This window comes from Centruroides vittatus, unplaced genomic scaffold (genome assembly GCF_030686945.1).
Source record: "Centruroides vittatus isolate TY-2023 unplaced genomic scaffold, ASM3068694v2 contig_202, whole genome shotgun sequence".
Classification (NCBI taxonomy): Eukaryota; Metazoa; Arthropoda; class Arachnida; order Scorpiones; family Buthidae; genus Centruroides; species Centruroides vittatus.
This window is the reverse complement of record NW_027121249.1, coordinates 1-219,999: the sequence shown is the minus strand read 5'-3', so window position 1 is coordinate 219,999 and position 219,999 is coordinate 1. Positions and strand designations below refer to the sequence as shown.

General features: G+C 35.2%; 15 protein-coding genes and 2 long non-coding RNA genes across 19 annotated transcripts; 7 read left to right on the top strand and 10 right to left on the bottom strand.

Moving 5' to 3' along the window:
• The first annotated feature begins 3,809 nt into the window (after positions 1 to 3,809).
• LOC136970539 (14-3-3 protein epsilon-like) lies at positions 3,810 to 24,287 on the top strand. Its single transcript, XM_067264975.1, has 5 exons — positions 3,810 to 4,007; positions 20,373 to 20,572; positions 20,915 to 21,021; positions 21,100 to 21,443; positions 21,563 to 24,287. Exons 1-5 carry the CDS (start codon positions 3,944 to 3,946, stop codon positions 21,616 to 21,618), a joined length of 771 nt encoding a protein of 256 aa, XP_067121076.1. The 5' UTR covers positions 3,810 to 3,943; the 3' UTR covers positions 21,619 to 24,287.
• A 4,295-nt stretch (positions 24,288 to 28,582) lies between these two features.
• On the bottom strand, positions 28,583 to 30,060 carry LOC136970545 (serine dehydratase-like). Its single transcript, XM_067264981.1, has 6 exons — positions 29,796 to 30,060; positions 29,509 to 29,737; positions 29,381 to 29,420; positions 29,083 to 29,310; positions 28,882 to 29,006; positions 28,583 to 28,821 (listed from the first exon to the last, which is right to left on the bottom strand). Exons 1-6 carry the CDS (start codon positions 29,943 to 29,945, stop codon positions 28,628 to 28,630), a joined length of 966 nt encoding a protein of 321 aa, XP_067121082.1. The 5' UTR covers positions 29,946 to 30,060; the 3' UTR covers positions 28,583 to 28,627.
• Positions 30,061 to 30,155: 95 nt separating this feature from the next.
• LOC136970547 (E3 ubiquitin-protein ligase DTX4-like) lies at positions 30,156 to 47,595 on the bottom strand. The gene is made up of 9 exons (XM_067264984.1): positions 47,325 to 47,595; positions 41,246 to 41,394; positions 37,752 to 38,185; positions 37,541 to 37,584; positions 37,305 to 37,463; positions 37,170 to 37,237; positions 34,471 to 34,605; positions 31,254 to 31,505; positions 30,156 to 30,637 (listed from the first exon to the last, which is right to left on the bottom strand). The coding sequence occupies exons 1-9, from the start codon at positions 47,530 to 47,532 to the stop codon at positions 30,428 to 30,430; spliced, it is 1,659 nt and encodes a 552-aa protein (XP_067121085.1). The 5' UTR covers positions 47,533 to 47,595; the 3' UTR covers positions 30,156 to 30,427.
• Positions 47,596 to 49,127: 1,532 nt separating this feature from the next.
• Positions 49,128 to 68,764, bottom strand: unc-119 (unc-119 lipid binding chaperone). Of its 3 annotated transcripts, none has more exons than XM_067264974.1 (6): positions 68,508 to 68,764; positions 58,905 to 59,018; positions 56,500 to 56,617; positions 56,240 to 56,412; positions 56,021 to 56,174; positions 49,128 to 50,883 (listed from the first exon to the last, which is right to left on the bottom strand). In XM_067264974.1, the coding sequence occupies exons 1-5, from the start codon at positions 68,683 to 68,685 to the stop codon at positions 56,056 to 56,058; spliced, it is 702 nt and encodes a 233-aa protein (XP_067121075.1). In that variant the 5' UTR covers positions 68,686 to 68,764; the 3' UTR covers positions 49,128 to 50,883; positions 56,021 to 56,055. The 3 variants fall into 3 exon arrangements, with proteins under 3 accessions (XP_067121075.1, XP_067121074.1, XP_067121073.1); XM_067264973.1 differs by lacking the exon at positions 49,128 to 50,883 and adding an exon at positions 54,022 to 54,479; XM_067264972.1 differs by lacking the exon at positions 49,128 to 50,883 and having other exon boundaries at positions 54,022 to 56,174.
• On the top strand, positions 51,163 to 53,861 carry LOC136970564 (uncharacterized). The gene is made up of 4 exons (XM_067265012.1): positions 51,163 to 51,447; positions 51,994 to 52,130; positions 53,212 to 53,357; positions 53,424 to 53,861. Exons 1-4 carry the CDS (start codon positions 51,163 to 51,165, stop codon positions 53,684 to 53,686), a joined length of 831 nt encoding a protein of 276 aa, XP_067121113.1. The 3' UTR covers positions 53,687 to 53,861.
• A 3,941-nt stretch (positions 68,765 to 72,705) lies between the features above and the next one.
• On the bottom strand, positions 72,706 to 74,111 carry LOC136970559 (serine/threonine-protein phosphatase 2A 56 kDa regulatory subunit epsilon isoform-like). The gene has a single exon (XM_067265004.1). The coding sequence runs from the start codon at positions 74,038 to 74,040 to the stop codon at positions 72,781 to 72,783; it is 1,260 nt and encodes a 419-aa protein (XP_067121105.1). The 5' UTR covers positions 74,041 to 74,111; the 3' UTR covers positions 72,706 to 72,780.
• A 4,240-nt stretch (positions 74,112 to 78,351) lies between these two features.
• On the top strand, positions 78,352 to 99,494 carry LOC136970542 (E3 ubiquitin-protein ligase TRIM37-like). The gene is made up of 21 exons (XM_067264978.1): positions 78,352 to 78,542; positions 84,744 to 84,810; positions 88,859 to 88,960; positions 89,092 to 89,132; positions 89,685 to 89,801; positions 89,885 to 89,972; positions 91,029 to 91,275; positions 91,351 to 91,543; positions 91,615 to 91,747; positions 91,831 to 91,907; positions 91,975 to 92,269; positions 92,339 to 92,402; positions 92,968 to 93,246; positions 95,371 to 95,579; positions 95,652 to 95,764; positions 95,843 to 96,090; positions 96,173 to 96,322; positions 96,440 to 96,602; positions 97,424 to 97,518; positions 97,589 to 97,857; positions 98,902 to 99,494. The coding sequence occupies exons 1-20, from the start codon at positions 78,493 to 78,495 to the stop codon at positions 97,849 to 97,851; spliced, it is 2,994 nt and encodes a 997-aa protein (XP_067121079.1). The 5' UTR covers positions 78,352 to 78,492; the 3' UTR covers positions 97,852 to 97,857; positions 98,902 to 99,494.
• Positions 99,495 to 104,843: 5,349 nt separating this feature from the next.
• Prp8 (pre-mRNA processing factor 8) lies at positions 104,844 to 124,056 on the top strand. The gene is made up of 41 exons (XM_067264971.1): positions 104,844 to 104,963; positions 109,994 to 110,250; positions 110,813 to 110,981; positions 111,055 to 111,219; positions 112,058 to 112,273; positions 112,351 to 112,563; positions 112,633 to 112,758; positions 113,000 to 113,105; positions 113,178 to 113,368; positions 113,454 to 113,573; positions 113,650 to 113,839; positions 114,505 to 114,759; positions 114,831 to 115,040; positions 115,113 to 115,229; positions 115,665 to 115,871; positions 115,948 to 116,111; positions 116,189 to 116,315; positions 116,387 to 116,579; positions 116,827 to 117,014; positions 117,078 to 117,316; positions 117,388 to 117,534; positions 117,609 to 117,819; positions 117,898 to 118,014; positions 118,086 to 118,333; positions 118,402 to 118,581; positions 118,659 to 118,794; positions 118,871 to 119,040; positions 119,164 to 119,293; positions 119,370 to 119,516; positions 119,590 to 119,750; positions 119,830 to 120,021; positions 120,095 to 120,332; positions 120,405 to 120,533; positions 121,832 to 121,945; positions 122,027 to 122,200; positions 122,278 to 122,471; positions 122,550 to 122,741; positions 122,815 to 123,004; positions 123,080 to 123,360; positions 123,437 to 123,639; positions 123,707 to 124,056. The coding sequence occupies exons 2-41, from the start codon at positions 110,019 to 110,021 to the stop codon at positions 123,859 to 123,861; spliced, it is 7,137 nt and encodes a 2,378-aa protein (XP_067121072.1). The 5' UTR covers positions 104,844 to 104,963; positions 109,994 to 110,018; the 3' UTR covers positions 123,862 to 124,056.
• Positions 124,057 to 125,368: 1,312 nt separating this feature from the next.
• On the bottom strand, positions 125,369 to 134,943 carry LOC136970533 (ribosomal protein S6 kinase-related protein-like). Its single transcript, XM_067264968.1, has 15 exons — positions 134,663 to 134,943; positions 131,825 to 132,028; positions 131,668 to 131,751; positions 131,529 to 131,597; positions 130,425 to 130,497; positions 130,246 to 130,353; positions 129,705 to 129,745; positions 129,604 to 129,631; positions 129,431 to 129,520; positions 129,266 to 129,354; positions 129,085 to 129,195; positions 128,921 to 129,022; positions 128,816 to 128,853; positions 128,694 to 128,739; positions 125,369 to 127,888 (listed from the first exon to the last, which is right to left on the bottom strand). Exons 1-15 carry the CDS (start codon positions 134,732 to 134,734, stop codon positions 127,856 to 127,858), a joined length of 1,188 nt encoding a protein of 395 aa, XP_067121069.1. The 5' UTR covers positions 134,735 to 134,943; the 3' UTR covers positions 125,369 to 127,855.
• Positions 134,944 to 135,832: 889 nt separating this feature from the next.
• Positions 135,833 to 137,868, top strand: LOC136970535 (cytochrome c oxidase subunit 6A2, mitochondrial-like). Its single transcript, XM_067264969.1, has 3 exons — positions 135,833 to 135,988; positions 136,982 to 137,136; positions 137,674 to 137,868. The coding sequence occupies exons 1-3, from the start codon at positions 135,883 to 135,885 to the stop codon at positions 137,758 to 137,760; spliced, it is 348 nt and encodes a 115-aa protein (XP_067121070.1). The 5' UTR covers positions 135,833 to 135,882; the 3' UTR covers positions 137,761 to 137,868.
• Positions 137,869 to 137,900: 32 nt separating this feature from the next.
• On the top strand, positions 137,901 to 139,852 carry LOC136970536 (MIF-like protein mif-2). Its single transcript, XM_067264970.1, has 3 exons — positions 137,901 to 138,142; positions 139,381 to 139,553; positions 139,626 to 139,852. The coding sequence occupies exons 1-3, from the start codon at positions 138,035 to 138,037 to the stop codon at positions 139,678 to 139,680; spliced, it is 336 nt and encodes a 111-aa protein (XP_067121071.1). The 5' UTR covers positions 137,901 to 138,034; the 3' UTR covers positions 139,681 to 139,852.
• Positions 139,549 to 145,444, bottom strand: Cdc45 (cell division cycle protein 45). The gene is made up of 19 exons (XM_067264967.1): positions 145,317 to 145,444; positions 143,058 to 143,117; positions 142,882 to 142,974; positions 142,697 to 142,791; positions 142,523 to 142,637; positions 142,368 to 142,453; positions 142,248 to 142,296; positions 142,122 to 142,183; positions 141,940 to 142,050; positions 141,807 to 141,866; positions 141,601 to 141,732; positions 141,436 to 141,534; positions 140,982 to 141,087; positions 140,856 to 140,911; positions 140,650 to 140,788; positions 140,346 to 140,429; positions 140,165 to 140,280; positions 140,018 to 140,094; positions 139,549 to 139,952 (listed from the first exon to the last, which is right to left on the bottom strand). The coding sequence occupies exons 1-19, from the start codon at positions 145,365 to 145,367 to the stop codon at positions 139,888 to 139,890; spliced, it is 1,656 nt and encodes a 551-aa protein (XP_067121068.1). The 5' UTR covers positions 145,368 to 145,444; the 3' UTR covers positions 139,549 to 139,887.
• Positions 145,445 to 147,021: 1,577 nt separating this feature from the next.
• On the bottom strand, positions 147,022 to 170,613 carry LOC136970531 (stalled ribosome sensor GCN1). Its single transcript, XM_067264966.1, has 54 exons — positions 170,567 to 170,613; positions 170,382 to 170,481; positions 164,484 to 164,676; positions 164,303 to 164,411; positions 164,121 to 164,219; positions 163,899 to 164,033; positions 163,759 to 163,827; positions 163,255 to 163,363; positions 163,111 to 163,185; positions 162,893 to 163,021; positions 162,673 to 162,825; positions 162,498 to 162,595; positions 162,352 to 162,427; positions 162,127 to 162,279; positions 161,023 to 161,115; positions 160,076 to 160,145; positions 159,559 to 159,724; positions 159,301 to 159,481; positions 159,098 to 159,228; positions 158,667 to 158,845; positions 157,138 to 157,231; positions 156,888 to 157,010; positions 156,209 to 156,407; positions 155,789 to 156,129; positions 155,624 to 155,704; positions 155,413 to 155,556; positions 155,208 to 155,335; positions 154,940 to 155,129; positions 154,629 to 154,865; positions 154,365 to 154,559; positions 154,045 to 154,291; positions 153,863 to 153,984; positions 153,676 to 153,790; positions 153,419 to 153,598; positions 153,122 to 153,342; positions 152,975 to 153,043; positions 152,538 to 152,676; positions 152,269 to 152,465; positions 152,005 to 152,194; positions 151,854 to 151,924; positions 151,573 to 151,788; positions 151,300 to 151,502; positions 151,026 to 151,149; positions 150,844 to 150,936; positions 150,420 to 150,563; positions 150,077 to 150,346; positions 149,756 to 149,869; positions 149,451 to 149,681; positions 148,504 to 148,697; positions 148,216 to 148,424; positions 147,729 to 147,877; positions 147,555 to 147,659; positions 147,261 to 147,479; positions 147,022 to 147,186 (listed from the first exon to the last, which is right to left on the bottom strand). The coding sequence occupies exons 1-54, from the start codon at positions 170,606 to 170,608 to the stop codon at positions 147,058 to 147,060; spliced, it is 8,043 nt and encodes a 2,680-aa protein (XP_067121067.1). The 5' UTR covers positions 170,609 to 170,613; the 3' UTR covers positions 147,022 to 147,057.
• A 3,223-nt stretch (positions 170,614 to 173,836) lies between these two features.
• Positions 173,837 to 174,775, top strand: LOC136970563 (holotricin-3-like). Its single transcript, XM_067265010.1, has 2 exons — positions 173,837 to 173,854; positions 174,359 to 174,775. The coding sequence occupies exons 1-2, from the start codon at positions 173,837 to 173,839 to the stop codon at positions 174,773 to 174,775; spliced, it is 435 nt and encodes a 144-aa protein (XP_067121111.1).
• A 3,673-nt stretch (positions 174,776 to 178,448) lies between these two features.
• LOC136970556 (multiple epidermal growth factor-like domains protein 10) lies at positions 178,449 to 195,471 on the bottom strand (the record flags this gene model as incomplete). Its single annotated transcript, XM_067265002.1, has 22 exons — positions 195,441 to 195,471; positions 195,280 to 195,372; positions 194,399 to 194,497; positions 194,150 to 194,313; positions 193,951 to 194,085; positions 193,579 to 193,713; positions 193,268 to 193,402; positions 192,957 to 193,091; positions 192,646 to 192,780; positions 192,335 to 192,469; positions 191,874 to 191,970; positions 191,702 to 191,809; positions 189,540 to 189,604; positions 182,990 to 183,023; positions 182,828 to 182,920; positions 181,945 to 182,043; positions 181,696 to 181,859; positions 181,497 to 181,631; positions 180,261 to 180,395; positions 179,974 to 180,076; positions 179,802 to 179,909; positions 178,449 to 178,501 (listed from the first exon to the last, which is right to left on the bottom strand). Coding segments are annotated over exons 1-22 (2,391 nt in total), but the record flags the coding sequence as incomplete, so codon positions are not given.
• On the bottom strand, positions 183,185 to 186,580 carry LOC136970558 (uncharacterized). Its single transcript, XR_010880002.1, has 3 exons — positions 186,530 to 186,580; positions 184,196 to 184,302; positions 183,185 to 183,269 (listed from the first exon to the last, which is right to left on the bottom strand). It is a non-coding gene; the product is annotated as an uncharacterized lncRNA (long non-coding RNA).
• A 5,512-nt stretch (positions 195,472 to 200,983) lies between the features above and the next one.
• On the bottom strand, positions 200,984 to 201,741 carry LOC136970557 (uncharacterized). Its single transcript, XR_010880001.1, has 3 exons — positions 201,475 to 201,741; positions 201,316 to 201,405; positions 200,984 to 201,242 (listed from the first exon to the last, which is right to left on the bottom strand). It is a non-coding gene; the product is annotated as an uncharacterized lncRNA (long non-coding RNA).
• Positions 201,742 to 219,999: the final 18,258 nt, after the last annotated feature.

Genomic DNA, 219,999 nt, shown 5'->3' with positions numbered 1-219,999 from the left:
GCCGGTAAATGAAAGAGACTGATATGTAGAAACTGCACCATTAGGAAGTGTACAAATTGTGCACTATATGCATCATTCTAGACAACAATATTAATATGAACTAAGCTTTTGTTCATTATGTTGTAGACACTAAAGCTGTGAACCAAAAGAGAGGTTGAAAAATTACCAACCCGAAATGCATTGTTAAATACGCGAAACAAAGGAAACTATTTTAATCTTCGTCTCTGTTAACATCTTAATAAGACCTCTCTAGAGACACCCTCTATTCCTCCACCCCTTTAACCTTTAACCACCAAAATTTAATAGTATCAATGCTCCTTATACACAAGTTATGCCAAATTTCGTTTCTTATAGACGTCAACACACATATACACGGAATATTTTTCTCGTTTTTGGGGGGTTCAGGAGGTCTCAAAACGTGGAGATTTGCAAAAAAACTCGGAAGGTCAAATTTGGCATGATTTCAATGCTTTGCCTTATTATGTTTATATAACACATAGAAAAATAAAACTGAGAATGTTTAGAAATGCATTTAATTTATCGCTACAGGATATTTCGTCTTGTTTAAATACAGGGTGTTTTTTTAACTTCTCCCTGCAGACACTTAGAGGGCCTCTTTTTTTAGCGAGCCCATCTTTGGGTTCTGCCAAGTCCACAATGGAGCAGCTTCGTAGTAACAGACAAGGACCGACATATCCGGTCGGACTACCCCCAAAAAATACCTAGGAATTTTTCGTCCCGTTCGGATTCGATTCCGGATCCTCCGGTATGCTGCCACCTTGACCACTTGGCCATCTGGCCGTCGAATAAATAAAGAGTTAAAGAAAGGAATGTCTTGTTATTTTCTTTAAAAATTAAAAAGAAGACTAATTATGGTCATTTTAATTCGCACCACATAAGTCAAGAATTAAAACTCTTTCTTTCTTTTGCACACTTTTACACAACGACTTAGAACATTATACCTCATTGCCTTCACGCGACACAAATGGCACACCCCGTTGACTAAAAGAAAAATGGCGGACGTATATTTAATTTTCCTTAAACATGGCGTCGCTACAGCCAGTCTATGTAGTATATTCTAGCTCGTTGAGCGCTTTCTTACTTACGAACAAGTTAGGTACCTAAGATTTTGTCGTAATTCGAAAACTAACCTAGGATATACGTTTGTACATAGAATAACCACTTATTGTTGGTGTTTGATCCTCCAATGTACTTAATAGAATACATTACACTCTTTAACCCGCTCGCTACTGTTTAGTAGCGGCTGTTTCAAACGCTGTTTGTTTACCTAATGCACTTAGGTATTATAATGTATATGTTTAATCTGCACATTGTTACGTGGAGGTCAAAATTCCCGAAATGTGTATTGTGCATGTTTAAAGCGCCGGTCATATACACCAGGGGTGGCCAACTTTTGTGCACATAAGATCTACTTTTTATCGTAAAAATGTGTCGCGATCGACTTGTTGTCATAGGATAATCTAAGTGAGGAGGGGGAAGTGTGAAATACATACTATGTTTATACACTGTTTCAGTACCAAGTGCACTCATTGCTTATGAGTCGAGTCATAACAGCATGCATACAGTTGCGTTCGGTTACAAATATAATATATTAAGTCAAGACATCGCTAGCGATCGACCAAAATTGGCTTGGCGATCGACCGGTCGATCGCGATCGACTTTTTGGCCACCCCTGATATACACTAACGAAATTAAAATACATATGTTCTTTACTTCTGTACAAATACTATAGTTTAAATTGTTTTCTTTATTCAATTTAAATGGGCGCATCCGTGCTTGTCTGACTGAAACGTGTTCGTAAAGTCAAAGACGAGTTGTTCGAACATGTTCGAACGTTCGAAAATTCATATCTGGTTATGACATCAGTCAGAAATCGTGACGTTTACTCAATCATGTTTCAGTGGTGTGAGTTGTCACAAGACGAAAAGCAACATTGAGAGTGTATTTGATTGACCAAATGTGCTAACAGTAATAGAAACAATAAGTGGTACTACTGTCAGTAAAATAGAAATAATTTCCAATAATAAGTTATGAGCTTCCGCCATCTTAAAACGCGTTCGTGAACTCATTTAGGTTATCCTCCGACTTGACGTCAGAGCAAAGTTTCTTTATACGTCACACAGTCGGGTAGGTTCACAGTCTGATTAACAGTAGCGGAAAGGTGTGTAGAAAACGTGTTTCTTTTTGAATGAATAGGTCCATTATAACATAATAGTGCGCGGTAGTTTGTCGGAAGATCGCCATTAACGGTTTAAAATAATTTTCCAGCTTAAAAATATATATTTATTATAAATTATAAGCAAATACAATAATTTTCTTATCCATAAAAACATATTTAAAAATTAAATAAATCGCGTGTGTCGCAGAGTTTCTACACTCTTAAATGGACTCGACCATAAACTCTAAGATTATTGGTTGAATTCGTTTTGTCCGAATAACTACGTCAATTTGACGTCATTTCTATAGTTTTCTAATAAGAAATTGTGATAATGACGTCAATTTGACGTATTATTTTAGACAAAACGAATGTATTTTTGCCTCTAAATTTGAAATTCGCGGAGTAAAATCTCGAAATTACTTATTGCTTTTTGCCTTTTAAAAGCGAAATCAACAAAAATAAACTAATCTACATTGAATGATTTATTATTAAATCAGTTCAGTGATCTAATCTTAAGGGGTCAAAGTTTAATAACAGAATAATAGTTACTGTATATTCTTATAACGGAGATTGAAATTTAATATCCAACTCCGGTTTTGCTTTACAAGGAGATATAATTTTATCAATTCTTCGATAATTTCTTTCACAATTACGCGAAATATTACAGATTACCCATAACGAAAGCACAAATCTAATATTTAGGGATATTTTTAGGGATAAAAAGTGCTTCCGGCAAAAAATTAAACGAAAGTTTACTGAAATTTTAGGGAAACATCTTATCCCTAAATTTTCGTTAAATATTTATATTATAGGCGACCCACGCGAATGTAGGGATTTTTCAGGAATAAAGTAACGGAATTTTCTATATTTTTGGGAAATTTTGTCACAAATTTCGAGTAATATTTTCTTTTTTACGACCAAGAGTGAAAAATTAATTTAGAACAGGGAATGGAGATTTTCTTACGCTGACGTCAGATCACGTGACGGGTAAAGTTTATTATACGTAAAAGTAATGTAGGCAATTATTACTTCTCGGAAGTGTAACAAGCATTTCTTTTTATATTTAAACACGCGCCGCTTACAAGCAACCTCGTCGACACGTGCTTAACGCGTGTTCCACGAAGATTAAAACACTTAACGACGAACCCACGACTCATATTAAACGTGTACTGGTGCACGTGCTAAACGCGTCAAACGCGTGAAATTTTTAAACTAAACACAGAAACATCCATTGTAATAATAAAATACTTTTATCGTCGTCATCGTTTATAATAATAATTATTATTATAATTATAATCTATAGTAATAAATAAACCTCGACGTAAATTCCCTGAAAAAAATTCCTTTAGGGAAAAAGATAAAAGGCAGACGAACTATCGCACGGAACCACTACTGCATAACCTCACTGCGCATGCCCGCCGGTTACATCACAGGCGTGAACGTTCGCGTATAAGAAATAGAGGCGCAACGCCGAATTTAACCGCTTTTATAAAAATAAAAGAAAATCATTTTATAATTCGGCAAAAATCTCTTCGTTTATTAATAAGCCATTTTTCTGCGGGTCGGCAAGACCGGGACTATTTTCTGCGGCCGGCCAATCGGATGATACCGTGTGGTGGAGTTAAGCGCGCATTGATATCGTAGTGCTGGTTGTTGAGAGTTCGGCCATTTTGCCGGCGGGAAGAGTATTCGGAAAAGGTTTCCATTTGGAATCGTATTTTGGAGAAACCGTTATTGTAAAAGTGTCAAGAACCTTCAGCCGACATGACTGAAAGAGAGGATAACGTTTATAAAGCTAAATTAGCTGAGCAAGCGGAGCGGTACGATGGTAAGGAAATTCGTCTCTACCTTATTTAGGCCTAAATCTAAGCCTAAAATTGATTACATTAAAAAAAAAAAAATTCGTACTGCGATTCGTAAAATCCAATGCGGTCGTTACTTAAATTTTATAAATTCGTCGGATTTATCGATTTTATAATACGCAGTTAGTTTATTTTTTAAACGTATTTTAATTCTTTATTATTATTATTATTATTATTGGTAATTTTCTATCTTGCTCTCGCTCTCTCCCCCGTCGACGAGATTGTCTTTTTGATAATTGATGTTTCGTCATAAATTAGAATAAAACAGCTTTTGTTCTTTCCGACCATTTGAATGGTCGATGTTGGGCGGAGGTTTGTAATTCGTCCAATCAAATCGATGGTATCATCAGATTTTTTTGTCTTTTTGCTAAATTGTTACTAATGTAATTTTTACTGTTTCCTGAGTCGTGAGGTGTGGTTTTTTTTGTTTTTTAATTTTTTAAGTCGAAAAATCAGAGTTTGGACGTTTTTTTCCCTCTAATTTTCTGCAGGTTTTGACTTACTTTAACGATTTAAAAACCGTCCAGTTTTACCATATATGGATTTGATTGATTGATAAGACTCCAATTACCATTAAAAATGTGGTAATTCTTCTCTTAATTTAATATCTGTATTAAGAATTGGGTGGGAGTTAACAAAATACTACAAAAAATTGCGGAGTAGCAAGACAATTTACCGTTTTAAGTAAAATCCGTGTCAAATAACGCTGGAAATGTGAAAAAGTTTGATTTAAATGTATTATTTAGCATATTTTTGACCATATAAATAGCTAAATCCTATATAAGGTGTTTGGATTTAACTAATTCTTTTCTTACAACTGTGTGTATATTTAATGAAATTTATCTAGTTATAAATTGTAGATACGGGTCCGACGTTCTACTTTTCACTAACTGGCGGACGAAATTGCCAAACGCTGGTAGTTGCAGGTTTGCACCTTGCCGGCAGGCTTGCTTTATGGTGTTTTCTGGGGTTTTTTCGTGTATCTAAGATGCAAATAGAGGCCAACCTTCGTTAGAAATGCCTTCCGAGAGGTACCGTCTTTGTGGATTGCCTTACTCTCGCTATTTGTCTACTGTTTCTCGAGTAGAGAGTATAAAAAATGAGCATTCGGTATGATATGTGGAAAATTTAAAGTCTTTGATTTAAAAAAAGAAATTTTTAATCTCTTCTTGTACATAATACTTCAGATTATTGCATGTAGGGTTTTAAATTCTTTGTTGTTCAATTTAACCTCTTTACGCTTAGTTTATTTCTTATTAATCAAAAGTCTGACGCGTAATATCCAGTTAGAAAGCAAACTACAAAGGCTTAATGTCGAAAGTATTTAGAGTGTTGACTGCAGAGGTGACGCAATCAATAAAAGAGAAATTCTGAGATATTAGTTTTGTTTGAAATGCATTGCTTGTTCATGTGTATAAAATATTTCTTTATTAAATACCACAAAATGAGATTAATGGAGCCACGAAGGATGGTTATTACATTAGATAACAAAATTGTTCGTATAATCAAATTTAATAAAATTGTATTTATCATTAGTTTACTTGCCTTTATGGTAATGTTTTGTAGAATCTTTTGTATTAATTTGTTTGGAAGCTTGAAAATAATTCAAAATTAGACATTTAATCGGTAGCGATTGATTTTCGAATTTATCATTAAAGATTCGTTTCTGCCCGTGCTGTAACAAGTGTTTACCTTGAGACTAATTATCTCCCGTTAATTGTTTTACTGATAAATATTCATAGGATATTGTACAGATAGATACACCTCGGTATAAGATTTTTCCATTTTGTGAAACCGCAGATTAATACTTTAATCATAAAATTTCTAATCTTGCATTCGTTTGAAATTAGAGATGACGAAATATCGATGAAAAGCGAAATGTGGTGATGATTCTTCATAGTTTTAGTTTCCGGCGGATTTCTTCAAATATTTAAATTTCTTTTTTTAAACGTATTGATGTTTTTACTGCTAAAACCCTAATACAACTTATTTTACAAAGATATTTTAACAAAAAAGCTTTGTAGTTCATATGGTTAATAATTTTTTCTGGTTATAAAGTCTAGTTTTTAATAGAAATAGTCTTAAATATGTCATGGACTGTGTAATGATTCAGTAGTTTTGTTTAGCTATTTTTCATTGACACAGTTATTCTTTCTATATCCATTCAATCATAAATTCTCTAACTTTATAGTAGAAACAAAACTGCTGTGGATTGAAATGCTCATTAATACAGTGAAACCTGATTGACTTGAATTAGTCTGGGGAAAAAATTATGGACTCTTATGCTAGATGATTGGGAAAAGAAAGCGATTTAGAGTTAACCAGTTTTCGCTGTTAATTTTACATTACTTTTGTTACCGATTATTATAAAAATAAGCCACTTGAGCTTACTAGACTAGAACTGTGTAATCTGTTGCGAAGTGATCTGTATTTTCAGGCTATAATAAGGCTAATTTAATAATTAGTTATAAAATAATTTGACTAAATGTATGAGGCTAAGCTTCTTGTATCTGCATAATATGATAGATTGTTTGGTGTTAACCGAAAAATTGTGTTTGCAGGTTTATTTACCTAAAACATGTTTCTTACTATTATAAAGACATTTAATAAATAAAACTCAAAAATTATTTCTAGTTTTGATTTGTTAATAGATAATTATTTGCTTCTTGCAGTTTAATTTGCAAGTATGAACTTTCTGATTACATTTAATTCCTAAACTCATTAATATCTATTATGTCAAGTATTTTTTTTTTATTTTTTACTTTCCTGGATGTTATATAACAGTATTGAGATCGGTCAAAAATGACCTCCCTAAGATTTTCTGACTCTGGAAACCTTGAAATGTCAAAATGCAAAAGAAATTGGGCTTTTTTCCTGTATATATGGATGCTAGCGTGTGGAGACAATTTTTTTTTTCATCCACTTCAAATCTTGACACTATTAACGTATAAAGTTTCAAAGTGGATGAAAATTTTTGAAATTTTGTAGGGAGTTTGCATATTAGGGGGAAATGTTTTCTAGAAATCTTCAGGAAAATGGACAGTACGTTTGGGAGACACGGTTCCCACCCCTTTAATATGTCCCGAACGATCTGAAGACTTATAAAGGTAGTGATAGCAACTATTAGGGATGAAAACGAAGAAAGTCCAGTAACAATGTTGCAGTTTTTTATATAAAAGGAGTAAGTGAAGCATATTGAACTAAACAATAGAAAGCTACAGATAAATTTTGTTTTGGTTTATTTAATTCATAGAAACTGTACAGTTGTTAATAACTAATAATTAATTTAATATCGTGATACAAAGTAGGTAATCGTGCTGAAAGATTTTCAGTTAAATTAGTAATTAACTTAGTATAGCTGTTGATTTGATTGCAGAGTTTAAGGCATTGTCCTTCATTTACTAATACACTGTTCAAATCCTCGGGGTCCAAATTTGTAATCTAGTACAGATTGTTCACCAGATTTCAATGGAGATTTTGCTGTTTGGAAGAATACTTGCAACCAAAGATATATAACACTATTTGTATTTAAAAAACGAATAAACTAAAGGTTTTTAAGAAATTACGCAATTGCAGAAACAGGACTCAAATATTTTAATTTTAAAATAGTTTATCGTATGCTTCGGATAAATATTTGCAAGAAAAATTATGTAAATGTTAACGACCTTAGTGCATTTTAGACATTAAAAGTATTTGTTAATATCAAATATGGTACCAAAAAAAAGGAATTATTGGATTTCAGAAACGCAGCTTACAACTATTTTGTAATTTTTAACGAGGAAAAAAGTTTCCTACACTTATATATCCATTTCTTAATTGTAGTCGGTGGGTCGGTTTGTGAAAATTGAAAAGTTTCTTAAGGACGTGACATAAATTTTTATACATTTGTTTGCATATTTTTAATTCCTGTAATTTTCAAAAGTTTTCTAAAAATAACTTGGATTTCATCATAATATCTCAGAATTATCATGTTCGAATTTATCCCCCTCTTGTTATTGCTTTTTGTAGAAATTGAAGTATGTGAATTCGGTATATTGTGTTTCTTAGTGATGGAATTTCAAAATATTTTTTGTTACTATTGCCTTGCCTGTCACAGATACAACTTTTGAAATGTTTAAATTTTCATTTCGCCGGGTAAAAGAATGGACTACTAATTTAATTTTAATCAATAAAATTCTTTATGTAGGCGTTCCAAATAAATTGACGTAACCTTTATTATGCTCGGGGTGTATCTAAATCCTATTAATATTTTATTTGGATAAATTTTTAGAATAATAGGAAATGCTGTGCTAAAATTGTTTTTCTTTTTCTACTATTTAATATTTTTCAATTGTTTTCTGGTTAGTTTGATAAAGCTTTACTTTCCTGGCTGTAATGTATATAATATGGGAAAGTGTACTGTCAAATTTGACCCTCATGAATTTGCAAATCTTGACATTTTGAGGCCTTCTGAACTTAATGAGTAAAAAGAAATCCAGCAATGAGTTCCATTTTTCTTTACGTAATGCTATTACTTAATCTACTCCATCCTGAGCTATTAAGCAAAATAGATCAACACGCATACCCACAGAATTTTTTTGCTGGTTTCTTTTCCTTTTTTGGATTCAGGATGTCTAAAGACGTGGAGATTCGAAAAACAAAAAACTGAGTGTCGAATTTGATACAATTCCCCATTATGTATACGTAAGTCGGAAAAGTAAAAGAATTCCTGGCGCATGTCGACATCTTTTGTTTAATATCTCAAGATGGGGCATAGATTAAGAAATGAAATTTGGCACAGTAGCTTGTGTATAAGGGGCATTGATGCTTTTAAATTTTGGTGGTTAAAGGTTGAGGGGTTGTCATATCTCGAGTGGAGTTGTACTTAATATTTTTCAATAAAATCTCGTAATAGATGGAGGCCCCCCACACTTTGTGGTATGTGTCTTAGTGTTTCTTAAACATGAATATTTTTTCCTGGAAAGTTATGCAACTCATTGCAAGTTTTTTTAATTCTCCCTACTGTTACATCTAAATTCTTTCTTGTTACATGTAACAATATTTAGCTGTTGTATGCTTATGTCTGAATTTAGTCACATTATAACCATGATTTGGGGGAAATATTAAATTGGCATTATTATTTTGAACTATTTCATTATTTTTAAGGAAAATGTATTTCATTGACGAATGGATTACATTTGATCAAATTATTTTTATATCTAGGGAAATGTTCTAATGGCTAGTTGTGTTGCTAACAATTTTTTAAAATTTTTTACCAGTATTCGGGCGATGAGGCGAAGGCTGCATAATTGAAAATCTTCCTTAGCTTTTATGAGTTACGTAATATCAAAGTTCCTTTTTAAAATAAATACAAATCAAAAATTGTGTTACCAAATAAACTTAAATTGCTGGATTATTTCAGACTATATTAAGGACTTTTTTAAGTACCAAAATTTGGTCTGTAAGCAGCTACCTTTAGTCTAAATTTTGATTCGAATTAGCATTAATATAGTTTAAAAATAGTATGGAAATTTAGGCTAATGACGATGGAAGACAATTAAAAAGTTAAGAACTTATATTTATGAAATGCTCTTGTAAATGCATGTCTTAATTCAGACAAGAAATTAATAAAGATGATTATTTGCAAAAGTATAGTCCTACTTTTACATGAAAAACAAACAAGTGGTAGTAATTTAGCTGAAAAATAACAAAGAAATAAATGTCTTTAGTCTTTAAAATCATTTTTAATATTAAATTTAGTTTTTCTTTTACTTTTCCTGCCACTGTTTGCCATACTTTCTTCTTTTACATATAATCAATTGAAAAATACTCTGGTCTCTGCTCTCAAAATCAAGATTTTCACATTTTTGGACTTGGGGCCTTGAAATGTCGAGAAATCCAAAAGAAATGTTGAGGGGTTTGTGTGGGTGGGTATGTTGGCATCTGTTTTGTTTAATGTTTTGGGATGGTTTAAATATTCAGATGAAATTTGGCATGGTAACTTTTATATGAGGGACTTTGATGCTATTAAATTTTTGTGGTTAAGGTTGAAGTGATGGAAAGATAGAAGTGGTCATATGTCATATCTCAAGTGGGGTTGGACATAATGTCTGTCTGTTTTGTCATGGCAATGCAACACTTAGGTGACCTGCCTAGGGGGTGCCTTCCGGGAGGTCTTTCTAATGGTAACTGGCCCCTATTCGGGCATTACAGACATGGAGAAAACCTGGAAAACTCTGTGTAGCCAGCCCATCCGGGTGAGGTGCGAACCCACGACCAAACTCCCAGTGTTTAGGGAACAGAACCGCTTGGCCACAATTGAACATAATGAAGATTTTACTTGTTATTAAAATTTATAATTTTTTATAAAGCTGGTCTCTGTTCTCAAAATCAAGCTTTCTGCCATTTTATAACAATTAACAATATTAGGGGTTTTTTTAAAATTTTATAACAGATAGCACTACACTGTTTTAACTTTTTGTCAGGAAGATTATGCAACTTGTGCTAGTTTTTTCTTGCTGACTATTTTCAAAATAATCTGATGATGATTACTTTAAGATTTTTCAGCCTTTTACACTATTAAGTATTAACAAATTATGTAAATTTGAATATCATTATTTTTGAAATCATTAGTTCTAATGGTTTTTCATGGCATTATGAAAGCCTGATTAAAGTTTTATTGCTTCTGTTGGAAGCCTTGACATCATTATAATTGGGAACTTCATATATTTTTGATATTTGCTTTGGAAAATTGTCATGAATATGGAAGTAAATATCTTGCAAGAAATATGGCAACTGTTTCTACACTATATGATAATTTCCTTTTCTGGAAAGGTTTTCTGTAGGATGGTGGAAGTAACTAGGCATTGAAAAATTGCTATAATTTCTATATTTCCCATGCAGAGATGGTGATAAATTATTTGTTTTGTACTTTATTAAGTGGAGATACAGATACGTACCTTAAAATTCAATGTAGATACCAACGGCAAGTTTTTCTTAGATTGTGATGTGGCAAGACTACTGTTTTTGTGTCCAGACCCAAACCTGTAGTCAGCTTCAAATGACAATTCTTGTTTGTTTCCAGACAGGTTATGGCATGATATCCCTTCACTGTATATCACCATCTCTACATGGCAACTGCCAATTTCCAATTTTCACATCTCATAGTGTACAGCAATGTGCACTTGCTCCCTAAATGAACAAGTGGTCAGTTATTGTTTTTTTTTTCTTTCTATTACATATGTGATCACTCTCAGTTAATGCCCATGGTACAGATGTGGGAATTATAAAATTCCCATTGACTGATGTATCTGTATGATGATTGAGCTCCCTGCATATGGTGATTGTTCTGCTTTTCCTGTGCACAGATCAAAACATCTTATTTGAGAAACACGATACATCTTAACCGATGATACATTTAATCCACCCACCCTTGATCTTTAAGATTTATGGGCTTTGCTTTTCTGGGGACAGTTTAAAAGCATTAATTAGTATTTTAGGGTGTAATATTTGGATACTAAATACAAAACTGCTACAGTGAAGGGATAGTGGTTGTACATGCCCCTCTTCACTGTAACCATTTTGCATTCTGTGTTTCAAATATTAAAAGTATATTTTTAAATGTTTTTAGTGGGAAAAACTATGTGCTTAATTTAAAATAAATTTTACATTAATTTTGTATGAATTACACAGTTTACTATATAATAAAGGTATTTGATAAATGTCATTAGTGTGTATGAACCAAAATTTCATAGTAACTGAGAGGATTCGGAAATAATTTCAGTTTTCGAAAAGTTTTACCTTACAAGCTTGTTAAAGACCAAGCAAGAACATGCAAAATTATAATTTTGGATGTGTTAAGTAATTATTTCAAACATTATCATGTTAAAAGTTGAAAAACAAGATTTTTAGCAGAAAGATTTTTTTTTGGCTTTTGTGAGAAATTTTGGGCTAGGTATTTGGCTAATTAATATAATAAATAATACTTGGACTAAAGATACAGTCAAGCCAGTGCCTCATAGTCCAACTTATGTATTCTGTGATACAGCAAATGCAGTGCAAAACAGTGGTGCTTCTGACAAAACTCTTGAAAGGTTGCAGTTAGAGAATACACCTTATGCATACCTTATTGTGTAAATTTTATTGCAAAAGATTCAAAATATTTTGAATGATAAAATACGAGAAGGAAAGAACGTGTTTTCCTTCTTGTATTTATGAAATACAGATTCCTTAATTCTCAATCCTCAATGTGTTATAGATTGTTGAAAAACAAGTTTCTCTATAATAAAGTAAACATTTATAATAATTTACATAAATAAAAATTGTCATAACTACAATTTTTTAACATTATGTACAATTTAAGCATACATTTGTAAATGGTTTCTTTTTGCTTTATTTAAAGTACTTTTATTTCCCAAATGCTGCTCTTGTGACAGATTAGTTTGCTGTTCAGAGGTACAGTTATTATGATCAAATGTATGATGGTAAGAGACATTTCCATTTAAATATGGCATGTTAGGGTTAAATTTAGCTTCCAGAAATAAAATTCAAAAGTAAATTCAATTTTAATCAGACAATAACTTTGAATTCGTCGGGTCGTAACTCGGTAAATTAACTATTCAGATAAAAACTAATTTGGACTACCAATAGGCGTTAACTTGCTATCTTGTATTAATTATGTAAGTTGTGGCCAAATGACATTGGCATTATCATTTGACTAGTTTACGGTGTAATTATCCAAAGTTTGTTTTTTTTATATTGAAGGGTTTTAATTTATTACCTTATAAAAACATGCTTAAACACATGTTTTATGTTTATGTTGAAGCTGGAATTAGTACTTTGCTACCAACTAATACAACAGCTCTGTGCATTTTATATATATCATCTATGGAATTTTTATTATTGCAAATAGTTGAGATTATAAGGACATTATTGAATACCAGAGAGAGTGAGTCACTGTAATTTACTGCTGACAAAACAGATAGAAAAATCAATTATTAGATTTTGTTGGAATATTTAATGATTTTTGTGAAATGTTGCAACCTTTAGTATTTTTATTCGAGTCTAGAATTCTTTTGAATTGAAGAGAGTGCAATATAACTGAAAATACCTATATTTTATATAATACGTAAGTCTTGCTTTGAAGAATTCTCAATCGTTAAAAATTCCAAATCTGTGATTTCATTCTTAAAGATTATGGCTTTTCCTTTGCCAATTGTAATTCTTTGTAATAATCCAAATTAAATTAAATTAAAATAATTTGCTGTTACATGAAATATTGACTTTTGGAAGGAGTTCTGTTGAAATGGAATATTCCATTCAATTTAAAGAATACGGAAATATTAAGATTGCTAGTTTAGTAACTGATGCTTCATAGATTTTTCCAAAAGGGTAAATGCAATTAGCTGTTTATAAGAGTAATTATTTGCTTAGCACCAAACATTGTTAAGAATATAAATGGATCTTGGATTATTAATTAATGACATTGAGCATACTTTATCGGTAATGTTTTCTGTAAGGAAATGACAATCTATAGTCCATTTTTCTTAACTTCATATGCAAAATGAAGGAGTAAAGCAGCTGCCACGTTGTATACTACAAAAAATATTCCTCCATGTTATCCATCTTGTTTTAGAAGCAATGGCAGTGTCCTAATAAAAACATGAATGTTTGTTAATTATAAATTTAGTCCTAGAGACAATTGTTCAGAAAGGATACTGCTTTTTCAAACAATTTCTTGTGGAAACTACAAAGTTGCAGCAGTTGTATTATAACTATATTGATTGTCTTCATTAAGAACAATGTCAATATAGTTGACGAAACAGAATCTTGTTCTGTTAAGTTATTTAAGGATTGGGAGTGCAAACACGTTGCTTGTTCGGTTACTTCATTAATCTGCTTGATACTTGTTACCAAATTTGTTGTTTTAGTAATAGTGTCTATATGATTATACATTCTGTTTTTATTGCGTGTTGTCTACAGATTAATTTTAAAATATTGTCAAATAACACATAAGGCAATAAATTCTCATTAACTGTGTGTACTAGTAGAATGACTATGCATATCATTTGCATAATATGTTTATCAAAGTTTCTTATATTTTATTTCTTTGAAAAGAGAATAAGCATTGTCATAATCTTCAAATGCACAATAGTCATATGAATTGTTTTACAGAATTATGTTCTATTTTTTGGGTATTTACATATAATAAACTCTATATAAAATACTGGGATATAGGTCTTTCACATTCATTAACTGAGTATTATGAAGAAAAATTGCTTCATGTATTTGATGATAAACCACACAATTAATTGCAACTTGGTTAATTAATAGAAGATGGTAATGTGACCAGAAGGTCGGTACCTCTTCGATACCTTGTCAGGATGACACCACTGTGTCTTTTCAGACAGACACAGAAACCCCATGAACACGAGTGGTCACAGGCAATCGGATTCAGGAGGAGAGGTGTGAGAGATGGCGAGACGGAAGTGATTGACTCAGATACAAGGTTAACAACTAAATAACCGATTTAATTAACATAACCGAATACATAAATGGATGATCAAGAGAGAGAGTTTACAGTTCATCACGTGATGATATAGATACCTTGATTGCAAATGGGCATCCTTCCTGATTGACGTTCGGGCGGTTATTCAGACAGAGCGGCGATCCTGAGTGGGAGAGACTCTTCTATTGACAGGGTTGAATGTCCTTTTCTTGTAGGGTGAATAATGATCCGTGTCGGAGGATAGTTCGATATTTGATGATCCCTTCCTTGGCCGGCACTCAGTTTCTGTCCCCTCGGACTTTTTATGACCCCATTGACCTTGACTTTTTCCCGTTTTATATCCTCAAGCCACGTTACTCTTTTTCACCAATAGTAATTTTTGTTATTAGTTTTCCGTGACACATTCGATGAGTTCCCTGGGAAAGGAAATGACTCCGGGAGAGAGATGCAATCATTCTTTGGTAATAAAGTGGAAAAATGGGGTTTTTTCTGAGATTAAATAAATTAATTTTCAAAGATGAAAATGAATTTTCTTTCAAAATTTCGTCCAGTCTGACTCTCACAGTAACTTGTAATAAGCCATGATATTCTAAAATATAAAGGAGTTTGAAATATCAAGTCTTGTCAGGAGCATTTCTGTTAGTTTATTGTAGAAACTTTAATACCTGATAATAAAAGTATTTCTTTTGGCTGTGAATGCTAACAGACTAACACAAAACTCAGACTGAGATTTGTCCTCCGATGACAATAGTCTGCGAATACGCAAGCATGAAGATACTTATTTACTCCACTAAAGTAGATGTTTGTGAATTTCAGTATTTTGGAGTGTTTATAGATAAAATTTTGTTTGAAATTCTGTTGTTTTAATTGATTACATATACCTGGATGTATGAATTATTAAAATTAGTTTCTTGTTGGTTATATTGTTGGTTTCCTAGAATTTAAGTAAATTATATTTCATAAATTCTAAATTTTAATTACACACACAAGGTTGTGTTATGAAGGTTTCTAGCAAAATAGAAGTTTCTTTCCATTGTTGCTGGTTATTCTGCTGAAGATATTTCGAATGTGGGCAAAATAGGACTGTTCTACAGTGGTGCCTCATATAACGTACTTAATCTGTTCCAGGTGCACGTCCGTTAAGTGAAACGTCTGTTATACGAAACGCATTTTCCCGTAGAAATACATGTTAAAACATCTAATTCGTTTCGCAGCATAAAATCACTGTACTGTATCATTAAAAAATGAACATGGAGTGCATTCTTTTATTCCTCTGCATAACTCTGTGCGAGTGACATCAGTTTAAGAATTCCTGCAGAACGTGTTCCTAAATTCTAGTGGTTGTGTGTGCCGTCGAACGGCAAAAATGGCCGCTTGTAGCAGTAGTTATGGTGGAAAGCAACATGGCGTCCTCCATGGCTCAGATAGTTTCGTTTCTGGGTCCATTATGTGGTTTTATGAATGAAAATTTAGAAATTGTGAAAGCGCAAGTTAGCGCACGCGGTGATGTGTCTTTATGAATTTTTTTTCGAATGGTAGCTGGCATTCTAATTTTTTTTTTGTGGCTATTTTGAATGCTCTTTCAACAAATAATCCATTTTATGGTTAAATTTTACAATTGAGACCCTTCTTTTGCCTTTAAAAGCTCATATTTTAGAATTATAGATTCCTCCATCATGATACTATTGATAGTGCGGGCGCTGCCATCTTTCTTTCTTTCATCATCATTCCTAAATGCCTACAAACAGCAGTGCACTCCCATAGTAGCAGAGATGCAAAGCAACCACTATTAAAGAACGCACCCATGGAGCAGTCACCAATTGTCAGAAAGTCCGTTGCTCGAGTCATGTAATGGCCAAACAGAGTCCGTTGTTCGCAGCGTCCGTTATTCGAGGTGTACATTATACGAGGCACAACTGTATTTCATTCTCTCAAACAAAAGTCTGTGGTTAAAGGATTAATCATGTTTCTGTAGCAAAAGAACAACTAACAATTCTGTCATATGCAAATAGAAGTGGAGAACAGTAGAAACTCATAAATTGGAAAGACTGCCAAACCACCAATGGCCATATGGGTAAAAAAAACTGATGGATGGATTCGGATTTGTACCCAATGTACAGACAGGTCACATGGCATGTTCTGAATCTTTTTTTCATACATTTAATGCCTAAATATGGACCAGTTTCCATAGAAAGTCTTCCTTTTTTTTGGTAGGTTGCCCTCACGTTGCTTTGGCTATCTCATCAACAAATTATTTCTTGGATATTCAATTAATACAACATAAGTAAATTCCAATTTTCAGTTAAGTGCATCGGGCTATGTTCTGTTACAGATGTTTGCCGTGCTTTGAGAATCGTGAGTCAAATCAAGTAGTGCTGGCAAAACCGGAAATTCTCAATCTTTCTGAATACATTTCCAATTTGTTAATATTGTAACTTTAAAACACAATTTCTATTTTACCAGTCTACTAACCGCAAAATCTAGAAATTAACTTTGTTCGTATCAATTTTCAATGTTAAATGTCAGTTGATCCATCTGTTATTTTTAAGTTCTTACGATACCAATTGGAACTGTGTTAATGCCACTATAAAATATTTTGTTTTGATAACTAAACCATAAAATACCCAGTATGATGTAGGTTTTTTTTACTCTTATATACAATATTTACTTTGAATTGAATTTAAACGAGACAGTCGACAGCGATTGTCAGAGGATAAAGTAAACAGCCACGAAATTTCCGACCAGAAAGGCGGAAGTAATCGCGATGAGTAGGCTTTCACGACAAACAGTATAACTGGATAAGTATATTTTTAAATCAAATTTTTTTTTTCTGGATTTTAATGTATTGACAAAAACAATTTAGTTGGAAGAAAAGAAATTTAATCTGAACTTTTTCTTATACCTTAGTTTAATAATTAAATTTTTTAAATGCATTTTTCTGAATGTTCTAAATTGTTTTCTATGTTCGTTTTTTCTCGAATACTTTGTGCCAGGTTGAAGTTACTGGCTAGAAATTTTGCTTAGACTTGGTGGTTTAATTTTAGAAGAGATATTGCAACAGAATGTATGTGTTCACACATTATTTTATATCCTACCTTGGCCAGCATTAAGCCTATTAACTACTGCTTGAGTGTAAAAAACATAATGGTAGCTTTAGTTTACTCTATGAAAGCAAGTACATTTTCCATATATTGCATATGGACAGTACCAGCTAAGATGAATCTTTATTATTGTGCATAGTAAATTGTATCGAGTAATCTTTTATATTTGCAAAATTAATGAGCATTTACTTAACCACTACTAAACAAAAAAATCTGCTCATTAAAAAGAATGAGTTGCATAAATATAATAAGCAATGTTTTTTTCCTTCCCTACTTACAACTTTAAATGGCTTAGATAATAGCCATTTAAAGTTTTTCTGCTTTATTATTGCCTGTAATATGTTCTCTGTGCAGGAACTGACCATTGGACTATACTGTTTATTTTCAAGGTTAATTGGGTTTGACTATTTTGATTTTTACCAACATATTATCTTTTATAGTTTTGGGATCTACCCTTTGGTCTGAATGTTTATTTTTGTGGGGAAAAAACCATCTATCTAGAAGGCAGAGGATAAGTGAGGACTGTGGCATTTGACAAATGCTATAGTATTATTGGTAAGAAAATTGGAGGCCTTGTAAAATTTTAATTAGTGTGGTTTGAATATAGACTAGATTTGAAGCCATCTTCTGTCTGACATTCTTTGCTTTGACAATCCAAATTTTTCTTGGGCAGAATGGAATAAAACCTCAGTTTGGTTTTATTCCATTCTTCATAACTTTGTCGGCAAAGATCTCATTTTGTGGATCTGCAAAATATATATCTAAACAAACCTTTATTATAATTGCACATAAGAATACAAAATACAATTTTTTTTTTTTTATGGCACTATGAATGGCTTCAGTAAGAAATATTTATCAATTTGTGTGTTTTTTGAAGTATAAATGCTGACATCGAGTGCCAGAACACCGGGATTGATGGTTTCGCACACAAAATTAGTTGTGGAAGTCAGAAGACCAGGTTGGTTTGTGCATTTCACTTGGAGATTGATTTAGTGCCAACATTTCTTGGCACAGAGGTTGCGTGTTCACTCTTGTTTTGACCCACTTATTGTCGCATTCTGTTTGAGAAATATTCATTTGAGCATTCCCGCCCTTAGATGCAGCTTTAGCTAGAATAACATTTCACTACGGTTACACATTTTGTTTGCTTTGAGGCCAAGTAATTAATAAATTTAACATCTGTACAGATTTTATCTAACTTCTGGACGAAGTTAGATGTAAATATTGATATGAACTAACTGCTCTTTGCAAAAATTTGATAGCATTATCAAAGAATCTTGTTGAATTGCAAAACAAAGTACTTAATTCCATTCAAAATATTTTATGAATTTTGAGATTAATTATATTTTACTAAAATTGATTTAAAAGTATTTGTGAGGGAAAATGCCACTCCTTAGCTTCCAAATTTTAATGGATGATAAAGTAACCCATCAAAATTATAAAACTCTAAGTTTTTTTTGTTACTTCGGCATACATGCATATATTATAGCCAAACAGCATCATAGTAAAATCAGAATAAATGTTTACAGAGAGATCTTCAAATAACACTGCTTGCTCAACATCAGAAAAAGTCAATATTTATTTTCTGAATGGCAAAGAAACGGATAGCCATTTTGAAAATTTAATTACTTTTTATATTAAAATGCCATTCCATAAATTCGATAGTTTCTTTGAGCCATTCGTCTGTGACTAACAATCGTGTTGCGCTATAGAATTTATGAAAATATAAGTTTATATTTAATTAAATTTTGACGGTAGCTGTAATTTTGTATGCTATCTGTAATGGATAGTGTAATTGCAGATCATGTGTTTATCATTGTATCTGGAAGGAGATTAATGAGGTTACAAACTATGTATTTGTAATATAGAAATAGCATTTTCAAATCTCCAGAGATGTGTGATAAAATCAATAATGAATAATTGCGATAGCATTTGATATCACGTGCTTAAGTATACTGTACTATGGAATAGAAAGATTTCAGAAGTAACCTTTATGACATTCAGTATTATGTAATCTGTTTGTACTTTACACTGAGTTATCTAATTTATTATTATTTTAACATTAATTAGATTGTTTGATTATTAGTTATTTTTCTCTCATCTAATTCTTTCTTTATATAATTTGGCTACATCCTAAATAAATTTTGTTTTAACATTCAAAAGGGGGGTGGATGGCTAAAGCGGTAAAGGTGGCATCCTGTTTCTCCAAGCAATCCGATAGAATCCGAGCCAGATCTTGTAAGTTCACTTGTCTTCTCACCACTCTGGTCCTTATACGAAAGATATTCTTAACACCTGCAAACGAAGTCAGTTTTTTAGCACATGTCAAAAGTTTTTGAAGTATGTCGGCACACTTGTTAATCCTGCCTCTCAATTATGTGGTATACCCCAGTGGAATTGCCTATAAACTTCCATTTCCAAGAAAATGTTAGTCACATACATATTATATTTTTCCATTTAGTCTAGTTTCATTTCTTCATAGAATATTGCATGTTGGCATAGCATATTATTTTCCTGCCTGCTCCGGAAAGAACGATGGGTCACATCATTCATCACCTTTTGGACTATACACTCTAATCCAGCATCCTTCTGTGCAAAGAATGGCTGGATTAGCAAGTCTAACATAATTAAAACTTCATTTGGAATAAGCTAGTATAGTGAGAACAGCAATTTTGTTTGTATTTTATCTTCTAATGTTTTAATACTAGTTTTACATAAAATACAATAATTAAATTTTTTTTCAGAAATGGTGGAAGCCATGAAAAAAGTTGCTTCCTTGGATCTGGAACTGACCGTGGAAGAAAGAAATCTACTTTCTGTAGCATACAAAAATGTCATCGGAGCTCGAAGAGCATCATGGAGAATTATTAGCAGCATCGAGCAAAAGGAAGAGAACAAGGGGTCTGAGAACAGACTAGAAATGATCAGACAGTATAGGTTACAGGTAATATGATAAATAATTTGAATTTCCAATCTTTAGAGATTTACTTTTACTGTGCTTGATAGTTGCAGTTGTCAACAAGTTTGATATTTTAAGTGATAGCTGCAACAGAAGGTTAATGCTCTATTAAGTATTACCACTACTGCACACTATATGTGAAATTATCTATTTAAAATCCTTTTATTCTGTTGTCTAAAATTCCAAATTAATTCTATGTTTAGCTTATATATTTATTTTTAATTGTTTAGGTGTGCTTATTGAGTAGAAAGAATTTTGAGAATGTTTGTAACTAGGAATTTGTGAATTTTGAAGCAGGGGTTGAAATAAACTAATTTATATTTTTAGGTGGAAGGGGAACTGCGAGAAATATGTCAAGACATTCTAGACGTATTAGAAAAGCACTTGGTTCCGACAGCCACTACAGGAGAATCTAAAGTGTTCTATTATAAGATGTAGGTTTAATCTGAGTGGCTCCAAAGAGAGATCTAAAATTTTGTGTTGTTTCTGATTAAACAAATTTGTTCTTGCAGGAAAGGCGATTACCACCGCTACTTAGCCGAATTTGCCACTGGTAACGATCGCAAAGAAGCGGCCGATAACAGTCTGGCAGCTTACAAGGCAGCAAGCGATATCGCCATGACGGAACTCCCCCCTACCCATCCCATCAGGCTGGGATTAGCTTTAAATTTCTCGGTGTTCTACTACGAAATATTGAATTCTCCAGATCGCGCTTGTCGTCTCGCCAAAGCCGCATTCGACGATGCAATTGCCGAGCTCGATACACTGAGCGAAGAAAGTTACAAAGATTCTACTCTCATCATGCAGTTGTTACGAGATAATTTGACTCTGTGGACCTCGGACATGCAACACGATGGTGAGTAGAAAAATTTTTTGGGTTGACGAACGGACTTTGATTTCAGCAGATCACGGCTCTGTTACAGTTCGAAGGACTTCAGAGTATTCAAATCTGATGTTTTTTCATTTTTAATTTAGGCGAAGGTGAGCAAAGGGAACAGGGACAAGAAGTAGAAGATCAAGACGTCTCCTAAACGATCCCACGAGTCAGATCTGTTCCAGTATGTCATTTACTTGTGAAGTGTTTGCCATGCAGGGTATTTTCCTTTGTTCACTCAATTTCTGTGTGTGAATATCTTATATACAAGTGGGTACATTGTTCTGCTTGTAGCATAACACTGTTGCGCTACTTGGCTTGGTAAAAAAAAAAGATGGAATTGTGGTTCGTGTCCTTTCTGGGTGTAATCAGATTTGAAGGGATCCCATCTACTTTAGCTGATCATAAAAAGTTTCAACATAACTTTCTTCCTCGGAGTTCAGGAATCTGTACCCACCTGTGCTCCCTTTGTGATTATTGTGTGTATTCCAGTCATCAATGATTCTTTTTAAGTTTAATATTAGGTAAGTCGAAAAGCGAACTAGAGGAAAAAAATTCTGTAATAGCCCGTTTAAAAAAAGCATTCCTTCAATTTGTGTGAATCTAAAGAAACTATCAAATCTTTCCTCTCGGTTTACTGAGGACCCATCGGACATTTACGAAACACTTAAAATCGAATTTCCAAATTGATAAGTTCAGAATTCTTTGCATTAAAGGGCCAGTCTCTATATTTAAATCGAAAAACGAAAGCTCATCTCCGGGTGCAGATTTGATGGTTTCTTTTGGCCGAAAGGCAGTTCGTATGTCCTTAAAGTGTTCTTCGATATATCAAATACTGATGTGAAATTCCAAAAAAGTTATTTTGTTTTGTTTTTGAAAAACCTGCATGGTCTTAAACTTTGTTACTGTAGTTGACTTAGTCAGGGTGTATAGTTGGATTGTGCATTGTGTACATGTGATTTCATTTATTAAGAACTGACTGCTTCTAGTGCTGATACATTTAGCTGTTTTTAGCAAAACTGTATTACATTATTCAGTTTCCAAAAAAAAGAAAATTTGCTACCAGGACCAAAACTTTCATTGTCATTTATGTGTATATTGTAGTAAATGTCCATTGCTGCATTAATTGTGATTAATAAACTTGTAGAATATTTACAGCAACGATAGCAAAAGCTTGGGGTGTAATCATTAAGCGTAATTTTAAAAAAGTCAGCTACGGCGGAGAAAGACAAAAAAAAAGTTTTAAACTACTCTATCGCAACGGTCGAGAAATACTTCGAGATTCGATAACTGCATGCTCTGTTTCTCTCTCTCTCTCGCAGCCTACGCCGTCACGTTTTAAAATTAGGCCGAGCTTTTACGAACTTAAACAGAAGAAATATAAGATAAATTATATATATTATTCGATCGGGATGGACGACGTCAAAATCGGATGTCTACTTATTCTCACACTTAAAAAACAGTTTATCTTTTTTACATTTGTCCTTTAGGTTTTGCTTCGTCGAACGCTCTCGATGCACTAGACGCTTCTAAATATCTAAATGGTACGTCTATATCTATATTATCGTTAATATATTTTGCATTTACTAGTAAAATAGTGCACTTATTTGTGAGGTAAGTTTTCTTAGAGAAATTTGGATACTTCAGAGATACTGTATTTCACATTGTCTTGTCATTCCATATTGTGGGGAAAGTGTCGTTCGAGGGTTTTCCACTTGCACGGGTTCTCTCCTTTTCGAGACCATGTCAGGGAGGCATCTCTGGCTGTGGCGTTTTTGGAAGATGCTCGAAAAACGGTCACTTTCTCGTCTGCGAAATCTCGGCCGATGCCCGGACACAAGAATTGTATGCGGGAGGCGAGGGCTCTGCTTTTTGAACTGCATTCCAGAAAGGCCGGTGTTGTCTGCACATTTTTCTGCTTAAACAAATAAATTATATAAATATATATATGTCGGATTTTTGTGACTCGTTGCCGCAAGTACAGCACTTTGCAGTCAGGTACTTTAGTTGGTTATATTCACAGATGACTGGATATCATACTCGATAATTTTGCCACATTACACGTCAATCGGTTAGGCTTTAATTTTTTTTTCTTTCTCTCGCAACAGAATTGAAGAAAACGTTGGGTCACATCGGTCTGGCGCACCGTCATTCTTCTGACGTGAAACTTTTTGCTTTTTCCGTAGTCACGCGTAACATATTCTTTGTGGTCGTGGCCGTCCGGCGCACACGGCATGGTTTTTTCCTTCTCGTTATGTAACTTTTGTGTAACTTTTAACACTGCGTGTCTTCGAGTAAAGCATCCGTTAGGCTGCCAGTGCAATTTAGCCTTTTCTCTCTTTCTCTCTCTCTCACTTTCTCTTTCTGCATTTCGATTCAAAGGAAAATAAAAGAAAATCAAAAGTAATTTACTCTGCTCAAACATTTTTCTTTTTAATTTTATCAAAATCTGGCACGATTTGGCCGCACGGTTAAGCATACTCAAATACGTGTTTATCGTTTTTAAAATAAGTTTTGCAAACCTTGGCGTCGGAGGCTCAGTTTGAAAGTAACATTCACAAAATACGATCCCTTGCAGACTTAAACGTAGTCGAAACACACCGACAAAGTATCTAAAAAAAAAAAATGGGAAGAAAAACTTTATAATTTATGAATATAAGTTTTATTTTTCAGAATTTGTCTAACTGATATATAATTATATAGAATTGTATTCTTTAAGAACTTTGAAAACAAAAAATTGGCCCCGTTGCAGAGTTATTGTATGCGACGGTACAATTTAACCTGGATCTTTAAATGTGAAATAAATTTCTTTGAAGACAATTTGAATACAGTCTTGTGTAAGTGATTTTTGGAGAGAGATTTAGGAGTTCATTGCTTTGTTAATTGCGACTGGATTCTTTCCGTCGCATGCATTTTTTTAAAGCTTTGGTTTAATGTCGGTCACGTCGAAAACAACGTTCTGGAAAGCCTATTTATTGAATAAAGCTTAGATTCAAGGTTAAATTGAATTGTTGTCTAAGTTGGGTAGAAGTCAAACTTTTTTGTTCCTGGAGAACAATCAATCGGACTTTAGTACATCTCAGTACAAATCTGTCGTACTGGTGCATGTGTGCGGCATGGAAAAGAAAAGTGGCTATCCAATCACGGTTCCTCCGGGGAGAGCTAGAGTTTTTTTACCATGCAACGACATATATATTAGAGACGGACAAAAACGTTTGCAGCACTTGCTCGAATAGTATATTCTAAAATTTTTGTATTTCCAAGAAAAGAAACAGATTTTTATGGCAACCTACTTTCGAATTTTCCATCACGTTAAAATACCTTGTGATATTGAGTCAAAACATTGGGTCACACGAGACAAATTTACAATAGGCTAGCGGCCGTCGGAAGCGTGCCGACATCGTAAATTCTACGAGAGTTACATCGGCGTCTACCATAAACTATTATTTACAACCATACGACAAATTTACTTTTCACGTGTACATCTCAAAAAATTGGTTTTAAAACAGTTTTTCTAAATTTTTATAGAAAGTGTAACTATTGATTTTTCAAAAAATTGTATGAAAATTTTCCATAAACTTACATATTAAACATTACAAACTTATTATGAATGTACAGTTCACTCAATAGTTATTAATTGTAATTTTACAGTCGAGTGTGTCGAGAAACCAGTCAAGCCCATTTTAAGTACACTGTCTCGTCAGTGGAAATTTTTGACTGTTTTTTTAGTTTCCTTTGAAAATAAATACAACAAAATAGAGGCAAGTTTTAAAATGTTTTTCTAGTCAAAAATATCAATAGGGCGATAACTATAAATCAAAAATATAAATAGGAGAGACCGAAATGGCGAGAACGATGAACACGGAGCTAACAGAATCGTGTGAGGAAAATGTAACCGTCGGATGCCTGCGTATTAATCGATTTGCAAGGATCCTTCGTTTCTTCGACTTTGCCACTCCAAATGATGTCAAAAAAGGCCATCTCCCACTGCCCGACGAGACTATCCGGCCCATCGAAGTTGCACGAGATGTTTCGAAGTACTTTTAAGCTGTTGGCACTATAACAAACTTATTCCCACGTATGAAAAATCTTTAATACGACTTCTTGTATTTATGGAAGTGTGTCTTTGAAATAAGTACCTTTTACAAATTATGCTTTTGTAGGTGTCGAAACACTCCGAGAAGACGTTTATGTGACGTCTTTAAGTGCTTTAGTCGCCTCGGCTTCTGCCGGTCGTTTTTCCAGTCCAGCCAATATCCGACTTGGAAGAATGCGAGTGCTTTTTGTTCTCCTTACTCTCGGTTATGCTCCTGCGCATCTAGCTTTCGGCGGAACGGGAATTCAGAGATGTGTTCTGATGAATAGAGGAGCAGAAACTCTGGTGGCAATAGCAGTTAAAGATGTCATCAGAAAAGTCTGTGTGTGTACTCGGATGAGTATTTAGATTGGGAGGAATTTGATTTAAAAAGTAGTGCAGGGTAAGATTGTGTCCTACAAGATACATTCGGTATAAAACCAGAAAAGTTAATTAAAAGTCGGGAAGAGGAGTAATAGCATAGTAATTTTGAAACACGAAACTTCAAAGTCGGAGGCAATGGTAACTGTGACTGGAAACATTCGACGTGCAAGATTGTAAGATCGTAAGACCGTGGACTGAGAAAATGGCTGTGCAGGAAGCAAGAGCAGTAGTGTTGTCCGATTTTATGGAAAACCAATCGGAATTCATTGACACATGCAGGTACAGTAAGAAGATTACTTGTACACTGCATGCAATTCATGTAGTTAAGTTGTAAATTTTAAAAAATAGCCGTGGTTCTGTGGAATATCCATGGCAACCACCGTAGACAACGGAGAATCTTCCACAGAACCGTGGCTATTTTTGGAAATTTACAACTTTACTCGTACACCCGCGTGCAATTCGCATAGTCGTCATCTTACTGTACCTGCACGTGTCAATTGAATCCAACTGGTTATGCATAAAACCGGATAATCGTGCACAAAGCAAGAGCAGCGTAGTGTCATTTTCTCAAACCGTCGTGTTACCAATTGCAGTTACCATGCTATTGCTCGTCTTCCCAACTTATAATGGCGCGTTTCTGGTTTTTGATTGAATGCGCCTCATATAATACAACCTATGCTAAATGTCTAGTTCAGTTTGATTTTACTACAAAAAATAATGGAAATTTTGAAACTGATTAAGCATGGAATTAATAAATTAGTGTGGACATTTTAAACTATTCTGTGTATGTAGTAATGGTCTAGATCAGACACTACTCTGCTAACAATGGATGAGTTTGTGAGAATACTTTTCTACTCGTTGCACCACAACTAACCCAAAGTCCTAGCGATCTATTTGTAGGAGGAAAATTCTTATCTAATTATCAACATCCTAACAAGACCGTAGATTTTCTGTGGACGTTTGTTTTGGAGGTTTGTCGTCGTTGCCATTATACTACCAACGAAGAAATAAAACCCGCTAATTCCATGTGACTGTGACTACGGAGACAGAGAAATTGAGGACGGTCAAACTCTCGTCACACCTGACAAATGCCCAAACAGACCTTATACTTTTTGTCCAAAAATAGCAAATTGTAATATTTTTTATTACAGAAATGAAAACAATTAGTTTTAAGTCTATAATACTAGAAATTTTTTGCAAAAACCAACATTCTATATCATTACAATTATTCCCGTCTGTGTTTTGGTTTTGTTTTCCCCAATGGAATTTAATCTCTCCGGTGTCGCGTGTAATTACCGGTTTATTTTGGAAATCTTATCGGTGTGACAAGGAACGCCTAAAACCAAAATGATGATTTACAAAATGTAAAGCTTTGTGCATTTATTGGCGGTCCGATAATTTAAATTTTGCTTGAAATGTTTAAAAAGTGAAAGTTGGCAAAACCGAATGGGTCATATCTGTGAGGCTCTTAAGATTTTTTGCCATTTTCCTAACAGAATTTATAAAAAAAAAAACAGATGCTTAGTTTTCTTGGGCATGCAGAGTTCCCGGGATTCTGCTTGTCAAACACTTATGTAAGAGAGCCTCCTGGCAGATCACCCCGTCACTTTTCTTATCCCTTGCTGTGCATTAATGGTAAATAATTCAGAGCGTCGAGTATTCGTCACTTATGTGGCTGTTTGGTACGAAACTAACGTCTGTAATCGACGGGGCGGCGTCCAATACCCGAAGATACTCCCAACAATTTGCACAGACCAGTATACGGGGTTGTACTGTACGTAACGGGCTTAGTTTGTGCACGCTTTCGCTAACAAATGCCAAAAATGCATTTTGCTTAGCAGATTCGATTTATCACTTGTTTTGCAAAATGGCAATATCCTTAAAACGAGACAATAGCCAATTGTTTCGGATGCTCGCTTCGTGCATTTATTGATAACTTCAAAGAAACAGAAAATCAAATTATCATCATTTTATTTACATAAAACCAGATTTAAACACTGCAGCATTCTCGTAACACCTGCCATTCCAACCTGGCCAAAGGATTTCTGCCGGCGCGAAAACGTCGAATGCGTCGTGCTTTTCAGATTTTTAGAAACAATATCGGCAATGCAATATTTTCTCCTCTTTCTACCCGTGATTTGCATGCCAAACAAGATCGACACAAAAGTCTGTCTTGCATATTATGTAAATAAAGATTGTTGTGAATAGATTTTTAAAATTGTGTGTGGGGGGGGGTTGAATTTGAATGACGACAACTCCAAATAGAAGTGACAGACTTCTGAAGATTCAGTCCTTGCATTGATAAATGAAAGAATTTAATCTTTGGTGTGTTTGTGTCGTCTCTAAATATCTATTAAATGGTGATAATACATTGTTGCACGAAATACTTCAACTGGGCAACAGACCACGGCAACAACCTTAATTTGACCGTGCAATGCGACATGGCATTAGACCGATGCTTGGTTGCCACATGTAACTGTCGAAAGGTGTTATGCAATCTTATTAATGTTCCTGTGGTGGAACTCGTCTCAACACAGGTTATGCCAGAACCAGTTGGGCTTCTGGACCATTAGTGTTTGCATAATACTAACCAGGTACATAATACTTTTTTTTTATCTAACAAATCTATTGACTAATATAATGAAATTACATGAAATATAAATTAACAAAAAAAAAGATTTATTGTGTGTTTTTGTACAATTGTGCATTACACATTATTCAAAAACCTGCTTTTCCATTTTTCTAACAGATTAAGGGACACATCATTTCCTCCGCACACCACCACCACAACCGGACCCTCTCCTTTCGGTCGGCCGTTTGCGAACAGGTCGGACACGAAGCCGTCGTACACGGCAGAGAGTGATGCGCCGCACGACGGTTCCACCAATATTTTGTGATCATCTAAAGATGCAAAATTCTTTGTAAAATTACATTTATAACAACAACAAGCGTGTGACATACCTGCAAATTTTAGGCACGAGGACACCGCTCTGGCATCGTCGGTGACTTCGGATATTATCTCGTGGACGCTTGCGTACTCGAAAGATTTCGGGCAGACCGTACAGGCACCCAGAGTTGTTGCGATACTGCAAAACGAGTGCGTTTCTATTACGTTCTAATTTGACTGAGACGACGGTAGACTTAAGGCTAAATTTCCCATACCTTGTAATTTTTGGCAGCGTAACCAATTTACCGGCTTTGATAGACGCGTTGTAACTCTCTGCGCCTCTGGTTTCCATGGCAACGATCGGCACGTCGTCCCAACCGACGTCTCGCAAGCCTTCCACCAGGCCGCAGAGGAGTCCGCCTCCTCCCACGCACGTCACTATCAGCGATGGTTTAGAAGGAACATCCTGATAAATTTCTCTGACCAGTGTAGCATTTCCCTTCCTGGAAACATCATAGTAAATTTCACAAATTAAATTTAGATACTAGTTTAGAGAAAATTACTAAAACTCACCAGATGGTGGGATGATCAAAAGGATGAATGTAGAACGCTCCTAGAAGTAAAACCAGAAAAATTCACAATACAAAACTTTACGAGAGCCATTGTCCTTGACAATTCTCGTTTCTTATTACATCTCTGACCTGTTTCTTTGGCTATCTGCAACGCCGTCTTGTTCGTTTCGCTCCAGTTACTTCCGTGAATACGTAGCCTGGCACCCTGCTGCTCTAATTTCACTCTCGTTGCCGTCGTGGTGGCTTCCGGTACGACTATGGTGGCTCCCATCCCCAGCTTCCTGGCACAGTAGGCCATAGCCATGCCGGCATTTCCTCCGGAAGCAATCACTACGTCTCTGTAGCCCTCCTTAAAAATCTATAATCTCGAATTAGTTACGGCACGCTTCTCTGTATGAAAATCCAACAACAATTACCTCCAGTGCTCTGAAACTCAGGCCTCGTTGTTTAAAGGAAGAGGTGGGTTGGGCATTTTCCAGTTTCAAATACACTTCTCTGCCTGCTAGTTTGGATAGCGGGAGGCTTTCGATGAGCGGTGTTCGACAGTAGAGTTTGCTTCCTTCCATCTTAAAACTAAATTCTACGAGCGGTTCGAACAGGTAAGAGACAGGAGACGGAATGAATGCTGATTGTCCGCAGCATTATCACGGCATGTAAAGTTTACAAAAGGAAACAAAGTTCAATTTGTGTCAATTATCTGTCAAACAATGATAATTGACACAAATTATCTGTCAAACAATTATTGTTTGACAGATAAGCAAATATAACAATATTAATCTGTATTAAAATATTATCTTTATTGCAACACTGATAAAGTCACATTCTGTAATTTTTAAACACAGTTGAAAGTCCGGTTTTAGTGACCGTGCAAACTCAACTTTAAAAACGAGTAGTAACAAAGAATACAAATGTAACTGTGAATGCCTAGTGGTTTCTCTTGATGTGCACAAATTTAAATAGTGATTTTGGCTACAAATCACGTGGCCTCTATGAACAAAGAAAAAATATATACAACGGTGCAGTGGCAGGAGTTTACGTAAGACGTAGTCTATTCCGTGACGCCCTGCAGAGCCAGTTCTGCCAGGACGTTGTCCAGATACTGCACGTCCGGCCAGCCGTGTCCCGAGTAGTTAGAGGAAAGTTCGGTCTTGTGATGGATCTCGTTCCACGTGACCGTGTCGTCTTCTCCCGTGGTGGCCGAAGAACCTACCGTGAAGATGAGACGTCTTTCCCAAGCCTTAACCAAGAGACTCAGCACCTGATTATTATTATTTGTTAAGATAATTAACGACTAATTAATCTGATGATAATGAAATTAAAATAAAATACCTTTCTGCCTTTTTCGTTATTTGGTAAGTAACAGACCCGCGGAAATCCTCGGGCGGTGTATCTCCTGCCGGGATGGATGTGCTCCGGTCCCTGTATGCCGGGTGGAATGTTGTAGATGATGGAGATGGTGTCGCATTCGGGATACCCGGGTAAGGAGCAGGGTATGACGTGAAAGTCCATGGTTCCCCGAGGTTGGTTGCCTCGTTTTATACCGTAAATGGTCTTGCAGGTTGGACACTGTAGGTGACCGTCCTTCAAGAAATATTAAACACAGTAATCAATAAAATTAATTTTGAAACCATATTTACACGTCGAAATTTATTAATCATTGGCAAAAACATTGTGTGTCATGGCAGAGACAGAAGTTGATTAGTTAGAAGTGCAATTATAAAGTAATGATTAGAAAAAGGGACCTTTTAGTACCTTGCCTAGATAGATGTACCACTTGAAGGAATATAGACACTGCCATCCTGCTCCTGATCCCTCTCATATTATCTGGAGATCAGTCAGACATTCCTAAAGAAATGTAAATTAAAATAAAATACCTTTCTGCCTTTTTCGTTATTTGGTAAGTAACAGACCCGCGGAAATCCTCGGGCGGTGTATCTCCTGCCGGGATGGATGTGCTCCGGTCCCTGTATGCCGGGTGGAATGTTGTAGATGATGGAGATGGTGTCGCATTCGGGATACCCGGGTAAGGAGCAGGGTATGACGTGAAAGTCCATGGTTCCCCGAGGTTGGTTGCCTCGTTTTATACCGTAAATGGTCTTGCAGGTTGGACACTGTAGGTGACCGTCCTTCAAGAAATATTAAACACAGTAATCAATAAAATTAATTTTGAAACCATATTTACACGTCGAAATTTATTAATCATTGGCAAAAACATTGTGTGTCATGGCAGAGACAGAAGTTGATTAGTTAGAAGTGCAATTATAAAGTAATGATTAGAAAAAGGGACCTTTTAGTACCTTGCCTAGATAGATGTACCACTTGAAGGAATATAGACACTGCCATCCTGCTCCTGATCCCTCTCATATTATCTGGAGATCAGTCAGACATTCCTAAAGAAATGTGTTGTCAGTGTCCTACATACCACCAACAAACTAGTGGTGAAGGTTGGGAGCCACCGTACAAGACGGCTCTCTAGACCGGCATTCCAGCAGTAGGGACTCGGATCAGAATAGAGAGAATGGCAGACCTGAGTAATAAGGCAGTCTTACACGAACTCCATTGGCCACGTGACATTATCGACTACGTCACACGGACACACCTAATGTTCGAACACGTCCGAACAATAAGTATGCAGAAAATTCTATAAGGAGGTTGGCCGCATGCAGAACTTTTGTGGCATTACCCAATTTTAACTGCTTTGCTTACTGATAATAGCGAGGTTGCGGCTGACGTTTTTGTGTTGAAAACGTCAGTTGCAACCTCACTAGTATTTGACTTTAAAAGGACATGCTTCACTAAATCTTAATAAATCTTCAAATTACTTTTATTATATATATATATTTTTTATCCTGCTACTGCCTTTAACAAAATTATTATTATGTCTCAATTGTTAAGAAAAATGCTAGCAATTTGAGGTCTGTGTATTTGAATAATTTTCCTGGGCTTAATTTCCACATGTAGCAGTATTATTTTTGTTGCAACCTGTCACGAGCACGAGGATGGTACTCTTTTAATGTAAAATATAGTATGTATTAATTTATACATACAGGTAACCGCCGTGTAACACGGAACTTCTATAGCATGGATTCACTCTAATGTGGTTTGAGAATTGGGAATATCCCCTGTATAACGCGGTGCTTTATAGCACGGGTTCACTCTAACACGGTTCGGGAATTAGGTAAACCCTCATACAACATGAAATGTATTAAAAACTGTTACAAACTGATGATTCTCATGCTGAGATCATCATATAGGATGAATAATCTGTGGTAAAATATTCACTTATTTAAGTATTTTGCTCATAAAAAAAGTCTACTAGAATCGAGTTTTTCACCTTTATATATCGCTGTATGCCAAAAATGGCCATGGGCTGCCCCTAGCAATTATTTAAATTAACAATATAAATTATTTTGTATATATATATATATATATTATATTTTTACAGTATAATAATCAGAATATTATTATTTTTATTTGTAATTTTGTATGCCCCGATGCCTGCGTTGGCCTTTCGTGAATCATAAATCCGACTTAAAGAATGATTTAACAGCACGCTTTTTTAATTTTTGGAACTTAACCCCCCTTTTCGCACTAGTTCTTTGTTTCATATAACATGGCAATTTTTTGGAATGTAACTCCCGTGTTATACAGGGGTTACCTGTACTAACATAACATGAGCATTATATATATATGATGCTCACACTACAGATATTAAAATTTTTTGAATGGAAATTCACGAAACATTTGACTTCCAGATTTATTGGACCACTCCGTCTTGATATCACAGACTAATAAAAGATTATTAAGCATCTTGTTAATTGCACATAATTATCATCATCTACAGTATTTTTCCCATAGAATACACTTCTGTAAATTGTTAGTATATACTAAAAATAAGTTATACTAAAAATAAGTTGGGTTTACTGTACTGTAGTTGAATATTCTCTGGAATAACAGGCTACTCTTAGAATAAGATTTTATTGAGTTTAAACGATTGCTTACGTGCAATTTACACGATACCAAATTGAGGGCTACTGTACTGTTGTTTTTGTCAATGGAACTTTGTGTAACTGCAAGCAAATTGAGTAACAAATCTGACAACACTGTGCACAAGAAAATCTGTATGTCTGTTGATTGCACCTCATCCGACATTTTTGAAGAAATTTTTCAAAGCTGCATTTACTCAACTTGGCAAAGGTCCTCGCTCGATTTCTGGCACTTGGGTCCCTTAACATTAATCCAAACTCTCGCCGTAGTTAAATTGGGCTATTAGTTTCTAATTATTAACGAGTAATTTGGATTTGAATATGGCAAGAGGTTGGATTAGTATCAATACATCAGGCTTTAGGATATTAAATTTTCAATTACACGACGCATATAATCTTTATAAGAACGAAGGCTTAATTCGGCAAAAATATTGGTCCTTTTCCTGATAAAGATTGCCATTAAAAACGACACTGATGCTAGTTCACAGTTGTGTGTACTGCCATTTCAAATAATATCAAACTTTTAATTTTGAGGGTAGAGATGACTTTTTAGAAATACTGTAATGGAAATTTCTCATTATTGGCATATTAGTCCTAGTCCCGAGTTCCATATTCCAAAACTTATTAGCATCAAAGCCCTTTATCTATGTGTTTCTGTGGTGAATTTCATTACTTAAGCTTACTCCATTGTGAGATATGAAACAAAATAAATGCCAATGTACACGCGTAATAGCCCAATTTAAACATTATGCCAATAACAACTGGATTATAGATATCAGTTTGGACCTAGATGGTGTAACTAGCAACATGTCCACATGGTAAGCATGACTTTAGTGATTAAACATATTAAAACACCTTTGGTACACTAATATTTTCAGCCTAATGCACAGTTCCAAAAGTATGTCACCTGAGGATAGCCTATGTATTAGGCTGAAAACATTAGTGTATTGCAAATAAATATCTCTCGTGATGATTTTAGTAATTATTCTTTATGCCGAGTGTGGATTCGTTTCTTATTTTTCCATTACAAAAGAACATCTAGTAAAATAGTTACACCAATAAATGCAGTAACAATACGTATAATACAATATTAAAAATTCCATACCTGAGTTCCGCTGTTATACATAGCTTTGAGGCACGCTTTGTGAAAAGTGTGAAGACAGGAACGTAGGGTGATGACTAAACCAGTGTTGTCGTAAGGCGAATGGATGGACAGATTTTCACAGCAGATGATGCATTCCTAAAATTTGCAAACTTTGGATTTAACTCATGCAAAGTTATCAGGTTAGTCCATAAGTCCATGCACATTTTTATGACCTTGAGAAAAATCTTGTTTTGCTGTTAAAAATGTCAGTCTAATGGGATACTTTTTACACTGAAGTGTTAAATTGGATCTTGTTCACATAATTATTTTCCTCAAAATGGAAGTAACATGTTTTATACTTTTTATTTTTAAGTGGTGAGAATGCTGCAAATGCAGCCAAAAAATAAATACTGTACACAATCAAACTGTAATTAGTGTAAGGACTGCACAGAAATGGTTTGAAAGATTTAGAAACAATGATTTTAGTGTGGAGGATAAGGCTCGTACTGGAAGACCCGTTGACTTTAATGATGATGCTCTCTCTGCACTAGTTGAAGCAGAACTGTCTTTAACACGTTGACTGCCACGTGACTTTTTAGGATTCTGTTGTAAAACGCCAACTTAATTTAATTATATTATATTATTAAAAACTCTAATCAGAGTATATAGTAATAATCAAATAGCATATAGAATGTGTTTTTCTTAAAATAAAGGTATTACGAATTATCTCGTAGTTGGCTTATGTAACAGAAAGCTCTTCGCTAAAGCCAAACTACGAGTTAATTCGTGCACAGACACGATTCGTCCTGTCACTTCGCTACAGCCAATCGGAGATGTGCGTCTAAATTCATTAGTAATAAATCGGATATAGAGGCGAGCACATCACATTTACGTCTTTTTTGAGAGTGTTATTTTTTATTTATTTTTATAATCAAATTATAAATATCCCAAAATGGATAAGAAAAGACCACTGACTAAAAAACAACTTGATTACTACACTAATCTAAGTGATTCAGAATCTGACAAAATTTTTGGTGAGGATGGGGGAGTTTATTTGGCAGCGAAATGGTCCTGTTACTGTATGTAAATGGAAAGACAAACGAGAAGTCCTTACCATTTCAAACATGCACGTTGTTGAAATGGTAGAGGTGTTCAATCGCAATGGAAAATGTTCGATGAAACCGAATATAATTCGAGATTATAATCATGGAATGTCTGGCATTGACGATCAGATCAAATGCTATCGTACTACACAGCTCTAAGAAAGACTATTAGATGGCCCAAAAAGGTTGCATTACATATTATAGAAATATATATACATAATGCGCACAAACTCTTTCAAAAAGCAACTTCTTCTAAAATAAAACTTATAAAGTTTAGAGAAGCATTCGTCAAAGCGTTGATTGGAGAAGAGATTCAACCAGTTTCAAAAAAAATTAAATTGCAGAAGCTCCACTATTTACAGAGTATCCCATCTACTCAGAAAAAACAACATCTGACAAAGCCATGTCGAATTTGTACCAAAGCTAAAAAACGCCGAGAAACGCGTTATTTCTGTCCAATCTGTCTTGAGAAGCCAGCCCTTTGCGTAGAAGATTGTTTTAAAAATTATCACAAACAATAAAAATATTGTTTTGCTTTCGATTTTGAATAAACTTTTTATGATTATATTTTCTGTTCATTTATTAATAAATGTTCTGTTCATGTAAGCCAAACTTGATTTTTTGTTCTTGCCCCTGAAGCTATCTATTCATATTTACACTGATATACTACGAATTACATCGTAGCTGCACAAATATGGCAAGGAAACAAACTACGATATAACTCGTAGGTGGCGTCCTAGGCAGAAACGGTAACTACGAGTCATCTCGTAGATGGCAGTCAACGTGTTAACATAAGTCTGATGAAATTGCGGAACGTTTAAATTCATCCCATGGAACTGTTCATAGACACCTACAACAAATCGGAAAAGTTTCAAAGCTAGGACAATGGATACCACACGAACTGTCAATAGCTAACTGACAACAACATGTAAACATTTGCAGGTATCTTTTATCCCGTATTGCTTTACAACCTTTCCTTGATCGGCTGGTTACTGGAGACAAAAAAGACAATGGACGGATCGTGACAAGCTGCCGAACCGGCTGTAAAAGGTGGGTTGCATCCAAAAAAAAATTATTTTGTCTGTTTGGTGGAGTAGGTCCGGTGTAATTCACTTTGAGCTGTTAAAACCTAATCAAATAATTACAACTCAATTGTATTGTGATCAATTAGAGCGTTTAAATGAAAAATTGAAAAAAAATCTACGTCATTAGTGAACAGAAAGCACGTGCCTCTTGCAACATGACAATACCAGACCACATGCTGCAAAAATAATTGTAGAGAAACTGAAAAGCAACAACTGGGAAATTTTATTTCATCCACCATATTCGCAAGAGATTGCTCCCATTGATTATCATCTTTTTCACAGTTTGCAGAAATTTTTAAAAGGGAAAACTTTTGAGGATGAGAACAATTTAAAAAAGGCTATTTCTGAATATTTTGATTCGAAACCAAAATCATTTTACCATCAAGATGGCAAGAAATTGTACAAAATAGTGGTGAACACATTAGAGATTGAAATAAAATTTGATTAAAGTTTTTGGTTGCTTTTTTTGTAGATAAAAATACGCATGAACTTACAGACTGACCTGATATTTTGGGGAGTAATGTTTACTCACCTCTGTCGAGCCATTTGTATCCTGAACAGAAGCAAACTGCCCGATCACCTCCTCTCCATCTATTTTACCTTAAACCAGAAGAGAAAATTAACACAAAGTAAATCTACTTCAACCCATTTGTGTGAAATAAAGTACCTGACGACAGATCTTCGGAGGTCGAATTGCTTCTTGTAGTCTTTGGCGGCTTAATGCCGGGTACCGGTTTCACTTCGCCGGCAAAGAAAGAGTGACGATACGGCACGCTCGGAAAGTCTTTAGATTGAGTTTTTAATGATTTACTGTTTGATGGTCCAGCTGAAATTTAACAATAAAATGAAGATTAAATAAGATTCGACCTTTTTTTTTTTTAAACTAAGTGTCAATTAACTAACCTTTACTCTGAGCTTTTGATTTTTTTCTTCCTCTGGCTTCTTTTCTACAAGATTTTATTTATTTTAGTTACATCAGGAAAAGTTTGATTGAGACTAAAGATTTCCATGTAACACAACAAAAAGTAAATTAAACAAATGTGTTCTATGTTTTTTTAAGGTTTTTTTTTATTTAAAATTAAAGTATAAAAATGTTTTGTTTATAAAAGGTTACCTAGAGTTAGTGGTTTTCTTGTCGCAGAGAGGAAGAATTTCTGAAGTGCTATTGGATGCACCATCAACACTTCTGTCAGAGATGGATCTCTCCGCGTCTCCGTCATTTGAATCGTCTTCACCAGTCGATGCCAATTTCACAATCTTATTGGCAAAATTAGAAAAATGTTTCATTAGGCTCTTCTTCTGACTCTTTGATCTCGTGTTCTTTGCCGGAGGAGAGTCGGTATGGACGGGAGATTTCGGTGGCGAATCAACATCTGTGGAGACGGTGGAGGATTTCGTCGCATGCCTGACCAATGGATAGGGGGAAGAGACTGTCCTCCTGACGGGTCGTTCAAAACCGGTACGAGTACTCTTTTGAGACATGGTTTTAAAATTGATACTGTAAGAATAGCTACTGGCAATTTTGCTTAAGTCAATGAAGCCAAGACCCTGTAAAATAATAAAAAGTTTTGAGTACTTTCCTTGCTAATTCAACTTTCGCTTACAGTTTGCAATTAAAAATAGTAAGAGCAAAATAATCTTTATCGAAATACCCTAAAAAAATCTTTTCATTGACCATGTGAATTATTACATTGTCATTTTCAAATTGTGTCATTCTTATTAATCAAACTATTTGATTACAAAACCTTGAATTTGGTCTGTTTGGTATCTTTCCAGTAATCATAATTCCACTATTACAAACAGCCAGTGTAATAACTAGCAAGGAGAACCTGCAACAAGTCGCTCTTGATGAACTGCAAATTCACAAAGATCTGATGTAATTTATTCTGACAATGAAATTTTGTGATGTGTGCTCATCTGATAGCCTTTGTATAGTAGTGTTAAGAAATTTCAAATTCCAGTTGCTGACAAGAGATTAACTTTCACCCCATGACTATTTTATGGACAATCGCTGCCACTCTAGAGATGCTATTCAAGTTGCTAATTATTTCAAATTTTATGGTTTGCATTAATTTGCGATTATCAAAGATCTCCAAAATCCTTCAGTGCTGTTGCAAGTTTTTAAAATTGTACAAATGACTAACAACTTGAAACAATCTTACTCATCCCATTTTTTAAAATAATAGGCATAATAAAATATTACTCATTACACAAAATTGTTGGTATCATCATGCTATTAATATGGATATGCTCAACACAAGACTATTAAAAGTTACGACAATCATTTCTTAAAACATTCGTAGCCTCACATGTGAAACAAAATGTCTTTGCTGCCAGTTGTGTAATCATAAGCATAACCTCTTATTAACTATAATAAATGGCTTTATTAAATTAATGCATATGCTGTTCTTATCAATACTGGCATTGATTACTGGTTTACAATCGCCTAGTGTAAGAGTTTTTACATTGGCATCTTATTTTCGTTCACAGACACGTACTATGTGGTACGATCCAAAAGTTTGGGGACTGCAGTAATCTATGACAACAAAAGCATGTATTTGAAGTTACAGCATATGAAATGGATTCTACCAAACCACCTCTACGTGTTCAGGTTAATTTCATCCATGTCATGTGATTAAACTGCAAGTGCTGCTGTTTTTTTCTGGAGATAGTTACCTTTGTTCTGCGACGTAATAAAAGCGGAGTTTCAAGAACAACCTCCAATATTTCGACTTCGCCATGGTAGAATCACCGTACACCTTTCTTAGCAATTTTAAAGTCTCCGTAGGTGTTTTACCTAAACGCTGACAAAATTTAATGTTGGAGGTTGTTCTTGAAACTCCACTTTTATTACATTCGCAGAACAAAGGTAACTATCTCCGGAAAAAAACAGCAGCGCTCGCGGTTTAATCACATGACATGGGTGAAATTAACCTGAACACGTAGAGGTGGTTTGGTAGAATCCATTTCATACGCTGTAACTTCAAATACATGCTTTTGTTGTCATAGATTACTGCAGTCCCCGAACTTTTGGATCATACCACGTATGACAGATTTATGATTAAACTAACTTACAACAGGACTGTCAGAACTGAAGCCTGGCATATATCTGCATTACATTATCGTAACACCATGGTACCTACTCCTTTTGGATGTTCTAAATAAACTCTGTGCTGCAATTATCTGAACGTAACTGCCACAGATAATCTTGTCTTACTATGAAGATCAACATAGAAATTTTTCTTTAATATGTAAAAACCTTTTTTATCCATTAGAAACATGCTATGAAAATCTTAAATTTGTATATCAATCTTTTCTTTCAGGTTCTCTTCCCACTTTAGCCAAAAAAAAATTTCCTTTCAACAGTCAGAACTTTCACAAATTGCTATTAAAATAAAATAGATGTTCATTTTTAAATTACTTGTTAGCGGTTTCAAAGAATTTTCTTTTTTATTTTAATGAAACTTATTCTCTATGTATATAATCATTTACTTTAAATTTTTAAAAACAGCAACATACAAGCTAAAATTTTAAGTTAAACAATGGCACATCGTCGAAAATAAGAATTAAATGGGTTTAATAAAAAATACTATCACCTTCATTAGCAAGGTTTCTTCACTATTGTTATTTATGATTGCATTTGATAGAACAAGAATAATCATTTCATTCCAGTAAGATGTTCTAATGATGCTCAAAAATATACGAGTCAGTTTCTTACTATCGTAAGATTGTTTCATTTGATAAACAAATAACTTATATCAGAACAAACACAATTAGGCCCACTGTGCATAATGAGTCTCGCAAGTAATTCTAGCAGGACAGCCAAGGTAGTTAAGTTGTCAGCCTACCACTCTGACAAAGTTGGATTGAATCTGGGCAGGTCAAAAAACCCCCCAGAATTTTCTGGAGTGGTCTTTCCTAAATGGTTGAACCCAATGGATACCTTAAAAAAATAGTTTATATATAGAATGAAATGCTAACCACTATAAAGCTCACTTGTCTTTAGAAAAATTCCAAATTACTGTTTGTCATTTCTGTCACTCCTGCTAAAAATATGGGTGCAGACGTCTTGTTACATATGGTTATAGAATATGTGTACATATGTGTTTTTTAAAGAACAGTAGTTTTAGAAACTACGACAGGTTACAAACTTTGTTTTAATACAATTAAAATTACTGTAAATACATTAACTTCTGTTACGTTAAAAAGTAAGACTCAGAGATGCTATAATAATTTGAGAATGTTAGAAGTTTCAAAAATGTTTAACTGATAATGTGAAATAAATAAAACTTAAAGGTTCATTGTAATAGACTTGTCATATGTCAGAATATTTCAAATTTTGTCATAATGCCCGCCATGCAATCTATTATTTTCCATAAATGAGTGAAAGAACAAAACTATGTTCCAAAAATGCTATCGTTATTAAAGAAAATTGGGAACTGTAACAGAATATCCTTACTCTTCAACATACATTTGTGTTTAGAAATAATGTTATGAATATAGTTTTTCAAATTGTATATGCAACAATCTGCATAATTACAATAATAAAGATGTAACAAAAAATTACAGTTATCATCTTAATTTATTTTGGATAAAAAATCAAATTACCTGAGCGAAAGCATCTTCAATAATGGCGGCTATGTCCATATCAAAGATAAACCATTGTCCTGCTTTGTCTCCGGCCCACTGCCAACACACGCCCGAAGCCGCCATGCTGTTACTACTAAACAATTTTCTCCGAACGGCACGCCTGTATCCTGTAAAGATAGAAACACACATGATCTACAAAGCATATTTTACTTCAATATATCAGTTATAAATTTGTTTATGGAATATGATTTAAATATAAAGTAATATAACATTGCATGTAACAAACTAATAGAATTAACCTTATTCTTTCCAAAATAATGTGTATCTAGCACATAAAAGATGTTATACAATAGGATTAATGCATATAAATACATACATTAATCCTATTGTATATCTCATATTGTCAAAAGCAGTCAGTTGTTTATGGGTTTGTGCCCGACTGACAAGCTGGCCATGTGAAATTTTCCAAGTTTTCTTCATGTGTCTAACACCTCAATAGGGGTCAGCTTTCCATAGAAAGCCCTTCTGGAAGGTACGGTAACTGTAAGGCAAAGAAGTGGTAATAATTGCTAAGCAAATATATCCTATTGTAACATGTTTCAAGATATTTTGGAAATATTCTGCATTTTAAATTCCGTTCTGTAGTTTATGCTTTTGTGAGACCACGGATTTTAGCGGGAAAATTTTTGTAAATGAAAGAAAACTTTCATTTTTTTGTTCAAAAATATTGTAAACAATCATCAATAGAAAAAACTCCTTGCAGAGAATCAGAGCAGAGGTCTCCATTAACTATCAACAGTTAGGTGGGAAAGTTGACACTTAGCTGTCAGGAATTTGCAAGCTGCAGGAATTATCAACAACCGACTGCTTCCCACACTAACACTATAAAAGCTGGCACCACCGGAAACTTAGCGTGCATGCATAGGAAAGTTGTTTCTATACTTGTGTCCATCTCCATGCCCAGGAATGGAATCCCGTCGGAGAAGACCTTCGGCGACCGCCACACTCCAGCCATATCATTGGCGACTATATTGTCCAATCTCACACCAAGAGGTATTTTGTTAGGACCTTTGTAAACTCTCTCTCCAGCAACGGCAATAGGCTTAACGCATAGCCATCTTAGTTAGAATCTGTAAACTTGCATATAGTTGCATTCAAGCGTATGTTAACCGCATTTAATCTCATAGTTTATCGTAGAATAGTTTGTAACCGCCTTTGTATTTTATTCTAGTTATTCAATAAATGTTTTGTTTTGTTAACTTGTCTCCTGTCAATCAAAGACGCCTGTCGACTTACCAATGCACCTCCCCATTCACTTTTTGCCCTCCTAGCCATCCAATGACAAAGAGATAGGGTTTCGCCAACCCATGCAGAGTAAGTGGTCAGCGAGGTTTAACCCCTAACCCTCTGCTTATCTCACACTTTTAATTAGAAATCTTCTAAATACCAAATATCCAAATACTTTCAAGGTCACTCTACCTCATTTTTGGAATACAACATTGTAAAATATCATATTCGACCATCTTCTGCATCTGTTATGAGCATCAAACTTGGTTGGTGCAGTAAAGAAACAGTCTAAGAGAGAGAGATTTGCAGAATTCTCAGCTCATGGTGTTGTGCTTCATTCAATTTTCACTGAATCTTAACACGTTCATGGCATTACGAGGCACATGTGACTCGTATAGACATGTCTAGTTAGGGCTACAGACATAATTGCTTGTTTTTCCATGGGGCGATGCATATGTTTTGATAACATTGTTCAACAAACATCATACTTGATATATTGATATTATTTTATTATACGCAATAAAATATATTAATTTAATAGTACAAAGCACGGGTGACTCGTGCCGCCCTGTATTAAAATAGACTACAAGTCACAGGTGACTCGTAACGCCCAGCAGCTGCCTAAACGTTTATCTACTGATGCCATAAACGTGTTAATCTTAGTTATCATTCATGCCCATCTCTTTGATCTTACCTCCTTTTTTCCTCTTTTCAAGAGGCCAAAAACCGTCAAAAGTTTACCCTTGTACTGTACATTTAGGTGAAGCTATTTGTGTGTGTTTGTAACTGACCGTGATTCTTAAATAAACTGTCACATCTACACTCTCTTCCACATCTTGCAACAATTTCAACTGCCAATTGGTCTTTTTATCATCATATACAAATCACATACCATAAATACATATAATGAGTTAGCAGCATAAAAATTTACCAATTTAACTAAAATTTTCACTAATAATAACAAATATTGTCAAAATATTCAAAAATCAATGTCATTAGATATGTGTCCATTTATAATTCCTAGAAGGCTGTGGCACCCAATCCAAACCCAGCCTGCAAACACATTTGACATAACGCTTATAAATGACAGAAATAGGTCTAATTTTTGTGTATACAGAATATATGAAATATTTGTGGCCCACCTATGTACATTTTGTGCACGATTCACCCATTGGAGCTAGCTAGGAGGAGGATCAAGTAGGATGTGCTGTTCTGAAGTTTGAATTTGGCATGGATCATCAGGAATTTTCATGGGTAGTCTGGCGCAGATATGTCAAACCAGTCTTCCTGCTCGGCACCTCACTGTGGACTTGGCCGAACCCGTAATGGATATGTTATAGAGGTTTCTTAATAATCACAGTACAGGAAGAATAAGCTTTAATAAGTGGGACACTCGTAAAAAATTCCTGAGAGTTGATCACCCAGATTCAATCCTGGACATCAGTGATAAGTTATGATTTAACTGACTCTGCCAGATGAGTGGCAAAAAGAAGGTGGCAGTGGCATTTTCTAAATGCTTTGTATATTGCTTAAATTATGTAAATAAGATAATGAATTGTAAATCAGCAAAACGCATCCCCAACCACAACCTCTATTGGAAAGATCTGGAGTTTATAATATCACTGTTAATTACATAGGAACCACAATCAGAATGCAACTACCTGCATAGCTGAACATTATGACACTTTAGTTAAGTGAGAAGGTTGAGTGTAGCTTGAACCTTTTGTTGGGAATTTTTCAGCATTACTTACCCATTTTTCTTACAATAGCCCACTTCCTCTTTAAATCTTTATGTAAAATCTTCCTCAAAAATACAAGTTAGATTTAATAACCACATTATAGGAAGTACAATTGTTTGATACAAGTGATGTAAGTAGACAGTGAATGGTAAAGTTATTTATTACAGTAGAGATAAGTGAGACTTATCACACTGCTACTGATAACATCAAAACGATAGATATCTAGATATTTTTATGTATGACTGATGAGGATTTTGTGTACTGAAATGCATACCAGTAATAAAGTTGCATTCTGATGATAGAACTGCCATTTTGATGTTACCAGTAGTAGTGTGATAAGTCTCTGTTATCTCTACTATAGTATTTGAGATATTAGTCTCAACAATTTTCGAGACAAAAAGCTCTTTTATAATCATGTATAAAAATTTTGTAATTTAATACAATGATTTTAAACATTAAGGGAATAAAGCAGCATAATAAACCTTTCGGTGTTTGGTGTCGTTAAAGAGCATAAACAGTATGTAAACAGTAATGTTTTATTAAAAATCAAACATTTTTGGTCTACTTCATTGGGCTACCAAACATTTAGAAATGAAACATAAAAACATTAAATCTTTGAAATAAAATATAAACAATTGAAAAAAATCAAATACTTAACTACATTGAAAAATAAAATTGATTATAACAGGATTTGTATAAATAAATATTGCTTGCAGTTTTATAATAATAAAGAAATTAAATAAATAAGTAAAAAAAAATACATAGAAGTGTATAATATTTGCATCGAAATTGTATTGATATGCATTTCATTGACTTGTTAATTAATACGTATTTCCATGCATTAGCACCTCACTTCAAACACGAACTTTGAGAGAAATTTGATCCAGAGTTCAAACGATGCTTCTATGTTTGAACTGTGCGCACAGCGAAAAAAATGTGCTTGCCACATAAATACCATATGTTGTTACCGGAGTCATCTCTCGCTCTCTCCACGAAAGCATCTTTTGCATTACATTTGCGTCTTTTCAGAGCTTTTCTCATTTTATTTTTAGTGTATTTTGTTAAATATATAATTCCTATCTATTAACTGTGACATCCAAGAAAAGTTGGAAGCAACAAAGCCTAAGAGGAAGTCAACATTGGATACCAGAGGTGAGCAATTCCCTCAAAATCCACATATCATCTGTAAAGTCTCCAGTGGCTGCAAATGAGAAAAAGGATTGTGAGTGATATCATCCAATTGAACTCCGATTGACTGATAGCACTCACAATCACACTAAGTGTGAACATAGAGTTATGTACAAGACAAACATTTGAAAAAGTTGAGCAAAGTGTCTACTGATTATGTATTTAACTTAAATTTTCTAATTTTATTAATAAAAATGATGTAAATTTGTGTGCATGCCGCAAGACTTGTGGGCTGTAGTTTGCCCACCTCTGATCTGGTATACACCATTCTTAAGAACAAGGAAGCAACAAAAGCAGCAAATGTGGCTAAAGGTAAGACTATGTTGACCTCTAGGAGATGGGTATTGTTTAGGACCTGGAAACAGATTAATTCACTTTCTATTATTTCGAATAAGGAAAATTTACTTGTACTTCAAACAATTTACAGTTTGAACAGCCTTCTGAAACAAATTAAACATTGTGAGGCACCATAATATTTCTATACATTGGCAAGAGATTCAGAATATTTCCATGCATTACCAAAGATCACCAGAAACATTGGGTGTGTTCTTTTATTTTTCTGCGTAACCCTGCACAAGCAGCATTCACTTAAAAATTCCTGCAGAATGCGTTCCTATATTTTGGCTGGAGCGCACACCATTGGACGGCAAAAATGGCTGCTTGTAGTAGTAGTTTACGGTGGAAAGCAACATGGCTTTCTCCATGGCTCAAATAGTTTCAATTAAGGGTCCATTATGTGGTTTTATGAATGAAAATTTAGAAGTTGTGAAAGTGCGAGTTAGTGCACGCAGTTATGTAAGTGTCTCCTTAAACTTTTTTGAGTGGTAGCTGGCATTTTAATGTTATTCGTGGCTACTTTGAATGCTCTGTCGGCAAGATAATCCATTTTATAATTAAATTTTACAACTGAGACCCTTCTTTTGTCTCTAAAAATGCATATTTTAAAATCAGATTCTTCTTTAACAATACTATTGATAGTACAGATGCCACCATCTTTCTTTCTTTCACTGTTGTTCCTAAATGCCTACAAACAGCAGCACACTCCTGTAACTAAGGACACTACATCAAGGTCCACTGTATTTACCACAAACATCAACAGGTTGAGAAACACAATTTAATCATCCAAAAGTGCCGACGAGCCGAAAAGAATAGAAAGAGAAACCAAGCAGTCGCACGACAAGTTTCCAATATAGCGAATAATTTAGCTCTGTTCACCAAATCAAGAACTCGCCGTATAACAGCCATTATTTTCTTCTTGTTCTTTGTCTGGCAGGCACTCTCAGAGTATTTAACTCCACTTTTCATCCGATCAACATCTACGGTAAATATGGTAGACCTTGACGTAGCATACTAGCTATTTGCTTACACGGCAAACTCTCAATGCAGCGAACAATTTAGCTCAATTCGCCAAACATAGAGTTCGCCACGTGTGCAAACGGCAAGGACACTACACCGTACTTATCGGGCGAAAAATGCAATTAAACCATCCGAAAGCACCGACGGGCCGGAAAGAACAAAACTGAGTTGTTACGCGTCTAGTTCTTGACGTACAGCCGCATCGAGAACTCGTCATTCTTTTCGTCCTGCAGGCACTTTCAGAATATTTCGTTCCGTTTTTTCATCCGGTTGACGCTTACCGTAAGTACGACAAACCCGGACGTAGCGCCCTCCCGGTATCGAGTCTGCCGTACACGCAACGGCAAGGACGCAACATCAAGGTCCACCGTACTTACCGTAAACGTCGACCGGATCAAAAACACAATTAAATAGTGTATTTTTATGCATGACGGATTACACTCCTCACAACTGTGTTATTGTGTCTTTTAATACGACATTCCATCGTTTATAACCTTTAAATTACCGAATATTTCATTCTTACTTACCGGTGACTTCGGAAACTTGTTGAAATTCCCTTAAATTGACGTTGTAAGACTTCAGACGAGATTCGACGTCACCCAAACAGACTAAATTCAGCCCCCTTTCGTGTGCACGTTCTAATAAATGGCATACTTCCGGCGAATAAGAGGTCCATTTACATCGGTCGTTCATCCATTCCCAAACTACGGACTTTAATTCGGTTTCGTTCGTCATTTTCTACGATATTGTCAAGCCAGACGATAATATAACGGCAGCCATTTTGTTTTTTATCTGTTGTTTTGGGAAATACCCTGACGTCATCGAACTGTTTATTATTATTATTATTTTTTTATATATATATATATACATCGTAATTAAATTTTTGGCCAGTCGAATATTAATTTACGTTAAAATTTTTTAATTTTTCGTGATGTATTTTATTATATAAATTATTATTATTTTTTTTAATCGTAAAACGGAATTTAGAAAAGTTTTCGATGGAGCGCCACTGATAATGGTGGTTAGTAAGTAAATTATTTTCGATTTGTATTCGTTTATTCGTTATTAAATTTTTGACGGTTGAATATTAATAATTAATTTATATATATATATATTTTATTGTATAAATTATTTTTTAAACGTAAAACGGAATTTTGGAGAATTTTTGATGACGCGCCACTAATAAGTGGTGGCTGTCAAGTAAATTATTTTTGATTTCTCTTTCCCCGGCTGCTATAAAACGGGAAAGTATTGTAATTGCCTCAAATTCTTATTTTCTTGTTATTTTCTTGGCTGTTTTAATATAATATTGTAATCGTGTTACACTTGACCTTCCGGGTTTTTGGAATCGTAATGTTTTGACATCTCTAAATACAAAAAAAAAAAAAAAAAAAAAAATGTCAATAAACCGTTATGTGTGTGTGTGTTGGCTTCTATTGCGTTTAATATCTAAGGATGGGTTAAAGATTAAGAAATAAAACTTGGCACGGTAACTTGTATGTAAGCGCATTGGTGCTATTAAATTTTGGTGGTTAAAGGTCGAGAGGTGGGTCATGTATCATGTCTCGAGAGGGTTGGTCTCTACCCCATTTCATAATCATTATTAACACAAAAAGGACCTTTATAACAAAAATCTCGTAATAGATGGAGCCACACACAATTTTATTTATTATTATTAATATAAAAAAATGATATTTTTAATTAAAAGTGCATAACAGCCGGGAAAGTTACGCAATTCGTTACTGGATTTTTTAATTCCTTTATTTAAATATGGAGCTATTGAAACATTTGTATATTAATTTTCTTCTTGTCGTGTATTATAAACAGTACTGATATATACTATTAATATAATTTTATTATTTTCAGCCCCATGGACACTAATAGTGTTTTTTCTATACCCATTGTGGGTTCAGGCAACCTCACAGTGGAATTAGTCAAATGGTGGAGGATGAGGCCACACACATTCAGGACGGACGAGTCTCCCAGACACCTTAACTGCCTCAGGTATTTGGTCGTTGACGGATATATAATAATTAAAGCCCTATATATAAATAACTCTCTATGGCCAACACTTATTTTTATTGTTCAAAACACGTTTTAACTGATTGTATTGTTTGTTATATATTTTTTGTCTACAAGGACTTAGACTGATAATAGGACTTATTGCACTTGTGTTTTGGCTTTAGCAATGGAGGAAAAACTTATTCAGAGAAAACAGTCTTTATTGATCACTTTGTATTATACAGGTATAATAAGTCTAGTTAATAGGCTAAGTTCCTCGTACACAAAATATATAACAAATAGAAAATAAGGACATAGAGGCATATAAATTAGCTTATACTGTTTATTACTGACCAGTTAAACGCCTGGAACTTACAGTTTCAATTTTGAAGGTTTTAGTTTTTTTCAAACTAGGTCCGAATTTTGGGGCAAACTAGGCACTAGTACACTTGCAAATGTCATAATCACTAGTACCCGAGTTGATAAAACCACTAAGCGGGTATCTACCTGACCAATGGGCTGACTAGATGGAATTTTCTGGGTCTTCTTCTATGTTCCTCGTCCTGAGAGACAACTCCCTTTGACAGATCGACTATGTGTTACGTGCCTTATTCTATCAATCCACCAATCCTTAATTTGAGTTTTAATCAAAGATAAACCTTGAATTTGTACATACGACTTTGGGTACGCCATCACATCCAGGTTTCTTACATAACCTCGTTTTTTTCCACGAGTTGTAATCAGTGGCTCATTTCCTCTCCCTTGGTCTTTCCATGGCATTGGGGCAGTTGGATCCTTTTCCGTCTTCATTTCAACCTGAGTTTCAATTAAGAATGAACGTTTTCTTTCGTGTTCTTTTTATTTTCATGCAAAAGCAGGAGACGATTGAATCTTGAAGTGTATGACGTTTAGTAATTCCTAATGCTGTGCAATCTCTTCTGTACGGCAACTTCAGATTCAGAAAGATGGAAAACTATCCTTAGGTTACCATTTTTTGAATCATATATTGATGGATTCTTTCTTGGCACGATATCGCATCAAGTCCATTCCACTTGTAATGCATTCCAACACCGAGCATTCAACGCCAATCCTTTTGTTCCTCCATTGATCCCATTAAATTGCTGAAGTGTGATACTAACCAACAAATGTACTGTACTGTACGTAGCAGGTGTACCGATTTGTTGCTGCAACACTTCTCAGCTGATAATTTTACACTTAGCCATCTTATAAAACTCTACTGTATATCCTACATCCACAGAACGTTCAATACACGACCTCGACTCTGAGGTACAATACAATTATGTACGTCCAGTGTAAGTTCCAAGACTACATTCTGGATAAATTGTGGTTGTTTTCCTTTTATTTCTGCCCTATGGGCACTAGAAGGCTTTTTTACTCGTGACCATCATTGACCAGGCGAGGAATGGGATACGACTGATCATGAAAAATTTCTGGGATTGCTCGTCCAGATTCGATCCCGAGTTACTCGGGATTAGGATCAGGATCAATAGAGTAGGAAACGCAACAGATGGGCAATCTGCCAAGAGAAATGCATTCTCGGAAGACTTTTATGGGTTTGTTTAGTTTGGTTTTATTCATTTACGGCAACGCGACGCATGGACGATCTCCTGAAGGGGAATGCCTCTCGGGAGGTCTTTCATGGAAAACTGGCCCTATTTAGGTGTTATAAACGTGAACAAAACCCGGAAAACTTCACATGGCAGACCGTCGGCGAGGCTCGAACCTGCGATCAACTACAAATGATTTTATCCGATCAGCTACTGGCGGCCCCGGATTCCCGTGACCAACTATCAATGTTGTAATTTTATTTGCTTGGCTAGTGGTGGGCCTAGGTCCCCATAGTAGTAGCTGCTATGCTAGGCCTTAACTGCTTGGTCATCCAACCGTATTGGGTGCTAGTAAGTGACGTGCAAACCAATTGCAACCAGTTTTATTTCATATGAAAACTTAGTCAAAAACTTTTTCGAAGTAACTACAGTACCATACATTAACCGATTACATTTATGAACGAATAATAACCTTTGACCTTTCTTCCCGCTTTTAAAATCCACATCGATTCGTAACCTGAAATAACAATAATAATTTTCAGAAATTTCGATATTAAAATATAGGTAAGTAGTAAAAATAGCACAGTAGAGCATGCGAGCGTGTAAAGGAAATGGCATTCTTGTTATAGCGAAAACGCTATATCAAGGCTTGCAACAGCCCTAAAAAGGGGTGAATTTTATTGTTATTAAAACGTTTTAATGAAGAATTAGCGTGACTTAACTGTTTCCGCACTTTAAAAACTCCACCCAACCAACCTATAGTATAAATAACCAAAGAAATTTAGCCAATTGGAAGATGTGGCACAGATTTAAACACTTGCTGATACTGATTACAGTGTTCCATGGGAGCCAACAGGGTTATCATCCACAGGTCTATCGTCGGATTAGTATCAATCAGACCTGCTCCATAGAAGATCAATTGAATGATGTTCAAGCTCCAACTCTTAGTTACTGTGCAGCAGCTTGCCTCTCGAATCCATCATGTGGGCCTTTCAGCTTCAACAAAATGAATTCGAGTTGTAGTTTATGCCACGAGGGCACCGAAAATTACAGATGGAAGATCAATACCCATTTTTACATTGTAAGTGATTTTATATTTCGGGGGCATTCTCTCTTGTGGTGTAGAGATTTAAGAGCGTGTATATTTCGTATTGCTGCAGAGATTTTCCATTGTTTATGTATATATTTAAGAATATGCAATCATTTTCTAAGGTAAGACGTGGTAAATTTTCAGCTATTTTGTAAAAATTCCTTCAAAAATTGCGTTTTTCTTGTTAAATTTATACTATAGATACTTAAGACGCTCGGTCTTATGTAAGGGAATGGTTTGATGGGGTAAGGCAATGCAGCAAACACATGGGCGATCTACCATGAGAGTGCCTCCCAGAGGACTTTCTATGGGAAGCTTGCCCCTGTTTACGTGTTAGATAAGGGAAGAAAACCCGGAAAACACGTGGCTAACCCGTTGGTCAGGCGCGAACCTGCTACCAGTGTTCGGTGGCGTTATCTATTCGCGTGGAAAATTAATGCTGAAATTTCAAATTATGATTGTAGCGCCTCTATACACGAATGCATAACTATGAGAAATGAACAGATTTCTTAAGAATTCATTCATCTTTCATTGTAGAAATGGAGGGAAAGCATCGATTACATAGTTTATGAAACTGATGGTCAAGATATGGAGAATCCTTCCCCCCAGGAGATTTGGAAAATTGACTGCAACAAAGACAATTCGTTTAAAAATGGATTCATCGTGGGTATCTGGTAAGTATTTTAATCTATTTTCTTATCAGTTATCGAATTTTCCCCCAAAACGTCGTAAATTTCCCTATTAATTAGTTATGCTGGGGAAAAACAGAGCCGTCGAGAGGGGGAAGCAGGAAATTTTCTCCGGTTCGTAGTGATTCTTACTCCTATAAAATCAACGCTATTTTTACTACAAAGCAAAAGGGGCCCAGTCTACCCGGGCCCCATACAAGTTCTCGACGGCCCTGGGTAAAAATCGATTTATCATAAGACTAAATAGGGACATTTCTGAAACAAACAACTGAACGCAAACCGTTCTGAAATTTCCCTGAATTAAAAAATCACATGAAAGCAATTCAAAAATTTCCCCACAAAGTAAATTTTTTTTCAGAATTACACGCTATTCTCGAAATTTTCCCTAAATTCCTCAGAATTAATGTTATGTGCACCTCGAAATTACATTACTTGGGGAAATTTCCCCAAATTAGCAGCTTATTCGAGGTAATTTCCTAAACAACTACGAAATCCTGTAATTATATGTAAGGCAAGAAAAACTAGAAACTACCGAAATTTCCCCAAATGAGCGATTACTTGTATCCTACGAGGGAAATTTCCCCACAAATATATGTAGACAAAAAACGATCGATAGCAGTACGCTATTTTTTCCTCCCCGCTTATAGAGATGTCACGATATAACGATTTTAATTGATTTAAACAAAGAAAAATATTTTTTTAGGGAAAAAAATGAATACATTGTTATAAAAATAAAAAAGTATTAGTAGTAATTAACATTTTTAATTTTCCTAGTAGAACAAAGGGTGTGGTCGCTTCCGATCGTTGACTTCCACCCCTCCCCCTAAATACCAGGAAGAATAAAAGATTAGGCATTATATTATTCACGGTTATTAATTTTCTAGTAGTAATAAATTGGGGAAATTCTCAAAATTATCCCGTATCCCTATATAATTATGCCAATTAATGTAGTGACTGCAATGGAAGCTTCACTGCTTAACTCTATTGCTATGCTGGAAAGGCTCATTTACAGGTTAATTTAGGGCAATTTATCATCAAAAAAATAACCTTTTTTCTGTTAACTCAGGGATGATAAACACGACTTTGACGACATTGATAAAATCAAATGCCTGAGGTGGAAAAACAAAAATATTGTGGACCCGCTCCAGTCGCAGCTGCTTCACGTGGGATACGAGGACTTGCGGAGCTGTCCGAAGGGCCACGTCCTCACAGGTGAGGCTAACTATTGTAAATTAACGAATGGTTTTGTTTGAGGTGCAAATGTTTCCTTCCCTCTAGCTCTGTCTGACAAGCATCCGGGATTCACCGAAGTGGAACTGGGCAAGTGTAGCCCCCTCTTCGACGAATATAGAGTGGATCCGGATAGGTGCGCGTCCATAGCCACTTCCGGAAGGGACTCGGGTCCAAACTCTCCGCACGCGGCTTGGAAGGTTCAATGCCCAGATGACAAATTGTATGTTGCCGTGGCTATCTATAGAAAAGAAGGTGTTCACACGCATCTTATCTGCTGTATTCTGACAGATGAGCCGGGAATAAGATAAAATTTAAGATAAAATTGCCATTTTAACGTATGCATCTATTAAAATTTCATGTTATTTTAAATCGAGTCAATGAATGTTAAGTGTTCTGCTGCATGTAATGCGATAACTTTGCAAATTTTTTAGTTTTATATATTAAATGAGTATGTAAAATATGAAAATTCGACGTAAGTGACAAGATATTGGACTAAAGAAGTGATTTTTTTTCCTACATTATCTATAAAAAAAGAAAATCTTTCAATGGTGTATGAATTATGTTTATAAGTTGCATCTTATCTAATGTAAATCAGTTCTGTATGAAACAATAAGATGTAAACCAGAAAAAAAATATGGAAAACTTTAGCAGTGGAAAGTTTTATTGCAACGATCTTTGACAGGAAATTGTACAGTGCTACATACAAGAAAAAGTTTTCTTTAAACTCTGTTTTCTATTGTTTTTTTTTTCTTTTGATGCTTTGGTTGCAGATAGCTGACAAGCTGCAGTGCTTCCAATCTCGCTTATTCGTCATTGCAGGTCATAAACCAAACATAACGACTGCCCGGCAGTGAGCCAGTACTTTGATAAAATTTGCTGGTGTAATTGACTAAAAAATTTTTCTTCATAAGACATATGTACACATTGATGATTAAACCGTGTGCAAGTCTCGATGAGTAGAGCGAAAAAACACAACAGATCCGACAACTAACAACATTAAAAACACACGCAACGGTGTCGGACATAGACAAATTTCGGTGGTAACTCTACGAAACCATGCCGAGAATGTCCAAAAATGCCAGTAAGCAATATTCACTTTTTCTAATCGAAAATAAATGCAAGAAATTGTAAATCATATATATCAAAGCAATCTCTATAATGAGAAAAATGAGTAATTAACATAAACATTATAAACTTATTATACATGGCACACATGTAAAATCATACTTTTGCTCCAACATTACTTTCCTTTCATATCACAGAACAATTACACAACAGATGGAAGGCATTTACAGTTCTTTTTTTCTCCTTAAATATTTAAATTACAGCAACGGAAATCCAGTACATTCATTGGAAAACAAGCGATAATCTGTACAAACTATAATTACATAATATCCAACGAATTCTACACACTACTGATTGTGCTTATGATATGAAAATTCGGAGTATCCGATTGCCAAGTTTACTCTTGTTGGAATTAAATTTGATAAAAAATATTCTGCGACAGCTTACATAAACTTTCGCTCACCATCTCGACACTCGTCTTAGTATCGAATTTTGTGACAAATCAGCAGCTTTAACTTAAAGTAAGACAAACCGATAATTGTTAACTTCAATATTAAAGCATATTTGCAGAATTTCAAACTTCCCTTGATATCGTTTTAAAAATCCAACTATTATTATTATATGTTTTTGGTAGACGATCATGACCTACGAAGACAGTCGCTAGCAAAATTTTTATTTATTTATCAATTCATCAAGTTAAAAAATCTACTTCTGTTGTAAATCAAACGCCAATTACATTGGCACCGAAATATTTTTAGATTTCAAAATTTTGTCATAAAATTTTCTTGGTCTTTCTATTAAAAACCTTTTAATTTAATTAATACAAAAAAATCTAACAACTCAAAGCCTGTGTATATTATGCTCAATCATCGGCATGATTTTAAATTAAAATTTAAAGTCTTTCAGCCAATTATCTACTTATATACATATAGACAGCCTTCAGGCACTTCCAGATATACATTCGATGAAACATGTAACGAGAATACATCTTAATGCTTAAATACAGAATGATATCAGACGTCTAATCTAAATATTTACTATGTATGTATACTGTATATGCATATTTATAAGTTATACATGACATAAAAATCTACTGCAATATGCTCAATTAAATATGTAATAATTTATGGAGCGCATACCTATATACACATAAGATATATTTATATAAATCTTTCGTCTAGGAAATAAATTAAAAAAAAAAAAAAAAAAAAAAAAAAAAAAAGGCATAATACGCGAAATAAAATCCCTCCTCAAAAACAAGTGTAAGTCGACTAGTGAGTGTATGGGACAAACCACACTTTAAACACTACATCCGTGGCGAAATTTGATTTTAAATCTGTAAAAGTTACTCGAAACCAAATCATTTTTTACTGAAATTTTTGTTTCTAATTTGTTCTGGAATGTAAGGGTGGGCACAAAAATATGTCCTCTACAACACTTTACAAAACTCTGGCTTTTTTTTTTCCACATGTAATTGAGCAGTGCCAGTAACACTGAGGGATAAATAGACATTTTGTTTTCTTTTTTATAAATGCCTAGTGTTACATTGTGATAAAGCATGGACCCTGAAGACTTACAAACGAGTACGGTGCAACATGTTGCTCATGAAAATTCATTGTTGTAAACCTCCATTGTATGCATAGTCTGCCTTGTTATGCATTATCAACCGGTCGTCCACGAAATAAAAACTGTCGGAACGTGTCTCGAATGGATTGTTAATCATGTCTTCACCTGGTGAAAGAAAAATGGATTAATTTTGAAATATTTTAATTTGTTTGGAAAAATGAAATACTCACAAATTTCAGAACTAAGAGTAGGAAATTCGTATATATGCTCGCACGTGTTTTTGCTGTGGGGAATGCAAAATCCGAACTCGAAATCAAAAGTTTTTAACAGCTTGTCTCTGAAAAAGTGTCTTTCGATCATGCGAAATTTATTGACAGGTTTATCGCCCACTGTAAATTCCACTCTGAAAGGAAAATGAAAGTTGTTTATGAAATTAAAAACAACAACAAAAAAAAAAAAGTCCAAGAAGAAAGCAATTTCCGAATCTTACGTTGCACCGACAGTCTTCAATTTTAGAAACTGGGGAGTGAACTGGTAACGTACAAATCTACCGGCATTTGGATCTGTATCTTCTTGATCCTGATCTTCATCTGTACAATCATCATCATCTGTAAAATATTTCAATTTGAATAAAACTAAGTCAAAATTACTTAAGAAACAATTAATATAAAAGCAGACCTTGGCATACAATCTTAAAAAAATTAAATAAATTCATTTAATTAAGAGAGGAGAAAAAAATTAAAATAATTAATTTTTCAATCAACAAATTCATTATTCAAATTTATGCATTAATGTCATTTTAAAAATAAATTTGTTCCATTTTCAATTCCCATGTTACATTACGACAGAGAGAGGGAAGAAAAAAAAGCAACCGAAAATTAATTTTATGCATTCTAAAAGAAAAAATCATAATCTAAAATATTCATTTCTATATTTTCTAAGTATTTAATTTGTTTGCTTCTCCGCAAGATACTAATTTAGCTGCATGATATATAATATGAGTTATCTTAATTGGATAAGTGACACATTAACAGAAGTAAATTTGATTATGTAAGTGCAGCTGCATTAAACACATTATTAAAGTCTGCATACTGAAACGATAAAAGCGAATAGAATTTTTCAATTAAAGTTTCTTAAAATTAATGATTGTGCTTGCCAACATTTCCTAACTCTTTGTAAAAATGCTGATTTATCAATAATAATTAAATAAGTGACAATTAATTACCATATTTTACAGACTATAAGACGCACTTTTTTCTTCGAAAAATTGCCTCCAAAATTCAGATGCGTCTTATAGCCCGTAGTGTCTTATAGGTATTTTTTTAAAAAATTGCTTAAAAATTAAGGTGCGTCTTACAGTCCGTAAAATACGATAAGTCATTTAAGCTTTAAAATACATTGACATGAGCATGTTTTGATGATTAAAATTATTTTTTTGTAAATATACTTTTACCTACAAAATTTGGTAATCTACACATCAATTTAATGTATCGAAGTTTAACAAGTTTAATGTATCGAAACTATGTTAGACTTGAATGCAAGACTGAATATTAGATCATATTAGTAGAGTAAATTGTCATTGATTCATACATACTAGACATTGCAGAAAAGCAAACGAAAGATCGAGAGATGCAATGCTAACCCCAAATTGTATGAAGAAATTAAAGTTATAATAGTATTTAAATGTAAATTTGTTGGTAATTTGATAAAGGAAATTGTGAATGGTCGGCAAAGGAAGGGATAAAAATTCCAAAATGAATCCCAAGTCTGAAGTGTACAGTAAGATCCAGTAAGTGTCACAAAGCGCCTGTATGTCTGGTGTCTGTTTTATACACGACCAAGTTTATTTAAAATACCAGATGGTGTTCTATTTTACAATGTAACTTATACAACTCTGTAATTATTTTATAAATAATTTAGTAATAACGAAGCTGTCTTTAAACCAAAGTGTATATTTAAATACCTTTTAAAATTTAGTTATAAATAATTTTCCAATTACAATCATTAAAAAAAACTCCTTTTCAGCTATTAGAAAATTGTTAAGAAAATCAATATTCTTCCTTATTTAAAATTTTATAACTTTATTTATGTATGAAGAAAATCTGATTACAACCCTAACTAATATTCAATTTAAAGGAATAAAATCTGCAGAATGCAATAAACTCAATGATAATCTCTTATTTATGCAATAAACTCTGAAGAAGTATTGATCAACAGGGCATATTTGCATCGTTCAATTACATTTTTAACATCGGTTTTCGCTTAATACTTTGTAGATAATGTGATAATACGCATTCATTTTCTTGTAGATCAATTTGCATTTTAACTCAGGTAATCTCGATGATTGTAAAAAAAGAAAAAGAAATAAACTGCGCTCTTTAATGACTTGCAGGAATTAAAATCTATCTCACATAAATTATTATTACAATTTTCCAAAAATAAATGAGTTAATTTTGTTATTTGATGAAAATTGAACAGTTACGTTTATTTTCAAACCTGTAGTTTATAGCAGGATAGGATATTTGTTTAAATAACTAAGAATAGATTTTTAAACGATGTGAATTATGGTCAAAATTACTTCCAATTACTCTACTTTCCTTCTTTGATAATCTGAACTGTAATATGGCAAACTTTATTGATAGAGAGAAGAAAAGAATTGATTATTTTGCCTTAGTTCTCTGGGAAAAACTCAGGGAAATAAGACAAACATAGCATTTTTTTTTTCTTTTGTTTTGCTGCTTCATCGGTGATCTGTAAAAATCATTTGGAAGATTCGACATTCCAAATTCTATAATTATGGCTCTGACTAAATGTTCTAGTAAACATTAAGCACTCAAATGTTTTTCTTCTAATTGTAACTTTAAAATATTTAAATAAATCTAAAACAAACTTTACCTGGAGGTGGTGGTTTTGCAATTTCAAACAATACTGTTCCAGTGTCCATATCTCTGATTTTGAAACGTGTAAAATCAATGTCATAGACATTTGCTTCTGGTGAACATAAATAACCTATAAAAAAAAAAAAAAAAACGCATACAGATTAATAAACCACAATACCATAATAAAAACAGTAATTTTTAATTATAATTAACAAACAGAGCTTAATAATTTATTTAAACACTTATTAGTTAATTTCTACAGAAGCCTTTGTTCATATTACATTCCCAATAAGCTACTTACAAAGAAGGATTACACAAGAATACTTAATTACACATAGTTTGCAACTAGTCAAAGTTCGAGAAGATAATTTCATGTAAATAATTTATAAATATTTAAACATTACGCCATTTATTTTTTATTTGAAAGAAGATTAAATTATGCAAGGTAAGAAAAAAGTGAGTAAAGATTTAGTAAAGATACTATCATCTGTAGTCACTTTGTGTTTTACTGTTGCCATGGAAATGACGTAGTACATTAGCCTGTCGTTCCGTGGAAGTACGAGAACTATAAAACCGCACAATGGAGATTGTCTCAATAATTTTTCGCCGAAACTTTTATTGAAAATCATTACGTAGAAGCAAATTTTTCAGAAATACTTTTTCAAGATCGATTAGAGTAACATGCGGTTATTCTGTAGTCGACTAATTATTGAAGTTTGGTGGCATTCCAAGACTTCTAGCACCCAAAATCCAACTACCACAATTAAAACAAATGGAGAAACAGGGGTTTTTTCTTCCCATTAGATTTGCAACTTTTCTTAGGAGGTGTCACGCTAATTCTATGCACTCAAATGTCCGGTAAAGACGATGTATTTGTAAACTGTCTGCTTATATCAATGTAGGTCGATGTCCTAATTAAGGAAAACAGATGTATGAATGATCGAGAACATCAATAAGGAAATGAATTGTAGCTCGGTTTCTTGTTTAAATTTAGAAAATGATTTAACATCTGTTGAGTAAGCATTTAATGTATAATTTATGTATCATCTTTGTAATCAAAACATCATCTAGTTCTTATGTCATGTTAGACGATAAAATTTTTCTTCCTTATCAATGAATTATATCATAAGGAAATTGTAATTCTTGCCAAATTTCTTATGTAAAATTTCTAGAAATTCAAAGTTTATATTAAAAAAACATAAATGATTTATGCATTTGAATGGCTATAATTTTAATTACTTTGCATACATTAATGCTTAAAATAGATGTAAATGCTATTTTTTACTAAATATACTTAGTATATTTGAAATTTCATAAACACTTGTGTAAAAAAATGGTTAAAATTTCAACCATTTAGCCAAAACTTTAGTAAAAAATAGCATTTATATTGTGCAGAGAGAGCTTAGAAAATTAGCAAATTTAATTTCTAATTTATCTCTGTACAATTTACATAAAAAAATAAAATAATTAAAAGTAATTTCTATAGAAAACTGTAATTATATTTTAATATCTTTAATTATTTTATGAAGTAATTAGGTAAAAAATCAGAAAATTACCAGTTTAGATAGTATTTAAGTCCTACTTAAAAGCAGAATTGAGTGATAAAGTATATACAGTAAAGCATCGATTATCCGACTTATCGGTTAACCGACCGCGTTCTAGTCGGCAAATTCAAATGGCCGCTAGTGATGTGGTACTACAATATTTGGTTATGTCTTAGCTACCAACCCCAGTCCCCAATTAAGTCGGATAATCAATGCTCTACTGTATTTTCAATTACTGGTATGTGCTTAACAAGTCCCACAAGATTTTAATGGGGCCAAAAACTTCATAGACGCCCTATGTTTAGATATGCAAATACTTATTGCTGCATTATGTCTAAGAACACACTGTGACGTTCACTTATACATTTATATTAGGCTTTAAAATAACCCTACATTAATAAAAATTAGATAACATTCATAGATTACAGACAACAATTACATTGTTTTATGAAAAGACATTATCCTGAAGATTATAAGCTGAAACAGTTGGATTTGTAAACAAAAGAGGAAAGTTAGTTAATAATTGGGTAATAAATAATAATTTTAAACAACCAATTAGTAGTGTTTATTATTTGAAAGTTGGCCACAAACTCATTTAATTTTTGCTTTCCTCCAGCATAAATTATTTTGCTCTACAAAATCACTTACGACTAAATAAAAATAAATGAAGTTTATAATACAGAGAAAATGAAAAATTATATCGTTAATTCTATAGGATGAAAATACAGGTATGTGTTGCTTAACGACAAAGATATGCATAAACAAAATACATTGTTAAATTTCTCAGTCATTGAGTGAACATTATATTGTGTATTTAGACAAAAATCACTTTGAACATTTAAAACTCTTTATTGGCAGATGACAAATGGAGCATTAGGTGTACATTGTTCTGGTCATAAACAAGAAAAATGGCATCAACATCTCAAGATCCCACAATTAGAAAAATCACTAAATGATGATATTAAAAGAGGAGAATCTGCTAGTTTTATCGTTCCTCATGTAACTTCCTGGTACAGAGGTAGATTGGCAGGCGGCCAAGATCGTCAGAACCGACTCTAGCCCCTCCCACACAAACACTATGGAGAAGAGTGAAATTTATAACCATTCGGCTACTGCTATTGTACTCCACTTCCCTCCACGTGTTTACTCTATTCCATTTTTCTTACTCCCAATGTTGGAATTCCGCTTTCTACCATCTACACCCGAGGACAGTTCATCAACTGGGTTGAAAACATTAGTGTTCTTTAAATTTTAACTACCATTACTAATAACGAATTAATCAAGGTGCCTTTATTATTATCATCATCATTAAAAACTTTCGAAATATTAAATAAGTAAAAACTACATTTAATTTTACAGAACAAAATTTAAACCAAGAAAACAATTACTAAATTGATGTTCGGGGCCAAAACAAACCACTTAAAATGCTTTGAATAATTTATGTCGCATTTTCCAGTTTTGCAAAACAAACAGTGCAAATTAGTGAAGAAATTCTGCAACACGAATCTAAATAACACTCCCGTGAGAGCAAGATCATTAAATAGAAACAAGTAAACAGTGTCATTGCTAGATTCCAATACCACACTTGTTAAAATAAAAATATTTTAGACGACGTATCGATTCTACAACAATTCCGATCCCACGCTTCACTGGATTCCAAGAATTTATAGAAAATTTAATCCAAAACATATGCTAAATTCATAGTAATTTAAACCTTTATACTCATAAAATGTGTGTGTTATTATAATATAAATGCAATCATTTTAAAGAAGAATACTGTAAAAATTATAATTAGGAGCGTAACACCACATAATCTATCACAATAATAATAAAAAAATCAGTTTTAATATCAAATTAATCTAGAATATTCAATTGTCGACTGACTTTAACAAGCTTTCGCCGCCATTTATCAAGATTATTGACACAAATGTTAAAGAAAGAAATTACGGTTGACATATTCCAAGAAATATTCGATGTTAATTTTTAATAAGTTTATTTTGAAACGATTCAAATAAATTTTTACTTTATTTGAAGTTTAAAGCAAATGATTCTTCCTAAATAATGCACAAAAATGACAACATAAACCCGAGAAATGGATAATGATAGATAATCCACCTCTTGTAATTTTACAAAGGGTGGATTTTCCTCATCATCTTGAAAATAACCAAGCATCTTCAGAAATCCAGCTAAATTTCACTAAAAAAAAGAATGTTTTCTCCTTACATTAAGCGAGTATATGGTTTACAGTTCCATAGCAGATAAATGTCGATTATAACATGTTTTCTGGCATTATTTAATGGATTTTTAAATACACTTTTTGATCTACCGCAACTATGCAAAAACAAAGTAATTAAAACAAGAAAAATAACACAATCCTTGACAACGAAAACGAAGTATTAAATCAATTTTATTAAAACAAGGCATGAGCAAAATTAAATAAAAATCAAAATAGATAATAAAACAAGAGAACGCAAACTGATATTTTAAATATTTTATGTGTATTGACGCTATACATTACTTATGAATAAAATTCTATTTTCTATATCTCATTTTTTAAATTTTAAACTATTTATTTTTTTAAAAAGACTGATGATTAAAATATGTTGTAGATTGTAAAAAGTGAAAAAAAAATTCCAAATGGAAATTAATAAAGAGAGTTTGTCGCCAAATAAAATGATAGATTATAATAATTATGATGGTCGGGAACGCATCAATCAATTTTGTAATGTTGATAAAGCGTCTAAATGATATTGAAATTACATAAAATTCACTTATCAATTCTAGTGACAGATATAGAATAAAAGAAATGATATCTAAAAATAGAATGGATGCATTTTTGTGTGTGCATGCATATGCGTGCACACACACACACACAATATTTCTGGATCGTCCTGTTTACATACACTTCTGCTGACTCCATACACCCACGCAGAGGCCCCAAAGTTCAGTTAACCAAGATTCACCGTTCCATTTCTTCACTGGAAGCAATTGAATCATAACAACATGCAACCATTCCAAACCAATTTAACCGTTCTTAAAATATATCTCAGTTAACTGCCTTCCAAGCAGCTCTATATTGTTTTTATTCAAAAAACCTCTCTCGTGTCATTACAAAGAGGAAAAAACTAATTTTATATGCTCACTGATCATATTATATTAAAGAATTCTAAATTTATATTTGTCTTAATTTATTTAATATTTAAGAAACAATGAAATTGTGCTTAAGGAAAATGAACAACAAATTTACAAACAATCAGGCACTATAAAAAAAATATAAATTATTCTTTAAACAAGGATGCAAATGATTATCGAGAACTATAAATATAAGAATAGAAAGAAAGAAGAGAAATTAAGCTTTGTTTCTTAATACATTAGCATGGTTTTTATAATAGAAATTTCGAGCAATAATGTTTAACGGTTAAGCAATTGAATTCTGATTTTTCTGAGCCCATTTTATATTAAAAAAACAAAAATGAAATGAACAAAAAGCCCAAATAAAAACACAAGTGGCAAAATAAAATAAATCAGATTAATGTAGAATTATGTAATAGGTTATCTCAGAAAATTCAGTTTTATCTTACTCGTAAGTTTTGGATGTATCGATGCCAAAAGTAGATGCAACAGGTTGTCTCAATTATTATTTTATGGGCATCTGTTGCTGTATTTTTCCAAGGTTAAAGAATGAATTATCAGTATTGAAAACTAGGATGATTTAATGAGGCTAACTGGGTGTTAAAATATGCTCAAAAACAGAATTTTATATTAGTTTCCGTGCAATGAAAATATAGAATTTTATTACTAATTTGAAAAATATAAATACTTTTGTACAAATTCTCTATGAATAATATTTTATAATTAATATGGGTATAAGCACTAAATTTGTTATAAAACTCACCATTTTGATATAAAGTCACGCATTATTTAAAGTCTGCAGTGTATTCTGTGATTTATATTTTGTACAAACACATGTACTGTACTTAGTAAAGCTATATGGGATATTGTAGCGTACCTGTACTGACTAAACAGCCAAAACACTGTACATATTAATATCACCAAGTTCCGTAATAAGCATTCCTTCCATACTGAACAAACCCGAGGTTTTTGATGAAAATATCCCTTTTTACAATACTACGACCTTATGGGACTGCAAATGGATGAGAGGTCAAGCATCATGCAGTGTAAGACCATAATTCAGTAAATTTATTAAAGTAAAACAATTTTGTCTTTAATTTAAAATTGTTTTTACTGTCCTAATTTTATTACAAAAGTGCATCAAAAACCTATTTTAAAAAAATTCTTGTAGTAAGCGATACTGTAATTATGCATGTGTCATAGCAAAATAGGAATGTTGTGAAAATCAGCAAGTAATAATATAAAAATATAATAAACCAAAGCCTGATTTGATAACTCTACCTAAATGACAGACAATTTTTGGACTAGAGTTATGATAATTGTGATAAAGTTACAAAATTCGGCCTTCAAAAAGGTAGGTAAACTGCCATCACGAACGACAATCAATAACTAGAAATTGTTTAATGCTATAATTGCAAAAACAGCAGTAAAGCGATCACATTTCTGATCTAAATTTAATTAAATATTGCACCTTTGCATGTATTTTCACATTATTTAACTTTATTTTGTGAAAAATCTATGATATTTACTTCATCTGAGAACCAATTTAAAGAGAAAAAAGGGAATAAATAAATTCAGACATTTAGGAATCTCTAATTTTTACAGGCTCTTAAATATTAGGAGAGTTTCCATGTTTATGTATAGAAAAACATTTACATCAATTACATATAAATAAAATTAAATTTTCCAACAGTATAACCTGCATTCAGAGCTGCCGATTTAACACGCAACAATTCTATATCCGTTCCTTTGGGTGTAGAAGGCAGTGAGCAAGCCCAAAGGACCAGAGCACAAACGACTGCATGCGAATTGAAAAGAAGCCTGTGGAATAAGTAAAGGCTTGCTATTAAACACGTATATACCTAGAACTACTGATGGTGATGTTTAAATAGAAAGATGTAAAATATAAGAAAATAATTAATATATTCAGCCTCTAGAGAGAACTTTATGGAATGTTAGTTTAATAGCAAGCCTATGATTAATCTGCAGGCTTTTTTCTGATCAATTTCTTACAAAAATGCAGCTATGTCTGCTCTGATCTGTAGGGCCTGCTATAAGCCTTCTATATGCAGAATTTTTTTGCCTTACAAGACACTTATGACCTGAAAATTTATCTGAAAATTAAGATGATTCTTATACTCTAAAGAATATATTTTCCCTACAAAGTTCATGCACGTACAAGACTAAAAACACGGTACACACAAGCAAGCAACAAGTCTAATTTATTGGTAATCATCCAAATACCTACTGCCACATTTGTCAGACTATAATTAGGCTACTAATTAAATTAATTAATTACGTAATTTATTCTAAGTCACTCTTACCAGCAATAATACGTTTCTTATATGCTAACTATAAGAATATTAATTACGAATTCTATACAGATCGTACGCTATGCCAGAAAAAAAATTTGTTATGCAAATTTTAATCGATATGTGGAATTAATAATAATAAAAACTATTACAGTATCAACGACCTTAACAATAATTTCCAATTAGTTTTTATTTTATTGAAAATAATTAGATATATTTAAAGTTTTAATTACAAAAACCATTATAAAGATGAGCTTTAATGGTGTATTTTTGTAAACATATAAAACCAAAATAAATAATTTAAACCATAAAAGAGATGTGTGTAAATTTATTAAGGTGTATCATGTTTATCCTTTACAACTTTATAAATAAAATGTAGGACATGCACGCCCTATTAACTACAAATTATAGGTTACATGCAAACAATATAAAAATCTTGTACTTCCATATTCGAGTAAACTTTCGTAATATACCAACTATCATTCAAACTTTCGAATTAAATGAAAAACTAGGTCTGTACATTGTTATATCAATTGTAAAGAAATAAAAGAAAATGCACAAGTGAACTGCCAAATTATTTAAAATGTATTATTTAATAATCCTAATAATTGGTGAGTAATGTATTGCTCTACCTCTCCACGGAACCCCAGAATCAAAAGTAAAATCTTAGTGGTAAAAACAATCCCATAAACTTTTCAGGGATGGTCTATCAGGGATAAGTCAAACCCCGTCCATCACCACCAGACCTCACCGCTATGGGACAGGCCCAATCTACAATCTTGAAAAACAGGCCCCATTAGTGCCTACTGAGCAGAAAGAGTAAAAAGAGTAAAGTGTAATCAGATATTAAGGTGTATCTCTCCAAGGTTCTCAGATTAAATTCCGGTGGCCAAAAAAATCATCCGGAATACATCAGACCTCATCCCTCGTCACCCAATCTTAACATTGTGAGCCCGGCCGAATCCACAAGTTTAAAAAAGACCCCGTTAGGCCATAACGAGCAGAAATAGTAAAAGAAATCCAAATAGTCAAATAATTTAAATGTGAATTTTTAATAATTAAGCAATTTACAATATTAGCAAAATATTTTTAAATGTGTTTGATTTAATAATATTTTTCCATAGACTTTACTGCTTAAATAATTAATAATCAAGAAAAGGTCGAACGCATTACAAATAGTAAAAACAGAAATTATGCTTTCGAAGAATTTATTGCACAAGATTGCAATTGATTTCGATGGCCATTTGTTCAGATTAAATCTAACTAAAGTATTGCAATTTTTATATGAAATCTAGAAAAAGTAATTCTCTCTCTTCATAATTTCAATAAAGAAAAAATATCTTTTCAAATTATCTTATCGGATATAAATAATAACGTTATTTTATAACTTTTGTACAATTTATAGTTCTGTTTAGAGGTTATTTTTGAAGAGAATCTTACTAAAAATATCTAATTTTTTTTTAAATTGGAAAGAGCTTTAATAAATAAGTAAATACACGAATGGCAATGACGATCGTATCAGAAACTATAAGAAAAATGCACAAAGACAAATTTAAATCTCTCTCTTGTGTCAGAGGTGAATGCATTCTCCAATTTTGATAAAAATTTTCCAACAGGTTTACATTCTCCAGTTAAACAGGTCGACGAAGGGTAAGCCTTCATTGTTTTGTCTGAATTAGCGAATATATCAAACAACCCACTTGGTATGTGTCTGGGTGGGCCCCAAAATTGGAAGAAACAGCAATTTTACCGTTGTAACTATGTATCATAATTCTACAGCCTAAATTGAATGTTATTAGTTTATGGTGTTATAAAATCACATAGAGGATTATAAATTCATACAAATGCAGCTCTGAATGAGGTGGTCGGGATCTTATAAGAGTAAAAAAGTCAAAGATGGTCTACGTGCAACCCTTTGCGAGCTATAGCGGTGTAACATATAACATACAGATCTACCCCAGTAGTAGCCAGTACAATGGCATTTTTGTGTTTTACAAGCTTTTAGCCCTCTCTAGTATAGTGGAAAACAGCCAATTTTTAGCCTTATTTCGAGAAATAATTTGGAATTTTTCCCTTTTAAATTTAACCATTTTCAAGAGACTTTAACACTTCAGACGGGTCGACTATCAGAGAGGAAAGGGTCGCACGTAAACAGTCAGTTCTTTCGTCTTCTTACTCCTCTGGGCACGGTCCACAACACCAATAAGGTTCCGCATTCGTACTCTCAAATCTTCACCCCAAAGCATCTCGATCCGACGCTGCTCCGATCAACGAAGGCAAAACAATCCGAAATCTGTAAGCGATATTCCACCTCCATCGATAGACGGTCATTAATTATTTACAATTAATACTTTCCCTCATTGGCTCAGTTGCATAACTCACCTATAGTGGAGCCTATTAACAGGACCAATCAAGATCGAGGTTACATTCCAAACGAGCCAATTTCTATGGGCTCGTGCCTTACACGTTAAAAAAAAAACGTTATTTAAATGCATCAAAGCAGATTTATACCCGATAAAGCCACCAATTAAAATTATATATTAATTATTCACGTTATAAACCGTTAAATTTCTTATTTTATGCTATTTTAAGGGGTTTTTTAGGCCGTCAAATGGGCTCGGTTGTACTTACTTTCCGTTATTTTAGTTAATCTCAAGACGTCGTCTGGCGAAATCGAATCCTTCTGTAGCAGTTCATCTTCGGTCGTGGGCTCTAGATCTAATGCAGGATGATCTTTTCTCGATTTACTTTGTCTTAGCAATCGTTTTCTCGTGCTAGAATTGGTATTACTGCTCTTAACGGCGCTCATGATCGAACCAAACGATCATTCCAAAAACTTTCGGCTGCAAGAAAACACTCCCATCAACAGCGCTCCCTGGAGAGAAATATCTTCGACGATCGATTTTTATATATATATAAAATGAAAAATATTTTCGTAATTTTTTTTTTCTGTTAGATGAGGGATTATCGATTGGAAATGATGTACGTAAACTAATATGTATTTTTAAAATAATTTTCCTTTCGGGTAATTCTAATAACGGTTCCTACTCCGAATACGGTGTATTCCCGTTCGGATGACGTATTTATGTAATTCTTACGCTCTATTTCCTAAAATCGCGTTGTAATTGCTGAAGTATGGAATGTAGATTGTAATAGGAAAAATATTTCGTATTTAAAAAATAAGCCCGATTCGTTTCGAATCGTATAAGGAAAAGTTAATGATTAAGAAAAATATTTTTTACTTTATTAAGAATATTTAAAGAATCATCATTTTATTATCGGTCTAAAAGGAAATATTGAAGCTATAGATTAAACCATCACTATTATTTATTTATTTTTTAAAATAGTAACACAGTAATCGGAGTTTTCTTTTTAATATTTTTTACCATAAAACTATTCAGACACCAGAGGGCTATGGCAAACAATATAGCAAAATGGGGCATTGGCCCAATGCGTGTTGGTTTCATGATTTAAAATACTTTTCACATTTTTCATTGTCCGCGTCGTATTTATTATTTATTTTTATAATTTTTTATTTATTAATAAAGTGTATATATTGTGAGAAGGTTAACGAGCGGTATGAAAACAACGAAACAAAATTGAAAGAAACAAAACACAATGAGTTTTATTTTCTTCGCTCGTAAATAAACAGGATACAGGGGATACCAACAAACACCTTTTCCACCGACAATACTCGAGAGCAAAAATACCGAAACTGGTACAATAAATATTCCCGACAATATCTCCTTAAACATAAACCTTAATTCTAGTGTACATAAAAAAAAACTCCCGACAATATTACTTAAATTATAAAGTTAAAAATATTATACAAAGAGATAAAAGGAAGAGAATATCAAGAACGGACAGGAAAGAGGGTACCCACGACTAGATGACGATGACAAAACTACCGGCCGAAATATCACGGTGAAACGGGGATCGGCGAACACTTTCACTTTCTCTTTCACTCTCTAGAACAGCTCAAATCGTCCTCGTCCCTATCTTTCTGGCACTCGGCGCACTCGGGAAACACCACTATCGCTCCTTCCAACTCGAGTTCTCGCTCCAGAATGACCCACGTCTTCCTCTCTCACCCCTCAGGGCTACACTCCCTCTTTTGTTTTAGGGGTGAGTCATCGAAATAACAAAGAAAGGGTGGGAGCGGTAGGTACATTCCAGGAAGAATGGACAATTAGGTTGGGAAGAAAAGAACAAAGAAAATAGAAAATATAAAATATGAAAACGATATAATTACATATAAAAATATACAATTTAGGCATGGCGTGTAGCCACAATATAAACCACAATAAAATATATTCTCTGATGGTTGTATGAAAATGAGTCGCGTTACGACTGAAAAGATCCGAGTTCGATTTCCGCTCGAACAACTCCATTATTATCTCTTTCTATTTTTGAAAATAGATGAGGTTAATGAAAAATTAATGTCATTTTTGGAATTATTTTCTTCACTTTTAACTCTCTGCAATGTAGGCATTAAGAGGGCCTTTTTCATATCTATCATAGGTTCGGCTAGACTCGCAATGGGAGCGACCAGATTGAGAGGGACGGGAACAATATATCCAGGACAGAACGCCATAAAAATTTGTATTAGCAAATATTATTTAATGATTGTATTAGCAAATATGTCTGTTTAATGATGGAGTACCATATATATCTGTCTAAATGGCCGAGAAGTCAGCGTACCGCTCTGCAGGATCTGAGATTTAATCCACACGAGCCTCCGCAGGAATTTTCTATGAGTGGTAAGTTTCAGATCCTCTATTGTGGATCTGCCAGTCTACAATAAAAATGATTAACAAAGGCTTTCTTACGGCAGAAAGACTCAAAAACGAAAAAAAGATGTCGGGTGTAACTGCAATTAAGGTCTTTGCAAAATTGGCTTTTTTATTAAGGTCTTGGTTTTGGCTTTTTTATGGCAGACCTTAATGTGTTAATTTATATGAATTTTGTATATCGAGTTCATAGTTTATATGCTATAAATAGCATTTTTTGAGACCATAAGAGGGTAGTGGAAACACTGGTATCTTACCTTCATGCATGTGAATAGCACCAGGACCGGCGCTACGCATTGGCACTGTGGGCATTTGTTTAATGGATTTATAAGGAAATGAACAAAAGGAATCAGAAAAGGAAAAACTTTTATGTAATAAAATTTTTATTTCCCCTTTCACTCTTTTTTTATCCCACTTCCCAATTTTCAAAAGGTTGTAGATAAAAAGCTTATGAGACTCGGACATAGGAAAACTTAGTAATATTTTTATGACTAGAGGGTGTAAATGTAAAGGCGAGACATAGCTGTACGATAATTTTAACTGGAATGCCATAATTATAAAAGGCAGTAAGGTTGGCAACTCTGCCCAAAAGGGAGAAAAGCATTTGATTAATCGTTTCCTTACTAGTTTCTTTACTAAGCCTAAATTTTGGCCTTTTCTAGTAACTTCAATCACACAAGGATAGATTGATTGAATATGTAGACTATTATTGTATTCGGAAATGCTGCACTGTGTGAGAATTTTGTTGTGCAGCATTTATGAATACAATAATAGTCTACATAACCAATCAATCTATCCCTGCGTGATTAAAATTACTAAAAAAAAAAAGCCAAAATTTTTGCTTAGTAAATTAAAATTGGAAAAAGTAGCTAGCATCTCTAATAACAAGTTCAAACATACATGTATTTGTTCAGTGAGTCATGTCTACCTTTCACTCTTTATAAGAACAGAGTATGAAAATTCCTGTTCATATTTGAACGCTCCCTCGTACTGATTTTCGTAGAAACTATCAGTTTTTCAATGTAATATTCTACTTGAAAATTATTTGTTATTTCAGTATCTACCGATTTTCCGGTCTGTCGTCATAACCTAAAATCGTGATTTCTTGAAATAAAATGCAGACTTTATAGGAAACACTTCTTAGTATCTCTGAATAACCATGCGATAGCTCGTCGAAATGGGTTACATTTCTGAGCCTCTCCATGGAGGATCTGTTGCTAATCAATGACTAAAAATAAACTTGTAGATCGTCACATCTGGTGGATACTGGACTGATCTCAATCACTTGGCAAACGTCGTTGAATGACGAGTGGTATCGCCTGTACTCTTACACTATGGTTTAAATATTTGACAAATGAAGGTTCTTATCATTGCTAAGAACTCAACAATGAACAAATAAGAACCCGCTACTACGGGTGTGCGTAGCTGTTTGTAGGCATTTACAAGGTCTATATAAGAAGGTCAGGACACGCGTACTGGAGCCGCCATTTTGGGACTTTTTGAGTCGCATGTTTAAAACAAACTTGTACGAGCAGTCAGTTTTATACGTCATTAATTTAACTAAAATTGCATAAATTAGTTTAATTAATGCCGTATAAAACTGACTGTGACATCACATGTGACATGGAGGAAGCCATCTTGTTTTACGACAAACTACTGCTACAAACGGTCGTTTTTGCCGATCGGAATTTAGGAACGCGCTCCGCAGGAATTTTTAAACGGATGCCGCTCGCTCGGAGTTACGCGGATGAATAAAAGAACGCACCCTAAACATGACTAGCTTTGAACTATTCCAGTTCTATTTTTACTCTTTCCATCTATGAGCACTAAGAAGGCTTTTCAAGATGGTCGTCGATTTGGCCAGTCCCACGAAGGGATTGCTGAGTGATGAGGTTCGAATCCCGACGTATCCCCGAAATATTCCTGGAGTTTTACCAAAGAGGAGGAAGGCTGACACCTTGGTAATCCGGCCTTCAATATTGATTATTATATATTAAACAACGTAAGTCTACAAGACATTGAATTTCATATTTGCCGATCATTTAAATTTTCAACATTTATTATTTAAGAGTTAAAAATATTAATTTTATACATGTTTATACACGTGTACGTTACTATGGTTTTGTCAATTGACGAAAAAGTTTAGCATCAATTGTACCGAATATGTGTAAAAGCTCTAGCGCCATAGCAACAACGGTTTCATTCCAATGATCTTTCGATGCCTTGTTCAAATACGGAATTAATATTGCCATGAAGGTTTGAGGGTTTCTTTCAATTAATTCTGCTATATATTGGGTTCTGCACAAGTTCAGAGCTCTGAGTGCTATATGACAATGGTAACTAACGATGCAATTAGCTATCTGTCTGAACAGTCTTTCTTGAACTTTCGGAGAATCTCGATAATTCATGTATTTCATCAATTCTTCTGTAATGTCTAGAAATATCAACTCTTTTGGGATCGAGGTTTTTGGCCAATATTTCAGCAAAGTGATTACAACTTTTTCTTTAAGTGAGGAATCTTTATCCATTAACTCGAACACACAGTTTGTCCAATAAGCGTAATAATTTGAAAAATATTTTGTTTTGACCAAAGGAAAAAGAGTTCTTTCGGCAAATTCCTTATGCTCTTTCTTTAATGGTATGGATAAACCTTTGATTATACTGACGACAACTCTCAACAACTCTGCGATTCCATTAAAATATTCCGATTCATGAATAACAGTCAAGAATACTTCGTTGATTTTATTCCTGATGAATTCTCTTAAGTGTATAAATCTCAAGTAAATCTGATGAAGGATTTGCTGCAATTGTCCTCTTTCGCGACAATCTTCACTGTTAAACGTGTCGATCAGCTTAGATACGAAACTTTCATTCATTACGTGTGCCATCAGGTTTATATTGATGTAATTTGATTTTAGAAACTTCAAAAAGAATGCATAAACAAGCTGCAAGTGTGGCCATGATGCTTCCGAAACTGATTCTATCATCTCTAGTTCTGGGTTATAGTCCCTCTTAATATATATTATCCGGAATATATTGTTGGACACCATTTCGATAATCTCCCGGTAGACCTCCAAAGAGAATTCGATACCCGGATCAGTTATGAAATTGTCCAGTTCCATTAAAACCTCTGCTTTAAGATTTCTTTCCTGTATATTCTCTCTTGGATCAATAAAGTCGAATATTTTTGAACATTGTTGCAACTTGGCTATAAAAAGATTTTCCTTTTCGGATTTGGGAACGGTGAAAAGCGATGGCAACTTGACAATAGGTACACCAATGTCCTTTCCTTTTTTAAAACTAGTGCGTGAAGTTACTAAATTGTTAATCCTGTCGTAGTTTTTTCTATCTGTCATCATTTTATACCAATTCATTTTCTAATAAAAACTATTTTCCTTACTAAAAATGTCGGTTATCTGTTGGTCTGTGAAGTGCCATTCAGATTTCGTAGCAATAATGAAATGAAAAAAATAAAACATTAAACAATTATCATTTGTTGTTAATAATACGGACTTCAATTGTATTATTTCCCATAGTTTTGCAATGTTTTGAAATTATTTATAAATGTTTATGATTTAAAATTGATTGAAACCCTGATTAATAAAGTCGGATGCCTGCCGCTTTGGAAGACCCGAGATCGAATCCGGGCATGGAACTTCTCAGGAATTTTTAATAGGTAGTCTAGCCCCATCCGTTGCTAGTGGGACCTTTCCCCATTGTGGGCCTGGCCGAACCCACATAGGTATAGAAAAAAGGCCTCACTATTATCCACATTTAGCATAAGTTACAGTATAACCCCGATGAGTACATTTGATCGATTGATAGAATAAGGCAACGCAACACTATCGAGGAAAGGTGACTTCCCGAAAAGACTTACTATGGGAAACTAGTAAGTACTATCAGTTGGGTTCAGTTTTACTAACACATCTTGTCCTACTACTTCAGGTAATGCTTTAGTCTTCTTATCATAATAGAAAGGTAGACGGCCATCTTGCCTCCCAGATATACAGTCCGTTACAAAAGTATAAGAACATCACAAGTTTTGTGATTTTTCAAAACTTATTTAAATTTTTTATTTATTTATTAGAAAGCGGTTTTATACGTTTTAAGACAATTACAAAAATATCATTTTCAGGCTTTTTATCTTTTAATAATAATATAATAGAAGTTAACACTTTTTAATTATTACCAAAGTATAGGTACACTTTCTAAAATTACATAAAATACATTTTAAATACTCTTAACATTTGGTTTTACCCCCTTTGGCTACAATTACTAGAAAAATTCTGTTAGGCATGGAGTTTATTACTACTTCAATCGTTCCTTTTTAAATTCATCCCATGTATCCATTATTGCAATTTTCGGTTGATTTACAGATTCATATTGTTTCCCATTTTGATAAACAATGGCTGCTAAAATCTCTCATAAATTTTCAATGGGATTTAAATCTGGACTACATGAAGGCCAGTCAATATTACATCAATATTTTCTTTTTAAAACCAATTTTTGTTGACATTGAGACACGAATGAGAACATTATCTTGTTGAAACTACCATTTATGACCTCCAATTAATGCACCAAATGTAATCATATTTTCGTCAACAAATATTAAATTAGTTTTACCTTCCCATCCATCCTGTTTACTTCCAAAACTACCCCATATCATTACAGACCCAACCCCTTGTTGCTGGCTTATTATAACTCTGCTTTCTCTTCTTAAATCGTGCCAATAATATGAAAACCCATCAGGGCCATATAAATTAAACTTCTCGTCACTAAACATCATTTCTTACCATTCTCCAGTCCATCCCATCTTGTCTTTAGCCACAATTTAAATGCATTGATATGTGTAGGTTCTACAGTCTGTAAGAGACTATAGAACCTACCCTATTTTTAGAAGTATAAACAGAGAGGTTGAGATGCACGTATCGGCGCAAAACGTGAACGGCGGACGACGGAGCGCCGCCATCTGGCAATTCTATACGGTCGATAATGGCGTTCGCTTCGTCTAGAATGGCGAGTATACGATCGGTTAAACTTCTTCGTTTTTTTATGTTTGGGGTTAAAATTATGACCTATTTTATTAAAATAACGATTATTTAAGCATTTACGAATAACATTGTAAAGAAAAAGACGATTTAAATCCAGAAATTATTTAATTATTCAATTTTTTAGCAAGTGATGTGAAGTGTCGATAAAATTTTTAACTGTGTTCATAAAGTAACTTATCATAGTTTTCTTTTCAGAATGATCAAACCGGTTCGCGAAGATCTGGAACAGAAGAGGAATTTACAGAACGTAATCAACTTCTACAAGAAATAAAATAGTTAAAATATGAAGCCCAGATAACATCTGAGAAATCACCACCACAAGCCATTGCTGGGCAGAAAGTCAGGGATGCAGCGATGGCATCTTTAAGAGTATTATCATCTCCTGAGTTTCTATCAGGATAAATATAAAAACCTAAAAATTCTTTATATTATAATAATTATACATTTCTAATTACTTTTAGATGAAAATACCAATGTCACAAGAAAAGAAAACAAAACTTTCTTGTCTCATACTTACAAAGCTTGAAGGACCAAGAGCATCAGTTGAAACAAGAAGAACTACATTTAAATAAAGAACGAGTGAAACTGGAACAACATAAATTAGATTTGGAAAAAGCAAAATTCGATTTAGAGAGAAGAGAGAGAGAAGCAAGACTAAAACAGGATGGAGAGGAACGAAGAGTGTTAAGCTAGCACTTCGGAACGGTGTAATGAGGTGTTGAAGCAAAGGATAACCAGAATCTCCATATAAAACAAATTGGGTCCCGTTCTCAAAACAAGGAATCGCAGCCAAATGCTCTAACAAATTAGATTCTCTTAACGTTCCACTGTCACGACGTCTTCCTTCTATTGGTCTAAATAAATTAGCAATCGTACCATCAGGTGTAACCACTGATTGAAATTTCAAACAATGTATACGTTTATGGCCACCGAATACCATCCATTGATGTATTTTTGGTCGACAAATAGGATGTGCCGTTCCATTTATGAACCCCCCCCAACAATTTGTCAAAGGCGCACCTTTTGCTGTTGTTACTTGGCTAAATAATTTTAATTTTTCTCCTGTTAGTTTTACTTCGATTCTTTTTTTTAAGTACCGTATATTCCTGCGTATAAGATGACCCCGACTTTTTGGGTTAAAAAGTCATCTTATACGCCAAAATATACGGTATTTAATTTATAGACGAAGCGAACGCCATTATCGACCGTCTAGAATCGCCAGATGGCGGCGCTCGGCCGTCCGCCGTTCACGTTTTGGGCTGAATACGTGCGTCTCAACCTCTGTAATAATAAAGAAGTTGCAACCGAAGTTTTCATCTGTAAAACGTAAACGTCGAACGTTACGTGCCGCCATCTTGTAAGCCTAAAAGCGTTGAAACGTCGAGCATGATTCTAATGACGTTTCAAACGTTTCTAGGATTACAAAATGGCGGCGCCAACGTTCGACGTTAGCGGCCGGATGGCCGAGCGGTCAAGGTTAGCAACCTGCCGCCCTGGGGGACCCGGGATCGAATCCGGACGGGTCGAAAAATCCCCAGGAATTTTTCGGGGGGTGGTCCGTCAGGATATGTCGGTCCCCGTCCCTCACCACCCGGCCGCCCCATTGTGGGCCTGGCCGAACCCATAATGGGCTTGCTATAAGAGGCCCTCTTAGTGCCCACTGGGCGGAAAGAGTTACAAAAAAAAAAAAAAAAAAAAAAACGTTCGACGTTCACGTTTTAGAGATGAAAACTTCGGTTGCAACCGCTCTAATACTTTGCTTTACTGCGTTTTCTCATATTTATCTCTGCTACTTGAGGAATGAGTATCGATTTAGCTTTTGGTAGTACTGTCTTGGTTCTTCTAAACATATTGTTGATTTCACGTGTAGGTGTAATTCTAAAATGTAGTAACGCTTTCCAGAAATCTATATTTTCGGCTTCTGTCTTTTTCATTAGATTTTTGATTATTTTAACTACTGCTTCTGCTTTGCCGTTAGATAGACTGTGATAGAAGGATGAGATCTTGTCTTGGCTAGTTGGGCATGAGCTTCTAGTCTATATTGCCCCGTGGTAAAGTGTGACGTAATTGTCACGTAATAGTAGTTGTATGCTTTTATGACGGTCGTAACGCGGAGAATAACGCCTTCCGGGAGGTCTTATAAGGTTAACTGGCCCATATTCAGGCGCTAGAGACGTGGAGAAAACCCGGAAAACTCCACGTTACCAGCCCGTCTTGGCGAGACGCCAACCCACGACCGAACTCCCAGTGTTCAGCGAACGCCAATGGTGAGCCAAGAATTTTTTAATTAGAATGTAGCTGGTATCCCAACAAGAAAGAAAAAAAAATAGTAATTTAAAATATTTATGAACTCAGAAATATCCACATTTTTATAACCTTATCGACAATACAAATAAACTTATTACTTATTTATTCATTTATAAACAAATCAAAAATCGACCGCGAGAGACCGCTTTCGGTTTTCCTCTCCACCCGACTCATCAATTTATCGAAAGATTATCAAAAAGACATAAAAGAAAGTTATATTATTTTACTTCATTTATCACGAAAAAAACATATGTATATTAATAATAACATTTTAATCAATTAAAATTCAAAAATTTATTGTAATTTTTTCAAATTAACTAATCTCCGCTAGAGGGATCGGGACAGCAAGCAGGAAATAAAAAATTCAGTTTGGAAATTGACATATTTCTTGAGATTTAAATTGATTATTTTCTGAGTGTAATTTTGAATAGGGAATTCTGATGTAAACGTTGTACGAGATTTAATGTTATGCATTTAAATGACACAATTCTAAATATCGAAGATAAAAGTCAACTAAAGTATGTCCTATTGACTCATTTATATTTATTTATAGAAAAACAGTGTTAAATATGTAAATAAACACTGTTATTTATAGTTTATATACATTAAAATCCTCCCATACCTGCACTTTATTTAGCTACAAAGGTTTATGTCTTGTCAAGTGATTACAGTGATTGGTAGAAGTTACCTTTAATTATATATACACAAATACACACACACACACACACACACACACACACATGTATATACATGTACACAGTATATACATGTGTACAAAGCCTACAAAGTTACTTACATTTAAAGTTTAGGAGAGGTTATATAATGATAAAGTCCTAAATTTCCATTCCCTTACATCATCTACTCTTCCTACCGAGTTCTCTATTATTATTATTATTATTACCAGATCTTCGGGTACAAATGTGACTCCAAACGAGGCGGTTACGACCTTATCGAGCCGTGAACCGTTCCCACGGGTGTAAAAGTGTCGGTTAATGTTACCTATGGTAGCGAACGTGGCGGCTTGTCTCTGAAACAGTGGGACGCATGTTCTAACCTAACCTAACCTATTCTAATACTTTGGTTGGCAATAATTATGGTAATTTATTAGAATAGGTTAAGTTAGGTTAGAACGTGCGTCCCCACTTTCTCAGAGACGAGCTGCCATGTTAGCTACCATAGGTAACATTAACCAAAGTATCGAGGGAATCGACGGTTTATGTGCCAAGATTCTCGAGATATAGCCCCCTCGAAATTTGTTTATGCGGAATTTCGAATACCCTTGAAAATGGGGTTAAATTTAAGAGTGAAAAATCAAACTGTTTCTCAAAATGGTAAAAATTTATCATTTCTTACTCTGATAGAGATGGGTAAAAGCTTGTAAAATATGAGAAATGTCATTGGAGTGCACAGTCTGTTCTGTTAATCCTATCGCATGTTAATAAGCAGTCTAATAGGATGTGGTGGTAAATATACTGCCAAGGGTCGCAATTAAAGTGTGGTTCCTTTGATTTTTCGGTTGTTTACGGAGGATGAAAATTTGTGTCTAAACCCCATATCCAAAACTGCAGTTTTACTAATTTCTTTACATTTATATACTGTATCCTCCTCCTTTTCTTTACAGAATCTTCTTTTATTATTACAGGATTCCTGTCTGTAGAATCTATTATTTTAATAAGGAACTCTCTGTTAATTACATGTACAGTTTTTGAACAGTTTTGACCTCCCTCCTTGTTGCATATAATGTTGTACATAGTCTAGATGATGTACCTTGAAAATTGTCATTATATGTATAAGGTTGTCTTTGATGTGGCAATGTCCTTATGCCACTAGCTCATAAAAGATTGAGAACTACACTCTAAATAACATAACATAACCTTAATCCATTTGATTACTAAGATGGATTAAGAAATTTGTATGTGTATTATCTCTCTCTCACTGTGGGCTCACAATGAGGGTTGCTGGGTAGTGAGGGATGGAGCCCAACATATTTCGGATGGATCACAAAAGAAATTTCTGGATTGCACACCCAGATTTGATTCTGTTTCCCGGAGTGATGAGCCAGTGCCTTAACTGTCTCGACCGTTCGGTCGTCGTCGATCTCGGATCCAAATTACAAACATAAAAGTAGCCGAGCGTTCTTGCATTATTGAAGTTTCATTCAATTTGGTTATTAAACAGTTTCATGTTTGATATTGTTCTAAAATTTCAGAACATTGCATGTATTATGTTAAAGTATTGTGTATAAAAGTTCTAATATGGAGTGTACTGTTTCTTTTGAAGTTTCTCCTGATGCATCTTTGTTTTGAGTTCTATCTTAATACAACAGAATTTATTGAAGAACTCTTTTGGCTCTGTACACAACTCTTATCATTAGTGTAACTATTCCTACAGTGGTTCTAGATTTTCATTTGGACTATAGTATGGCTAATTTGAACTGAAGGTAGGCTCTTAAGCTGCTATGCTGTATTAAATATAATAATTTGAAATAAATAAGTAAATAAATTTAGAATATTTGGAAGGAAAGATCAATTTGGAGCAGGATTTGAGCCTGCGACTTCTGTTTGCCGTCGACAATTACACTACGGGATGCTGTTTGATGGCTCTCCAGAGTGCACTGCCAACTTTTATATCTATATAAACTGTTCCTTCTGTATTGTAATATAAAATGTTATCACCAACAAAAATTATTAAATTAATTAAAGATCTTTCATCCAAAGTAAGGTGAGAAAAATTGGGAGTTTTACATCTGTGAGTACAACTATGGTGGAGGTGGAATTTATCCGGTAAGGTTGTACTGAATGGCGAGATTTTTATATAATTCAAATAATTATATAAAAATAAATCATACGAGATAATTTATTGGAGCCAGATAAATGGATATCAAGAGAAAAGATGTGTAAAGGGAAAGGTTTTTACTGATAGTAATGTTAACATGATGGCTAAATAAGGATCCTGGACTACCTAATTGCATAAAAAGGATCAGATTTGCCAGTATGCCAATCACCTTATTGTTAAGATGTAACATTTAGATGATTTTATTAACTGAAAAACCTAAGAAGCTCGAGAGAAACAATGTGATTTATGTAAAACCGTATCAGTACACTAAACCAGTTAGACAAGAAAAATATTTAATATAACAAACTCTTTTAACCATATCGATTGGACATCTTCGGGTTACGTAAGGCTAGTAAAGACCAGAATACTGATATTCAATTGTGACGGATGAAAATGTTTATTATATTAAATATTTTAGTTGTTTGTTTAACTGGTTTGGGGTGTTGGTATGCTTTTAGCCAGTTCTTGAGTGTTTAATATGTGATTTATGTCATTGAATCTAAGAGAAATCGAGATTTGATTTACGACAGTTTTGTTGCTGATGGTTTTCGAGGAATAAATTAGGTTGTAAAAGGGACAATCTACTGTGTATGTGTTTGTATGTATATTATCTAAGCGAGGAGTCATGATCTATGCCAGGGGTTAACCATATCTTGTCACAATAGGAGCCATGTTTCGTGGGTGAGAGAAAGATACAATTAAAGTAAACATTTAACTAATATATCTTAAGATTGATTTTAAGAAACTTTTTCTGCGTAAATTTCTACTTTTATTCATTATTTATTCATACTTGTGTGCACTCTTTTGGCTATTGTCTAATAGAGTGAAAAAACTCACAGATAAAAAAAACTATTTGAAAACAATATAAGTGTAGTTATCGAGTTGCTACAACAGTAACTATAGTAACGGACCACATTAAATGACAAACAAAGGTTATGAAATGCAATAATTAAGAATTTTTAACTCTGCGTCACTAACATAGACGAATATCGCAGCGTAAAAATGGCACAAATTAAGAATTATGACTGTAAATAGATTAACGTTTCAATATTTCCTAACGCGTACGGCTTAATCCTTTATTTAGTTACGCTAATATAGGTTTATATTGACAAAATTATTTATAATTAATCGAATATTACTTATTTTTGTAGGCAGAGTGAAGTTATAACCTGTATGTTAATTATTGTACATGTAATTGAATGAAATTTTTTATTAGTAACTGTGAAAATTCCGAAAAAGTAACACGACTTTTGCCGTCTTTGTCGTTCTTTTATGTCTAGAAATATAATGTAAATATTGACAGAGTGTAACCGAGAAATCAATGGAATTGATTGACGAATTGTATGCCATTGTTGAAGCTGCGGTAAGCTTGGCGAAATGAATATGTAGTCTTCGTGTGATATGATAAATTAATCACGCGCCTAGCAGCTAATTTAAGCATTTTGTATGATATTTTTTTACACATTGGGTATAATTTATTTTCTACATCATGCAAGTTGACTTCTATTACGAAATTATTTTTAAAAAATTCAAGTATCTGACATATAATTTCTTTTATAAAAGAAAGAAATTATTATATTAATTTCTTTTTTTAAGAATTAACGATAATTATCGGACAGAGAGAGGTGAGATGAGGCCACGAGCTGGCGACAGATGTGAGGCCCGTTCTAGCCATAAAAATACGATTAAAATCAACAAAATAGAGTTTCTTCCTCCATTCGTCATGTATCGTGCTTTCTTTTTTACATAAAAGGACTAAAGGCAGGTTTCCATTCGTGCAGAATGGTGTCAGAAGGTATGGCAGCAATGTCAACATAGCAGTTTTGAAATTGTGGAAAGAAATAAAAGAAATCTCTGTACATATCTTATATGTTTCTCCTCCCCCAATCGTGCTATGTATTGCACACAGTACTGTACATACTATTAATAAAAATTGATTGATTGTAAGAACTATAGACAAATTTATATGTAATGGAATCAATACGAATACAAGAATGACGATGTACTGTACAAACATCATCAAATTCACGTCGTAAAGGAAAATTGTACCCTATTATTATTTAGGAAGGTGATAGAAAACATTCATTCCTTTAATTTTAGAAAGCGTTACTTGCTTTGTTCAGACTACAACAGACATTTTGAGGATTAGCTGTCGCTCATTCAGGTGTATTGCATCTCAGAGATGAAAGAATGTAGGAAAAACAAGGCTTCTTATGTCTTTTTACTGCTAACAATACTAAGAAGAATGAGAAAAATTGTACAGCAAGATAATATGAAGTTTATTGGGAAAGAAAAGTTTGACAAATTGCATCCTCTGATGACGATTATAGTCCAGATTTCAGAGGCAGCAAGATGTCGGCTTTGGGGAACTGGGATCAAATTTGGACTAGCAAATCCAGGAATTTTCCATGGGTGGCCCATTCTGGATATATTGGGCATTTGTCTTTTCCCACTCTGCCACCCTTGTAGAATTGGGCAAGCCCACAATGGGTTTGGGGCAAGCCCACAATGGGTTTGAAAAAAACATCTTAGTGCCCACTGGAGAGAATAGATAGATCCAAAAAATAAACTAGCAGAAATGAAAATAATTCAGATTACAATTAGGGATGCCAGCTTGTAACGAGGAAAAATGGATAAGCTAAACAAAGAATAACCCATCATTTATTTTTCAGAACGCTTCCAAAAAGTTTTTGTTTACCGAAGAATTTTTCGAAAATAACCGAAATTCCGTACAGTTCGGAAAATTCCAGACATTTGGCAATCCTAATGCTAGAAAGCTAAAAGTCTGGCAAGCAGCCACAGAATTTTGATTAGATCCTTTCTGAAAGTTGATGCAGAAGGCTTTTTTTTTTTTTTTTTTTTTTGAAGTCTTTATATCCCTAGGCAAAAGATATCCTTTAACTTATCTATTAAGGATTTGTTCAGGCTATAACGACAGTCGAGTAGCAAGACCCAAGATGTCAAAACAAAGTATTGAGAGAATTTCGTGGATTCAATTCGGACTCAAATCCCGTCTTTAAATTCTCGAGTGTATGCTTCGGCTTCTTTGTTCTCCTGTCAATCGCAGATCCACCTATTATTCTAAGATTTATCTATTGAATTCCCTCTGATCTGAGGTTCTGACACAAATTATTCGATTTCTTCTTCATTTATTTTGATGGCAGGAACCCACAGTCGGCGTGAAGTTGCCGAAGAGTTTAACAGGCTGCAGATGGACTTTCCTTCCACACACGTGGTGACTCGGATGCAGTCTGGGCTCAGTGCCCATTACATCTAGTACTGTGGTAGCGCGGATGATTGAACCCATGGCAAATGCATCCGCCTACTCTGTACAACCATGGTTATAGTTCAGGTTGGAAACTTTTGGAGTTATTTACGGCTTTCGGAGTGGAAAATATCAGAAAGAAAACTCTGTCGCAAATAATTTTAACTCGCAACTGATGTTTTAAGGCCGAATGCATTGAGAAAGTTAAGACACTAGTTATCATCAGTTTCATTTGACAATTGGTTAGATATTTCATCAATGCTTGCCATTGCCTAAATTATGCTCCACGTGCTTAGGTTTTCAGAGTTTGATCAATTGCAACTTTAAAATTTTACGATACAACACACAAAATGTGATTTCCATGCACAACATGTGAATGTTAGGTATTCAAATCTTAATCCCATTCACAGCATTGCCCTGAAGTTTTTACGATGATTTAGGTATTTAATTTAATTTCACCAAATAATTTGATTACTTTATTGGTTTTCCCGGGTTCATTTATGTATGTAGATATTTATTTGACTTATTTTAAGATATAAATAATTTATTTAAAGATTAAAATATTGATTTAATATTTATTTTAAGGTCTTGGAAAATTAATAATTGCCTGATTTTTCAGCACTCTGTTGACCATTATCAAGAATTCTTCCCCTTCTCCAAACAGAATGGACGAGCATAGTGTCGAAGTGAGTAGTTGGATAACTATTGTCAAAATTTGTCCTTCCGACGAAGTATATATAACACGTAGTAAAGTCCTTATACACTGACGTTTGTTAGCAATGTGCAGCGTATGACACATGGTAATGAATGCAACATGAAGGCACAGGAAAATGAGAAATACAAATGTTATAAATGAACACAAGTAATGAATGAGTACGTGAGAAGTATACATTAGTGCACATTATCATTTTATGTTTTCTATTATGCTATACGTGCATGCAGAATTTGCTTTAGTAGTAAATTAGTTGTGCTCTACGACTTTGTAATCAACATTTTTCTCTGTATCGTGTGTCACTTCTGTGACTGGAGCACCGACTTTGGAATTTTATTGTGGGGGTGCCACAAGCATCACATTTGTAACTGTAGCTACCTGTATTTATCAGTTACGTCAGCTTATGAGGACTTTACTGTGCGTCTTTTATATGTTTATATAAATGTATATACGTACAGGGTATCCATAACTCTGGAAACATAGAAGTTATGTCAATTTTTGTTTATTCTTATACAGGTAAAGCATGGTGCCAAGTAAGAAGGAACGAATTAAAGTTATTTTGATGGTGGGACCAACAATTGAGTATGTTGTAAAATAGTTTAATGGGCTGCATGCAGACCATCATGCATGATGGTGGGAATGTAGACCATTAAACTCTTCAGCAGTTTCATACCAACCATCGAAATAACAAATTCTTTTCTCTTTACTTGGTATTATGTAAAATAATAAACAAAATCAACATAGCTCTTATGGTTCCAGACTTTTGCGACCTCTGTATATACTTACTCATACACAATGATGATTAGCAATGCCTACTACATCTTTTTAGTATTTTGTAATTAATATTTGAATAATTTGTTATTGTCAAAAAAATCTTAAATTTGGCTTTATCTTATACTTTCAAACCATACAGAAAGCGATCTCTGCATTATACAAGCAGTTCTAAACTTTCGTACGTAATACAGTAGAGCGTCGTTTATCCGAAAGCCGGTTAACCAAAAGCTTTCCAATCGGACTGTGTCGAGCCGAATCGAACGTTTTTGATACTAGATTAACTTCTAAAGTATAATTTTTTTTGTTTTTATATTTTTCAATATATTTATTTTGTTTGTACAAAATAAAGAAATAATTTTTAACGATACAATAGCCTCGATTATTATTATAAAAATTTTCGTTAGACTTAAAATCGACGAAAATTCGACATGAAGCAACACGCAACGGAGAAAAATTTCAACGTCGGACAGGTTAATTTACTTTTTCATACATAATCGGTTATCCAAACAACCCCGGTCTCCAATTGATTCGGATAAACAACACTCTACTGTATTTTGATATCATTAAATGCTCCAAGATCCTAATGAAGTAAAGCAGTTGATAATACAAAATAAAATATTTTTTGAGACCTTACAGACTTGTCATGGATCTTGAGAAAACTTTTTCGGGTTAAGCTTAGTTTACACTGAGCGAATAGCGAATGTGAATGAGAAAAGCGTAAAACGAGTTTTATTCGCTTAGCGAAATTGACCCATACAACCAAAAGCGAAAAGCGATTGTGAATTTTAAGGAGCCAATCATTTGCAAGCGAGAGAAAACGTCATCTGAAAAAACAAAATGGCTGCTTTCTGTATTCCGTCGTTAACCTAGTTTGTTTATTTATTGAAAAAGAAAATTACGTCAAAAAGAAAATGATGCTGGGTGAGAGAATTATTAAAAATCCGTAATTACAACATTTACTCTATTGCGTGAGAAAGTTTCTGTAGCCATCTTGAAAACAACGTGAACCATGTGACAACTAGCGGGAATACGATTGGTGGTGAAATAGTTCGACAGTTCCGAACTTCGAAGTGATTCGCAAAATGGTAAAATTTGCCAGAAACAACGTCATGTCTGACGTGTTATTCGCTCTGTTTTTCGCTTTCGCCAGCAAATCACGCTCAGTGCGAACTAAGCTTTAGTCTATAATGACTGCAGCATACACACCCAGTAAGTAAATTAACGTCAAAGGATTGCTAGATATAATCCAGCTATCCTTTCATTCTAGTAATTTGGCCTAGAGGCAGGCATTAGATATTACTGTATTTTACGGACTATAAGACGCACTTTTTTCTTCGAAAAATTGCCTCCAAAATTCAGGTGTGCTTATAGTCTGTAGCGTCTTATAGGTATTATTTTTTAAAAAATTGTTTAAAAATTAAGGTGCGTCTTATAGTCTGTAAAATATGGTATTTCTTGATAAATTTAATAATTATAATTAAATTAATATTTAATACAGCCTGGTATAATCTGGCATTGTTTGGCGTTATTAAAGATTAATGCCAAAAGAATGCCAGATTAATTGGCAATGCTGGGTTAATTGATGTTTATATTTGTAAATGAAGTATTCATGCAACTTCCTTAGTTTGAAAATACAAGATTATAATAATTTGTCTGAGGCAAATAAATCGAGCATGTAGACAATTCGGCGAGTATCAGGTCGTCAAGGATGAAATTTGTGGAAGAAAAGGCAAAGTTGTCTGATAACTTACAAATGCAGTGGGTGATCGCAAAGAATTTTTATGTTCGGATAACGAACAGCTCACAGAACAAACACAAGAAGCGACGTAAAATAACAAATATCGATCGGTCTTCCCTCCTTTTTGGGCAACAATTTGAAACTTTTCGGAGCACGGGAGACATTGACATTGATGCTCAACCTGGTATATACTGATTGGATAGTATTCCTCCGAACTTTGAAACTCTGCCTTGTAATTCCAGCCTTTCATTTTTCTGACATAAACAATTCTTTTATAGTATTTGCGAGACTGTCGGGCGGGCACTCGTTAAGTTTTGCATCGGTTTTATTTTTGAAAGGTGAGAGTATAATAGCAAAGGTGGGCAGAAGATCTCTGACGTTGCTGGGCAGTATGGCTCGAACAGGTCTACAATAGGCCACAGTTCAATTTTATCTAAGAAAGATACAGTATAATCAAGAAGATTCAAACAGCTTAACGATCAACAAAAATCACATCTGAGAAATAAAGAACACTGAAGAGCTCATAATGGAACCTGAAACTGATCTGAAGACAGAACCCCAAGAACTCTTGAATGAAGAACACCAAGAAACTCGGCGAGAAATGTTTACTTCCGAAAAAGAGGATTAATGCCGATATCTGCTATTAAAGATCTTTCGAAGAAGTGGGAGGATGTAAGAACAGCGGTCTTAGAATGGTATCCAAACCAGGTTGAGGATAATAGGGTTGGGGATCTCTACAATTACAATGCTATTAATTACTTCTGAAAAATCCTGAAGAGAGAAAATCACATCGACATTAGACAGATCCTTTAACCCCCACAATGGAAAAGACATGACTAATAAAAGTGCAAGACTGTGTATATATGTATTTTTATTATTATATATAAATAAATGTAGTAAGAAAGTATTTATTTTTTATTTTTGGGGGTCTCCAGAACGAATTAATCAAATTCCCATAAAAACCTGTGGTAAATAGATAATCTGTTAAGGAACAATTTGGATAGCAAACAAAGTCTTGGAACAGATTGTGTTCGTTAACCGATCACCCACCGTATAAGGAATTATTTTATTCATCAAAGTATGCATCCATATTGTCTATACACTTTTGCCATTTAAGCGGCAGGTTGTTCAGGCCTGGTGGACGAGAGTCAATGAATTCCCGAAAGGCCAGTTTTGCAGCATAATCGAAATTAAATTGTTTTCCTATTAAAAAGTTGTCCAAATTGCAGAAAAAGTGGTAGTCACTGGGGGCTAGGTCTGGTGAGTATGGAGCAGAATAAAGTTTCAACTCCAATTCCTGTAGTTTTGCCAGTCATTTGTGCAGTAACTGACTTTGAAAATAAACTTGTTTTTAATTGTCCTGTATTAATTCAACATGGAATCTGGGCAAAATACAGAACAATTTACACAGACCACATCATCTTTTTACAATCTTGAATAATTTTAATTCATTTTTGATAGAAAATTTGATGTAAATAAATTTTAATAAAATTATTTATATATATTATAGAGCTTGGCGGAAGTATTTCGCTGCTTTATTTGCATGGAGAAGCTTAGAGATGCGCATCTGTGTCCCCACTGCTCGAAATTGTGTTGTTACATGTGCATTCGGGTAAGTAGCATTGTGTAATTTATGGCTAATCCCTTATTAATTGTTTAATATTTATATTTTTAGTCTAATTGGTCTTATAGTTTTGTATGAATATTAGTAGTTTTGATTTGAAATATTACATTTTTTTGCAGCGATGGTTAACCGAGCAAAGGTCACAGTGTCCTCACTGCCGGTAAGATAAATTCCATTTTAGATGAATTAACTGTGCTTGAAATTTATTAATTTAATATTGATCTTGTTATTGATCTTCACAATTTTTATCAACATGTTTAGCAATAGAATAAACGTTGTAATACAATAAAACTCCTCATTGATGAAAAAGTGAGGTTTGATTTGTTATTGAATAATTATGACCGAACAATAGCTGAATTGGTAAAGGTGGGTTGAGGTTCTGTTTACATGGACTGCCAGTTCCAGATTTATGTCCAAATTTTAAGGTCAATTTGTCCTGGATAAGTTAAACCCCGTCCTTTGTCTGCCTGCCATTTCCGTTCGACTCGGCTGAACCCACAATAGGTATGATTAAAAGGTTAATAAGGAGGAAGGAGTTTAAAAATAATAATAAATTTGCTTCCCCGATATAAGGAATGGTCAATTTTATGTATTAATAATCATTCGGTTGCAGTCAGTCATTGCAAACGACCAGATTTGTTGTGACAGAAATGAGTATTTTGGATTGTGGGTTTGCATTACGACAAATTAATTTCTTTATTTTCTTTTCTAGAGCATCTCTTCACTTGCATGAATTGGTTAATTGTCGCTGGGTGGAGGAAGTGACTCAGCAATTAGATACATTGCAATTGGTTGGATCAGCAAAGGGAGAGGTCCCGGAAAAAGAAAAGTGAGAAGAAGCTAAAAATAAAATTTGTTTATTTATTAACTTTTTTATTATTTTTGAAAATGATCATTGTCGTTATTCTACAGATGCAAATCTCATAAGGAGAAATTAAGCGTTTATTGTTGGAACTGTAAAATGTGTATCTGTCATCAGTGTGCGCTTTGGGGTGGAATGGTAAGTGTTCTCAAGAAAGTGTTTGTTATTAAATGTGTATTGTAATATTTGGCCATCCAGAGGCTGAGGTGTAGGCCTACTTCTCAACAATCTGGGTGGTTGAAAACCCTGGAATTTCTTGGGGTGGTCAGGTATCTACCTCGTTGCTTGACTGTTCCATTGTAGACCTGCCCGAACCCACAACAGACTAAAAAAACAAGCCTTTTTGGCAGCCACAAAACAGAGTTTAAAAGAATATTATGTCATCAAATGAATAGTTTATCTTCAAGGAAAGCCATAAATTGACGGTTTGTTAAGTCGAGAATCTGCTAGTGTAAAAACAACCGTAAAAGCCCTTTCTGTAATTATTTTTAGACACATGACTGTGATATTTTATGCCAGAGTACAGTGTAAAATGAATGTAGAGTGAATCAAGTTTTGATGCAAATATGTCTGTAAAACGGTACCATCGACCACTCGGAAGTCAATGAGCTTTGACGTCTTCCTGACCCTTAATGTAGCTTCCATATACATAACTATAGCATTTTAACTTTATAATTTATACATATATATATAAATTATAAAGTTATTTATATATATATATAACTGTTACAGTAGACGCAGCTCTCATGTATTTGTAATAGGCAATATATGGCTTCTATTGTGATAAGGTTTGGCTATTCCTGGAATATAACATAAGGAAAGAAGGGTAATCAGCCAAATTTTTATGTCCCCGCCATTTGCATTTCTCAACGTTTTGACACTTTGGGCCCAAAAATGTAAGGAAAAATCCTTACAAAGTTGTGTCCATGCATATGTGTACAGGGGTATTTATTTTGCATTATATCTTGGGACTGGACAACCAAAAATTTCGAAACTTGGCAGAATTATTTCTGTGTGGGACATTGATACTATTAAATTTTGGTGGCTAAAAGTCAAGGGGCCGGGGAGATAGAGAAGGGTTGTGTCGTATCTCTAGTGGAGTGGAACTTAATGAAAGTTTAATAAGACCAGACAGACTATTAGAGTATATATTTGAAAATAATTTAAATTAAACTTTATTATTATTATTTTAAGCATTCGGGACACGTCTTTAAACCTTTGGATGAAGTGTACGAGCAGCACATCACTCAGATCAAAGAAGAAGTTAGTCACTTGCGTCGCAGACTAATGGAACTCATCAGTTTGGTTCAGGAGGTCGAACGCAACGTGGAAAGCGTTCGGGTGGCCAAAGACGAACGAGTTCACGAAATACGCAATGCAGTAGAAAATATGATAGCTCGTTTGGATTCTCAGCTGAAGAACAAACTTCTTACATTGATGGGTGATTAATATTTCATATGACATACAAATTTATAATATAATATATTAATTATTTTACATTGTTTTTATTTACTAGGTCAAAAGACATCGGTTACCAAAGAAACAGAGCAACTAGAATCGTTATTACAGTCGGTAGAACAGCAACTCCACGCGTCGAGTAAGAACGAACTTATTAGTAGAAGCGGAGAAATATTAAATATGATTGCGGAAGTTCAGCGGAAACCGATGGCGAGTTTTGTAACCGCTCCCGTTCCGGCTGATTTTCAGAGGTAATTAAATTGTCCTGTGATGTAATTATGTCGTCGTCATCTAAAATCTGGATTTAATGTCATTTTTATAGTGAGATAGTTCCACCTTACGACAGCAGTACATTCGTCATGCATAATTTTAGCCTCCTGCAGCAGCGGGCCGATCCAGTTTACAGCACTCCTCTTTCTGTTTACGGTCTAACTTGGAGACTAAAGGTTTATCCTGTAAGTTAAGATGACATTTTTGATAGGTATTTTAATGAATTTCTTTCAATCGATAGCTAAATAGTATAATGTATTCTTAAAAGGATGGAAATGGTGTCGTACGAGGAAATTACTTATCCGTATTTCTTGAGCTGTCTGCTGGATTATCCGAAACGTCAAAGTAAAAACACTTTATTTTCTTTAAATTAGTTTAAATTCACAATTGTAAAATCTCCTTTTTTCTAAAGATACGAATATCGAGTGGAAATGATACACCAAGGCTCGCACGATGCAAACAAGAACATTGTTAGAGAATTTGCATCCGATTTTGAAGTCGGAGAATGTTGGGGTTACAATCGATTTTTCAGACTAGATCTATTAGCTAGCGAAGGCTATCTCAACACGGAAATGGACACATTAATCTTAAGATTTCAAGTTCGTCCGCCCACATTTTTCCAAAAGTGTCGTGACCAGCAATGGTATTTAAATCAGTTGCAAGTGGCTCAAGCTCAGTATATCGTACAAATTAACGATCTAAAGGAGGTAAATTTTAAATCTTTAAAACTTAATATCACTGTTTTTATTCTGTACTTAAGAAACTCGCACTTGTAGAGATTAGCTATTGAATTATCAAGAAACCCAACAAGCTTAGGAACAAAGAATGATGTTATTGCAGGTAAGCTGTCATCATTTAATATACAGGGTATGCTCCTTGAATGTCCCTAGTTTTGTGGATTAATTTTGGAAAAAGAAACACAATTATATTAATTTAGACATTTGTAATAGGAAGTGCATCTGAATAAGTTAGTTACTGTGTTAAGTCAGCACATTTCCACATATGTATCCGGTCTATATATTTTGGCCCATGTCCCAGCTGGCACATTAGGATTAACCTGTTAATGGCATCCATGTTTCCTGTAGGGCTTTCGTGTCTGACACCTTTGAAGCATATGCACGATTCTCGACATTCCCGTAAAGAAGAAAGTTCAAAGATGGGTAGGTCAGTCTGACTGACTCAGGCAGACTGAGAAATGGGGTCTTGGCAATGAAGACCATGCGGCTGTGCCCCCTTTCAAGTGTATGCAAATGAAACTTTTAGTATTTAGTAACATTCACGAACGTCTAAAATCCATTTCTTTCACAGACTAGTTTAAAATTAGGGATATTCGAGGGGAATGGTAAGTGGTATTTAGTATATATTGATGTGTTGTTTGTAGTGATTGTTAATTTTATTTTTGTAGAATTACAACAGGAACAAACTCACACTATAGCATCTAATCCATCCGTCGTTAGTATTGGTAACTGCATAGGAAACAATAAGATAATTTCTGCACTTTCGTCGACGAGTACATTGCCAGCGACGATTTCGTCTTCTCTCCCAGTATCCATAATCCCCACGGTTCAAAATAAAGCCGAAGGCGGCGTAAAACAGTCCATTCTCCGAGACGTCGCTAGTAAAAGTAACAATTTTAACTGTGATATTAATGCGGCCGAAGGCTGTACTAAAGATAACGACAACGGTAAGTAGTATTTATTTTGATATTTTTTACTTTGTGTATGCCATACATGGGGAATTGTTCCATTTGAAGATAATTAAAACAGGATTTTGATTGATACGTACATTTTAACATACTTCAAACATAGTTCTGTTATTTGAGATGGTATTCATATACACGTGAAATGTGAATTTAATTATTCTATTTGTCATAGTTAGAATGACTTGTGGAGTGAGGACAGTTTTAGTATCAGTCTAATATATTTTATTTGGCTATTAAAAAAGAATTATTTGAAATCCACTATTGGCCGAGCCAATAAAATTACCAAACACTGGTAGTAGGTTCAAAGCTTACTGGCGGAATGACAAAGGTGGTCATAGGTTTGCATTTGATCAATGAACCAGTCAGGTAGCATTTTCTGGGGTTTCTTCGAGCATCTAACATCTGAATAGGGCCATTTTCTCATAGAAAGTCCTCCCAGCAGACTTTTGCAGATTGCATATGTATTGCATTGTAGCATCCCATCAAACCAATCTTTTGATAGTAAAATCTGCCTTGATCATACACATAATTACTGAAACTGATATTAAAAACACACTAGAAAACAATAGTGGTCTCGACCTTTCTTCATAAACTTAGCCCCCGAATAATGTTTTAAATGTTTTCAAAAACAATTGTCGTGAATGAAGTTTTAATATGAAATAAACAGTCTTGCACATAGAAAATGAAATGTCAACTAAATTAACAATACAAATTGTCAAATGCTATATAAAACTAGTTTTGAATAACAGATTTAAATTGCCCGTCACCCCAAATACTTTGCTAATCTGATTTGCTGCAGACATTTCAAAGATTTTGAAGATTTGAAATGTCGACTATTATTATTTTTGCCACTCATTTGATCAATCTTCTATATTTAGTTTTGTTCTGTTGCATTTGCATTTGTTTGGGATGTGCTATTTTAGTGTTTATTATGTTTGGTCCATCATTTCAACGACGTAGCCATATTCGTGATGAGTGACAAAATGTATTTAAACATATTACAAAGTAAACTGTTTAATGTAATACATTTACTGCCTTTGTGACAGCGACATCTTTTAGCCACGTTCCAATAAAGTAATGCCTAATACAACGGAAAGAACTAGTGTATCGATATATGAAATAATAATACAAAATCAATAGATAAAATATGTTCTTAGGAGAGTAAAATAAGCAAACAAAATCTTTTAAAAACAAAATAATGAAGTTTTCCGAGCAGGCTTTTGTAACACTTGAACTTTTGCAAATGCTGCAAGTTTTTGCAACATTCGAGAGGTCAACACGTGGTGTTCCAAGGCCTCACCAGCAGCAAATTAATGTCATATCAGTTTAAGATACATCCTGTTTTTAAAAAGGGATTTTCAGGCAGAAATGTACAGACTTTTGAAGAACAATGAAGAATATCTTAGGTTCAAGAGCTCTTAAATTTAAGATATTTGGATGCGTTACTAATAGATATACTTTTATTTGCTGCCCAACATTGAGGATACATTCTGAGAAATACATTGCTAAATGAACAGTGTACTTACATACATTAGTCTATTAATCTTGCATGTTATACATAACACAATTGTACCGCAATGATAAGTGTGTATATATTTAAACAAAAAGAAGGTACTTGTGGCTAGAAATTTTTTCACCTTCATTATGATCTTGTTACACCTCCATCAAAGATGTTGTTCATCATCAAGTGGAATGTTGTTACTCAATTCATACCTGTATTTGGAAAATTTCATAGCTAGATACCTGTATTTTCTAACTTCGATGAATAATTCCTAATCTATTTGTTTCCTCGTCCTTTTTGTTACCCTTTCCACCATTACGACAATCGAACTATACATGACTAATGCACGTGACTATGCGCCACAAATCCTTGTGTTTTTATTGGTTGCAGTATGACAGAAGTGCAGAATGAAAACGGAAAAGTTAAATAATTTTTAACTCTGCTTTCAGTCTTGTTTCTGTCCAACTGAACGTTCCGAAACTGAAAGTTTCGTCAGTTTGGCTTTCAGTTTTACGATTACGTCGCAGATTCCAGTAATGTGGAGTCTAGGCTTAAGTTTGTCTTTAGTGATGCGGATAATTATGTTGTTTTTTTAAACATAACAGGTAGAGAAGAAGAAGCCCAAAACAGTTCCAAAATGAGTAGAAATTATGTTTGCGCACCAGTTGAAAAGATAAAAATTAATCCTTCCATTTCTCAAAAGAGAAGTCCGAATTTACAAAAGCCGAGAAAAAACAATAGTTATAAAGATCTTCTCGATTCTTGCGATGCATCCTGCGAAGCCGATTCCACTACCAGCTCTGATGAAAGTGAAGTAAGTTAATGTCTACAAATCTAAATTACTTAAAGATAAAAATCTGATTAAAGTTAAAATATTTATATTTAGATTCTCACTGATAACGAAAACGACATTACGACAGAAGTCGAAGTGAGTTGTGAAGGAGAAACTGCTGTAGACGACAATAGTAATGATGAAAAGGACATCGACGAGGAGACAATGTGAGTCCGACGAACAAATAGATAAATAATTTAAAATAATTATTATTAATTTTGTAAAATAAATTTGTTGATCATCAGGTTTGGAGAAAATGACGTTGAACGAAACAGTAAGATTGGATTTTTGCAGCACAGGTGTCGTAAGTGGAACATACTTCCGACGTCGACATCAAGTTCCTTGAATCGAACCTCAGCCTCAAGTGAAGACACTTCGAATAACGTCAGCAGCGCGACCGATGATGAAAATATGTTACTTCAACTTCTGGAAATGCAAGATAGAAGCTCGTTTCCGTACAGGGCCTGGAGTAAAACATATTGTCGCAAGCAGAGTAATTGTCTATATATTGTAAAAATAAAACGTTTATAACAATAAGTAAGTATTATAATATGTATTTATGCACATTATCACAGGTAAAATGAGCAAAGATAGTCACAGCTGCCCACACACTTTACTTTTAACTTCATTACTTGCTCGAAACGTTCCGACAGATTCTGCGTCGAGTAATATGGCATCTTCGACGGTGATTTCACCCACCAAAACTTATTCTTCTAGAAAAAAGTGTAAGAAATTTGACATGTTACTTCATGTTCTTAATTATATATTAGAATTAATTCTTATTGATGTTAAGAGAAGATTTTAAAAATAACTTTTATAAATTATTCTAATAAATTTTACAGGGGAAGACGGATTGAACATTAGCAGTTGTCGTCTAGCTGATTTAGAGCACTGTCCGTCTTCGCCTGAGGCTGAGGCTGACATTTCATTGGAACACGGTCCTTTGCCAGAGACTTCAACGTCAGAAATTGACTGTTTGTCTACGCTGAGCACTTCTCGATTGAGGTGAATATATTTTTAAACGAGATGATAACATATAAATTACACAGTGTTTGTTGGTGAGCACTGATAGTGGTTACAGGTTTACATGGTGCCATAAGGCTGGCCTCATGGAATTTTCCAAGTTTTCTTCGTGTATCTAATATCCGAATAGAGGTTAGTTTCTCGTAAAAGGCATTAGCAGATTGCCAGTTTTTTATATTGCCATATAAAATCAAACCGAATACTGATTTACTTTTCGATGCCATTATTCAAGCCGATTTATAATACGAGAGTTGTGCCACAAGTAACAATTTTATTCAAATTGCCAAGAAATTCCAAGAAATAATGTTCACATACTCTGTAGATTTGTCGTTGCTGCTGTGCATCACAGTAGTCCAGCCGAGATTCACAAAATGTACCATGCATTCACAGCTATTAAATATACTTCAAGACATTTTATATGATAGAAGAATTGTAAATTTGGTATCAATAGAGTTGTTGTCATCTCCTATCATCATTTAATGTTAAAACATTGTGTTGATAAGTGTCTTACTTCTAAGTTAAGTGTTGCATGCATGGATAAGCCCTTCTCTGGAGATCTAACATTGTATCTAGCATGTCTCCTGTCTTGTCTCACGTTCTTGAATCATTCTCTTCCTAGTTTGCTCAATTCCTTCTGCTTTTTCTTTTAATAATAGTTTATATAATGCTCTTGAAGATGCCCGGCAGAACTTACTTTTTTTTTTCATTATCTGTTTTAATAAACTTTCTGTCTATTTACTCTTTCGATGATTCTTTCATTCACTATCCTTTAAAGTTACATAAATATTTTTCTTGTTTTGTAGCGATTCGAGCAAACAACACTTGCAAGCCAACCCAAAAACCGAAGAGCCCGATTCGTCCGGTCGATCGGTAGCAGTGGCGCTGAGTAAAATGACAGGTATTACAACATAATTTGAAATATAAATCAGATATTTTTACAGATGCTTCTAAATAAGTAAATATTTCAGGATTAAGTCCGACTAAATCGGCTCTGACACAAATATCTAACCCCATTTGGCAAATCACTTCGAGGCCGGATTTTTCGTCACTCGTCACTTCATCCTCGTCATTCACATCCTCGACGGCCACATCTGCTCCTGGCAGAAGAACTGCAACGACCGAGAGAAATTCAGAAGAGAACAATGAAGAAAATGCAGAATTAACTGTGAACGATAACAGCAATGCAGAAAATTCACTCGGTTCCGATACCAGAGGAAATGACAATCCTTAAAAAATGGTAAATATTCCATTGAAATTGTCATAGTTTGTAAATATGAATGGTTAATTCGATCATCATTTAACTCTTAGGGTCAGTTAAATGAAAATGAGCCATTGTTATTTATTTGCAAATTGTTACTTGTAAATTAAGACTCACCAGTATTGAAATATATTTTCCAATGGGTAATGAACCTGGAGTCTGTACAGCAAACGAGAATAAACACAGAAGATTGTCATATGACAGAATTCTCTTGCAAAACAATGCGAGACTGCATGCTGCCAATGTGGCAAGCTCAAGAACTTCAAATTGGTAATTTTGCGACACTCGTCCCACGGTGCCTTTCATACGTTTGATAAATTGAATTACTCGAGGTCGCAGTTTGCCTCGGATGTAGAGATATGGGAGGACTTTCTAAAGCAGAAACCAAACAACGTCTGTGAGAACAGAATTGCCGAGCTTGTTATCCAATGAAACAAATGCCTCTATTACTTTTAATGTACAGGTAACACTTTGCAAATAAATTATATTGGCTTTCATTTGACTTACCCTAACATAAATCTGTATGAAAATTATTTGCATTTATATTTTCAATAAACCAACCAAAGCCAAATTTTCGGGCTGGAATCGGCTATATTAATAATAAATTATGAGATAATTTGGTATTAGAGGTAAGCGTTAGGCGCCATCTCTTGCTAAATTTAATAATTATGAATTTAATTAAATAATTTAGAACTGAAGAAAAGAATCGTGCCCGAATGCGGACTCGAGACCTCTGCAGCTTCTGCCATTTGAGTGAATGAATGCTTGCCATGAAGTTGCGGGTTCGAGTCCTCGCGGGCCGATTCTTTTCTTCCAGTTCATTCTAAATTATTTAATTAAATTATAATTATTAAATTTAGCAAGAGATGGCACCTAACGCCTACCTCTAATACCAAATTATCTCATAATTTATTATTAATATAGCCGAATCCAGCCCGAAAATTTGGCTTTGGTTGGTTTATTGCTTTAATATATCGGGCTGGCTGTCGACATTTGTTTGTATTTATATCTTCTTTTTTCCAGATTTTATCATCAAATTTCACGGAAAGCAATGCCGCATTTCAGTATCTTCTCGACCTACCAAGATTAATTTTCGTAACATACTTTTCACAACATATCCGAAAATAAACCGGACGATTAATTTTATTTTCCTTCATTTTGTTTTAAGTGCTGGGACCAAAACAAACAGATTCAATTGCTCATTATTTCCATATAAAATACTTCAGTTTGTCATCAAAATTATCTTTTTATACATTGAAATACTGTATTTATATACTTACATACATTCACACACACGTATACACATGCAGTAGAATTACTCCCTCGGATAGACCCCGAAACAACGATTTCGAAACTCCATTAGTCGAATAGGAAATTTATATTATTTAATTTTGATTTTTGTTAAATTAATTAATTAATTATTATTGATTTGTCATTTTTTTTCTTCGTTAACGTCTTAAAATTTTGAATTTGTATATACGATTGTTTGTGTGGTAATTGACAGGTTAATTATCGATTACCTGTTTCGTGATAATTGTTCTTCCATTTTAATTTTTTGTACTTAAAGGTTTGTGTAGTTTCTTTTGTCTAAATAAAGAAAAGGTTTTCTGATTTTATACGTTTTTCTGTTATTTAACAAATAAAAACACGAACACACCAGTGTACGTCGGTGACCGAGAGGATAAAACTGCCAAACACTGGTCATGGGTTTGCATTTCATCTTCAGACTGGCTGCATGAAGATTTTCGGATTTACTTTGCATGTCTAAAGTGCCAATCTCACTTGCGGAAAGTCACTATGTGAAAATAATCCAGTTAACTTACAAGATTGAGTCATAAAACTCGCACGTACTGCGTCAGCTAAGAAAGTACAATTGGAAATAGTGGCGGCTATCACTTGCCTTAATGGGTTGGCCATGTGGAGTTTACTGGGCTTCTTTCAATTGTTTAACAACCAATTTTCTGTAATAAGTCCTGTTGGTGTTTCCCTCCCGGTAAGACTTTTTATGACTTTCAACTGTTAGGCTGTTGTGTTATCATATCTTATTAACCTGAGATTCCGACAGGAAACTATTATTTAAAACAGAGCATTGGGTATGTCGACCAATTTTGTTGTGGCAACACGATCAATTTTATGGCCCAAGAAGTATGGCAATGTGACACATTTTCCGTGAAATCATAGCTGTATGCGTAGCGAGCATTAACTAGCTAGAAGGTGGTCAGATTGGTTATGAAAAGCAACACACAAAGGTGCAGGATTTCCTGGATATACCAAAGTGCCATCAATGTCCCTTGCATCCAGTGGTGGCCTACATTTTCAGTTCCATGATGTTCCTTGAACTGTCTTTGCAACTGACAGGACAACATCCAACAAGGTCCAATGGGTCTCAATTCAAGTGAGTTGGGTGCAGCCTGAATTGGGATTTCTTTTATGATTTTGATTGACTCTAGCCTTAAGGCTGAGTTATAGAACTATTAAGCCATATACTAATGGAGGATTTGAGGATCTAGCTGCCAAAATATATGCTATGAACAGATTCTGGCAAGTTTAGTGAACCCTTACAGTTTGTGGTTTGGGCACTGTAAGTCCCTGAAAAAATTTTGAAATTTAATCAGTTATAGGGAAACTTTGAAGCCAGGTAAGATTTAGCATACATTATGCTACAAGCTGCTTTGAAAGATATAATAAAAAGATGTAAATTATTGATATTAATTAAGCACGTTCTGTTACTACTTTGCAAAGCACCCATTACTGGCTGAGTGGATAAAACACTGAAAACTTATTTGGTCGTGGGTTTGCACCTTGGCAACAGGCTGACCAGGTAGAGTTTTCTGGAGTTTTCTTGCATCAGTAACACCTAAATAGGGACCAGTTTCTCATAACAGACCTCGGAGGCATTTTCCGCCTCAGCAGATTGCCCCCGTGCAGGGGCAGATCTTCATGGGATCTAATAGGGCATAAGCCCTGTGCCTCCAAGCAGTGGCGAGCAGGGCAATCACCCGGGCCTCGCTCTTGCAGGGGCCTCGCACAACAACTCAAGTAGAAAAAAGTTGATATTTAAAACTTATTTTATCCTTAGCTATTAGTTATAAGCCACAAACATCATTTTTAAATCCCTGCTTATATCTTTTAAGGCATTTATGTACTGTACCTTAGTTTATCATCATTACTAATTTGTCGTCTTTATGACTGTTAACTTTTATAAATCTTCTAATATAATATTTTAACACTAAATTTACTTATTTATAACTTTTGCATTTCTCGTCAATCATCAGAAATATCTATTTTCAATTCACATACTATGCACAAAGGACAAGGGCCTCGCAAAGATCTGCTGCCCGGAGCCTTGCAATCATTAAGGCCGCCGCTGCCTCCAAGTGTCAAGGGCCCACAAAAATTGAATTATCATCATAACTTTTTAATACTTTTTCATTAACAATGAGCACTTATCGTATAGTAAAAAAATAGTTAATAATAATATTGTAATAATGATAATTTGCAGTATTATTTGTATTAACAAAATGGGGCCCCATAAGACTTCAATAAGTCCTAGACCCCAAAAAACCTAGATCTGCACCTGCCCATGTATCGTGTTGCCCCCTAATTGAATAAAACCAGGCTTGGTGAAATACCACTAGAATACTTTCATAATGACCCACCAGTGGTCGAGTGGTGCATTATGAACCACCAAACACTGGTATTTGGTCATGCATTCATGACTAGTTTAATGACTGAGGTCATTAAACTTATAACAGAGGATAACATAGGGCAAGTTACAAAGCTTTTTAATCTCATTTATAACACAGGCACAATACCAGAGGATTGGCTAACATCAACATTTATCACAATCCCTAAAAAGACTCATCACAAAAAATGCAGTGATTACTGTTTGATGAGTCATCTCTTAAAGGTCTTTCTAAGAGTAATTCACTTGAGCAAAGACATCCGAATTATCAAAAACTTATACTGGGACTAAACAGTCGAAGTCCGCATAGACTATCTGAAAACGAGGAGTACCAATATACAACGTGGAGTCCGACAGGGATGTGTCCTCTCTCCCCTTTTATTTAACTTATACTCGGATAGGATTTTTAAAGAGGCACTTGAAGAAGTAGAGCTAGGCATTAAAGTTAATGGAGTTGTTTTAAATACAATAAGATATGTGGATGATACGCTTATCATGTGCGACACCGTAGATGGGCTACAACAGATAGTGAACAGAATCAATGAAACTGGAAAAGACTTAGGTCTTAACATTCATGACTACACACCAAAACTGAATTTATGGTGTGTAGTCGGGATCAACATGAGGACACCCACTTGACATTTAACAACCAACCAATAGAAAAGATTAACCACTTTAAATACCTAGGAAGTATGATCACATCCAACATGGACCCTGATACTGAAATTAAATGCAGAATTGGAACAGCTCGTGCTAACTTTAAAAAAATGAGCACTCTCTTTTGCAATGACAACCTAAATCTCAGACTAAGACAACAGATGGTGAAATGCTACATCTGGTCGATTCTGTTATATGGAGTCGAAAGTTGGACTCTAAAAAAGAACATAATAAACCGGCTGGAGGCTTTTGAATTGTGGATCTTCCGAAGGATGCTTCGAATACGATGGACTGCCTTGATGAGAAATGACGAAGTCCTACGACGAACTAATTGTAAGAGATCGCTAATCACTAACATAAAGTGTCACAAAATTGCCTACTTCGGCCATGTGTTACGCGAAGAAAAATACCACTTTCTCCAGCTGATACTGAAAGGAAAGATTGAAGGGAAACGGGGTGCTGGTAGAAGACAGATGTCATAGCTAAAGAACATCAATGAATGGACTGGTATACAGAGTTGGAGATCTCTTTAGGCTAGCGGAAAATCGTGAAACATTCTCCATAGTGATCGCCAAAGTCTGGGGACCGGATAAGGCACATTAAGAAGAAGAAGTTCATGACTAACTAATTGGCGGGAGAAAGGGAGCTTTCTTTACGTCTAACACCAAAATAAGGTCAGTTTCCCAGAGATTGTCCTTCCGAAAGGCATCTCTCTTGATCTCTGCCCATGTGTTGCATTGCTGTATCCCATTAAACCAATCATCAACACAGACTCGATCTTTACGTCACCCTAGTACAGTGTTTTTCAACCTTTTTCATTGAGTGGTACCCCTGATTGAAAAGTGAAAAATCGGGGTATCCTTTACCGGCGGCGGATCTAGAATATGAGTAAGGGGGACTAATGGTGGTGGTGGGCAGATGAATTTTTTGCGAAGCGAATATTATGCGCAACGCTGGGGTGGGATCCGGGGAGGGGACTCCCTTCCCGGGAAAAAATTTTAAAAAATTGACAGTTTGAAGTAGCATTTTAATGCAAAAATAGTGTTTCTACGTGTTCAAAATCAAAATTTAAGTCCATTGAATTTTGTTGAAATACTGACAATGAGTTATCTTGAACTACACTTTAGGCATTTTCTTGGAAATTTACTTAAGGTCCTAAACTTTGTGACACCCCAATCGTGGCGCCGTGGCACCCTAAGGTGCCGCTGCAGCCCGGTTGTAAAACACTGCTCTAGTAGGTGGAGTTTATAACATTTTATGTGACACTACAAGTAAGAGGTGGAGCACGTTGCAAAAGGTAAGGTTTGAAAAAAAACCCCAATCTCTTTATTAGTAGAAAACTAACAGATTAATGAAGAAGAATACCCAAAATTGGTAAGTTGTACCAACAAATTTTGGTGGAAAAATATTGTCATTAATGGTATGTTATAGCGAAGAAGGAAATCTTCAGCTATCAGTTATATCATTTAATGCTTGTGTTACGTATTTATAATATTGGCCGCATTCAGCAGACTCACAGTGTAACTGACTAAAGGTGTTTCAATCGATAGCTTTTATATAACACTGGGTCTACTGAACGATGAGTAACGTAGGCATTGGAACAGAGGCAGCCATCATTGATCAGTTGCAAAAGGTAGCTACGTAAATGAAAGACACTATTAAATGTGACGTCAAGACACCACAGTAGCACGAAAACAGCGCTCCCGTAGAGGGCATTCATCAGAAAAATACTCAACAGTTCCAGAACCGTTGAGTCTGCTGAACGAAGCCAATTACAATAGTTAAAGGTTACGTACGATAAGGTAAGTTTGTGCAACATTTATTTCAAATCAATTATTTTATTAAAAAGCGATCGGTGGTTGTTGTTTAAAGCATTGCTTCTAAATACGAACAAAACGAACTTGTAAAGCACTCCGCCCCTTGTGTCGCGTGAAACGTTGCAAACATTGCCTATTAGATTGACGTAATGATCGGGTATATCCTCGTAAATATATTAATATTTGCTGGCAGATCGCGCGGGTCGCGTTTCTTTATTCCGTAAACCTAATGAAATTTACGTTTTTATGACATATATTTTTTTTTTACATAAACGAGATTGCTTTCGCTAACATTTGGACACTGAGAGAGTGGCTTTTAATTATACCGAGTAAACCTAAAATCGGCGAGGGATGGGCCAGACGTATCCGTGACGAATCACACCCCGAAAAATTTCCGGTGTCGGCCGCTCGGATTCGATCCCGGATCCCCCATAGCGGCACTCCTGCTTTAACCGCCTCGGCGAATGACAGAGGAGTAGATAATTAAATAACTTATTTATTTTCTTCTATTAATAAAAAGAATTAGAATTACTAAGGCTATTAATAAAAATAAACCGAACTGAAGTTTATCATTTTTTAAAATAAACAAAAATTATTTTTAATTTATGTCTATGAATTTTTATCGTTCAAAAAGAAGCGATCCATAGACATCAGAAAAAAAATTCGAATAAAGTTTTTTACAAAATAAATTCGACAAAGAGATATACTTTTAAGTTTAAAATTCGAAATAAATTATTTTTAATTTAGAAATTTAGTAATTATCTATTTACGCAACGTATTTATTATATTTTATTTTTCATGATCTACCGCAACGACAACAAAACGTAGTGTTAGTTTATACAACTGACGTCGGCCATATTTGTTTTCTCGTTTTGTGTCGTCGACGAATACAATGCGATAAAAGTGAATAAATCTTCGTAAAAAAGGTTAGAATTCGAATGACACTTTATTATAAATGTTTATTTTATTCGTTTATGACGTTAAATTTAACGTAAAGGCTAAAATAATTTAATTTAACATTATAACGTGCCCGGCATTGTACAAAGGCAGTAAGTTGAAAGCGTGGTTTATGACTGTTTAAGTATAAAAATTTAAATTTCCCTTGCATAATAAGCTGATTTTATGTATTTTACAGCCTCGAAATTTCATTATTCATTGTTTATTATGATTGACGATTAAGGTAAGATCATACAAGAATGCATAATATATGCTAATGAGGGTAAAACTGCAGTCCTGAATGAGGGACTCTTCCTCAATTTTAGACCCCCAGACCGGTGCTTCTCAATGTTTCTTGTGTTGCGGACCCCAAAAACCCCACACCACAAAGGACCGTGGACCCTTGCGGTGTTTGGGTATTTTGACGTTACTTCTAGTCTTGCATTTCTTGTAGTCCGCAGACCATTGGTTGAGAAACACCACACTGTATGACCAAGCTATGGACTTACATGGTTCTGATAAGGTTCTGACTGTCTTGTACCCTATTTGGGTTTTGTGTGTCTGGATGATCTTTAGTTATCTGCTAGTTATAACATGTCCGGTGAGCACCACCACTTTTTCTGTGCTACTCTATCCTGCGCTCTTGTTTTTAGCTCCTTGTAACTACTCTCTTTTGTCATCTGCCATTTTAATTCTCCTTCTCCTTAGGACTTCCTCATTTCTCACCTTACTACTCCACGTATTTGTAATCATCATACTATGTTCATTACAGAATTCAATCAACCTTTCTCCTCTCTTGTTCCTGCTTCCCAATCCATGCCTTCCTATGATATTTTCCTCTCGTGTTTCCCATCACAGCATTTCAATCTCCTGGTAACAATAGACAGGCATTTCTTTCTTCTGTTTCCGTAATTTCTTCCACCTGTTTGTATATCCCCCTACCTCTTCATCTGAATGAGTAAGGGAATATACCTGAACAAGTACCAGATCTTTTGGTTCTGCTTGAATTCTGACCATTATGATTCTGTCGTTTATGTAATCAACTGTAATTACCTGGGATTCAAATTCACTTTTCAGTCTTCCATTCCATTCATTGCTTTCCTTCCACCTGAAAAGTAAAGCTTAATATTGTCACTCACTAATTCTTCAGAGTCTTTTCATTTCATTCTTCAAATTTTTCAGCCTTCCTTAAGGTCCTTGCATTTCCAGTTCCTATTCTTGAGTGTCTCTGTGGGGGATTTTTTACAAAAGGAAGCTAGACAAGGATTACATGATACATAATAATACATTTAATATATTAAAAAATTTTTTATAACTTAAATGGTTGATTGTTGGTTACAAGTTGACAACAACACTAAAGAAAATATTGGGTAATTGACTGGATAGAATCCATTTACAAGGGTTAATGTACTGTACAGTAAGACCCCGCTTAACGCGGGGGATGCGTTCCTAGATGACAGAGCGCTAAACGAAACAGCGTTAAGCGGGGTCTTACTGTATTAGGTAAAATAGAGGAGATTAATAAAACAGCTATAAAGTAAATAAAGTTTAAGACATTACAAAATGGTATAGATTGTTGTTAGCTGTAGATGGGTAGAAGATACGAGGTGGGGGATGTTTAAAATACCAAAAGAGTAAGCTAAGTATTTAATGTTACATAAGGTAGAGGTGGACTGAGTTCGGATCACCCTTAAGTTTACTGTTGCATCTACGGGTGCGTTTGCTTCCGAGCTAAGTTTACCGTCAGCATGCTCAACCTGTATACTTTTGTCCGAGCGCCACACCGATTGGCGTTTACTCTAGAGTAGCATGGCATCATTTTTAACGGAATTAGTAAGCTTGGAGTGCTAGCTGGTTCGGTGTCCAGCTTTGCGCTAATTCAATATGGCTGCTCCCATGAAAAAATGACTTTCTTTTATAAAGAAATGAAAATGGAATGGAATTTCATTTGAATAAAAATTCTTGTATTTCAATTTGCATTTTAGGAATTTCAAAAATAAATACTACTACTGTTTTCATTGTAGTAAATACAGTACATTAAAACGTAAATAAAAAGAATATTATAAATTACGCAATGAAATTTTACAGTTTGATTAAATAGCGATGATATACTATTATTTACGATATACATGTACAGTACATGTAATAATAATTGAACAAAATCATACAAAGAATCTTTTATACGAATACAGTATGAGTATTTGTACTTTTGTTCAAATAAATGTATCAATTGAGATATTGAGAGAAATATTTTGAATTTGTTTCGTCGGTAAAATATCGAGATGAGTGTTTACTGACCAAATGTTCTGAAATTTTTAAGATCTAACAAACATTGCATTTGCAATGCCATCACACTTTGTTGTAGTTTCTTCACTTCCTTCCTTGTTCGTCGAAATAATCTACTTCTAACGCATCATAGTTTGTATACAAATATTGTGTAGAATGCATGCCCCAATAATTGTTTTCACAATCGTTTGACATGTCTCAAATTGTTAGCAGTCTGAACCTTTCAAGATGTGCAAATTAACACTCAATTTCATTTCTACATTTTGATAGTTTATTATTATATAATATTTGTACGCTGTTGAGATTCCCATTATCTCGATATGGCTTTAGCAAACATTCAGGTAGGTACTATCACCCAAGATATATGGCCGTAGCCGAAAATCTGTCATGTTTACTCTGATGCAATGCCGATTGTCGGAAAACACGGGCATCATGCACTGACTCAGTGTCACCTACGTAGCAGACTAAAAATACCATTTTGTCATTACAAATTAAACTTATACTTATTTCCGTTGAAATAAGTTACCGCTTCTTCGCTCGATGTCTTAATAGCCATATGCTTTTCATCAATATAGCCTGTAATTCCAGGGAAACCAGATTGGGTATAAAAAAGACAATCCATTGTTTTTGCAGCATCCTGCTGTGACGGCCAAGAGATTATTTTTCATTTTCATTTAACGCTAAGAGAAAATTAACAACCTTATTTAAAATATTCCGCGCAGTCTGTCTAGACGTATTAAAATGATCACCGATACCCCTAGAGAAAAGAAAGAAAGAAAAAGAATATGTTTTGTATTTAATATCAATTACTTGTCGATTTTAAGTTTAGTTACGCCGTAAAAGAGCAACGTCGCATCCATTCACTGGGTAAAACAATTGCATTAAATATGTATTATATGTATAATTTGCTATTTTCTTATATACTGCATTTGATTTCATATATTACTTCATATAAACCAACCCGAATGATTCTCGATTTGCCAATGTCCGTAGGCAGCGTAAAAGCTGCTTTTGAGGAGACACGAGTCGTCTTCCGGGTGCGGAAATTTTTTGTCTAAAATTGGGCTTATTTTTTAAAGGAGACTCTCAAAAGATTCTGTTGTAAGTCTAAAATGCCGTTTAAAATCGGTTGGATTATAAAGCGGTACCATCTCTTCAACAAAAGTTTCTATCTATTTTATGGATCTTTCTTTTAATTTTTATACAGTTATATACATAAAAAAATCATCCTCGTCTGATTTAAAATCAAGCAATTCTATCTGTAACTTAACATTTAAAATAGCAGCTTTGATAATATTATTGATGCAGGAAACCGCCATATTTTGCGTTTACTTTCGAACTGGACAAGCAAGCGCGCATACACGTGCTAACGACGTCCCTTCCGGTGTTCAGAAGTAGCACTACTAGCTCAGAAGTAAACGCGCACTATATGGGAAGGCAGAATAACTTCACCAGTTGGGGACCATCTGAGGGAGGTGGGTGCGGGATGGAACCGCTTGTGGATGCTATCTGTTAAGAAGGTGTGGTATCCAGATGTCGCTAATAGTTAGACCGTTGTTTAAGTTCATTTTATAAGTTTTTATTTTAGTAATTTTCAAATGTACAAATAATTTCCTTTCTATAATATTTTTTCCTTTCCTTGGTATTTTTAGATTATTGAGTGAAATCTCGCAACCTTCACTGTCACGATGTATGGCTACTGCAATAAATTTAATAACGCTAATTGCAGAATTAGTGTAATTAAATTTAATAGCACGTGAATGTTCTTTTAGCCTGATTTTTAGGGTTCTTCCGATTTCATCTATGTATTGGTAATTTGGTTGGCAGCTGCAGGATATTGTATACACAAAGGGATGCAAAAGTAGGTATACGGTTGCAAATCTGAGAAATACAAATGTTTTGTGTTCATTATTATTATATTTTATTAGTTTGTGTTCCTTATTTGTGATTTAATTTGTACATAAAAATGTTTTTTCTTACTATTTTCTCCCTGTATGTTTTTTTTCCATAATAACGACTGTATACCTACTTTTGGACCCACCTCAGCCGAGTCCGCATAAGTCGTCATAGGTATAACTTGACACCGTCGGTTAAGTAGTCAGTTTTCTGTGGTCCTGGCCAACTTACATAGGCATTAATGTTAACTCTGGTTTACTTGATACCATTTAACTTGAGGGTTTACAGTTTTTCTTAAAAATTATCATCTTGTGACATCTGCCTTACACAATTTAAATGTCCATTGCAATGCTTATTAATCAAATAACAAGTCCAATTTATTATCGGGCCACATTTTGTCCAATTAAATGCATAGATGCTGCATAATACGAGCTAAAGGTAGATGATTTTCAGTCTTATTCTTGTGTTAAATTTATTAATTTGAAATATTCTGTAAGAAGAGATCGATCCGAAGCAGGACTCTAACCTGCGACTTCGGCTCACTTTGCAGTTGTGTGGTTGTGCGGAACTGATTTCATCTCTCATAGAAAATAAAATATAAGCCAAAATGTATGTATTTTACCACTTCTATTATAAATTTTATGTTAATAATGACATTCAACATGCATAATTTGACCTCGTGTGTTTACAGAGATTTGACTGTGTAATTCAATTGAAACAACCTGCCGAAAGAGGTCATTGTTAATCCAATATAATCTATTGTTTTTCTATAGCTAATTTCATCGATAAGACTTATCAAGCTAATTTGAATAACTAATAAAAACGTTTTTTTTTTCAGATAATTAGTATTTTTCATCTTCAACATGGCTTTACCTCCATTTATGTTGGGTCAGCCCTACATGATGGGCATGTTGGCCCAACAGCAGGCGGTGGCGGCCGCACAGTTGGCCGCCCAGGCCCAGGCCCACCAGGCTCAGGTACAGGCACAGGTTCAGGCTCAGATTCAATTACAACAGCAGCAGCAACAACAACAGAGCGTGCAGGCCCAGCAGCAGCCTTCGGAATTGTTAACGGAAGAGAAGTTGCAAGAGAAAGGTAATGTTTTTCTCTGACTGCACTTAAATAACAACTAAACCTCGACACTGACCTTTAAAAATGCAGCTTTTTTTAAAGATTAGTGTCGAGGTTTGAAAAGGTAACTTTGTCATGTTTCTGTTGACTATATTTTTAAGTAGTTTTCAGAACAGAAATTTATGACATGTCATTTAAAATAATTGACGTGTAGAAGGCCATTGCAAGGCACTAGTGCATTAAGGTATGGGGCTATCCATAAATTTGGCATCTGGGGTTCCAGCACAAATGAGGAATGGAAAAGGATACCACAATTCATATCATCAACAATAAATTATAGGTTTCAGACTGGTTTTGAGCCATAAACTGATGTTCATTGCCAAAATTTAAATGAATTATTTTGATAAAATAAAGAAAATTAAAGCTTCTCGCGGCAAAGATCTGACAGTTCCGAAAGGAAATATCCCCGATTGCAATCGGCACGTGAAAAGTTAAAATAAAATGAAATACGTTAATGTCATTTTTATAAGTTTATTGGTTAAATTAATATTTTCGGGGCGAATTACTTAAAACTGTATTATTTCAGCACGCAAATGGCAACAGTTACAATCCAAAAGATATGCCGAGAAGCGAAAGTTCGGTTTCGTGGATGCCCAGAAAGAAGAAATGCCGCCGGAACACATCCGAAAAATTATAAGAGATCACGGCGACATGAGCAGTAGAAAATACCGTCACGACAAAAGGGTTTATTTGGGGTAAGATGTGCATCTTTTTTAGTTTGTTTTGTGCCTTATTGTTTATTAATTATTCTTACATTTTATATTTCAGAGCATTGAAATATATGCCTCATGCCGTATTAAAATTATTGGAAAATATGCCGATGCCTTGGGAACAGATAAGAGACGTCAAAGTGTTATATCATATAACAGGCGCCATAACTTTTGTCAATGAAATACCTTGGGTTATCGAACCCATATATATTGCTCAATGGGGGTAAGTCTAATTAGTACTTACATTTTTGAATTTGATTTTTACTTGACAACATCGTATTTTTCATCCGTACAAGATCAGAACTATGCATTCTTGTGTGGTATTTTGACGGAACCTGCCTTAGCAGGTGCCGAATTTTTCTCGGCAGCTGTCCGAATCCCAAACTCTTTCTTTATGTTTGAAATATGTCCGAGACGAACACAATCGAGATTTGATGCTGTTAAGGCTGGTTTTTGCTATAACAGAATCTGTAGTGGTAAGTGGGAAAGCCACAAGATTGTACCTCGGTGGAAAAGTGGCATATTGACAAGCTGTGTCAAGCTTGATTTTTATCACAACAGCAAGTAGAAAAAGTTGAGTATTGTTATATACATTGATGTCGTCCATCTTGGTTTCCATTAAGTCGTCAGACCTTTGCATGCATGGATACGTCATCATCTTGACTTTCTCGACTAAATAGATGCTTCACCAGCATTTCGTGAGTAATGAGAACGACACTTCAACTTGTGTATGTAAGTGAGAACCAGCTTTAACACTAAAAGAGCATGCCACATGTTTAAGTAAAGAAGTGTACTAATTCTCATCAGTACAGACTCAGTCCTGGAACTTTTGGATTTTACCTTCTAGATCTAATTTGGATTCTGAAGGCTAAATTTTACAGTTTATTAATTCTTTAGCATTCAAAAGTATGTTTGTTATTGGATATTGTTAGACTATAAGATAAAAATAAGACAATCTAAATTAGAAATTTAGCATAAATGTAAATATTATTTATAAAAACAAAAATTAGAGAAGAATTAATTGTGATTAGTATAATAAAATTGATTTATTGTAAATCCAGTTCCATGTGGATAATGATGAGAAGAGAGAAAAGAGACAGGCGACATTTTAAGAGAATGAGATTTCCGCCATTTGACGACGAAGAACCTCCGCTCGATTATGCCGATAACGTCTTGGACGTGGAGCCTTTGGAGGCCATCCAAATGGATCTGGATGCCGAAGAGGATGCGGAAGTAACAAAGTGGTTCTACGATCACAAGCCATTAACTGAAACAAAGTATGTGTCTGAAATTTCATTAAGTTTTTGAAAATTACATCGTTGAACTTGTATTTTAATCAAAATTCTTTATTTAGACACGTAAATGGATCCACCTATCGTCATTGGAATCTTACTCTGCCCCAGCTTGCCACCCTGTATCGTCTGGCTAATCAGTTATTAACTGACTTAGTAGATGATAATTATTTCTATCTCTTTGATCTGAAGTCATTCTTTACTGCAAAAGCTCTCAACATGGCCATCCCCGGCGGTCCAAAGTTCGAACCGTTGATTAAGGATGCGAATCCGGGGTATGTTAAGTCATTGTTTAGTGAAAAGATTATTATAAATATATAGTTAAAGTTTAAATTTAATTTCAGGGATGAAGACTGGAACGAATTTAACGACATTAATAAAATAATCATCCGTCAACCGGTGCGGACGGAATATCGGATTGCCTTCCCTTATTTATACAACAACCTGCCGCATTATGTTCATCTGTCGTGGTAAGCTTTATGTTCCTTTAATATTAAACTTGCATTTATGGTAGTGATTAAATTCACACTTAATCATCATTCTATGTAATAAAATAGCATAGATTGTCTCAAAAAGTGTGAGAGATTAAGAAAGGTGGTCGCGTATTGGCAGATAGCCTGAAGGAATGCTTTAAGGCCGCTGAAGCCATCTACATTATATAGATATTAAGGTCGTTTATGAATATTTTTAATAATGTGTCGCTTAAAATAGGTATCACACTCCGAACGTTGTCTTTATCAAGACTGAAGATCCTGACTTGCCCGCATTCTATTTTGATCCGCTCATAAATCCGATTTCTCACAGGCATGCGGTTAAGGTGAGGTTTTAAACTTACTTAAAGCATAAATTTGTATATCTGCGAGAGTAATCTTGTGATGTACTATTCTAGGGAATGGAACCACTACCAGACGACGACGAAGAATTTGAACTGCCAGAAAATGTTCAGCCATTCCTCCAAGATTGTCCTCTTTATACGGACAATACGGCCAATGGCATAGCACTTCTTTGGGCTCCGAGACCTTTTAACCTACGCTCTGGAAGAACTCGCAGAGCGATCGACGTCCCCCTCGTTAAATCTTGGTAATTTGTAACAGTAATTTTTGAGGGTTTAGCTTATTTAGGAAATTTTAATTTAAGAATTGAATTCATTATAATTTTCTGCCAGGTATCGTGAACACTGTCCACCGGGAATGCCCGTAAAAGTTAGAGTTTCCTATCAGAAGCTATTGAAATATTACGTCTTAAATGCTCTGAAGCACAGACCTCCAAAACCTCAAAAGAAAAGGTATCCTTTATTGAATTTTCAGCTTAAAAATTATAAATTTTAACACTATACTAAATCTCGTTCTCAATATTTCTAGATACTTATTCCGTTCTTTCAAATCGACAAAATTTTTTCAAACCACCACTTTGGATTGGGTGGAAGCTGGTTTACAAGTGTGTAGACAAGGTTATAATATGCTGAACCTGCTCATTCACAGGAAGAACTTGAATTATCTTCATCTTGATTATAATTTCAACCTGAAACCTGTGAAGACCCTCACAACAAAAGTAATTTTTCTGACTTTTTTTTTAGTTTACTTTAGAATATTGCAACTTAGTTTAAATTCTTGGTTTAAACTGGTAAATAATTGCTAAATTAAAGAGAATGGAACAGAAAAGAAAATGACACATTGTATCCGCGCTTCTTTCGCTATTAGAGTTGGTTTACGGCAACGGTGGTATGGTTTTGTGAGTTACGGTGCATATTCGTGGAGTTCAGAGTTCTATGTTTGCCATTCTCTGCTCTGCTGCTAGATGTGGAGCTGTAGATGCACACTTTGGGTCTATTCACACAAATTGAAAGTTAAATAATGATTGGCACTGCGCCAGGTTGGCCACCAGCCACAGTTTGATTATAAATTGTGAGTAGGATTCTTGTCAACTCTAGCGACGGCTAGCATCTCTGCTATCGTCAGAGTAGAAACCAGCCTTTAATTATGGAAATTGATATTTCAAACTGATGTATTGCAAGAATGTGCATATGTCCTCTAATTATTTGACGTATGAACACTGCAGAAGAAAAACAGAAAATAGATTCATTCTCTTCTCTATTCTGTTTCCACAAAGTACGAACAGAACTCACTCTGTTAACTGTTACAGAATTTTCATGCTTATATTTAAATACATAACTGTAATGCAACACTCTCATATCTAATTCGATCCTTTGTTTTCAGGAAAGAAAGAAGTCTCGTTTCGGAAATGCATTCCACTTGTGTCGAGAAATTTTACGCCTGACAAAACTCGTAGTCGACAGTCACGTTCAATATCGCCTGAATAACGTCGACGCCTTTCAGCTCGCCGATGGACTACAGTACATATTTGCGCATGTTGGACAACTCACTGGAATGTATCGATACAAATATAAATTGATGAGACAGATTCGAATGTGCAAGGATTTGAAGCATCTTGCCTACTACCGTTTCAATACCGTAAGAGTTGTCTAGAAAATTTATAATTTATTTAATTAATGCATTTATTTAAAGAACGAAATACATTTCAGGGGCCCGTCGGAAAAGGTCCGGGATGTGGATTTTGGGCTCCAGGTTGGAGAGTGTGGTTATTCTTTATGAGAGGTGTCACTCCGTTGTTGGAAAGATGGCTTGGGAATCTATTGTCAAGACAGTTTGAAGGACGACACTCAAAAGGTGTTGCAAAAACCGTTACGAAGCAGAGAGTGGAGAGTCATTTTGATTTGGAATTGAGGGCTTCGGTACGTCATATAATTTATATATTTAATTTTAAGAAATGTTGATAGATTATTTTAATGAATTTTTCTTCTTAGGTTATGCACGATATAGTGGACATGATGCCCGAAGGCATTAAGCAGAATAAAGCTCGTACAATACTGCAGCATCTTAGTGAAGCGTGGCGTTGTTGGAAGGCCAACATTCCGTGGAAGGTATGATTTATGAATTTATTATAGTGTATGCTCCAGTTATGTCAGTATGATGCGATTGCTACTTCATTAGGCACATTGAAATTAAGTTACTTTTACTTTTCTCTGCCTTATTTATCAATTAGCATTATGTGGTACGACAAGATAAGAGTTTGTCAGAGTGGCTTGCTCGAGTGTTTGAAAACAATTTTTAAATATCAAAAATGCAACAAAGTCAATTTTATCTGAACTTGTTATATCTAAATAGTGTTTTCTCTTGTAATTGGTGTGTTGTACAATGAAATGCCATGTTTATATTCAATGTTGGTGTCAGTAAGGAAGGACTCTGGTACTGCACTTTCCTTCCTTATTGACACTGACATTGCACTTTCAGTTTTCCATAAAATTATGTTCTGAAGTTTTAAATTATAAAAATAGAAAATTATTATTTGAATGTAGGTCCCAGGATTGCCAATCCCCATCGAAAGTATGGTCCTTAGGTATGTCAAGATGAAAGCAGACTGGTGGACCAACACGGCACACTACAATAGAGAACGTATCCGACGAGGTGCGACGGTGGACAAGACGGTCTGTAAAAAGAATCTCGGAAGGCTAACACGTCTGTACTTGAAAGCCGAACAAGAAAGACAACATAACTATTTGAAGGTGAAGATTTAATTTTCAAATTATATTCCAATAAATTGTTATGATGTAAAATTAATTTATTTACGTAATTTTACAGGATGGGCCATACATCAGTGCCGAAGAAGCTGTTGCCATTTACACGACAACGGTCCACTGGCTAGAAAGTAGAAGGTTCTCACCTATTCCGTTCCCTCCTCTTTCATATAAACATGATACAAAGTTACTCATTCTAGCATTAGAGAGGTTAAAAGAAGCGTACAGGTAATTCTTGTCGATAATTTTTGTGTTTATAGTTGGCTTCTGTCATAGTTCTCTCATACATCTCGATGTTCTTTCAGCGTTAAGAGTAGATTGAATCAGTCTCAGCGAGAAGAATTAGGTTTAATAGAGCAAGCATATGACAATCCTCACGAAGCTCTGTCACGTATTAAACGTCATCTCCTAACCCAGAGAGCATTTAAAGAGGTAATTACACTGAAATATTTTATTCTGTTAAATAAAATATAAGCCAAATATTTTGCTATAATTTTAATTAGGTTGGAATAGAATTTATGGATTTGTATAGCCATTTGATTCCGGTGTACGACGTCGAGCCATTGGAAAAGATAACAGATGCTTACCTGGATCAGTATTTGTGGTACGAAGCCGACAAGCGACGTTTGTTTCCGCCTTGGATAAAACCGGCAGACTCGGAGCCTCCTCCTCTTCTAGTTTATAAATGGTGTCAAGGTGTGTATCTTCATATACATGCATATATAACATATACTGGTAGTGTCAAGTGATTGTTTTGCCACTTATTAACGAGATCGTGTGGTAATAACTCCCAGAGTGCCGCAATTTTCTTTTACTTGGTTGATGTGCCACATCATTCAACCATTCCCAAGAACTATTTTAGCACTACCGGCATATACTTATACAGACCACATTATACAAATTTTTAATTCTAAAATATTTTGGTTTTTTTTAAAAAAAATAGGTATAAATAATTTACAAGATGTATGGGAAACTGGCGAAGGTGAATGCAGTGTTATGTTAGAATCTCGTTTTGAGAAGATGTACGAGAAGATCGACTTGACGCTCCTAAACAGACTTCTCCGTCTCATTGTCGATCATAACATAGCCGATTACATGACGGCTAAAAACAATGTTGTGATCAATTACAAGGTAAATATCTTACTTAACAATTATGTTTATTAGTAATTTCCGACTAATGTGATTATTACGCAGGATATGAACCACACCAATTCTTACGGCATCATCCGAGGATTACAGTTTGCATCTTTCATCGTCCAGTATTATGGTCTCGTGATGGATCTTTTGGTGTTGGGTCTGCAAAGGGCGAGCGAAATGGCGGGACCGCCGCAAATTCCAAACGATTTCTTAACGTATCAAGACATTGTGACGGAAACAGCACATCCGATTAGGTTATTTTCACGTTACATTGATAGGATCCACATATTCTTCAGGTAATAGTTTAAATCGTTATCTGTTTTCAGAATGATTTTCTCCTTAAATCTAAAAGGTAAAACAATTATAGATTCACAGCTGAAGAAGCTCGTGACTTAATTCAGAGATACTTGACTGAACATCCCGATCCCAACAATGAGAATATCGTTGGATATAACAATAAGAAGTGCTGGCCGAGGGACGCTCGCATGAGACTGATGAAACATGATGTAAATTTGTAAGTAGTATTTGTATTTGCAAACCCAATTGTGACGAGTTGGAATTTTAACACGAGTTGATGAAACTTTTCAGGGGCAGAGCCGTTTTCTGGGATATTAAAAATAGATTACCCAGATCAGTGACTACAATTCAGTGGGAAAACAGTTTTGTATCGGTATACAGCAAGGATAATCCGAATCTGTTGTTCAATATGAGTGGATTCGAATGCCGTATTTTGCCAAAATGTCGAATGACACACGAAGAATTCACTCACAAAGATGGAGTCTGGAATCTTCAAAATGAAGTTAGTGCAAAATTTTTGAGTGTTTTTGTTTTCAATTTAAACTTTTTTAATTTTTTTAACCAATCGAACCAATCCTAGGTAACAAAAGAAAGGACTGCACAGTGTTTCCTGAGAGTCGACGATGAATCGATGCAAAGATTTCATAATCGTGTACGCCAAATACTGATGGCGTCAGGCTCTACGACATTTACAAAAGTTGGTAAACTTTCTAGAGGATTTGAATGAATATGGATCTTGTCCTAAATTACTGTTGTTTTTATGTTTAGATTGTCAACAAATGGAACACTGCTCTGATTGGTTTGATGACATATTTTCGTGAGGCTGTAGTAAACACTCAAGAACTTCTGGATTTATTGGTGAAGTGTGAAAATAAAATCCAGACCAGAATAAAGATTGGCCTGAATTCAAAAATGCCAAGCAGATTTCCGCCCGTCGTGTTTTACACGCCGAAAGAGTTGGGCGGATTAGGAATGCTGTCCATGGGTCATGTTCTCATTCCGCAGTCTGATTTAAGGTTAGTGTTGTCATATTGATTATGTGTTACCGTCTTAAAAAATACACTAATGTAATCTAAACGAACAGGTGGTCGAAGCAGACAGATGTGGGAATCACTCACTTCCGGTCAGGAATGAGCCACGATGAAGACCAGGTCATTCCCAACCTGTATCGATACATTCAACCATGGGAAAGCGAGTTCATCGATTCACAGAGAGTCTGGGCCGAGTATGCGTTAAAACGTCAAGAGGCACTGGCACAAAACAGGTAAAACATGCATTAATTCTTTCGGTTGTATCTTTGTTTGCAGTCGACAGATTAAACAGTTTTATTGTTTTATAAAGACGCCTCACGTTGGAAGATTTGGAAGACAGTTGGGACCGCGGAATTCCACGTATCAACACACTGTTTCAGAAAGACCGACACACGTTGGCATACGACAAAGGATGGAGAGTACGAACCGACTTTAAACAATACCAAGTAAGTTTATTTTTTAGTTGATTTATAAGATAATTTGTATTTGAATTTGCATCAATAAATGCTCTTTATAACTAAGGTTCTGAAGCAAAATCCATTCTGGTGGACTCATCAGAGACACGACGGTAAATTGTGGAATCTAAACAATTATCGGACTGACATGATACAGGCTCTTGGTGGCGTAGAAGGAATTTTAGAACATACTCTTTTCAAAGGAACATATTTTCCTACTTGGGAAGGTCTTTTCTGGTGAGTATGGAAAACTTGAAGTAGTTTGGCTCGAATGTATACGAGCAATACAATATTTACAAGTTCTGTAATTAATCTACGATCTGTTATATTTAAAAATATAAAAATTTTTCTATACGACAGGGAGAAGGCTAGTGGATTTGAAGAATCCATGAAGTACAAAAAATTGACCAATGCCCAACGATCGGGTCTCAATCAAATTCCCAATCGACGTTTTACATTGTGGTGGTCTCCCACCATTAACAGGGCAAATGTAAGTGTTTAAAATTTTGTGCATAAAAATAAAATCTTGCTTTCGTTTACCTGTAATTTTTCATTTTTTCCGACAGGTATATGTCGGGTTTCAAGTACAGTTGGATCTGACTGGCATATTCATGCACGGAAAGATTCCAACGTTGAAAATTTCTCTGATCCAAATCTTCCGTGCCCATCTGTGGCAGAAAATTCACGAAAGCATAGTCATGGATTTGTGTCAGGTAACTTTTTACTTAAATAACCGAATCCATATTGAAATTCAGACCCCGCATAATAAATATGTATCTTTTGCAGGTGTTTGATCAAGAATTGGATGCGTTGGAAATTGAAACGGTTCAGAAAGAAACAATTCATCCTCGAAAGTCATACAAAATGAACAGCTCTTGTGCAGACATTCTTCTGTTTGCGGCATACAAGTGGAATGTGTCGAGACCATCACTTCTGGCAGATTCAAAGTTTGTAGTTTTGCATTGTTGTTATTCTTTTTAAAGATCATTAATCTTTGGGTCACTAAAATACTTTTATTGTTTACAGGGATACGATGGACGGTACGACTACCCAAAAATACTGGATAGACGTTCAGTTACGTTGGGGCGATTACGACTCTCACGATATCGAAAGATACGCGAGGGCAAAGTTTCTTGACTACACCACCGACAACATGAGTATATATCCGTCTCCCACCGGTGTACTGATTGCGATTGACCTGGCTTACAATTTACACAGGTTTGTAAAGTTCCAGAATTCTTAATTTTACCACACGAAACAAATTTTTACATTAAAATCTCGTTTTCGATAGTGCGTACGGTAATTGGTTTCCCGGTTGTAAGCCGTTAATCCAGCAAGCGATGGCAAAAATCATGAAGGCTAATCCTGCACTTTATGTGTTGAGAGAGAGAATCAGAAAAGGTCTTCAGTTGTATTCTTCAGAGCCTACAGAGCCTTATCTTTCGTCTCAGAACTACGGAGAGCTGTTCTCCAATCAGATTATTTGGTTTGTGGATGACACTAATGTGTATCGTGTAACAATTCATAAGGTATTGCGTTTTCTTTAAATTTGTATTTTCTGTTTAAAATTTCTTTCTTCAATATGTATTTTATTGTTCTAGACTTTTGAAGGTAACTTGACGACCAAACCCATTAATGGTGCCATATTTATATTTAATCCACGTACTGGTCAGCTGTTCTTGAAGATTATTCACACTTCGGTTTGGGCGGGACAAAAACGTCTGGGACAGGTAAATTTTTTTTGTCAGCACTAGCTGTAAGTTTTTTTGCCACAATTCCAATTGTTAATTTTCGTGTGCATTATGCTTAACCGGCAGTTGTGTGCGGTTTATTTAAATGTTAAAATGTGAAGATATAGCAATTCCCTACCAATTTTTCTTGCATAATTACATTGCGTGTAATTTCCATTCCTCGATGTGTCGTCTTTGCAGGTGCAAAATTTCAACATGCATTGTTTAGTTTACAAGATATTGTTCTGCTTACTGCTACTTGCTATCTGTCTTACAGATAGCAAGTAGCATGAAGGTATAATGGAAACATGGCTAGGTTAGTCAATTTGATGAAAAATACTGCAGAAAGCTAGTAGGTGCACTTGATTGCAGGTTAACCCTTTCCATGCGGTTATACGCCTTTAGGCGTATGTCACGTGACTTGCCGTTAATTCGTGATGCGGCATACGCCTTTAGGCGTAATTAATCAAAAAAAATTCGATTATTTTGCGTTATATTCGATTTTCCAGCGATCTTAGCTCTGATTCGCTCTTCTGTAGGTCGATTGACTTTCTTTAAGCCAAAAAGTGTTTTGTGACCACCCATGGGCCATAAATATTTCGGTAAAATGATGATAAACTTTTACGTGTGGCTTTACGATAACAATCGACTCCGCTCCCTGCCAAGTAATTAGAGACATAGTGTAAATAATAGCAATAACTTCTCCCCCGCTCTAGCTAGAGAGCTGCGGTTTCTTTTATTTAAAAGAAGACAGATGTATCTAACTAAGAAATGTACAAAGTTTAGTGATTTTCTGTAAATTAATTATTTTTTCTTTTGTTCGTAAGCTTCAAATTTTAATATTATTTTAAATTTCTATTAAACTAAAAATTAAACAATCGTAAACTGTGATATGTTCTTAATCAAACACAAAAAACAGATTAAACATAGCGCGATTTTGAAGCGAAATATCACGATTTTAAAAATTATCCAAAAACTGCAAAAAATGTGCCGCATGACGAATTCCACTCAATTATTTGCTGTAGATCACCCGCATGGAAAGGGTTAAATTAAGACAGTGATGAGCATTGACGATAGGCTCAATTAATCATCGTTGTGGTCAGAAGAGATGACGAAACAAGTTGTCAACACCAGATGTCATCAGCTGTAATTTTTTCACTGATGTGCATCGGACTTTCAGTGTTCTCTTTTCGATTAGAGAGGAGAATGATTTGAAAGCATGACCGGACAGACAGCTTTTCTCCGTCCAATGTCCCAAGGACTATTGTATGCAATGTCGCATTTTATGTTTTATTTAGTTGGCAAAATGGAAGACCGCAGAAGAAGTCGCTGCCCTGATTCGTTCTCTACCTGTCGAAGAACAGCCCAAACAGATCATCGTAACCAGAAAGGGAATGTTGGATCCTCTCGAGGTTCGAACTCCTCTTATTTCTAGGAATAACTTGCTCTGTTGCCGCAGAATATGTTTTATTAAGGAATTGTCTCGTCTCTAGGTACACTTGCTCGATTTTCCAAATATCGTAATTAAGGGTAGTGAATTACAACTTCCCTTCCAAGCCTGTCTGAAAGTGGAAAAATTTGGCGATCTCATATTGAAAGCAACTGAACCTCAAATGGTTCTATTCAATCTGTATGATGATTGGTTGAAGACTATTTCGTCATATACTGTAAGTTAATTTTACCGTCGCTTGTTTTTTATTCATGTCCCATAGTTTGATTTATTCACCACTTCCAACTTAAACAGGCATTTTCGCGTCTCATATTGATTTTGAGAGCACTTCATGTCAACAACGAAAGGACCAAAGTCATCTTGAAGCCTGATAAGACAACCATTACAGAACCCCATCACATTTGGCCCACATTGACAGACGAAGAGTGGATCAAAGTAGAAGTTCAATTGAAAGATCTGATTTTGGCCGATTACGGAAAAAAGAACAAGTAAGTTTGATTTTAAGACAACGAGAACTTTCGAATGCATCAAAATAGAGGGCTAATTTATTTGTTGCATTTAATTAGCGTAAATGTGGCATCTTTGACGCAGTCGGAAATCCGTGACATCATTTTGGGTATGGAAATTTCCGCCCCATCTGCACAGAGGCAGCAAATTGCAGAAATTGAAAAACAGACCAAAGAACAGTCCCAACTGACGGCCACCACCACTCGTACCGTTAATAAGCACGGGGACGAAATAATCACTTCGACCACTAGGTGAGTAGTTTTTATGTATGATGTCTACGTGTATAATTGCAAATCATTCTTGCTAATATTTTAAATATTACAGCAATTACGAGACATCGACGTTCTCGTCGAAAACCGAATGGAGAGTAAGAGCCATATCTGCCACCAATCTTCATCTGCGAACCAATCACATCTACGTCTCTTCGGATGACATCAAAGAAACTGGATACACTTACATTCTCCCAAAGAATATCCTGAAAAAGTTCATCATCATATCAGATTTGAGGACGCAGGTGAGTGAATGTCAGCATCAATGTTAGTTACAAAAGATTGTAATTACGCAACTAACGTCATAATGCTGTCTATAGATTTCTGGTTATCTGTATGGAGTCAGTCCGTCGGATAATCCACAAGTAAAGGAAATAAGGTGTATAGTGATGCCACCACAGTGGGGTACCCATCAGACTGTGCATTTGCCAAATATATTGCCCCAACACGAATATCTGCAAGAAATGGAACCACTTGGATGGGTTCACACTCAACCGAACGAACTTCCTCAGCTCTCGCCGCAGGATGTGACAACACATGCGAAAGTAATGGCCGATAATCCATCTTGGGACGGAGAAAAGACAATCGTCATCACCTGCAGGTAAACACAAATTTATTTCTTTAAGGTGGTTTAACTTAAAATATGTTACATAACAATATACGTTAAATAATTTCAGTTTCACACCCGGTTCCTGTTCGCTGACCGCCTACAAACTGACACCCAGTGGATACGAATGGGGTCGACAGAATACCGACAGAGGCAACAACCCCAAAGGTTATTTGCCTTCCCACTACGAAAGGGTACAGATGTTGCTGTCGGACCGTTTCCTCGGCTTCTTCATGGTTCCGTCGCAGGGATCCTGGAATTACAACTTCATGGGTAAGTTTCTTTCTATACATCTGCCAGTATTTTTGGCACATAAATGTAATAACACGTAACTTTCCAGGCGTCAGGCATGATCCCAACATGAAGTATGAACTACAGTTGGCCAATCCAAAAGAATTTTATCACGAGGTTCACAGGCCCTCTCATTTTCTGAACTTTAGTAACCTGGAAGACAGTGAGGGAGTGGGAGCCGATCGCGAGGACCATTACGTGTGAAGCATTTGATACGCAAACAAAACATTATGCACAATGTACACAACCATTTTTCGACGAAGCTCGATTCGTAGTCAAGTCTTTCTTTTTTATTTTAAATACATGTTAAGCATGTGGCTGTGTGTGACCGGTAGCACATGTATTCTTAAACTGTTCCTGCGGATGTATGTATCTATAAATAAAAGTTTTGCTAAAGAATTGTTCTTGCATCTTAGGTGCAATACCGATCAACAGCTTTGGGTTCATTGCATGTAACAGGAGGATCTTCTTGTGCAACTAGAATGAATACTTTTGCAACACTGGAGTCTTGGCAAGTCTAGTGTCTATCGACACTTTCAAACAAGAATCCAGAAGCAAAGTAAGCCCCTCATGTCAACAATGCTAATTCTACGGAATCCACAGTATGCGTTTCCAGTGCCTCTAGTTTTACTGAAGCATGGCCAGTAAAACTAGAGTACATCCCGTATCGAAGCGTAGCCAGTGTCTGCCTTTTTTTTTATCATTGGACAAGACAAAACAGAATTAAAAACATTTTATTTCTAACTGCTTTTTGTACAATACATTCTGGAAAAGAAATGATTTTTACAATAAGATTTTGTATACGTTTACTTGTAGAGTAAGACGGAATGGTCCATACTTCAAACACGTACATACATTAAAAAGTTAAAAATTTGGCCAGGCAAACTGACCGGACGAGGACATGGCAAGTACCGCATGTCCTACAGAATGGCAAAATTGTTACTTTGTCACCAACTTTGGCTCTTTACTGGACGTACGGAGGATGGGGCACGGGGCACGATTTCAAAGTATTGATTATAGAATGTGAAAAGCGCGGCTGTCTAGGGACGAGATTAAGCAATTAAGTTCCAAGATGACAGTACACGGGAACACTAGTAGTAGTTAGTAGTAGTTGATTTGTGTGGCGTGGCTTGCATGCTCTGCAGAGTGCAAAAACTATAGTGAAAATAATCCCATATAGTCATTAATGTAATCTTGGAATTTAATTGTACGTCTTACACACACACACACACACAGATATAAGGATGTATGCAAAGAAAGATTGTGCATGTTTGTATGTGTGTGCACCAATATAAAGGATGCACATACCAACTCTACACACTTCATTCACACTTTATTACTAAAACAGGTGTACTTAAGTAGGAATAAAACAATATATAGCAGTATTTATATATATAAATTAACAAAAAATAAAGTTTCTCTCTGCGTACCAAAAATTCAAATATAAAATACTATAAACTCTGATAAGTGTAAATCGATCGTAAAAACGTTATTTATGCATAATGCACCAAAAAAATGAATAACCACTGGAGTTGCGGGGCACCGAGATTCTTCTGATCGACACTTTCTAAAGAAAGTGAACCGCTTAAAATGCGTGGCATACAAATTTAACTTTTCCTAAAATTTCTGCTGCTCTAGATAAAAAAAAAGCCACCTGGATATGAGGCCATTTTGCTCTGTCTATACAATCCACCAAAGGTAACCTGGGATCTAGATGCAGAGGCCCTAGAGACCATCTTCAAAGGGAGTTTTTTTATCCTGAAAATAATGCTGCAGTAGCATGGGGAAGAAGACACACATCAAAAGGCATCTTCTCGGCACAGTGGGCTTTTGTCATTAGAGTGGCTGGGGCCTTTAATTCTTTATTTGAAACTGTTCTAATGATGATAACAGAAAATCCACCAATGTCTATATGTTGTCATTGCCAAAGAAGTCTTACATTATTACGTAACAAAGGGGTGCAAGTACAATACACACAAGTGCAAGGCCATCTGCACTGACAGTAGAAGTGTGGTGGAAACACTTCAACAATTTCAAAACACCAATTAAGTATTAAGCAGTCAATCAAAAGATTAGAATACAATAAACTTTGCATGGGTTAGAGCCCACATTGAAACACGAGGGAACGAGAGGGCAGATGCACTCGGAGAACAGGCCGAACATACGAGGTCCGGAGTATATTATAGTTTAAGAAACTCACCAAAAAAAATATAGATCTTTATCAGAGCACTCTTATCAAGTATGTACACATGAAATTCTGCCAGGCATCAAGGAATAGTGGTCTGAGCCTTTGGGTGGCTCAGACCACTCAAATCCTGTCAAATCACCTGTTTAGAATTAGGCAAAGTACAAATGCCTATGCAGAGAGGACACGCAAGATATGATCCACATAATAATGAAGTGCAGTAGATATGCAATACAAAGACGTCATTCAAACGGGATTCTTGATTATTTTAATCACTTTTCATTCGTGCTAGTGCCCGTTTCCAAAGATGGACTTATTACACCAAATTAAACAGAACAGAATGACCTTGAGACACAATTTTCTTTTATGTATTAATATTCCCATTATTTCAAACGTAAGGCAAATTAATCCATTTCGATAAACTTAAAATGGAAATTACAGAATGAAATGTCAAGTAATAACACAGACAAATAAAACACACATATACCATATTTAATAATAAAATGATGACATGCATCCGATAAATGCAATAATCAAGTTTGGAGTCTTAACCATGGCGCCGGGTCCGCCATGCGCATACCACTTTCAAGCTACACCCAATCGTCGATACTACCGCCTTCCTCAGACATCATTGCTTCCACATTTCTTGGATGCCACGGAACGATTGATATAGATTCAAAAGAAGTTTCAATTTTACTTTCTCCCCTAACAATTGTTTATCTAAAGGGACTTGTTATTATGCTTTATTGTGTATAACGTATGGGACAGAGGTGGCCTCGTTATCCAGGTGGCGGTGCATGGAATCGGATTTGTAAATGAGTTTAGGTTACGAGAGTAAACCAAGAGAAAAGAAATCACATAAGAGCTTGTCGACTAAAGCTAGTTTACATACAACTACTGCCGACAATTTGTCACTCGAAAATGCAACGAGCGTGGCCTGGTTTGAACAAACGACTTGCGGGCAACCACTTGAGTCAGGACCATGCCGTGGGAAATCGAACCTGTTGGAGTTTTTAGTTGCCACGTCAAACCAACTGGACCAAAATCACATTTTAGATTCCTGTTTGAGAGAAACTAATGCTCGAAACAACTTTTGTGTCTCGCTCCGATCTGCCACGAATTGTCCACAAGTCTTGCCTGTGTGCGAGTGACAGAATGGCGGCAGTAGTCGTATTGCACAAACTGGCCTTGAGGCGTGCAATTTGGCACGTTTAGTCTATAAATGAATTCAGTTTTTGCCTCTCGTTAAAATCGAATTACATTTGTCAGAACGACGATCAGACTGTGGCTACGTTTTGACTGTCTGCACCAGGGGTGTCCACATACTGGGGCACATGTTTCCCCTTTTCATCCATGCTGCTCTTTTCCTAATGTCCAAGGGGATCCCAAATTCCATTATCAATAAACAATAGAAAATTTGTCACTTCTAGCCTATTCTGCACATATAAAAGAAACTAGTGAATGATAATTGTCTTTTGTCTGGCGTAACTTTGTCATACATTGACTAAAACTTGGCCTCAAAACAAGGAACGTTTCTCATTTTTGAGGACAAATTAGCCCCATCTCAACCAATGCCATCTTGTGGAAGTACCGAACTTACGTTGGATCATACTTTGAAGCTTCTTGCATATCGTATGGTGCCCCTTTTTTATTCTCTGTGGGTGCCACTGGTCCACACACTTAGATACAAGAAATCAACAATTAACAAAATGCATTCCTGCACGATAAATGGGTACTAAACTATGAGCGAATTTTTTACAAATATTTGATTTTTGCATAGCCGGATATGGTCTTGCAACTGTAATGGATGGTGCGGAGCAGTCCATAAAATGTAAAAAGTGCCACAAATAATTACCTGAGTGTTATTTAGCAATATGGCAAACAGTCCAGTAACTGCTAACTTAGGAAAATCTTTGTAAAAATCACAACCGGAATGTAAAATGAAAAAGTAAAATGGTAAAAAGAAGAGATTTTTCTGCAAAACATTTTCCAACAGTTCCAATGAGGTCCTCTCTAATTTTTCTTGGGTAATTCTTCGCGGGTTAACTGCAAAATAATCAAAGACGACTGCATTACATCGGAGATGTGCCAAGTAAATTTTACTTTAAAATTCTTAATAACTAGGAAAGAGTAACTAATGGTATTTATTAGAACATTTAGCACATTTGATTAGTGTTGACGAATGAAACCGTCCCAATTAAATTGATGCTAACCGTGGAACTTCGCCATTTTCTGTAATGTAACGGCATCTCGACCCGAGTACCACAGCATCTACATGACATGCTGGCATAACAGAATCCTCTCCATACTCCGTTTGGAGGCCACTCCATCCAAAGCAACAAAGAAATGCTTGTATTGGGGATGCTGGTGTGCCATTTCCTCCTCTCATTTCTACCTTAACTTGCCAATTTTGTTGCGGAAACTTAGTCTCCTTTTACTAGCCTCGAGCCATAATAACAGAGTAGTGATCTGCTCGAGTTACCATAACATTAGTACACCTGCAACACCATCCTCATCCCTTGAATACTTACTTGCATTTCTAATAACAATTCTATGTTCTGTTCTCATTCATTTACATAAAAACAGTCAAAGTTGCATCTTTGAGGCCTCGTATAATTAACTGCAGATGATAGAACACGAATTTACCGCATAGTTATGCACCACGTGACAACGTAGGACTCGTAGGATTATAATGGAGCCGAAAAATTTGTAGCCACTCGTACCTTTTCTATATTTAGATATGTTCAGATACATAAGTATTTACTCATGTGTTACGCATAGCCCGGTTGTTAAGTGCCACCCATACGTTACGTACGTCTTAAACTAGTATACAATATAAGCAAGTACTTACAAAATTTGACGAGAAGTACTTGGATTTATCAGATTTATGGAAGCTTCTGTGTAAATATAAATAAATAAGTAAACATAAATGAGGAGAAAACAAAAGCCTAAACGATGGGACTGTTTACTTACGTTTTTACATTATGTTTCAGAAGCATTAGAGGAGAAATCTGTTAAGAAAACATAATTATTGCCGTCGTTAAACAGCGTGAGGCAACGGAACGAATGGAGACTTACCCTCTTTTCTAATACTGCATCAAAGTCTAATTTCTTAAAAAACTGTTCTTTCTTTAAGTTGTACAAATGCTGAAGACGTTTGTTCGGATCTTTACAGAGGAGCTGCCCAGATGAGAAAGGAAATTTATGTTTTGTAAATCTTACAAGTGAACGGGTGTACTTACCTTTCTGACCACGCTATTGGCTTTGTCGCTGCAGTGAGACGGAAGCTTATAATCACAGTTCTCTACCAATTTATGCATTCCCGTGTGATCTCTTCCCGAATCGACGGGATACTATTGAATCGCATACAGGAAACACTCTCAGAACTCGCAAAATTGCGGTTAAAAATAATAGAAAACGTACCTGGCCAGCCAGCAGGGCATACATGATGATGCCCAGAGACCACCAGTCGACAGCGTGGGTGTAAGGTTTCATGCTAAGAATTTCGGGAGCTGGATAGAGAACGGTTATGCCTATTTTGTTATCGAGAGTGACGTCTGAAGCTTGCAGGATGTGAAAATTACTTACCCATGTATTTTATGGTTCCGCAAATGGTGGTGGCTCTCATCCCCATGCTTAACCACTTGGCTAATCCAAAATCTATCAGCTGTATGTGACCTTCGTACATCATTAACAATGTCTTATTAATCGTAAAACTTGATTTCTAAGCGAGAAGTTGAAAGAATTAAAGAAAAACTTACCGTCTTGATCGAGCAGAATGTTTTCCATCTGGAATAAATTAATACAAATTAGAATCGAGTACTTTAATTCGTTGTAAAATAAAAATTAAGCTGTTCCTTACTTTCAAGTCCCGATATATCACTCCGGTATTTTGTAAAAAATCTGTAAAATCATTTAAATTTATGGAGAAAGACTTGTAACTCACAGTTTTAAAGTGTTAAATAGGCTTTTATCATCTAAGAAAATAGATTTAATTTAAATATAACAAGGAAGCACACGTTAAAATTTAAGATTTGAAAAGTCAGGAATGAATCTTCAGTCCAAGAAGAACGTTCGAGACACTTCCCGATTTGTTTTTTTTTGCTAGAAACCTCAGAAATACGACAGTCCTGCAGAGTCAATCTTTATCTCAAGGCTCTCGTTTTCCTCAATTTGCAAAACTCTATAAGAATTTTTGCGTACTGAGATGGAAAAAAGCCTTCAGATAAAGGATAGCTCTGTCAAAAGATCAAGTTTCTGAGGCAAAATAAATTGAGGCCTCAGGAGGAACCTCAGAAGATCTAAATTATAAGTAAGTCAAGAGGATAATTTGGACTGTTAAACAGATGAGGAGTCAAATAAGATGACACATTTAAAATGTATAAAATTCAAAACATGCTCACCTATAGCCAATGCGAGTTCAGCCACGTACAGTCGAACGAGATCTTCACTAAACCTGTTGTATTTTTTCCATAGAGAGAGCAATTCTCCGTGAGTCACGTACTCTGTAACTAAAAAGAAATCTGTAAAGATTGTTCCTTCTGCAAGAAATCTCATCTAAACTATAATTAAATTCACCCACCTATGAATAGTTCTTTCCTATTTTGCCAACGATACTGGCATTGCACGATGAAAGGATGATGACCTAACAGAGACTGAAAATAAAATATAACCGATTAAACGAGCATTCTTAAAGCGTTCTCTGTTGGAATTTAACACAAGTTATATTTATTTTAATTTACGAGATGCGTGAAGAAGTTTTATATGGTCCCCAGTTAACCGAATGTGTATATTGAAGCATTTCCCCGTTAGTGAAAAGAACGCATGTTAGTATGTCTGATATTGTATTATCAAGAATACATTTCTCTACATAGTATGAGTTTTATTTACTTTGCCTGGTCTCTAGCCTTATCTGCACTCTATGCAAAAGTTTGGGCTTGTTAATCAGTGTGCGAACAGTACAGTAGTACAGATTTTGTGCCCATTTTTCATTAGTGTCTTGTGAGCCACACGGTTTGATCGTATTCAGAGGCTGCGTCGGCACTGCCCCGTATAACATACTTTCAAGCTTTTCATACTTAAGTTAAAAGGCTGTACACGCTCCTATAATCCTCAGACATCATCCGTTTCACTTTTATTAAGAGCAAATCCAAGTATCATAATTATGCTATCCATAACCACAGTACATTTATATTATATCTTAGAGTGTTTATCAGAAAAAGTACACAAATATACTTCTTGCACCACTATCATTATGCATTTACACACACGTAAGCAACCCATGCATCACATACGTATAGCACACTTATCAGTTTACGACAGTATATAACCAGTACATCTGAATATAGCACGTTCAAAATATATAATTTGTACGTTTCTGGCACCGCTAAATGCCGCAAAAGTACAAAGTAAACGAGTAAAGCAAGTGTTGGAAAATCACAAAGCAGCGACGACAAAACAACCAAAGTGCATATTAGCATTTCTTTATTCCCTAGTGTTGTTAATATTATTCCAAGGTAGTTGTCAGCAATGAACAGAACGGGTTTTAGAACTGAACAGGATTGTATGCTAGAGGCTTAAACCTGCATGTAGTCAAATAACAAGTCTATTTTTAAGTATAATTAATCAATACATTGCAGAAGAGTGATCAAAATTAAATACGATTTCAAAATCAATTCGGAATTACCTGAATAGTGACTTCGTCTTTGCACTGTTGTATGGCATTTTCCATTATTACTTTGGCCTTTGATAATACCTTTAATAAAATTTCACGTAATACATAAAGAAGTGCATTAAAACGTCGAAAAAATTGTTAAACTCCTTACTTTCATTGCGTAAATTTTTCCTGTATTTTTCTTTTTAACTCTTAACACCGACCCAAATGCTCCTCTAGCAATTTCTTCCTCGATCTAATTAAAAATGGATCACATATATTTGAAAAATATTTGCGTATTTTAAAATGCAATTACGTAATTTGCTTACCTGAAAGTGAGATTCGTCCACTTCTCCTCTTATCGAGAATTCTGGAAGAAATATGGATTCGATGTAACGGACCGGCCAGGCAGTCTTCGAAGCCTCGTAGGAGTTTAGTAACGTCGACTGCCTCCACCTTCTGCGAGACGTACGGGACCAGGGACGCTGGACGCTGGCGACGGACAGGCCACTGTGGACGCTCGAGAAACTGATCTGCAAAGAAAGATGGCATGTGCTGGGGACATACGAGTGTGTAAAATACATCTGTAACAAGGAAGTACCTAAGGCTGGGGACATACGAGTGTGTAAAATACATCTTACAACGATGTACTTTTGACCAGACATTGCCGAGACAACTTACAAACGTACGTACAGTATGTTTGTACGACAGACATACCATAGAAAAGTACTTTTACCAATGTTCTTAGACATCCTGTTAGCACGTATCTATGTACAGTAGTTTTTAACAGATGTACTCTATATGCTCGTGTGTCCTCAGCCTAAAAAGAAAGGCAACTGTGCTAACATTAATCCTTCTTTATAGGCTCTTCTTTCCACGAAACTTTGCAAAATTGCTATTAAATTTCTACTCGATGCCTTCTTTATAAGGAAAGAACCTATACAGAAAGGTTGTCCTCACCATGTTGCAATAGTTATGCATAATAATCCAGGATGCTTCGAATGCATCATTCACTTTCTTCTCTCAGCCAATAGTCTGTGAAGTGGATCATAAAGGAAGTCGCGATGGCTCGACGACATGTTCATAGGCATTTTCGGCATCCCCGTTAACGCGATCCCAGATAATCGAAAGTCATGTATATTAAGCAACAATTTGCAGCGGCAACTCTCGAGTCATTAACCACGTTAAATTGACGAAGTTTGTTAAAAATAAGTTTCAATTCAATCTTATATTAATATAAATTAAATATTGGATTTTTAAATCAATTTCTAACCTTACACGTTTACGATCTTTGTAATAATAAAAACTCGTATCAATCCTACAAAGTTGTGCATAAAACACTTTTGCCACAGGCAAACGGCCAGGTTAAGAAATAAATTCCGACAAATTACCCACTCATAAAAATTGCTTCATTTTCATCATTTAGATTCTAGAAGTTAACTCGTTAAATGAGCGTATTAAATTGGTCGTTACAAAATTCTCTTTTGGTATGTCACACGTTAATTTTTAAATCAAGTTATTAAAATAACTAAACTCTTATTTATACGACGGATGATTTGTCGGGAGGTTTTTAATGCCATTTTACCAATGTTACTGAAGCAAACATCAGTTTTCAAGCTTACGACAAGAGAATGTAAGCATATCAGATAATGCACTTGCTAAAGAATCTCTTCAAATGTAAATACAATTAAAACTGCTTTCCTTGATACGAAAAGGTTGAAAAGTAGCACTTTTTGGCCGTCCGTTATCACTAGACAATAAAATTCCAATAATTGCCAACGGTCTTGTTTCTATTGTTGACTCCCGATAATGGGCACACGGTGCAAAACTGTTATCGCGGGTAAACACGAGCACGCACAAGACCTTTGAATGTTTGCTAAAACATGACTGCTTCTACACAAATTCTCTGATGGACCAACAGCGAAGGCAGTTTGCCACATCCAGGATTGCCTCAGACTAGCATTCGTGCTGTCACACTATCAAAATCTTCGGTGCGATACATTTGAGTACTCAAAAAGAATGTTCTAAGAAGCTTTTGCTGTAAGAGTAGCAGTTTTAATGGAAAATTGTAAGAATAACTCTTTGTTCTCTTAAATAATCTTACTTTTTACATTATCCTTCATCACATGTCTTCGTAGAAACTATACAAATTGCGTACCTTAATTAATTAATTCACCACACTCCCGCCGACTTTAAAAATGTACGGATGTTAGAACACCTTACTTAATTACGATTACACAAAAATTAAATTTATAATGCTAAATTACAACAAACATTTTCTCTCTCTACAACCTTAATGCACCACTTAAACACACTAACTTTTGAGCCTTCTCCTCTCAAGGTATTAAGAGCTCAGTATCCGAGTTTGCAAGATTGAAATACATAAACACCAGCCTACTATTAAGAAGTTAGTCGACGCTTCCTTGGCCCCGTGCGACAAAGCCATCTGGACGAAACCGAATGCAACGGTCGAGTTCCACGTCTATCGGCAGTAATGATGATAAAATAATTTATTTTATGTATAAATTCTTAATATTTAAGAGCTAGATGCTACTATACTGCACGCAAGGAGGTAGAAAGGAAGGCGTACGGTCACCGGAATTAAATTTACACGCAAGCTAAACAAGCTATAGTTTAGGGCCTTGTGTTACAAGGGGCCTCAGAGACCGTTTACATGCATTTCCCATTATTATCCGGCGAAGGAGAAAGAGCCCCGAGTGGGAATCCAGCTCCGATGCAAACATCTGTACGCCGTTGAGCCGACCTTCCCCAGATATTCGACGCATCTAGACGCCGAACCGACCTACACTCGATTTAGCATCCTGGAAGTGTTTTTTATTTATTTATAGCTTCCTACAATGGAACAATGCAGTGTTAAGGCCAGTTCAATCGAGCATGTCTGAAGTGTCGATGAAGCAACCTTCCTTACTTAATGATGACTTTTTAAGTATTAAACACTTATTCTATGCTGCCGAATGATTAGAAAAAAAGAAAATTTAGTGATTTTATGTGTTTTTATAAGAAAATAACACTGTAATTAAGTATTTGAACTATGATACTTAAGGTAAATTCAATTGGTAGGGGGGTATTTGTAGGTAAATTGCACGTGTATTTGTATACATGCAAAACACCTAAAATACATTCCTACCATATAATATATGACTCACTTGACTTTGTGTTGAATGCCATCTTTTATCCAATGGTGCTATCTTTACAGACTTATTTTGATTGTTTCCCATTCAAAATACACTTCAGATCACCTTTCTCCTCCTCTCAAGTGTCTCGACCGACCGTTTCATTATGAGTCAATTGTCATTTGTTTACTTCCTGACCACCTGCTCCTTTCAAAATGGCGACCAAAAATTTTACGCATTTTAATTGGCCGATTTGAATTAATTTGATTTATTCAACCGTTCGATGAATTAATATTTTATTAATACGGAACTTTTAAGCTGACGTATTAATTAATATCAAAATGTCTTCAAATACGTCTTTTATAAAATTATAACGTCATTTTTGATTCAGTGATCGAACGTAAACAACGTCACGTGATATTAAATGTCCAATCGGATCTAGGATGATGATAATTTAAAATATTACAAAAACTTATCGTCATTTTATTTAGAATTAAATGTTTCTACGTCAAATTTATTAGTATAAGAAATGTATAAAAATTTTCTTATCGTGTGTATTTTTATGTTATAATGACGTAATTCGTTTACTTTTTTACGAATGAATTTATAAATGACGTCATTAGATTTAACCGTTTACAAACAGGGAAACGTTCGAACAATAACGTTATGTAATTTTATACTGTAAAAATAAAAAACAGAGCAAAATTTTTCCAATTTCCTCTAAACGTATTCTTCATTGAGTAATTTTTTATTTGCTTAATTTATTTAACCAATCGAAGCACTTATTTTTATAAAAAATAAATAGAGCACATCACGTGACTAATTTATCCAATAACAACTAAATCACACGATTAAATTCGCATGATTGAATTCTTTCGGGAAAATATAGCAATTTTGTAACAAACGAATTAAAAAAGTTAAATCAAGTCAAAAAAATTTAAACTTGTAAAAATCAAAACGTAATTTAAAATTTCGTGACGTGCATTAAACTAATCACGTGACGTTTTTTCACGATTACATCACACGATTACCCGAATGAAAACTTTTATTTAATAATAACAATTTATTAATTTTACTTAATATATTTAAACCTAAAGAATTAGTTCGTTTGTTACGAATAACAATATTTTCCCTTTAAAAATACGAGACTTATAAAACACGCCAACTGATTGACAGAAATTTAGTCACGTGATAAACACCAACGAATAGAAGCGGAGGATCATCTCTGGTAACAGTAGAAGGTGAAAACAAAGATGGCGGCTATGGCATCGTTAGCGAAACGACTTAACTTGAACGCGGCGAGATTTATTCGACAGAGTAGATTAATGTCGATGGGTACACCACCCGAAGTAGCCGAAGGTTGGTTATTAATTATAATTAACCGTTTTTAGGGTGGAAGTAATGGTTTAACCTTGTTACTAATGTAATTCCCTTAACAATGTTGAATTTACCTTCAATTTAATTAGATTTTAGCCACTTAAAGCAACACAATTAGTAAAAATATAAATTAAATTCGTTTAAAGTCGTCCATTTTATCAAAATAATTTGCCATTGCTTAATGGTAATTAATGCCCATGACTTAATTAGGTTTTGCTGGGAGTCAGCATTAATTGCAGCATTAAACATGGCAAAATGTAATAAAATTATTGATAAAATGGATTTAATAAAAACAAATCTAATTGAAATTGAAATTATAAATGTTTCCAAGGCATTAATTTGCCTAATTAATTGAATCTTTCTCATCTTCCTCAATGTTAATCAATGTAGCATGCCGTCCTCTTGCCTGGGTAAAGCAAGATCATGTTAGAAGAATTTGGCCTCGTCCCCACATAAAACATTACATTTTGGGGTTCCCGGGTGGGGTCTTACAGGGCCACGGCCTCATCTGATCTCTGAGGCGGTGCCCAAGAGATTTAGCGGGCGCAACGGTGCTCGGAAGTGCACGAAAATTGCCCAAGAGGATGGAGATGTAGTGGGTCCGACGATGCTTGGATCTCGTTGAAAATTGCCCGAAAGCCTTCGAAGAATTGCACGCTTGCATCGTTGTTATTGCCCAAGTTTTTTCGTATAGGGTAGTAATTTTGATCTCATGGTTAATTGATCAGTATCACTATAAGTTAACAATTGCAAGTTTTGAAGGATTTTCCACATTTAATAATGTGGGGAAATTCTTCAAAACTTACAATTGTTGCTGCTATAATGTAATAATCTGTAAATCCGGCGGTAAGTAACAATTCAGTCTTCTATCTGGGAATTATTCTCGCAATCTTCTGTTGTCGGCATCTCTTACATGTTAAGACAAATCAGAAATGACTTCAGAGACACTTTAATATCCAGAAATTTCTGTTCTAGCCGCAATGAAGAAGTGGAGAATGCTTACTTTCTTTGTGGCCCTGCCGAGCGTAGGCATCTGCATGGTTAACGCCTACTTGGGCGAAAAGGAACACATGGCGCACTGGCAACGTCCCGAGTTCAAGCCCTACGAACACTTGAGAATCAGAAATAAGGTAATGATACACGATAGAATTCTTACATCCGAGACATAATATTTTAAAAAATTAACTAGTTTTTAAAATAAAGTACTATCAAGTACCGAGCGCATAAAGGTTAAATGTGGTAATATTTGCATCATTTAGGAACGGTTTACCATAACTGTACTTTATAGTAGCAAAATTGATTGTAAATCTGTAAGAATTTGGTAAGATCCACCATAAGTCGGCTGCAATTTACCTCTAGAATTTTGGCATTTTAAAATCACAGATAAAGTCCCGCAGTTATGCTACAGCTTAAGTGTTATTTACCACAACTTTATATTGTGTAAATAAATTAAGTATACTGTATAGAGCTTGTCTACCACGCTGTAAACAGAATACAGGATAATAATAATGGAATATCCTGCCATATTATCGTACGAAATGATTCTAAACCGACCATAAATGCAAGAATATTGCCACTTTTACGCGTTAAATCTACGAAATTCTACGTAGATTTTTGGCTTCGGATCGACACGCTTAACGTCCTTTTTCTTTGTTTTTATTCCGTAGCCATTTCCATGGGGTGACGGCAACCACGGCCTGTTCCACAACCCTCGCAAGAACGCCCTACCCGAAGGTTACGAAGACGAATTGTAGAATTTAAATTAAAATTTGTACTAAAACGAGAATAATAATAATAATGTTAGAAATGGTTTACGAATGTCTGTAAAAAAAAAACATAGATAAATAAAGTGATGAGAACGACGGGAAGTTGCGTAATTTCGTCGGGCGGAAGTGACGTTCGTAACGCGCATTTACGAAACGGTTGTGTTCCGTATCGCCGCGTCGCAACCGCCGAACACGTGACTGGGGGTCAAGTTAGGGCGGAGAAGGTCAAAGTTTGCGATTTGCAGCAGCGCTCTACAGCAGGATGCCGCTGTGCACGTTCCACACCAATCTGCCGAAGGAGAGGGTCCCCCACGATCTCCACAAGCAAATTTCCGATCTGATCAGCAAGATCCTGGACAAACCCGAAGCGGTGAGTGGACAATTTCGATCGTAATCGGATTAATTACCATTAAGGAAGCGAGTTTAATCGCGTTGAAAAGTTACGAAATCGATCGATCGTTTCTTTTAAGCCACGTGATCGATCGTAGATAACTTAAAATAGCATTGCGTAGCGTAATTCTAGCGCGACGAGAGCGATTCTAGAGACGTAAATTCCTCGCTTTGTCTAGAATTTCGTTGCATCGGCTCTTGTTTCACTTATTTAGTCTCCACTCCCAGCTGACACCATTTCTGAATGGGTGGTGCTTCCTATTATGTAGTTATGAATTAAAACACGGTTTAAATTACACCAGTTACCGTGCAACAAATGCTTGTTGCATGGCAACTTAACCTATTGCAATATTCATCAATAGGTTTATTTAAATGCGAGTGGGGTACATACTCAAATTAGATGCGATCCCGAGCGCGTCAACTCTGCCCTTTGTGACGCAAATCTTGGTTCGGAGATCCTTGGCTCCGTGTCGTGTATACGACGTCCGGAATTGCCAAAAGACCGGCCGTAGTTTGCCACGTGGCTGCTTTGTTTCCGTTTCCACAGCGTGTCGAGTTGCAAGATGCTAGTTTCGGCATAACTGCTGGTACACGCTGTATTAATACAACTCGGTTGTTTATTTTGTATTTTAAGTTTATGCAGGGACTGCACCAACAGCGACGAAAAATAGGACGACTTTTATTAACTGACATGGGTCGTTCAGATTGTACGTGTCGGTAGAATAACTCCTCCTCGTCAAAGTTGCGGCGATCTTTTTTGGGACGACGAGGACGTCGTTCTCCTCGATTTTCTGGAACGTGGCTTACTGTGACTAGCGAGCGGTACTTTCACACTTGAGATGGTCAGAGTTTTTGTTCGGTCGGTGGTCCTCCATCCGAGATCTGGTGCCTTTCGATTTCCATCTGTTTGGTCCAATGAAGGATAATTTGACAACAGAATGGTGCACATCTGAAATTTTTCAAAGAGGATTCCAGAATCGGATTCAATGATGGCATAAATGAGGTTGAGTATTCTTTGTGTACAGGAGTTACTCTATCAGTATATAAATATAAGTTATGTCCCCGCATTACTTTGGGTATAGTCTTGCACTTAGCTTGGCAAGTCTGTGGAGCCTATTTGCGTATCTTGAAACTTCCACGATGCCAAATACTTATATTAGCCAAAAAATTGAAGGTAACTATAGATATTACCGTTTAAAATCCCTTAATTTTAAACAGAAAGTGACCGTGATAGTCCACCCAGACACTCAGATGTGTAGAGGAGGAAGCGACGATCCTACCTGCATGCTGGAAATCTGGTCCATCGGAGTGTTTTCCGCAGAAAAGAATCCCAAATACTCTGGACCCATCTACCAGTTTGTCAAGGAAAAATTAGAGATAGCCGAAGACAAGTAATGACCTTTATTTGTACTAAAAAAAACCGTTGCAGATTTTTCTTTTCATAAAAATCTTCTCCTTTACAGAATAGTGATCGTGTATCACGATCTAAAGGCCGAGGAGCTAGCAAAACCCAACTAGTGCCAACTCTCTGCAGGACGAACGCAGATTTTTATTCTTTACAGAGTTATAAATAATATACTTAAGAAAATTTCCATTTGTACAAATTGTTAGATTGTTCAAAAATGCATTATTCTATATAAAATGTTGATTTTAAAAAGTATCTATGTACAATTAAAATAATATTTATGAATCCGTGCTGTCGTTTCTCTTGTTTAAAATCGCACTTCAACTCAGTAGAGAGATCAGGGCGTCGAAGAACTTGGCACGATCTTCGGTCCTCAACTGCACCACTGTAAATATAAACGTAAGTTAACGGTAGCAACAAAGACGTGGTTTTAACAAATAAGATACTCACCCGAGGTGTCAAAGTAGTCCAAAATCACTTCCGCCCGAGATTTGTGAGCCGCCTGTTCGAATGCCTTTCCAAAGAAACTGAAATATAATTTATAAAGTTAGTCAAAGTATTCACGTAGTGGTGATTTACGTGCTACTTTATACTAACTTCTTTGTCGATTCTTCCGCTATTGGTGGGATGCCAACAACGAGACTTGTTCCCGCACTCTCCAGGCTCGGCGTTGCCAACACTAATGGCAAATTCCTCAGCCTCCTATTCTTCGTCTGAAGTGAAATCGGTTAGTCATAAAACTTATCTGTATTGTGAATTTCAAACAAAATCAACTCACCGCAGAATACTGCGCCTGTAGTAAGAATCTTGCCAGCATTCCGAGGCGCCCCGGAGAACCAAAATATTTGGCTTCCGGTAAACCCTAGAACGTAAAATAAACTGTCTACATTTTCAGTTACACGCAATTTCACACTAATTTTAAGCATATTTTCTCAAATTGTTTGTTCGTATTCCCGACAAACTTTCCTAGGATTGGCTCGTCCATCAAACAGTTATTTTAGGCTTTTTGTTTATAGGTTAAATACTAAACGTTCTAATTCTTAAAATCATAAAAGAATTCCCACCGTAGAGACGACAACTACCTCTTCGATGGCTGCGTATAAATAGGGCCCGGCGCACGTCAGTTGCCTCAAATCCAAAATGGTCTGAACCTGTTTGAAGACCGCAGTCAGCTGCATTTTGACCATTTCGATTCCCTTCAAAAGTAAGTCCGTGTTTTTCCTAAAATGAACGATTTCCATTAAATTTTAAGTCTCAAACTGGTGCACGGGGACGAAGCAATGCTCACTTGGCCAAAGAATCCAGAGCCATCAAGAATCTGTCTGTGGGGTCACTTTCTTTATCCTGTTATAATTACAAAATTAAATACGTCGATTAAAGTAATAAGAGCAAAATCCGTAATAGGTAAACTTACCGCCGTTTCCAATAACGATAGCGTCGAGTAGACGACGTCTGCAGCGCAGAATTTATTCCGAAACCCATGTTTTCCCACGAAGGATCCGTAAACTATGTCGTCCAACCTGTACGAAGAATAACTATTTTAGTAGGAAGATCTCCTATTAACGTCCAAGTTTATTAAAAGTAATGAAATCTGTGTGTGTGTTTTCACTTTTTATTTATTTATTTCGGTTTCAAAGGAGCTTTGAAACAATAAAACTGTAATAATAATTGGTCTTTTGAAATAACAAAAAACCGACAAAAGTCCGTATGCAGTGTTGTCGTCAAGTTATTAACTCTTAACACTTCTTCCGGAGCATCTCGTACGTCACGAATATAGTAACACATAATAATCAATATTCTTTAAATATATTTAAGCATTTAATGAAATTTACATAATCGCAACTATAAAATATAATGAATGTACGCACCTGTATTTCTCGGCAAGTTCCTCGAACCAGGTTATTACGTTATTCCTCAGCTGCATGTCCATGGCGGGAAATTTCTGCTTACATTCCACCAAAGGTAGCCTGTTTAACGACGCTTAATGAGAACTTTGCACTATTAAATAATTCCAATAATAAAAAATATCTCACCCCATCTCCGCCAAGAATTCGCAGAGTCGTTTCTGACCTTTCAGGCTCCACAGCCTGAATTTACAGGCGGTGTATGTAGTGTGTTTTAAACTCTCGTACAGCGACCAGTGCCTATATAACGCTAGCTGCAAGCTAAATTAAGAGTCAAGTACAAAAATTTGCAAGTTTATAGGGTGTGTGATGTACAAAACGAAAATAAAGGATACTCTTTCTCGAAGGAAATGCGCAGCGAGGTGACCGATTGTACGTTTGTATCTCTGACAGAACTAAAAATAGATTTTGAAATGTCAATTTAGTTGACAGATTTAAGCCATACTAGACTCTGTGTTTAAATCTTACACGTGATTGTGGCGTGAGACGTGAGTTTGCAGATTTCCTACTTGAAGAACATACTTATCCTGTTCTATCTTCCTGAAGAGATATTGTTCGGTTAGGCCGACTATCGCCCACCTGTTGGCAATGAAATTACGTTAAATCTTTGAATAAAATGATTTTCGTTTAAATTTGATGATTATACTTGCCAGAGAAGATCATTCGTGTCTTTTGAAAGTTTCCACGCCAGTTCGAACATAGCTACGGCAGTCTGTTTAATAAATAACATCACCACTCCGATATAAACCCACTTAATTTAATGTTTAAAAACTTACCGATATACCGTAGTAACTGAATTGGGTGTAGTCAAACATTAGCTTTTGTCTGCAGAAAAATCGTTCCACTTTAAAAAAATCTTAAAGAATTGGCACACGAATCCGAAAGAATGAACCTACCTTTGTTCTTTCCATAATCTTCTCTCTCGTCGACGCTCGAGAACTCTTTCGTTTAACCTGATATCCGAATCGCTTTCGTCTTCTGACTAAAATAAATTACTTTTAAAATCGACCCCCATTTAATCTATAAAATAGTTTATTAGCGAAAGAATCACCTCGTCTTCTCGGAAAATGTCGTCGAATTCGGGAATGCCTTCGACGTCGTCCGGTTTAGTCAGAAGGCGAACCTGAACACCATTATAAACATTATACACGTCAACTGGCCGATGGCTGTAAGAGGAAGTAACTTTAAAATCTTGCTAACCACAATGGCGCAAATGTAAACGTACCTGTCGGCAATGTAAAATACGACTTCGTCTTTCGGTTGTAGTAACTCCACGACGTCTATTGTTGCTCCGCAATTGATCATTATGACATATTTCACCTGAAAAATCATATAAAAATTGCCGATTTACAAAATTTCGCTTTACGTACGGTCATACTTTACAGAACGTGTACACATAATCTGTAATACCTGTTCTCCATGCTGTTTGAATGCTTTCACCAAGGCGGCTCTACCAGGTATTGGTATTAATGTGTATAAAATATTGTCGCAATGGAAAAGATACTGGTCGGAGGAAAGAGAACTATCGGTTACATTGGTTTTCTATGTATCAAACAATAATAATTAATTAGGGAAAGGCGACTTACTTGTAAAATTCTACAGGCGCACAATGAATCTACATCAAATCCTGCCAATATCAAAACCCTCTGAAATAATAAATTAAATTAGTAATCTAAGTAAACATTACAATAAAAATAATCTAATTTAAAACCATTAAAACAATACACTAGAATTAGTAACCTAATTAAACAGATAAATAAACATTAAATGAGTTTAGAATGGGAGCGAATTTATCCCTTATTAATGGAAACAAGTAATCTACCATATGATACTGCAAGGTATAAAGTACAGAGAGGTCAGAGTATATGCATTATGTTATCTACACAAAGTTATCTACTACATGGCAGACTGGAGTGACTCAAAACTGATGCACACAAGCAACAAAATTAAGTGTTGACTCATAAAATCCATTGACGACACTAATTTTCATCTTGACTTTGTCACTCGTACATCAGTCTCGCATATCGGACTTTCTCCCCTATTTTCTGAAATCATCTCTCTTGTTCTTTTCTTGTGAAGAGGTTCATATGGAATTTATTGGCTGTCAGCCGTATACTCTGAGAGACTGGTGGTTGATCGCTAGGCGACCGAAGAGCCGGCCTAAACATACGTGCAGGTAGATAGAATGCCTTTCCGGGAGGACTTTTATGGGAAGCTGGCCCCTATTCGGTCAATAATAGACGTGGAGAAAACCCGGAAAAACTCCACGCTGCCAGCCCATCCGAGGGCGACGCGAACCTACGACCAAACTCCCAGTGTTTAGGGTCTGTTCTCTGCCGCCATGAGCAGAGACGGAGTCCACTTGGCCACTAGTGGGCATTTCTCTTGTTCTCTCCATCAGGAGTCTTATATATCAGTTGAACATTTCTAGTAATCGTGTGAAATCTCCATTATGTAATAGATGTTTAATCAGTATCAGCTTCATCCCAGTAGTTATGACGCCACAACATACAACCCAGTACTTTCCAATTAACAGAGACAATTTTGATGCTTTAAAACAAGGGAATGTTAAAACACCATTTAGCATATCTGATTGTCCTAGACTCACGAATACACACAACTTTACACATTATCTGGATCCACGACAATATATATTTGAAGTCTTTCACAAATGGTCCGACCAAATACATTGGCTCCCACCCCTCATTAGCCTGTCACACCAGTGTTGGCTGGATTGATGGGATAATGCAACACAATACAGGGAAGACTTTCTACAGGAAACTGGTGACTATTTGTGTTACACAAATGGGAGAACCCAAAAAACTCCACTTGGTCGGCCTGTTGGTCGAGATATAGGTAAATCGAAACGACGCGAGCGATTAGAAATGTTTATCAAACGGAAATTATTCGATTACTCCATCTTGCCAAAGTAACTAATGCAGTCTTTCTGCACTGATGCGCATTCCTTTTAACTAACTTCCTAGCAGACGAATAGGTCAAACGAATCCTATGGCCCAGCCTGCACGATAAACCTATAGTTTGTCTCTGGGAGACACGTAAAGGTCAAAGTTTACACGCCTCCTTTGCCACAAAAACTCGATAGACCCAAAGGATCACACAGAGCGGTACAAATGATAATCTAATAAGGAAATTTTAACTTTCATCTAAAACAGATGTTAGATTGGCCAAAATTTTCTATTTTTAGCATTCTAAGATGACAAACTTTGTAATAAAACTAATAAAATGTGATTTTCAATCATTTTGAGGCATTAAAACTAAAAAATTAAATGAAAACTGTTAAGAAGAAGCATGTTTTGTGTGTCTTTTCTGTAGTTGTTAGCTTGAAGAAGCAGAAACTAAAGCTAGCTTCTTCAAATCAGTGAGGAATCATCATATTAAACAAAGAAAATTTTTATAAAATTACAATTTAGAGCATTATTATTACATATAATACTCAACAAGCATTAAAATAAGCAAAATTTTTTAATAAAACACAATTTGTTTAGGCAAATCACAATGAAGACTGGGTAGAAGTTACTTTTAGGTAAATAGTACATATGTATACATACAACGATTGTACTAAAAGTAAGTCCTACATAATGGAAGGGTTAAACATGAATTAGTCATAAAAAATTTCGACGATTACAGAAAACTTTGTTTAATATAATTTAATTTCGTTTAAATTAATAATTTCTCATCAAAATAGACATTTCTGAGCTAAAATTCATACATAATTACTCAATTTCATAGCTAAAACCACGTGTCAACACGGAATTTACTAGTTTATGAAACTCGTAAGAAAATAAAAAGCATCATGCATTAATTACGGGTAGATTTTTACTTACAGAATCGGAAATTACGTCGTAAAAATCAGTTTTTATGTCATTTACAAACATATTCGAGCTAAAACCGTTTAAACTGCATTCAACGCTAAGATGGCCTCCAGGTGTTAGACGATCGCGCCAATAGATACAAAAACACGATGACGTTTTACAAGTCGTCCAATGACGTTCGGCGTTTTATAGAATTTTAAACTTTCTTCTTTTAAATCGTTCATTATTAAAATTAATTTCGTTATATTAATTTATATCGTGATTAATTTTATAATAATTTATATTCATTAATATAAATTATAACGCGAAAAATAAAATTAAATGTTTTAGTTTTATACGGCTCTGAGGATCCCGGTTCGAGTTCGATCCGGATGCACGCGCTTGGTCACTTACGTAAACGTATTAGCCGCCCATTTTAAGAAATTCGATAGAGTTTTTGGGAATTTTATGGATCGGTTTGGGGATTGGATTAGTTGTACTGTACACGGCAACGCGACACGTGGGCGATCTGCCAAGAGGAAGTTATGCCTCTCGGAAGGACTTTCTTCGGGAAATCGGCCCCTTATTTAGGTGTTACGAACGTGAAAAAACCCAAAAAACTCCACGCGACCGGCCCATTGGCCAAGTGCGAACTACACTGGTGAGGATCGCTCTGACCGGGAGAACCACCCTAGGAATTTTTCAAGGAAACGAATATTTCGGGCCCGTGTCTCGCCATCCTGCCGCTCCATTATGGACCTGACGGAACACACTATGGGTATGACGAAAAGGGCTCCGGCTCTCTTAGTACCATCAGTTGCCTTATTACGAAGCAATTAACTCATATTCCATGCCCTTCGTGGATTCATGGCGAGTATAAAAAAGGTGATTACAGGATCACTATCATCTGTTAGTGGTCTGACCGAAATGTCCAGAGTATGATCATCATTTACGCGCGCAATCGTGTATCACTACCCACCCCCTCACAATCAGGTCAAAACGGTGTAATGGCCAACAATTCGGCAAAACGACCATAATGCTTCCCTCAGTCCGACGACGTGGCCTTTCTCAAACTCCATCAACTGTGCGTAATAAGCCTAATTGCGTCAAACAGGCTTGTCTGGTGTTTGAATACTTCCAAACAATAGATTCACTTCTGAATACAGAGAACTTCTACAAGCCTTTTTATAAGGTTAGCGATTTTAAGGCTTTTTTTACATTCTCGCACTAAGAAAGGTTTTTCAGCTGTGCTTATCACAAAATCAGCCAAATTATAATGGAATGACCAGATTGTGAAACAGGCTCTGAAATATCCCGGTAACACTAGCCTTAAAATTTCTCAAGTTCCATCACGTAAACTTTACACTCATTACATGGCCACTCTATTGTAGCGTCAAGAATTCTTCACGGCCACTGTTCTTGTTCCTCAATGCCCATCGTGGGCCTGGCCAAAACCAATGACAGATACGGTTAAAAAGGCTCTCTTAGTGACGAGTGAAAAAAATCAGTGACAAATGACATCACATTTGTTTAATACAAAAGATAATCACAGCCTTATTACTAATGAATTAAATCTGACCATCCCGGATTTAAACTAGATTCTTTGCGGTAACGGGTCGATACCGGGTTACGGAACCGCCGCGTCCTCCGATTCTCCAAAACGCAACTATTCCTAACCGCAAATATTTTATTTCAAATAAAATTATATGTGATAACTTTCAAAATCATTTACAGATAATTCTCTAGTCAAAAGTATAGTTTTATTTGAATAATGTCAAGTTAATAGCGTGTCGTCCAGTTCTTCCTCCTTTGGTTCCGGTTGACTTGCGACCTTTTTCAGTACTTTGTTGACTACGTCTTGTAGGGCGTCCCTTGCACCGGCGTCCAAGTTGTTCAGACACATCTGACGGGATAAATTCGTTAATCAATACTTTCCCGAGGAAATCAATATCCGAAGAATGTGAAAATCTAACTCACCTGATGAGTTTCGTCTCCTTTCCTCAGTCTCAAAATTGCTACTAGAGCAAATTCGCTATTTGCCTTGACGATAGTATTCTTTTCTTTTGTTCCATTAACCAAATTTGGTACCAATACCTTCATTACCGACGGAGGGAGAGGTTTGTTTATGACTTTGGCAACATAATTGGCTGTTAGTGCTACAATCTGCTTCACTTCATTGGTGCTGTGGTTCATGCTCTGAGAATAAATGAAGAAATTAAAAAAATAGGTAACGCAAAATAAAATATGATTGTAAAGTTTATTAATTTTTACCTTTGAAAATGAAAAAGTTAAAGGTTGGGAAACATTCTGACCAGAATTTAGCATGTGACAGAAGTAATAACCCGTTCCTCGAATTCCGCTTAACGCAATCGGTAACTGTAAATGGCTCTCCGGTTAGTTTTATCAAATTAAAAAAAAAAAAATTTATTTGAACAAAATCCTTACCCTGTCTGCCGTAATATAAGCTATTAATGTCTTGGTTATCCTGTCTAACCAGTCAGCAGTGAGAATCTTTTCTGGTGCCTCCTTCAGTGCGATCATTAATGCCACGCTCCTTCCGTGCCTTACAGTCCATTCTAGCGTAGGATCGTCGTCTATTTTTCAAATTATCTATTGTTAGAGCTTGCAAAAACCAGATAAAAACTGTGGTAGGTTATGCCTAATTATTTAAAGTGGCAGCCCGGGGACCTGGGATTGAATCCGGACAGACAAAAAGCCAGAAATTTTTTGGAGAGTGGTCTGTCCGGATATGTTGGGCCCATTCCCCAGAGCTGGGATCGAATCTGGACAGACAAAAACCCAGAAATTTTTTGGAGAATGGTCTGTCTGGATATGTTGACCCATTCCCTGCCACCTGGCCATCCCACTGTGGGCTTGCTAAAAAAAAGGCTCTCTTGATGTCCACAATGCAGAAAGTAAAAAAGTTACTTACCTAATAAATATTCTCTTGCAACAGCTGCTAATTCGTCTTCTGGTAACCACATACATAAAGTGCCAAGACACGCCGCAGCTACAGTTCTTGTAGTGTCATCACTTTTGAGATAGTTCGATACTAACATTGTTATATTTGACCTTATGGCGGGTGACATTTTGTTACCAGCTTGACCGATTACACAGCGTAATGCATGAAGCATCGTTTCCCTAAATTTTAAAGCAATTTAAACTTTACGTTTTGCTTTACGTAATAATTTTAGTAACGTTTTTAAAAATTTAACATTACCTAACAGACGTATCTTCAGTAGATTTGGCACTGGTATGTAATTCATTAAATAAAGGATCGCACCTTGTGTGAATAACTATTAAATGGCTTAGTGCGTTTGCGGCTCTTAGTCGAACCAACCGATGTCCGTCACTTAACGCCTTTAGGAAAGTAGTTTGTAGTTGAGGCAAAAAAGGTTTCAGCATTACTCCTACCTAAAATAAAATCATTGTTTAAATGATATGTAACACTAATTAAAATAGGTGAGGACAAGTGAAATGAAAATAAGCAAATGTGGTTTATTCACAAACTGTTATGTCTGTGATGAATGTAACTATCAGCAACATTGAGGCATTTGTTCAATTGGGTACTGAGCTTGTGATTTTGTGGTCATAGAAGTCCTTTAGTTTTTGCTTCTCCTCCTCTCTGTATCCAAGGAAAACACAACCCTTCAGGCTTTCTTAATTCTCTGAACAATATGAAAGTTGCAGGGTGAAAGGTCTGGACCGTAGATGAAACATTGCAATAATTTTGCACAGCAGTCAAGAATGAGCACTGCCCTTGATGTCACATGGCATAATCCTGTTGTTTGACAATGTGAGATGGCACACTACCAATGTAGCTCATAAGAAGCTTAAGATATTTAAAAGCAAAATTCTGTAGCACCCACGCTACAGTCTGGATCCTTCACCATGCAATTTTCCTGTGTTTGGCAAACCAAAAACCTGAAAACTCGCAGGTTTGATTCAGATGCAGAGGGAAAGGTGGTGGTCATGAACTTCTGGAAGCAGAGACCAAAGGGCTTCTAAAGCACAGAATCACCAGACTCATTTACCGAATACCAATTAACAAATTAGCAAGAGACAATGTCTCAATGCTAGCAGCCATTACTTTTAACTTACAGGTAAAAGTTTTCGACTAAACTATGTTGGCTCACTTTCATTTGACTTGCTCTACAAGAAACTTACTTTTTCTAACAATAAAGCCAAAGTTTCCAAGACGGCAACTTTGACATTCCAGCTGAATCTGTCACCGAGTATGCGAATTAATGGACCAGTAATATGTACAACAGACGGTTTCAGTGCTTCGCTACTTGTTAACCTAATGACTTCTCCCAATCCCTGAGCTGCCTGTTCTTTGAGGTCAGGCGATCCGTTAAGTATGGCTTCTCGGAATATTGGAAGAATTGGTGTTATTCCCTAAAATTAAGTTATTTTTCAGAGATCTCTTTTTTATACAGTTATGATATAATATATAGAAAAAAAAATCAGACCTTAGAAAGGCAAAATCCAGGTAGAAGTGGCTGTCCTTTTAAATCACCCATGGCAAATCTTACTGCTAGCCGAACGTCGGCAACATGTTGCAATTGCTCAGTGGCATCAAGAGTCTGAAGAAAAAAAACATTTATAAATTATTGGCAATATTCAATTGGGTAATTTTAAACATTCAATAAATACAACGTAACTTTGTTGCCCAAGCTACCTAAATTTAATAATTAATCATCAATACAGAGTATCTAAGTGGATTGATTACTGTATACAAAACTCTGTAGTATCACTCTAAAACTGCAAACAAAATAAACGGAAATCTCTACCTTGGTAACTGCATTGAGTGCTTCCCAACTTGAATGCAAAACATGTTGGTCTGAATCTGTAAACAGATGAATCAAGCCCCTCAATAATTGTGGAACGTGCACACTAATGTCGGCTTTTGACTGATAACAATAGGTATAAAGTAAGGCAACTGCTGCTCGCCTCTGTGCTACAGATTCACTACGAGCTGCTTCTAGCAAGTGATCTATAATTGTTCTGACTCCTAATTCGTCAGTAACGGACAAAACAACTGCTTGACAATATTCTAGTTCCTACAAAAGCAAAACATGTTAGAAAACAAATTAATGTAATTTATTGAACTTATTAATGTGATTAATTAGATACCAATTGTTCATTGGGTGTATCTAATGCTGCACTAAGTGCTGACAATAGAGCCGGTAGAATTTTCCCAAGATGTTTAGTAAGAGCGTCTCCGGCAACGGAAGACAGAAATGATAGCGCTTTCGTATTGATAGGAGGAGCAGTTAACTGAAAATAGAATAATTGAAACAATAACAATTTTAATAATTTAAAGCCATTTCACACTATCGTAGTTTCGGTGTGGAATGAAAGTTGCGCTGCCACCCAGAGCAGTTGGAGAGAGAAATAAGGTTGGGTTCCCACACTGAGAAAATTTTGACTCAACCACAGCTTGGAATTACACAACCACGACTTTTTGGGATCTAGGCCTGCACGAACTGCTCTGCGGCAGAAATGTCGCACACAAAAAACCACTACCATAATAGTGCAAATTGGCCTTTATACTCACCTGAGGTATAAGATAAGGCATAACGACTTTGCTTTTAATAGCCATGACTTGCCTCAAACCGTCCAGTGTATGGTCAGATAAGAGTGGATCGTTCTACACACAGGAAATTTTGAATATCAATAATAATAATAATAATGTAAAATACAAGAATTCACAATAAAACTTTTTAAAACAAACAGTACCAATTGTTGCAAGAGCGAAGGAAGGATGTCATCAAGGGCTCGGACACCAACCGTAGAATGCAGACTGTCGAAAGTCTTAGCTGCTGCCTGTCTAACTTCTGGTAGAGGATCGCATAATGCTCTCCTACGAACAAAATCAAAATTAATATTATATTGCAACAAACTCATAAAATCTAAATAACGCAATAGGATCAGATCGAAATACAGATCCTCACAGTGTTTTCTGACCAACTAAATCAAAGTGAAAGAGAAAAATACTTTTGCATTTACAAACCTGACAGTTGGAACAAGACTGTCAACAAAAGTTAACACCATCTCTCTGCTCGTTGATGCCATTATTTCACTCAAACCAATACAGACTCCCTGTCTCTGATCGGCTCTATCCGAATCGAGACCTCTTTCCAGTATAGGAATGATTTCTGGTAGAACACGTTCACCCAATTTACGAACCAAATCACCTAATGTCCTTGCAGCAACCTTATACAAGAGAAATTATTGTTGTGATTTATATCAATTCTTGATTTTCTCCTGAAACAGAAACACTCACCTGTCTTTTGTCATAACTGTTACTTGCTAAACACCCAAGTAGAAGATTGAAAAGTGTAGGAAGCAATTCTCTTAGCGTGCGAGGCGTGTTTGTTACTACCACCTTCCATACGTGCAGTGCTGCTTGTCTTACCATGAGTGCAACGTCTGACCTGCCCATATACAACCCGGCTAGTACACGATTCCTACGTTCTTCACCAAGAGCATACAGTATAGCCTGTAAAATTTAAATGTTTTGTACCATACATTTAAAATTTTTCAAAATAAAAAGTGTACGCATACCTTATGTGATTGTTCTGTTCCAAAATTATCATCTTCGTCTGCAGTTTCAGTTGACATTTTACCAGAAACACCTAAAAAATATAATCAAAAATTAATTTGTACACCCAAACTAATATATATTTCACTTTGGTTATTACATAAAATTACTTACCAGATATTTTATATAACAAATCGCCAAGGAGCTGAACCGAACTGTGACGGATACGCCAGTTATCATGAAACAGTCCCTTTTCTAATTCGGGAAGCAGCAGAGTTATAGCCGTATCGGCATACATGTTTACGATCCTCTGACCAGCTTTTAGAGCCGTGTCTCTGACAAATTCATTTTCGTCAGCTAAAGCCTTTATGTAAAAAACAATTAAATATTTAAACACAATTAAAAAAAAAAAAAAACATTTTAAAATTAAATTATTACCTTCAATATTGGAGTAATTATATGTCCAATGTAAGGCATAAATTCCTTATTGAACACCATAGGTAAATAAATAAACATCATGATGTAACCGTCCTTAACGTGAGGAGCAATATCAGATCTTTCGGCTGTAGAAATTATTTCTGGCATAAGTTTGTTTAGTTTTTCGACACCAAGTCCACCCATTACTTCGCTTAGACCTGAAGCAATGCAACTTTATAGTTAATGTTTTAAAAAAATAACACGAAAGGCTAAATTTAATTATTTAATACCTTGAGCGGCACCAGATCGATCGACGGAACTTGCTTCAGAGGTGAGTGTCTGCATTAACCACGGGAGTAGATCTTCAAAGCTGCTTTCTCCCATTCCTTTAATCATTGCACCCAGTGCTCGAGCAGAGACACTTCTTACCTGTTATTTTATAAAAGAATTTTAATCTTAAGATATTTTGCTTCTTCCTACAAATATTTTTCTATTTATGCATGTTGTTGTACGAGATTGTTTTCTCATATGTATGAATTTAGCATAATGCCCGGAGCCAGCTTTTCTTGTGCTGCTGGCTCAGGCATCACGGAGTCTGACTCAAAGCGTTGCTAAATTCCTTGCACCAATTCTCATGCATCCAGTAAAATGTTTTAACAAACAATTTACTCATTCTTACATTTAATCAACCATCATCTGCAAGGATTCATCTAACTTTTTGACTTACCTCTGGAACTGGATCCAATAACGATTGCTTGAGACCAGGGATGATGGTCGGTAAATACGGCGACAAATCCTAAAATGGAGTTCAAATTGTATAAACATTTATCTGAGCTTTTATGAACGAATAAAGTTTTCATTTAAAGTAATTTACTTTTTGATCAGTTAATGAATACATGTTTCCAATAATCTGAGCCGCCATCTTACGGGTTTCCGTCGACCTATCTTGAAATGCCCTCTGCACGACTGGCATGATTAAAGCCAATGATGGTGCATCGATAAAATGAACAAATTTTGTATCTAGAAGAGTAGCTAGACAGGGCGATGTTTTCTTCGATGGATCTTGTAATGCATCCAACAATACAGGCACAATAGCTAAAATAAATAAAAGCAATTCACATTTGTAGTGTATAATTACATAGTCACAAAACCTGGTTTTTGCAAACATTACCTTGAATTTCGGGATTTCTAATCACGGATCCAATCTGACGAAGAGCCTGAGCACCAGCTTTCTGAACTTTCATGTGGGAGTCTGAAAGCACTTCAATCAACTTAGGAACTATACTTGGCAAACAAGATGATAACTGTTTTGGCGCACAGAAAGCCATAGCTCCTAACAATTCTACAGATCCTGAAGTATTTTTCAAAAGTAAGATTAAAAAGAACACAAAAAATTTATAATAAAACAACAACAAGTATTTTAATAACCTGCTTTTGTTCTCCATGAATCTTCTTCAAGTGCAGCTAAGAGAGAAGGAAGTACCAGTTTCACTCCATGCGCACTCAGTCGACTCATTACCGCTTTAGCGGTATCGTCGGTAGCCTATATTGCAGTATCATTTAAGTAAACCAATGCAATGAAAATAAGAAAATTAATGTAATTTTTAATGGTTACCTCTCTGACGTACTGGTTACCGTCGCCAAAACACAGCAGAAGATGTGGCAAAACGTGCACGATGTAAGGTTCGAAAAGTCGGCCCAGCATGTTACATAACATTTCAAATGCAAACAGTGCACCTAAAGAAATAAATTTATGGAATTTTGTTGTCCGGTAAACGACGAAGAATTATTACATACCTTCTCTATGCCTGTAGTTCTTTTTATCTTGAATGGCATTTGTTAGTGTTTTCATAATATCTAATTGTTTCAGTGACATGATTCCTAAACCTTTTACTAAACCAGCTAAACCATACGCAGCACCCTTCCTTTCTCCATAATTCTCTGAATCTAAAAGAAGATGTAGTAATTTGGTTACGAGTGGAGGCGCTCCATCTTTAATAGCGGGAACCAATGGCGGCAAACAGTTGGCCACAGCTTCTTGAACCTTAGAATAATAATTACGGGTGATGTAAATAATTAATTAAATCATGGGCTTTCACAGTCGACAAAAAATTCACCTGTTGAGATGGTGTTGAGAGAGCCTCGATCAATTTTGCCACAATTGGTTTAACTTTCGGATCACTCTTATCTAAATGATGAGCGAGAGTTCCCATCAAAATCACAATTCCTTGTTTCACTGCATCAAAATTAGAAGAGTCGGGTGCTTTGTCTAGAAAGTCTTCAAACATTGGTAGGAGAATATTGATTGTTTCCTGCCAATTACAATGAAGTTACAATTAAATATAAATTTAGATCTTAATTTAAATACAGAATTCAATTACCTTGCCATGATATTCCACGATAGCGACCGAAGCGTCCAGCATATGCTTTCGCACCGTCGGATGCCGATCGCCGAGACCGTCGGAAACAAAAAACGCCACCAAGCTCGACACCATGTCGGAGTCTAAAAGAGGAGCCATTTTATTTAGAGCCATGGCAATTCCGACGCGCGGTACCCAGTTATCGGGAGGAGATTCCGAAATAACTCGTCCGAAACTATCTAATTTTGGAGGCGATTGCTGCGAGAGAGAAGGAAAATCTTTTATATGTGAAAATATTTTGAAATAATGATATATTTAAACACTTAACATACTATTAAGTGTTCTTTATAAATTATAAGCAATTGATCAAGTGTCGGTTGCACCGAATCTTTATACTCCTTTAGAGCTTCAGCCAAGGCTTCTGCTGCTGAAGATTGTATTTCTGTTTCTGGATGAATGACATCATTAAGAAGATTAAGTGTGAGTTCAGGAATAGGATGGAAATTTACTTCTTCCCATAAACTATTTAATTAACATTTTATATAAGAATGTGATTATATTAAATTTTTCTAAAATTTAAATGTAAGAAAGACGTCTTGCCTATTGGCTAATTCGCTATTTTCTTCATTGGGATCGAATCGTGCAACCCATATCCGCTGAATGAGAATTACGGCATTTTCTTTTTCGAACTCCAAAGACGGATAAACTCGTTGAAGCACCGCGAGAGCCTAGGGCGTGTAAAATTGAACTTCCGTTTAACGACGAATATTATTCCAACACAAAGAAACAAACGAAAAGGAAATACCTTGAGTGCAGTTTTCCGAACCAATTCGTTCATCGACAGGAGAGCATTTAGTAGAATTTGAATTTCTGAACTCAATGCTTTCGCGCAACCGTTCAGACCACTTCCCGAGCCAGCCACGTCCAAAACTGCTTTACAAGCAAATTGCTAAAATGCAGAATTAAATAAACTTTCTATTTTTCTATCTATACAAATTTATTTATAAATAACTCACCTGTATGTAACCCGACGTATTTGCTATTACTTGCATCAGAACTTCCAACATTTGTTTACGAGGTAGATAAATAGGGCTTTGCTTAAATTAAATTTTTGTACGTAAACATAGAGAATATACGTTACGCAAACAATTAATTACGAGAGAATTAATGCATTTACTCACTTGAACGACTTGATTTTTATTGGCGGAACCGTGATCTCTCATTTTTCCATGTTCGCTAATAATATTGAGTGTCTTAATTATTACTTCTTCTGGAAGATCAGAACTGACAAGAATCCAGCGCAACAGAGGAAAGTAATATGCGAAAGCAAGCGCTGATAATCTTTGAAAACGAATATTTGAGAGATGTTCATCATATTCGGAATCAGTGGGCTGACAGGTCAAGGAATGCAGAAAATTAATTATTTTCGTAACTGCAACTTCCAAATCGATCTCTTCCCATTCGGGATCGATTGGGCAGGCGGGTTTAATTACGCGCAGTATAATGTAAGCTAATGGCAAACCTGTAGACGAATATTTATTTTTATATGATTAGAGTTAAAAATTTGAATTTAGATTTAAATAATATATAAATGTACATACTCCAGTCTTCTAGTTCTTCATTAATTGCGCATTTTCTGAGTTCTAAAAAGACTTTCGTGACTAAAGGAGCGCAGAGCGGTGACGGCATGACCGAGATAAGAAGTTCAACCAGACTAGTCACGTGCACTGCCAAAGCCAATGCTTTCCCTTCGATAGCAGCATGGAGTAAACTTATGGCATGCTTCAGTTGATTATCTAACTGAGAATAATGTTACATTATTATTACTACGTCAAAAAATATTTTAAAAAAATTGAGTAATAAGACATTATAGTAAATCATTGCTTTTATAACCTCAATCACACCTAAAAACTGTCATATTTCCCATATCATTAATTGGAATAGAGTTCTCAGAAGTATGCTTGCAACAAGCCATTCTTTCACACTATGAGAACTCATAGTGGCATCCAAATTACATGACAGAACACAAATGTACTACTACAAATATCTTTACAGAGGGTGAGACCACCTTATACATTAAATAATACAACGAAGACCAACAAAAGACATGCCAGTCCATACATTTGTCATACATAGAGCAACTATATATTTTTATGCTGAACAGTACAAAGAAAAACACTTAATAAAATACATAACAGAAACAAATACAGAAAAAAAAAATTATTGTAATAAATAATTAATTTGTGCGCTATAATTCAATACAAATTACTTCAAAGATACCTCTTTTATCCTCGAACGAATGATCGATTCTTTCTCGAGCTGGATCTTTTTTGCTTCTAGCTGTTTTTTAGTAAGTTCGGGTTCTTTCAACAAACCTTTTGCCCTCTTCTTCTCTTCTAGTTCCTATTGTAATGTATATAAATCTTTTAAAGATACTTCTCCACTTTTACTATTTGTCAATTTAAACATTTTGTACTGTTTACTAGTTATAAAAAAATCTATAAAAAGAAACTCGGAAATGCAGACTTGCCTTCCGAAGTTCGAGTTCTTCCAATTGCTCTTTGTAGGAATATAATTTGCTCTCTCTCTTAATATTTTTGTCGATGTTAATCGTGTCTTTCAAACTAAAAAGAAAATAAACTTATTTGCGATTGCTTTAAAAATTAACTAACTTTTATGCAATAATTTTGGTTACAAATAAAATTGTTTAGTGTGTAATTCATGTAGGGCATATACATGTATATATAAATTTGTATACATTGTGTTACTATTAATTAATTGGACTGAGGTTTGGGTAGCATAACTGACAATGCATCTATATAGTAAATGGGAACAACAGGTCTCAAACCCGCTCAGTCCAATCTTTTCTGTCAGTATATTCTAAATTTAAATTGAAAATCAATTTATTTCTAATTATTAAATATATCACGAGAAGGATTAGAATCTCTTGTAATTCTACCTAAAACAAGTGTTAATTAGATTTAAAATATTTTCAAAACACAACAGAACCTCACTAATCCAAACCACAACAGTCTGAAATTCTGGCTAAAATGAACAACCAAATAAGAAATAATTCAAGACTCTCTCTCCGAACAAAATACACGGTCATTGTGCTTACCTTGTGCCACTCAGAATAGCAAGGTCGCAGCCGAAGTTTTCATATAACAAGTTTTCATACAACAACGCTGCAATCTTGTAAGCGGCGCTCGACGTTCACGTTTCAGAGATGACAACTTCGGCCGCAACCTCGCTATTATGCAGCGTGTACAAACCATAAAAATATATTTAACATTTGTTATTGAGATAAAGCATCCTTTACAGTCATATACTCACTCACAGAAAGAGGTAAAAAACCTCACTACACATGTAAACAAATGCAGAGGTTTTGAACCATCATATTACATCGGTCACCTTAATTCGATACAACAGGCTCATCCGATTACAGTGTATGGAAAAACCTGTCGGCAACAAAAACGTATGTGAGAAAAAGGAATTTCAAATCACCCAAAACACACTGATCCGAACAGACTCGGGTCCCAATCAGCAAGGTTCTACTGTATTTAATAAAATAAAAAATATATTTTAGAATATTATCTTTTACATTTTGCTATTGGTAACATATTCACTGTTTATTTATGCATAAACAAGCACTAAACTCAGTTATTAAATCATCTACTGAACTAATAGCTTCCTTTTAAGTACTTGAAGATATTCACTACATTATACATATATCATCATTAATCATGGTTTGTATTATATCAATAATTATTCTATTATGAGGATCATTCAAAAAGAAATGAGCCGGAGGCTGGAATGTGAAAACCGATAACAGAATTGTAATATTGTTGCATGTGTAAGAATGTGTGGTTCCGACAACAACACGGAAGATCACAGCCCACCGCTAGAGGGTCACGGGCGCGTACCACGTGACTACAAAGCTAGCAGAAGCATGCGTCAATCGTCCACCACGGTCAGTTGTGTTGTAAACACGACTGACCGCGATGGACGACAGAAAATATTCAACGTGTTTATATATAATAGAAAAAGCAAGAAACTTACTTTTCAATGACACTATTGTCATATAGTTGACCATCTGGAGTTAAAAATATATTATACTCTTCTTTGGTTAGTTGAACGAGAGCCGGATTACCCAATAAATGCGTGACTTCTCTTACGACGATAGGAACATAATCTCCAGGAGCGACATTAACCAGAGTAGTCACGGCATTTTCCATTGGCTATTTATAAAACATAAAAAAAATGTTAAAAAATTTTACATCGTACTTCAATGTAACTGAGAGTTCAGATATTATATAAAACTAATAGAAAAAAAAAGGGCCCATTTCTCTTGCTTGGCTGCTCCCATTGTGGGTCGCAGTTGAATGCACAATGGGTGAGAGAAAAAAAGGCCCTCTCGGTATGTTTTTATGGGTCCTCTCTTGGCAACTACATTACAAATTCGAAATAACAGTCAACAATTATACACTCACCACAGTAAATGGACTACTTTTAATTACTAATGAAGTAATCTTCTCTTTTTCTGTTCTCAGAAATATGGTAGGCTCTCTTTTGAGTTTTCTCAGTAATTTTAACCATATGCTTTTGTTAGATTGTATATTTCCTGTCAAAAAATGTCACAATGTTTACAATAAAGTATATTTTTATGTATAGAATCTGCTTTAATTCTGCTTACCTAGCGCAGGTAGATGAGAAGGTAGTAAAGTCGCTATTCCTAACTGGTGGGCGTCTAATGGGTCCAAATTTGATATCGAACAAAGCGTTATTAAACATTCTAATAGTACGTGAGAAGTTACGAGTGGAACATTTTCCGTAGCATTGTCAAACTCCTTGTTTTCTTTATCCGAATCAGAGTTCTTTTCGCGGAAAACGAATCGAATAACAAACTTAGATTTCGAAAATATTTAAATGTAAGGGATTAGCGTGTTCTCACCTGTATTCTGAGATTCTCTGCATAAGCACTGAACTCTTGTAATAGTAAACAGGCCAGATTAGCCCCTCCTAGTGAAGAGATCAATTTGCGAGTCATGGTCTGAGCCTCTCTCCGCAGTTTCAGAGACGGACGAGTTAGAATATATATTATCGCTCTCTTAAATGGCCTTCGAGAAATAAGTAAAGAATAAAATTACAAATAAACAAATGCTGTTTAAATATTATATAATTTTGTATAATAGTTTGCATTTATGCACTCCAAAGACAGCTAAAGTGGATTTTTAACAATTTCTTTTGTATGTCAACGGGAAACAGGAGACTCAAAATAAAGGTCAACTTTACTGTAGTCCTCCTCAGACTACATTAGCCAAGCCCGTAGCGTGAAAGCAGAGGAAGTTCGAAGACACTCTTACTCTATTTCTTCCAAACTCGTAAATTTTAATTATAATTATTGTCCTGGAGTTTTAATCAATTGTAAAAATCGATACCATACAAATCAAATAAAACTGAAAAATTACCTTTTAGTGATTGGAAATTCGGGATGATCCAGAACCAATCGTTCGATCATCATTAGGACGTACGATAAAGCTAAAAGTGAAAAGAATAAATGAAACACTTTCGGTTAAGGTATTTTGACATTGTAATTGTTTAGTAGTTTCCGATAATCCATCATTCCACTTTCAGGAGAAATCTCTATACTACGGGGTATTCTTGGAAGAACGGCAGGGTTTCGCAGACACCTAATTGTTAGTTTTTGACGACAAAATGTAATGCTTACATAGATTCATCACTTGGCAATCCAAGTTTCATTCGGTATAGGGTAATCATGTCATTTCTCTTTATGCCTGCATGGGAGTACTGCAGATATGGACAACTACCTCTTCCAGTGGCTGCACTGGTCCCAAGACCTAATTCCATGAGACTTCTTCCTTTGGGAGTACATAAAAGACACAGTTTACATACCCCAATATTACGATTTCTCTGGGGTCCACTGGTGGCCGAATGGATAAAACCGGGTTTATGCCTGATTGATGGACAGACAAAGAAAATCCAGAAAACTACACTATGTGTCTAACATCTAAATAAGGTCCAGTTTCCCCACAGAAAGTCCTCTGGGAGGTGACCTCCACCGGCAGAATGCCAACTTGCATTGTCGTATCCCATCAACATAATGTAATGCACATCACACTCAGACAGTTAGTTACATTTCAAACTGAGACGCATGATTAATGTAAGAAATACAGATAATACACGCGCGGAAAATCCCACCATTCTTTTATGGATACCCCATATATAGAACTTGATAGAGAGTTATCCTGAACACTAAATGTACCAGAAACAATCTATGCAATTAGAATTTAAAAATTCCAAGTTGTACCAGATTACTTATTATTATTATTTCAAGCATTGTACGACACTCGATTACCGAAAATAACTAAGAAAGTAAATACGGAAACCTGCTCACCTTCGTCGCTTGCAGACATCAAAAATTTTTCGGATAAAAACTGATGCTTTTCAATGTCGACTAACATGTTTATCACATTTTTTAATTTATTCTCTGAAAATAAAATTTCAAAATATTAACAAACACTTAATTACTAAACAGATTACTTAATTATATTTAGAATTGAATGAGAATTTAAATACAATCGTTCTTAGAAATACCGCACTACATTAATTGAAGCAAGTTTCTTGATAATTAGCAAATCTCGGTGCACGTAGGCATTTCAAATGCCGTTATGTCGATAAATATACAAAATATAATTTATTTTGAAGTAAAAGTAACGAGAAATAAAATGCTTCATAGATTAATAAAGCTTGTAGATGATTCTTTTGTCTAAAGCTATGTTGAAATAATCAGTTAAAAAGCTGCGGAAAAGGCCACAAATAATAGTATGTGGCCTTTCCGCTACTAGTGTGATCCGATAATGTATAAAACGGCACATATTTAATTTTGCCGTCGTGAATTTTAAGTTACGAGGGCATGCTTTTCGTTCCTTTTTCAATAAAGGCATCCACATAAGTTCAATTTACGCATGTTTTCGGCAAATGTATGTACTTAAGCCACTCGAAACACGCGGCCTTAAACTTATGGAAAGTTCCCCGACACCGAAATAACAAACAGTGTCATTACGGCAATGCAAAATAGAGAAACAAACAAAAAATGCACATAGTGATTGATTGATAAACAGCCAATAGCTTAGTTTATTAATAATACATTTCCTTCACTTTAACGTACAGTTTGCAAGCTACGTTACAAATGTAATTATTCTGCAATAGCTTTAAAGTAAAGCAATAAACTAGCAACTTGACAATTTAAAAACAATGAATAACGAAGACTAAGAATAAATATGAAGAGTACACTGTAAATGCCGACAAAATCAAACAAATTCTGGAGAATGGCGAACATAAAGGATATTTGAATAAATGAAGTAATTTCGGAGGCAATTTAAAGCCATGCCATTTTAAAAAACCTTTTAATGATAATTCTCTAACAACAACTTTTCAAAATTGTTGTCCACAGTGAACTGTATATCATTAAAATTAAGTATAAATAGAAAATATTTACCGGCCTCGACGTCGGCACTCCATAAATGCAACAGGAGGCAAGCGCTACTCAAACCTTCTATGACTAGAGATAATTGAGATGGATGCGCAATTGCTTTTTCGACAGTTTTTATAAGCAGAGAGACAAATTCCATGGCTTGTAGCAATGTGTTACCTGAAATAATAATTTTAATACATCTATATAAAGCAAAAACTTTGTAGACACGAAAAAACCGAACGATCTTACCGTGAAACGCTGCGATCATGCATTGAATGTATGCATTTCTAACGGGCGACGTTGATGTTTTCAAGCTGATACCAGTCTAGAAATTTGAGAAAATAGTTAATTTCTTCTTCTAACAATTTAATATTCATATCAAATTTATAAATTACCTTAAACCAAGCCATAAGTCCGTCGGGTATTCTAACGGTAAATTTAGCGCACCACAAAGACAGCATTTTTAATGTGTGAACCAATGTTCCTTCGTGTACTGTAAACACAAAATTATAAGTAAATAACACATTTTTCGTAACGCATATTTTTATGTTTTGAATTTATCGTAATTACCTTCTTGTTTTAGTATGAGAATAAAGTTTTCTGACACCATTTCGCTCAGGGCCTGTATGGACAAACTACCGTTTACCATGTGGTAACTCAGACTGCCGATGCCACTCAATATGCCAATTCTTTGCGTAGTTACAGTCAATTTACCTTCCGAACCTAAGAAAATGATGTTAAATAAAGAAAAATTCCTTCCTTTAGGTGCGGTAAATGCATTTAATTTTACCATTTAAGATGCCAAATAAATGTTTTAGAAGTTCTTCTAAGGGAGAAGAGCTGCTACACTGTTGGGCTAGATTCTTACAGGCTATTATCGCTTCTTCTCGGCAAATGTCATCCTTCGAATACAAGTGAGCTGTAGGATAAAATGCCAAAATTTTATCAAGTTTAGAATTATTAAAAAATTAATTTTAGTATTCTGAATTGAAAGAAAATTCGACTCACTCCCTAGACTTTTTCCGACGTCTACCGCATACTGACTCAAATCCAGAGATACGCCAGTCAAAATGAAGCCAACAGCTGCAATGTAAATATATGCATGCAATTAGACATCCCGATGCGCAAAAATACCCGATCTTAAGCACTTACTTTCTAAGATAATTTCGGGATTACGCAGCATGGATTTCTGGAGAGCCGGGAGAAACGTCTGCTGAAAGATTTCGTGTGTCACTTGCCTTAATATCGGCTGACAGTTTTCCTTCAAAGAGAAAATGATTTATTAATGCATTAGCACAGAAAACGTTGCTTTGAAATCATAACTGAATCACTTGATCAAGTATTTCAAACAGAGTTTGTCTAAAAATATGATTTTATAATGGATTTCTACATCAGTTTTCAATGTGCGCAGAACATTTTCACTTTGCTCGGTGCATTTCCCTTCGATCTCCAAGTATTTTCGTAGAAGACGAGGGGCATTCGTTAATTGTACTTACAGTTTTTAACCTCCCCACCGAGAACGATAACGTATTTTTGGCATTGACATCTCCTCAAATAATGACAAATGCCGTATGTTCCGCCAAATACAAAGAATCATATGTGAAATAACAGTAGAGAAACTCACAAACAGTAGGATTTAAAAACAATGCAACTTACTAGTACGTACGGAGGTGGTTTCACCTTGCTACCGAGCATAACTTTAACGAACTGATCCACAAAATCGTTCTGAAAAAAATAAAAATGGACGATATTTAAGGAAAAAGTTAGAAGTGATAATATAAAAGAATGAAATCTACCTTTGATTTTCCCAAAATTTCGTTAAATTTTGCATCTGATAAATACTTGACGAAAAAACTCCAAAGGATTACGGTCGCATACGACGGCTCCAGTTTCAAAATAATGGTACTGTAAGTTTTGGAAATGTCGCTGCTCTAAAATTATATTTACAATAGCTTAATTCATACAGTGATTTATGGAAACTATATTTATAGAAAATTAATTTTAAGCAAAAAAACTACCTGCTTCCATAAGAGAGAAAGCTTCTTTAATGCTTTCTGATTTAATATGGTGCATCTTGCTCCTACTACAGACGTTAACAGCAACGATTGACTCTCAACCTGTTCACAAAATAATGCGTAAATGCTCAGATTTTCTACGTAACATGGAATTTCTTATCTACATTTACGTGTGATTTACTCACGAGTTGCCGCTTGTCTTCTTCGGAAGATTTGTTCTTCTCGTTAAGAATAACTTCGGCTATGAGGCACGTCCAATTTAGCGCAGTCAAACACGTCCTGGCGGTCGACTTCCTACGGGGAGATATTTAGAAATTAAAAGACCGTTTTAGGAATTCTACGTAAAAGCAGGAATGGCCGACTTACGTTGCATTGACGTTCTTATACTGGTAGGCGACGTCGTGTAAGACTTTGATAAGGCAACGATGAGAGACCGGTTGGTATTTGATGAGCGTCTTGGTGTAAGCCTCAACCAAATGACGCGACTTACTGTCATTGTATCGCAATAACGTCAACTGGAGAACCCTGCAGATACCTTTGATGACGTGATCGGGAAGATCTGAAAGAAGAAATACTAGACGTTATTAAGTCGTGCTACTTTAATACATTTAATTTATCACATAAATATGAGTTCCAAATGATCCCTCGACACTAGAGATGCAACACAAATTAAATATAAAACAGATATAAATAAATAATTTTTATCACATTAAAAATGAGGACTAACAAGAATGCACACTTTGTTTCCTTTTCTGTCATTTATTTAAGTACAGTGGGTGATCGGTCGACAAACACACTCCGTTCCAAGACTTCCTTTGCTATCTGATTATCAATTTACCATAGGTTTTTATGGGAATTTGATTAATTCATTCTGAAAACTCCAAAAAATAAAAAATATATACTTTCTTACTACGTTCATTTATATGTAATAATAAAAATACATGTATACACAGTCTTGCATTTTTATTAGTCATGTTTTTTCCGTTTGTGGGGGTTGAAGAATCTGTCCAATGTCGATTGCTTTTCTCTCTTCTTCAGGATTTTTCAGACGTAATTAATAGCATTGTAATTGTAGAGATCCCTAAGCCTATTAACCTCAATTTGGTTTGGATGCCATTCTAAGACCGTCGTTCTGACATCCTTCCACTTCTTCAAAATATGTTTAATAGCAGATATCAACATATCTCGCCGAGTTTCTTGGTGTTCTTCATTCAAGAGTACTTGGCGTTCTTCTGTCGTCAGATCAGTTTCGGGTTCCATTATGAGCTCTTCAAGTTTCTTTATTTCTCAGATGTGATTTTTGTTACTCCTTAAGCTTCTTGATAATACAGTATCTTTCTTAGATAAGATTGAACTGCGGCCTACTGTAGATCCGTTCGAGTCATACTGCCCACCAACGTCAGACATCAGACATCTTCGCCACTCTCTACCTTTGCTATTATACTCTCACCTTTCAAAAAAAAAAAAAAAAAAATTTAACGAGTGCCCGCCTGATAGTCTCGCAAATACTATAAAGGAAATTGTTTCTATCAGAAAAATAAAAAGCTGGAATTACAAGGGAGAGTTTCAAAGTTTGGAGGAATACTATCCGACCGGGTCGAGCGTCGATGCCGACATCTTCCACGATCTGAGAAGTTTCGAATTGTTGCCCGAAGACAACGGAAGACCGATCGGTATTCATTATTTTGCGTCGCTTCTTCTTGTGTTTGTTCTATGAGGTGTTTGTTGTCCAAACAAAAAAATCTTTTGCGAAAGTGTTCATTATCCGATCATCCACTGTATAACTTTATTTAAAATCACTTCTAGCAGTAAAAATTTAGTTTATCAACTTATTTTTAGGAAGATTTTATTAATAAAAGGATATGCATGAGTTAATTACTTCAATTCCTGATGTAGACTTGGAATTAGAGAGAAGACAGTAGTATAAACAAAGAGACACCACAGAAAACAACAAGCATAAAGTGTAGGAAGATGATTTAAGCCATTTTTACTGAGAGTCTTCAAGAGCAATAAAGAAAAAAATGTAAGAATGTTAACTATTGGATGTCATTTAGCATTAATCTGGCATCTTCTGTGGATATTTATTTCTCTTGTCAACTCACATGGCTCAAAACTGTAACTTCTTAAAGGTATTGTTCCGAGAAAAGCGGTTCAAATTAGATCTACGAACGAGAATATATCCAAGTAGGATTTCCTCAACAAGCATAAAACCCGCATTCTTCAGATAAAATGACAAAGGCTCTAGTTATCTAAGCTCGTAGACATTTTCATTCTGTCTTCTAATAGGATTTTTACTAATTTTACCTCGATAACAGTTAACTTTAATAACATTGGCCGAAACGCACCGAAATAAAAAATAGCAAGCAGGAACAAACTTTAATAAACTAAATGCAAGTTTCTGACGGTTTTAAACTGCCATTTTCAAGTTAGTTTACAATAGAATGAATAGAGGAAGACAGAACACAGCTTTCAAGCGGAGAGAACTACATTCGTCGGCAAAGCGCATCTCTCCAATTTATGGCGGCATTCCTAGTGGAAGCCTTATAAATTTCTAGTTTCTCAAGATGTTTCGAAAGGATCCAGTTTATAATAGGATGGAGTACGTAGGCTTTGCCGAGAGCCGCTTAGACATAATTTTTTGGAAACTAATGCAGCCAAAGCAGCACAGACGTGTGAAGACTGCTGACAAAAAATAGGTTACAGATGATTAGTGCAAGTTTTTCGTCTTGGACGATGAATCTTACTTTTCCTTCTTGGACTTGAACTTGGCTAATAGTGGACTTTATACAAGTGTTGTCTCCTCTGTACCTGCCAATGTAAATGAGTGTATATAACACTGCTGAATTCCTCATATTGAAATGAACTATTCTGGAGTGGAACATGTCTTCTAGCCAGGTTGAGCGAGTTTCCACTACAGCAATTTTTGAGGCAACTGTTTACGAAATGGTGGAAGGCAAAAACATGGATTGGCTAATCAATTGCATGATGCACCATCTGAAAAATGCAACAAAAGTCCTGCACCGCACACTTGATGTAAAATCACAGTCAATGACAGGAACTTATAGAATTAAAAAACAATAAAAGATAACATACAGCTTGTCATCATCTTTCAAATAAATATTTACACCATAAAATTTTTCTTTTTTTATGGTAAAAACTACATTCCATGAACTTGTGCAGATTTTTACTGTGTTCCTTCAGGCTCGGAATCGAATGCATATGGCAGGAGTAAGCAAATATTCCAATACACATTTTGTGTATTAGAGAATAGCCCAGTGAAATGTCATGGGGGTCTGTACGTGTGATGCAATAGGCTACATACTATATCCAACAGAAAGTCCACCCATCTATTGTTTAATTCCAATGTAGCACATTATAGAAAGTATCACGTGCAACAGTCAACAGAAGTCAAACATGCCAAAGGTCGACTCTACAGCATGCGGTGGGGCTTCTCTTGGTACTTAGAAATGCTTAAAGCTTATGTAGTAGATTTGAAGATTATAGATTAGTAACTATTTGGAGATTTTCCCATTAATCTGTCAAGAAAAGATATACGAGAAATCCTCACCCAAAGTAAACTTTCACTCAAACTATAAATAATTAAACTGTTTAATTACATATAATTTAAGCAAAAGACATAACTTAATGATATTTTTATCACACTGGACGATCCGGAAGACCTCCGATACGACCACAATTTGCACCGTTATATTCTGTTGTTGTACACGGTGTTGAAAGTATGTATATCACAACTCTATTTCCCTTCTAATGCATATTAATAATAAATACATGCATACATAAATAGTAGTGCTCATTGTAATACTTATATTGTATAGTACAAGCCACATTCTATGTTTATACACGTTTATTTCTATTTTAAATAAATAGGATTGTAGAAAAAAAACTATTGTATTAAGTATTGCTTGCTTATCCGAGGTTTCTTCCAAGCAACTCTAGCATGATAACCGGACTCTTGCAATCTATTTTAAACAGTCTGAGGTGTAACACTGACATTACCTTCTGTTTCCATTTTCAACTACACTTATACTGGATTCATTTCTTAATTTCTTCTCGATCGCTCTGTACTGTGCGGAGCCATGTCGAACTGCAAATTACCTTTCAACAGTCTTGCTTCTTCTGTTACTTACGCAAATAATTGTGCTCTTCTATTTTTATGGGAGGGACAAAGAAATTGATACTGTGCTTGATTGTTGGATTGCCCAATAGACGCCTCGCACTGGGAGGTTCGGCAACCAAGCAGTAACAAAATTAGAAAAAATAAAGCAATTTTATAAATAATTCTATAGCTACAATTAAATGTTATTAGTTTATAATGTAAAATTATATAGAGTGTTCCAATATTCTGTGCCTAGAGGTTCCAACGAGTCTTAATTCACCAATGCTTTCACTCATTAAACATTTATATTTCTGATTTATGACAAGATACCATAGAAAATTTCTTGAAAAAGCCAAGTATGAATAGAAAGAGGATATGTTTTTTGTTTCCACTCTGATGTAAGTTATAATATTATAATATGATGTTTGTTCATTTTATATATTATATCTTACCAGAAGTAAAGGTTTAGCAATGATGTATGCATGTATCGGTAATTAGTCTAGAAGTTTGTATTGTTATAGTATAACGTTGAGTTACATAATGGAAGCTCAATCTTCCTACAGGTTAATTTAAGCAATAAGCGAGCACAAGCATAAATAAGCTGTGAGTATACAATCTCTTACCCATTTATTGTTCACACTTGTGTTAATAATCATATGATCACTTGTGAAAATGAACTACTTATAGAACAGATGCAATATTTAGTTGGCAAGAAACAATTCATGCAGTAATTAAGCAATATACGTCACACTGTTGACTCATATAATGGAAGCTCAGTCTTCCTACAGCTCAAATCGTGCACCAAGAAGCCACACAGTTACACCTCTGAACAGGACAATTGGGACCTTACCCATAGGCAGTATGCCATACCCATAGGAGTGAAAAAGTCAAAGAACCATACCACTGCTTATGATCCTTTGTAAGATATAGCCCCCCCCCACTTCCAGGATGCAAACAATCGGTAGTTAAGTCACTCTGCCAAGACTATCACATTTAACTATTTAACCCATTTGACTATGCCTCATATCGCAACTTTAAGATAAAGCCTCTGCTCTGCCAAGTGGCACTACAGAGAACAAAGATACTGTATTTTAATCATCTGCAGCAGGCACTGAGTAATCACTGAAGTGTCGAACCATTAAGACTGAACCAAGGTAAATGCTCGGTCCGGGCTCTGGCAGTACAACCCAATAGGGACTAGCCATCCTCACTCTCAAGTCCGACCCTCTTACCTCGAGTTTTAGTGCAGCTCGCTCTGCACTTTGAGTCCTCTACCAAAGAGAAATTGGCTCTTGCACGGTCACTTAAGACAACGAGGTTGCAAAACTTTGAAGCGTCTAATCGGCCAACCGTCCACTTGGGATATCACATAATGCAAACAGCGGAGCCTCCTCTTCTAGAAGGAGGGCCAGCCAAGTATTCACTTGGGTTCAAAGGTTGAAAAGACCTATTACAATTCCCACCAATTTCTTTAGTTTCAATAAGTTTCCTTTACTTGCTGCTAGCGTTTGAATTACTAGCATGTGATTATGATGGCTTTGAGTAACTAACTCGACCGTTCATGAAGTATTCGAAGCTATATAGTTTTAGCAGGCGTGGGGGCTTGCCTCCACGCAGGCACCAAAGTACACGTGGAGAATAGGTAGTAGTACTGGTTCACGAGACATTTGCCGACCTTTGGAGGCAAATATCTCGTGAAGGGTCATGCATTTAGATCTTTCGGTGAGTCTACAATTCCGGGGAGGCAAATACCCGATTTGGAATTCACACCTCACCACAACATTAGTGTAAGTGTAAATAAGGTGTGCAATATACGATCACCCACCAATTGTCGAGAAACCTGTTAATAATCAAAAACCACCGCCACAGATGCAACATTGAATCGGCTAGGCACAAACCGTGCGGTAATCAAACAATACACCTCACACTATTAACTTACATAATGGAAGATCTCTCTTCCTAGTGGGTATGAGCATAAATAAGCTTCAAACATGCAATTTCTCACCCATTTATTGTTCAAACCTGTGTTAATAAACAAAAGCAATTGATACAAACATCACGCTTATAGCACACATGCAGCATCCAACCGGCAATAAACCATGTGGCGATTAAGCAACACGCCTCACACTACTATTGACTTTAATTACCTGTTTTAGTGATGGTGTCCAAATCGTGAAACACCTGCTCACGGATCTTCTTCTTTCCGGTTTGAACTTTCAACGGTAGATCCTTAATGACCGCCTGCACCTGTAAATATTGCGCCAAAGTTTATAAATCATTCGCGGTAATATCAATCGAAATCAAAACTCGTGCTGCACCAGTCTGCTCTCACCTGGAAGTCCGCCATCTTGCCGAATGACGTTATACACGGCATCGAATTTTAAATTGTGATAAAATTTAACGTCGCGCTTGCCTCCTTTTATTAATTATAAAATTAAATATTGTACGAAAATTAATATAAAATATTAATATATATATATACTTTTTATTATTATTTTAGATTAAATTTAAGGGTCGTGTTGGATTTTTTTTTGTGTTTTTCGTTTAAGTGTTGCCGGATGTTTCCGATGTTTTAAAAATATTTTTATTTTTACGAACTTAAATTATGTGATAAATAAAATTGTTTAATTTATTAATATTTTTTGAGATTATTTTAGAAATTTTTAGTTAATTTAAGGCTATAAAATATTGTAAAATTTAGTAATATTTAATTATCTATGATTTATTGACCTTCTTTTTAAAACTCTTTTCGCCCTGTGAGCACTAAGAGGGCCTCTTTTTTTGTAAGCCCATTATGTGTTCGGTTAGGCCCACAATGGAGCAATTCCCCTAAAAATTCCTGGAGATTTTTCGACCCGTCCGAATTCGATTTCGGGTCCCCAGAGCGGTATACTCTCACCTTGACCGCTCGGCCATCCTGTCATTTTATCGGCTATTTGTCTGGATAATTCATTTTTTAAATATTATTAATTCTTTCCACCTTATACACACCGCGAGGCGCCAATCGTGGTTTCGGTGCCCTCGATAGGAGCGACCGAGTAGTTAGAGGAGATGCCTGACATTTTCGGCGCTTACCGCCCATGCGAAATTATTAGAGTTACTCGCCCGAATTTAATCCCGAATGTCCCAGAGAGGTAGACTAACATCTAGGCAGCTCCATGATACGGGGTGTCGGTTTATAGGTTTAATAAAAGAAAAAAACTTATAGCTTGCGTGATATTCGCATCATGGTGGAAATCCGGTGTGTATTTTATGCTGACATTTGGGGCCATTTATGAGAAATATCACCTCTTGACGCTGAATGGTAAAGTAGGTACGGTACATATTTAACAAAGGACCAACTGATAGGTCACAGCATACTATTCGGACATGCCGCAACTTATGCTATTCTTCAACTTCTTCCTTGCATCATTTTTCAATAAGATATGATTCTTCCGCACTTTGCGATTTAGATAAAACAATTTCTGGGTGGAGTTTCCCAGACGGTGGATTGGTTCTTACCTTATAGGTCATTTTTTGTGCGATTTTGTGACCGTACATCCGTGCCTATCTCGAATGATCTGAAACATAGAATCTGTCAGGCTATCGACATTGTCGCGCTCATATACTATTGTATACGTGGTTGAAGTGGAATATTGAAGTGTGTTTGAGTGTAAAAAACCTGTTAGAATTTTTATACTAGAACACAACGACTTTTTATTAAAATATTATAAATTTTCAATTTATTTTAAGTCTATAAGCTGGAATACTGTATTTATGTGATAAGCAAATTGTGTAGATTATGTAGGGGATAATCATTTAGCGTTGAATTGTGAGGCTCGAATGGCCTATTGTGCCTGGGTCAACCATATTTTTCACAGTATATAAGGTGACATGCGCGAACATAAAAATAGAAAGTACACTGATAGAAACAACGAGAACAGAACTTTAGTATGAACATATTTGTGCATGTAAGTAGATATACAGTTGCATGTTTGTGTATATAATACCTATACAACCGCAGAGGAAAGAGAGTTGAGCGTACGGATATCTAAACCAGGACCAAGAAAGACCATAAAAATACAATAATTATAAATTTTTACCCGAAATTACTTCTATCGGATGCAGTAGTATAAAGGGACATGATGATAAATCGTGGACCAGTCTATATCTTCGTGGTCCTAAGTAATTATACACATATTTATATAGGACACAATTATACCTCTACATATTTGTGCATATCTATCTATGCAAACGGCTCTCAAGTGTATATTCATCTATATATAAACACACCTCTACTCACGCTTACCTACGAATAATCTAAAAACAAACACACACACCACAATCAGGGGTGTGATTAGACTTAGGCCTTAAGCCATAAAGGCCCTTCGTTTTCACAATGTAACGATACATGTAAAAATATGACGCCCTAAGTCATGATTTGCATATAAGGTAAACGAGCCGCAGCTTAGGGCCTCACACTTTATTTGATAGAAGGAAAAGGCTTGTGATATGTTACGCCTTGGTCTACCTCTTTCATTGATGTCCCCCGATCCTTCTTGTCTACCATCGGTTGAGAACTGCTTTTGAGTACATTTCACACAATGCAATTTATAAAAATGTTATAAAAATAATTATTTAATTTAATTTAATTACATTTAACTCACGTATTGCACTCGTTAATAACACTAAAAGTTTACGTATGGGACAATTACCGATGCGTGAAAAATGAGATCATAGAGCAATTACATTTTACAAAGTAATTCTTATTAAAATTATAAATCACTCGCAATTCAATCTAAATATAGGAAAAAAAGGCATGAAAAATCGCTTATTTTTTCTATAATTTTTTTAAAGTTATTTCACATCATTGCATAATCGAATATTGGAACACTTGTTCATTTTTAATTACACATTAGACAAAATTGTGTTCGACTTAGCAGAAAGATAACACGAGAAATTATCGAACCCGTGCCCTAGTTCAATTATAATTCCAGAATTAAATATTAGAAAATAGTTTTTTCTATACGCAATCCATAATTTATAGATTTTTCTATAATTAATAAACATGTAACAGATGATTTCCCGAAGATGCCACGGCACGTCGTGGCTCGTATCCCGATGCAGCAAACACAAACGCCTGAAGCATCGATTTTATTTTTAAAAAACACAGAAAAACCTTAGAAATTTAAGAAAATTTAAGTTGAATAACCTTACAAAACGACGTTTTTTTGTCTCTTCCCTAAAAAAAAAAATGCACGCAAATCGCTTCGTCGGCCATGCGTTGCGGCTATCTTCAACAGAAATCATGAATGGAGATAGATTAAGATTTTTAATGTGAATATTTTAAATATTATTTTTAAAGTATTTTAAACATTAAATATCATTCGATACCATTCCACGTTGACTCCCGATCGTTCTTCAATTTATTAAACGGTGGGTCTTTATTATAAATTGTTATTTAATGTGCCTATTACCTTATTTACATGTTCACTCACTGTATAAATATTGACCTCTTTTTTTTCTGATTTAATGCCGAATTCCGATCGGGTGCATGAAGTATATATAAGAAAGTTGTGTATGAGAAGAGTTATTATACTTTCAACTCAAGGAATAATCAAGGATGAAGAGAGTCTCTCAGGTAAGTAATGTCTTCTTTACGTGACGATGTATACGTTTCTGGTATTTAAAGTACGAAGTTTTAAAGATTTAACACTACAAAAACAGCAAATATCGCCCATTTTTACCGTGTGCACGGACCACAATTGGCTGAGTGGATAAAATTACTAAACACTAGTAGCTGGTTGCCTGACTAACGGGCTCTCACGTGGAGTGTACTGTGCTTGTTTCACGTGGTCAAGTGGATAAAACTACTAAAAACTAGTCGCGGGTTCACGCCTAACCAGCGGGTTTATCATACGGAGTTTTATTCACTTGTTCGACACCTAAATGTCAAATTTTTCATACAAATTCCTTCCGGAACCTTTTCGTCTTTGCAGATCGCCCGTGTGTTACTTTATTCTATTAATCGTTGAATTCCTCATCCTCCATATTGTATATCTATATCTGTGTGTTGCAACATATAATTTATCTAGTTTCTAAATATACACAGAATATACAATGATATATAGAAATTTATTTACAGATCAGCGTAACTTTGTTCGCTTTATGCATGCTCATGGTTGCGTTCCGAGTGGAGAGCGTGCACAAAAGCGAAGGACCTGTCAGCATTAAGGTATGGAGAGGACCTAGCGAGCATTACGGACATCATCATCATCATCATCATAGCTTCGCACCTTTCGCATATTACGTAAAGCAACCAGCCGATAGCCATCATTACGGTCATCATCATGGTCATCATCATGGTCATCATCATGGTCATCATCATGGTCATCATCATGGTCATCACGGCCATGGATATCAAGATGCTCATCACGGTCATCACGGTGGTCATCACGGTGGTCATCATGGTGGTCATCAACCAGAACACCACGGTCATGGATATCACGAAGGTCATCATGGCCACGGACATGATCAAGGACACCATGGTTATCATCATTAACGAATGCGTTAGTTGTAATCTATGAAAGATTGGCTGTAAATCATGATTAAGGGTAACTGTTAAAATTTGACGGAAACGTAAATTAAATGAAATTTTGGATGTTTATGTTTTAAAATACGGGATTAGTTAATAAATGGAGGTTCAGTTCTTGTAAATATTCAAAAATAAATATTTTTTGTTTCGAACTGTAATCATTATTAACTAGCGGATAAGCCCGGCGTTGCTCGGGCAAAAAGTAACGATAGCGAAGATTAAGATGATTACATTATAGCCAATCTTACCCGTTTTCACAGAATGCAAGAATTACGTCCCCCTGTTTCCAGACTAATTAGAGAATTTTTGAGATGGATCTAAAAATATGTTCGATTTCCCCCAAAAACGCAAAAAACCGCATCTGCGCCTATAAATCTTGCACGCCACTTTCTCTTAACACTTTCATTGTTACGCAACACTTCCATTGTTAACATTTCCATTGTTAACACTTCCATTGTTGACACTTCCATTGTTGACACTTCCATTGTTAATACTTCCCCGCGGGGAGGAGTGTTAACAACTTCTCCCCCGCGGGGGTAATTTCGAAAAATCTCTTCTTAGTGTACGTTCTCGTGACGTACCCTAACTATGTACCAAATTTCAACTTTCAACCCCTAACCGTTTGGGCTCTGCGCTGATTATTATTATTACAGTAGAGCATCGATTATCCGACTTAATTGGGACTGGGGTTGGTCGGATAACTGAAAAGTCGGATAACCGAAAAGTATGAAAAAAATACATTATTAGTATAGTGTATTAGACCTGGTTTAAATACTAGTCTCCCTTTCATGGTCGAGCCAGTGCTGCCAGCTAAAACATGCAAAAATTTAACAAATATAATATTAAAGTAGCCAAGACATAACCAAATATTGTAGCGCCACATCACTAGCAGACATTTGAATTTGCCGACTAGAACGCGGTCGGTTAACCGATAAGTCAGTTAATCGGTGGTCGGATAATCGATGCTCTACTGTATATAGATTAGAACAAAACTAATTATATGCATAGAAATTTTTAATTGGTGTGCTAAATCACACGCAGAATTCGGCCACTTGAGAGAAGCATGGCTTTGAAGGAATTCACGAGTTAAAAATGAGTAAAGGTTTTAATTTAAAATGAAAATAATTCGAGTATTAAACAAATTGCAATTTTATTATTTTTGGGTCAATGGGACATAATTTTAAAAAGAAACTTATTAGATTGTGCAGTTACGCCTGAGTACTTCCGACAATTTTAAAGAATGTTAATTGACAAGATCTTGATGAGAATAACGAAAGCACGGACAAAATAATATACATAATTGTCGACAGTAAACGAAAGACAAAAAAGTAGCTGACTTTTGGCAAGTGGATAAAACCATTAAATACTGGTAGTTGGTCGAAAGTTCGCGCCTGACTAACGTTAGCCGCTTGATATTTTATTCACGTGTACTTACACCTAAATAGGTGCCGGTTTCCTATAGGTCTTTCCGGAGGCATGCCCCTTTGGCAGTTCGCACGTGTATTACATCACGCTATCAGTCCTATTCCCATGCTACTCGAAAAAGTAACTGTTGCAGTCGTGAGAGTAAGAGATCTTTTCCTTGCGCTTATTATAACCCGTTTGCACCGAGCATTTCAATCTAGATTGTGACCAAGTTCGGCGACTATGCCTTGGTGCAACCTCTCTCGACCGTTCAATCTCGAGGTTGAATCGCGATCGACTCAACAGAGTTCTCGAAACTAGATCTAATCATAAGAGAGATCCCACAATCCCATACACGCGAGAAAATACAAGATGGCCGCGGAACACGTGTCGGGCTATCGACAGAGAAATATAACGGATACTGCATTTGGAGAGACGATGGCATCTGTCTATTATTAGATATATGGCAAGAAAAAGTACTGTATTTATTTCTAACCAAAACTTCCATTTTGTTTGTTGGTGTCCGTGACTTACCGCGTTGTTATGTCAGTTTTATCATCGCGTATAATAGCCGGGTTCTTCTCAAGCGGACTCCCTGTGCGAACAGCACGACGTTCGACTGGCGACAGTCGAACATTGTGCTGGTGTAGTATTGGGGCCTGGTTAGACTTACAATGATGTAACAGAATCTATTACGTCATTGCAAGTCTCAACATATGCACGAGAACAGCTCCTTAAGAATGGCAACACTGCGAATGACTAGTCTAATGGCAAAAACCTCTCACAATCTGCTGATTGGGCGACAATGCTGTATCGATGCTGCAACAATGAAGGCGATAGAATTGTCATCTTCATTGTTCAAAAAGAATAATTTTGCTTTTCTGAAACCCAAAAGTTCATTAACAAAATTATGAAATTAGACGTAACCTCATAATTATTTACTTTGAAAGTATCTCAAAATATAAAAAAAATTCTTTCACATTTCTATTTTTTAAAATTGAAATTATTTTTAAAACGATTGAACTCTTGTATTAAAATCTGAATAATGTTTACATAAATATATAATAAATATAACTAATCCGATAATTATTTCAAGTAATAGACGAACTGCCAGATTCTTCATCGGGCTATAAAGGTAAAAAATTCCTAAGCAATTTGGCAGCAGATAAGTCACCATAGCGCCATCTCTTGTAAAATATAATAACTAAAAATAAATAAATAAATACAGTATATGAATTTAATTTTAAAACATTTCGGAAGAAAACATAGGCGATCTTTTCTTTCAGTATTTTTATAAAATTAAACTAAATGAATTTATTTTTTAATAATTATTATATTAAAAATTGAAGCCCGGCATCTTGTAGAACTCATAAATTCATTGTAAAATAAGCAGATTATTTTTATACCACTATTCTCTCGTAGAAATAACAAAGACACAGAAAAAATATAATATTTTATTATAGAAAATCATTGAAGTATTGATAAACATTTTAAAATTGCTCTTTACAATTCATACTCGGAGAGATTCTAGGCCCACAATAACGCAATTTCCGTGCTACAAATGACAAGTAATCTACAACATAATACACATACAGACATGTAGTGTACATTTAATTTTTAAACAAATAATACATTATATGAAAGGCATCTGCAGGAAGTGGTCGGAAATGGTAATTTCCTCACTTAATTTATTTTTAGTTCTCTTCTTGGTTTCTTTACAATATTAATTTTATATAGCAAAAATATGTCTTAAAAGAGCACGTAGGGGTGTACTATTCTGAATATTTCACATTCTTTCGAGTAATCAGAGTTTGAGTTTGTTTTTATAGGTGTCTACCATTGATTTTGTTGACCAACACAGATGATGGGGCAGGCAATATCAAACATTAAGAAAAAATTATAGTTGATTGGTTTGATGAAACCGTGTCTCTTTTTATAATTTAGGCTTAGTAAACACTAGTGTTGTGTTTCAAAGACACAACACTAGTGTTTACTAAGCCTAAATTATAAAAAGAGACACGGTTTCATCAGGCATATAAATTTGATTTAATACATCGGTTTGGTGCTGACTTTTCATACCTGAAAAGAACGAGATTAAGTGTTATTTGTATCAGTAATTATATAGAAAATAGTATTGTATTTACTTGATCCTAGCATTCGTAAATTGCTTTCTTCTCTTCTTCATGCAATAGAAATACAATAAAAACGAAACAGAAATTATTACTATTAGGAGAACAGAAGAAGACACACCAATTACGATTTGATTCCTCGCTTCTTTATAAAAAGAATCTGTTATAGAGTAAAGAATTCTTATTAAACAAAATTCATAAATATCAATGATCATTAACTACATATTAATTCATAATCATTATCAGCAAAAACCTTGCAAAAATCTTTGTGGTTTATCTTTGATTTATCGCCATACAGAAGCTCGATCTTCAAAAAATGGAGTTTACTTTTACGTTACGTTAAACCTAGCAATGTATAATACTATGACGTCTATTTTTATCTTTTCCATGTTTATGTACAGGGATTTGTTAAATGGAGATGACTATCACATGCCTGACGGCATTGAAAATTTAAAAAGTACAATACATCTGAAAAAGAAGTAAACAATCAATTCATTGTTGTAAATCCTTTGAGCAATCGTAAACATTGTGTGCCATATTAAGTGAAGACGGTGCTGTAGTAACTAAACGGCAAAGCCACTCAAGACGTTCGTGTTCAAGGTTGTTCTGCACCCACCTGAAAGATCAGATCAGGCATGATTACACTACACAATTAAAGGCAATGTTAAAGATCAACGTGAGTGATGAAAGGTAAAAAGCACTCAGCGGGATAAGAAATTATATTCTCTTAAATCGAAATGATATATCAGATGGCACGAGGTTCTTATGTGTGCTATAAAAATAATTTCCTTGCAACAGTCAATAGTAATTGCAAGAGGTTGCATGCTCCGATATAGTCACTCATTAAGCTACATAAATGTTTCAATTTCGGACCCTGAGGCATCACTTTAATTATTTTAAATAAAATAATTAAGTTCATGGTAAAATTCACCTACAAGAAATTCCATCGGAACCCCGCAGAGTTTCTTAATTCCAACACGAAACAAAGAATTGATGGAGTAAACCCAAGAAACACATGGACTGGAAGGACTTTCTATGGAAAACTGACCCCATCTTAGTTGATAGAGCGTATCATGTGTTAGAGGAAGAACGCCCACAAATAACGTGGCAACGTGCGAATCTAGAATAGGTGGTTAAGTAATCAGTCTATCGCTCTGTGGGACTGAGATCGAAATCAGAGGAACCACTTTCAAGGAACTTTTGGAGGCTTATCTCTTATACGTCAGATGTAGTGTCAATAACAGACCGTATCAATTGCGGTCCTGGCAAAAATCCATAATAACTATCATTAAAATACCATTTCAGTGTTCACAAAATAAACATTCCAAAAAACATTAAAAAGACGGAAGAATAATCATAATGGTTTTCACGCTAACAATAAACGTTTTTTTCTCTAAAACAAACCTTTTACTTCTAAAATTAACAGAAAATATCAATAATAAATACCATAAAGTACTTACCAAGACATACTCCAGTATTAGGATAACATGTCTTGCCTCCACAATTGCATAAATTTTCACAGTTTTCTCCCCAATATCCCGATTCACACGGTTCATCACACTGCATACCTATCAATACATTACTTGTTAAATACATAAATCAGTAACAATGATTGAAATTGTTTCTTCATACCTTTCCATCCAGGCTTGCATTGACATTGGCCGTTTAAGTGATCGCAATATCTCGAATTATTTACTGTACAATTACACGGTAGATTACAATCGAAATCAAAATTCTGAAATCAAAACTGAAAGATGTTACTCCACTAATTAAGATAAATGCCACGCAATTTCAGAGTATAAATTTAAGCGTTAAATTTTTAATTTTTATACAATTTAATGCTATATGAAATTGAATCCTATGAAAGTATAACTACATCATGTATATTCTTAAATAAGAGATGAGAAAAATAGACTTACCTCGCAAGTATTTTCACAGCTGTCCCCAAAATATCCAGGTGCACAGTCGCACAGACCGGTTATGTGATCACACTGAACTGTGGTGTTTCTTGTGCAGTTACACGCTTGTACACAGTTTTTCCCGTACTTCCAATCCTAGAAAAATATATTACTGTATGAATTTTCACAATGTAAGTAAAGAATCATGTTTGCTTGTTTGTATTTGCGCCGAATTTATGACTAAGAATGTAAACATCAATATGTACTGTTATATTATTTGAAACCGTGTCTTTTTTCTTGCTAAGTTCAATGTCACTACTGGGTGTATTTATAGAGACTTGTTAGTCTTCATCATCAACTTTTTATTCCCCTGTACGTTTCGGGCCATCCACGTGGAGTACCACGTGGACGGCCCTGCCAAAGGAAAGCTGTGAAGGAATTAAATGTATTTTCGGTTTTATGTCACTCCGAGATGTAATGCCGATCAAGGAGGGGCCATGGCCCGAAACGTACAGGGGAATAAAAAGTTGATGATGAAGACTAACAAGTCTCTATAAATACACCCAGTAGTGACATTGAACTTAACAACAAATCAGTATGTATATAAAACATATATATATATTATATTAATACTAGCAGATAAGTCCGGCATTGCTCGGGCAAAAAGTAACGATAGATAAGATTAAGATTATTTTATTACCCGTTTTCACAGAATGCAAGAACTAGGACCTTCTGTTTCCATACTAATTAGAGAATTTTTAGATGGGTCTAAAAATATATCCGATTTTCCGCAAAAACGCAGAAAACCGCATCTGTAAATCTTGCACGTTGCTTTCTCTTAATACTTTTATTGTTAACACTCCGATTCGTAACACTTACATTGATAACACTTCCATTGTCAAGGAGTAAATTCTTTTCATCCCCACGTGGTACCCTACTAAACCGGCGTTATAATCAAAAAGTTGCATCTAAAATAGTACAGTAGAGGCTGAGTTCTTTAGAATAAGCCTTAAACTTTTCCCTTTCCCCGCGGGGGGATTTCGAAAAATCCCATCTTAGTGTGCATTCTCGTGGCGTACCCTAACTGTGTACCAAATTCCAACTTTCAACTCCTAACCGTTTCGACTCTGCGCTTACAATTATTATCATCATCAACCCATCATTATTATAAGATAGAACTTAGTAAGGTAAATAATAATAGATAAAATTTTAATAACATAATTACTATCAACAAAATAAAGAAATTTGAATGCTTACTTTGCATTGATTCTGACAATTGCTTCCAACGTATCCGAAAGAGCAATCGCAGCTACCATTGACATGGTCACAATGGAGTGTCGTGTTTCGTCTACAGCTGCATTCTGTTTGACAATTTTTACCGAATTTCCAGTTCTACAAATGTTACTTTTTCTCAGTTTTGTAGATACGAGCCGTTTAAAATTGCAAGTGTACTTACTTCGCAAATACTCTCGCATTTATCTCCAGTATATCCCGGTTCACAATTACACGATCCATTGATATGATCGCACTTTGCTCTATTCTGACATTGACATTTTTGCAGACATTCAGATCCGTAGAATCCTGTTTTGCACGGCATATCGCAGTTTGTTCCTTGCCACCCTGTTGGTAAAAATTGATTTATTTTCTGCTGTTAGATAATTGTTTCCATCATTCTGTTTTATCATGAAGTATTGATAATTCGAACCTTTTGTACAAGTGCACAATCCATTAGCAGGATCGCATTTGGCTCCGTTTTTACATAAACATTTGTTGGTGCAGTTAACGCCCCAAGTATCTTCACAACCTATAATTATAAATAGTATTAATATTGTGTTATCATATCATAAGCTAAGCATCATAGGAAAGATGTAATATAATGGTGCTTTTGTTTCAGGACAATATTATCATAAGGATGCATCGAGATCATTCCAATAGTCGGTAAGATCACGGCAGCTTGAGATTTTAACCACAAACACCGAGAGTAATAATTGATTTTTTTCTTGTCAGTTACCGGTTCAAAGACCAGGACCTCATTGGCATATCAGGCTGTAATCTATCAAATATGTGTCGAGTGATTGGATCACCTGTTTGAAGTTTCGTGATGGCATTTTTAAGAAGTCTATTGTTGAACGTCAAGCTTACAACAGGGTGGCTGGTTTTATGGGACATGACATATTTATGCAGTTTTTCGACCTGTTTGGATTGATCTCCCTGGAGCAGAAGGCTGCCACCCGCTCGGTCATCCGGCTTCCAAATCATAGGTTCTTCAGCTAGGTTTATCAGCCAGTTTACATCGCATCAACTTACAGGAAAGCCACCTCATCTACACTTGTAGTACCATAAACTTTCATCACTCCTAACATTCCAGGATATCATAGCGAGGATTCGATCCTACATTCCCGAGATATATAAGCTAAAAGAAAACACTATGACTATAGGCTCATACTTTCCCTCTCTGTGAAACGTTTAACTATTCAAATTTACGCAAAAGATACACTATTTTTGCTTTAGTACGGATATACGTAATTGGTCTTTAGTATTATATCTTACGTAATATTCTTATAACAATTATAAATATAACAATTTACTTGTGTTACAAGTGTTGTCCTTCCAACCAGCCGAACACAAACAGGTGTTTGGTGCAACGCATTGTCCATGCAAGCAAGATTTCTCACAAATTGCTGAAAAGAGAACAAATATAACGTGATACACGTTTCAAATCAATTAACATTTTACAAAAAATAAAATACTTGCGACTGCATTTCTGTTCAACTTCCTCATATCCTGCACAACATATATAATAGCTTTTAGTATAATATTTTGTAACGGGTATTGTTGTATAATAAGACCTATGCAATATTTGTTTCAATTACATTAATGTTTAATACACTTAAAATATTAATTATTATGATATTTGATAACACTTAAATAACTTACACACTTTTGTAGCACGTGTCAATCCATAAAAACCCGCAGCGTGTCGTTGTCGTTCTATACTGCCATATCCCTTGGTATTCTTGATATGAATTCCTAATGATATAAACATTATTATTACTAGAATAAATCAATTTTATAATGTTATGTTAATTAATTTCAAATATAATTCTGAAAATTTTAGAAATCTTTTATTACTTTTGTTTAAAGATGTTGTAAAAAGTTTTTTGATTTTCCTCTCTGTGTCACATAAAAACCTTTTGTCATAAATTGTAGGACTTATTGGATAAAGCGACACAACACGTGGACGATCGCTTTCCAGGTGGGCTTTCTACGAGAAACTGGCCTCTATCGAGATGTAGACACATTAAGAAAACCGAAAAGTGAGTGAGACCAGCTCGTTGGTGAGGCGTGAACTCGCGACAAGTGTTCATACCATTTGTCTACCCGTTGCCAAACCACTTGTGCGTTATCAATTCCATGGTGGGTTTGTCCACGCCCGTAACGGAACGGCCGGGTAAGAGATAGGGCCTGATATATCCGTACGGTCCACCCCGCGAAAAAATTGCTGGGGATTTTCGATCTTAAACGATTAAGATCCAGGATCCTCCAGAGCAGACGGCCGGATGGCCGAGTGGTCAAGATGGCAGCCTAAATAAATGACCCGGGTTCGAATCCGTACGGGATGATAAATTCCCAGTTATTTATCGGGGGGTGGTCTGTCCTGATATGTCGGGCTCTGTCTTTCACTAACCTTATTTTAGACCTAGCCAAACCCATAATGGGCTTGCTAAAAGAGGCCCTCTTAGTGCCCACAGAGTTAAAAAAAAGATTCTCCATAGCGGTGGTCTGATGCATTCCTCGTTTCGACCGGCCGTTAACACGACTTTCAGGAATTAATTTCTTTTTACATTATCATGAAATACGAACATTTATTCACATTTAAATTTAGTTCTCACATATATCACTTCATTACACGATTAAATAAAAAAAATTAAAATTTAAATCATAAAAATACATACGTTTGATATGTCGTACAGACATTCGGTCCATAAGATAGAGAATTGGTCGAAAGAAAACAGAAGAAACAGACTATAAGAATGCAAATCTTCATGTTTTTCGTTATTTTCTGTAAAAAAAATTAAATTGTTTAATTTTAGTTTATTTTAAAGATTATACTTCATAAGAAAAACACACTTAAGAGTATATGAAAATTCTAGTGTTCGCTTTGTTGCATTTGTTTAAATAAATCTTAGAAAACCTAAGATTTATTGGGAGATGGTGACCCAACACACAGACGGACTGGTAAGGAACGTGTCTCCCCAAAAGACGTTTTATGGGAAACCATTCCCTGTTTACGTATTATGGTTCGTCATGCAGACCCGAATCTAGTAGCGAGCGATATAGTTCTCGCAAAGGAAAACCATGCCCAAGCGAGAATTGAGAAAGCTCGCTGGCGAGAGCGAATTTCTGACTCTCGCACATATCTGACAGGGTTTGATATTTATCGCGTCTCGCCGAATATTGTGCAGTGAGGAGTGTCTGTATACAAAGAAAGCTAAGCTAATTGGTTATAAATTTGTACCTAAGTAAATGAGGTATAAATCAAAAAAAGGAGGCGATAGTGCGGGTGCAAGATCATCTAAATTCCTTCTTCCAGTACTATGTTCCATCTACCAAGCTTGAAAAACGAGTAAAAAAAGATGATCCAGGTATAAATGGAGTAGACAAACCCTGTAAGAAATGTGTTACAGCATACGGTACAAACATCCAGTAAAACACTTCTAACTTTATGACGTTTCAAGCTCCCATAGGTACGTAGGCCTATATAAAGTGGAGTTACTTTAGACCGCTCTTCACACTTCCTTTCTGTTATATATAACAGCCAAAAACTAAAAGGAAGGAATCAATTGTTTATAATAGCGAGGTTGAGGCCGAAGTTTTCAATGCGAAAACGTGTACGTCGGACGTTCAGCGCAGCCTTCCTGTAAGCCTAGAAGTTTGACAATGGCGTTTGGAACGTCAGTGAAATCGAGCTCAACGTTTCAAACGCCATTGTCAAACTTCTAGGCTAACAGGAAGGCGGCGCTGAACGTCCGACGTACACGTTTTCGCGTTGAAAACTTCGGCCTCAACCTCGCTAATAATGTGTTTAAGTTATTCATTATGTACATCTTAGAATGACATTTATAGTTTTCTATTACTCCAGAATATTACATCCTTTGCTTCGTTATCATTATTTTATCCATAATAAAGGAAATGCTGTTCTTATCAAAGGTAATTATATAATTCTTAATACCCATCTTATTTGAAGTAATTTTTATAAATTTATTTTTATATTCTCATTAATTTGGTAAGAGTAATGAATAGCAACAGTCTTCCGAGTGACATTAAACTGTGTTGTTTAATTACACTTGCAACACTTCCAACAATCGTAGGACACGTCAGCTTCCTTTATATAAACGTCAGCTTCCGTTATTATATTTTAAACACAACAAATGAATAGAGATTTATTTACTGATGAATCTTCCGATTTTCGGTCACTTAATCACTTAAACTTTCATTTATATACCACTTATTTCTTTCTCTCATACTACAGTTCGATTTATATAAGCTCAATAAACACAGATGAAGTCCATAAATGAGAGACTTGGACACTTTCTGTTCAGGGTCTTATCTTAAAAGGTTTTCTGGTCAACAATAAATTTTTAAGGGGAGCTCTTGAATGTTACAACCTAAAGATCCACATCACACCTGAGTGCAATGTATCCCACTTCTATAATTAATGAGTGGTTATTCAAATCCGAACGTGGAATCAACATGGTCGTTTGTCCATATTGTTAAAGGATCAACAGATAATAAATATTAATTAGATATTGTATAAACAGGAATTTTTCACGAGAGACCTGCTTCGTGGCTCGATACCCTGTCACCCCATTGTAAGCTAGGCAATGCGACGCATAGGTGATGTCTTTCAGGAGGACTTTCTATTGTAAACTGGCCCCTATTTTGGTGTACCAAGCGTAAAGAAATCCCGGGAATCACCACGTGGCCAGCCCGTTATCAGTGTTCAGTGGTTTTATCTACTCGTCACTGGTAAACAGCATTGTAATCCTTGCTAATCTGTACTAAAAGTGATCACGGGTGGGAAAAAATAAAATAAGAAAGGATTGTCATGAATAGTAGATAAAAACAATTGAAACTCTAATTTCAGATTCACTTTTAGTGAAGACGTAATATGATAGGTGAGAGAGGATAAAATAATTAATTTCAATTTCAGACTGTTGCATAAATTACACAAGACAATACAAAGGTAAAATACAGGTACTTTTAAGAGATATTTAAATTTTGCTCACCTTTAAATTCTATTTATCTCTTACAATAGACCAATGAAATTCTCTCAGTGTAACTTGTCATGACACAATGCAGAATCAAATGAAAACTAAAAGTAATTGGAAAATCCAAACGTGATGTTATTTTAAACGATAAAGGGAATTTTCCGTTGAGATAAGACCAAATTTCGATTTTGTAGTGACTTAGGGAGGAAGTATTTTTGTTCTTTTTATTCCTTTGAGGAAGCGTTTTTAGTCATACTTATTACGCAGGGTGTGACTAGTTGTTCCTCCACAAGTGCGACAAATAATATTACCGCCTTTATTAATTTAATATTATATAATAGTAGGAAAGTATGGAGATGGTTCAAAAAATAATTCCTTTTTTTTACATTTTTAAACTTGGGAGAATTTGAAACGTCGAGAAATATATAAAAAGTTGATGCTTTTCCATAAGCATGGATGTTAATGTGTGTGTGTGTGTGTCGATTTTGTTCGCATGTATTCTGTATTTCGTTCTTCTTTTTCCTCATACCAGTGTTAATTATATAAGCTGAATAAGCAGGAAGACTGAGATTGGATAAAATGTACTGGTTAATTGCCATTTCGGATGTTAGATTGTTCCATAAATCACATAAGGATAATTTAGGAAGGAATAATTTTAGTGTTTTTAAACAATAACATTATGATATGAAAGATATTTTTATTCTTTTCACTACTTTCAGAGAGTCTTTTTAGTCGTACTTGTAATATGTTTAAGCCCGAAATGAGAAAAGGAAGGGCGATGTTAAACGAGACCTCTGATATTTAGGATAAACTATTAAACAGTTAAAAATATAAAATTTGTAATAATAAAACATAATAACAGATGGAGCCACCAAATGTTGCCATAGAAAGTTAAGCAACTGTTTGCTTAACTTTCTATGGCAACATTTGGTGGCTCCATCTAATTTTTTATTTTCGATTTAAAGTTTTATATTCGCTTACCCACAATTATTTACGTATTTTTGGGAGTAAAATCCGGGGTTACTTATAACACCGGAAGAAAATTGATAGAACGAAAATAGAATTTTCGTGTAACTCGCCTCATTCCTTTTATGTATATTTATTCTTTCAAACACAGATAACCCACTATAATAAACACAGAAGATATATGAGTATTTTCGCGCGTATTATCCGCGACGTATAGGAAAAGGCATTCTCACTACTAACAAGGCGAAAAGAATTGAAAACTTATTTTTTACGTATATATAAGTAGGCCTAAAAATTAAAACAATAGAATCGGTAATAATAATCTTAACAAGATTGTAAATTCTAAAAATAAAATAAAGTTATTTCTAGATTAAAACGATAGAAAATTCGGTTAATGTTACCTATGGTTCCAAAATGGCGGCTCGTCTCTGATTCCAGCGAATAGAAGAAAGTAAACAGTGGGATGCACGTTCTAACCTAACCTAACCTATTCCAATAAATTACTATAATTATTACCGACAAAATTATTAGAATAGGTTAGGTTAGGTTAGAACGTGCGACCCCACTGTTTCCTTTCTTCTGTTCGCTGGAATCAGAGACAAGCTGCATTTTGGAATCATAGTTAACATTCACCGAAAATTCTACATTCACTACATCCAGACCAGGCCCATGATCGCGTCAAACGGCGATTGAGAATAGAATCCATGTGTGTCGACCCTGTCGTCAAGCAGGCGTAAGGCCGTAGGGGAAGAAGAAAAAGAGGCATAAATAACCAAGTGACATCGTTTATTGGGCTACAGTTTGAAAAAATTGTAGAGCTATAAATTTCCAGTGTCGTCCAATTGTCTGTCTTTCCTTAATTTCGAGAAGGGTGTTAGAAACACTAAAAATGAGACCACTTATAGAAACCGTAGAAGAAGGAGGTTCAGATTAACTACACAGAAACTTCCGATACAAAGCAGATGTCACGTTATTTTAATTAAAAATTTTCCTCTAAAAGGTGTTAGATGACCGGTATGGCTCTATTGTTAAAGGAAAAGCATGATGTACAGGGGCAAGCCACTACTAATTTAAGATAGACAGCATATATTTTAAGTTAAATAAACTGAAAATACGACTAAAAATTGCAGCTTGGCATCTTTTATAACTCATAAATTCATTGTGAAATAAGCAGATTACTTTTTTACCAATATTCTCTCGTAAGTAATAACAAAAACACAAAAATATATTACATTTTATTATAGAAAATCATTGAAATATTAATAAACATCTTTAAAAACATTTTTGATTGCTGTTTACAATATATACTCCTGTTACAAATGGCAAGTAATGTACAACTCAATACACACGCACATACGCGTGTTAAATTTAATTTTGTAACAAGTAATACATTACAGTGGAAACTCGCTTAATGAGTGTTTCGCATTACGAGTAAGTTTCTGAAACGAATTATGCTCGTTAAGCGAGGTTACACTATACATCAAAGGTTTCCGCAAGAAGTGGTCAGAAAAGGCAATTTCCTCACTTGATTTATCTTTACTTTTCTTCTTGGTTTCTTTGGAATATCAATTTTATATCACGAAAACATTTTATATAATTAAACCTCTTGTTCATAAAAAGGAAAAATACGTCTTAAAAGAGCACGAAGGGGTGAACTATTCTGAAGATTTCACATTCTTTCGAGTAATCAGAGTTTGAGTTCGTTTTTATAGGTGTTTACCATTGATTTTGATGACCAACACAGATGATGGGGCAGGCAAAATCAAACATTAAGAAAAAATTATAGCCAATTAATAGATTGGCTAGCCGAACTCAATAGTTTATATTGTGCCATATTTGTGACAAAATTCTGAGATGCATTAAATCAAATTTATATGGCAGATAATGCTCATTGGTTTGGTCCTTACTTTTCATACCTGAAAACAACGAGAATTATATATTTTTTGTATCAATAATTATATAGAAAATAGTATTGTGTTTACTTGATCCTGGCATTTGTAAATTGCTTTCTTCTCTTCTTCATGCAATAGAAATACAATAAAAACGAAACAGAAATTATTACTATTAGGAGAACAGAAGTAGACACACCAATTACGATTTGATTCCTCGCTTCTTTATGAAAAGAATCTGTTATAGAGTAAAGAATTCTTATTAGACGAAATTCATAAATATCAATAATCATTGCCTTATTGATTAATAACTTTAAGAATACATTAATTCATAATCATTATCAGCAAAAATCTTCGTGGTTTATCTTTGATTCATCGCCATACAGAAGCTTGATCTTCAAACAATGGAGTTTACTTTTACGTTACGTTAAATCTAGTAATGTATAATACTATGACGTCTATTTTTATCTTTTCCATGTTTATGTACAGGGATTTGTTAAATGGAGATGACTATCACATGCCACACGGCATTGAAAATTTAAAAAATACAGTACATCTGACAGAGAAGTAAACAATCAATTCATTGTTGTAAATCCTTTGAGCAATCATAAACATTGTGTGCCATATTAAGTGAAGACAGTGCTGTAGTAACTAAACGGCAAAGCCACTTAAGACGTTCGTGTTAAAGGTTGTTCTGCACCCACCTGAAAGATCAGATCAGGCATGATTACACTACACAATTAAAGGCAATGTTAAAGATCAACGTGAGTCATGAAAGGTAAAAAACACTGAGCGGGATAAGAAATTATATTCTCTTAAATCGAAATGATATATCAGATGGCACGAGGCTCTTATGTGTGCTATAAAAATAATTTTCTTTCAACAGTCAATAGTAATTGCAAGAGGTTGCATGCTCCGATATAGTCACTCATTAAGTTACATAAATGTGTTAATTTTGGAAACCTGAGGCATTACTTTAAGTATTTTAAACGAAGTTATTAGATTCATAGTAAAAAGTTACCCGTAATAAATTCCATCGGAACCGTATAGAGCAGGTGTGTCAAACTTTAAACTACTTAAGTGACAATTTTTTTTCTCTGGAGTATGACAGCAGGCCAGATGTTTTTAGAATTTGTAACCAAAAATTTTCTAAGAAGTAGCCCAAAAGTAGCCGACTCAAAAAACTCTTTTCTAATAACCCGAGATTTGACAATAAATTAAAAAAATCACCATTTGTACTTTTCCAGCAATAACTCTAATTACAAAACAAACATTTTCGGCCAATAAACAGGCCTGAAGCAAGTCTGTAAACTGATTCGAAAATAAAAGTAGCAAAACTCAAAATACAAGAATAAACTGTAATTTACTAATATTTCGATAACACTCATTTTATATGCAAAATAGTGAAAATTATGTAATAAATAATCTTGAGAAGATAGACTTTAATTTGAAATTCAAAAGATAAAGTAGAAAAAACATAAAGTAAACAAGGAATTAAACATAATAATAAATCAAATAAAATAAATAACTGTAAGTAATATGAATAAATAAAAATAAAAGTAAAAACAACAATAATAATTATTGAGTTCAACAATTTTGTTTATTAAGTATTATTTGTTTAAGTACAAAATATCACATTTTCTTTGGTAACAAGATAATAAAATATAAACAATAGCATTATTGAATACATGTCACGGGGTGCAAGTAATTGTTTCGAGGGCCAGTTATGATCGCAGGCCGTATCTTTGAGATGCCTGCTGTAGAGTTTCTTCTTAATTTCAACAGAGAAGAAATAATTGATTAAGTAAACCAATGAAACACATGAACAATATGCCTGCCAGGAGAACTTTCTATGGGAAAATAACCCCAACATAGTTGTTAGATCCTACCATGTGTTAGACGAAGAACACCCATAAACAACGTGGACACCTTATTGGCAACGTTCGAATCTAGAACAGGTGGTTAAGGCGTAAGCCTATCGTTCTGTCGGATCAGGATCGAATTCATAGAAGCCACTTCCAAGAAACTTTTGGAGGCTTATCTCCTATATGTTAGATCAAAAGTATCAATACTAGATCGTTTCAATTGTGAGCCAGGCCAAACCCATGATAGCTATGATTAAAATATCGTCTCAATGTGCACAAAACGATCATTCCAAAAGACAAATTAAAAAACGAAAGTGTAATCATAACGATTTTCACGCAAACAATAAACATTTTTTTCTCTAAAACGAAGCTTTCACCTCTAAAATTAAGAATAAAATATCATATAAATTCGCTTTCGATATTAATATAAAATAAAAAATCCATATGACACACACACAAAAAGTACTTACCAAGACATACTCCAGTATTAGGATAACATGTCTTGCCTCCACAATTGCATAAATTTTTACAGTTTTGTCCCCAATATCCCGATTCACACGGTTCATCACACTGCAAACCTATCAATACATTACTTGTTAAATATATAAGTCAGTAACAATGATTGAAATTGTTTCTTCATACCTTTCCATCCAGGCTTACATTCACATTGGCCGTTTAAGTGATCGCAATATCTCGAATTATTTACTGTACACGGTAGATTACAATCGAAATCGAAATTCTGAAATTAAAACTAAAAAGATTGTTCCTTTACGCACTAAGTTGAATGCCACGCAATTTCAAGGTACATTTCAAAATATCCCAAATTATATGCTTCAGCATATAAATTATAGAAAATTGTATTGATAAAAACTATACTCGCCAAACGATCCGAAAACATAAATTAAAGTAACGAAAGTATATTCATTATGATTTTCATGCAAAACATAAACAGTATTCTCTGTATAAAAATTTTCAGCTATAAATTTTTCATTTTTAGACAATTTAACGTTATATTTTATAATATAAAAGATAAAATTAAATCGTATGAAAATATAAATACATTAAGTATATTTTTAAATAAACAATGAAAAAAATAGTCTTACCTCGCAAGTATTTTCACAGCTGTTTCCAAAATATCCAGGTGCACAGTCGCACAGACCAGTTACAGGAAAACACTGAACTGTGTTTTCTCTTTTACAATTACATGCCTGTCCACAATTTTTCCCATACGTCCAACCCTAGGTTGATATAATGGTAAGGTTAGTGAGAGAATACACTGTCAATCCAATAGTCTTACATGCATGTTGGAATTTCACGTAATGCATAAATGAGATCACTTTTCTGATATTCTTATATGTTTTAATAGTTACAGACATAACAAAGATTGAATATCAGATAAGAAAAATAGTCTTACCTCGCAAGTATTTTCACAGGTGTTTCCAAAATATCCAGGTGCACAGTCGCACAAACCAGTTACAGGAAAACACTGAACTGTGTTTTCTCTTTTACAATTACATGCCTGTCCACAATTTTTCCCATACGTCCAACCCTAGGTTGATATAATGGTAAGGTTAGTGAGAGAATACACTGTCAATCCAATAGTCTTACATGCATGTTGGAATTTCACATAATGCATAAATGAGATCACTTTTCTGATATTCTTATATGTTTTAATAGTTACAGACATAACAAAGATTGAATATCAGATAAGAAAAATAGTCTTACCTCGCAAGTATTTTCACAGGTGTTTCCAAAATATCCAGGTGCACAGTCGCACAAACCAGTTACAGGAAAACACTGAACTGTGTTTTCTCTTTTACAATTACATGCCTGTCCACAATTTTTCCCATACGTCCAACCCTAGGTTGATATAATGGTAAGGTTAGTGAGAGAATACACTGTCAATCCAATAGTCTTACATGCATGTTGGAATTTCACGTAATGCATAAATGAGATCACTTTTCTGATATTCTTATATGTTTTAATAGTTACAGACATAACAAAGATTGAATATCAGATAAGAAAAATAGTCTTACCTCGCAAGTATTTTCACAGGTGTTTCCAAAATATCCAGGTGCACAGTCGCACAAACCAGTTACAGGAAAACACTGAACTGTGTTTTCTCTTTTACAATTACATGCCTGTCCACAATTTTTCCCATACGTCCAACCCTAGGTTGATATAATGGTAAGGTTAGTGAGAGAATACACTGTCAATCCAATAGTCTTACATGCATGTTGGAATTTCACATAATGCATAAATGAGATCACTTTTCTGATATTCTTATATGTTTTAATAGTTACAGACATAACAAAGATTGAATATCAGATAAGAAAAATAGTCTTACCTCGCAAGTATTTTCACAGGTGTTTCCAAAATATCCAGGTGCACAGTCGCACAGACCAGTTACAGGAAAACACTGAACTGTGTTTTCTCTTTTACAGTTACATGCCTGTACACAATTTTTCCCATACTTCCAATCCTGGAGAAATGAATTAGTGTAGATACATTCACATTGAAAAGTGATAAGCCATGTTGTGTAGTTTTGAAGAATTTATGATTATAGATGATGTAGAATTTATGATTAAGAATGTAAACATGAATCTTTATATAAAACGTATTATATTACATTTATATATACTCAATAAAGTTAATAATAATAGATGAAATTGTAATAACATAATTACTATCAACGAAATAAAGAAATTTGAATGCTCACTTTGCATTGATCCTGACAACTGGTTCCAATGTGTCCTGGTGAACAATCGCACCTACCATTGATATGGTCACAATGAAGAGTCGTCGTTCGTCTACAGCTATATTCTGTTTGACAATTTTCACCGAATTTCCAGTTCTACATAAATTACGTTATGTCAGTTTTGTCGATACTAGCCGTTGAAAATTGTAAGTGTACTTACTTCGCAAATACTCTCGCATTTTTCTCCAGTATATCCCGGTTCACAATTACACGATCCATTGATATGATCGCACTTAGCTGTATTCTGACATTGACATTTTTGCAGACATTGATATCCGTAGTATCCTGTTTTGCATGGCAAATCGCAATATTTTCCTTGCCACCCTGTTGGTAGAAATTGATTTATTTTATAGTGTTAGATAATTGTTTCCATCATTCAGTTTTTCCATGAAGTAATGAGAATTCTAACCTTCTGTACAAATGCACAATCCATTAACAGGATCGCATTTGGCGCCGTTTTTACATAAACATTTGTTGGTGCAGTGAACGCCCCAAGTATCTTCACAACCTATAATTATAAATAGTATTAATATTGTTTTATCATATCATAAGCTAAGCATCATCGGAAAGTTGTAATATAATAGTGTTTCTGTTTCAGAGCAATGTTATCATATGGATGCATCGAGATCATTCCAATGGTCGGTAACATCACGGCAGCAAGAGGTTTTAACTACAAACACCGAGATTGATAATCGATTTCTTTTTTGTCACTTATCGGTTCAAAGACAAGAACCACACTAGCATGTCAGGCCGCAGTGTATGGAATATGTGTCTAGTGATCAGATCACCTGTTTGAAGTTTTGTGACTTCCTAGTTAGGAAGGCTATTGTTTGATACGCCATGCTTACAATAGGGCGGCTCTTTTTATGGGACATTACATCGAAACATTTTTGTAGTTTTAATTCCGGGTTCCTGGAGCGGAAAGCTTTCACCCGAACCGCTCGGCCATGCGGTTTTCAAAGTCATAGGTTCTTTAGCTAGGTTGAACAGCCAGTTTACATAGCATCAACTTACAGAAAAGCCACCTCATCTACACTTATAGCATCGCAAACTTTCACACTCCTAATATTCTAAAATATCATAGCTAGGATTCGGTTTCATATTTTCGAGACATATAAGCTAAAACAAAACATTATGACTATAGGCTCACACTTTTCCACTCATTTAATTATTCTAATTTATACAAAAAATACACTTTTTACTATAGTACAGACGTACAGGTACATAATTGGTCTTTAATATTATATCTTACGTAATATTCTTATAGCAATTATAGATAAAACAGTTTACTTGTGTTACAAGTGTTGCCCTTCCAACCAGCCGAACACAAACAGGTGTTTGGTGCGAGACATTGCCCATGCAAGCAAGATTTCTCACAAATTGCTGAAAAGAGAATAAATATAACGTGATACAAGTATCAAATTAATTTACGTTTTACAAAAATAAAATACTTGCGATTGCATTTCTCTTCAACTTCTTCATATCCTGCACAACATATATAATGGCTTTTAGTAAAATATTTTGTAACAGGTATTGTTGTATAATAAGACCTAGGCAATATTTATTTCAATTACATTAATGTTTAGTACACTTAAAATATTAATTATTATGAGATTTGATAACACTTAAATAACTTACACACTTTTGTAGCACGTGTCAAGCCATAAAAACCCGCAGCGTGTCATTGTCCTTCTATACTGCCATATCCCCTGGTATTGTTGAAATGAATTCCTAATGATATAAACATTATTATTACTAAAATAAATCAATTTTATAATGTTATGTTAATTAATTTCAAATATAATTCTGAAAATTTTAGAAATCTTTTATTACTTTTGTTTAAAGGTGTTGAAAAAGTTTTTTGACTCTCCTCTCTGTGTCACTAAAAAAAACGCATTATCATAAATTGTAGGATCTATTGGATAAAGAAACACAACACGTGGTCGATCACTTCTCAGGAGGGCTTTGTACGAGAAACTGGTTTGTATTCGGATGTTCTGTCAGACCAGCTTGTTGATGTGGTGAGGCGTAAACCCGCGACAAGTGTTTACACCATTTATCCACTAGTTGCCGAACCCACTTGGGCATTATCAAGTTCACGGTGGGTTTGGCCGATCCCAGAACGGGAAGGCCGGGTTAGAGATGGGGTCACCCGGAAAATTCCTGGGGATTCTCGATCTTACCCGATTATGATCCAAGATTCGGCAGAGCGGTGGTCTAATGCATTTCCCGTTTCGACCGGCCGTTAGGCCACGAACACACATGCGTAAAATTGTGTGGCAGAAAACTGAATCAGAAATTAGCTTTCAGTTCAGTTTCTGTTTTACGCTTTTATGCCAGAACACACATACGTAAAAATTCTGACCGAATAGGAAACACCACTGCCACCAACAGTGCTAATTTTATTAATTTTTTCTTGTCATATATCTATTTTTTTGTACCTTCCATTTTTTTCCGCTTCCTCTCCTATAATATAGAAAATTTAAATTAATACACTTGTATTCCGAATTCAAATAAAGAACGTGCGTGTAATCTAAATACTAAGGGCTGTTTCACACTGTCACCGACTGGTCCGACCGGTCCGACCCGACCGATCCTATAATCGGACCGACTAGTAGTAAAAGAATTCACACTGAATACGATTATGTCAGTGGCCGAGTCGTAAGGACCAATCGGAACGCGTCTTACAGGTCAGAACACTAGCCAATCGTGGTAAGTTTTTCAATTTAAACAGAAAACATGGCCGTCATTGAAAGGTTGTTGTGTGTACGCGTGTTCGCGGGCTAACGACACCATTTTAGCATTTTTAATGTTGCTTTCTCTTGTAAATGAAATGTATTATGGTGAATTAAAGTAATTCGTTTTGTTAATATCGATGAGTGCCTGCGTATTTCTTAATAAAGTTGTTCTTAAACGAAGCAAATAGACGGAAATAAAAAATCGTTCGTAACTTTTAAACGGTTGATCGTAAGTAATTTTTTTTAATACCAATCGATTCAGCGTATCAAATTACATTTAGATATGTCTACGTCTATTCGTTAATATGAAGTTTAAGACTATTTTTTAGCTGGATACCTTTCGCTTTACTCTAACCAATTATTTTTTTCAATGTCGCCTTTATAATCGGCTCGCCGAATATCATAAAGCCATGGATATTTTCTGACTTCGTTTATTAAAGCTTCCGAGAAAACTTTACCTTCCGCCATTTTCTAACTTCGGATAAATCTAAACTCTGATTGGTTATAGCTTCGAAGCTCTCATTGGCTGCAGCTCACCGACTGCTCCGACGCGACTACAAATATTTAACTTTTTAAATCTGTCCGACTGGAACGACCAGTCGGTCGACCGACTGCTGTTGCCATGGCAATACGACTAGGAGTCGGACCGGTCGGCCCAGTCGGTCATAGTGTGAAACAGCCCTAAGCCTATAAATCAATTTTACTAGACCTACCTGTTGTTTGAAATTTTGCACCTATAGCCATCCATAAACGTTGTTTAAATATAGTGGCTTTATACATGACACTGATGTGGTCGAATGGGTTCAATAAACTCCTATTTCATTTATTTTTTGTTTTTTCGAGACCGTCAAAATTGTAGGGTTAACCCTCATTGCCGCCATTGTTAGAATAAAAAGCACGTGTCTACTTTGACGTCACAGAAAAGACTTCTCTTTATTGGAGGAATTTTGGCGTAAAAATTTTACGCCGTAAAAAGTAGAGACATGCTCTACTCTATTTTCAGTTCTGTTTCAGCCAAAATTTCAGAAAAATTTTTACGCTTTCTGTTTTACGCTAGATTTTACGCCGAATTTTACGCATGTGTGTTCCTGGCCTTAACATGACTTTCAGGAATTAATTTCTCTTTACATTTTCATGAAATACGAACATTTATTCAAATTTAAATTTAGTTCTCACATATATCATTCATTACACTATTAAATAAGAAAAATTAAAATTTAAATCATAAAAATGCATACGCTTGATATGTCGTGCAGACATTCGGTCCATAAGATAGAGAATTGGTCGAAAGAAAACAGAAGAAACAGACTATAAGAATGCAAATCTTCATGTTTTTCGTTATTTTCTGTAAAAAAGTTAAATTGTTAATTTTAGTTTATTTTAAAGATTATACTTTATTATAAAAACACACTTAAGAATATGAGAAAATCTTAGTGTATGTCTTGTTGCATTTGTTTAAATACATCTTAGAAAACCTAAACTTTTGAATGGTTTATTGAGAGATGGTGACCCAACACACAGATGGACTGGTAAGTAACGTGTCTTCTCTGAGGATTTATTTTATCGGAAACCATCCTTCATTTAGGTGTTATGGTTCGTCATGCAGACGCGAATCTAGTAGCGAGCGAGGTTTTTTAAAGAAAAATTTAGGGAAGAAAAGAAAACTTGCAGTGCAGATCACATGAAATTATTCTCGAAAGTTACACCCATAACTTCTACCACCTACAAGTTCTTCTATTTATTTACAGTCATCTACCTTATGCTATACCTCTATATTTACGATAAATCCGACGATGACCCTGATGATCTAGAAAAATTACCACCCTTTAGAATATTCAATGTCTAATATATTAATCCGAATGACTGTTTTACTTTTCCGGCTGTTATGTATAAGAGAAGCAAAGTACGGCAATCGGTCGAAAAATGACACCCCGAAGAGTTTTATATTTTTCGATTCGGGAACCTAGAAATGTCCAGAAATACGAAAAAATTTTGGGTGTGTATGATTGTACTGTAATATGTAAAAGATGACAATTAAAGCAATTTTCGAGAGCTTTTTCAGATTATTTTTTTATCATGAATAAATTAAATAGTTAAGGTATTTGTATATCAGCAAATTCGCTTGACGACCCAGTCCTAAGAACGGAACTAGGTCATTAAGTGAGGTGTTCCTGTATGCAAAGAAAGCTAAGCTAATTGGTTATAAATTTGCACCTAAGTAAATGAGGAATAAATCAGAAAGGGGAGGCGATAGTGTGGGTGGGTGCAAGATCATCTATATTCTTTCCGTGAGGTTCCAAAAACGGGTTGACATTAAACATTTTTAATAGAAAATTGTTAAAGCATAACTCGAAAAAAACCTCTATTGTTAAAAACCGATCAAAGATCGGATTAGTTGTGCTAGTCATATGAAATCGCGACGAGAAAAAAATGCTATTGATGTAAAACAGAACGCGATAATTGTAAACGAGCGTCCTCTAGAAACCTTTGACAAGGCGCTCGTATACAAATAATTAGAACATAAAAGTTTTGAAAAGGGGAAAGTTAATGACGAAAAGGAACATCGCGTCAGATCGTTAAAATTATAAAACATCACAGACTAGACAACAACGGGGGAAAATATGAGCGCGAGTTCCAAAGTTCCATCAACATTTTCCATCCAGAGTCTACGGATGGTGTCAAGTGGATTCTTCGAAGCGGATCTTTCTCGTGACGCGAACAGGGGTCGTTTGTCGCTTAGGAACAGACGTGGGACCAATCGGGGAGCGGGGAAGAGGAACATATAACCAATCAGGTAGACAAAAGGGGAGAAAACGGAGATTGATAAGGCAGATTTTAAAAAACACGACAGAAGACTCTCCGAGAAGTTTCGGAAGCCCGAAGAAGTGTGTGCCAACGCACGGAGGTTCCCGTACTTGTGTCCATCGAGAGCGCCGCCCACACCAACCGACAAATCTCCTCACCTGCCGCTGCCCCGTGGCCTACCTTCGAGCGACGTTAGAAAACATTCTCGACACTTAGAACTTTCGAACATTCAATTGTTTAAAGAACATTGTGCATAGTGTAAGTTATTTCATGTTTAAATAAACGGGTTTTTTGCAGTGGCGTAGCGAAGGGGTGCTAGGGGTTTTATCATGCACCGGGCGCCACTCGCAGAAGGGCGTCCAAATGGTCTCCAAGAGAAACTATATGTTGTTTTTTGGAGGGGGAGGGGGGGGCCAATAAAGTGCCATACCCCGGGCGCCAGTTATGTTCGCTACGCCACTGGTTTTTTGTGAGATACTTGTCATCCGTGTCTCCTCCGCCACACCCACACGATCCTAGACCATCCTGTCACGGGATTAACGATTTCCCCTAGAAGTCAGAGAACTTACACTTGTGAGAATTGGGGTTTAAGTCCCCAATCTTCACCAGGTCAGCGAATTTATATATTGCAGTAACCGCTTTATACAGAATCTTAAAATTTTGCACACTACCTAAGAAAATAATTTTCCTTCGAACGACACGATACATTGAAAAATACCATAGGGTGTTTGGAAGAAAAAAATCGACCCCCGAAAATCGAAAAATCTGATTCCTGCATATGTTAGTGACTTTTTTAGTGTCTTATATCAGGGTCACTGCCGTGACTTCTCATATAAGACAATAGATTATTGAATCAAATTTTATCTATCATTATTAAATACAGAACGTCCTCAATGTATGTCATACTCAAGTTCCTAAAACGCGTCGTGAACGAAATGGTGTACATCGAACATCAATTTCTCACCGAAATAATATATTATGTGACATTGCCGACCAACTAAAAACAATTGATGTGTGTCTAATATACAATAATAAACTGTTTATGTAAAAGTGTCGCCTAGTATAACAAGCGATATAGGCGCTCTGACATCGAATTCGAGCTGTTAAAGAACCCAGGGTGGTCTGTACCTAATGTGTCGAGTTCCGTTCCATGCAGTCCGGCAGCCCAAATTTTGTGGATCATAAGAAACCAAAAATGGGTAAGATTAAGAACAGTTCTCGATGAACAAAACCAGATGGCATGTTGCAAGTGTGATGAAATATACGATGAGCACGAAGATCTTTAATTAATGATCTTAGGTAAGAGTTAGCAATACTAAAATACGAGCGAGATTTGTGCGCAGATAATTTCTTACCACACTAAATTTAGCAGAAAAATTCATCACAAAACGATTATTGATGCCAATGTCTGAAATTCTATTTAATCCATGCAAGATGTGTGATACCAGAGCCCCTTCGGCCGCCAATTTAAAGTCTTTTAATCTTTAAAATTGGCGTTTCCACTTCCCGGGACGAGGACCCAGGGGTTGGATTTGTGGGAAGCGAGTGTTCGGGTTGTTTCATTGTGTCGAATTACACAGAACGTGGCGCTTGACGTGTAAGTGCGTGAGTGCGAGAATTCGAGTAAAGGTTAAACGGTGTATATCTTCGTGTACAGTGATGTTGTGTCCGTGTGTGTGTGTGTGTGATCGAAGAACGTCTTCGGCATGTCTATAAACAGAAAAACAGTAAATTACGATACGAGAATAAGATGTGTTAAAAAATGAAACGAAAGAGTTCTTACCATCGGAGATTTCGGAAAATATTCACATGTCCACTTGGTCCTCTTCGTGGTAAAGTTGGGGAGGGAGAAGAATCTCCCTCCCAAATGTTCCTACAAAACACAAAGACAGTGAGAAAAGGAGAAGTCGATTCATTCATTACCTAAGGTGAAGATTATTACCTTTATCAGACAGTCTTTCTTCCCGAACAGTGTTATGAGAAGAGCGAAGGACCTGACCTAGCCTAGCCTAACCTAACCTACCCTAACCGGAAGCTCAATCCTCATAACAGCTGTTTGGGAAGAAAGGTCGGCCGAATGTCGCGTCCGGTGAAGAAACGTGTCACGTCCGGGTGGTCACAATCGGGAGTCAAATCCGTTGTCGTCGACCGAGTGTCACGTTCGGGAGACAAGTCCGTGGGTCACGTCCGGGAAAAGGTGTCGAGTCCGGGTGAAAAGTGTCTAATCCGGTAAAGATTAAATAGAAAAAAAATTAATTAAATTTAAGGTTTTAGTTTAAATGTTAGTACGACAAGAGGAAAAAAAATTAAAAAACCTCTTGCCTTCTTATACTACGTTAGTAAATTGAAACTAAAACCTTAAATTTAAATGATACTTCAGAAATAGCAAAGGAAAAAGTCGTTCACATCTCTTGCGAAGCGACGCTTTTTCCTTTGCATCCTTGCCCACACCGAACGAGAGGATCCCACTCGTTGGAAAAGGGAGGAATGATCGAAACATTCCTCCCCTCCCAGTGCGGCAAAGATGATGTCGTCAACATGGAGACATTTTCACTTTTCGGAACAAGTCCGAACAGCGAAATGCCTCCTCTCCGTTCAACGCGGAACAGAGAATGCTGTCGACATCTTCTATTCCTGAAGTCGTTCCCGTGAAGAAAGAACCCCTTCCGCAATTGATGGAAGAGAGTTCCTCTCCCCGCTCAAAGGGGGAAAAGGCCCTCTCTTCATCCATTGCGGAAGGAGAGACGCCCTTCACACTTCTTCATCTTCTCTGGGCCGCAGCCACCGCCAAAACCGCCAGTCCTTCATTCTGCAAAGAAAGAAAAATAAAATATATATATATATTAATGGGATTCGGATATACTTAACGCAGAAAAAGTTCACGACGAATCGGAATTCGGATAGCTCGCGTTAGATCCTACCGGAAATTGCTAGAACGTTCCAACTGTATTTGCAGTAGAGACGACCGACCCGGAACGAAGAAACTCTCTTACGTGTAATTTGTATTTGTACGACAGAAAATTAAAGACACGCCGCACGTAGCCATGCGGAAAAGGCACTCGAGCCCAAGTCGTAACAAGTGTTTCGTTCTAGAGCAATTTACCCTAACGTGTACGTCACATAAACGCAACGACGGCATTTAAAAGGGTTTCGTGCAAAGAAATTGCCAACGAGTCGACCGAAACACAAGACAAACGTACGAAGAAGCGAAACGTGCCCACAGCCCAACTCGCCATTCGGGACACGAACGTTTAAGTGGCACAAAGCATTGGCAGTGTGTGGAAGATCGACCTTGTGGAAAGAGACAAAGAGCCTAAGGAAAAGAATTCTTTGCGTCCAGCCTGTATAGACAACTGTTAAGTGTATTAGTATTACGTGTGTTTGCGGATATTTAAATTCTCGCAAAATAAGCCGTTGTAACTAATACATAAATTCAATGGAGAAGTCGGAGGTCAAAGGGCCAAATTTTTGACCTGTCCAAGGAACATCCCATGCTTCAGAATACGGTCTCCGTCCATCAGACAATGTTAGAGAGTATAATTTAGTTATAATTACGATAAGTCTACGATGGAATTCGTATTTAAAGTTAGTATTAAATAAGTTTTAATTCAATTTATATAAATAAGATATTTGCAAATAATCCTTATTCTTTGACCGTGTTTATAAAGTGTAAATCGATTAAACATTATATAAATTAATTAATTACGAAAATAAACTTCATTTATCCTTTGCGTCCGTCGTTTTCGGCGCTTCGGTCGCTTTCCAATGTGGCGGCTCGTTTAAAAGTCGAAAGAGATGGTAATCGAAACGAAAGAAAAGGCGATCCGGCCAGAATCTCCATATTAACGAAGTGAAATAAAGAAAGAAAGAAGAAGAAGAAGAATTCAAACGAAAAACACAAGCGACGGCAGATTTAAACGCAAATATGCAAAGTCCGAGCCGGCCGATGTCGTCTCCGAAAGTTGGACTAAGCGAAACGAAAATAAAATCTTACAGCTAGCTAAATTCTAATTAAAATCTTACCTGGTGTGACGTTGGCGTCCAAAAGTCTTCTTAAAACCACTTCGGGTAACAGAGAACACTGAAAAAAGGCAAAAAACACACCGAAAACAGGAGCAAAGAGCGCACACGTCCGTCCAGCAAGCGAAAAACGTGCAAAGTGACGCAAAATCGTGTTGCAACAATAGAAACGGCAATTGTTGCCGTTTCTATGGAGATTAGAAAGCGCTTAACGAATTCGAATGCGATTGACGTAATGGATTCTTTTTGAATTTTAAGGCTAAATATCTGCACTTTTTACGTTTCTATCCCCCGAATGACGACGAATTGGGATCGAGAGACTTCATACGACCCTCCGCCTTCCGTTTCCATTCTCCACAAGGGGTTAGAAGCAAGATTTTCTATAATCCAGCGTCGCCACCCCCAAAACTAGAACAGATCATTCCTCTCGTTCGTCCAGTATTCTCCGATTGACCGACAGCGCAAGTTTTGCTAAATTTCGAAATATTTCGTTTATCCGACGCCATTTTAAAAGCGGTTATCTGACGTCATCGGACGTTGGTTATATGAAATATGCGCGTAAACGTTAATTAAAGTGACTTATATATTAATAAGACTTATTTCCAAGAACTAATAATTTATTTATTTAAAGTAATAAATTTTAAGTGAAAATAAACTAATTTTTTTAAATAAAATTTTAACGAATTTCGGAAGAAGCATATTTTTGACCAGATATTTAGTTAATGTTTAATAAACTCATACTTGTCACATCTTTAATTAGCCATATTATAGCCCGATATTTAGGCGATCGTTTGGTGTAACATTAAAAGTGCTCAGCAAATAAACACATAGAAATAAAACACCTTAATTTGTTGCTGAGAAGAATATATTTGAAACAAACGTTTTCAGCCTGGTTAACAGGCCATCATCAGGTTAAAAAAGGAAACGAAAATGGAACAGATACGTTCCATGTATTTAAATCAAAATTTAGAACAAAAACATTTTTAAAAAATATCCAAGATAAACGGAAGAACATATAAGATTAACACGAATTATAATCAAAAATAAAAAATATCATAAATCTTCCAATAAACTAATTCTAGTCCGAGTTTTTAGTGCACTTTTTAATCATGTACAGTACTTCCACGCTGACGGCAGGCTCTCAGCATCCTCTCATTTAAACATCCCTCATGTAGCCTACTTCTATATATTTCCATCTTCTCCGCCGTCATTGATAAAGTGGGGGAAGATATAGGTTTTATAATTGTTGCCTCGTCCCATTTTACCACCGAACCTTGGACTTGCGACATTTGCGACAAAATTGTAGCATTGGATCCTTTTTTTACGTTATATCTATGCTCTTTTAGTCCTACTGCCAAGCTTCTGTTGGTGACGACTATATAGTCTTTCTTAACATTTAGTTGGATGTTCTCATAAGATACTTTACAGACACCTGGATTTTCTTCTGTTCTTATTCTATCTTTATCGTTCCTCAATATCTTATATAAATTGGGGGCTCTTTTTAAAATCATTCTCGCGATTAGCAACTTCTTTCATAATACTATTCAAATTACTATTATATGTAAACTTCAAGCGCCTATTGGGAGCGGTATTTAAGCCTTTTTTCTCTTCGTTCCTTTCATACTTCTTGAGTAATCCAACAATAGTGCTTTTCTTGTAACCTAGGGTCTGGGCTACTTGCAATATCCTATTAATTTCTTTATTTCTGTCGTCGATTCTATCACAATACAAATAAGCTCTTCTTATCAAAGTTTGAAAAGCGGCCATTGGCTAGTGGATCCATATCGCTATGGATCCACTATATATATTTTATATTTTCTGTCCACTCGTTCAATGTTAAGTACTATATATATTATACAATATTATATTATATATAATATAACTTCTTATATAATTTTTAAAAAAACATTTATTTAAGAGCGAGAAGAAAAATGTGTAAAATTGTAAATATTTGCAGTCTTAGCTATCCCCGCAAACTTTCATTGACCCCTGAAGGGTCAATACCGACCCATCAAGAAAGCCGGAGTTAATATAATAGAATGTATTTAACAAAATATTTCAGTTTTAGAATTAATAAATCACAGGAGGGACAATCGTAAATTACTTATCAGCAGTTTATAATAAATTTAAATTTGATTTTGTACTCGACTATTTCAACCAAACACCAAAACACTTAAGGTTTTCAACGTCAATCGGCATAAGAAAGCTGCGCAGCAGCGCCGAATGGATAAAATGGAACAAGCAGCTCTTCGCCTGCCGTTCGTCATTACCAGACGAACGACAACCCAGAACTCACCACGTGGAGGTGGCTGCTTCAGAGTTCCACCAAGAGTTGGAAAGAATCCAACTCCACAAGTGACCAACATCACTTGTCCAGCCAAGTTCTTCCTAACTCGCACGATGAAAATATTCATAATTACCTCTGGATTCAGCTATTCGAAACTCACCATATTATTACTATCTGAACTAAGAAATGCAATATTACAAAAACTAGTAATAAAAAAAGACGGAAATGTATAAATACACAAGGTCGTAATAAAATGCACGTTAGGGTCACAAAATTTAGTTCAATCTCATACCGAACCTCATTAACCAAAAACAATAATAAAAAAATATACTCGCCCTGCGCGCGATTTAATAAAACGGGACACAGAAAGCCCTCTCCATCTCCGGTCGGCCTCTTAACTCGAGCGGGCCTTAAAGAAACGAAACACAGAAAGCCTCACCGTCTTTTGCCTTCGACCCGTTCTTGTATCTTCGTTCTTCGCCCTAGGAGGGCCTTTTCGCCCTACGCGGGCCTGTTCGCCTTCCGCGGGCTTTTCTAGAACGGGGTGCTGTCTTCGTCTTCATCCGAGCGAGCCTTAATGATGCAGAACACAAAGAGTTAGTTTGAGTGAAGAGTAAAGAGTAACTCGAATAAAAAGGCCAACAGGAAATTTCATCTTTTTACTCGAGCAAGCCTAGGAGAAAGGCGACATAGAGAGCCCTTTCTGCCTCCGGTACATTACTTAATCACAATTTGTTCTCAAATCTCAATGAAACGCGGAACTTTCGAACAAATTTACCCTTAACAATAGCCACCTACAATAGAAAAAGTCAACAATGCATTCTAACAATTCGTTACGTATTGTTAGAATGTATTGTTTGGAACGCGTGAGATATTATGATCCCGTCATATTTTTACGTCACGCGTTACGAAAAACATTAATCGGTTTGAAATATTTCACAAAGGATTATTTTATTACTAGCTGACCCGGCCACGCGTTGTTGTGGCTCAAAATGTATCTATTATAAATGCATAACACTTCCCCCGTGGGGGGAATTTCAAAAAATCCCTTCTTAGTGTACATTCTCTTGACGTACCCTATTAAAACGCAATCAAAACGCATCTAAAATAGTATAATAAAAGCCGAGTTCTTCACAGTAAGCCTTAATCCCGTCACTTTTCCCGCTGGGGAATATCGAAAAATCCCTTTTTAGTGTATATTCTGTTGACGTAACCTATTAAAACGCAATTAAAAACGCAAGAAACCGCATGTAAAATAGTATAATAGAAGCCGAGTTCTTCACGGTAAGCCTTAATCCCGTCCATCTCCCCCCACTGGGGGGAATTTCGACATGTATATTATATAAAAACACGTGCGTATTCCAATGCAACGTTTGTGTCAAAATTTCAAAGGAATCGGTAGGAACAAACGAACGTTATATTTTATTTATATAGATAGATAGAAAATGATCTGCTTCAGTCCATTCTCACAGAAAAGCAAACTTAGGTTGTCGGAAGTTAGCGCCATCTGTTGGACATAAATGCCTTAATCCATATATAAATATATTTTTGAAAGGGGGAAATGGTGTAGGGGTATGAAAAATAGATAGTAGCCGATTCTCAGACCTACTGAATATGCATATAAAATTTGGTAGAAATCGGTAAAGCCGTTTCGGAGGAGTAAGGTAACTAACATTGTGACACGACAATTTTATATATAAGATAATAATGTTCATTAGAAACAGGATTACTTTATGATTTTTAAGTTAAAATAATTCTTTCTGTTTTCTAATAAATAAAATTATAGAAATGTCGAATCATTTATTTATTCTAAAGTAATGTTATCTGTATTTTTGGAAATCCAAAGTGGAATTTGTAATGATTGTGGCGCTTTGCACGCCAAGTAATGCTATCAGAATGTCTTACAGTCAGAGCCGGCCCCACCGTAAAACGAACAGAGCAGTCGCTCCAGGCGCTAAATCCTATATGGCGCCTCAGTGGTAAAGAAAATGATAAAAAAATTTTTGTTTTCACTTTTCGATATTTAGATTGCGAGCGTGTGGCCAGTATGTGAATGGCCTTATCTGTTGAGATGCGTGCGGGAAAAGTGCATGGGCGAAGTTCCACCCCCGCCTCAGTTACATCACCAGTGTAGCCACCACGAGCGCTGCCGTTTTAGTTGGCTAGTCCATTTCGAAGCGCCAGCACTGCCGAGCGTGTTCCCGCGCTTTCTACGTGAATTTCACTTGTCAGCTGACGTGTGAATAAGTATTTTTTTATTCGTTAAGATATACGTGTCCATCCCATAAAACTTATAGAAGCAACAACAATCAAATGTTTGGAGGGCCGACGCGGCTCTATTGCCCGTTGGCGGGTCAGAAATGGGTTACACAAACGTGACATCTTCCCAAATTCGTTTGCGACGTGTTCATTTTATAAACCTAGAGTACCTAGATACGAGAGTAGCGACACACGGCTCATCGCCGCCGTGTTCTGTCGACTGTCATCACGTGTTCTATGTGTTTATATTAAGAAATGACAATTATTTTAGTTCAATAAAGCACTCTTAGGAATAAAATGCTTTACTAAACTAAAAAGTTGTCATTTCTTAATGTAAACCCTTAGACCACATGGTAAGCTTAACTTCAACCATGGAAGCCGCCATCTTTAATCTCTTATCCGATCCAAACGATCCTACCCTCCGCTCGGATTAGTTTGATCGCGATCCAGTTGATCCTAGATGGCGTTTGTATATGCAAATAGAGATTGATCGAATCGCAGTAGTTCCTTTGTATACACAATTTCGACGATCGAAGTGATCTTGGATCAGTTTCATTCCAAAAGTATATGCACCCCTAGATCTCAGAGTAGCGACACACGAGTCATCGCCGCCATGTTCTGTCGACTGTCATCACATGGTCTAAGGGTTTACATTAAGAAATGACAACTTTTTTAGTTTGATAAAGCATTTTATTCCTAAGAGTGCTTTATTGAACTAAAATAATTGTCATTTCTTAATATAAACACATAGAACACGTGATGACAGTCGACAGAACACGGCGGCGATGAGCCGTGTGTCGCTACTCTCATATCTAGGTACTCTAGGTTTATAAAATGAACACGTCGCAAACGAATTTGGGAAGATGTCACGTTTGTGTAACCCACTTCTGAACCGCCAACGGGCAATAGAGCCGCGTCGGCCCTCCAGACATTTAATTATAGGTCTATAAGAAGCTCGTTCGAGTTTTTAAATTAAGAAAATTCAACCGAAGTGAAAGAGTAGACTATATATTTACAGAGAATATTTAATATACACATTTAAATTTTGATTTAAAAATATCTTAGCCGATTTCATTTTCATCAAAATCAAATATCTTTATTCAGATGACAGTAAATCGATTCGGTTGTCTATGTATCTGATACATATTTGAAAATTTGTCTTTTAAAAAAGAATTGTTTCGGTTTTACTAATTGTACTTTACTAAACAGCTAAAATATTTTTTCATCGATGCTCCTTCTCTTTATTTCATAACTTAACCTTACAATTTGATGGAAAATGACTTGGAAAGACTATAATTAAGATAAAGGCACTAAAGCTTGACAGTGCACTAATGGTTGGCATTACCAAAATATTTTCTCGGGGGAAAAAATTCTATAAATGTGTGTGTATTATTCAGAAGATACTAAAAAACAATCTCGTAGTTATGTCAATGAGTTGTTGTGATGGCAAAAAGACTGTCCTTAAACAAATTAATCTGATACAGTAAAACCTCACTAAGTTGGACACCTGTGGTGAGAATCCAGTGTCCAAGTTAGCGCGATGTCCAGGTCAGCGTCCCTGCAAACATGTAAACACTTACATGCATACCACGTTTATTGCACCTGTTTTGCTAAATGTAATGAAGAAAGCATCATTTTTTAATGTTATAAAATTTAATCACCAAAAATGCATGTTAATATAATACTGTGCATGTAACGTAGTTCAATAAAGTATCATTAAACCAAGTTGTAAGTTACGAGTTATAATGTCTTGTCTTCAGAAACTTTGCGTGACAATTGCGCTTGAAATTGGTTGTTTTCGAATACATATTTATGTTATTAGCAGAAACAGAATTTTCTTGATGTGTCAATTATTAGTGCCTTTATCTTACCTTGTACGAACATGTATTAATATTTCAAAGTTTCGTCATCTCTGTTATCTTGGCTCTCAAAAATAATGTGCTCTGCCTTATATATCCGCGTTTTACTCTTTTACTACACAATGGTGATGATTTTAGTAATCGCTAAGTGAATAATTAATGTTATTAATTGCTAAAAGTGCCAAAAATATAAAATCTCGTTTATATTTTTGGCACGAGATAAATTGCCAAATTATTTTAATGTAAGAACATTGTTCATTTTTGGCCTTCTAAATTAATTTTAATGTTTTAAAGGAATGAAGTCACTATCTCATAATTTGCCTCCAATATGGGATTTATCGTCTAAAAAAATACTTTTCAAGTTTTTTCTATACGTGACGATATTTTACACAGATCTATATTAAAATTATACGTATTTATTTTTATAAATTAAAATAAAAAATAATGTTAAGAATAATCAATAAAAATTAAGACTTAATTTTTATTTGAATTTTGAATGTTCACAAAATCAAAAATCGGACGGATCATATTCATAAACTAATTTTTAAACTGTAGAATAAATTATTTTTCTGTGACAATTTTGAAATTTTCGAATGGTTTTATAGTTTTTTTTCAATTTTTTGTATTTTTTATGCTCTCTTCACGATAAAAAGTGAAGCTCTTCGCTTTATAATATCACCAATTGTTTATATTTTCTGAAAGAATCTGACGAGAATCTTGATGGCTTCTTTGGGATTACATCCACACGCAGATTTTACTTTCTGTTTGCATTCTTTTTCCATCTGGCAATAAATTCAGACTGTAATTACGTCGTCTTTCACACACCTGAGAAAATTTACGAACAGATAAAATCCAGTTTAAAACGTATTGTGATGGGGCATCACAATACGTTTTAAACTGAATTTTATCTGTTCGTAAATTTTCGTAAAAGTATTTTCTTCTTCACGTTCTTTTGTTTCATAACGTTCTCCAAAAAAACTTTTTATGCCATAGAAGTAACCATTGTCCTTCCCGTCTACTTCCATCGCCATTTTATGGGTCTTTTGAATTCCTGAAACACATTTTTAAACTTATTTATACACGTTCGTAGAATAGTTTGAAACGAATTAACAGTATTAAGTCCGAAAACACCTGTGAACGAACCACTTAGTTCTCTGTTGTCAGAATTTTTAACTAATATATAACGATTGAAGCGAAAATAAACCAGAAAACATATTTTATCCCCGTCAATTGTTACTGAACACTAGCAATTGTAAATCCCTTCTTCTATGTATATTTATTATTAAAATATATTACTAACGATTTTCTGAACTGTCTTCTAATTTCTTTCAAAGTTCGAACATTAAACAATTTTTTTTTTTTTTTTTGAAACTGGTTATAGCCGACTTACACCGGAACCTCGTGTAGGATTTACTCTATCGATAAGCCTCATAATGGCCGCTGCCACAAAGGATCACGGGATCCTATTCTGACCTGTATTTATAGACCAGGGATGGGCAAGCAAGAGTTCAGTGGGAGCCTAAATGTAGATTTTGCAAAATGCATGGGAGCCGCAGTTCTGTACTGTCATGGCGGATTGTATGGTAAGGCTCGCGATTTTATTATATACTATAAATATAATATAAAACAAACATTGAATTTTTTTAACGAACATATTTTCACAAAATTATAAAAATAAAATTGTAAAAACAATAATAAAAAACAGAAATTAACACTTTCAGCAAGAGCCGCATGTAACTCAAAAAGAGCCGGATTTGCCCATGTCTGTTATAGACGTTGATCAATAGCGATATATTTTCTACAAATTTTTTAACATAAAAACTCGTGCCGGTATAAATTAAATATTTTCAATTTATAAATGTATAGAATTAATACATACAAGAAAATGTAATTCATTAGTTTTTACAGATATATTTTCAAACGAGAACTATACGTCACCGCGTTAGCGGCTATTAATTTTTCAATTTGTTCTAGAAGGTTCGGTATCCGTGGCGGAACCGTTTTAATGTAAGTGGTATTTCAAATTTAAATTTTAATTATAAAATGATATATTTAATATTATCCAGTTTAAACATATTTAATATATAAGATTGTTAAAACAATTAATGGCAATATTAATGTTTAATTGGATTTTTTGTTCGAATTACCGAAACAAATTACTACGCCTAACATAAATTCAGAAATTAGAATTAACGGCAGTGGCGTGTTGCAATATATTATTAATATGTTATTCAATTATAAAGATATTGAAAGGGATCAAAAATATAAATTCGGATAATATTGTGGAATTAATTTTCACTGTGATTCGAATCCAGGATCTACGGATGGAAACGGATTCAATTTATTCCATTTGAATGTAGAATTTTTCCCTCCTTCACATTTTGGGCACCAAGCTAAGTAAGAGATGATGAATAAATTTGGCTTAGAGTAAAATTAAAAATGTATTTCTTCATATTCACTAGACGCCAAATTACAGATATTTAAAAACATTAGAGAGGTTGCGGCTGAAGTTTCCATCTCTAAAACGTGAACGTTGAGCGCCGCAATCTTGTAAACCTAGACTCTAGGCTTACAAGATGGCGGCGCTCAACGTTTCTATTAATACTGAATTAGTTAAAATTGAAATAATTCTTCCGATAAGACGAATATATTTTAATCTATTGTGATTTCTGTTGTTTTATGTAATAAATACAAACAACCCGATAATTTTTTCAAATGCGAAACGAACAGACGGATTATGGGACTATAAAATTAGCTAAATAATTTGGCGGGAGTGTGGCGGCCATTTCTTTTTAAATATAATACTTATAAATTACTTAATTTTAGAATAATCTAGAAGAAAAGATTCCTTAAAGAAATTATTCCTTTTATTTATTTTACATTTTTAATTGTCTGTAATTTAATGAAAACAACTGAAATATTACATTTTTTATCGAAAGGTTAAAAATTAATTATATAATTATCAAACTTTTTGGTACTTGTGGGTTAAGAGGACGCCAGTCGGAAATTGCGATTTTTCCGAATAATGCAAGTTTTTATTTTTCAAATTTAAAACAATTTGTTAAATCAAACAACAAATTAACGATTTACAAATGCTTAGTTTTAATATTTAACAAATTTCAAAAACTGCTTACTTCTTACGATTACAGATAACGGTTAATGTTATCTACGGTGCCAAAATGGCGCTCGTCTCTGATTCCAGCAAACAGAAGAAACAGTGGGGACGCACGTTCTAACCTAACCTATTCTAATAATTTGGTTAATAATAATTATGATAGTTTATTAGAATAGGTTAGAACGTGCGTCCCCACTGTTTCTTCTGTTTGCTGGAATCAGACGTGATATCAATAATCATCCTTGATGTTTTTTCATTTTTACAACTTAAACAGTAATTTTTGTTCTTTTTAGAGTTAAATTTATTATTCTATTGTTATTTAGATAATTTCATTCAAAAACGCGATTTTGATCGCAATTTCCGACTAGCGCCCTCATAACCCATAATTATTAATTAGATAATTAATTGCGCTATTGTTTTTTATGGGAGGTTTTTTTTTATTAAATTACCGTAATTAAATCGTTCTGAACTTCTATTGGACCGATTTGACTTCGATCAAATTTTTTAAAACACTATTGGATGTTTTTTTGGGTGTACTATAGATTACTCCCTATGGAATTTCAGGACTTTGATTATATATTTGAACTCAGGGGACCGAGACGAGTTCAACGGTACCCTAATTTTGGACCGGAGACGAAAAATAAAAAAGTTATTACACTTTTTAAGTGTGATAACTTTATTAAAGTTATCACAACTTTTCACAGCAGAATATCGCATTTAAAATGCCTCGTTTCGCTTTTGCACTCTTGTCAAACTCTGTATCATTCGCTACAATTTGATCAACGATTTCGGTTATCGTTACCAAACTTTTACTAAGGAAATCTGTAACAAGTTCTTTGGGTTCTTTGTTTTCAGAATCACTATTTTCCAATTCTACATGAATTCCTTGTTCTGCCAGTTCTTGAAGGTCGTCGTTGGTAAGCCTCTTACCAGAAACCTGCGGTAACTCCTCAATGTCCTGCTGTATCGATTAGGTTGACTAAAGTCAACCTAACGATACAGCTATAGGCTCTTCTTGTTGAGAAATGTTGGATACCTTAAGCCATAACTTCTTCCACACTTTGTTCGTGCATTTATCAGTTAATTTTTGCCAAGCGAAGCCAATATTGCCTATGGCATCCATTGTTATATTTTTTCCAAAATTGCACCAAACAAACAGATTTAAAGAAAGTATACCTTTTTGCAACCTTTTTCTGATTGGTTCGTGTTCGTAAATAATCGTATTATATATGAATCAATGAAATGCCGCGATAATTTAAATCAGCGTACATTTTGAGCTTTTTTTAGGCTTCTACAGACCGCGTTATATCGAATGAGCGTTAACCGGGGTCTTACTGTATTTTAATAGCATAAAAATCAAAAATTTTGTTATATTTGAATAGATGTGGTAAACTAGTTCGCCTCCTGCTTTATACCCATCTTCCCCTGAGACCTACATGTAAACATCCCGGGAAAGCAGTCACCAGCTGTTCTCAACGTGAATGTGTTTGTAAACAATGTAGACTGCATGTGTGAATTTTCGCGCGCTGTCAAATCAGGGCTTAAAGTGACTCGTATTTTTATCTTTTTTTCCATAGCTCCACTCTTTTATAGCTTTTTCTGAGGCAAACTCGCTTTTTATTTTCCATGTGGAACTCTTTTTTTTGTAAAGGCGCGACCAACACCCCCCATACTCCTTATTTCCCTTGCGTATATCCTTGTGAAATACCGATCTCCGCGGCGCTTTGATACAATCACACTACACTAAGACGTAAGTACACATATAGTTCGGAGTTAAGAGTGATTTTCATACGGCATTATTTTTACCATTTGTACTGGTATTTATTTAGGTGCAGTGGACAAAAGAAAGAAATTGATTTTATTTAATACTAACAGTAGAAACTCATGTTTTAGCAACGGAAAATCGTATAGAATCCAATACTTTCTGAAGTAAGATGCTATGCAAACTTTCGGTCTTTCTATTATTCTTCTTTGGCTTAAACGATAGTATCACTCTTTCTTGGCTACCTTAGAAAAACCGAAAATAATTATTGTTGGGTGATAATACGATTTTCTACTATTATTGTTAAATAAAACGTTGTAGGACACTCGTTTAAAATCTTGTATCTTTCTAGCACTCTGTAAAATTAAAGATCGAGCAAAAAACTTTGCTCGACCCATCGTGCCAGAAAGTTTTTTTAAACTAATATCCTAAATATTAATAACTTCTGTAGAGACAATCTTTAGATAAAGACAAAAGTTTGGTTTTAAGTGGGTGCTTATATATTTGGCATGCACCATGGTTTTCTGCTTTCTAACTATGTTCTTCATTTTTCATTTCAACAGAAACTATAATTTAAAATAAACCAAGAGCAAGGCAGAGTGCATGCTTATGGAGGGCTGGCTTCTTAAAACTGACTCAAATGGTTTTGTGGTGTCATCTTGGGGACGTAAGTTGTTTGACTCGGAGCTTTTTTGCACGTTGTGTGCTTCCAATGTCAATGTATCTAGTAAAGCTTTCCATGCAATCTTCCAACATTCAAACTACAAGAAACAAATAAATGCAATGAAACGTTTGGTCCCAACCAGTTAATACTTGTCACATGCTCATTCGAATATAAATTGCAATCCTGCGGTCAATTTGGCACCAAATTAAAAAATTAATTTGTAAATACAGTAGACTCCCCTATAACACGGTAGATACGTTCCGTGTTATATGAATTCCATGTTGTACAAGTCACTTAGATTTTACAAATACATGAGCCATTCACAGCCCGGCACTAGTTGTTGTGGGCAGTTTAGGGGTACAGCTGTTTGAAAGGTTTTCTTCCATAAAATTAATTGATTCTAGACTAATTTGACTCAAACATTTCCAAAACACGTATAATTTTTTGGGAATAATCCATGTAAACTATGCTATAAACAAAAAATTGTGGGAATACTTACCGAATGCGCACCGTTTGAAGACGCCATTGCTTAAGCTTGTTTTCGTTGCAGAGCGGCTCATTGAACAGCGGATGTGTTTCCTGATCAGCAAATTTTTTTCAGAAAAATAACTTAACTTTGGAAACATCATTAATAAAAATATAATTTTTGTGGCCGTTGAATAATAAATGTTTTTTAGTAGGTCCGCTGCTCGTTTAAACTCAATGGTTTGTGCAATGTCCGCTATTGGTCCAGATTCGACCAATCCTGTCGAGACATGAGTCGGCCATGACAATCTGTCTCATTCTTTTACCATATTATACGAGCCTCTTTTAGTGTGTTATACAAACACGATCGCAATTTTTCCGCCGTGTTAAACGAATTCGTCTTATGTGAACCCGTGTTATAGGGGGGTCTACTGTATTTAGTATTGAAAAACTGCTATTTTCACTTTAATCAAGCTTTTCCATATGTTTCTAGTCAAACTCGGTCAAAAAAAATTAATTAAATTATAATTTATTGAAGATTTTAATTTTTTTAATATTAGAAGGTAAGTAGCATAAATTACAAGGTGTCGTGTTTCATCTTTGCCTCCCATTCAAGTTTATTGTCCTAGACACGTGACGATTTTTGTTTTACTTCTATGGAGTTTAGGCTTTTATTTCAACCGTCTAAAGTCAAGACCGCACTTAACATATCAGGTTAAATTAGGGTGATGCTCTCTCTATTGTAAGTTTGAAAAAGGATCTTGTAAATTCTCTTTTTATTTTTGAACTTATTAATAAATTTTTAGTTAATTGTAAATGAGCATTTTTAACTTCCCACCACTAGTCTTTCGCGAAGTATTGTCAATAAAACCTTTATGTTGAGATTTGCCTGGGCCAGCTTCTCGAGCCTGACATAACTTATTCCACAATAACAGAGGGCAAAACCTTACAAGTAGTAACTCAACTTGATCGAAAATGATTTGCATAATTTAGTTTTCAATATTTTAATACAATTTTAAACCAAAACAAATAAAAATATGAACATTCATGCTTTTAATTACAAATGCTCACATGTATGTATGTATGTATGTATATATATATATACAAAAGCTTATATCATCATCTGAAGACAAATAAATAGAAATTGTTTGTTTTGTCAAATTTAGATTGGTTTTTTTTAAGAGCATAATTTTTTTGTTTAGTTTACAATTAAAGTGTATTTTTCAAAAAATGTTTGTTTATTTCTATTTAGATTGTATACTTTGTTATTACAGTCTCCGATTCCAGCGATCAGAAGACGGAACAGTGGGGACGCACGTTCTAACCTAACCTAACCTATTCTAATAAATTACCATAATTATTAGCAACCAAATTATTAGAATAGGTTAGGTTAGGTTAGAACGTGCGTCCCCACTGAGCCCAGACAGTTCTAGCATCTACCAAAGCAACTAGAGCAGCTTCGACCTGACAGTAGCATGCCGATTGTTCCACTCGATATCTAAGGTAAGCATAACCAGTGGCGTGCCGTGACATTTGATGATAGGGAAGCTGTGTTTCTGTAAGAAGCCGACTTCAGGGGCAATCAATTAATTGCACGTCAGGGCCCGTTCGTATTCGTTTGTTCGATAAGCCAGTAAAAACCGTATACTTCTTTAAATGTATTTTTAATAGATTATCTGACGTACTTAATAAATAAGAAAGTTCAATATAATTACCTCCGTTATTAGATTCAATAAATTCTCCTATGCCCTCTAAATGCCAATTCTTGCTTTGAGAAAAACATATAACATCTATTAATTTAGATATATCTATTAATCGTAATTCTCTTCGTTATAATTTTCAATATTTATTTTATATTGTCTACCAATGTTAAATTTCTATTCCTCTTTGATTTCCAAATTGCTTCAATTTTACGAAAGAATCGTCATTCGTCATAAATTTTATCGTCAAAATGTCGAAATTTTCTTGTTGATGTATTTATATTTAATTTAGGCATTGGTTCTTTCTCTTTTAATAATGTTTTCTTTTTCATTATATGGTCTTGAGCCAAAACTTTTTTAAAATAAATTTTTGAATCACTAGCCACGATATAAGGGCTAAAATTAAAATTATACAGAAAAACTTACTTGGTAAAACAAAATGTGTGACGAATATACATACCTAGTACAAAAAATTCTTCAATTGTATGAATATACTTTTAATGAAACTTATAATTAAATATAACTTTGTGAAGAAACGTACATAAAAATAACAAAATATATCTTTACTTTTTAAATCTTAAAACAATCCACTTACCACTTAGTGGAAAATAGCTCCCTACGAGTGGCTAATGAATGGAATCAGAGACGGTCCAGGTAGGTGTGTGCGTGCCAAATCCCGAGGGTGCCGATACCGGTCAATGTCAAATGCTCTTTTGTCGCATCACTAGTATATATCAAAGGACGCGACAGGGTTGTTGTAGATTTTAAACGTTTCTCACCATAGCTGTAAAAATCTAAATATGTTAAACTTAACAGATTGTCCGTCGTTCGTTTTCTAATAATTCGTTTTAGGACCAAGTGTTTACGGAAATTTCCAAAATTTACAACTTTTTCGGTCACTTTGATTGAACTGGAAAAATTTCTGTCTTTATTACATCTAATATTATAAAGAAACAGACCCACTGTACTCGGCAAGAGATTGGTTCGGTTAAGCTTCTGTTTAAGTAAAATTTCGGCTCTTTCATCAGGGTTTTATTTATATGTTTCTAATTCCCTAATCGCTAATTATTTAACTACTTCTTAAGTAGAAATAAGTTCGAAACCGGGTTTTACTTTTGTACTTGAATATGTGTAGTCTTGGGAAAGAAGTGGAAAGAAATTTTTATGACAACCGATACATAAATCGTAAATTTAAGGAAAATAAATTCTAGAAAGCTTTTTTTTGTACTATTGTAATGTCTGATTATTCATTAAAGCTTTGGTTGTTAAATGAATGCTGCCAAAGTAACAGTTAATTTCTTAACACTGTACTAGAATTGTACACGTTTTTTCTGCATCCCCTTACAGATGGGACATACTAAATCGTAATATCACCGGTTTTGTTAACATCGAAATCTAGGTCAGTAAATATAAGTCTGTAAGTAGATGCAGAGATGGGAGACGCAGAATTAAATATATCAAATATTTTAATGGATTTTTTTTTATAAAACTCCTGTCAAACTATACAGAACTATCATAAAAAACATGCCAGTAAAATTCCTATCGGTTGGGTTATTAAGTTGTAAATCTAGTCTACGGTGGGCAACCTTTTTTTATAACATGGGCCAGAATAAATTTTACGTTTTTTTCCGCGGCCGTAGCAGTTAATTGGATGCTTCTTGTGACTCGTAATTTTTAGTCTGCAAATATGAAATAAATAAATAAAAAGTTAATTACTAATTTATTTCTCTTATCGTTTTCGAAATTACAAAGAAATTAGAAAAATAACTATTAAATTAGTTTATTTTTCCATTTAATTAATAATCTATTAAAGATCTGCGGGCCGGATAGAAACTTTCGCGAGCCGTAGCTGGCCCGCGGGCCGGGGGTTGCCCGCCGTTGATCTAGTCTACTCATGATTCACATAATCGGGCGAGGGCGGCCGAATATCTAGCAGGCAGGCGGCTAACAGCCCAGCAACGGTCCAGGATATAAAATTAGATGCTTTGTGCGTGTGTTGCTTCTACCAGCTAAACCGGTGAGGTTGGTGCTCTGTAAACCGCATATGACAATGCCTATATAATCTGGCTGATTGGAAACTGACCCGGTTTCGACACTTCTTCCGCATCCGAATTAGTTCGAATATACATAGCAATCTTATCGTTTTTTTTTCACATGTAGTATAGAAATTTTGTAAAAGATACATAATGCAGTTATAATGAAATATTAATTTTAATTAATGCAAAAGTACTTGTTAAAATATTGAAAAATTATATATTTTATAAAATACAAGGGAGGTCATTGGCAATAGGTGGAAATCGGCGCTTCCATCGCTTCCAATGACGGCACGCGCACTG

What these genes read in the sequence shown, in the direction of transcription:
- LOC136970539 (XM_067264975.1), top strand. Translation starts at nt 3,944, where the DNA reads ATGACTGAAAGAGAGGATAACGTTTATAAAGCTAAATTAGCTGAGCAA. An exon ending in TCAGACAGTATAGGTTACAG is followed by an intron (nt 20,573 to 20,914) that starts GTAATATGATAA and finishes TTATATTTTTAG; the next exon opens with GTGGAAGGGGAACTGCGAGA. An exon ending in CTCGGACATGCAACACGATG is followed by an intron (nt 21,444 to 21,562) that starts GTGAGTAGAAAA and finishes TTTTTAATTTAG; the next exon opens with GCGAAGGTGAGCAAAGGGAA.
- LOC136970545 (XM_067264981.1), bottom strand. Translation starts at nt 29,945, where the DNA reads ATGGAAGGAAGCAAACTCTACTGTCGAACACCGCTCATCGAAAGCCTC. An exon ending in ACGCTGCCAAAAATTACAAG is followed by an intron (nt 29,007 to 29,082) that starts GTATGGGAAATT and finishes CTCGTTTTGCAG; the next exon opens with TATCGCAACAACTCTGGGTG. An exon ending in CTCGTGCCTAAAATTTGCAG is followed by an intron (nt 28,822 to 28,881) that starts GTATGTCACACG and finishes TTGCATCTTTAG; the next exon opens with ATGATCACAAAATATTGGTG.
- LOC136970547 (XM_067264984.1), bottom strand. Translation starts at nt 47,532, where the DNA reads ATGACGAACGAAACCGAATTAAAGTCCGTAGTTTGGGAATGGATGAAC. An exon ending in ACAAGTTTCCGAAGTCACCG is followed by an intron (nt 41,395 to 47,324) that starts GTAAGTAAGAAT and finishes CTATCTTTACAG; the next exon opens with GATACAGGCGTGCCGTTCGG. An exon ending in ATCAAAAGCTCAGAGTAAAG is followed by an intron (nt 37,464 to 37,540) that starts GTTAGTTAATTG and finishes GTTAAATTTCAG; the next exon opens with CTGGACCATCAAACAGTAAA.
- LOC136970564 (XM_067265012.1), top strand. Translation starts at nt 51,163, where the DNA reads ATGTGGCACAGATTTAAACACTTGCTGATACTGATTACAGTGTTCCAT. An exon ending in GGATTCATCGTGGGTATCTG is followed by an intron (nt 52,131 to 53,211) that starts GTAAGTATTTTA and finishes CTGTTAACTCAG; the next exon opens with GGATGATAAACACGACTTTG. An exon ending in GAAGGGCCACGTCCTCACAG is followed by an intron (nt 53,358 to 53,423) that starts GTGAGGCTAACT and finishes CCTTCCCTCTAG; the next exon opens with CTCTGTCTGACAAGCATCCG.
- unc-119 (XM_067264974.1), bottom strand. Translation starts at nt 68,685, where the DNA reads ATGAGCGCCGTTAAGAGCAGTAATACCAATTCTAGCACGAGAAAACGA. An exon ending in ATTAACTAAAATAACGGAAA is followed by an intron (nt 59,019 to 68,507) that starts GTAAGTACAACC and finishes TTTTTTTTATAG; the next exon opens with GTTATTTATGTTCACCAGAA. An exon ending in TGCAAAACCACCACCTCCAG is followed by an intron (nt 56,618 to 58,904) that starts GTAAAGTTTGTT and finishes AATATTTTACAG; the next exon opens with ATGATGATGATTGTACAGAT.
- LOC136970559 (XM_067265004.1), bottom strand. Translation starts at nt 74,040, where the DNA reads ATGAATTGGTATAAAATGATGACAGATAGAAAAAACTACGACAGGATT.
- LOC136970542 (XM_067264978.1), top strand. Translation starts at nt 78,493, where the DNA reads ATGCATTTAAATGACACAATTCTAAATATCGAAGATAAAAGTCAACTA. An exon ending in GGATTATCCGAAACGTCAAA is followed by an intron (nt 91,908 to 91,974) that starts GTAAAAACACTT and finishes TTTTTTCTAAAG; the next exon opens with ATACGAATATCGAGTGGAAA. An exon ending in CTGAGCACTTCTCGATTGAG is followed by an intron (nt 96,603 to 97,423) that starts GTGAATATATTT and finishes CTTGTTTTGTAG; the next exon opens with CGATTCGAGCAAACAACACT.
- Prp8 (XM_067264971.1), top strand. Translation starts at nt 110,019, where the DNA reads ATGGCTTTACCTCCATTTATGTTGGGTCAGCCCTACATGATGGGCATG. An exon ending in ATCGTGTAACAATTCATAAG is followed by an intron (nt 120,333 to 120,404) that starts GTATTGCGTTTT and finishes TTATTGTTCTAG; the next exon opens with ACTTTTGAAGGTAACTTGAC. An exon ending in CTGGAATTACAACTTCATGG is followed by an intron (nt 123,640 to 123,706) that starts GTAAGTTTCTTT and finishes GTAACTTTCCAG; the next exon opens with GCGTCAGGCATGATCCCAAC.
- LOC136970533 (XM_067264968.1), bottom strand. Translation starts at nt 134,734, where the DNA reads ATGGGAAACAATCAAAATAAGTCTGTAAAGATAGCACCATTGGATAAA. An exon ending in CCAATAGCGTGGTCAGAAAG is followed by an intron (nt 129,023 to 129,084) that starts GTAAGTACACCC and finishes TCATCTGGGCAG; the next exon opens with CTCCTCTGTAAAGATCCGAA. An exon ending in ATGCAGTATTAGAAAAGAGG is followed by an intron (nt 128,854 to 128,920) that starts GTAAGTCTCCAT and finishes TTTTCTTAACAG; the next exon opens with ATTTCTCCTCTAATGCTTCT.
- LOC136970535 (XM_067264969.1), top strand. Translation starts at nt 135,883, where the DNA reads ATGGCGGCTATGGCATCGTTAGCGAAACGACTTAACTTGAACGCGGCG. An exon ending in ACCACCCGAAGTAGCCGAAG is followed by an intron (nt 135,989 to 136,981) that starts GTTGGTTATTAA and finishes TTTCTGTTCTAG; the next exon opens with CCGCAATGAAGAAGTGGAGA. An exon ending in ACTTGAGAATCAGAAATAAG is followed by an intron (nt 137,137 to 137,673) that starts GTAATGATACAC and finishes TTTATTCCGTAG; the next exon opens with CCATTTCCATGGGGTGACGG.
- LOC136970536 (XM_067264970.1), top strand. Translation starts at nt 138,035, where the DNA reads ATGCCGCTGTGCACGTTCCACACCAATCTGCCGAAGGAGAGGGTCCCC. An exon ending in TCCTGGACAAACCCGAAGCG is followed by an intron (nt 138,143 to 139,380) that starts GTGAGTGGACAA and finishes AATTTTAAACAG; the next exon opens with AAAGTGACCGTGATAGTCCA. An exon ending in TTAGAGATAGCCGAAGACAA is followed by an intron (nt 139,554 to 139,625) that starts GTAATGACCTTT and finishes TCTCCTTTACAG; the next exon opens with AATAGTGATCGTGTATCACG.
- Cdc45 (XM_067264967.1), bottom strand. Translation starts at nt 145,367, where the DNA reads ATGTTTGTAAATGACATAAAAACTGATTTTTACGACGTAATTTCCGAT. An exon ending in ACGACGTAATTTCCGATTCT is followed by an intron (nt 143,118 to 145,316) that starts GTAAGTAAAAAT and finishes TTATTATTTCAG; the next exon opens with AGGGTTTTGATATTGGCAGG. An exon ending in GGACTACTTTGACACCTCGG is followed by an intron (nt 139,953 to 140,017) that starts GTGAGTATCTTA and finishes TTATATTTACAG; the next exon opens with TGGTGCAGTTGAGGACCGAA.
- LOC136970531 (XM_067264966.1), bottom strand. Translation starts at nt 170,608, where the DNA reads ATGCCGTGTATAACGTCATTCGGCAAGATGGCGGACTTCCAG. An exon ending in GACTTATGGCTTGGTTTAAG is followed by an intron (nt 162,428 to 162,497) that starts GTAATTTATAAA and finishes TCAAATTTCTAG; the next exon opens with ACTGGTATCAGCTTGAAAAC. An exon ending in TATTGGATCCAGTTCCAGAG is followed by an intron (nt 152,677 to 152,974) that starts GTAAGTCAAAAA and finishes ATAAAATAACAG; the next exon opens with GTAAGAAGTGTCTCTGCTCG.